The following is a 205,400-nucleotide window of genomic DNA, read 5'->3' as shown; positions in this document are numbered from 1 at the left end:
ATATCATCTTGTTTCCATGCATGTAAAGAAACAATTGATACTCCTTTATTTACATATATAACTCCGTTCCTTCAAACTTCCGGCATTAAATTTAAATGCATCAAATGAAACAATAGAAAAGTAGTCAGTCCTTGGACCATGCGCAGCCATGAAAATATAAAACCAAGCGATATTATTGAAAGCCAACTATTTTTTAATATGAATATACCCGGAAGTGAAAAATGCCGACTGAGATCAAAAAAATTGGTTATAGTTGTTTTTATACCCAGATGCAATAATATGTAAAATAAATAGCTGGGAAAATATCAATCCTCTCCTGGGTTAAGAGAAAAATATGCGATTCCTTATTTACATGCAGTATAGCAGTAATCTTAGTAGGAAATAGCCATTACTGCAAAAGCTAGATTCAAGTTTGACAAATATATGTAGACACACTTTGAACCTTGCCGAGTCAAGACGAGTTCAAGATTCATTTCATTTTAATCTCTCTTTTCTAAGCCTTTCCAGCTCCTTTACCATTTGCCAGTGCTCCAAAGTGAGACTCCTTTCCCCAAAGCTCGCAGCCATTAACTGGGCCATTGTTAGCCACCTGAAAACCAGCAAAAAGCAACACTACTCATCTCATCTGGAATATTTGCATTTGATGACTGCCTATAATAAATTCCTTTTAATGCAACAAGAACAGATTAAGAACACTAAAGGTATACCTGTTCAGATCTGTGCAGCCCAAACTTCTATCTTCTCGCATTGCATTAACCATATCATCTTGCAGTTTCTGGAACAAGGGATTCAACAGTAACTAAGAATTACTACTTGATGAAATATTAAAAAAAAAGGCTAAAACGATAAGTTCTCCAATCATCTAAATAAAATCCACATGTTGATTCTGTAACTATAAGATTCATTTGATATGAAATGCTTGGTTCATGCAGTAGTAGCCTTTTCAGTGAACCAGGTAAAATTCCATACTACTGTGAAACGATCTTATATATTTACCGGTGAAGCATTCGTAGCATTTAATGATGTTTGGAATTGGACAGTTGCTTATAAGGGAGCAGGGAATCAGGTGCCCTACCTGATATATATCTGGTTCAGTGGAGTTTGGAAGAGATTGAGCTGTAGCTAAGTACCAGCGCCAAGCTTGCATGTCCTTATCAGTTGCATTAACTGCAGGAACTATCGCAGAAGGGCAGAAAGGCAATACCAAATCAGCAGGCAATATGTTTGATTTTCCCTCGGATAGCACGAGTAACTGGACATCAGCAGCCATTTCCAACTTATAGTACTCGAAATCATACTCAACCTATATCACAATAAGTCTCATTTTACACTCAAAAAGTCAAAAATCTATCTGAAAGGAAGTGACCTCTGCAAGTAAAAGTATCAAGATTAATTATCTTATATATGCAAACTTCAAGTTTAAGCAAGTCTCTGTGAAATAAGCATTCAGAGCTCATCCAGAGTAGAGCTTATGTGAAATCATCCAAATAATTTAATTTGCATCAATGATGCCATCCATGAAAAGTTTGTTGATATTATGGTGAGTATTAAAGCTACATTCTCCATCATAGAAAAACAACTAACGATTAATGCCTCCATATTAGAGTTTTTAATTTTATCACTTAGAATTTGCTGACCGAGCAACCAGATAATTCAAATGGGCTCCACTAATCATGCATGCATCTGCATGGAGTCAAAACAGTGTGCAAATGAAGGGAAAAACTTACCTGCAAGGCTGCAACCTACTGTAACTATCAGATGACTGCATCTGCGAGGTAGGTATAATACTATAGCAGCGAAAGTAAAATTACCTTTTGCCACTCCATTAAATGCTTGAGCAACCTTGCATTCTCAAGGCCTTTTGAATTTAGGGTTCCAGACTGCATATATGTCTCATCAATTGTCAAGTGGGTTCCTTGTGCAAGCTGCAGGATACCTGTCACCAACCTGCAGGCATTTTTCAGAAAGAATGTTTCAAAATGTTTCGTGTCCAGAGAAACGAAAAGGATAACCTTGGTAAGTAGTTCTACCTTCCGGTCTGGTTATTTTTTTTCGGTTGAAGTGTTGTCGTGTTGAGATAATCCACCGTAAGAGGGATAATTTGTGTATAAGGTAACAGATTCTGGAGCGCACCAGTCAATCCATTTCCAAATATTGATGCACTCTCTCTGTTAAAATTAGTAAAATTCAGAGACAGCCTGCCCACTGTGACCACATCAACTCTGGTTCGAAGCTGCTTAAGAGTTCACAAAGGAAAAGTTGAGTGTAAGTAATACAACAGAAGACACTGAAATAATCTGTTCTAGTTAACTGGTCGAAAATTATTTAGACATATAAAACAGTTTAACCAAGATAGGAGTGTAAGATCTAATTCAAATGATATAACCATTTTCCAGGACCAGTAGACATACTGGCTATACAGTGGCTTTCCATCAGCTTAATCAACCAGGGGAAAAAAACATGTAAGGACAAGAAGGCATGAGAGTGTACTCTTGACAAAAGATGCAATAGTAGGCATTCAGCTGCCAACCCATCATTGCCCAATGTAGCACTAAGATGCGCAAGCAAAGATTCTCGAATACCCCTGACAATATTATTTAAAGGCTGCACGCAAGGAAATTTAACAATTGCAAGCATTAGTTTAAACAGCTAGAAACTAATGTAGTTAAGCAAGATAGTTTGCATTTGACAAATACAAAACCAAAAGGAATGTCTAGACTCTAGACTTCTGAAAGGTAATTAATATATTATAAGATTATCTGTCTTTAGATTAGTATTTCATAAAAGGCTGTAAAAGTTCAGTGTAGTACCTCAATGGAATGAAAGCTTGAAATAAATTCTTGAGCTGCCAACTTTCGGGATATCAAACAATGAAGACGCGGTACCTGTTCTCGTACCACCATTCAAAAAGGTTATACTGGCAAACTCTAACCAAATTACAAAAGCTGCACTTTCTGAGAAAAAAAATCCTATGACTTACACTAAAGGCATCCATACATGTTTTTTTTCCCATCAATATATCTCAGGAAAAATATGGCTCAGGCCAACATTAGATGTTAATTGAGCATGAAGGGTCACGAGTCAGAAATGTTTATGGGAGAAGAGAGACTCCGTGCTTACCAAACTACAACCAGTTTCTTTCTATATATCAAAGATTACTAATTTGCAGTCATAACTCAAACATCTACTGAGGACGACTACCTGATGTCAATCACAACCTTTAAGTTTGCTAACAAATGTTTGACTATGCCAGAAACTGTAAATATTTCTCCTGAAGAAACAACAGGCTTATATACATATACAAAGTGGATGTAAGCAAGGGTCTAAGAAATAGCTAGCCAAGAACCATGGAAGCAGCAGCAATGGAAATTCAATTTTCTCAGAGAAAAATATCAAGCAAAGTCAGATGTGACCATTTGATAATTCAAATCATTGTGAAAAACAGTAAGCATCAAATACACCCACAGCAACAAGATAGTTGTAATTGAATAGGAATTGTCCAATTTGAAAAACCAAGTCAATGAAACTGAAGATTATTGACTGACCTTACTAGGAGGTAGATCAGTTGCCACATCTTCTATGAAATCACACATCATATCACTGGAGTCATCCTTATGAACAACAAGCTCTGGGTCAAAGGTGTAAATGCCTATAAATTCAACAACATCATTCAATTTTAACTGACTCTCTGGCATATCATAGACCTGCAAAGTGCAAGAAATCAAGCATAGGCACAAAAATAAGTTGATGAAGTCAAAGAAGTCAAAGAAGTCAAGGTATATGTAACATCTTAAGGTGGTTATGAAAGAATATAGAATACTACTAATGCGTCCATTTCCTAGCCAAACGAGTGATAGGAAGAGAAAATGACAAGTAAAAGTTCACCTTGACTAAACATGAAAGAGAATCTGCCGGAGAGTCATGATCCTTGTGTCTCAGCTCTGAGATATTATCATGATCCACAAATTCTTCTGACGAACTAAATGGAAAAGATGGATTGTCGTCTTCCTTCTGCAGATTTAAAACAACTTTGCATCACTAGTCACAAAGCAACCAGCTTTTCAATCTTCTGAATAATTAACAAAGAAGCTGAAAATAAGTCGGCCACAATAGCATATCTTTGATATGGGGGAAAAATAGCAAGGTGGTGATTTCAAATCATAGATTTAAACAGGAATTAATTGCATGACATATCAGCAAGTGCTTGACCTAGCATGACACAGGAAATGCCAGGCCATGACAAGTTAGCATGTGCCTACACAATAATATACCGTACACATAACACCAGCATTTCAATCTTTGGTTCTTATTGACTCATCACTATAGATTACCTGTTTCTTGCTACATGAAGAAGATTCTCCATTACCCTGATCTGAGACCTGTAGCAGACCGTGCTTTGTCAGATTACAAAATTCGGAATCAGAAATACAATAACAACATAATCATATGGTGCAATTACATTTAAGTCCATGGCATCAACATCCCCATCCCTTCTGCGTTTCTCCCCATGTTGTGATGTGGAACAGTTTAACATACTTCCGACAGTTGGAGGAGGTGAAGATTCCAACGTCCATGAATTCTGCCCTGGTACCTGAAGAGAGGTGACAACATCTAGTTGCATTAAAACTAGGGAACCCAGAAAGACACAGCAAGATATTATTGCAAATCCTCAAAACATACAGGAACACAGTGGAAAAGATGTCGTTCCCAGAGCTGCGTTTCGCAAGCAGATGGCATCGGAAACGAAGAAAAGTCCGTAAATTTATTCGTCCGCCATGCCGATCCATCCTTGAGGAAATAAAAACTTGTTTGAGACCAACCGTATTAACTGAAACCGATTAAAAGTTTATACAAGAGCTCAATGTAATACCTTGAAAGCACCAAGATAGTACTCATTCCCAAGCATGTCTTGCACCATTCCCCTAAATCGCACCAGAGTATTGGGCTGAATCCATCTAAGACTTGACGCATCAAGAACTGGAACCTAGTTTCGAGCGAGATCAAACTTATCAAATTAAAGATCAAGATTTTATACAAAAAATTATCATGAAAAGATAAAAAAAACAATCATCTATCTCGAGCTTTTGTTGTTGTTGGAATTAAGGTTTCGTTTAACCTCGGCGAGGCCACCGTCCTCGAAGAGGAAGTCGCGGAAGAGGTCGACGGCGCCCCAATCCTTGCCCCTGAAGGTCGCAACCGGATCGGCATCGGCTGGCGACGAGGCCACCGCCTTCTCAAAGGAGAGGCGAACGGCTCCCAATGGGTTCGCAAGGAAATCGTACGGCAGGCCTACCATCGTGTTGCTCTCTCTCTCTCTCTCTCTCTCTCTCTCTCTAGCACGCTCGCTCCCGCTCTCTCGGATGTGGTTAGTAGCTACAATTTCCCGCCACAACGGCAGCTCTTCCCGCCAAATGATCATTTCACGTGGCTAGCGCGAGTGTTTCCCGCCAGTTTCTACCAAAGTGGAACGGGTTGGGTTTGAGTTGGGTCTCGGAGTTCGATATTAGATCCGGTCCAATATCCAACTCACGTGGCTAGCACGAGACCCTCGTAGTAAACCAAGCAATGAAAATCTATTAAGTAGAGATGTTCGAACTTCTCCAATTCTTTCATCTACTTCACGAACAAAGGAAGCCAACTTTCATTAACTAGAGAAAAAAGAAACGTGACAAGTTTAAGATTACAATATCCCGATCAACTCGTCGGCAAAATACTAGCAGTTAGAGAACTCATATCTACAATTACAGAAGCTCAAATATACTTCTTAAAACAGTTGTAAGGTTCTTACAAGATAACACCTGTTAGGCTTGCAATTTCCTATCATAAAACTTTGCAACTCTACAAATTTGCATCAGCAGGAGCATGATCCTTGACTGTACAGGCTTCAGTTCTTACAAGACATATACCATCCCAACCTCAAGAAGTGATGCCGGTGGAACTCGTAGCGCAACATCTGGGCCCCTGCAATTTCTTCTCAAGAAATTGTATGCAAAATCTATTGCTATCTTCTTCATTATTGATGACCCTGGCTTTGCTTGCACATGAGAATGCCCCAGTATAAATGCAGTTCCAGCTTCCTGTGCCGCATGAAGTTCTGCGAGCTCTTCCCTTACATTCTTGTCCAATTCTGAGCTATTTCCATTCTCTGTGAGAAACTTAACCTTCTTCCCTGAAACCATAGGTGGCAATTCTATCACACCATGCTTACCAGGAAACTCGATTGAAACAGTCGAGTGTTGGATGCTCTGCTCAACATCATAATTCTGATAACATGTGAGCATATTGCTTCCAATAACATTGAGTTCACCCTCATCTTCATCCATCGAAGGGCGAGACTGACGACCATTTATATATGATGCTTCCAAGCGTATGAAGTCGGATAAACTAGTAATGAGCTCAGACTCAAAAGAATCAATGTCTTGGTGGACGTCATGGTAACCATATCGCACAATGCACCGATAAGAGCGGTGATTTGGTGGCCCAACACGGCCAACAAGGTATCTTTCAGCAGGAGGCACGTAAGGTACAGGCACATATTTGACACAAAGAAGGACAAGGATCTGGTGGAATGCTGGCAGATTAGTGACAAAGTGGGAGAAGTTGGCAGGAATGCCAGATATGAGATCAGTGTAGACAACTCCAATTCCAGGTACACGGACAATACCCAGTTTCTCACCCAAGGCAAGTAGCCAATCTAGTGTAACCTTGTTATGCAGGTCAAACTCATACTTCTTGATTGTAGCGTAGTGCCAGACAAACATGACTATCATTAGGTTTAGGGCAAGGAGGATGGGGAGCCACGCACCTTCACGGAACTTGATGAGGGATGCAGAGAAGTAGAGGGCTTCAATCGACCCAAAGAATAGGAGGAAAGTAAGAGCGAGGAGTGGTGGCTTATGCCAGCAAAGGATCATGACAAGGGATGTGAGGCACGTTGTAACTAGCATTACTGAGATTACTGCTAGCCCTGCATTTTATACAAAGAAATTTGTCATTAGCTACAATGATGGGAACGATTTATGTAGCAGCAAAAAAGACAATTTCAATAATCTGTTGTAAGAATTATATGCACATAAGAAAAGAAAGATCTCAGTTATTGAGAGCTTTCAGTTGAATGTGTGGGTACAGTGTATAGATTAGACACCACATATTGCCTTCTTACTGTACAATCCTACCATTATTCTAAAGGAATATTTGTTTTATGATAATGGCTTATTTATCTATGCTTATAGAAAGATCAGTAACTGTGGCACCCTAAAAAAAATTTTTTTGTAGGGTGCAACAGGTTGCTCATCCATGTGACAGAAGGAAAACCAGTCATAAGATCCTCACTAGTTTGAAAATTGGAAATAAAACAGAAGCAAGCTGTTTTCCTATTTAGGAACAATGTAAACACTATTAGCCACATAATGCGACATTTTCACAAATAAGTGGCACTTTAGGTGATAAGTCAGTAACTAACAAAAGAAAGAAAATAGTAGTCAAGTAGTTGAAACGTACCAGATGCATTGCCCATGTGCTTTATGTCCCTAAAACCAACTGTAACAGCTATGCAGAGGATCATGAGCATCCAATTGATCTCCGGAATATATATCTGGCCATGGATTTTTTTAGAGGTATGGACTACTTTTACTCTGGGAAAGCAACTGAGAGACTGGCTCTGATTTATAATAGAGAATGTCCCACTGATGATTGCTTGGCTTCCCACCACTGAAGCTAATATTGCTAATACAAGAACAGGCCACTTCACACTCTCTACAATGCAAATTTGTGCTAAGCATTAGGTTTCTCTTTTCGTATCAACTAATACTGTGGACTAAAGCATTGAAAGAAAAAGAGAATCAAAAGGTAAAAGTTATGGATTGTTACTTGAAGATCAAGACTTCAGGTGAAGCACCAAAATACTGAAATTACTGAATGTACTAGAGATTAGCACAAGTCAATCTTTTGTTTGGCTGGATCAAGTGTAAAATTGTAAATACAGCTAACAGGTTAAGTATCTGTCATTTAAATAATCCAAACAAGTAGTAGCATCTCTAGTATATATCTACTATTAAAGATACTCTATATGGGTATAAAGGAGGGAATAACTATCTATCCTGATTTATCATGTTTTTAAAGCTTTTCGTGATCTATTAGTATATGCAATTTTTTTCCCTTAAAACAAATATGCATAGCATACCTGGAACTGAGATATAAAAGCCAATCTGGTAGCTAGTATATACATTATGATTTTTTGACAAGTACGCAGCTTGCCCCATATAAGCCAGAATTAGTGCTGGATAGACTAGTGAAGTGAAAGCGACCTGCATTAAGCACAAGATCAAGGACCAATTCACAATTTGGAAACAATGTAAGTAAATAATAAAACAGTAAACTAAGGTGACCATGAAAGCACCTGGATGGCAGTAGAAGAGAAATGTCCAAGATCTGCAAACATTGCTTCTGATCCTGCAATTGCAGCAATTTTTGAATATCAAGCAGGGCCCTTGTGGTTCTTTTTCCAGAATTATCAACAACTCAACATCAGACAAAACAAATCAGAAACACTACTTTGTAGAACACTCTTGAAGAACATGTAAATTCGACAGAAAAAGTTTGTGTGCACATCATTGTAATCTAAACATCTCTCGAATAAGAAAAGGGAAGAGAAAATTTCATGTCTTGAAGCATCATAATGAAGTTACCTGTTATGCATAGTAAAATTCCACCCAATGACATCCAGCCGCTTTTTTTTGTCTTCTTCAGGAACTTAAACATGTAATACGGGGAAAGTGCTTCATAAACATGAGGGTTCCAGTGAACAATATTGTATATGCCAAGTGCGCTGTTGCACAGTAACCAAGCTAGAATTATTGGTGCAAAGATATATCCAATGCGATGAGTACCATAATGTTGTAGTGCAAACAGGCATATAAGTACGACGCAAGTTATTGGAATTACAGCATCTGCAAGGAAAACAAGGCAGCCACATTATTGAACACAAAATATTAATTATCCATAAGGAGAACTGATTAGATCAGAAGGTCTCTGAGCATGGTTTCTCATCCACGCTCTACAATTTCATAACCCATTTATTATTTGAGAACTTAAAATAATACTTCCACCCAGAATTATGTTTATGATTCTTCAAACTGTTATTAGTCTAAGTACCTGAGCTATTAGGCATTGGACATGGATTTGGCACGCACACATGATAACCTACTATTGCCAGTATTGACAACATTCAGAGGTAAGCTGGATAACTTACATTCATGGTGATCTCTGGACATGAACAGCTCTAGCCCTGAAACTGCCGAAAAAACTACCCAAGACCAAAGTAAAAAAGAGAAAAAAAATGTATAATTAGTGAATTGTGAATCAGAGAGCCAGATGAGAAGCCAGTCTAACAAGAAGGTACCAGATATTGCTGGAGTGAGAACACCGTCTCCAATCACCATACAGGTACCAAGCATAACCACTACTAGCAGAGAAATGTGCAAGTTCTTGTGCTTCTCAAGCCAAATCTTAATCCTTGATGTGTCCTTTGTTTCAGAAGAGCATTCTAATTTGTATGTAGAGAGTTCTTCATCTGCAACCTGTCGGTTAGGCAGAAGGCTAACATTGGCATGTCTGCATATTGAAGAATACAAAGCAAATGTACCGCCTGCCAGATTATGAATGAAAATGTTTACTAATTGGTAGCATTCACACCAAGAACAACATCTGAAATTGTGATCATTACCTTCACCATTATCATCAGCCCTAAGAACTATGAAGACATACTTGAAAAGGGGGACAAGGGTAAGAGTCCAGAATACAAAAGAGAGCACTCCAAAAATCTCCTCATTTGTCTCTGAATGAGTGATATCTTCTGCAAAGGTGCTCTTGAAGACATACAAAGGGGAGATGCTTAAGTCTCCATACACAACCCCTAGACTCTGATATGCCAAAAGCAAGATGGCTTTCCATGAATCCTTCTGCAATTCATCAGCATCAACTATTTCAGCAAGCCAACAAGGTTTAATCCGAAAGGGAAAAACAAAATACATCCCTTCCACAGTTCGATCAAAAGCAGCAAACAGCTACATGCAACTCGAATTTTGAAAAAAAAAAAATCAAATGTACCTTCGGTGATTTCAAACATTTCCCATTCTCAGGATCCATTAGCAAGCAAGAAGCTTAACTTCAAAGACAAATCTTTTTTCCTCAATCCACTGTGCTAGGCTGGCCTGCACTTTTATATGTTCCTCAGCCGACCTAAAGGCAAAAACAACCAACAAAATAGTATAAGATCTCTGAAATTTGTTTAAAATCACCGCAATCTTCCACAAGATAGAAAAATCCTGCCACCCTCTAGTCGATCTCTACCCGACACATACAAGAACTCTGGCGAGCAAATTTTTAATCCTTACTTGCGGAATCCATCAGTACGCACCTCACTTGCTACACCTCCACTGGTGCATTCACAAAACCAATATCAAGATCAGAGGTAAGAATACTCCAGTCTGAAACAATCCTATCAGCTTTTATCTTATTCCAAGCCACCCAGTACATGTTTAATCTGCATTCCCAATAAATTCCACCACAACCAAAGAACACAACATACAAGCCAATGGCGGAATTCACGAGACCAAAAGGCAGGATGCAAGCTGAGAATAACACCAAACAACAAGGACGGTGGAGCCCTGGAAGAATTTACTAGTATTTAAACGTAGAGGAAGCAAAACCACGTGAGAGGAAGCATACAAAACATGCCAATGTCCAGTTACTTTAGAAGTACTGTAACCAATACTAAAATCCCATCTTCCCATAGAAATTCCACATATTGGAGCAAAAAGAAACAATTTTTACACACCTGGGTAAGAAAACGAGAGGAGTAATTACTGTGCGAAGCTAGGAAGGTTGGATCTGAGTAAAAAATAGTGTGGGCCAAGCCATGTGGATTCCTGCAGTGTGGTGGTGCTGCCGAAGACCCGAAAGCGACCGATACCCACATCATAACTTTTCTTGTCACTACTTACTTCCACCGTCTCCATTTGCTAGCCACCCACTCTTTGCCTTCATCCGATATATATCTTCCTCCATAGCTCAACAATTCGAGTGACGCGAAATCCAAACTAAGAAGCTTATGGTTTCTTAACGATTCAGTATCCGGGGGGGAAACGTATCATCCATCTTTCTCGAAGGAGGCCATTAATGGAGCCATCACCGTCGTCGATTCGTTGCTAACTTGGGAAGAGAAATCTCCATTTAGCACTCTACATTTGGATGAATTTATCGCTTATACACCACATCTTGTTTTCACTATTTGCAAATCAAGCCCCTATTTACACAATATTTGAATAAAACTGGAGGAATATTCCGTTGCTCGAGTCGGACCCGAACCCGATGTCGACTTTGAGCTTGGGCTAGCCTAATGGGCCTTGATATGGCCTCTTAGTACAAAATTAAAAGAAAACATAAATATTCTTTCTTATAAACTAAGTAGCAGCGGAAATAATATCATCCACCGCTGCCCCAGACTCGTCGCTGGAGAACAAATCGTTGCAGAGTTCTGCATAAAATCTACACACCAACTCAACAAACACCGGATTGTTCAAGCTACTCCAGCAAAGTAGCAGCTCTTCGACGTCCATTAGATCCCTCACCTTCCTCTCGTCCACGAGCATCTCCGTCAAATAATTCTCAAAGTTCCTGCAAGCCTCCTCCGCCTTATCATCCCTCTCGTGCCTCGCCATCTTGACGTACGCTGGCGTGACCGGAGAAGACAACGGCGCGCGAGCTCTTTCCGTTAAGCTCGGTAGCTCCCCGATCTTATCGGCTTCCTCCTCCGTCCGCCTCGAGATCAGCGACAGGAACGCCGCGCGGATCGAACGGAAGCTCCCCCTCCTCTTACTCGGCCTCATCTTGTGTATAACTCTACGTAGGCTAGTTCTGGGCCTTTTAAAGAGTTTTAGAATCCTTTTGCATGGCTTGAAAGGATTGCACTTGAAGGAAGGAGGCGAGGTTGGCATCTTGGCCGGATTAATAATGGAGGAGTGTTGTGGAAGTCTTACTTCCTTTAGTGCATGGTGTTAGTTATCGGAGACGTTGGAGTTTGGTGGAGAAATGATATATAGAGAGATAGAAGATGCTTTAGTTATAGGAAGGATAGAGAGGAGATGGTAGGGTGGTTGCTGGATGGATGAATGGTGGTGGTCACGTCCATTTGAGAAGTGGGCGATCATCATCATGTATGGCGATTAAAGAAATGGGTTAGATGATCCTAGTCTCCATTATTATTATTACTTTAGCTTATATATTTCAAACTGTGTGTGTTTTTAAATATAGAGACACAGCCCATAACTTCTCAATTTTCATAGAAAATAAATATCAAACCGCGTTGTTTTCTTCTTCTTGAGTTGGATCTATATACAATGACTTGGCACCTAATATGTTCTAGTAGTATGTGGCTATGTGCTATTCTATCTAGTAGACCAACTTATAAGAAATGGGTCATTATAGACCACGGAGTTGATAGTAGTGAAGTTCAGAAACATTAGGGGCATGAAAATTTTATTAAATATTAACTCTAACATTCATGAGATAATTATATATATATATATATATATATATAATCTTAGTGATTCTTAGCTGCTTCTATGATAAAAAAAAAAAGGGCTTTAATTCTCTCTCTATATATTTTTCCAAGCGTCTGAAGCCCAAGAGAAACAACTATTTTGGGGTTAGATTTAGATAATCAAATATACCTGGGCCATCTTGTGTAATTTTGGGCTTAATATCTTTGAGGCTATACAATGGCCACGTATTGATCATTGTTTAATAATCTTGGAAAATTATCATAAAGTATTTTCACACAATGACGACTGCAATTCGTTTATTTAATGGGCATGTGAGGTTAATAATATATTGTTAAATCCTACTATATAGGAAACGGTTAGGTGGTTATTGTTATAATATAAAATATAAAAATAACTATATTTAATAATTTAAGTTTTAAAACTAGTTAATGAATTAATATAGTATTACTGCGAGAGATTATGCGTTCACTTTACAAAATTATCTCAGCTCAATTAGGAGGAATATTAAGACTATATAATTATATGGTAAATTATTGTTAGACTCTCTGAATAATAATTTATTTTCATACAGATTCTTTTTATATTTTATTTTTATGTCATATTAAGCCCCATAACTATCTAATATCTCTCAATCCTACATGAAAATATATTATATGACGGTCCAACACGACCCAACAATACCTAAAATTGGTTATTTACTTATATGATAGTCATATTTGAGGGGAAAAAAGTGACACAAAAATGATGAATCTATATGAAAACAAGCTTGGTATATCTATTCCATAGTAAACTATAACAATATTTATTTATTTATTTTCTAATGTTGCGAGAGTTACGTGAAGGATATTCAGAATCCTAGCATCAAAAATTGGTAATGAAACTTCTTAAGAGTAATTGCCGATATATGGTTGAAATGGTTACCAGGAGGGAGGCCATCCTCAAGGGGGATGCTCATCTACTAATTAATTAAACATCTTCTTTCTTTTAAAAATATATTTGATAGTAAAAAAGATAAAGAAAAGTATATATATATATATTGGAAGATGGTAGGAAACAAAGATAGAGGATCTAAAGCTTGATGAGCAAGACATTCAAGTTAGTAAGTAATAGAAAAAGGAAAAATAAATGCTAGTCTATCTCTCCTCCATTTCGTGTCAAACCGGAGAAAGAAGGTAGTCGCGTGCTTTGATTTTTGAGCACAGTCTCCCCCCCACCCCCTACGTCTCCGGACAGAATAAATTGATAATTTTATGCTCCTAAAACAAGCACACCGAAACTATTTTATATATATTGAAATCACCCTTTTGTTAGTTTATAAGTATTATATTTTGAAGGGTTCAGGATTTCCAGGCGTAATTTGATCTTAAGTTAGTGTGGGTTTTTATTATAGTGGGTAGCTTTTGAGGCGTTTAGTTTGAAGTTTGAAGTTTTCTTTGGGAGAGAAATTAATATCCCAAGTACCCAAGTCAACCCTAAGGAAAACCACCTGGGCTTTCCTTTGGACTCGCGACTCACGCGGCTTATAAGCAAGTCCACAGAGAGGGATTTAATGCCACTTTGATGAGCTAATTCCACTCGATCACACTTGACCTTAACCTAATAAATCCAAAATTCCAACACCCAACTTTAGCCGTCACTTTGAAATTTAGCGATCCTTCGTTCCAAAGTCTAAATTTAATTTTTGGGCAAATTAAACAAGCCATTCATATAATAATACACTGTAAGTCCACATGTCTAATATCTGTAAGAGTTCACTAACTGTTCATAAGAAGTAGTACACCAAGAAGGACTAAACTCAGGGAGAAGAAACCTCCTTAATTAATTTTATCTATTCTTTTAAGAAAGTTCCTCTTTGAACACTCCAGTTGATCTAATCTCACTCTACCCACTTGGGAAAAAAATAAAAATGAAATTAAAGAAAAAGAAACGTAGTACCGTGTTTGATACTCACACGTCGCACAACACCAACTCTTACATCAATTTAATTTTTTTTTCCAACTTTTCTAAAAGTCAAACATGCGAACGTTCTTCTTTTCTCACCTCTCTCTCTCTCTCTCTCTCTCTCCTCTCTCTCTCTCTCTCTCTCTCTCTCTCTCTCTCTCTCCTTTGAAGTCTTCAACATAACTAACTTCTCCTCTCTTCCCTCCCAACCATAAATACCCAAAGCCCCACCGTTTGCTCCTTCCATTATCATTACTTCTTCTTCTTATTATTCTTCTTCTCTCTCTCTCCCTCTGCATCCTTATTATACTTACTATATCTCGTCCAATTAAGCTTAGCTGATGGGGCTAAAGAAACAAGTCTTTGTCATGTTTCTCGTCTTCCTCGTAGTGTCTCAGCAGACCACTGGCACTGCTGCTAGGCCTTTGACGCCACAAGGTCGTCAACCTTGCGACATGGCGAATCCGACGTCGATGAGCGAGCGATTGGCGTCGCTTCTGTTCAACGTTCTCCCCAAAGGACCCGTACCGCCCTCCGCGCCGATCGGAGGAACGAACGGTAGCAACAATTGAGAAGAAGAAGAAGAAGAAGAGCAAGAGAAAGAGAAAGAGTCGTCTATGTTTGGTTGGCGCAACATTAATTATACACATAGTTTTCTTTTTCTCATTTAATTGTGTGTGCAACTCCAACATGTAAATACAAAGAGAGGGTTGATAATTGAGATAGAGACGAGTGATTCCTTTTGGTAGCATCTTAGTCCCATAATTATATGTATTACGTTTTGTTACTATTGGAAATTAAGTCCCCAGTTCATTTTAGAAATATTTTTATCTCCTTTTTAATTCTGAAATATAACTTCTTCTTTTTTAAAAATTTTAAAGCAACAGCTAAAATTCTCTCTCATCAATTTAGTTTCTATCAAATCAAAACATGATTCTTTTTAAAAGACAAAAGAGTTCTTTCTCATCTTACTTTTTATTATACAAATAATTATTTTTAAAATTAAAATCTCATTTTAAGGTAAGCTAATTAGCTTTTGTCTATGCTCAGGAGGCAAGCTCTATTTATTTACCAACCCCCTAGTTTTTTGAGGGCCCACGCGAAATCGAGGAAGCTGAAGCGAGTGGGGTGTCGCCACGTAGGCGTGAAATTTCTACGCCAAGACCAATTTCCACCGACAACTATTATGCTATCTATTTGAATTTTGTACCCGAAAAAAAATAAAGAAAAAAACAGGTGTCACGCGGTTATTCGATCATCTGGTGGACCAATAGCAAGGCGCAGTATAAGGGAGGCCCAAAAGAACTATTTGGGAGATTTACATTTAACACCTTAAGTTTTCACGTTTTTATGGAGGTTAGAAATATTTTACTCCAATTGGTGGAATACATGAGACACGTGAACACGTGATACGATCCAATAGGCAACGGGCAATACTCCAATGCAAAAATGTTTGGGCTTTATCTTCGGTAACTCGTCTAGTCTTCTGACATATATAGAGCAAGTGGACAGGGTTGTCTAAATTTCAACTTGTAATTGATCTAGTAAATTGGGTCCACAGTCTAGGGGGGCTTTAGAGAACCGATAGCGTACGTACATTTCTTTGGTTTTCTTTATACGATTGTGATAACAACAAGTGATCTACATGGCCTGACCGTCTCTCTGTTGGAACAGAGAGAAAGCCAGCAGCCTCAAGCTCATGCACATAAAGGAGATCAGAAGGTACACTCTAGGTTTATCCCCACGTCCATAGTAGAGGTGGGCAAACTTTAAAAAGATAAGGATCAAAATTCCCTGCCGTCTATCTAACTTATCATCATGAATATAATAACAAACACAACCTCATTATTACAGTCATTTTAGAATATATATATATATATATAGTTTTATCTTTATCATGACTGATGTTTAATACATTACATTAGACGAGGCATATACATCAACGCACAGAATTATACAAGCATGCATAGCAATTTCCCTCGTGTTATGCAGACACAAGGCTTGAGTTGTCACGGCATAGCTTGGTTCAGAGAGGAAGGGAAGGACTAAAAGCAAAAAAGGTGCAATGAGAGAAAACATCAGTCTCTGTCCCAGACTCACATGCAACGCAATAACTTCGATCCTTCTTCCTTTTTTCTCTTTAATTTTTCTTCTCTTCCAGCCAGCGGGAATGATCTATGTAGGCAGACCTACAAAGTCTAACAATCAAAGGTTTGCTGTAAAGCTGTGGGTTTCCAGAGAGAAGAGAGAGAGAAAAAAAGGGGCTAATCGCAGGAGACTTTTCTAAAGTATTTTTTTAAGGCAATGGAATGATCAGTTGGGGGGGGGCGGGGCCTCCAACTGTTTTAATACTCCCCTAAATTTCCCTTCTATAAATTATACTTCGTAGAGGGTGCGGGTACATTAAATACAGTACTCTAGATTGTTTACAAGTCGCAAATACAGTGTAGAAAGCTTTGATTTTGAGAGTTTTATGTCACTAGATGGCCAAGTAGTTCGCCAAGATCACATCATATTGGCAAGTGGGACGACTATAGAAGCCAAAAATTAAAGCACTCAGTCATCTTCTTTGACTAGTAGACAGGGTAATATACATATTATCTATGAATGTTGGAAAGTACGCAGCACTTCAATTCTGAGTAACATTATAGTGGTGTTGAAATATGAACATCGAAACAACCACAGTGAAATGTATAGTTAATTTGAAAGTTTAGTCTTCTTTAGTGTACTTCATTTCTATAACCCCCAAATGTATTAAGTTTGCTCCAAAACATTGTACTTTTATTCTCCCACTCGGCCACTCTAACCCTTGTTTCAGTGTGATCCCACCTACAGCATAAGTACACAGAACCTATCACTTCCCCTCTCCTTAACACTCTCTCCTCTCCTTTTCTCGACAGCAACCTTCCACCTCAACCTCCTCTACATAAGCCAGTTAGGTACAAACTATTCAATTGTACAAGTAAAGATCCTCAAGTCTTCCTCTTAGTTCTTATACAGTGAATTCATCACATCTTTCTAGAGAAAGAGAGAGAGAGAGAGAGAGAGAGAGTTCTTGTTCTTGTTCTTGTTCTTGTTTGAGAGAATTGAGTTACTCAATTACATGGGCAAGCCTAAATTTAGTCTATCTGAGATGATGCCCAACTCCTGGTTCTACTTGCTCAAGCACATGAAGAGAGCTAGAAGAAGCCATGGGATTCCACAAGCCACTAAGAGAAGCCAGCACCGTCAAGCAGCTTCTGCAACACCAAAGCCATCTCCACCACCCAAGCAAGCATTCCTCCCTAACAGAGCCTCCTACTACTTCCCAAGCAAGGAAAGATTGGAAAAATCCCCTCATCTCTCCATCCAACTACACAGTTCAAAGTCCTTAGACACTCATTTTCCGACAGACTCGCCAAAAAAATCCAAGCGGCGGAGTATAAAAAAGCCCACAAAACCTTCTATCGAGATGGTCTCCTCTGTTTCCACCCCTTGTGTTTGCACTAGTAGCTCGTCCAATAATTTTGAAGACAGGGAAGCATTGCCAGAGCTTAAGCTAACACCAATTTTGACAAAGCCAATCAAGAAAGAGGCCAACAATGCCAAATTGGATGACACCAATGTGGCTGAAAAGAAGAAGAGCTGCCACAGCAATAGGAAACCAGCATCAGGAAAGGTGAGGCTGACCTCTCCGAGACTTGTGAGCAGAAGGATCCAGACCAAACTGAGCCAGAAGTTAGCAGGGCCAAAAGTGGCATTAGAGCATAGGAGAGGACTAATGGAGAGCTTCGTGATCGTCAAGTCATCGTTGGATCCCGAGAGAGACTTCAGAGAGAGTATGATTGAGATGATCATCAAGAACAAATTTCTAGGCTCCAGCGATTTGGAGGAGCTGCTGGCTTGTTACTTGTCATTGAATTCCCAGGAATACCATGAAGTTATTGTGAAGGTGTTCAAGCAAATATGGCTTAGCCTCAATGACATTAAATTGTAAATAGAGAAGGAATGTGGTAGGAATATGTACAACTGAACTATGAAAGATGATATCAAGTTCTCTCCAGCTAACTTGCTGTTTAATTTGTTTGCTTTTGTGCTGGATGTTAAATCTTGTGCTTTCGCGCGAAACAAAGGTAGTTTACAATTTGTTGTCACCAGTAGGCATTTTGCAATTCCTATTCTTGATATTAATACTTGCCTTCAGGCAACTCTTTGGCTGAGTTTATAATTACTGCTTACATTCAAGATCATGATTAATTACTGTCACTCGGGCATATATTTAAAATTCAAAAGGGCTCTTACTGCACTCTGAGATACTTTTTTGTTTTGTTTTGAAAAGGCCTAAATATATAATAGGCTTAGATAACATACACCATACTGGTGGTGATGAGCAATTTGATAAGAAAATTTCACAGGTCAGAACCCTGATTATGGCTCAGAGATCATCCTTTTCATGATTTGCCAGTGGACACCAAAGACTATGATCAACTTTTAATTTGACAAGATTCATATTTTCCTCTCCATCGCAAGCTCTAACTCTGTCACCTGAGGGCCAAAATATCAGAAACATCCTTTTCACCCGTCCCAAAGAGAAAATGAGATGGTATAAAAAGAACAAGGAACACTTTGTTTTCCTGTCCTCCTGTCTCTCTGTACTGCCCACTAAGGCCACCAAATGAGGCAATCTACGGTTCATCTTTCTTTTGCATACAAATTTAACAAACACACATCCAGATACCTATAGAAGAGCATCCATGGCAGGTGTTATGCTGACAGTTTCAGCTACGATTATAAAAGCAACTACAAAGGGGTCTGAGCTATGAAAAAGGAGATGCTTTCCCTCTTCAAAGTCTCTCAATGCCTAATACCAGTAAAAGAAAGATATGCTCACTAATTGCATGACAAAAAATAAAGACAAACCCCAACATATGAAAAGCATGCAGAAAACCTAGTCTTCTGTGAATTGTAAGTGAAGGAAAGACATTGACTTTGGACCATCAATAATAGCATGGAACATTTTTGAAGTTTTGAGCAGCAACATGGGAATAAGATCGGTAGTTGAAGTTTAAAAATTCTTTTTGAAACCTGAGAGCACTGAAAGGAAGCTCTGAAGTATGTTTACATCCCGACTCACTTTTCAGAAGCTTCAACAGCCCAAATGGGCATTGAAGAATATCTTTTGAATCCTTGATCGTGCATCTTGTTCTGAAGTAGTTGCAAAATAGGCTTATACAACTTTGAATAGAGAGAGAGAGAGAAAAAAAGAAGATAATTTGTAGGTTACAACCATTAAATGACTTAATATTAGCTGGAATTGCTTGTAGAAGCAGAGCTCTTGAGCAGAAGAAACACAGTGCAATTTCGTTAGGGAGTGGACCATCAATAATATAATGGATGTTGGGTAGGCTCAGCTGTCCTAAGAAAGTAGCAGATTGCAAAAGTCCTTTTTAAGGCAAAGCAACCCTACATGGCGAAGCACGAGATCAACCGTGATCTTAGATGGCCCTACACTGTTCTATCAAAAGACAAGGAAAAGACTAAAGAGAAAGCCATGGTTTACACCTTTATTGCTACGATGGACAAGGCTTCAATGCGGACAGAAATCTATGCATGATTGGACATAATATGCACGAATACACTGATCCTTCATGTTTGACAATTTTCATACGTTGCTACACATATGATAATGTCTTGAAACTATTGCACCGATCTTATTTTACATATCTTAGTCTTCTTCCTCTAATGATCAAATGGACTAACTCCATCCACTCTTACAAAATTTCTGGACACTTCCATTCTTCCAAAATGGTCGTCATCACTGGTTAGATATATGCCTCCTCTAAGCTAGAATAGAGTTGCAATGCCGGACCACAGAAAATAACAAGTTTTGGAAGATTGTTTGGTCCATTGCCAACTTATCTTAGCTCTATTCTCTGTGGGGGACAAAGATGAAAGATGGCTTTAGTCTTAGATTCCCCCGAAGTACGAATTAAATCTCATCTATACTTGAGAGATCATGTACAAGATATTGGCCAAGCGTACTCAAATCCTTAGATCCAATACTTGTTCATTTTAACTCCACTGTTTTGTTTGTCTCCATCCTATTCAAGTGTTAAGAGGTGGAATGGGCACATCCTATCCATTTCTTTCATCTTTTTTCAGAGAATTGATCTACTAGTGATGGAAGCAAATAGTGCATTTTCTTTTCTGAGGTTATTCTTTACAATGGCTTACTAACAATTGTAAACATAGGTAGAAAGTTCGGATAAATCTAGAGCTGCTTTGGCCCGGATAATTTAAGTGGTTTTTTATACTCGCTTGTTAGAAGAAAAAATTTAAAATTAAAATTTAGGCCCTAAATTGCTAGTCAAGTTCATGATTAAATTGGGCCGTTTCATACATTACATCTACCATGATATCCAACTATATCAATGGGTTGGGCTAAAATTTAGGCATGTTGAGCTGGTGAGACGTGTACATCATTGTGTTCTAACAATTTAGAAGTATATATATATTTTCCTCTTTAAGTTAGTACTTAGAATAAGTAATTTATTGCCAAGATGCACACTACAAGCCATTAAATTACGAAAATAATAATAATAAATAACAACTATTTGATTGAGGAACAGCTAAGACTAATGTCGTCATTGATTTCCTTTACGTTAACGTGAATGGTTTGCGTACAAGCATAGAGAATGCACTCATAACGTTTTCTTATAGAAGCCAGTGGACAAAGGAAATGTGACCAAATTTGGTTGGTTTCATTTGATTGCTTTGCAGCAGGAAGTGGCATTCTTGACGCTTGCATATCCAACCTTCACCTAAGAATATGCTTACAGTATTTCTAATTAAGAAAATTTATTAGAAACACTCTATGTGTTATTTTATCCCCCCCATATAAAACTAATCAAAAATTTAGTTTCTTTTATTTTTTATCTTAATCTTAAAAACCTCACTCAAATGGTATTAAGATTATTTATATTTGTAGTTATTATAACTCATGTATATTTAACTATCCTCATTTTTAAGATATTTTTGAGACATTAAGAGCAAAACTCAACGGTCAAATGATAAATACTTATATAATTTTTTCTTCTCAAGAACGGTGTTAATTTAAAAATAGATTAAAAATGTGATACTCTTATATTCGAGCTCTGACATCAATTGATATGAATCAGTTTTATGAGGTGCTTGTGCTTTGATATTCTAATAGTAGTTAATAATATCGAACTTAAAAAGTGTATTTATGGTGAGGTGGTATATGCTGTCTCGTGATTATTATACTTAAAAATTTATATAAATTTTCTTTTCTATAATAAATTATTTAGCAAATTATATCTGAGTTAGGGATTTTGCTAAGTTGGCAAAACAATTTTGATTTCGTATTTAAATTTTGATGTGAACTGAAGAAAAAATATAAATAAAAAAAGGTTTGGGAGGGCTAATTTGGTCAAAAGCTCGCTCAATCTCTCTCTATTTATCGATTCCCGCCTACCGCGAAGAGAAGGTCGGAGATGGATTCCTTCGCTCTCGTCGTTCTCATCGTCCTCCTCTCCCTCTCCTCCATGGCCATTGCGGCGAGGTTGCCGCCCATATCCGATGGTGAGCTCCAGAAACCCACGTCAAGAATCCACCCCTTCGACACTTCCAACTATGGGAAGTTGCAACTCAACAATGGCCTCGCTCTCACTCCTCAGATGGGGTCCGACCTTATTTTTCTCCCTCCCGATCTCTTTTCAATTCTGGCATTCTTCTTTCAGACAGTTCTGGTGCAATTTCTTGGGGTTTCTGTTTATAGTAGTAATCGTATGGGGTTGAGAGGAATTTGGTTCTTGTTTATCTCCTTTTCGTCTCCTTTCGATTGTTCTGTATGGTGTTTTTTAAGTGCATCTCTCCATTGATATAATCTGGCGTTCTTGATGAGGAGAATTGTTGGTGCAGATGGAATAGTTGGAATTTCTTTGCCTGCAATATCAACGAAACAGTTATTAAAGAAACAGGTGAAATATTTTATCCCTTCAATGACGTTTACTTGTTTTCTTTTCTTCATGTATGAATTGATGCTGATGTACTCCCACTCATGTAATTTATTGATCCTATAGCTTGGAAATTATCCAGTTAATTTCGTTCACCGAGTGGTGGTTGATTAATACTTAGAATCAACCACGCAGAGAACAACTTGAAAATTGGGACATTGACCTTCTTGTAAAATGTCAGAGCGCATGAAACAGTTAGGTTAATGGATAACTTCATTATCAGTTTGTGCATCAACGGTTCTTGCTAGCATGTCATGTCCGTTTGACTGAGAAGCAAAATGCTTTTGTTACGTTCAGGTAACGAAGATAAACACTGCAAATAAGCTTTAATGTAGTAATAGTTGCACGGGGAACATTTATATTTTCTTGGTTGAACTCAATGAAGTTTTATGTTTTTGTTATATATAGAGGTAATATGTCGGAGACAATTGCATGTACATTTCTATATTTTCTTATGTACTTTTGAGAATTATAAGAAAACTTAAGATGGCTGAGCATCTGTTTACATTTGATGCACAGATAACATCTTCTTTTGTATGATTATTGGCAGTACCATCTGTAAGATGATGACTCATCCTTGGGTTGTAACTCTTTTATCTTTGTTGTGGACAGCTGATGCACTTGTTTCATCTGGCCTAGCTGATTTGGGCTACAATTATGTCAACATAGGTATAAAATATTAAAATGCAATAACCTTCTATACTGTCGGCAATGTAGTCATATTTTCCATTTATTTCATCTATTGATTTCTCTTACAGATGACTGTTGGTCCTCTCTGACAAGGAATACCAAGGTGAGGTAGTGGTTAATTTCTTTTGGTATAGGTGAAATCTTCTGTTAATCAATGATGCTTATCCCACCTAAGTGGTATTTCTCTCTCTGTTTGAGTTTGTTCTATAGCCTGCAGCTAGCACAATATTGTCAAAAATCTAACAGCATTGGCAAAAATATAAATATTGCAATTAAAGAGGCTACTGATTATGATCTTCTCCTGCATTGACACGTTCTTTTTGCTATTCTTTTGGGACTTCTTTTCATCATCTGTAGAGGGGTTTGGTGTTGGACTATGGTGTATGAATGATGTTTTACTGGGTTTTTCATGTCTCATCTTTATCTAGTGTGACAGCGACATTCTTTTGTTCTATGGTGTAGTCTGTCTTACAAGTGGCACCACATTAAGGAGTTCTTCAAAGACATCAGCAGTGGCTTCTGTCAACTTATTATACATGTCTTCTGCGGGTTATATCTTGTATACTATGTATATATTCATAGGTTGATAGACATATTAGCTAGTTCTCGTTCTTGCTTATGTAGTGGAGAATTGTTAATGAAATTCATAATTGCTGCCTTTTGATATGTAGGGTGAATTGGTACCTGATCCAAAGACTTTTCCTTCAGGCATAAAAGATCTTGCAGACTATGTACATAACAAAGGTCTCAAGCTTGGTATCTACTCTGATGCTGGGTATATATCTATTCTAATACTGTGTAAACTTGATCCTTTTTTTAGTTTTGTGGTATTTATGAGTTAATATGGGTGAAGATCTTCTACCTTCACATGACATTACTTACTACACAAATACTTCTTCCATCTTCTACCTATCTTCTTGTCTTGAAGCAATTGGAAATTTCAGGGTTTTTACATGCCAAGTTCGACCTGGGTCCCTTTACCATGAAAATGCTGATGCAGATATATTTGCTTCATGGGTAAGGATGAGTAGTCCTTCACTAGGCTCTTGGTGTGCAGATGCTTCCTTTCCTTCTTACGCACAAATATTGGAGTTCATATGAGCATAATGATGGAAGTCTAGATAAGCATTATACTTATAACTGAATACAAATATAACTACATATATAAAGTTTCCGCTTGCCTGATTTTGGCCAGGGCGTAGACTATCTGAAGTATGACAACTGCTACAATTTGGGCATAAAGCCAGAGAAACGGTACTATCTCGTTTAAGTTTTCAACCATTCTGTTTTATCCAAATCGTTATTGTATCCCTGTTTATCAGAAACAATGTTTTCTTAGTTATCCTCCGATGCGCGAGGCGCTAAATTCAAGTGGACGCACAATATTCTACTCTTTATGTGAATGGTAATATTTTGGCTTTTGATTATGTCAATGTAGATGTGTCAATTGGTCAAAATCTTAATTTTGTATCTCTCACAGGGGTGTAGATAATCCAGCTTTATGGGCTAGTAAAGTTGGAAATAGTTGGCGAACGACAGATGACATATCTGATTCATGGGTAAGGTAACTTCACTTCCACCCTGACCCGTTAGAGCTGCTCCAAATGTTATTTTAAGTTACTGATTTATAATTACCATTGAATTAAGCATGACAACAATTGCTGATCTTAATGACAAGTGGGCATCATATGCGGGGCCTGGTGGCTGGAATGGTATGGTAGCCTTTCCGCTAAAATTTTATAAGTGGTTGAGAACTTGAGATCACTAGTTCATTTTTTCCTCTACAACTGTGTTAATCTTCTTTTTAGATGTATACTATATTTATGTTGTCCAATCAATTCCCTTCAATAGACCCAGACATGTTGGAAGTTGGTAATGGGGGAATGAGCTACGTGGAGTATCGTGCACATTTTAGTATTTGGGCGCTGATGAAGGTAAACTTAATAATTGATGCTCTTTTTTCTTTGCGCTATTGGATAATCAGTCCATTTATTTGGCTTAAATTACATACTGGCTAATTAAGGCTTCTATAGAGAAATAACTGTAAAGGAGGAAAGAGATATCACTATACTTACGCATATAAAAGAAACACCAGTTGGATATAAACTTGTTATGCAATGGTTTTGGATGGTCCTTAATCCACTATTAGTTTCACCTTTGAGGTATCGAATTTTAAAGATTTAGTTTCTGTCAAAGTAATCTTTCAGTAGTGTGTCCTGAAGTGATATGGCAGAAGATGCTTTAGTAGTTTGTATAACTATTGACAATTTGAGTGCTTACCTGTTAAATTTGCATGTTGTATTGAGAATTTCTCCTTAGTATCCATAAAATGTTTTATGTGCATTTTCAGGCACCTCTTTTGATTGGTTGTGATGTGAGGAATATGACTTCTGAAACTCTGGAGATCTTAAGCAATGAAGAGGTCATTTCAGTAAACCAAGGTGTAGTGATAATTCTTAGTTCCCTTTATCTCAGAGAATATAATTATGTATTTAAGGGCACTACTAGGTACTAACTACTTTTTCTTATTCTTTTGAAAAATAGAAGCATCTCATAGCCTGCCTCATTATCCTAATATGTCCATACATTTTCAGGCACACACTGCCTAAATTATCCCCCCTTTATCGCATATTGTGGTGGTAAGGCTGGAAGTGGGCCCAATCTAGCCACAACCTGTCATTCTGGGCTAACTTTGGTGCTCGAAATAAACTGAAGATATATAGATGCATGATTGTCTTATTCCATTTATTATTATTTACTGAATTAGTATTAAATTTAGTTCATCGGATATATCACTGCCATCCAATCAGTTTTAACTGATGGTTGTGATTAAAATAAGAGCTTTGATCACCTCATGGCCTCAAGCTTCATGCAACCAATCTCTTTGCTGCCTCCTCGCCTCATCACCTTGCCACTCCTAACTGTTGCCTTACCCGCTCGCATCCACCTCCTGCCTCATTGAGATGAGCTCAGAGATGCTTCCCCAAACGGTCAAACTTGCCCAACTTGTACTCAGGCACATTTCCAGCCCAGCATTCTAGGGAGATTAACATCTTTTATTTCCATGTTAAATATATCTTTGCATAGGTTTTGCTAGTTTCTTGTGGTTATGTAATAATTATACAACTAAGAGGAAAGTCTTGTGTTTCCTGTAGATCCTTTAGGAGTTCAAGGAAGGAAAGTTTCAGTTGAAGGAAAGGACGGCTGCAGTCAGGTGCCTAGAATGTTTCCGTAGTTCCATATCTACTTTTTGCCTCTCTTTCTTTCAGCTTGGAGAATGGTTTGACATATAACTTCAGGTTATGTTATTTACAGAAGATAAGTGAATGACAAATATACCCTTATTTAATCCTATACCCCCTAAACCAATTTATGTGGCAGTTTTACTGGTTTGGAAAAAATTATTCTGTCAATCATGTGTTTTGGTAGTTTTCCAGATAAGTACCATCACCCTTACCTTTTGCAAGTTCCAGGTGTGGGCCGGCCCTCTCTCCAAAAATCGCTTGGTTGTTGCTCTGTGGAACCGCTGTTCAGAAGCTGTCACTATTACATCTAAATTGGAAACTCTTGGCCTTGATGCAACAGCCACCTTTTCAGTGAGAAATTTGTGGAAGGTGAGTGTTGATATGATTGTTGACATGCATACTTCTTGGTCCATTATCCAGTTTCAATACACATTTATCTGGCAAGATTGCAATATTCATACTATAAGGGTACACCATGCACAACATTTCATCTGAATTAACTCCCAGTAGGAAGAGAGTTTTTGTAATAGTCCAATTCATTGACATAGTTATACTCATCAAGTGCATCCAGTATTCCTGACGTCACCATATCCTTTCATATTAGCTATTGAATAAACTTTTATTAGTTAGTTTCAGCTTATAATATGAGAGAATCTTAATGCAAGTTCAGCAATAACCTGGCCGCCTAACTATTATAAACAGATAACTATGATAATATCCTGCCATATCATGTACCGAGGTGCAGTGGTTATTGTCTATGTTAAGCATACTTCAATCAGACAGGTACCATCTTATATATTTGCTTCCAAAGAGCCCTGCTTAGATAGATCGGAAGCTTATCCTAACCTCTTGCTGTGGTTAATGACTTATTTGAAATGATTGAAGCCATTTATCTTTGACAGCCAGCACAGCTTGGATGCGTTCGATCCATGTCTGATGGCAATAAACCTAAATACTACCTTTACTATCATACTTTCCTTCAGAATTCTCTTTTGCAGGACATATATGATTGAACAGTAAGATGTTTAATCATCCTGTTTGGATAATGAACTTACATTTTGATTTTGATGGTCATATATTAACATAATAACTTTTGGTGCTGTGGATTGATTAGCACTTGTCACATAGTTGGTATAGGAAAAGTGAGAAAGTTGGTGTTTTTTCGTATGGTGAAAAGGTTAATCAATGACAACTCAAGTTTGTTAAGAAAAAACTTGGTTTCTTATGAGAATGAGAAAATGAGAACTGGCTAGGAAATATCAATTATGTGAGAAACAAGGCATAAAGATGGTTAATTGATACAAGCCATTTTTGGCTGAAGTTGTTAAAGAGTTTGGTTATACAAGAGTCTCAATCGATCTTATTGGTAGGGCAGAGTTGAGTATAGATGGTTGACTATCACTACGAGTTTACGAACTAATGCCATGCTTCCGAGGATTTTGAACGTGTCAAAGAATGCCACGTATTAGCTCTAATATCATTTCTGTAGTTTGCCACACCTATATTGTATCTGGAATCACTCTAATATTCTTCATTTTGCAGCATGAAACACTAGCGGAAAATGTCTCGGGAACTTTGGGAGCTCAAGTTGACGTGCATGACTGCAAAATGTACATCCTCTCTCCTACTTGCTCGCATGCAATAAGTTAATCATCTACCACATATAGTTGATTTCCCTGCCGCCTTGTGGATAATCAACCATCGTGATGCCCAATGTATTTTAGTCGTGAAAACCAACTTTTTTTCTTCTTCTTTTCCACATGCATTTGATAATTGTATAGAATATTTCTCTCGGTCAGAATAATTTCTTGTCCAGCCGGATTCAAATTTGGTTGTTAATTGGATGAGCGAAGTTTCCTTTTTCATACTGTGTAGTGTTCCATTCTTGTATTGATCATACTGGTTAAAAACCTGAGATTTTCCAACGTAACGATATGTACCAAATTTCCAACATAACGTACAAGCTTCTCGCCTAAACTGTGTATGTAGTATATACTTGACAAAATAAAGCATCGTGATCTCATCCTGCTCGTAGAACAAGGCTCTCTGATTTCATCACTTCGGCGAACATAAGTTATGTTATTAGTAAATTTAGGGGACTTCTCATTTTGTACAAAGAAAAGAATAGAAGAAAAATGAAGGATCACCAAGCAATGTAAAAGTACATCTGCAACATTCTCTAGAATTAGCAGACGACCATTTGAAGAAAACTAGGACTAGGCGACTAGCAGAACTGGCCCTTCCAGGACTGTAATAGGTTGATACACCAAGTTGTAGAAGAACATCCAAGAATATTAGAGAGATGGTCCAAATACATATTTCTCACAACATGCACGAAAAGAGTTTAATAGAAAGATTTACGGCAGAAGTAGTATAAAAACACATCTTTAAAGGTCACTAAAACTAAAATTTCTTTTTGGGCATAAAACTATGGTGAAAAAATATCGGACCTTTCCCCAATAAGTTTTACACCTATATATATATATATCAAAGATAACCCAGACAACTGCCTCAACCACCTTACAAGGAACCGAGAAGTGCTAGGACAGAAAGGAGAAAAGAAAATTACTTCTGCAATTGAGTCTACTCTTGCCAATTGCTATGCCCATATAACAAGATTGATGGGAAAGGAAGATATTGGACAAAAGGAAATTAAAAAGGGAACATAATGGTTCTGAGCTATGTGCATTGGAAAACCTAATTGCACTACAACAATAAGCGATATTTTCCACCTATGATCTGCTCAGGCTGACCACTCCAACTGGTTAGCTGTTCTCTCTATATGTCGATTAGTCGTATCTTTTATATGCAGTAAAGACGCCTATCCAATGGATCTCGTCATACCACGGAGAGGTGGAAAGTCGGCATCATCTTTCAGTTGATAGGTTTGTTTAGTCCTGCATGATTGATTCAAGGATTTCATTAAAAGAACTGTTTAACAGACATTGCAATCTCTGAAGAACATACCATATGCTCATGGAATTTAGTTTAAATTTAATAAAGACATTGTACCACAAAGGGTTCATTATAACAGTTCTATGTGAGATGGTATTATATAAGATTCAAAAATGAATTTATAAAACTCATTTTTCATGTAAGCTGCCATGGAGAACTGAAGCAATGACTAGAGAACCAAGTACTTAAATGTAAAGCAAGTTCCTATTAATTAAGTTCAGTGTGGTGCCTTACTGTTGATGTCTGTCTCCTTAGATCACCACCTACTGTTGCTGAAATATTGAAGTAGTGAAGAGTATTACCTTTCATGATTTGGGTGCAACCTTGAGCTTTCCAATGGTGATGCAGGAGCAATTACTGAGCCACTATTAGGAGGAACAACACTGAACTCCCTCCAAGACTCAGTTGAGAAAGCTCTCAATGGTACAGGGCCGAAGGACCCAAATTCAACCCTATCTTCTGCTTGCATGATTAAGTCGTCTTCTTGGGAAGACCCATCGATGACAAGAGGGGATGATTGAGAAGCCTCCATCAGTGGAGGCTTCTGTCGGCTACTGCCATTATAGGGAACAATCTGTATCTGTTGTATTGGTGGTAGCTCCTGCCACATTTTTTCTGATTTCTTGTCTAGAAATATACCATTGTTACGAGTCCTTGATAGTTGATCTGCATGGATTGAATTTTTACCTTCCCGTGATGTCAGACGTTCCTTGTAAGTAGGAAATCTCTACAAGTCCAGAAATAAAGATGTTACAAATTAATAAAATGTCCAAATAAACAACTGTATGAGTCGTCATTCCAGCAAAATAGTGGCACGCGTAATAAGTGGGCCTAACTGGAGATGCAGGTGGATCATTCTGACTCACGACCTCATCTATGATGATTTAAAGATAGCCAACCAGACCAACAAAAAAAAAAAAAACTGTGCAGAAAATCTAGTCCCAGAGTTGGACTTTCTAGTAGATAAAAAGTGGACTGCTTATGAAAAAAACAATTAACTTCCACAGTTGTTGAATTGGGTGCGGTGCAGATGAATTAAGCCTAAACCTATCCGAACCAATTTGCAGCACATAACAGCTAATAAGCTGTCAACATTAACTAAGAACTAGACAAGCATAGCTAGAATGATTTCATACCGGGATGGGACTGTCTATGCTTGTTTGGCGTTGCTTCTGCAAATCTTTGGCGCTAATAGAAGAAGAAATGGGAGCGGACTTCACTGAGCCAGTACTGAGGGATGAGTTCACTGGATCTGTACCACGAGATGACTTCACTGGGCCAGCACCCGGAGATGAGTTTACTGGATCAGAACCAGGAGATGAGTTTACTGGATCAGCACCAGGAGATGTCTTCACTGGGTTAGCAACAGTAGGTGAAGAAAATAATAATCCTGGAAGTAGTCTATCTTCTTCCCTATGTGATAACACACTCAGCCGAGAAGGTCCACCAATTGGGCATTTGTCATGTGGCTGAGTAGAAGATGTTTGGTCAACTGATTGAAAGAATCCTCCAAACATGTACTCAAAGTTATATTGAACTTGCCTAAGACATCTCAAATGAGAATCTAAATCGCCAGCGAGATCTGATCTGTTGAGCAATGCAAGATTTGTGACGGTGCCATGTAATCCTTTTCTTGCCAACGAAAGATTTCTAAGGTGTGAATATTCTGAAGAGTAATAGTTCCATCTTGATGCAACCGCTGGTCTAGCCGGACCAGGAGAGACAGATTTCATGTAGCTACTAGGACTACTGGAAGTAAGATGACCTACAAAGTCATTCTGATACAATTGTGGCTGTCGAAAGAGATTAGATTCCACATCCTGTACTTGAGATGAAATATGAGATACTTCCCCTTTAGTTCTATAATCTGTTGAATTTGTTCGATCATATCGAACACTATATTCTGGATAATACAGAGGATGGGATGCATAATGAACTGTTGATGATGATGCATCTACTTGAGTACTTGGTGAAGTCATATGCTTTTCATTTATGGCTCTTAAAAACAAGAATCCGTTGCTAGCAAGAATTGGACTCTCACCTGCTAAATATATACCTGAATCAAGATGTCCATCTCTTCTAACATCCGAGTTCATTTTAGCAAACGCAGGAACCATCTTTGCAGCATGATGGTGTCTTGTGGCAATTACTTCCTTTTCAAAACTTGGGAGGAGTTCTTCATGCAATTCTCCATGAAGGTCAATGGATGATGGAACATAAGTGATATTATATTTCCCACCTTTCCAAGTCTGTAGTCCTGAAGGAACATAGGTAAAGCCTATAGGATCCAGACCACCTGAACTAAAAGAAAGATGATGTTTCACGTCTGGCCTTTCTCCGGTACCATGCCTTTCTAAAGTGTTCGCGAAAAACATAGATAGTTCATCAGCAACAAGTTCTGGTGGTAACGTAAGAATCCATCCCAGCTTTCTAGCACCATATTCAAATGCACTACGTATACGGTAGAAGTTTCCTGCAGTTAGAAATGAATGGAAAATGAGGAAAACGAAAACTTTCAAATGAATATAAGACAACTCTTATTCTTTAAGAAATCCAAAGGGGAGGAAAGAGAGATGCTGACCTCTGCTAACACTTCTTCCAAGATTGTTATTCCGTTTCAGAGGGTCAATTATGTTTAGATGCTTCCTAGGAAAATTTGGAAACTTTGATTCCGACTTACTTAGGGGTACAGAAAACTTCTCCACAGAACTTTTCAGGAACTCTTTACTAAGTAATAGGTCATCATAATCAATCCCTGGTAATTCAACTGTCGAATAAATGCAAACATCAACCCAACTATACAGGAGAGGATCCAGAAACTAGAAAATTAACAGGAAATCACTTACCAACTATGTTCGGCAATGAAGACAAAGCAACTGGACCATGTAAACTGATGCAATAGTTATCCCAATCAAATTTACTAAAATAGTCCAGAAACCTATAAAGAACCTGTTAAAAAGGCAAATAAAATCACAGTAACTTGATTTAAAAACTGAATAAAGATGCTGATGAAGACTTGAAGCTAAAGTATATACACATTCAGCACTTACAGCCAAAGGACCATTCAGACACTTATGGAATAGATGTAATATATACAGGACAAGTGTCTCCAATGCATATGTAGATATTAGACCATGATGGGCACCCAGGATGCGGCTTTCATAATAACACCAAGCTTTAATCAATATAATGCTTCTTTTAAAGAGATGGTCCTTTCCAATGTGACGGTCAACCTGCAGTTATAACTATTAATTACCCTACTAATAGTGAATCAATATAAGAACAATGTTTAGTGACTTGACATATGAACAAAAGAGCACAAAGTTCCAATGGTACAGCCAAAGACTAGATATAACTTATAAGAATAAGTTGGATGGAACAACAGGGACAGGTTGTCTTACATACCAGCTCGAGAAAGCAGAGTGTACAGAGTCCACCAATCTGATTGAATGAGATATCAACGATAATATTCTGAATTAGGCATTTAACAAGTCTGACCTGGAGATCGTCAATTTATGTAATTAAAACTGGCATAAAGCTTATGAGACAACGTAAAAATAGGGTTTTATTGGGAAAGACTAAAGACATGCATCGGCCATCTGATGTCAACATGCACCTGAGGATTTAAAGAAGAATGTGAAAAAAAAACTAATTTTATACCTTCGATGTTATGAATAATAACAAGTTTAACAAACATCATGTCAAAAGAATGAATATGTTACCGTATGTATAACATGTAATCAAGAGTAAATCTGAAGTTTTAAGGAATCCATAAACTGGCAAAATGCATATACTAGTCATGAATCCATCTTATTTTGAAGTGATACTTGGCATAAAAAGCAAACATTCTATGACGTGGAAAGACCTTGTTGAATTTATTGCTAACTCTCTCATTTCACAAATAAATAAAAAATAAAAATAAATAGCTGAAGACATGTACTCAGAACACAATAAAGTAGCTTGTGAACATTATCTTATAGGCCATTTTCTTTGGACTAAAGAATTAATATTCATGACCTGCTCCATTCTGATCAGTAGAAACTGTCTTTATCTGTAATCAACATTGAGGCCACTTACAATCAGTCCTTGATTAAACAGAAAATTTGTGAAGCTACAAAGCAGAAAAGACAGAGGCTGAAGGAGCATGATAGCAATTGCTAGATAGGGAAAAGTTGAAAGTTCATAGTAAACTGACACACCACCGATATATAAAAGGAGTGAACTGAGTGAGTATGTGGCAAAATAATTTCCAGAATAACAGGGTCAACATTGTAAAAATCAGTTGATTGTGAAACAGATATGCAGCACCAATATAGGCAGCATTAGTAGTGATACAAATCAAGACTGTCAATTGCATTTCTGGCTATTGACATAAGGTATATTACCAATTAAAAGCCAACCATCAAGTTCATGACTGGCATCAGTTAGAATATCATGAAGAAATATCCAAAGTAGACTATATGGTTTATCCAATCATGGCCAGACTGCATGACGACAAACTGATATTTTTTGTACAGATATCTGAAGTGATAACTATATGGTTCATAGGTGCCCCAGACTACCATCAAGTTCATGACTTGGACTGCATTTTACTCTGCATAGAATGTAAATACAACTTCCTAGGAACAGGCAGAAGGAATTGTACCCCTCGAATGTTTTACCACATTTTATCCAAGGATATGCCTTTTGCCTCCACTTTCTCGTCTTACCCATTTGTTGGAAGGAAATCCAAAAACTGAGATTAAGTCTATCAACTAAATGAACATAAGATAAATAATATTTCATGGACATTTAGACTGAGCATGCATAGGAGATTAAGGGATATATTTAAAGGAGAATGATTAGAAATATGGAGGAATTATTCAGCTGCTCAAGGAAAAGCTATCAAAAAACTATAGAGTCGTAAGACTTTAGAAGAAAAAAAGAAAAAAGAACAAAGTAAAAGATAAACCTTTAAGATGCATTGAAACAACTAATATAAGAAGGAAGCATTAGATGGTAAACCTCAGCATGGATGTACTGCACATCTTTTACTTCAAACTCAGCATCCTTGTTATGCTCCTCAGTTTTAAGTACACGACAAATATTATAGACCAAATCGTTACCAGAACTTGAATTACCAAATGCAGTCAGATCAATATCCCCGTCTGGAAGATAAGTCTTCAATGGAACTGATCCAAATGAAAGTACCTGAGGATTTTGCATGAAGAAAAAAATATTGTCATCTTACAATAGATAAATAAAAATCAAGCAATGTGCAAAAATTAAGAGTCATGTAATGAAGCACACAGTAGCAATAGATTCCATGGCCACTTTTGGGATATTCAAATTTAAAAGCACCAATATACTATTAACTGGTTTGCAAAGCAGGTAGTGCGCATCTACCAGAATACAATATATCTGATACCCAGGACTGCTTTCTTGCATGAAGAAAGACAACAGAGCAATAAGAAGTTAAATCAATCGAATAAAATTTTATCAAGCACATGAAAAATACAACATGTATGAACTTTTAAAAGATTAAAAAAACCGATGCTGTAACACAATTAACCAAAAAGTTGCAACATTCCCCACAACATTAGGACTCCTTTACCCTAGATTAAAAAGGAAATGAAAGATATCCAAATACCATTAAAAGATCAAGAAACCACAAAAGAAGCACATTAAAGATAATAAAAAGAAGCGCGAGCGAGGCGATCACCTCGCAACCAAAAGAAGCTCCGATCAGCTTCCGCACGTACTCTATAACCGCCTTCCTCAACTTCTCCGACTCCGTCGCCGGCTGAATCCTCCAAGCAATCTCCCGCGCTCTCCACTCCGCCCGCCACAAAATCTGTGGTCTAATCTCCACCGGGTGCGGCACCGGCCACGGCGTCCACAGGGACAGCGGCGGAGGAGGAGGAGGCGGCGGCAGTCGGGTTCTTCCCTGCGCCGCCGTGCTGGTCCTGAAGGTCGGCCACCCGCTAATATATTCCCCCATCCCAAGGGAATGGTACAGTGGGAAGAAGCGAATGCGGGATTCTTTTATCGGGGAGTGGAACTTGAAATGGCCAGAGAATTATCCTGGGGTTTAAAACCTGATGCTGGTTGGAAGAATTCGACGGGAAGAAGCAAAGATACGGTAACAAAAACAAAACAAAAAAAATGGGATTTTTCTCGGACGGTGAATGGAGGAAACGGGGGTTCCGATCTTTTGCCAGAAACCCCTGCAAAAAAAATAAAAATAAATCCAAATGCTCTCTGAACTCTCTGAACTCTCTGTCAACTGTGAACGAGAATGAGAAGACGGAGGGTCGAATTTATTGAGAGGAAGTGAGGAAGGGAACAGGGATAAGTTGGTAAATTGGCCCTTCTTTCTTTTGGACTCTCTTGGCTGTCATACTTCTATTCTTACAAGCACACACTCTCTCTCTCTCTCTCTCTCTCTCTCTCTCTCTCTCTCTCTCTCTCTCTCTCTCTCTCTCTCTCTCTCTCTCTCTTCTACCACCTCAACTACGAAAATACACTCAATACACACTTGACACTCCACTGGTAGAGACGTAAGAAAATGATCCTCTTCGTTGAATTGGAAAATATATATCTCAGGACAGTTCTGCTTCATGAAGAATATTTCTATGAATTATTGCTAATAATAATAATAAAGGAATGCTAATCTTGTAGCTAAGTTCTTTGAGATCAAAGTTTATGGAGATTTATAGACTTGGCTAAGTAATTACATATACATGTTCTTTGTGATCGAATTTTATAAAGTGAAAATTATAAAACTGCTCTAAAAATCTGTAATATTCTTAATGATAGATCGACTAATAGATGTTTCATAAACGACATTAGTAAGATCGTGCTTCCCAATCAATGTCGGATATAGTTTTCTTGACAAGTGCTTGAGAATACTGGTATTAATAGTTCAAGATTCCATATCAATGTCGGATGTACCTTTTCCGACACGTATTTGAGTAAACGAGAATCAATAATTGAGGCTTCCACATCAATGTCGGATATACTTTTCTCAACATGTGTTCCAAAAGAGAGGATATCAATAGTTCAAGCTTCAAAATTAATGTCCGATATACTTTGATCAACGCGTAGTGATCAATGAACCCCCAATTCATTAAAATGCGTAGAAGAACTCGAATTTTTTCACACTTAATTATAGCTAGTTATCCACTCTAAAAAGTCAATCATTATGAATTTTTATGTGTCTAGAGTTAAAACTAGAAAAACAATTAGATAATACATATACCCTTCTTTACTGCTATAATACTTAGAGCCTTTAATTTTTTTTAAAAAAAAGAAAAAAGAAATAGTCTCCAAAAAAAAAAGATCATTTTAGTGCTATATTACTATATATCATTGGAGCAGAGGAATACTCTAGAAAGTAGATGGCACAAACCCAGCCAGGAGTATTATACATTTTGAGAAGCACATACGTACGGTGTTTATGCGCTAAAAATACCTTCCTATTATACAATCTAACGCCAATGGCGTATATACGAATACCTTCCATATATTTCTGAAGCCAGAGAAAGGCATGCAAGGTGACAGCAACTTTGGAGCGCTTATCTCTCTGACATTGTAACGACTACCTATGGTTTCTTTCCCTCCATACCTCCACGTTCTAATATGGGAACAGCCGTCGTCGTATTACTAGAACCAGTGAAATTACCAGGTAGCCCCTACCGAGATAAGCTCGAAATTATTAACTAAATCCGGACTCCGTTAATCTAGGGGGGACTCACTGGGTATGAAGGCGATTCTCCTGGTGCACACACCGAGGCACCTCGTTGCGCCGCCACGTGTACGAGAAACCTTGTCCTCCTCGTGAATGCCAGCCGTTTCTCCTTTAGGAACCTAAGGGGGGCCATCCTCGCCACGTGGCGGTCGGGTTATCTATCCAGGGTGACGCGGGAGTAGCATGGGGGGATGCCATTCTTGGCAACTGTGTCAGGTTAAAAACGAACGGTCAACTAACGGTCCGACGTAACTCATTGAGATTGGTGTGACCATTTATTTGGTCGTAATTTGCCTCTGGTATGAAAAAATTGAGGATGTTTGGTGCACAGGGATAAGCAGCGGATCCGTGATCGCAAATGATCTCATCGTCGGGTGACTTGAGGAGAGAGAGGGGCACGTAAACCCTGCGGGGGGGCATTATGGGAAAAGGGACTGCTAGGGGCACTTCTGGAACAAAAGAAAGAGAAACGTACGACTGCGGCGCGTGGAAGTTGCACGCTTTTGGGGCAGCTCGCTGTTCCCGTCTTTCTGTTGGTCCACTGCAAAGGAACATATCCGTTTACGTCACTAACGTAATTAGAGAGAGAAAGACGAAGAAACATTAAAGGTGGGCCCCACTTTCTTAACTAAGCCCGCTTCAGGAATAACTTTTATCAGTGGGCCCCACTAGGATTAAGAGTATCTTTTTTTCTTAAAAATATTATTAATTCTCAATATAAATTTATTATTCTTTGTTACTTTAATATCAATTTTATATCACATCAAATATAATTATTATTTTTTATATTAATATTTCACTAAATAATAGAATAATTTATATTAGTGCTAAAAATTAGAATAGGCAACAGAGCCATAAGCTCGTACTAGTGAAATAGTTCTAGTCCCCTGTAGCCAAACAGAAATAAATTCATGTACATTAATAAGGTTTTGCCTTGCCACAACAATTGACATTTGTTTTGCCGAGAAACTCAGTTGTCTATACTTTTTTTCAGCACAGTAGAACAACACAATCCAGAAAATAGTAAACGTAGTCTAAGCAAAACATACATCATCGCAGCAGCTGGTTTGGCTTGTGATGTAATAGCAGCATGATTTAGTATCAATTGAAAGGCTGTCATTCAGCACTAAGCAATGTATACAAGAAGCTTTGAAGGCCCAAATTTATTAGATAGCGATCTAATGAGAGATGAGAGCACGAATGTTCACATCAGGCAGACTCTTTCTCAAATACTTCACCAGCATATTTCCAGTTTATGACCTTCCATATGTTCTTCAGGTAGTCAGGCCTGACATTTTTGTACTGCAGCCAAGATGAAAGGTAATTACAATCAGAAATTCTGTAGTATCGTATAGCTTCCTACCTTAAACCAGGGAAAATTCTGTAGTATCTTATTTCCTCGTAATCAACATGATTAGGAACTGATTTAATATCATTCAACTATCAGTCATCCTGATCCACTCTCTTAAAGATACAATATATGATCAACCACTCTCACATGATTTGATTACTAACTCAATTAAATGACAAACAATAAAAAAAAAACATAGCAACCACAAAATATCAAGTACCAAATAATGTAACTTCTCATAAGCTAAACACATTATATATAGGAATAGGTCCCTCCCACTTATTCCCTATTGGTGGAGTGTTTGTGTTTTAATATTGGTTTAGCATGACTGAAATCTGAAATATCATTTATAAAAAAATAACTAACAATTGTATAGTCCAATGAAAGAGTGAAAGGGTTATTGCAAATGACACACTATTTAGTTACCTGCAGGTAGTATGCATGCTCCCAAACATCTATACCAAGCAAAGGAACCAAGCTTGCTCCTTTAGTCACTAAAGGATCCTGTGCAGAAAATTATTCAGCCACTGTTATGCATTTGGACAATAAGGTTTGCAACCCAATGTGATATAAAGTAAGAGGGAAAAGCAATATACGCAAGTAGCCATAAAACAAAAGAAAATGTTATGGAAGATCAAATGACATGAGAAAAATATGTGTGACCACAGACACCGCTAAGCACTTAAGTGGAGTATATTTAAAACTACAAGCAATTCTTCTCATACATCTCCAACTCTACTATTATAAGGAAGTTCTTAATCCAAGGCTTAGGAGAAACAGAGAGTCATGTAACAGTGGAGCATATAAATTTAAGGAAGCCAAGTTAAAATGGTGAAACTTTAATTAAATGTTTATCCTACGTTGATGTTAGACCAAAGGATGGCTCTAATGCAAGTGGCTATTGCTGGTGAGGATTTTGGAAGGGAAGGGATCCATCAAATATCCTCCAAGTGGCAATAGAATTTCACAAAAGCACCCTCGGATTGGCAAGTAAAATAAGCACCAATTTCAAGAGCATTTTATGTTTAGCTTGATAGTCTAGTGCAAAATTGCTCATTTTTTATGAGTCTCAACCTAGCTTCCCAAATATTCCAGAAAAAAGAAAAGATCAGCATGATGATGATCTCTTACAGGTCATGTCCTACTAATATCACGAAGTCACTATTGTTGGTTATTTCAAATTATCCTATCCTATACAAGTCTGAGATAATAGTATATCTAGCCTCACAATTCCCTCTCGGTTGATTCAGTGGTAACAGTGTAGACACAAGCCGAAACAATAGTATCTTCATAGAAATTGACTTAGTACATTCATTGCTCATTTACTTGCCAACAATAGAAATTGATATTTGTTTATTAAACAATTCTTTTAATTGGTTCCTTGCTTGTCACTTTGACATATAGTTCCTAATATGTACACATAGAGACCACCATGGCCAGCCAGATTACTAACAATTTTATCAGATTGATTTCATAACTTCTAAGTAACTATCCTAACAAATTTTGATATTTTCTCAAACAACATTCTTTATGCTCATTTGATGAATAACAGCAACCTTTCTAATCACTTGTGTTTGCAATGTGTGGTCCTTAAGGAACAATAATATCAAATACAGATGAATAAATAACAAAAGTTGTTTGGGACAACACATTAGTTCAGCAGCATAATTTAGAACTAATATCCAAATACATGTACTAAGTGACATTATACCAATAGATATAACAAACTTTACCTGATTAGCAGTGGTTTCAACCTTAAGCTTTTTCATCTCCTTATCCAGAGCCAACCACTGTTCAAAGATTACAGAAAGTAAATGGCAATAAGCATCAAGGGAACATGCACTAATATGATTTTTAAGGACTACATAAGCATACAACACCTAAAAGGTACTGTAATCAGCAGTGAACTCACCACCCATCCAGACCCTTGAAGAGCAGCACCTTCTGCATTCATTTTCTGAATAAGAGCCTCCATTGAACCAAAATCAGTATCAATGGCCCAACCTAGTGCACCATGTGGAGGCTCACCACCACCCTCCTGAAAAACATATTCTTTTCCTGTAAAAAGTGCAACATTGCATGCCCAAAGGTAATGGAACTACAATTTATAACGGAGCAGTTACTCACACTAACAGGCTTGAGATTTTTCCAGAAGATCGAATGGTTGACATGACCTGCGAAGGGAAATTATATAAACCTTGTTGACTTAGATCTTGTTTACAATTATTCCACACTTTCAGAAACCGAAAAATATCAATTCTACTTCTAATGCAAGAAAGTCACCGTAATTTCCTTTTAAAGTTGGAGAGTAACCTTTAAAGGACAAAACAAAGGCTAAAAAAAATAAAAACTTCTCTTAAATTCCAGAATAAGGTAGTCGAATTGACTTTGAGAGAGCACTAACAACTTGCAATCATAAAATTTCTTCTTTTCCCATATACATTGCCGCATAATATAGCATGCATTCCTCCAAATCATGAGAAACATGACCAAAAGTCTTAATTACACAAATTGGTAACATCTCGACTTAGATTACCTCATAAAAATTTCTAATCTAAACAAATTTGTAATAAACCACTGAAGAACACTAAAACCAAAATAACAAGAGAGGAACAAGGAGAAAAAGTTCAAATAACGGGTATTTACCTCCGCCATTAAACTTGATGGCGCTCTGGAGCTGGACGACGGAGGCAGCGTCGCCTTTGGCCACGGCGTGGTCGAGCTGCTCGAGGGCCTTGTTGTAGTTAGTGATGTAGGTCTGGTGATGCTTCTGGTGGTGGAGCTTCATGATCTCCCCGCTGATCGACGGCTCAAGTGCACCGTAGTCGTACGCGAGATCGGGTAGGGTGAAGGTCACGAGGCCCCGGGCGTGGGAGTAGCCGACCGCCGGAACTCCGGCGGCGGAAGATGGCCGGACCCCTAAGGCTAGGGTTAGGGTTTTCTTGGCCGCGAGAGTTCGGAGAGCCATGGCTGCCGAGAGCTGCGAGTGTGATCCGTTTGTGTTGGCTGGGCTGTTTCAGATCTCTCTGGAGTAACTAATCACTGGGCCTAAGTGTTGACTAATAATCTTGGGCCTAATTTGTTTGGCCCATAAAGAAATTAATTATATTTAAAATATAAAATATAAATATTGTTAATTTAAACTTAAATCTGACAGGAGATTTCTGTCAACTTCTCCATGATTTCTGTAAGTGTGTGTTTGATAATCTTCAATTTCGATGTGATTGTTCATTAGTAAGTAATTAAACTGAGATTATAATAATAATAATAACAATAGAAGTAAAAATAATAATACTAATACGCATAAAAAAATTTACTCAATTCAAACACATAGATTAATAATCACATAACTGAAACCTAAATAAATATTTAATTGTTGTTGATGATGCTTTTATATTTTCTTTTTTAATGATTAAGTTTTCTTTATCAAGTCTATGGAGAACATAAGGTTGCTGGGTCTTTTTAAACGATGAGAGATTCGACCGAAGAGATGCTCTAAAAGCAAATGATAGTGAGAATGATATAGCTAGGCAAGACACAAGAGGAGGCAAAGTTTGTTCAAGAGGGAAGGGACGAGAGGTAAGCAATGACATGAGCAAAGGTAAAGGTGATGGGATCATTGCTGCACTCTAAAAATGGTTGAAGATATATACCATGATGTGGTCGTCAGTATAGGAAAGCGAAGAGGGCAATGAGGGTAGCACAATACATGCGGTGGCGAACAATCGTGATAATGAGGAGCACCTGGGAGAGAGAGAGTATAGGGGGATGGAGGATGAGATGGAGAGGAGACAAAGTAGACGACAAGAAAGATGACGATGAAAGAAACAAGAAGTAGAGAAACAAATCTCTGTCTTCTCTAGCTACTCTATACAGGGGGGGCAAAAGACTATTATGTTCGAAACCTATTAAGAGTTAGGGCCTCTTTGTCTTTTAATTGTGTTATCCCTGCCAAGGAAGAATGTGATGTTGTTACTATTGTTTTAGAGGAAAGGGGAAATTTGACTGCCGATGATGTGAAGTTGCTGGACGTGAGGAGTGGTAGATTTCATTTCTTAAGTAAAGACGCTTTTTATATATAAAAAGTAGGGGGTCTTTTGGAAAAAGAAAAAAAATAAGGTTCGATTCATAAAAGATGATAATGTAGGGTTTTGTTTTGCAAATTTCGCAACTAACGTACACGTACCTATTTCACCGGCTTTACGAAACACACCCAGATTTAAGCCCATTTAGCCCACTTACACACATTTTCTTTATATGACTATTGACTACGATAAACATATAGACCTCATCCGCAGATATCTCGCTCAATGTCTTCGCTTCACTGCCCCTCTCTTCCCGTCTCGCCTCCTTCTTTCTCCTTGTTAAGGTACCAGTCTTCTCACCAAACCCTCTTCGTGGATTCTTATTTGGAGGAAGCGAAGCTTCTTACTTCGAGAACTCGACGAGGTAATCCAATTCCTCAACGAATAGTAGCTTTCTCTAACAAAATCTCCAAGAGAAGTACTCTAGCATCAAAATCTCGCTGTCTTAGGTGTAATTGCAGCTTACCCACAAGAGAAAAGTTCGAATCCGTTGATTCAAATGGAAGCATTTCCTCAGTAGGAGTTGGTGCATTTGGGTCTTGTAAGAAAGATGGTATCTTTCCCACTGGAGAAGTAAGTGAGGTTGCGGGGCAAAGAGAAAGTTTCCATTTTGATGCCAAAAATCGTATATCTAATGTTGAGGGAACTGGTATTATCCCCTCCGAGGAAGATTGTAATGCTGTCAATCGTGTTGAGCAATATGTTGAAATGCCTATAATGGAAAAGGATGTTGTTCCTATTATTGCAGAGGAAAAGGATAATCTGACCGCCAATGATGTCAAGTTGTTGGCTTCCAACAAGAGGAATGGTAGGTTGCATGCTGGTGATCTCGTGAAGAAGATCATGAGCTTACCAATTGAAGAACGTTTCAAGGTTCTTGATCTTCTTGAATGTGATGATAAAAACTTGACAATTTCTGACTACAATGACATCCTGACAGCTCTTGTTAAAGCAGGGGAGTATGATTCCGCCGTGACCCTGTTCTCTGAACTTATACGATGTGGTGTATCCCCGGATTCATGGTCCTTCTCTGTTATGGTTCAGTGCTGGTGCAAGAAGAACGAACCGGATGAGGCAAAAAGGGTTTTGGATGACATGGTGCTAAGTGGGTATCATCCAAATGTTGTAACATTCACAATTTTGGTTAACTGCTTATGCAAGAGAGGAAGAATGAAGAAAGCTTTTGAAGTCTTTGAGATAATGAGCCATGTTGGCTGTGAACCAACAATTAGGACCTACAATTGCCTGATAGGTGGGCTTTGTTATGTTGGTAGGTTGGAAGAAGCCTTTCAGCTCTTGAAGAAAATCAAGGATTCTCCCAAAGCACCAGATATATACACTTTTACATTGGTTATTGATGGCTTTTGTAAGGTTGGACAAGTGGATAAGGCGATGGAGCTGCTCAGGGAATCTCAGGAGATGGGTCTGGTGCCAACTATAGTTACATTCAATGCCCTACTCAATGGGTATTGCAAGGAAGGCAGGCCTTTGGAAGCCCTTCATCTTTTGAGAAAAATGCAAGATGTGAATTGCCTACCAGACTTCATTAGTTACAGCATAGTTTTACAGGGTCTGTTGAAAAGAGGGGAGCTCTCTGCTGCTTGGAAGACATTTAAGAAAATGGAGGAGGCTGGCTTTCAGGCAGATGGGCGTTCTGTGAACACACTCCTCAGATGTTTCTGCAGACAGTCTACGATCAGTAGTAAACTACTAAAAGATGCGAAAAATCTCTTTAAGAAGATTATGGAAATGAACTGTGAGCTTTCTCCATACACTTATTCTTTGATGGTTCAAGCCCTTGCTAAAGGAGGTGAAATTGATGAGGCATTAACTTATTTGCATGAGATGGTAAAGACTGGATATTCCCCTAGAATGATGACGTATAATATTCTTCTTCGAGTTCTCTGTGGAGAAGGGAGAGTTTATGTTGCATTAGATGTTTTGATTCTTATGATGGAGCAAGATACAATTCCCAGTGGATTTTCTTTTAGCATATTGCTCAATGAGTTCAGTCGACAGGAAAGGCAGTTGGATGCCTTTGCAGTATATGCCGCTGCAGTAAAAAGGGGTGTAGTTCCTCACTGGAAACAGAAAAAAGTAACAGAGGATGAGAAGGAAATAGATAGTGATTTACAAAGAGGGGCAGTAAAAAGGGGTGTAGTTCCTCATTGGAAACAGAACAAAGTAACAGAGGATGAGAAGGAAATAGATGGTGATTTACAAAGAGGGAAAACAATATTGCACAAGGAAGAACAATTCTTATGCACAGATATCAATACATGACGTGAGAACTAATTAATCCCTGAACATTGTCTGGTGCTTTTGTTGCAATCTGGCATCGAATTCTAGTATCATCATGCCAAAGCAAACACATCATCTTTTCAGAGTTAATAGCGGATATGGCATGCAAAGACTCCATCTGTATTTTTTTATCACGAAGTGCCGATGATGGTTGCAATTTATCACATTTATCAATTCGTAGGAGCATGAACATGTCTGACAAGATTGAATGTGGAAAAAGAGTCAAGCAGTTAAAGAAGAGAGTAGAGATAGCTCAGGAAAGCAAGGAGTGTGCAAAGATGTGGACAAGGAGAGCTTTTGGCTGCATCCAAGTGCTAAAATTCAGAACTTGAAGGAGGACCTAAACATAAATATCTTGGTGGATAGTTTTGTGTAAATGAGCATGCCATTCAAGAGTAATGTCTATCAGATATGACCCTGTATTGAATGCTAACAAAGCTGATATGCTTGAAGATTTCATTAGCAGAGGAATTGTCTACATGCTTAATGATCATGCAAGCTGCAATATTGCAGATATTCCCACCTTTGTTTGTTCACCTCAGTTTTCTGCTGGAGAAAATCCTGGTTCATAGAGCTTACTACTGATGAATTGTAGAAAATGATAGTCATATGCAAATTTCTTCCATTTAACTGCCATATGACATTACAACCCCACATTTTCCTATTAAAATCAAGGGTAGATGATATTTTCTTGGTATTATAAGACATTCTAATTCTATTTAGGGAGGGATGTCTCCATCTTTTTAATTCCACCCAGTGTGAAGTAACATATTGTTAGAATCTATTACTAGTTGGGTTAGTGTTATTAGGCAATAGAGGGAATTGATTATTTTCTTATCTGTAGATTCTTCTGATGATTAGTTACTTCCTAAGCTAGTTTAAGTATGGGCACCCAGTGTATTTCAGAAAGAAACTTACAGGAGTGTCTGGGGAGCAGAGTTTGCACCAGAATACACTGGAGTTCCTAAATCTTCTGTATGGCTCAACAAAGTTCTTGCATCAAAGTGGAATTGTGCTAACAACTCAAGGGAATCCAAAAGGTTAGTGAAATTGCTTTGAGCACAATGTTGCGAATGAACAAATCTTGACCCTTGTTCATCGTGCATGTATACAATATTGTGAATGTTCTCCTTGCCCTTCCAGGATTATGGATGTTATTGGATAATTAACAATTTCTTTTCACTAAGCATATCTCTGTAAGACAGCATAAATCGTTAACTTTGATCTCTTATTATCATTGTATTGAAGTCTCAAAGGCCTTCATTATGCTCTCAAAGCATATGTTGCGTTCTAGCTAGCATATTGGAAAGTGTCCAGAATAAAAGTTTACTTAAAAAGTTAAAACAGTTAAAAAATTTCTGTCAGTCCATTGTAGAATGCACAATTTGGAAGTAAGTTTTCAATTGACATAGCATAAAGCCATAAATGCATGCATTGTCAAGTATGTGCACCTCTTCTTTCTCTGAATACAACTGTCATGTAACAGTATACTCCTTTAAACATTTCATCTTTGATCTTGATGGTATAACTATTACTTGATGAAATTATATCAGACTATTGTAGTTATTCTTTTTCTTTTCAAAAGAACTTTGTGCTAGTTTTTTTTTTTTCTTTTCCGAGTATTATAGGCATGCTCTAAAGTTATTTTTATGTGCGGTTACATTTATCTCATTTAATTCTCATCCTAATCTAGTCTTGCTTTTATAATTCAAGGTTCCTGGTTTCCTCTATACTTTCTTATTTGATTCTTTTATGCATGGTATCTTCACAGCTCTTCATGCTATATGGAAGATGAATTGAACCCAAAAGAACTCCAAAGTCTTCTTGAATGATATGCAGGTGTGAATTTTATATTTTGAACCTACTGACCAATAATAAGGACATAATAAAATAAAATTCCCCATTTGATGATGTTAGAAGCAAAAGAGCATGTATAACATGGTAGGGAGCTATAAAGTTTTGGCCTTCTGGGTCTGACGAGTCAATTACAATACATGAATTTGGCTTTGGTTCAAGCACCCTTTAACATGATCTCTGGATTTAGTAATACATAAGAACATCATTTATTTACATTAGTTCTTTTATGTTTAGGAAACCGACAAGAACATTTGATTCCATATTGGGTTGGGATAAGCTGGACAGATATGTACTAAATATGGAGTCTACTTGTACATGAGATATATAAACCTACTTCTTGGTTTGCAGATACAATGGACAAATATTTCTCTTTCAACTTCAACTTGCTTTACACGGATCCACTCGTCCTTGCTCAATCCCTGAAGAAGATATCAATCACAACACAAATGATTGGTTACCCTCCTGGGTGGGGGGTGAAACCTTTCCTCCTGCTTTTTCTCTTGAGATTGCTCCTCTTCGTAATGGGATTAATTTCATTTATTTCTTCTTTCCATTTTGTCACACTACTGACTGCTGTTTGTGGTGTTGTGCCATTTTCCTCAAAATTTCTACCATCTGATAATGTAGTAAGATGAACAAAGTTAATAAATTGTGGCTTTCTCTATATAACACGTTCCTTTATGAAAGGTTTGCGAAACATGATTTCATGCCAAAAAATCTTGATGTCTCATTACGATGAAGTTACTGTATCGTCAAAATGATTGGTCTGCGGACCCCAAATAATTGGGACTGAAGGTTTGGTTGTTGTTATTGTTGCCAAAATGATTGGTCTCTTATGACCTGTATCAACATGTAGGTCTATTGTTCTTGTCATATTATGTTGCACAATCTCAATTTAGATTTAGGAAAATATTATCCTTTTGGAAAAATTGTTCATTTTATAAGGGTGTATGGTTTCCAAATTTTCCATGGAAACAGTTGTATCTTACAATGTAGCGAGCTGGATTTCTATAATATGGACCAAATCAATTCAATTTATTGAATTTAGCCACCATAGGGACATAATACAGTTCTTATAAAATTTAGTTTGGATGTTGGAAGTATTGGCTAAACACGGATAAGACCTGCTCAGAAAACTAATCCCATATGATGACAAGTAAAATTGGTTGATTCTATTGACTTATTCTTGCAATTGCTGGCCATCGAAAGCAGGGTAAAATCACAAAGATTTTTACAATGGTTGGTTGGCTAAAAAATCAAGGAAAGATCCAAGGCTTGAATGCAGTCAAAAGAAGGCATTTAAGTATTATCACTAGGCAGAATAGCTATGAAATCTTGACTTATTTGGTTAATTAAAGCCATAATGTTTAGAATTATCTGAGTAGTTCTGAATAAAAGTTATTCTATAACCCTTCCACTGTTCTATTCACTATATTATATAGCTGTTATCTTTATGGTTATTTAGTGTAAATATTGCTAATAGACAACTTGATTCTTTTCCTTAGATTATGTAGTCCGGCCAGTGTTTGTCTTGATAATTGCCGGTTTTAAGACTCTTTCAAAGCTTAGCCAGAAAAGAACTAAGCCGTCCAAACCACTCTGACCAGCAGCCTAAAGACAAGAACATCTCCTCAATATGATGCATCATATGTTCCCCACAGTTCTCACACAATCTAAAGATTAAGCTCTCTTTCTCTCTCTTTCAGACAAACATTTGCTATGGGGGACAAGGGAACCCTTATGAAGGCAACGCAAGAGCTCGAAGATCTTTACCTTGGCATCCCAGATGAGTCGGTTGACCTCACATTCAGAGACCTTCCAAGCTTTCAGCAGGAGGAAGTAACAGCAAGGAAAGTAAGCAATATGCAACCTATTCATGAAGAGCTCAATGAAGGTGTAAAGATAAGCAAAAGTTTCGGCAAATCACCGAGCATAGATTTTGCCAGGGGCCTACAAGGAGTTCTAGATCACCGCCGCAGTGCACAAGGTGAGCTGTACCGCAAACCAATGGTGTGGAGCAGCTTCAAAAGGAACAGTAAGTACATTAGAAGTGTGGAAGAACATAGCGAACTCTATAACGATGTTAGTGGCATTAGCATGCATGGTCATGCTGAAGAGCGAGGAGGGAAAAGAAGAATAGGGATACCGCATTCAAATATATGTGCTCTTTGCAGTGTTTGCATCTACTTTTTTCGACATAGTTGCTTTGTTAGTTTATCTCGATATAGATAGCATGCACTAACAATACTCAATTCATGCTTATTTGGAATGAGTTTAACATCCTCAGTTTCCTATACTCAAAAATGATATTTTTACTCTAACAGTGCTCTTCGTTTGGTGAACTCTAATATGAAATTATCTCTGCTGTTTATTGCCCCGCAGGTGTGTGGAAGAGTGTACTGCCGGCAATGTGTACGCGAAGGAATGGGAGAGATGAGTGAAGGAAGGAAATGCATGGACTGTTTAGGAAAAAGATTCAGCAAAAGGTATCTGAACTCAACCTTTGATCATGAAGGTCTCAAACTTATATCAATCCTATGATGTAAAGTAACATACGGTTGCGAAAATTCTTATAGGTACATACAAAGGGCAGGAAGCACTGGGTGTTGCTGGAGATATCCGAGTGCAGTAAAGATCCAAGAGCTGATATGGGCAGAGAAGGGACCAAGGAGAAGTAATGAGAGGAGATACAGAGGTGATGTTGCATCAAGATCGCGAAGCCCTGTGTTGATGCCAGGCACGCCGACTAGATCCCGTGTCTCGAGGCCGAGAAGTCCTGTGATGCCAGGGATGCCGAGATCCATAGTTGGTGCTTGTCCAGGCTCATTTGCCATGAGCCCCACTTTCTGAACTAATGTTCATGGATTTCCTATGGGAGAATAGTAGAAGTGAAAGCTATTCTTTTAATTTCAATATGAAACACATTTTCTTCCCCCAGTTTGCATTGTTTTCTTGATAAGTTAAACAGAAGAGAAGACTGTTATCACAGTTATTCATCTCATTTCTATCAGTCTGATTTATTTGAGTGCTTATACGATTAATTTTTCCCATCACTTCTCAACATCTAATAAAAATTCTCCTTCATATGCTGATTAACAAAAAAATGACGCTGTAGTTAACTCGAACCTAAATGAAAGCAAAACAATCAACTAAATTAAATCCCAAATGTTAATCTGAAACCATATCATTTGCTATTGAGGCAGGGGAGTCCAATGCAATGTGCACATATCTTTGGCATCTGAACTATTATATATCTATCTATCCTCGCACATTCGATCTGTAACATTTTGTCATCATATTTGATGTGTATTTAAATTACATGATATGCCAGCCTCTTCTGAGCAAAATCACATTCCATGTAATTGCTTTATGAGTTAAAGATTGGATAATCTAAGTACCATCAAAGCCAATGTCAGTGTCAGGTTGATGCAAGCTAGATGTATCATTCCATTCTCTCATATATAAAATCTTAGCAAAATAGATATAATAATCCTTTCTCTGCTTTGTAGTCGACGCCAGTAATTATCACTTTCATGCTATCGGTTATCTGGAAAAGACACTAGAAAGATGCATACTCTATTAGAAGTTGGCACAAAGCTAAGTAAATACGACAGATGTTATGCACGAGAATCATCTAAAAGTCCCAAAGATCTGATCTAGGATAACAAGGCATATTACGAACCCATGTATTTCTAAAAAGATTGGTGATGCTAAGTTTGTTTTCAACCATTTGTCCCGACCATTTCGTCACTAGCAATATAGAGTTCATAAAACATTTGATTTATCTACATTCACGCCAACCTTTTCTATAGATCTACATTGAAAAAACCTTGAATATTTATCCAAGTTAGCCATGGATAATGTCCTCTTTGTTCAATCTCGACCTCAGCTTCTAACTGTTATACTAGTAATATAAGGGGTCCTTTATGGATGGTATTACAGACTCAAATCATACTCCTTTCATGGTAAAAAATTTCCTCCTGGGTCATTAGGATTGCCGCTATTGGGCGGGACTGTAAGCTTTCAAAGGGCCCAAAAGAAAGATAAAACTCAAGAATGGATAGAAATTAGGATCTCTAGATATGGACCAATCTTTAAGGGCTCACTCCTTGGAAAACCAACGATTGTTATGACTGGCTGCAGTAGTAACCGGTTCCTCTTTACTGCCAATGAGAACACCATCGCAAGCAACCAACCTACCAATGTGAGCTCTGTCATGGGTAAGTACAACTAGTTTGAACTCACTGGGCAAGTCCACAAGCTCGTCAGAGGTGCCATGGCTAGCTTCCTGAAGCCAGAGAGCCTACAGAAGTATGTCGGCAAGATGGACTCACTGCTAAAGAAGCTAATAGTTGAGGTATGATCTTTAGCTTCATAATTGTAGTAATTGTTAACTCACCATATTCTATAAAATTATTCTAAATTTATAGAGAACAGCAGATTGCTCATGACATGCATGAATTGTTTAGATTCCCAGTTTCATCTTGACAAGAACTTTGGAAGTGAGTTTGCTCGAGTGGAAGTGCTGCTAGTCATGCATCACTTGGTAACTAACTATGAATTATTGGAGATGATACGGGACGAGCCGATAACACAAGATCCACTGCCGTATCCTGCTATGGGCCTTCCTATCAAGATCCATCAGAAGAGAGAACAATGAAGCTATATAGATTCTTACATAGTACTGCACTTATTTCGCATTAAGCTGAAGTTGCTAGATGAGATTCTGAAATGATCATTTGGGATGTCATCACCATGGAACACATAATATTACTGTAAGTTTGCATATCTAGCCTTATTGAAAAGCCTCCTCTTTTTTTACACTTTTGAAAGCAAGACAAGGATGTCATCACCATGGTTCCAATCTCCTCTCTCCCAATGACTAGCCTATTTCCTGGTCATTAACTTTGATATAATCTTGAACCTTCTTATGTCACTCTCAACCATGTTCCTGTAACTATAGAACGGTAGCTCTGCTGCATAGAAGAACTCGAATTGCCGAGAGCCCATTTAAAACAAAAGGAAAATGAAAAGAGTGAAGACAACAGAAAACAACTCAGAGCTGCTGACACTCAGTCTAGTAGATCCTCAATAGACCATTTAGACCAAACTCTCTCTACAGTTCAAGACTAAGCAAAGATCTGAAAAACCAGTTCCACTGCCAAATATCAAGTAAAGTCTGCGATGATTCACTTCCCTTCAATTGTCAAGCTCTAATCTTTGACAACTTGATAACGAGGCTAATGATTTTGCAATTCAGGAACTTCTTGGTGATCTTGTCTTGCTTTTGCAACGGCGAAAATCAAATTATTAAGGAACTAACATACAAACCTGAGAAGGATTTTGGAACTAGGCCAACACTGAAGCAAAAAGAAAAGATAACTGAGTTTACGTTATTTATGCCATAATTTTAGATGCTTATTGAACATATAAAGACATCCAATTCTAAATTTATGATGCATTCATACAGAAATTTATTGATTAGAACTGCTACCTGAAAAGCCAACCAGAACACCCTTATGAAGATAATTAAGCACTATAACTCCTGTATATGTTTATGTACACTTGTGAGGATTAATGGAATAAACTTACAATACTGGATATCTTATTCTTACTCCTTAGATATCACTTGATCAACTGCAATGATAAATCAGCACAATGACATAGTCATAAATTATGCAGAATTAGTAACAGGAGTTCTCTCTGGACAACTGAAGTAGTATAGGAGTAATTGAATATATGTTCTTTTGTACAATACATATTCCTACTGGAAGTGAATTATTACAAACATAAGATTATGGGTTTATTACATTACGGACTCTGAAAAGACGATAATTCAAATTGAACCTCATCATAATTCTTGTTAAGTTGTTCGTTGGAGGCCAGTCAGTTTCTCATGTCAGAAATCCTTGTTATAGCGACCAGAAATATTGAAGGCAAATTTTGACTTTCGAGACCATTTTGTTTTCTATGGCTTCTGGTCTCTACCTTGTCTTTCTCAGGATGATCTCTTTTCCTTTTAGAAGAGTTCTCAGTATGATTTCTAACCAAGATCTTTCTTTTCCTTTATTTTAGATACTACTTGTTTGAATCTTTTACTCGATTAAACTTTTTGTTATTTTTCATTCATTCTGAAAGGGTTTTAAACAATTTGCATTTCTGTGTGCTAGCTTTCTACATCTACTGGATAGGATCATAATCGACGCTTGCCGCCAACTGAGAATTGATTATGCCAGGCAATAGTTTAGTCTTTTTTTTTTATTGGTGGAGGAATTAGTGTCCAAAATTATTAGGATGAAATGATTGTCACAAATTCAATTCCTCCTATTTTCTCATTCTCTGTGTGAAGGTCTGAGAAAGGCTACTTGACATCTGATACCCTTAAAAGAAAAAGGCACCAGTTTGAGCTGAAATAGATGGATTTATTGGGGAGTCAAATAATTGTTTGAGATGATTAGGCTCCCCAGTGAAAGTATAAAGTGACTTTTCCTCCTTGCTACTTTTCTTTTTCAGAAGAGAGAAGAATACACTCAAGAAAAGTTACACACTTCATGATATTTCCAGGCAAAGTGAGTCATATTGGTGAATCTTGGATGAAGAAAAAGAGAACTGGCTGCTAAAATCTGTACTATAGATTCTCAATCTTATCTGCATATATGCTTCATTTGGTTGGCTAGGATTATGAAGAAAAAAAACTGGCAGCTCCAACATAGAGAACTCGTCCAAGAAATAATGCTATGATTCTTATCATGTAGGTAAAGCCACATTTGGCAGGATTGCATATCCAGTTTAGTATAGCTTTTCCAGCTCCACCAAGGGGCTTTTGTGAGCTGGGATGCATCCAGTCTAAGACAATCATATACATATGGTACAAGAATGAATAATTGTCTGATTTTGTTGCTTGTGAATGGATTTTGTATGTCAATAGCACTACACTGCGATATTTGTCTATCCCTTGCTATTTAGATGTTCCCAGTCAGTAAAGCTCTGTCTTGGTAAACCTCTATCTTGGTAAGAAACTAAGGCGTGCCTCTAATTCTTACTTTTATAAGCTCAAGATTGGTGGAATATGGGCTAAAAGGGTTAATTGCTCATGGTCTCAGCATCATATACATATGTTTTCTTGTGAAAAAAGCTGCGAGTCCTATCATTTTGTCTATTGATAAAAGAAGTGCCAATATCTTATTCCTTGAATCCTTGGTCCCCAGTTCCCCACCCATTTCCTAATGGAAGCCCTTCTATGTCACCTTTCCATTCTTTACATGATTATCTTCCTCTTTATTCTTCTCCCAAAGTTGGCACTTCCATGTTCCACTGCCTACTCTTTTGTTTGTTTATTGCACCAGCCATATCATATTGGCCATTTGGAATTTGGGATGAGGGCTAAGGATTAGTAAAGAAGGGTAGACACTACAAACAAGAAGATACTCCAAATTTTAATAACAAAAATGAATGCCTTTTGCAGAGTGGTCTGGTGTCCAACTTGATGTTGCAAGGCTGTGCGTCCTGGAGCTAAGTTGCTTTAAGAAGATGCCAAGAGTCAGTGCCTTGGATATTATGTCCAAATTTTGACCAAGTCTTTAGTCAAATGTTCACAGAACCGAGAAGTTAATATTACATTTGTTGATCTGAAACTCAAAAGAATAATAGTTGTTCATCACAACCCCAAAAAATAGCATATATCCTTTATTTATGTGAGAAACAACTAGCATTCACTGATATAGATGATCAGATATGCACATTCGCGACTAATTTACTGATGTAGTTCAAATGTCTCTAAAATAGCCACTTAAATATAAAACAATGACTAGTGGCATAGGATCTAAAGACATTGTACTATGTACCTCGATAAATAAACTTTCATTGGTAAATGAGATAAAGTCATGGTGGACAAAGATACTACTATTCCAACATCATCATACAACATGATACTCTTTCCCACTCCTAATGCACCTTTTGTTTGTTTATTTGATGTCCCATGATTTGTTTACTACCCCAAGTGATTAGAATATTAGCTAGGTCCATTCAGCTTAACTACTTTTGACTTTGTTTGCTTTTTATAAGTTGATTCTTAGAGAAATTAGGACAAGATATAGACTGCAAACTTTCTCATACCAAGGGAAGAAAAAATAGGCCATGATACTCTCCAGCCACATGAAAGTAGGAACAATGATGTGAGAGGAGGAGAAATGTGCAGCTATACAGGCATCAGGACAAGAACATTTGTTCAGAGTAGTTGTGAAATAGACTGCCCTGCTTTGTTTGAAACTTTTTTCTTCACATAGAAGTATTAGTTGTCTCTTGAAAAGAAAAGTAGATCAACTTACAAAAAAAAACACTGCCATCCTAAGAGTAGTTGGGGAAATAATTATGGACAAGGAGAACCTAATACAGATGCATTGACATTCTACTGACTTTGTGTCATCAAATCATTAGAGCATACTGTTAGGCTCTAGCATTCTTTTGAACTTGAAACTGATGTAACATTTGCTAAATGCTGCGGTAGCCTTGGCATTTCTTCACTCAGAAAAGGCAAATGTCACACATCAAACCTTGTCTCAGTTGCATGAAAAAGAAACTGGCAACAGTAAGATGTGAGAAGTATGAATTATCCAGAGAGGCTGTGAAATAGTAAAACAAGAGGAATTGTGTACAGCATTTTTTACATTAACATGTAGTAAAATATGTGGAAATATATTCTTCTAAACCTAATTGAAGATTCTTAGTAAAAATTATAGTCATTATAGTCTAGCACTGTGGTCACAATGACCAAGTAGTTATCGAAAACACTGAGACACATGATAGAAATTACGGTGTTGTGGCAATGCAAAGATTGGAGATGTTCAAAAGCAGGACCAGGACTTATCATGGAAAACCATCCCTAAAGCTAACAGTTGAGATCTGTTTTTCCTAATTAATTGACTTGATGTACTATGAGTCTATGATTACTAAGTCCACAGATAATCTACGAGAAATTGCTAGAATTCTTATGGATCAAACAGGAATATGTTGCAATAATAGGGAATTACCATAACCTTCAATAGAGTCTCACATTAGTAGAACCTGGTGACAGATAAATTCTGGCAGCAGGTTGCACCAATACAAAATTCTTGAGAAGGAAAGAAGCACATATAATCCCCCAAACACAAACTAAGAACATCACCACATGCCTCGTCATCTGTCACAATGCTACCAAAGCTCAGCACCTTTCTACTCTCTTCTCATTTAAACAAACAGGACCAACTGGGTATGGAATTCAAAATAAAAAGTTAAAGAAGAACGTTAACCCAACTCCTCTTCTGGACTATCCTGAGGGCATCTGATCAGCTCCAGTATGTTCACCACCTCGCTCATGTCTGGCCTATTCGATGGCACCTGCGAAGTGCAAATTAAACCCAATTTAACCACTGGAACAGCCTCCTCAAGAGGAAATTTTCCACAAAGCCTCTCATCCATGCACTCCTCCACCCTTCCTTGGTCGAGAGAACTCCTTACAACATCACATAGTACTACCACATCATCCTCCATGTACTCCACAGGTCTTCTTCCTGTCAAAATTTCAAGCACCAGCACTCCAAATCCATACACATCACATTTTTCTGTGATCTTCACTGTCCTACATGCAAACTCAGGTGCCATGTAACCAAGTGCACTCTGGATCTTGCTGCTCAAAACGTACCGGTCCAACATTGGTAGCAGCTTAGCCAATCCATAATCGCCAACCTTGGGCTCACCAGAACCATCAAGCAGAATGTTGTTTGACTTCAGATTGTAGTGAATGATACTGTGGCGATGGAGATATGCTAAACTCCTCGAAATACCAAGAATTATATCAAACCTTTCTTGCCAAGAGAGGGAATTTGCAGCAGAGCATTCATGGAGGTGTTTGTATAAGTTACCACCAGAAACAAACTCATATATGAGGAGTTGAAGAGACGGTGTCCAATAATAGCCTTCGAGTGTCACAAGATTGCGGTGTCGTACTTTCCCAAGCATCTTCACCTCCCTCTCAAAATCATCTTGTGATTTGACTAAACTCGAAACAGTGAGCTTTTTAATGGCCACAGGCTGGCCATTTAGGAGCAGAGTCTTATATACTGCACCAAAGCCTCCACGGCCTAGTTCGCAGTCCTTGTTTAGGAGTGCATGTGCACTAGCACTAAATTCAGGGTCACCAGCGGCAAACATAACAAGCTTTCCGGAATTTGCATCTGTTGTGGGTGATTGACTGAGATAGCCATCTGAGAGGGCCAAGGCAACAGCAGAGTGGGAGCCAGAAGCACGAACTCGGATGTTAAGGACTGTAATGGTGATTACGCCAATGGCAATTATGGCAGCGGCACCAATTGCAACAAGGGTAGAGATGCTTAGGATGATTTTCTTGTGGCGAAGGCCATTAGGAGGCAATGTGGGTTCCGATAATGGGTCAGATGATGAGTCATTGGGATTGAGGACAATAGGCTTTGGGAGGACGGCAGGACAAGATTTATTGACAACAGAGCCACAGAGGCCAGGATTGTCAGACACTGAGGAAGGGGGGATAGCGTTGAAAAAAGTTCCAGCGGGGATGTCTCCGGTGAGAAGGTTGTGGGAGATGTTGAAGGAGAGGAGGTGGGGGAGGTCAGAGAGCTGCTTAGGTAAGGTTCCTGTGAGCTTGTTCTGAGACAAATCAATGGTTTGAAGATTGGTGAGGTTGGCTATGGTTGGGGGTATGGGGCCTGTGAGATAATTCTGTGAGAGATCCCTGTAGTGTCAAACAAACAAAAGAAACTAATGTGAGCTAACAGATTACTGATTGGGATCACCATACAACCAAAAATAGAAATTGAAAAAAATACACCGATTAACGTATCAATCTAAAACCTAAAGCATAAAAAAGAGGGAGATTGTTTGGAGATTTATAAACAGCCAGAGAAGAAATACATTAATACATGTATCATTTAACTTGATCTAATAACCAATAATCTGAATATGAAAGAAGAGAGAAAACCTACAGATATGTGAGGGAAGAGCAATTTCCGATCTGATTTGGAATTTCTCCAATGAGTGAGTTCTTCTCCAGCCTCAGCTCTTTTAGAGAGACTGCTCCACCAATCTCTAATGGGATGCTACTGTTTAGCCGATTCCCACTTAGATCAAGAACTTCCAAAGACTTCATCTTTCCAACACTTGCTGGGATGTAACCTGGTAGCGCATTTGAAGACAGATTTAACAGCTGTAAGCTTTGAAGATAAGAAATTTCCTCTGGTATTTTACCAGAGAAGGCATTGCTTGATAAATCTAAGACTTGCGCAGTTGATAAAGTGTCTACAGGAACCTGTATTGTGCCACTCAATATATTATCTGAAATCAAAATCTGCTGCAAATCCAATTCAAAAACCCATGACGGAAGATTACCCGTCAACGAGTTCCAACTGAAGTCTACAATTGACAGACTCTTGCAACTGGAGATTGTCTCCGGCAAACTCCCAGTGAAGCCATTTCTGGAAAGCTTCAACTCCTTCAAGAACTGCAACTCACCTAATGAACTTGGAATCTGACCAGAAAATTTATTCCTGGATAAATCTAGAATCTCAAGGCTTTTCATTTCTCCAACCCAGGTAGGGACATCCCCACTGAACGAGTTTGAGCTCAACCTCAAATAACTGCAAGTAGAAAGCTTCCGCATCGATTCTGGTAAGGTCCTAGACAGTGAATTTTCACTGAGGTCAATCGATTTTAGCAGCAAACAATCTCCAATATCTTCAGGCAGCTGGCCTGTGAGCAGATTCCCTCGTAAGCTAATCGACCTGAGATTGTACATTCGACTAATCCCAACAGGGATATCGCCGACAATAGAGTTCTCAGAAAGGTCGAGTGATCTCAGCACGTTCATTGACCAAAGACCGCTTGGCAAAGATCCAGAGAGATGATTAGATGACAAATTAAGAGCTGCAAGCGTTGCACAAGAGGCAATATTGCGGGGAATCTCCCCAAAGATGGCATTTTTAGCCAGGGAGATGGCTCTAATGGATCTACATTGCCCAAAGAAGTCATCCGGGATAGTACCAGACAGATTATTCTCACTGAGATCAAGGGTGTGAAGGCTCTCGAGCCGGACCAAGTCCGGGCTAATTCCACCCGAGAAGTTATTGCGCGACAGGGATAAAGTCTCCAGGGATTGGAGTTGGAGAATACCGCGACCAATCTTTCCGGAAAGGGAGAAGCCATCCAAGATTAGCTCGGTCACGCGGTTAGACTTGGGATCACACTTGACCCCGACCCAACTGCAAGGGTGGTCGTCGTCCTCGTTCCACGAGTGGAGCTTGGATTCTGGGTCAATCACGTCGGCCTTGAAGACGATGAGGCCGAGGACGTCATCATTGAGGCTGGTACTCTTCGATACGGTCAAGAGGGACAAGAAGAGGAGAAAAGTTGCTATTTTTGCTGGAGAACTCCTCATCTCCGAGTTGGGTTTTGCCCCGCTTTGAGTTAAATAGCAAGAAGTCAACTTTCTTTGATCTTTCCTCTGTTTTCACCAATGTTTCTTTGAATAGAGCTGGAGTGAAGGGACAAAAAAGAATTAGTTCAGAAAGGGAAAGGATAAAAAAGAGACTTCTATGTAGAAAAATCAATAACAGAGTTAAGAGATAAGGGATGAGACCTTAATAAACCTCTCCCAGAGATCGAAGAAAGAAGAAAACTGCCGCATTACCGGTAGAGGAAGAGGAGAGAAGCTTTCTAGTAAGAAGACTCCTCATCTCCGAGCTGGGTTTTTCTCCTCTTCGAGTTTAAACAACAAGAAGCCAACTTTCTTGATATTTTCTTCGTTTGAAGCTGGAAAACAGAAAGGAAGAAGCGGATTATTCCAAGAAAGAGCCAGACCAAGGAGAAGATGTTATCCAGGCAAATCAAGGATAGAGCTAAGAACAGGGATAGAAACCAGGAGAAGAAAGCTCTCTTGAGATCAAAGACAGAATAGAAACCCACCTCGCGCCGCAAAAGGTTAGAAGAAAGAGAAGCGAGGAGAAGAGAAGAAGAGAGGGAGAGTTTGCCCGAAAGCCAATGGCTACTCTTGTGAACACTCGAAGAAAGTGAACCCGGCCTTTTAGTACGAGGGTGCTCACGTGGCAGAACACGACAAGTTCCACAGGCCTCCGACAAGGGCTAACTTAACAACTTCCCCTCAACTCCCCCAACTTATGGTGACAGGAAATTTTTGAATTCAAAATTTACATGAAAATTAGCCTGCCGTATAAATTTGGTCGAGCGTAGTACTTCGACTTGAGAGTATTTAAATTTGAAAACAAGTGATTGGGATGGCCCAGAGATGTCGTGGACTCGTCGTGGGTCTCATGAATTTCTCTTAAAGAGGGCAGTTTGTTCATCACATTTATTTACTCTACTATGAGAGACCGTACAATTATTAGGTACGGGGTTGCTGCATATAAGCTTTTATGCGGGCAGCTCATCCAATATAGTTTGAAACTATAAAATCTTGGCATGTACCATGGATATTATGCTTCTATCATGTTCCTATGTGATGCCACTTTTCTGGGTTACTAGTATGAGCACATGGTCCCTTGAGAAGGACCATATGTGATGATTGTAATCATCTAAGAAAGAATCTTGCCCACATTTTCGAAGAACCCAGTTGTGAAATTTGTCCATGAAACATAAAGCTTGAAGATTAGAGGGGAAAAAAAGGAAAAGCTTAATGTAACAAGGATGAAGTCAAATCAAGTAGAACGAGGCTAGAATAGGTTATACAAATGATGGAGTTAATAATTCATATTCCATTGTGAAAGCAAACAGGATTAGAGTTCTATTCACCAGAATTAAGAAGATGTCAATTATGAACTAGGACAAGATTGCCAGATGTATATAGACAACTTGAAGAAGGAAGCACTTCAGAAAAGAACTTAACAATTCAAACTAAGCAACAAAAGCATGATTATGGAGGAGACTGTGTGAGGTGGTTCTGACAACACCTCGACAAGTTGAAACACCAGCAATAATTTTGATGCTGGGCTTCTCTGGATGATTCAGAAGCAAGTATCTGAGTTCATAAAAAAAGAGAAGGAAAAAAAGAAGAAGTTAATATGCAGATTATTTGTTTAAGTTTTAATTTAGGTACACAACTCAATCTGTTCTTTCTCATAAGTTTTCACTGATGAGAAAACCTTTCTGATGTAAATCTCATTACCCTTATTCTATGTTTGTATGCTGCATAACCTCCAACTCCGGCTGCAGCCAGTCCAAAGTAAATAACCCACAGTAAGCTCTAGCTGACCTCCAGAGTAGAGACTTTACCTAAATAGTATCCACAAGGGATAGTTGACTACTGAACTAGATGCTCAAACTTGATCAGTTGCAGCAAAATTCATCTCACAGTATTGGTTAATTTCATAGTTTTCTGATTAAAAAAAATGATCAGATTAGATGATAAACAGGTTTTGCAGGAAATGCTCGCATATATGTGATAAACATCATTTAATGTTTCCAACCTCTAAGGCAGGTCACACCTTTAACTCTTTAAGATTCTTTATTATTAATAGGTCATTATAAAACCATTCTGCAAACCATGCAATTTCAAGAATTTAAAGTTGAAGACTACCTTCATATTGGGTATATCTATCACCATTAAGTTCCACTCCCTGCTCGACAGGGCACCCACAAACTCGCCCATGAAAGTTTCTTCAACAATAGGCAAGACGCAAAAAGCTTCACAAGCGTCAATATAGCAAAACTTAGAGTAGCATTTTGAATCACTAAACCAGAAACTACCTTGTGTGCAGTATCACTGCAGGTCTTATCTTGCCACCATCCTCCAATATTTTATAAACTTGTCAGCTTTGAAGCCTTCATGTGTTTATCCGAAGTAGTCTTAACCAAAGAATAACACAACGCTTGACAAGTATCACAAACCTTCACTCAAGGAAGCAACTACATCAGTCATCTCCTCAATAACCCGAAAGTATCTCTTGAGCACTGAAGTTTGTGCAGTTTACCTAACAGCAGATAAGTGTTGGGAATGAGTACAAACTTCCATAAATTTGGTTTTTCATATCATAACCATTTAATCACCTCTGTATTTGTTTATTGTTAACAACAAGACTTGCCCTTCGAGAATCTTGACCAATTTAGGAGCAAAGCCGCAGAAACTAACGGAATCAGAACTAGTAGGAAAGTCAATAATGTTAGCTCAAAGTTATGACCAAGAAATAATATTGTCAGTTAAGATGAGATATAAATATCTCACCTGTTCATCTTGTTCAGCTCTGAGCATAGGATTCTCATTATCTGAGTTAGGATCACCAATACAATCATCTATATGCTTTAAGTCTAAGGCTCTAAGCCTGCAAGAAATCAGATGGAATCATAAGTTTCTCATTTGCAAAACAGAGCATGTGATCTGTCAGATAAAACACAAGAGAATTTACCCAGTGACACAATAACTTGTTCTGCACATTCCTTATTATATATAATTTTTCCTTTCATTAGACATCTAACTGCAGATTCAGTCACGTAATCCCACCACATCTCTTCCATCATACCCTGTTGTAAATTCCTTCTTCAGGTCGGGAGCACAGTATCTACCATAATTGATGCACTGTGATTTCCGCAGCTTGCTCAAGAAAAATCTTCAGGTGGGAGAGAACCTCATGCTTTTGGTTTGAAAGAGAGGTCGAATTCGAATTCTTCAAAGTTCCTGCAACCTTTTCTATTCATCTTGGGGTAAATCACAATCCCTCGCATTGTTCCGCCGTACCGAGGAACCCCAAAAGTACAAATGGCGCAGTCATAGGCATCTTTGTTTCTACTGGTCTCCAGGCATGGGAAACCAGTAGAAACAAAGCCTGGATGGAAAACAATTTTTATTTTCTTCTCATCCTCGCGCCAAATCAATAAACCGAGAAGAGAATTCTTCGACGAAGTTTTGAGATCAAGGAAGAAGACGCATGTCGAAAAATCGTATCTTCTTTTAAATCAAGAAAACCGGGCGTTGATTCGGATATCGAACATCAGAACAAACAAAGATCGTCGGATAAACAGGGTTTCAACATGTAAGCGTCGTGATTTATAGGGAACCCAAATCGATAAGAAATATATATATATATATATATATAGTAAGATCTTATTAAACAACTCTCCTATAGCAGCAGAAAAGCATGCATATAAGTATTGACTCTGATCTTCCCAAAAAGGAACGCATGGATTATTCTGAGAATTAATGGAAACCTATACAAATTATTTAGTAGGTAAATTTCTGAAGCATAATATTCTACATAAAGCTAGCAAAAAAATTGACTAGATTTTCTAATAGGAGAGCGTTTACAGTGATAGCAGCTCAGACAAGAAAGTATACTGAGAATACTAACCAAGATAACAATCTTTTTTTTTTTCCAGAGAGGAAAGCAAGGAATTTAAGAAGGCGTCTTTCTTGTTGAACTTGCCAACTTGGTCTTGGTTCTTTTGAAGTAAAAAATAGGATACATATCTGCTTGGGCTTGTGACTCTAATTTTGGAGGTTCCATGTTGCCTCTTCCTCCAGAAACCAAAGGCCATTCCTCTTCTCTCTATCTCTCTATCTATCTATCTATCTATCTATCTATATATATATTTGCAGTTAAGATTCATTGTATTTGCCTTAAGATCTTATTGATGCAAGTTCTTACTATCCCCCAAATTCTCGTATCTTGGTTTTCTTATTCTGTCTCATCAGTGTATTAATTCTTTTCATCTTTGTTGGAAGCAACATCGTTCGTCATCATCACCACCACCACCATGAGGGTAAGATTAATAGCCAAACGGACAATCTTCCAATGGCCTGCTGTTATTGCCCATATTTTTCGTTTACTTCCGACATTAGGGGGTTTGGGAGATGCCTCTTTGTGGCTTGTTACCCTGTCTTGCTATTCTGTGGGCTGGATGAGTACAGGCACCACCACCTTAGGCACTTCTAATGATCTGCTAGCCTATTTAATATTTAATATGCAGTAGTTATGTAATCTTACTTGTGATGAGGGGAACTATGTTCGATTGGTTGTAGAAAGTGAAAAGGTGTCATTGTTTACTCAACTAGCACTCAGAAAGACTTTAGATGACAGATAATGTAGCAAAATTGTGATCAGTACTAGTGGCATCAATGATATAGCTAGTTGAGTTTGGATCTAATAGGAGCAAACTCAAGTTTGATCTAAAATGAGCAAAATCAAGCTTATTCTGGTAGCTTCATAAGCTAATAGAACTAGTCACTGTGTTGTCCTTACAGATCTTCGCATTGTTGAGTTTTTTTTTAAAAAAAAAAGAAGAAGAAAAAAGTGATGGGAGAATTGATTTATCTTTAATCTTCGTAAAGAAAAACCACAAATGATCCTGAAGAATGTTTTAAGCTCTTCAACAAGATCTGTATCAATTTAGAATACTCTGCAGATCAAAATATGTGTAAAGTGTAAAGGATGGGCACTTTCTCTGAGACAAAATAATCTCTTATGTGCTTGCAGAGGAGAGAGCAGGGCAACAAACAGGGAAGGCTCTTCTAGTAACTGCTTAACTTTAAAGATTAAGTTCCATTAAAAATTGGCTCTCTTGAAGCATCCATGACATCACTAAAAGAGTCAGAGAAATACTACTTCCAAAGTTTAGGACTTTGTCAATTTAATGCGTATAGTCAATTCCTTTTTCATAAGAAGTTAGTGTCAATGGATGACACCCACGAAGCCAAACAATGTAGGAGAAAGATGTAGGCCACAAAAGATTGCATTGTTTCAATATCACTTGGGACCATTATGTATTCCAACATCATAATCCATCTGCCCCTATCTACTAGTGTGCTGAAGAAAATGAATAGTAGCCTAGAAGGTCCTACCTAGATGCTTATGACTAAAACCAAGATCGGTTAAATCATCAATAAAGTCCATTGCAGTCACTAGATATTCACTTCATTTTCTTTTTAATCTAGATATGCACTTCATAGTCATAGTCACCATGTGTGCACTGTGTCAACCAATGTATGCCTGCCAAGATATTGTCTCCTGACCTCTCCTAGGAGTCTAGATGAGTACATTGTGTCCATCTATTCATGTAAAGCAAAAAAACAGACAATGGAACTGGTAGAAGCATTGGAAGTTGGAAAGCAGTTAATCCCTGAATTCAGAAGATCAAATGAGCAGTAAAAAAAAAAAAGGAAGTGTGTGACCAGCAGCAGCATAATTACATGGAAAGTAACTGTAAGAATAATAGATAATTCTATTCTGATCCATTTCAGATGGGCAGCATACAAGTAAGAAAGCACCAGCCACACTCACTATCTGCGTATAGTCTTACAATATTACCTCATCATCCAACTGTCAAATAACGTCGATACTGAAAGTGCCAGTGATTAACAAAGAAGATGATCAATATATTGCTGTATGCAGTCTTATAATTTACCTGAGTTTGCTTATGTTGTCTGATCAAGCACGATTCACACACAGACAGGACATACATGAACAAAAGATATGTTATTCTTTAAAAATAAGCAGATCATTCCATTAAAATTCGAGAGTAAGCTCTATATACAAAAGAAACCTACAATAGGAGTTTTCAATAAAACAGGGTGTATCTCATTTAAGTTATCCAGCAAAAGTTTTTATTCGCCAGAACCTCAAGGAGCTTCATGCCTCAGGTTGTGGTTTCTCGAAGAGCTTCTTCTTCAGCCAATCAAAAGGCTGGAAAGCATTAGAAATGACAAACAATAAGGATATGACAAATTAATAGTTGATAAAGATAAGGAAACATATCATAAAAGTCAGTAATGTATATATTGTAATGGAGAATAACAGTAACAAAAGAAGTATGTGGCTTCCCACAGGTCCAATGGAGTCCCCTTTTCAATTCCTTAGAATCTCCTCATCCTCCACCTCTTGTAAGCTAATTGTCCTATTATACAAAGACAAGTTTACAAAGCAAAAAGTATCCGATATGTCTTTTGCCCTGCGACTGCAGTCACCCAGGAAGCTTGATAGTAGATAGGACAAATCAAGACAAGATTTCTATATATATTTGCTTGTTTACATATAAATGTCGACTTCTAAATGATGGATAAGCTGAGTTAATGATGTCGTTTCATCTTGTGACTTTGAATGATGCCTAAATGTTACAGCTGATGCAACTGTGAAAATTCTTACCTACTTTTTGATAATTTGTTGTCAGCCAGTGCTTAATTGTTTGTCTCAAAATAAATAGATAAAATTGACAATAAATTCTCAAATTACTTTTAACACCATGCTTCATAGCCTTCTTCAAAGAGTTATCCCTGATCCCTGCTTCACTAAACCTTGAGAATCTAATTTCGAGGATCGTATAAGATCTAGTATTATAATGGAAAATCCCACATGCGCAGAACCAATCTAACATCCGTCCATATGATCAAAAGTACCACGAGAGGAAACAAATTACAGGAAGAGACCCAGTCTCACATGCAAAGATGCCATCTTTCCTCATCGAATCATCACACAATCACACGTAAAGAGTGGAATTAGCTAGAATAGAGGGATAAAGATTGGTTTCACCTGGACAAGCCAAAGGGCGGTGGTAGTGGCTGCGATGCCCCACGCGGCGGCGGTGGCAATGTCCGTCAATTGCGGTCGGCGGCGCGGCGACAAAAATTTGGCCAACCCAGGGCCCGTCGCGGCGGCACCCATCGTCACTATTATCGAAGCAAGAAGAGAATAACACTAATTGCTTCCTATTCTTCGTAGTTCTTAAACCTCGCATATGATTGTGATGGAGGGATAGAAAGGAGGTGATAAGTTTTGGGTTGGGATCTCTGCCACCGCTGTTCTAGTCGGCACTAGGCGTCGAATCACTTTTCCCAGTGCAGTTTACCCATACTGACACACGTGACCGACTTATACTGGAGATGACCATTGTGCCGTAATGATCAAAATACTTACGAAGCTCAAACTAGTTGTTGGGCCCAAAAGTGGCGACTTACTCCAAACCCCTTCTGAAGAAATTTTTTTGAATTCACTATTTTCCTTCTTCGTTTATCTCTTTTAAGGTTTTAATCACATTTTCCCTCCTACCCTTGCCCGTCCGCATCTTCTTCCTCTTTCCTCTTTCCTCTCCCAACTCAGTGGCTAGGAGAGCCACCACTTCTTCTCTACCACTCTTTCTTTGCTATTCCTCTCATTGTCGACCCCTTTTTTCTACCACCTCTCTCTCTGTAATATAATACATACCATCCTTATATAATTAATCATAATTAATTATTTTTTTATACATTGAGCCTTCACTTGACAAGGCGAGCTCAATTAATTTGCTCATGTTCAAAGATGCCATAGTCAAGGTCATGATATGAGCTTAGGTCAAGGCATAAAATCTAGATGTGCCGAAGGCTTTAAGGATGGAGATTGCTCGGATCTAAATTTAGGAAAGGGTTTGTTGCTATCGTCACATAGATAAAAACTATCAGCACCCATCGATGACACCATTTATCTTATGTTCATCACTATTTATTTCCTTTTGTTTACGTGTGCTCTAGGGTTGATTTGGGTCAGAGTACTGGCGACGGAGCCCCTAGAAACTTATCTCTTTTGTGCCTTAGAAGGAAGCAAGCATAGGGATTCACTTGATCGGATGGAGCCAGCTATCAATTGTAGCAGTATCAGGATTCAGAAAGGATGATAGGGATTCTTCAACTAGACGGTATCATGCTGTAGAATTTGAACCTACGACATTGGGTTTTGGAGACTCTGAGTAATGCGTAGGTAGTTCGATCCTTTTGATTCTTATCTTCCTAGTAAACGAGAATTTGGAGCAATAGGTTGAATTACTATATAAAGGAGAGGTTTTCTTCTAGAGAAATGAGATTGCTCAACAAGCCTCTCAAAAAATAAAGAAATAAATAAATAAACTTCCTTTTACCGAGGAGCAGAATGTAGAGCAACTAGTAAAACCAAATTACAGATAATCATTCTGCCCCTATTTTTGGTCTCCGAAGATCTGCAGTTATGTAGGGAAAGGAGTCGCTAATTCATCGAATTTTCTTCAATTCTCATCGATTAGTGGAAGAAGATAAAAATAGGTGTAGGTGATGCAGCATTCAGAACCAGCCTTCGAAGTGAATGAATTCAAAAGAACGAAGAAGTAAGGAAATGAGACAACTCTTGAATATTATATTCAAGTGTATAATAAATATATAGTGTAATATAAAGATTCTATTATAATATAATTATAGAATTTATTAAAAGGAGGATAGGATAAGATAATTAAAAGATTTTTTTAGGATATTATTCTGTGTTATGTACTACCTTTGGGAAGACTTCTCTACTTACAAAGTTCTTGACAAGGTCATTAATTCATTCTTCCTTTCACTTCCCTTCCCTTCTTCTTTTTCCTCAGGCCCGAAACCCCTCGAGTGCATCAAGTGCGTCTTGCAGCGATTAACGGACGCCTTGAAAATGCCGCCTTCCAGAAAAAAGAAGAAATGATTTTGATACAATGTATTTTATATCATGCTATTGCTATAGCTATTGCTATTGCTAGTGCTATTGCTATCGTACATTTAAACTATGCATTAATATCTGTTTGGAAAGAACGAATTCTCTGTGGCCATCTCCTAAAGAAAAACATTTAATCTCTCAAAAGATCTATTCTCAATTTGAACAATAAGAGTATAAAAAAAACAATATCTCCAATTGTACTAATTATGAATCCACATGAGCCATCTCAACTGAAATGGATAATGAAAAATTAATAATATATATTATCTTTGTTTGTTTTCTCAAGGTCTTATACACACGACCGACACGACTAACTTTCAATAAAAAATTGATTTCATTTATACAAGCTGGGTGGGGGAAAGGACTCAACAATTTTGCACCCAAAAAAAAAAAAGGAGTAGGAGAAGCTGAATCAAAACCAACTTAATTATAATAATTAATAAACACTAAGTACCTCCATTAGATCTGATCTTCCTGCCCTTCTAAAGATTAGTGCACTAACCTTCATTAGTTTATGTCGTAATTAAATTAGTGCATCTCTTCTACATCTTTGATCTCATTAACAACCTAATGTCACATGCATGCAACTAGCAAGTGTACGACCACATGTCCGACGATAAGGTAAACTACTCGAAAGATAAACATTTCCTTCTATAATTGGCAAGCATTAGCTGTCATACTTGATTAATGCTCCAGGCTTGCACAAATCTTAATTATTACTAATCTAATCCCAACATCAGGCAATTAATCTGCCCTAAACTAGGATTAGTTTTAGTAGTTTTCTCCACATGTTGTCTGTCTCTTGTGATAGTAGTAGACTTTGACGGACGCCAAATGACTACTAATTTTAGACTTTGTAATGCTAATGACTCGTCCGGAATGCCAAGAGGTACAATGATGAGTTTTTAAGTCATTGGATTGTTTTACTAAGTCGTATGATTAAGAGACTAGACATTAGTAAGGACAAGAACAAGTCCAAGCACACGTCGATTACCAAACTTGAGGATGTCATGGTTTGATTGAAAGTAAAGAATTGCTTGATCATGATCTCCTTTTTTTTTTTTTTTTTTTCTACTTGAAAGAGAAGCTGGAGCTGCAATGTTATTGAATCTTTTTGACTTTAGATTAGCAATTAATAAAAAAGAACTTCCGAGGACCATGATCACCAATTATTTCCAAAAGCCTGTGGAGGGAGGTTGGGATGGAACAGAGTGAAGTCCCCACCTTAGAGATAAAGATGCCAGAAGATATGATGCATAACATGGCAACGAGAAATAGTGAAAGGAGCTCATATTATATAAGAAATAGTGACTTGAGTTTTTGTCTCTTAAGGAGTTGCACTTTTCTTTTCTACTTTCTGAATTTTGAAGACCTTGTCAAAATTCCAATTTGTGTGTACTGCTTGACATAAACCATGTTGGGCAAATTGAAGAATAGGGGAAGTGGACTTAATTTATCTTTGGACAATTGTGGATCCAAAAGTGCAACAAAAGTAAGGCATGATGCTTTGGAAGCATGAGAAGAAAAAATTATTTACAAGATTACTCACATACATAGATGAGAAAAATATCCTCTAAGATTACACGATCTAGCCTTGGGGCACTTGCTAAATGCAATCCATATGTCCCTATAGTTTTAGCTTTGGAGGAAGTCATCCTGAGCAAATGCAGACATCCAGTCGTCAATCTCAGAAGAGCTTGCTCCCATGAAGCTCATGTCCAGGCTTGCATGAATAGAGTGGAAGCTAGATGTCACATCTCCCTGGTCCGGCGCCGGCATCGTGATCTGGGTCGCCGCCTGATCCGCCGGAGCAGCGTACGTCTGCGTCGAGCTTCCAGGGGTGAGATTGCTCAACACGTCTTCATCACAGTGCTCCTGCTTCAGGGAACGGAATGGTGTGCTCATTGGAACATAGGAAGATTCTTGTCTGAAGAGGGTATTTTTGTTAGATCCGAAGTTAATCAGGCAAGACTCCCCGGGAGTGGGAGCTTCTACGATGATGGTGGATGGATCCCTGCATGTATGTTCACCTATGTATGTGATGATGTATGTGGAGGGATCATCCTCCGATCTCTGGACATGCCTCTGGGCATTGCAACCTTGGTCAGGCCTGTGGGTGCATCTGAAGTAGCTCCTACAAAAAGATCAAAATTAAACCATCAATTGAGGTATTCAAGAGTGAGATCAATTACTTCGGTAAGCTGCACTAATATAAATATGTGTGACAAATTAACACACCTTGGTTGGTTATAATTTTGGATATCTTTCTGACCGTACTTGCGCCATGTACGGCCGTCGTCCAAAGTTTTGGCCATGGTGATTCTTTTCCAAGATGAAGTCCTGCCATGAACCCCCAAAAAAGCAGAGAGTAAGCCTTAGCCGACAAGTATGGAATGCCCGTAAAATGCCTAGATTCCCAAGGGCATTTTCGCCATCGGGGAAAGAAAATAGATGGCTAATGACCAAAATACCCCCCCAGCTCAAGGGAGAAAAGGGGGGAGAGAGAGAAACCTCACCTCCTCCTGTAGCCTCCTCCTCCTCTCCTGTTATCAGTCCCCGGAGCAGCCTTCCTCTTCCCACTGGAGACCTCACTCTTCACATCATCTTCGCAAGGGGGCGAAACGGTGTCGAGCGCCGAGATAGCCCTGGAGATGGTCCCCAAGATCTCACCCATGAGGTCTCCCGCCACTGGATTCTCCGCCAGAGACCCATGGATCAAGCTCTTGAGCTGGGTGGCTAATTCCTTCCCTTTGAGTAGATCCTGGATAACGCTCTCCATAGGCGGATAACCCCCTTGGCTACTAGAAGAGGCCATATGCTTCCTGAGTCAAGAAGACGAGGGGGAAGAGATGTGGGCTTATATAATTGAAGGGTGGGGTAGTTTTGGAAGCTGCATGGAAAACAAGTAGTTTTGAAAGTGGACAAATTTGGTGATGCTGTTTGGATGACGGCATGGGGAATAGCTCATGCTCCGTCACACGAACACTTGATCGCGGTAGCTTCGTCGAGCACTAAATTTAAAGCAAGTTGGATATTCCCGGGACCACTAGATACGGAGAAAGTTTAAAGCAGAGGTCCGGAAATTACGATAATGCCCTTCTCTAGTACTGTTGGTGGCGTGGGGAGGTGGCAACCTCTCTTGGGATCCGGCACATGGGAGAATACAGTGCATGGGGTTTATCGTTATCCTTTAGAAGGATAAGTTATTCGCACTTTGGTTGGAATAGACACAAAGTGAAATTGGCTTATCCGGAAATACGAACAGAGGTTAATATTTTTTAGAGAGTTTTTTGGCGTATTCGGAGCCACGTGTCGAATTGTAGTCCATCAAAGAGGGATTTATTCATATCTTGGGAATTTGGATCCAACGGTGCTAAGCCTTCCACGCGAAGTATAAAGGGCGATTTGAAGCCTAATTGGACCGAAGCTTCATGATTCGGAGTGGGTGTTTCTTAAGACCACATGCATCTTTTAGCATAGTTTGTGGGATTTATGAATATTAATAAATAAAATGGTTTTGTCACACGATTTAGCATAAGAAAAATATGTAAATTATACACGTTGATCATATTTGAGTGAATCTCTCTCTCTCTCTCTCTCTCTCTCTCTCTCTCTCTCTCTCTCTCTATCCAGAATTGATCCCAGCTATTTTACGATTTGGCAAAAGATTTTTCCTCTCTTCCATTGCGGGGCCCACCTCACTACCCAACTTTTTCATTCCCTTGTTTTCTTCTTCACTTATTCTCCTTTCCTTTTTATCTTCACTCCCTCTTTACCTTCTTCCTGATCATCATCCACAGCTGTTCTCTTCTCTTCTCACCGTTCGTCCCCCTCCCCTCTCACTGTTCATTTCACCTTCCTCCTCCTCCTCCTCCTCCATCTCTGTCTTGCTCTCTATCTCCGTCGTCCTCCTTTCCATTGACGCTCACTGTTGTCGTCGCAAAATACTTGCTATGTCGTTGCTCCCTCTCCAGTTTCCATGACTTGCCGCCGCCCCCGGCCAGATCAGAGCCGCACCTTCCTCCTAGGCGTTGCTCTGATCATTTTCATTTGCCCGAATCCTTCTCTCCCCTCCCACCACCCACTCCCTCAGTCACGGTCATAGTTGATAGGTGAGGGGCAAGTACAGTATTTATTCATGGTAGCAGTCTATGCTTGCCCAATATCTTAATCTAATTGTTCCAATTGTAGTTGAATCTTGTACGAAGCTTTTTGTGGGTTCATGACTTTGTTTTACACTGTTGGTTGGTTTAGGGTGTCGTACGAGTTCTTTTCCTTTTCCGTTGTTTCTTGGTGGGTGATAGTTAATCTACCTACCTTTGGAGATTTTTCAGGACAGTGTCTTGGATATTGAATTGAAAGAACCTACAAGTTGACTCTAGTCAATCTGCCCCTGTGAATTTACTAGGGTTACTCGTCACTTTGTTCCTTATTTGTATTGACAAGTTTGATTTTATTTTTAATAATATTATTATTTATTGTAGACCAAGTATGTGGTTTGCCTTAAAATTCGTTGATCTATCCCTCTTTATTTTTATGTATCAGGCTGTGTTAGTAACTTTTAAGGATTAATGAATTGTTTCAGCCTTCCTGTCCATAAAATAAAATGTTGATCATATTTATGTACATTTCTAGAGTAATTTGCAAATAAAGAAGGCTTATGCACCGACTAAATGAGATCTAAACATAGTGATGGGAAAACTATATCATTATCAGGATAATTATACTAAAAAATCTCTCTCTTGACAATGTTAATGAACAGCATCAAACAGGGATCATTTTACCTCCAATTTTCTTCTCAAATAAAAATAAATTGACTCCTAGAATGCATTAAATTAATCACAATCAGGCCTAGTGGGCATAGATGAGGCCTAAGGCTCACCCTGGCCCAACAACTAGCCCGAATGGGCTAAAGTGGACTATATTATTTATTTATTTATTATTAATTACATCTACGCCTCCGGAATTATACCTAGTTGGCTGGTTTTCACATAGACTCTAAAATTTTTTAGCACCCTAAACTTTTAAAAAATTTCAAAGTCATTTTTCCATTAGTTTAACATCTGAGAATTTGGACGAGTTAGCTTACGTGACAGTTATAATATACGTAATTAATTTTAAATAACATAAACGTTCTTGTGATCTTTATATGACCCATTAATTAGATAAAATGATATTCTAATAAATAATTTTATTTTTTATTATTATATTCAATTGTCTTCCTCCGTTTCTCGTCACCACTCTTATCTTCGTTCTTCCTCATTCTTTTCCATCTATTCTTTCCCTTCCTCCCCGATCAAGGGGTGTCGGCATGTCTCCACTACAGGCGAGCTTGCTTGTGCTGCATGGGACAGGGGGGCCTTGGCAAGCTCGCTACTATCACCCTCCTGCTCACGTGCCGCCTTCCGTAAAACTAGTGGAGACTAGAGAGAGAGGAGACTAAGTCTATTTTAATTTAATTAATTTAAAAATTAATAATATTATGATATATTAATTAGGGGTGTAGTTGGCTTTTCGTTACCGTTGTTATCTATTTCACTTTATCCTAAGTTTAGGGATTGACATTATAACCTAAAAAAAATTTAGGAATCTTTATAAAAATTGAGTAAAATTTAAAAGATATTAGTGTAATTAACCCTTATTATTATTATTATTATTATTATTATTATTATTATTAGTGTGCATATTATATGAACCTATGCATGTCTAAATAATAGCAGACTAACTAGCAATCTTGGAAAGAAATGATTGTTTGGAATGTACCTAGTAAGCTAATGGCTTTTTCGGCTCTGGATTATGTAACACGAACAGTCAATACTTAATACAAAATCTACCTTTTTAATAATAAAAAAAAACAAACATAGTAGAAATAATTAATGACCACAAAAGTAGATCTTCTGGAAGGGAAGACGAACTGACCAGGATAAATAGTGGAAACCGTCTACTTACTACTTCCATGAATTAATCTAGAAGACTTATATAAAACGTTGGGCATCGTTTTCACCTAATATACTTCTTGCCATCTCTATCTAGATGGGTCTTAGCTGACTGTTTCATAGGAATACAAACATAAATTTCCACCCGGATTATGATTCTTAATAATAAAAAGATAAAATAAATAAACAGCATATCTTCAAATGTACATTTATAATTGTAAATGAAGAATCTTACAGTAACTCTAACCGAGGAATTAAAAGTGCACTCGTTTGCACACTATGTTGCTATTTATTTCCAAGCCATTTGGCTAAAAAAGAATAAGTTAATGTGAATCCCATCCTATCCTAATTAATCCACTACGCAATGAACAAATTAATATCAGTCAGGCATGCCTCTCTAGTCTCTACTCTTGCCTTGAGGAGAAGATTGCATTCATGCTGCTCCCGCTGCTACCTGAATTGAACATGACATCCGCTAGATCCGCCACCGGGAAATCCCCCTCTCTTCCACCTTGCTCGTTCTGAGTTTGATTACCTTCAAGCTCCCTCGAGATCCAGCTGCCGAGTTGGATCGATGTCGATAGGATTGAAGGTTGCCCCATGATCATCATGCCTTCAGCGAGTGAGAATCCGATATTATTGTTATCATTATTATTGTCGTTGTTGTTGATGTTGCTATTGCTGTTGTTGTTGTTGTTGAAGGTACTGGTGGTGACGGCGGCAGTAGTGGTAGTATCTGGTGCCAGAGAGGGGAGTAGAAGTGGCCTTGTGGAAGTTAAGCAGGTATGATTCCCACAATAGGTGACTTCAAATGTATAAGGATCATCGTCAAGCCTTTGGATTTGTTTCTTTGCCAAGCAGCCATAGTAGTTCTTGTGGGTGCACCTATAATATCCCCTGCCATGTTCAATTACGCATTAATTATATAATTATTTGATCCTCTATATCACTCTCTCTCTCTCTCTCTCTCACATCCACTCAAAAGACGTTCCAAAATAATGCACATCATACATGGACAAGTAGTTCAATTCATATGAGATTAGCGTCCAAAAGTTTTGAGAGGGATGGAATGGAAACGAATATGATCGATAAGCAAGTAAAATGATAGAAACCGTTGCTATTAGTGATTTTAGAAAGAGGAAAACACAGGGCTTAAAATGAAAAATTACCTGGGGAATCTACTACCGAGGATTTTCTTCTGCCCGTACTTTCTCCAAGTATACCCGTCGTCCGGGGGGTTCTCGGTGTTTCCTGTTGTGACGGCGGGTACCCTTCGGGTGATCCGGTCGCCGCCGTCTCTCCTGGGGATCCAATCCGATCAGCAGTTACGGTTACCTTGCCAGCGGTCGATCTCAACTAACTTTTAAACTCCCGAAATTAATCAAAAAGCACCCCCTAAGTGTTGGTAAATATCGATGGTACCTTATTCTAACTCCCAATCGCCATCCATTTAAACAAACACTACTAGGAAAAGAAATAAATTTTTTTTTTAAAAAGTCCTTTGAAACTTTCGAAGCAAGCACAAGTAAATAGAAGTGGGAAACGATCACAAAAGTCTAGCTTAGCTCAAGGTTTGAATTCAATGTTACCTCCTCCTGTTAGATCTCTGGTCCGAAGACCCGGCTGCCGGTCTTCGCCCGGCACCCGACGAGCCCTCTGCTGCCGTCTGCGTCCGACGGCCGAGCGCCTCGATATCCATGTCGTGCGAGCTATTAACGTATATTGAGCCGGAGCCGGAGCCGGAGCCGGAGCCGCCGAACTCCCCCGCAGTTAGGTGGATGTCGAAGCCCGAAGCGCGAGGTCGGAGGAGATGCAGGGATTGGTCGGCGAAGAGCATGGGTGCAGTAGCAGTGAAGGGAGATGGATCGACGGAGTGGTGCAGGGAATGGATGGCCCGGTTGAAAGCGCCGACGATCTCCTCGCAGGATCTGAGGAGGTAATGAGGATGGTTGGCCGCCGTGTTGGCAAGACTCGACTCGAGTTCTCTCGCTAGCCCGCATGCCTCCAGGATTTGAATTATGGTTGCATCCATGGGAGCTACTCCTTTTAACGAGCCGTTATTTGATTCTAATACATAAACTACTACGACTAATATAACTACTACTTATAGAGAGGAGAGGTTTCCTTACACGTTAAGAGGCGGTGATGGTGGTGCCGTGCTGGTGGTGATGGTGGTGCTACGATGGTTTAAGTAATTTAACAAAGTATTAGGAAGGGAGGACTTGGTCACGGTCCATGGGGTTTGTCTGTCTTTTTTCTTAGGTCTAAGGGAAGACCTCTCATGGTTGAAAAGCTCTTTGAATATGGAAATACCCCTCTCTCTCTCTCTCTCTCTCTCTCTCTCTCTCTCTCTCTCTCTCTCTCTCTCTCTCTCTCTCTCTCTCTCTCTCTCTCTCTTGAGTTGGTAGAACTTTCTATCATTCGGGTCTTAGGATGGTTGATTTGTGTTTTGGGCTAACACTTTGGGATTTGGATTGCGATTAACTAGTCAAATTTAATTAGATTAATTATACTTAAAATATTTAAACTATTGTCTATTTGTATATAGACCTTCTTTTTCTGACTCTCAACTATTTAATATCCCCCTGATAATTAGTTTACTCTTAATTTCTTATTTTAAAATAAAAATAAAATGATCCTTGTGATGGTATATGAAGATAGGTCATAGTTTAAAGAGGTATGAATCTAATTAGTCCTACTTAATTTCGAATTAGCTTCGTTCGATTGTGGTCAGAACGCAGCACTAGTCCGTGTCAATTAAGTAGACTCGTGGTGTGAAATTAGGTAGCGTGTTGCCAGGGTAACTTGGATTTGTTGATGGTTTAATTGTCTCCTCCTAAGCAACCCGGTCATGGGATCCACACTCTTGTACTACAAAATTTGGGGAATTTTGGGAATTTGTTTCCATTTGGGGGGATAACGATAAAAATTAAAATTAAAATTAAAAAGATAGCCCACGTTATCTTCATGCGAGTTACATTTCATTTAGAAGTCCATTTCGTTCATGAAGTGAACTTGTCTCTCTGGACCAATCAAAATATTACCTAAATATTACCTGATTATTGCTCTAATCAGTCGTATTCAATCTAAGTATCAAATTGATGGAATATTTATGTTTGTGTTCAACCTTTGAATATTCTGAATAGTCTATTTTGTGTTATCCAAGATCTATTTCCAAACGCTGGAACAACGTTGATTGTTCTAATTATGAGCAGTGAGAGTCGTTGACATTATTATTAAGTTTTTAATGTTGGTAAATATGTACAAAATAATTTAAATATTTTTATATATGTTCATAAACATATCTACAAGTTTTGATAAGATTTGGAATGAAAATTTTCAAGTTTTAGAGAAGATAAGTCTCGACGTTCATATGGGTTCGAACGCAAAATCAAATGTTTGCACATACAAAGTTTTGGTTGTTCGAACGCACTCGGGCCGTATTTGAACGCACCCACATAACATGCAATTTTTTAAACTTTTGAGAGTTTTTTGACTTAGATTTGATTTTATCTTGTTAACTTATATAAGGATTGAGATGTCGGAATCCTATGAAGATTAGTAATTGCTTTTGACAAGGAGCTTTTAAAGTTACAATATTTTTCTATCAATAAGATCCGTCTATTCTGAAATACACCAAGCTTTCGTCTTAAGAGTCATCTAGATGAATGATAAATTTCAAAGATTACTGAGATTGGAGATCGATCACGAAAAGTAATAACACACAGGCTCTAGCGATCAAGATTGAGGAAAACAAATTCGTAGGGATCGACGAGTTGTTTTATAAATCAGTCTTATAACTACTATAAGTTTAGTGATTAGTTTTGATCCAAGTTTGAATCCGTGGTTTTTTTCTCGTTTGGATTTTTTCATATAAAAAATCTTAATGTTCATCTTTGCTTTACTTTTTTATATTTATTCCGCATTTATTTAAGCAAATGGTTAATATTATTGCTTAGGGTTTAAATATATACGCGTGCTTAATTTTTTGAATCATGAATCGAAATTAGACTATAAATTTATTTCTCCTAAATATATCAGAATGGTTTATATTGCAGGATTTGGATTATCTTTTTTTTATTATTATATTGCAATTGTCTTTAGTTGCTTGAAAAAGGAGTTCAATGAAGTGTCATTTTGACACTAATGTTGTGTTTAGTTACTTGAAGATAGAGTTCAATAAAATATATTAGTTGCTAAAAAGTGTAGCTCACTAAATTGACTGACTTCTAGGAAGTGACTCTTTTTTGAAAAATAAATTTAAAAGAAAGAAATGGAGTTAGTTTTAATAAACAATAAAGTCACTTATTTGACTTATTTTTTAAAATTAGACATCAAAAGTATAGAATTGACTGAAAGTAAATATTTTCTTGTTCCACTTTCTAGTAACTAAACACTTCCAAAATTTACTTTAAAAAAACCCACTTTTTAATTTATATTTTACAAACCAAAATCAAAAATAAAAAAGTTCAGTAAATTAATTATTTTCCTCGCTCACTTTCTAACAACCAAACAAACTATAATTGAGCTACAAAACATTGGGCCGGGCCGAGCCCAGCTATCAATCGGACCCACGACGTTGCAGCGCTTGACCATCTCCCACTCTCTTGGAATTTCAGCTTTTTATTGGGTTCAAATAGAAAAACTGCGAAACACGAGCTTTCTAGAACTCGTCTGGGGTCTTGGCCCCAAATCACAATCTAATTTCAATCTTCCTTCTAGTACCCCACTTTTTATTTATTTCCTAGTCGTACTTCGAGATACGGGACTCTGAAAGGAGACGAAGAGGAAGAGGGGAAAAATTAGAGAAAAATACAAAAAGAAACAAAAGAGAACGACAGATATAAATATTTGGAAAGATCACCAGCGCGCTCGAAGGAAACATTTATAGATTTTAGAGGGACCGGATTGAAAAATGTTCAGTGTTTTAAATTTTAATAGTATAATATCCGAGAATTATGAGGATTAATTTATAAAGAGTTGCCGCATGAACTCAAAATAAGCGCAGGAACGGGGTTGTTGGAATCACGCAAGGGTAAATTAGTCTCTCTCCTTCTTCTTTTTTTAAAAAAAATAAAGTTATAATTTAATCATAATTAATTAGGTTTATTAAAAATTCTTAAAATGTATAGATTTATTAGTCAAATTAGATATATGTCATCGCCTATCCACTCGTCATCGGACGTTGAAATCTAAGTAGATTTTAGTATTCCACGTCCGTTGAATTAATTACATTACATAGCTTGTGCAAGAAGCATCGCCATGCCCAGTTTGAGATGGCGATGGTTAATGGACGATATCGTGCAAACTTAAAATGACATCTTTGCCCTCTAAGATAAGGATTGAGACAAATATCATACTAATATCGTATTTATTTGAAGCCATCTTCTTCCCATCCCAATCATAATTTTAGAACCACCTTTTTAGTTCGGCAATGAGATAAATAAATTATACCAATCAACTCCAGTAGAGTTGGTAGGTATCTTACTCATGACCTAGGAGGTCATGAGTTCAACTCCAACCCCAAATAATATTATGAAGAAATTGTTTGGTGGTTGGTAGTTTGATGGCTTAGCTCGATTCGGTTGATGATTCGGCAGTGCAGTTAGCTTGGAAGAACAGCTTGGCAACGCAATAGCTTGGAGTAGGTCTCGGCAGCGTTTGATTCGAAGTAATTGTTCGGCGACGCATATGATTTAAAGCCTAGACTAGACAAGATAGCTAAAAGCTCGGTGGGTCCTAAAGTGTCTTTGTATCTAGGGAGGGTTGGCCCTTTGTTCAGTCCATATCTAGCCTTCGGGCTCATGAATGATAAAAAAAAAGATAAATAAATTATTATTTCATTTGAAGAAAGGCCAAAAATTCTAATTACGTTAGAAATTAAATATATTTACAACTATTATATTATCTTATTCTGATTATTTTCACAATTCTTCTGTCATGTTTGGAGAGGATCAAATTAGTAATTTAGCTTTTTGTGATAAATTAGTGGAATATCTTAGCTTTTATTTTTTATCCCCTAATCAAAATTTAGGACAAAGATAATCTGAATAAACTCTCTTTATTTCTTTTTAAATTTATTTTTTTCTGGTATCTATTTGGCCCAAAGGTTTGGTACGAGGAGTTTGGTGGAGGAGGTTGGATGACATTTGAAGTCAGAGTTTCCCTTGTGTTATTGGGAAATTTATATTTCCTCTTCTACTAGTGGATTGCTTACTTTGATTCATAAACTATCACTTATTTTTAACATAAATATTATGTCAAAATTAATTAATCTTGATTGAGCATATATAAAATAATACAGAATAAATTTGAAATTGATTTCAAGTCGAGTTTGATCATGAGCTTTAAGACTCAAAACGAATAAAGTAATATTTATAGTATATTATATGACTAGTATGAATTTTTAGATTAACATCTAAATGCTCAAAATGTTATTATATTAGTTTTTATATCATCGTTATTGAATTGATATCAGTTGAAGCTTCATTAGAGCTTGGCTCAATGATCATTCTGGCTCTAATATTAGTTGAGGAGATCAAAATATCTCAAAAATTAAACAACATAGTCTATATGAAAATCGATAATAATTCAAAGGCCTAAATATGAATTCATTAATTTTGCCTCATCATATGAACCAGCAAGTTTTCACTTTCTCATTACATAAATAAGAGTTTGTTTTCTACTAAAATGCCAAACTTTTGTATACCTATTAGCTTATAATTGTCAAATTATTTGTATAGAAATTCAAAGATCAAATCTACTATTCTGATCACAATATCTTTTTAATCCTAATATCTTATAAATCATCTCAAATTTAAGCAATCATACTTGCTCGATGATCATTCTAATATTAACTAGTTTAAGAGATTAAAATATCTCAAAACACAAACAACATAGTCTATATAAAAATTAATAATAAGTCAAAGGTTTAGAAATGGATTCCTTAATCTTGCTTTACCGTACATACCAGCGAAATAAGTTGGTAAGAAACTCTCATTAATAGGTCAAAAGTTGTCATTTTCTCATTACACTGAGTATTTAGCTCGAAGTTGTTCTCTAATTAAATGACAAACTTTTGTATATGTATTAGCTTATAATTGTCAAATTGTTTGTACAAAATTTCAAAGATCAAATCTACTCTTCTGACCGCAATCTCTTTTTAATCGTAATATGATCATTTTGATATTAACTAGTTCAGGAGATTAAAACATATTACAAAATAAACAACATGAATAAGTTGTTAAGAAACTCTCATTAATAGGTTAAAAGTTGTCATTTTCTCGTTACACATGATTAGCGTGCTCAAAAGTAGTTCTCTAATAAAATGTCAAACTTTTGTAGAGCTATGGGCGAATAATTGTCAAATTATTTGTATAAAGATTCATAGACTAAAGCTACTTTTTTTGATGATAACGATCTATTTTTCATCATAATTTGTTAGAAATCATCTCAAATTTAATCAATCGATCAAACACATGGTCAAAATCCACGCTCGATATCTCCCTCCCATCCATCAAATTCCCAACTAGATCGTGGATGAAGAAGTCAAACAGTGGTAGGTAGGCCGGATGGTGTAATTTATTCATAGAAATATTCAATCTTTTTCTCTTTCTTTATTTATTCCAAAATAAACTACTATTCGATCCACTGCCAATTTGCCAGACTCTATTTGCCATTTCTCTTAGTTTGACTATTTTAGTTTGTGATGATAGATAAATAGATAGATAGATACTTTGTGGAATAAAGATTAAAGTAGATTTGTAACGTGATGTGGTTTCTTTTATCACACTTTCTAACGATTTTAACTTTTGGATAACATGGCTATTAATATAATTTAGGACATAAATTAGTTTTATCCTTTGGTGAATTATCTGTACGACATATATATATATATATATTCTAGCTACCATTGTTTAAATTCATCAAGAATGGTCAATACCAACTCACATTGGACAAAAAAAACTCTCCAATAAAAATGGAATATTTTAATTTCAAGGAACAAGTCAATCAATATATAAAAATGGATTATACTTGGTCATTTCTATTAACCATATTATAGATAGTGAAAATTATTAATCTTTCAGCTTCATATATATATATATAATACAACTTTATTAACATCTCTACCAACTCTTTACAGCTTGTCATTATTATATACACACCAAATGTAAATAGAATCGGTTAAGAAAAGATAGATATTAATCATATAAACTCAACTAAATGTATCAATTTTTTGTACCTTGTGAAGCTTAGATTCTATCAACTTCTATTAGCTATGTCTTATAGCAAATAAACTACCAATAAACGAGTACTTATGATCTTAGTACAAGATTATTCTTATTTTTGATAACAAGTTTTATTCCCACACAAACAAACCTAAAATTTATAGATAATCTCTGAGTGTGTATTTAGCCGTCTAAGAATTAAATATACACTAATTTTAATACAAATAGATCCAAACTTTTATTTTCAAAATTGTATGAATATTTTTGTCTTATATATATTTTTTAATCTCAATCTAATTCAGTTTTACATTCTAGATAGGATTAAAATAAAAATTCAGTAATCGTTCTTTAGAATTTAATCGAGTTAAATGTATTATAATTATTTTTTTCATCTTCCCCACCAAACCCCAAATTATCTACAGGGGCAAATTTGTCATTTAAAAAATACAGTATAAAAATTCATAATTCATGCAATATTAAAATACTAGTAATATTAGTTATTAATTTCCATCCTACTAATATGGTGGAAGTCCACCTCCCAATTCCCAAGTCATGTGCGTAAACAGCTGGCACGGTTTACTCTTTCTAACGGGCCACTGACGGCCCTCTACCCATCTCCCGTCAAGTCTAACGGTATCCATCAACTCCTCGCTATCGAGACTACTCTATAAAATCCCCAGGATATCATCTCACACCGCTTACCCCCCACCTTCTCGTCTTTATCCCTCCTCCTTGTCCATGGATCTTATGCTCCTCGAGAAGGCCCTCTTGGGCCTATTCGCGGCGGTGACGTTAGCGATCGTCGTGTCCAAACTGGCCGGGAAGCGGTTCAAGCTCCCTCCCGGGCCGGTTCCAATGCCGGTAGTCGGCAACTGGCTGCAAGTTGGCGACGACTTGAACCACCGGAACCTGATGGACATGGCTAAGAAATTCGGCGACTTGTTCCTCCTCCGCATGGGCGTTCGGAACCTGGCGGTGGTGTCGTCGCCGGAGCTCGCGCGTGAAGTCCTCCACGCGCAGGGCGTCGAGTTCGGCTCGCGCACGCGGAACGTCGTGCTCGACATATTCACCGGCCAGGGCCAGGACATGGTCTTCACCGTCTACGGCGATCACTGGCGCAAGATGCGCCGCATCATGACCGTGCCCTTCTTCACTAACAAGGTCAGAACGCTTAAGCTCCTCAATTTACTTTCTATATTTAGAATTATTATTATTATTATCTTTTTCAATTCACTATTGACTAGTTTATTAACTTAGATATACTATCTCCCTTTTTACCATCTTTTCCAAATGTTCTAAAAAGAAGGAAACGATTTGCAAATATATAATCCTCCATTGGCTATATGTGATTACAAATACTAATTATTATTATTATTATTATTTTCTATACAAAAGATAATAACTTTAATCTTTCATATTCTATCAGGTAGTGCAGCATAACAGGAAGGGATGGGAAGAAGAGGCGAGATGCGTGGTGGAAGACATAAAGGCGAACCCTAAGGCTGCTAAGGAGGGGATAGTGATCCGAAGAAGATTACAACTTATGATGTACAACGATATGTTTCGCATCATGTTCGACCGGAGGTTCGCCACCGAGGATGACCCACTTTTTAACAAGTTGAAAGCACTCAACGCCGAGAGGAGCAGGCTATCCCAAAGCTTCGACTATAACTACGGGGACTTCATCCCAGTATTAAGGCCTTTCATGAGGGGTTATTTGAAAAAGTGCTACCAACTCAAGGACGTAAGAATGAAGGTCTTCGAGGACCACTTCGTCCAGGAGAGGAAGTCAGTGCTCATTTTTTTTTTCTTTTCCTTCTTTCTAATTCTAAGCCGGTGCCTTGTCTTCTTCTACTATTTTATTTCCATTCTAATCCCTCTAAAATGTTAATTTATTAAAACCAGGAAAGTGATGGCAGAAACCGGAGAGGTGAAGTGTGCAATGGATCACATACTCGATGCAGAGAGCAAGGGAGAGATCAACCACGACAACGTTCTTTACATCGTCGAGAACATCAACGTCGCCGGTAATCTTTCATATCAAATTTTATCAAATACACTCCTCTATTTTATTCTTATTATCACTGACATGACACCGTTGACTCATCAACTACTCTAAATATTTAAATATAAAAATTAATAATTTCTATATTTTATATTTTAAGTATTTTATTTCTAATAATAAAAGGGAGACGTAGGGTGGTGTCATCTTCCAATAATTAAATATTGGCGCACCATGTGATCCAATTTATTTTTTGCATCTGTTATGTAGCACGATAATAGGTGTCACCACCCTGATTAAATTATATGTAACTTAATAGAGGAAACAAAAGAAAGGAAAGATTACTCTAATCAATTTGGTAAGAGTTGTGGACACTAAGACACAATGAGTGGTTGCTTAGGTGCACTATGTTTTAATTAGAGTAGTCAAGCTTTAGAACCCAAAATTAAACTCCACTTGCTACCACTCATACATTATTTATAGTTCTCCTTTTGTTTTACTTATTTGTAAATTAAAGCCCACCAGGGGGAAGAGACAAGATAGATGATCACTAAAGCTCATGTTTAGTTCACCAACTCGGATAAGTAATGCTATTGGTGGGTGAAGAATAGAGATCTTCCATCTTACCATGAGCAACGAAAATTTTGCAAAAAAGGCCCTTATGGTGCTGGGATGGATCCGGTCATAATCTATATAATATCGAGAGGTCCTTGTCTTTACTTTGAGACGAGTGGTGCTTGTGATACTTATCTTTGATCTCCCGCTCGGTCAATTGTGCGGTTGGTATGAGCATCAATTATTATCCTTTTTTTTTTCGTAGTCTCTTTTGACCTTTTCCATTTGTGGATATTGATGCAAAACACTTCGAATTGGCCAAAGTATCTCGTTCTCTCCTGATGGCAGAAGCAATCTGACTGTTTCAATACTTGATTAAATTTCTTCTTCTCAGAATTTTTCTGAAATTAATTGCTATACTGCAAGGAGATAAAACTGTGAAAAATTCCGGCACGTCGGTTCTGACCACCTAATTTTGGACCGTGCAGCTATAGAGACCACACTGTGGTCCATAGAGTGGGGAATTGCCGAGCTAGTGAACCACCCTGAGATCCAGACCAAGCTTCGGCGCGAGCTCGACTCTGTCCTTGGCCATGGCGTACAAGTGACTGAGCCGGACCTCGAGAAGTTGCCCTACCTCCAGTCCATCGTCAAGGAGACCCTCCGCCTCCGCATGGCCATCCCTCTTCTCGTCCCCCACATGAACCTCTCCGATGCTAAGCTTGCCGGCTATGACATTCCGGCTGAGAGCAAAATCCTGGTCAACGCATGGTAATGTCGATGCAAGATTTAAAATTTAAGTTGTTAGAGAACGGTAAAATTAATTATATATATTGTAACAGGTTCTTGGCCAATAACCCGGCCCATTGGAAAAAGCCCGAGGAGTTCAGGCCCGAAAGGTTCTTAGAGGAAGAGGCCAAGGTCGAGGCCAGCGGCAACGACTTCCGGTACATTCCCTTCGGAGTTGGCCGGAGGAGCTGCCCCGGGATAATCCTCGCCCTGCCGATCATCGGCATTACCCTCGGCCGCCTTGTCCAGAACTTCGACCTCCTTCCACCGCCCGGGCTGAGCAAAATCGACACCACCGAGAAGCCCGGCCAATTCAGCAACCAGATCTTGAAGCATGCCACAGTGGTCTGCCGGCCGAGAGCGCTCTAATCTCGGCATGCATGCATGCTTCTTTGCTATTTATTACTCTCTCTTTGAACTATATATGTGTGTGATAAACTTTGGTGGCAATGAGTCTGTAGATTTAGACATTTTACTACACGAAACAACGGTTGACAAACGTTGCTATGGTCTGTAATAGCAAGAGAATTCCACTTTGTGTTAAAACTTTATGATATTGTTGTCTTTATAAAGTTGTCTCTTCTCTTTGAAATTGTTAAAAGTGTTAGTAATAATGAGCAACACAAATAAACTTTTGCACAAGTGATGCAAAGAAAGAAAGAAAAAAACTAAAAATCTATTGCTTAATGTATACAAGTAAGTGCAAACAAACAATGTGGCTACGTTCATGCCAGACAAATGAAGAAACAACATGGCAATCCTAATAATCGAAGCTATATTGCTGCTTCTTGTTCATGAACATTTGAAAGGTCTGCAACTTCTTTAATTAGCATATCACTGGTTGATGATTCCTGCAAAGAGGGGAAATGTATTAAGTCTTCAGTTCATTACCCATCAAAGGAAGTGAATTAATAGCCTTAAAAATTTATTTATTTTTACTTGCCTGTGATTGCTCTTCTCTGCTCCTCCTCTCCTCTTCTTTGGCCCTCAGAGATTGAACCGGAGAAAGCTTCTGATCAAGAAATCAAACACAAATTTCACCGCAATCTCTACCGAAAAAGGCAAGATTTTTTTCTTGGAAAATAATATTAGTTTCTTACCGTGCAAATAGATATCAGCTCCTCGAATCCAATCAATCTCTGGATCTCCAATTCGATCCTCCTCTGCTCTTCGACTCTCCTCTCCATCTCCCTCATCACCCTCTCCAACACCAAATCCCTCTCTTTCAAGACCCTCTCCGTCTTCTTCCTCTCTATTCGGAGCCTCTCCCTTCTCTTCCTTATCACTTCCAGCTCCTCCGCCAGCGACGCCTCCCTCGGCTCCGCCGTGTGGATCGGCCGGTTTTCCTTGCCCGCGTCTACTCGGATCAGCGGCTGGATCGCGTCCTCCTTCGGATTAGGCTTCGGTTCGGATGCCAGAATGGAGTTCAGGTTCTTTGGCTGCAGTGGCTTCCGGTTTCTTTTGGTGGCCGAGGACTCCATTTTTGGTTCTTTTGCGGAGAGAGAAGGGACGGAAGAGTTCATTTGAATTCAAAAGGTGGGAAGTGGCAACGGCTATTGAAGGTGGTGGCGATGGTGAATGTACCGTTTTAGCCTTGTAGAATTTGAGAATGACGGAGGTGCCCGGAGAAAGCAATTTTGGCATTTAGCGTGGTTTCCGTAATTGTTTGAATGGAATCTCTTTTGGTCCTTTTGGGTTTTGACTGCTCTTTGTGTCTGACTGTCTGGTAGATCTGGAATTTGAATTTTAACTCCCCTGGTTTTAATTTGTGGTTGGGGGTTTGGGTTAGTTATTCTATTTGATTAGGTTATTTATTTATTTATTTATTGGAAAGCAGAGCTTTATTTAGCTGGAGGATGAGAAGGCATCCGCTGAGAGCCGGCTACAGAAGTCCCGGGGCATTGGGTCGTCGGGACCCACCAAAATTAGTCTAGACTTACGTTTACCTCGCTTTGCAGTCTAATTGGCAAAGTGGTTTCCTTCACGAGATACATGCATTACATGATAATTTTAAGAAAGAAAAAAGTCGAGTAGCAGTCTGCACTCTAACAACTAAACCTCGTAGCTTCCACGGATAGCTCGAGAGAGTGTGACTCAATCTCCACTCTGCTAAACCTGTTGACTAGCCTTAGGGGGCCCATCTCTTTGATACAGGAAATTCATGCAATCGGACAATTTGGATACAAAAATAGACTTCAATATTAACTCAAGCAATGCAAGTTGTGATCTGGTATACAAGAGATTGATGAAGTAAATAATGCACTTTGAAGAAATCGAAAACACTAATCGTCAAATTGATCAATCATCACCTAAAAATAAACCATATGTACACTAAACAAACAAAAAGGAAGGCAATACTTGGTGCACACATCTGTACAAGAAATGGACACAAGTCGTAGTGCTTTCAATTTTTGGAGATTGATTACCAAACCCGCTTCTACTGCTGCGATTCCTTGGCTCACATTATCCTACTAGTCTAAGCAAGCAAAAACTCTTCCAAGTCATGTAGACTTCAGCCTTATCTTCTCCAATCCATGATTTAACTCCCGAAGTCCCTTCCTCATCAATCCACTAAGAGGTGCACCAACTCTCCTATCTCTTAGTCTCTTTGGCGAGTCCTCTTCCTCATCCATTCTCATAGAATACAAAGAACTTTCTACTGCTGGATGCTCAAACATGCAGATGCCTTTCCCTTTACTCTCTCTCGCTGATCGTTCCTCATAATGTCTAAGAAAATGTAGTGATGTTGGATCTATGCTATCAAAGTCATCATCAATATCAGAATGTTGATACAGCAGTTCAGTTGCTGAAGAGTAGCCCATTAGTCGATGCAGTCGTTTACCATTTGCCTCATCCATGAAGTTAGACGAAGAGTTCCTTGAGACGTGTAGAGGATGTTCGGTCTCGGTAGAATAGCTGATGCCAAAAGATCCATACTCTTCTGTGTAAGATATTGGATCCCCTCTGGCGAAATCAGTAGAATGTGGAGTAGAAATCTCAGGCCTAGTTGTAGTATTGGTGTTGGCATTGGTCTCAACTGTGCTAGGTGGATGAGCAACCTCGGAAGGTGTTTGAGGACTTGCATGAGTTCTGGCTCTGTAAGAGAACAAAAGAATTTCAGAGCAAGAACCACATTGCAGCTTATGCAATCTTCTCCTTGATATGATAAAATCAGCTGGTAATTGAAGCAACTTCAAGCATCTGTAGCAGATGACAAAAGGGGCACCCCCCAGGATAGGCCGACAGTGGTGCTTTGGTTGCCTTTTCACCTTGGTTTGCAGCTTCTTGCACTCAGTGTCATGTGCCTGAGCCTCATGACAACATGGCTGGTGGCTGTAGCCCATTTGAATCTTCGGTTTCATAGTCTCAAGATGCAGACAAGAATCAATAGGACAAACCCTTAAATGCCCAATCCTGCTGCATAAATTAGTCTTGCAATGCAAACAAATGTCAGAGGCTTCTCCCAGGTTAGGACTGTGAGTGGACCTATACTTCGGAGATGCATTTATACTTGGCCGAAATGCTCTTGGAGGAGGGAAGTTTGAGTTTTGCTTAGTAGGGCTCTCTTGTTTGGCAAGTCTGGAGAGAGCTCTTATTTTTCCTTCTGCAGATTTACCAAATAATTCACCAAGTTCATCTCTCAACTCATCCATCTTCATTAAAATCTTATTCTGAAGGAGTTGAAGAGATCTGATCTTAGTTGATTGGCTTCCTTCTTGATGATTGGGTGAATCCACAGCTAAGCCAGCATTTTCTGGGTCTAACCAGTTCAGTACAGAGTGAAAATCTTCTGAGTCAAATGATATTGCTTTTAAGTTTGAATTGGACTTGCCTGTGATAGCAGAGGCATCTCCCTCACATAATGGTTTTGCCGGAAGCTCTTGAGATTGCAGATGCCTTGCTGCATCAGAATCCATCTCGTTGTCGGGTAGATCATCCTCTCCCGCACTCTTTTCTTTGCTATCAAGTGGATCCTGAGCCTCTTTGTGAATGAAAGTGCCTTCAAACAATTCTTTCGCACCTGTAGTAATAGAAATGTTACAATCCTCATCACCAGTATCTTCCTGGGAGGATGTTCCACAACTTACATCCTTCGACGAAAAATCACTGTTAGTGGAGTCTTGAAGATCTTCAATCATATCACTCTGTTTCATATTCACATCACCTTGATGACTAAGTTCTGGAGATTTGTCCTCCTGGCTATTCCAACCATTATCATCTTGAGCATAAATCTTTTGCAGTTTGCCTTCTGAATTAACTTTGTTTGCTGCCTTATGTATGTCAATCTCAGGATCTCGGGCACTAGTGTCATTTGACCCGAGCTCTAAGGACTGCTTTTTCCAAGTGTTTTCAACACTCAGATCAGAAGCATAAAGATTTGGAGACTTCTCTTGTTCTAAACTGTCATCCAACTCTGAGGACTGGGCATTCAGTTGCTTCTCTGCTGAGGAAAACTCATGAGTTATTGGGCTGTTGTCCAAAATGTCTGCTCGAACTTTTTCTCCTAAGTTCGCCTTTTGTCCATTAGCTGTACGGATCTTAGCTGCAATCAGTAGAAACAAAGCTGTGAGAACTTTATCAGAAACTATTGAAAACCACAGGCAGCCTGAATGATTAGTGGAAATTTACCTCGGAGGATGGTGCCACATGCACCACACTTGTACACGGGAATATTGGCCAATTCAGTAAGAATATTGTGGCATTTTGGGCATTTTACAAGTCGCACTCCAGCGATGGAGCTGGCCATGCTAATCAAAAGGACCAAAGAAAATCAACTCAGGGTTATACAGAAGTTCCGATAGCTCTACACCGACATAATTGAGCTCTTAACCATCTACCCTTCAGATGTTTCCTGCATTACCAAATGTAAAAGAAACATGAATATTAATGGGTAGGATCGAACATATGCTATGTTATGAGGTCATGCTTGTGTATCAAAGGGGAATTAAGGTTTAACTTCCAAAGAGGTTTAACTTCCAAAGCACAAAAAGATAAAAATTGTTGCCACAATTAGCATACAGAGTGACCAGAAGAGATCGAGTTAAAACCCATGAGACTAAGAAAACATATTTTATTCAGTTATCAGGAATATTAAGGCACCAGATATTCTATGTCACATGCATCTAAAAAAGAGAAGTCTTCTATACAAAAGAGATATACCTGAAAAATGCTAAAAACTAGAGCTAAACCAGAGCAGTTAATTAAATAAGAAACCATCTATTTCACAAATCAAGTACATCAAAATCTTCCAGAAAATGAAAGCAGAGCAACTCAATGAACTTAGGCTTGGAATATCAAACATAAATTCTGATTATGTCTTTGATTTTCTTTTTTTTAAAGCTTGTTCCAAAAATTGGGAATTTAAAGATTTTACTGTGATTATCAAGGTCTGGTAATCCAAAGAACCCCAAACAAGTCGGAATACATATAATTAAAGTCCAATGAGGATGGACTTCGCAGTATCCATGTCAATCATGAAATATAAGAACCATACAAATTCCAAGATTAGATAATCAACAATAACACAATAACACCACAACCACATATTTAACAAAAGGAAAACAAAAATAGAAAGTGTGAAATATAGTTATCTTTCAAGTGGGAAAGGATGGGAAGAACAGTAGCTATCTGCCATGATCTATACAACAAATTAAGCCAACCTAAACAAAGAAAGGTATCAATACCACCAAATATTTGTGACCAACCTGGTGAAAATCTAAGAAAAGAGCATCACTTGATCTAATTTTGTTTCTTCCCCACACCCCAATTTCTCAATACATGCAATATTCGAGCCAATAAAAAGTTATGCCAGGACAATCGAAGTAACCCAAACAAACCCTAAACCATATATAGGAGAGAAGAAGCTTAAGTATTTCAAGCGAACCCAGGGAAACTGGAACCAGAACCCAAATCCCTAAACACATCAAATTCACAGGGGGGAAATAAAAGAGATACCTTGACGGCAGATTCTTGGGTTAGCTTCTTCTTCTCTCTTCTTCTTCTCTCTTCTTCTTCCTTTTCCTTTTCCTTTTCCTTTTCCTCCTGTTGGGAAGTGGAGAGTGTGAAACGCGCAAAAGAGGTAGAATTTAGACGGAGTGAAGGAAAGATATAATTATAGAGGAAAGACGGTGGGCTGACCATTTCCTTGCTTTGACTTCTGGAAGCAACCGTGTTGATTCAAAAGTCCACGCCGTGTTTATAGTCTGTGGCGTCTGATGATCCTTATCGGGGTCCACTGTCCCGTGTGGGACGCCCGTTGCAGGCGCATAGTAACACGTGTACTGTACTATCCACATATCGGGTCGGATCTCTATGGAATCCTTACGAAAGCTATAATTCATATTTTGATTCATATTTTTAATTTAAATAAAATTATTAGATCGATAGCAAAATTAAAAAATATATCCTAACTAAACCTAACTAAATAGATATTATAATTTTTAAATAGAGAATCAGATCTTAAATAAATATTAATGAAATTTTAAACTAATTATGATATTTTATTTGACATAATTAATAAAAAAATTAAGAGTTTTATAAAACATAATTCTTTTTTTATGTCAAATACATATAAAATTGGATAAATTAATTTCTATAAATAATATACAACACAACATTAGTAACAATATCAATATTTATTATTTAAATAAGAAAACTAAAAATAATAAATTATTAAAAAAATATGCAGGTAAACAGATATCCGATATTCGTATTCGAATCTAAAATTTATATCTCACCCATATTTGAATTCGTATCCAAATTTTTTTTTATATCCTATTCATATCGAATCAGATAAATCCTTTTTATTCGAATCGAGCTGGATAGCAGGTAGGATAGATGTTCATTGGATCTATTTTCAGTTCGTTACATGCCTCAATAAATTCCTTATAGTAAATTCTTTTATTAATAATTTTTGAACCTGTACACTATATATGGAGTAAACAAAGGTGCCAACTGCAACTATCATTGAACACTTATAAATATGCAGTTAATATCACTCAACGCATTAAAGTTCTCTCAACCATTTTTCTCCTTGAACAGTCCAAGGACACTGAAATTTATAGATGGTCAAAGTTGGATTCAAGATTCAGAGGTGGACCAATTCAATCATAAAATATATAATTATAAATTACATAAGTCATAACTGGCTAAGTAATGTATTGTAGTACTATTCCTTCAGCAAGTATATATATATATATATATTATACTCTAAAGAGAAAATAAAATGAAATTTCCAATCTATACATCTGCCTCGGATTGCTACTTGATTTCAGAACACGGCGTCAGTTCTCTTTATTTCAACGAGTCAGCCGACTCTTGCACATAAAATATAAAAAAATATATATTAGAAATGTCTAGTTATCATAATTATTATGACCGTGATGACTTTATTAATACAAACCCATAAATGCTAATTTATAATTTCCCCTGTATTAATAATATATATAGAGAGATGCGCTCAATCATATTATTCCCATTTTACTTCAGATAAGATTATCGATTTATTATTATTATTATTATTATTATTATTATACTTCAGATAAGATGTAACGCTAGGAAGGACATCTGGACATGCCAATCTAAACTTATTATAATAACATCACGAACCACCAAAATAACACGCCTCCTAGACTCCTAGTCCTAGCGTAACGTCACACGGCTCCCTCGCGCGTAGAAGAAACACGTAAGAAATATATGAGCCGTCCAAATCCATCGGACGGCTCATATTTATCCATCATCTTTTATTCGGGCGCCAACCCAACTTGAGTATTGAGGCATATTCCCATCTCCCGAAATTAAACTGACGGAGGCGTCGCGAAGCAACCAATATGGTAGCGCCACGTGTCGATTAGATGGAGATGGGAATCCGATGGCCGCGAGGTCCTTTTTGGGTATAAGAGCAAAGGGGGGAGCGACTGAGGGAGATCGCCGAGTAATCGACCGGTTCCGCTATTTTAATTGCCGCTTCCTCCCAAGGTGAGATCTTTCCCATTCTCTTCCCGATCTTTGATTTTCTGATGGGGTGTGATTTCTAGGGTTAAGGTTTGGTTCTCAGATCGGGATCTCGTTGCCTTCAAGTTGGTCTCTTTTTTGTTAACTATGTGATCTATACGTTGTTCTTGTTTGATCTGTAGATCTTTTCTTTTTTGATAAGTTTGTCTCTTTCAATAAAAAAAATCGTATGCGAACGATCTGTTTAAAAAAGATGCCTCTTTTGATTCTAAATTGCTCATCTTGGAATTTTCTTATGGATCAGTGGAAATTATATTTGGTGCGAAATTTTGGGCTCTTTTTTAAGTACGGTGACGCTATCTTTTGTTTCAATTTCCTTACAAAAGTGCTTTTTTTTTCAAAGTTTAAATGATAGAGCTTGTATGGGTATCTCTATAATTAAAGGGGAATTTTTGGTTCTTGGGGTTGAATTGTTGCCAAGTGATTTAGACGTTCGATGTTATTGATGGACTAATTGAGTAAGATAGGGAACTAATTCTGGTAGTAGAAAATGTTTGGAATATGTGCCTTCTAGAAATTTTGAATAATTAAGATAAAAGAAGCTAGTGTCAATTATTGCCTAGATGGTCTTTCACTAATTTTGCGGCGTTCACTAAACCGTGGACAAAAGTCAAATGCAAATCATACGTGCCAATTAGTTATCCTGCAAATTTATTTGTATTTTCATAGTATCTTATATTTTTTTTCCCTTCTTCTTTGTTCGTCAATATCTTGTTCCCTTCGGGTTGTATTTTCACTGGTATTGTGCTTGCATGCACAACTATGTTAAATTTTTAATCATGTTCAATCATTCACATTGCCAGTTCACATGGTTTTCATGCTTCACGAATTGAAAGTAGGATCATAAAAAATCCGGGAATGTCAGCATAAAATTTGATAGAATAATTATGAAGAGTATACTAAGTATATCTGTATAAGAAATTTTAAGCCTTCCATCTCTTTCTCTGACGTAGGAGCATTCTATATGATTTCCTGATCTCATCCAAGGTGCTGACGAGTCTTTTTCTTGGTTTACAGGTCAAGACTGCCTGATCTTCATGAGTTCAAGAAGTACTGTGGCATTTGCTGTTTCCTGTTTAGTGGGAAACAAGGGCAGCTTCTGGATTTTGGTTTGCTCACTACCTGGATTCCTGGGAGCTCTCATTGTGTATGTGAATTTCCAGTTGTTCAAAGCCATTGTAAGGAGCCCATCTGCTGTCCTGGGAACTTGTGGAGGGAGCCAGATTTAGACGGAACATTAAACCTTCGCAGCATAAATTTAATCTGAATTTCATCCTGAGTGATGGTCTCTTCTCAGATATCTACTCTGACAACAGCCCATGCCCGCAAGCCCTTCACAAGACAGATTCTTCTCCCCATGGGTCCCCCAGATGTTGTTACTTCTGAGAATTTGGAGTTTGACTTTTCTGATGTTTTTGGTCCTTCCCCGGTTCAACCATCAATTGAAGTGAACATTATGGCTTCTGCTAGTTCGACACCTGCAGCAGATTCAGATGAGAAAGTTTTCAGTGACCCAGTGGTCATTCTTAAGCGATCACATTCCCTGGTGGGACCGATGGCTTGTGTTAGTCAGTCATTGCAGCTCAGCAAGCAGCTCAGCAAGCTAACGTTACATGAAACTGAGACTTCACTTGAACTTGTGGAGAGTCAATGTGAAGATGGAGAAAAAGATATAGAGGCATGTATGCACAATGATGAAAAGCTTGACAAGAAATCTGAGAGTGAGGGCGTAGGACTTGATGACTTTGAAGTTATGAAGCTTGTTGGGCAAGGGGCATTTGGAAAAGTTTTCCAGGTGAGGAAGAAAGGCACTTCAGATATATATGCAATGAAGGTTATGAGGAAGGATAAGATAATGGAAAAGAATCATGCTGAATACATGAAAGCTGAGAGAGATATATTGACAAAAGTGGACCATCCTTTCATAGTCCAGATGCGATATTCTTTCCAGGTATGACCTATGTCTTTATGTTTTTACGTCTATATGCCTAAATAGTATAGGCATACATATTTACATATACACACACACATCTGTGTGCATGTGTCTGTATGAAAGTGATTCCTCTTACTTTATCACTCAGACAAAGTATCGACTGTATCTCGTCCTGGATTTTATAAATGGGGGACACCTGTTTTTCCAGCTATATCATCATGGTTTATTCAGGTAAGCATGAATTTTTGTTTTCAGTTATTTCAATTTGTATGGATTATGAAGTAAAATTGTTCCTTCTTTAATTATTGCAATCTCTGACAGAGAGGATCTTGCTCGCATATATACGGCTGAAATAGTATCTGCAGTATCACACCTTCATGCAAATGGCATTATGCATAGGGATCTTAAGCCCGAGAATATCCTTCTCGATCCTGCTGGACATGTAAGAAACTATTACTGCCATGGCTTGTCTGCCTACCTTAATCCAAAACTGTTGTTTAATGTACTTATATTTTCTTCTTGTGGTTAACCAGGCAATGCTGACGGACTTTGGCCTGGCGAAGGAGTTTGATGAAAATACTAGATCAAACTCCATGTGTGGAACTATTGAATACATGGCTCCTGAAATTGTTCTTGGAAAAGGCCACGATAAGGCTGCAGACTGGTGGAGTGTAGGAATCCTGTTGTTTGAAATGCTTACTGGCAAGGTGAGTCTTTTTTCCCCTTTTCTTATTTTACTTCCGAGAAGCCTAGGTGGATTTCATTCAAATCATGCATATAAGCAGAGTTTTGAGTTGTAGCGGTGTGTCTGCCACACCAGTCAGGTAGAAAGATGGCTTATGTCTTGAACTTATAAATATTTGTTTGGAGGGAGGAATAAATGCATTTTGTTAGACTTGAGATCATCTTGATAAGAAGTTCTTAGGTCTATTAGATATAAGTAACTTTAGTAGCCTTCAGGTTAAATTACTGTTAGATGAAACCTGCAAAAATGGTTTTGCACAGCAAAGTAACAAGTATAATTTATATTTTTCTGTAAATATGTTGTCAATAATTGTACGCCAAATTGTATCTTCATTATATTATTGCAGCCACCATTTCTTGGCGGCAACAAAGAGAAAGTTCAACAGAAAATAGTGAAGGGAAAGATGAAGCTGCCAGCATTTTTGTCCAGCGAAGCTCATTCTCTCTTGAAAGGCGTAAGTCTTTCTGAACCTTAAACCATTTTTCACGCCATGCTTCATAAGTATTTCTCATGATCTGTATCACCATAACGAAAATGCTTGGTCTTCTCTTCTCGCTTTGGCAGTTGCTCCACAAAGAAGCTAGCAAGCGGTTGGGTAGTGGAGTTGGTGGAAGCAATGAAATTAAGAATCATAAATGGTTCAAATCAATTAACTGGAGGAAACTAGAGGCCAGGGAAATCCAGCCAAGCTTCCGGCCTAATGTGGCTGGCAAGAACTGCATTGCCAATTTTGATGAGCGCTGGACCAGCATGCCATTGTTGGATTCTCCAGTTGCTAGCCCAGTTGCTGGAGACAATAATTTTGCCGGATTCACTTATGTAAGGCCTGCTCCATTTCTTCAGAAGCCTAGTCCTCTAAGCTGAAATTTGGAGTGGCGTTTGCAGGGAAGATCCTCCGAGAGATTTAAATGCTCAATCTTTGAACCCAGTCAACAATTTGACTATAATCTTTTAATGGTTTTATTGTAACTGTTGATATCTGATGAATGAGTGCTAATAGCACTCGGAGAATGCTATCTTTTTTTTTATAAGAAAAACTTTTACATCTTGTACTATTCTTTTCATGTTAGTGTGGACATGAACTATGCTACGATATGACCAAAAGTCTAGTGGTGCTTTGCATTCGAAGGAAAATATTATTCAGGGACTGTGAAAAGAAAGACCAAATGCAATTGCTGAAACTTATCCTTTCCCTCTTTTGTGAGCAAGTATGAAAAGGTCCTGATGAGTGTAGGAAGAGTTTAGTTTAAAAAAAATTCAAAGTTTTTCTCAAAAGAAAACTGGTCTCGGCTTTAAATTGATATTATTGGATAAAAGTTGCGATCACTTAATTGCAATTCGACCACGAAGTCAAGTTTCTTTGTTTGGTTGCAGCAAATAGGCATTGTTTTAAAAGAGGACGGTACAAGAAAGTGGATTACTACCTCACTTTCCAACAGTCCACTTTTCTAAATTCGCTCCTTTTTTTCTTTTTTCTCACTCTGCCTCCCGCTACTCCTACTTCCTGAGAAGTCACACAGCACTGGGGCAAGAAAGAGAGAGAATATCCAATATGTTTCTTATGTATAATAATAGAGTTTTACATGTATTCCTCACCAGTACATAGTTATGTTTATATCCAACTTCTTAGTATGAACATGAGATCACCTTTACGCCTCATCATCGGCGACAAAAGAGTACTTCACTCTGTTCCTCTTCCTGCAGCTCCAACGGCAATGCCAACCACACCTGGAGTTGAACATCTGAAGCCTCCGGGATTGCAGTGAAACGATATCAGCAGTAGTAGGAGACTTTGGAAGAATCACAGCATATCCATCGTCCATATACTCAGTTCCCTCAGGGAAGAGCTGCCACAGAAGGCATCCACCCGCACTTCCTCCGCTCCTCGTCGAATTCAACAGCGTCTTGTACACCGTATCGATGAATGCATCTCTAAATGTAATGGTGAAGTTGTCATCCTTCGTCGACAGGCCAAACTCCCCGAACACGACCGGCATTCCTAGCATGTCCTCCGCGTCGTCGATGTGGTTTTGCATCCAACTCTTGGTGAATTGGAGGTGCGCTGTCGATATCGATTTCGACAACCTTGTTGGTGATATTATTGCAAGATGGGAAATAGTTCAGTTACGCAAATGCATGTCCTGTTTGATAAGAAATGAGTATTGAGAGATATGATGAACTGACCAAGAATCCGGGTAGATGTGAGCCGAGGCGAAATCTATGCCGAAGGCACGATGGTTCCTAATGAAATCGGTTCCCACTTGCCCTGCATAAGCGTTAGGATTGAGCTGCAACCGGTCGGGAGTCGAGAGACCGTAGAATCCCTCGGTTCCGGTCCCTAGTAGGTGATTTGGATCAATGGACTTCACATAAAATGCCATCTCTTGAATCCATGCCTAAAGACGTAAATCAAAATTTAGTCCAAGAGGAATTTTTTCATAGAAAAAGTCTACTGAGAGCACCACCACTTGCATAGCTCGAAATACCTGCAACTTGTCACCGGAGGGATCTGAGAGGCATTGCGGTTCATTCATTAGCTCCCATGCGAAAATTGTAGGGTCATCTTTGTAGGTAATGTTTGTAAATGTATCGACTCTGGTGAGTATGGCCTGGTTTAAATTCAACAAATAAACAATGCAGGAGAGATGATCAGATGACAGATATATGAGACTAATTAATTAGCATATAAAAAGATTACTTATGACCATAATACAACAAAATGAATTCAAACTGCCTAGAATCCTATGTGAGGAAAGTTCTAACTTTATTCAAGAATCCTATGCTGGTAATTCAACAAAGTCATAGTCAATTTCGATCACTGAGGCCTGCTAATCTACTGAAAACATTGTCATTTACAGCATACTTTATCCAAAGAAGAATTTTTTTTTTACCTTGACATTAGCTTTGTAGTAGCCTTTGATTGTAGGGTCGGAAAAGAAATCGTCGTCGGAGGTTAAGTTTAGGCCGGCTGCTTTACCCCATTTCACATACTGCGACTTTCCTCCGTATCCCTCCCAATTGTTTGTTAATGGCAGTATAAGCCTAATCTTGTATTTTCTTGCTTCATTCACCACAAAGTCTAGTGCCTGAAAGGAACAAGAGAAACATTTCAAAAATAAGAAAAGAGAATCAAGAGAGGTTAAATAAGAAGATATATGTCGTATAAGTCTGAAATGTTTGAATAGGATGGAAGAATATTAATTATTGGTGATGAGAAAATGACATTTTGCTCAGAAGATCAATATGTTGATTCAGATCCAGATTTTTTTTTTTGTGTTTAATCCAATGAGGGTCACACAAGCACTTCTCACTTCTAGCTGCTTACTGCTTCCTTAGGAGTAGTTAATGGCCTTCTCTTTCACTTTGTATATACAGCTAGCAATATCTATCACGAGACAACTTCTATTAAATGGTTTTCTTGACCTGGTAATGTTAAACAAAACCTGGAGGGTAGTAGGACTTGTGCTAATGCAAATAAATACACATGAAGTTCTGTTCTAGCATCGAAATATAGTTAATTAGCACACTACTGAATTCGAACTAGAAAGTTATATATGTATATGTTAACATGTCACGCATACTGGGAGGAAGTTTTACCTTGAAGACTTCCTCATCGTAGACTGATGGAGATTTTTGCAGAGCTCTCCAACCTCCATCACTGAAGGCCCAGGTCCTGCCGACGGTTAATCCAACCGATGACGCTTGGCGAAACACATCGCTTACCTTCCCCCTCGTCGACTGATCGACAGCAAGGGTCATCAACCAATAGGTGTTAAATCCATTAACATAGAAAGGTTGGCCTCCAACCACAAATTGGTTCCCATTCCTCTTGACCATTGCCCACTCTTCGTCGCCATTTCCTCCCATATCATTCTTCCTAAGCAATTCTCACCACAAAACAAACAAAAAACATCGACAATTATCAAGAACTAGCTATGTTGATAAAACGAGAATTAGGGAACAAGGATAGTACCGATAGTCATATTTTTCAAGAGGTAACAGATTAGAAGTCTCCACCATTTCAGAACTTCTATCGAGACCACTGAGATAAGCATTTGATCCACCCAAAAGAGTTGTCACTAAGAGGAAAATTTGAACCGTGAAATGGAGGGAAATGATAACTGGCTTCTCCTTTCTAATTGTCATACTATTCTAATCAATATACCAAATCCTTTCAGGATATGAGTGCTATTTATACTTCTTTAGAGGGACAAGGATGACACTTTCTGTGAAGAGAAGGCTTGTGTCCTTAGCTTGGAAGCAAGACAATGCTTGTAACTTGTAATCTTACACTCACACTTAATTTATTGAAAAGGTTTAAGTGAAGAAATATGACATGAAGCTATGTGGATTAATGACTTCCACTACAAAATAAGACTGTCCTACGTGGCCGCCTCTTTTTTCTCCCTGAAAGGGCCATAATTCTTCTTAGGGACCACCATATAGGAGCTAATATTGCCTCCCTTTTACGTAGCAGCGCCCTTCTTTGGGTGAACATGATCCAATTACCAATTAAGAAGTACATACATACATACATACATACAAATATATATATATTTGGAAAAAGTAATAGTAGTTGGAAGTCCTTACAGCACCAAGTTTAGATAATTGGAGTCTTTAGATCACTCTCTTTGAATGAACACATAGAAAAGAGAACTTATACATCTAAGCAACCTATATTTAGTGCGCAAGCTCTTCTAAGGAGTTTGCCTCATAGCAGTGTATGCAAGCAGAATATAAATGAAAAACCAACTAATTATTAGAAAAAAAAACATTTTTTGGCTCTTGAAATGAGTGATAAGTACACATGTGGTCCACCTCCCTGGTCAAGCCAATATATTCTAAGGCCAACATAGAAGAAACAAAATACTTTAATTTAATTTGAATGCTATCCCCTAATTTCTGGTACTAGTTTGAGTGAGGAGTAGGATAGAATTTCTCATCAAATACCCTTACAAGTCACTCTTGTACTTGCTATTATTTCTTCTAAGTGATCTCTACTCTTAACCAGAGCACACCCTATCAATTCCACGCATCCACCAAACACAGGAAAAAGAAAGTTGGAAACTTTAGTTTATACCTGCAGATAGGCAGCAACCACTCCGGCCAACAGTTAGGAAGAGCCATGCAGAAGTCAACGTTCTTCTTTCTACTGGTTAGGCAGAAGAAGAAGAAGAAGAAGAAGAAGAAGAAGAAGAAGAAGAAGAATTGAAATGGAGATGGGTTCCAAGTTTCCAACTGAATGCCAAGTGCACCTCATACGTGTAAGCATGGAGGAGGAGCCGACGTCCATGCAGAAGGTTAGACAAAAAAAAAGAAAGGACATCAAAAGATTTTGGACGCAATCTGGGACCCAGAAGTCAATTCGTTGAACAGTTTTGTCTGCTTCTTATCTGGGATTGGCTCGGGCTCAGCTCCCATGAAGCCCAAACAGGCTTGTTCTAAGTCTCAATAAGAGCCCATCGGAGGTGGAGGTGGGCTGGAGAGAGAGCCGAGGATAATTAAAAGTATAGACAGTTGGCCCGACCCAGAGCGTCTTGTGACCTTAACCCTTGTTACCCTTTTCCCTAGCCTATATAAAGGCCGCCGAAGTTGCTATAAGCACTGCCTCTCTCTCTTTCTGAAAACCTATCGCTCTTCGGGAAACTCCATCCGTCGATAGAATCTGGATAGCGTTTTGGTTCGGTGGATTCGCGATCCGTTGAGGACTTTTAACTTCTTAAGGTATTCACGGTCTCTTGTCTTCGATTCGCATGTATCGGGTGCGGGGGCTCGATTTTAGATGATTTCTCCTTTTTCCGCTCGGTAAAATGAGCTCAATGTTAGCCGATCTTGCTCGAGATTTAGGGTTTTCTGTTTTCCATTTTTTGTAGAAAGATGTAGGGTTTTTCTTGAATCGGATGCGTCTTGTTTTCTTAAACCTAGGTTTTGTTGATTCCTTTGTTTCATAGGAGCTTTCTAGAGAAGAAGAGGAAATGCTCAGGGACTCCTCTGTCATTTTTTTTTCTTTAGGGCTTGAGTGTTGTTGTTTCTGAGAGTTCAAAGAGGTTTCCAATATGGCGGAAGAGAATCCATCTGAGATGAAAGAGGAGGTGCCGGAGGTGAGATTTCTCTAGCCCATAGTAGTTGATTCCTTGTTCTGTCTAATAATTTTTTCTTGTCTTTTTAATATGAGTTTCAGTATTTGTAAAACTGAAAGCCAGATTCATGCTCATGTTTTCTTTTTCTGTTGTCATTATTATGTAGCTAGCACCGTTTGATCCCACGAAGAAGAAGAAAAAGAAGAAGGTGGTAATTCAAGAACCAGCAGATGAGCTGGATAAACTTGCAGAAAAAACTGAAAATTTAACAGGTGTTTTTTCCACTGTTTAGCATGCTCTTATCATCCTTCTTAGATAATGTCTTTTCTTCTCATCTGTACTTTGAAGCTTGACACATGCTTATGTTCGCCCAGTTGCTGAGTCGGAACCAAGTTTTGTTGGCCTGAAAAAGAAGAAGAAGAAGCCGGTTGTTTGACATGCCTAATAGCTGATTAAGAAAGCATTTTTCTACTTACTATTGGCAAGATCGCAAGAGGATGCTTACTTTCTCTACTTATATCGTCTCAGGTGGAAACTGACTTCCTTAATGATGAAAATGGTGATGCTGGAGAAGATGTCAATGGTAAGTAGCCTTGCGTTCATCTGTGAAAATGCATCTTCCTAAGTTTGTGGTGTTATGAGGCTTCTCTTGTATCTTCGTAACATCACTATTACTGGTAAATGTTTTGTACTTTAGATGAACAAATTCGTGAAGATGAGGAAGGAGAGGGCATTGTGCTGGGTGGTGCTCAATACCCTTGGGAAGGAACTGATCGAGATTATAAGTATGAAGAGGTATCTTATTATTCTTATACTGTGCCTTTGTTGCATGTAATCTTCTGGTACTTCATGTCATTATTTTCTGAGGAGGCCGTTAATGAGCTTTAAGTGAGACTCTATTTTCACATCTCTTTTTTCCCATTGACAACTTTTGGAGTATCTATGTGATTTTGTGCTATGTTCTTATTTAAATTATATTCATGCTCGCATTTTAGAAGTCAAATAGCTGTGACAGATTAGCAGTGAAGTTGATTGGTGTATCTGGCCAAAAAGCAAGTGAAATTGTTGAGTGAGCCCAACAGTGCAGTGGTATAAGATGATAGTTTGGAGTAACATAAGATGTTGATATGTAAGGAAGAGTTATGTGGGATGTTTATAGGTACAGACTTGTTGGAACACACCAATCCAATCAAATACATTTTGTACATGATTGGCCCTATATTAATCAGCAGAGAAATGAATCAATCCAATTGAAAACTGTTTGGTTCTGTTTGCACCCATCATACGAGATGTGGGATAGTGAACATACACTCATATATAAGCAAGTAAGGCACCATTGCATGTTTTATTAATATCATGTCTTTCCAGTTGACAAGTGATTCTGAATTTAGTAGGAGAAACCACTAATCATCTTGTTTGTCACATTCTGTTCGAATGAGTAATCTGTCATTCAAATAACATTATCTGTCTTTCATGCTTCTTAGTGCATCTTTGAAGCTACAGAAGTTAATTGAATTTTGTATTTTGAATCTTCCTATTCCTCATGAACTTTTTTTGTGAGAGACCATAACTTCTTTCTAGTCATGTAAATTCATTATTTTTCTCTTTTCTTCAAATCAGCTACTTGGCAGAGTTTTCAACATATTACGGGAGAATAATCCAGATCTTGCTGGAGATAGGCGTCGGACAGTTATGAGGCCTCCTCAAGTTCTTCGAGAAGGAACAAAGAAGACAGTGTTTGTGAATTTTATGGACCTATGCAAAACGTATGTATCAGTGCTCTTACGGATTTTTATCTTTCACTTAGATACTTTACCTTTCTTTTGGACATGTTTTAATTGCAGCGATATGCTGCTGGCCGTATATGGTCTGCCTCTGCTGATCACATGCATATCTTCCTGCATGTGCATTTAATAACTAGAAGTTACCCTGTTTGCGTCTCTAACATGCTTCCGAGTAAGATTATGGTGATTGGTTGTTAATATTTTCTTGGGGTGTCAACTTATCATATTTGTTGGAAATATTACTTGTTGCTTTACTTAAGTAATCACATGAATGAAATTTGAAAGTATACTATTGTGGATTAGATTGTGATGAAGATGATTCTCCATTACCCCATTTATGATATAGATCATATAACTATATTTATTGATTATTTTATTGTTGGCGAAATATTCAATATATTGTGTAAGCACTATCTTTTGGATTAATTATAAAAAACATACATCCCTTGAATTATTTAGTTGTATCACTAAGCTCCCTTTGTTTGAATTTTTCTTAGAAAAAATGTTAAAAAAATGCCCTTGCTTTCTCTTCCCCTGTCAAAAGTAGATTTTGAATGAATTATAGAGGATCAATTTAAAGTTTAATATTTAGATAAGTCGTTATAGGGATTACTAGGAGAATATAGAAGGATGTGGAAGGAAGTCAAGGGTGCTTTTGTTCATCTATTAAGTTAGTCAAATTTTTAAGATTATTTATATCAAAATTTCTAATGAAATATTGTGGGAGGGGCGATACATTTAAATAGTTTTGAGAGCATATCTCTTAACCCTTTTCTTAAGGGGGTGAAAGTGATACAGAGCAATAATTGAAGGGGTCAAGATATAGCTTTATTGTTATACCATATATGTGGTCGCATAGCATAATTGAAGGGGACAAGATATAGCTTTATTATTATACCCTATTTGTGGTTGCATAACATATGCGCTGTGTGGTGGCTTGACTGCCCACATAACATAGGTGCTTTTTGCGACATTGTTTTTGAACATTTGAATTTTGATGGCTGTGCTTGCTTTGTATTGTATCCACATTTTAAAATTGTGATTTGATTGCTTATAAACGAGTACTGAAGAGATTTTTGGTCTTCAGGATGCATAGGCAACCCGAGCATGTTATGACTTTTCTGCTTGCTGAAATGGGAACAAGTGGATCTCTTGATGGGCAGCAAAGGTTGGTTGTTAAGGGAAGATTTGCTCCAAAAAATTTTGAGGGTATCCTTAGAAGATACGTCAGTAAGTTTGCTTTCTGTCAACACTCTGATTTTATGCTTTGTGCTTTTCTTATTCTGGATGAGTGCAAAGAGAAATTACTACTTACTTGTTAAGCTTGTTATTGGCAGAATTAACTTGCATATATTAGTGCCAATTAAAGATAATGATGTTTAGTACTCTATCATGGAGTCAATTAACTTGTCGTTTTCAGCTGAAACTAGAATGTCTACGATCAAAACTGACTGAAGCTATCTAAAGGCCTAAACTAACCAAATCTTGCCTGAATTTGAGGCTGTCCAACTGAGCAAAATCAGCCGGAGCTTGACATTTTCTCACAAATTGAGGAAGTCACTTGTTCTTAGCGTCATATGTGGCTACTATTTTTAATAGTAATGGTCTTATATGAACTTATCAGATATACATGCTCTTCAGGCTTGTATATCTTTTGATCTGAAAAGTAAAGAGTGGCATATATATAACATTTCAAGTAGCTTGACAAGCTCTTGTAAGAAATAAAAGCGGAAGGCTTATTTTTATCAACCTATGGAACTCTGACATCATCTGTAATTAGTGCTCACTGCTGCACTACTGGCTGACGAGTTTTTAAAGGTTAAAGTTAATGATGTACGAGATAAATTGACGGGTGGTTCCAATATTATGTAAAATGATATCTAGTGATTAATCTTTTGAATTTTGTGAAGTCTTGGACTCTATATTCTGTGAAGCCTTGTTATGTGACTTATTTGACCATATTTCTGTACTCAATATAAGCCCATGAAAGTTAATTCAGTCACCACGGATGGCAAAGAATCTCATGATATTAGGATAAATCATTATGCAAATTTTCTAATGTTTATCCTGTTAGGCCTTGATGCTTTTGCTTTTCTTATTTGCAACTTGTGGAAAGTTTTGATTCTCCAAAAGTGATGGACCATCTTTAACATCTGTTTTTACCATGGTGTCTTATCAGATGAATATGTCATATGCAATGGCTGCAAAAGTCCAGATACAATACTTTCCAAGGAAAATCGTTTGTTCTTCCTCCGCTGTGAACAGGTAATATATTGAACTTTCTGTTGTTCTCTTGGTGTAGAAGTTCAATAGTTTTTACCTCACTTCACTGTTACTTTTCATCTGAGAAGGCCTATGATGATGATAAAATACATATTGCCTACATTGTTTGATGCATATATGTGAAAAGAATTACTATTTTCTGAGGCCTTCTTATAGAGATCCAAAGGCACAAAACCCAAATTCTGTAGTATGCTTCTTTTCTCTATTTTTTCCCTCTTTGTTCTTGTTCTGTTTAGATTATGAGGTGTGTCAGAGTTCAAATGATGGCCAGGGTATTATGATCTTTCATTGCATTGAGTTCTTCGTTTTAAATGATCCTCTTCTAGTTGACATTTAAAAACTTTGGTATAGTTCTGTTAGAAACTTGGATTGGATCCTTGAGATATATGCCAGTGCTTTATTTTTTATTTCTATTTATACATGTTTTGAAGCTTAACTTTTACTTGGCACATGCATCTGTTTCACTGGGGAGGACTTTTGTTTTTTCAGCTCATCACAGAGTGTTTATTCTTTCTTATTCTTCAGAAGTACAGGCCTATGATGAACAGCAGAATTATTGCCTACATTGGTTGACTATTTATTGTGATAAGGATCTGCAGTTTTCTGAGGCCATAAGGCTATAGCTTAGCATTTGTTCTTTATATTGTTTCTCCTATTTTCCAAATCTATGATGAATTGCAGTATCATCGCCTACGTAGTCTTAAAAATTTATTGCGCTAGTTATTTATTCTTACATTCTTGTTTCTGAATACTGTGAAGAAATGCTGCTCAGATGTTGGCCCTCCTTTTGTTCTATCTTAAGCATTCAGCATCCCTTATCTCCCTTAGTCTGGCATTTACATTTCTCTTACATATTTACTCTTTAAGATGATTGATTGTGTATTCTTCTCCAAAACTGAAGAGGATGATGCTGTTCTCTTCTTTTGTGATTTTTTTTTGTTGCTGCTATTTCTTGGGCTTGTAATTCTTTTTTGTTCTCTGTGGTTATTTAGTTTTTTTCTTCCCTCATTCAGTGTGGCTCTGCACGATCTGTTGCACCGATTAAGGCTGGATTTGTTGCACGTGTTGGGCGTCGTAAGGCAGGAACATAATTTGTAATCTGCCTATCAAATATTGATCCTCTCCAACCATCTAGAAGAAATGCAAATGTTCTTACCCTCTTGTTTTTGCATTTGAGCTTGTTTATGGTTTTATTGTTGAGTTCTGTTGTAGCCCAACTTTAAGGAGATTTTTGTCATATTTTGCAAACTTACCATTTCAAGTAATTCGTATAGTATGGCATGTAAGAATGGTTACTCATGGTTATTCAATGATAAAGGTGGATAAGAAACTTAATTTTGTCCTGTATTTCCGTTTTGTAACCATGCTGGTGATTGATGAGAAATGATTGGGAATTGAATATGAATCATCATTACACCAATTATTATTCCTATTTGATGCACAGAATGATGGTAGTACATGGAATCTAGGCTTTATCTTGTGGTTGGGTGTAAATTATTCTATCCGTGAAGCAGTATGAATTTTTAAAATAGGGTATGAGGAAGAAAACAAGCAAATTATATTAAAAAAAAAATCCACCTTCCAACCCCCAATTAAATTGTTGATATACTTACAGACTTGAATTGATATTTCTTCTCTTTTGGGAAACGAAATTTAATTCATTCGATTCGTTCTATATATATGTTGAGTTGTGTTCATGCTACTTTTCTAGAAAAGAATTCTATTTTTTACCATAGGATGCATATTCCCCTTGTGATCCATAAAAAAGGATCATCTTAAAGTTCTGAGAAAAGAAATTACTTTGCTTGTGCACCTTAGAAATGTTATTTTTTTTTCTGATTAATTTCTCTTCTGAGAGACTTTTATACTGCCAAAAGTCTTCGATAATACTGCCCATATTCTATGAGTTATTCTGCTGCAGAACTTGAACTATCTTAGTAAAACCTTTAAAGTATTCACCTTCCCTCGTTCTGTGCTAATTTCATTGTCATTTGGTTGCGCTATTAAATGTCTGACTTAAACTATTATAAAATAATTAATAAGATTATTATATTGCACTCACTGGAGCTCCAACTCGTAAAGTTGCAGCAGTGGTCGTTACAGTGTCACATTTATACCTCATTGTATCATCTCTAATTTATATTTTTTATGGGAAAATAAAGAGAAAATTTTCAATTAAGTTCTTGTAAAATAATTTTCGTTCTCTCACTGATAGTTATCGAATAAAATAAACTTAACGTCGGGCTGTGGTCAGAATCAATGCCAAGTCCCATATCCAAGCCTGAGTTGACCCGGCTGGAGTCAAGCACGCGGAGATAGCGTTTCTCCTCACCTCCACTCAATCGAACGGTTGTGATTCCACATTCACACCCACCCACCACTACCAAGAACCGACCGCGGCGATGCAGTGGCGCCAAGCAGATCAACGGCTTCACACTTGGATATTTTTCCACATTACCATTGAACAAGTAGCTCAGAACTCCCACCTCACCTAGTCTTAGCCCCGATCACTTTACTCTCTTCGGTAACGCTCCCTTCTTTTCTCTCTTTAATTTACATAGGTTTCTTGAGTAATATTTCATTTAACTGTAGTCGATTCAATTACTATATTTATAAGTTAGAATCTCTTCATGTCTACCTAAACGTCCGAATTTTCTGACTAGTTTTACCTTTGCTGTGCGTAACTGAGTAGACTATCTAATTTCTCCCGATCTTGTTTTTCCCCAGTCTATAGTTTTTCCCCCCCCCCCCCCCCCCCCCCCCCCCTTTTTTTTTTATCTATCATGAAAAGATCTGATCTTGGTGTTAGATGAGCTAGTTTATTTTGATTCAGTAATCCCTATGACGAACACTTTTGCCCTTGTTCTTGCTCTGTTCTTAAGTTTATTTTTGATTAATTTGAGCTTCTCGGCCGGCGACAACTCCACCTATGTCCCTAGTGAGCACATCCTCTTGAACTGTGGCTCCTCCGGTCGGAGCAGTGACACCGACGGCCAGATCTGGACCGGAGATACCGGATCCAAGTTCGGGCCTTCCCTGAATGCCCTCGCGTCCACCGCCTCGCACCAAGACCCCTCGATCCCCTCCTCCATCCCTTACTTGACCGCCCGCGTCTTCACCTCCCCCTACACCTACTCCTTTCCCCTCACCCCCGGCCGCAAATTTGTCCGCCTCTACTTTTATCCTTCCAATTATTCCAATCATGCAGAGTCTGACGCCTTCTTTGCCGTCACCTCCGGCCCTTACACCCTCCTCAGCAACTTCAGTGCTTACCTGACCGTAAACGCCCAGAATTATGCCTACCTCGTCCGCGAATTCTGTTTGAACGTCTCTTCCGCTGGTCTCAACCTCACCTTCACCCCGTCAAAGAACCACAACAATTCCTACGCCTTTGTGAACGGTATCGAGATCGTCTCGATCCCCGACATCTTCGCCATGTCGACTCCTAAATTTGTTTACGGCGGTGACCCGATAGACTACACGATCGACCAGGACATGGCACTCCAGACGATGTACCGGCTAAATGTGGGTGGGAATGTAATCGACCCTAGCAAAGACTCCGGCTTGTACCGCTCGTGGGATGATGACTCCGCTTACATATTTGGGGCTGCATTTGGAGTGACTTTCTCCAATGACCCGAATCTAACGATCGCATATCCACGGAGTTTGCAGGCCCACATAGCGCCGCTGGAAGTCTACTCGACGGCACGGTCCATGGGGCCAAATGCCCATATCAATCTGAATTACAACCTTACATGGATCCTTCCGGTGGATGCGGGGTTCTACTACCTTGTGAGGCTTCATTTCTGCGAGATCCAATATCCTATCACTCTAGTAAACCAGAGGACATTTTTTATTTACCTGAATAACCTGACTGCTGAAAGACAAGCAGACGTGATTTCTTGGAGCACTGGAATCGGCATACCTGCGTACGAGGACTATGTCGTCCTTACAACCGGATCTGGATCGATAGATTTGTGGGTTGGACTTCATCCGGATCTCTCCAGTAAACCAGAATATTATGATGCTATACTGAATGGCCTTGAGATCTTTAAGATTAATCGGATCAGCGACAACAGTCTTGCAGGACTCAACCCGGAGTTAATAATTCAGCAACCAGGTGGTGACAAGCAGAGTAGCAGATCAAAGGCTAATATTCCGGCAATTCCTGGTGGAGTTATTGGTGGTTTAGCTGGCATTTTGCTGATTTGCTTCTGCCTGTTTGAAATGTGCAAACGGAAGAGAAAGATGGTGAAGAAGGAAGCGGATAGCAGCAGCGACGGCGGGGCTTCCGGTGAATTTGCCCTCCAGGTACAAGAGAGCGGCAATCTCATCGATGAGGAGAAGCCATTCATCGATAGAATCAATCACGACCACAACCACCACTATGAGCATCGGAGGCCGTAACGTTGCAAGTAGCGACGTACTCCAGCAGCCTGACACCAAGCGCAGTGTTGTTCTCAGAGATCACGAAATATGAGATCAAATTTGTGAGCGAGTATTTACATCATCATTTTATCTTCAACCTGTAAACTAAGTAATTGCTCACCTATCTGGCTTAATCGATGGGCGAATGCTCGGCTCATCTATAATATGAAGATATGACCATATATGTAATAAGACTAGAGTATCATCTTTTAAACTCAGTTATATTGTCTCTAATTTATATTTCTACACGTGAAAATTAAGAGAAATACAACTTTGAATAGAGCTGCTGATCCGATGCAAACTAATTATTTATTTTAAACAAACATTCCTTCGTGTGCATGGATAAACCAAGAGATGTGACTTGGTTAATTAGTCATCTCCTTAAACGCAGTTAAAGAGTCTATGGACATTTCGATCATCACTCCTTTACTTGAGATAAAAATATGCATAATTTAACGTTATGCACATTAATTATACATAAGCATAATTTGAAGGAGAGAGAGGGTGGTGTTTGAGTGATGTTTATAAATAATGATAAATTTGTTGGCAAATAAGGGATGCTTATGCACCATCCAAAACACTGGGTGAGAAATTTAGAATTTTCTTATTATATATCCCCTGTAATCCCTCTTGAATGAAAATTAAGAACAAGGAATTGCTAAAAATACAAAGAATTCCTAAAATGAGGTTATATCCCTAGATCTATAATAAAAGTGTCATAGTATATATAAACAGGTATCCCTCTATTCGAGATACAAAATCAATTATTAATAGAGAAATTTATGCGACACATGGACTTGAGTAATTGAGATTCAATGCAAAATTTTAAATTAAATTATTTTAAATGAAATTTTTTAGTTTAAATAGGACAAACAATCTATTCTAGTTACAATAAAATTATATCTAAGTATTACAAAAATAAATAAAAGAGGATCTTTAAATAACACCCTATATTTTTTAAATTCTCTAATTAATATTTATCTTTGGAGATTTCGAAACCGACCTCTTATTTTCACTATAATCCTAGTGGTACTTTAAGCTTTTACCGATTACTATGCTCTATGATTTCTACAACTTCACTTATGATCATTATATTATAGTCTCTAATGATGTCAAGAATGTAATAGGTATAAAGAAACTTATGATGATTGTATTATAGTTTTCAATGATGCATTCTATAATGTAAAAAGAAAAACCGAAAAGGAATCAGTGAGTTTCAAAGCTTTAAGTTTGCACAATTAATAAAAAAATTAAATCAATAATTTAGATATTTATGGTTTGATGTCCTCTTCCGTCTACCTTGTGATCAAATATAATCACAAGGTGCATTCAAACACGTCAATAAGAAAGACTAGAACGACTTGAAGAGCATTGTCACCTTTATTAAAATACAAAAGAACAAAAGGCAGATAAGTGCCATTTTGTTAACAAAGGAGAGTGACAAAGCGTAGTGGCAGTCCACTTCTCCCTATTATGGTCGAAATAATAAATATAGTGAGTCTCCTACACCACATCTCCGCGTCTCCAGACGTCCACTCAATCGAATGGCTGTGATTCCACCGTCTTCAAAGACCCACCAGGCCACCACTACGTACCGCGGCGAAGCATTGGCGCCAAGAGGACCAACGACTTCACAAACTACTTGGATATTTGTTCACATTCCAAAATAGAGTAAAGTAGCTCTACTCCCACCTAACCTACTCTTAGTCAGTTAGACCCCGCTCGCTTTTGCCCCTCCTCGGTACCACTCCCTTCTCTCCTCCCCTTAATTTACAAAGGTTTCTTGAAGAAGATTTCATTTAGAAGTTAGAATCTCTTCGTGTCTACTTTAACTTCCGGATTTTCTTGCTCATAATTTAGCTTTGCGGCGCGTAGCTGAGTAGACTATTTTAATTTCTCCCTGTTTTGTTTTTCCCCCAATATATAGTTTTTCCCCCTTGTTTCCTCTCCCTTCCTGTATGAAATCCGATCTTGGTGTTAGATGAACTACTTCCCGAGGTTCTGTTGATCTTTTAAGTTAATTTGATTCAGTTATCCTTATGACGAAAACTTTTGCTCTTGTTCTTGCTCTGTTCTTAAGTTTATTTTTGATTAATTTGAGCTTCTCGGCCGGCGACAACTCCACCTATGTCCCTAGGGAGCACATCCTCTTGAATTGTGGCTACTCCGGCCCGAGCAATGACACCGACGGGCAGACCTGGACCGGAGATATCGGATCCAAGTTCGCGCCTTCCCTGAATGCCCTCGCGTCAACTGCCTCGTACCAAGACCCCTCGATTCCCTCCTCCATCCCTTACTTGACCGCCCGCGTCTTCACCTCCCCCTACACCTACTCCTTTCCCCTCACCCCCGGCCGCAAATTTGTCCGCCTCTACTTTTATCCTTCCAATTATTCCAATCATGCAGAGTCTGATGGCTTCTTTGCCGTCACCTCCGGCCCTTACACCCTCCTCAGCAACTTCAGTGCTTACCTGACTGTGAACGCCCTGAATCGATGCCTATCTCGTTCTCGAATTCTGTTTGAACGTCTCTTCCGCTGGTCTTAACCTCACCTTCACCCCGACTAAGAACCACAACAATTCCTACGCCTTTGTGAACGGTATCGAGATCGTCTCAATCCCCGACATCTTCACCATGTCGACTCCTAAATTTGTTGATGGTGGCGACGGGAGAAATTACGCGATCGACGAGGATATGGCACTCCAGACGATGTACCGGCTAAATGTGGGCGGGAATGTAATCGACCCTGTCAAAGACTCCGGCTTGTACCGCATGTGGCATGATGACTCTGCAGTACATATTTGGGGCTGCTTTTGGAGTGACTTTCTCCAATGACCCGAATCTAACGATCGCATATCCACGGAGTTTGCCGGCCTACATCGCGCCGGAGGGCGTCTACTCGACGGCACGATCCATGGGGCCAAATGCCCAAGTCAATCTGAATTACAACCTTACCTGGATCCTTCCGGTAGATGCTGGGTTCTACTACCTTGTGAGGCTTCATTTCTGCGAGATCCAATATCCTATCACTCTAGTAAACCAGAGGACGTTTTTTATTTACCTGAATAACCTGACTGCTGAAAGACAAGCAGACGTGATTTCTTGGAGCACTGGAATCGGCATACCCGTGTATATGGACTATGTCGTCTTAACAACGGGGACTGGATCAATGGATATGTGGGTTGCACTCCATCCGGATCTCTCCAGTAAACCAGAATATTATGATGCTATACTGAATGGCCTTGAGATCTTTAAGATTAATCGGATCAGTGACAACAGTCTTGCAGGACTCAACCCGGATCTAATAATTCAGCAACCAGGAGCTGGCAAGCAGAGTAGCCGATCAAAGACTAATATTCCGGCAATTGCCGGTGGAGTTATCGGTGGTTTAGTTGGCGTTTTGCTTATTTGCTTCTGTCTGTTTAGAATGTGCAAAGGAAAGAGAAAGACCGCGGCTAAGAAGGAAGAAACCAGCGATGGGGGGCCTTCCGGTTGGCTTCCTCTGTCCCTCTACGGCAACTCACCTTCAGCTACTGGGAGCAATGCTTCATCACTTCCGTCCAAGCTATGCCGCCACTTCTCTATTGCAGAGATCCAGGCTGCAACAAATGGTCTAGACGAGGCCCTTCTTCTTGGCGTCGGTGGATTTGGAAAGGTCTACCTTGGTGTTATAGACGGTGGATCCACTCAGGTCGCAATTAAGCGTGGGAATCCATTGTCAGGGCAAGGGGTTCATGAGTTCCAGACTGAGATTGAGATGTTGTCAAAGCTTCGCCACCGCCACCTCGTCTCTCTTATCGGCTACTGCGAGGAGAAGAATGAGATGATCCTGGTCTACGACTATATGTCTCGTGGAACGCTTCGAGAGCACCTCTACAAGACCAACAAACCACCTCTCCCATGGAAGCAGCGGCTTGATATCTGCATTGGCGCAGCTCGTGGGCTACATTACCTCCACACCGGTGCCAAGCACACCATCATCCACCGGGACGTGAAGACGACTAATATTCTCTTAGACGATAAGTGGGTTGCAAAGGTTTCAGATTTTGGTCTATCAAAGACCGGCCCTACGTCATTGGATAAAACACATGTAAGCACTGTGGTGAAGGGCAGTTTCGGATACCTCGATCCAGAGTATTACCGCCGGCAGCAGCTGACCGAAAAATCCGATGTCTACTCCTTTGGAGTTGTGTTGTTTGAGGTTCTTTGTTCTCGTCCAGTTCTGATTACTTCTCTCCCGAAGGAACAGGTGAGCTTGGCTGACTGGGCATTGCACTGCCAGAAGAAGGGCATTCTTGATCAGATCGTCGACCCATTTTTGAAGGATGAGATTGCTCCTCAAAGTTTCAAGCAATTTGCTGAGACCGCGCAGAAGTGTTTGGCTGATAAGGGGATTGAAAGGCCATCAATGGGTGATGTCTTGTGGAACCTTGAATTTGCCCTCCAGCTACAAGAGAGCGCAGAAGAGAGCGGCACTCTTATCGGTCTGACCCCGGAGAAGGAGACGACATTCATGACGGCAGGGAGGGGAGGCAGAGATGAACCATCAACGGAATCAACCACAACCACGACCACAACCACCACAACGAGCCGTAGCATTGCAAGTAACGACTCCAGCAACCTGACAGCAAACATGGTGTTCTCAGAGATCATGAACCCAAAGGGACGATGAGTTCAAATTCGTGATCTTCAAAATGTAAACTAAGTTATTACTCAGATATTCCACGACCTAGATTATGTTTTTTTTTTCCTTTTTTTTTTTTCCTTTTTTCATCTATATGGTCAGTATATTTAATGAAACTTGCTGTCATCTTATCGAACTGCGAAAAGCTTGTCTAAACTCAATCGGGATATCTAGTTTTGCATCTTGCGTTTGTACTTGAAGCTATCTGCACTTAAGGAAGATTCCACTACTTCTGAATGCTTTGATGCGATAATGTACTTTAAATTATTCTCCGACTTCCTGCTGTTAAATGACTCCGCTTCCTGATCTCTTGGAAGTTTTTTTTTTCTAAAATAATCTCTTGGAAGTTGGAGTCCTTGTAAAGTTTGTTTGTTCCAACTTGTCAAGTAGAATACATAATTTGTTGGTGCTCATTAAGCGATTGACTTTGCTTTCGAATAAGAAGGCTTATATAGATATATATTTGTCTGATCTAACCTACCATGGAAATCAACTGTAAATTCTTCTTTTTTTCCTTCCCGAAATGGTCTCGAACCCCTTGTGTCATGCCAATCTATATATTCCACGGTGTGTGTGAACAGTACCCTCTTTGGGGTTTGGCCTTCCGAGTTTGTGATATGTATTATAAGTGAAGTCAAGTCTGGTTGGAAGAAATATTATTTTGTTTACTAGATTCCAGCCACAAAGTGATGATCATAATGGCCAGTCCTATGTCTTTTCTGTGGAAAGATTCGTCATCGGGGATAACATAATTACAGCGGCGGACTTCCAGTTAGACCGCTTGATCACTTGCCATTATCGTTTGGAAGCAGTAATGAAAGTCTTCGCAGATTAGTCTTTGATATGGACGCATGAAGGTGGCATGCCAATTACAGTTTGGCTTTTTCTTGCACTGGTCTTCGGGAATTGATTAGAAAAAGGTATTTAGTTGATTTGGTCTTCGATTTCGGTTTGGAAAATTCTATTTGACAAAATTTGTCGGATGGGTTATTTCCTTTTTTCTTTTCTTTGTGTTGAATAAAAATACATGGCTAAAAGGGACTGCAGATGATGATCACCAATCCAAACTGCCGAGGACTGAGAGCAGATGGGTTATTTTATTGAAAATTTAAAAGCGGTCGACGTAACCTTCAAAAAACTGTAGCGAAACTCTTACTTCCTGGACGGAGAGCATATGAGTGGAGGAGAAAAAAAAAATAGAAATGTTTTAAATAACATCTTTTTGTTCGGGCATACTGCGTACAATTTTTTAAAGATAATTTTATTCATACTTTTTAAAAATAAATTAGATAAGTCTATACTTTACTCACATTTTATTATTTGGCTGCAGAATGTAATGGTTATATTAAATAATTTTATGCAAAAATCTATATTTATTTACTAATTATGAATAAGTATGTTAATTGTTATTAAAATTTTACTTAGAAAACACTTGTAGTAAAATTTTATGCATAATTTGTAGTTTGAAATTTTTTTCTGAAAGAAAATCCGTAGACTGATAATTTATTTCAGTTTTAAATTGTTACAACTTGATATCAATAAAGAAAATAAAAAAAAATATTAATCTTATAACAAGCTCTATATTTAGCTAGCAAACAGATGAGCACAATATCAAGCAAAGTAAATAACATAATCACTCTTATAAGATAGCATAGGAGGTAGGACATGTAAATAAGTCTCTTGCTTCGCTAGCACAAACTACGAAACCTAAAAATATAAGAGAAGCAGGCTAGGCCAAGTAACTTCGTATCAAATACAATAATGGCAAGCACCAGATGCCATAACAAGCTACTAAGACAAAATCTAAAAAAAAAAAAAATAAATAAATAAAAACCACAAACATAGCCAAGCTTGATAAAACGTGAAGACACTTGGCGCTCCAGTGACCGCTGTTGCAGAAAGCATCCTCATAAGTGGGTCTGGCTTAGAGGGGGGAGATCTATACCAATAATGTCGACAAGTGCCGACAACACGAGAGGAAAGGATAACAGCAGTCGAGGGTGCGAGGTGGGAACGGCTGTTATTCCACATCTTCAAATACCCACCACTACTTACCGCGGCGATGCACTGGCGCCAAGCGGACCAACGGCTTCACAAACTACTTGGATATTTTTCCACATTCCAAAATAGAGTAAGTAGCTCCACTCCCACTCCCACCTCACCTAGTCTTAGTCAGTTAGTCCCCTCTTCGCTTTTGCCCCTATTCGTACCACTCTCCCTTCTCTCCTCCCCTCAATTTACAAAGGTTTCTTGAAGAAGATTTCATTTAGCTGTATATATTTAGAAGTTAGAATCTCTTGTGTCTACTTTAACGTCCGCATTTTCTTGCTCATACTTTAGCTTTGCGGCGCGTAGCTGAGTAGACTATTTTAATTTCTCCCTGTTTTGTTTTTCCCCAATATATAGTTTTTTTCCCCCTTGTTTCCTCTCCCTTCCTGTATGAAATCCGATCTTGGTGTTAGATGAGCTAGTTCCTCAGGTTCTGTTGATAATTTAAGTTAATTTGATTCAGTTATCCTTATGACGAAAACTTTGGTTCTTGTTCTTGCTCTGTTCTTAAGTTTATTTTTGATTAATTTTAGCTTCTCGACCGGCGACAACTCCACCTATGTCCCTAGTGAGCACTGTTGAGATCCACACACAAATATCAGAATAAAAATCACTCATATTCAAAGCAAACTGTTGGCTTATTTAAGCCCTTACAAAGAGAAAAAAATAGAAAAGCAAACAACCCACGTTTTACCCATTCTAAGAATGTGGTAACAGACTAAAGAAAAAGTCAAACCCAACCTACATGTCCTAAATAATAGGAATTATTAACTGAATGAAAGTTTGACAAATTCTAACAACCCCAATAATTCCTTTCCTAAACTGATTGCAGTAAAGCATTCAGTTTACTCCTGGTACCATACATACACCCAGTAACTTACGCAATTTCAAGAACACTTCTAGCTTAAGTGGTTTTGTCATAATGTCAGCAACTTGTTCTTGTGTGCCACAATGCTTCAGTTCAACTACTCCATCTCTGGTTAAATCACGCAAGAAATGAAACCTTACGTCAATGTGCTTGCTACGTCCATGCATGACTGGGTTCTTTGACAGCTTAATGGTAGAACTATTGTCACATAACACCGTGATGCATTTACCTTGAGAATGACCAAGCTTCTCCAATACTCTCTTCATCCACACCCCTTGACAGACACAAGAAGCAGCTGCCACAAATTCTGCTTTAGTAGTAGACAAAGTAACCACAGGTTGTTTTTTAGAGGACCATGACACAGCTCCTTCACTAAGTAGAAATACATAACCAGAAGTACTTTTCCTATCATCCACATCTCCTGCATAATCACTGTCTGTATATGCCATCAACTCACCATTAGCCTTCTTTTGATAAAAAGCTCCCAAATCCACAGTACCTTTCAAGTATCTTAACACCCTTTTTGCAGCTTGTAGATGCAATTCAGTTGGACTTGCCATGAATCTGCTAATCAAACTCACCACATACATCAAATCTGGCCTTGTTGCGGTCAAATACATAAGACTTCCAACTAATTGTTTGTACATGGTAGCATTCACCTTGACTCTTTTTTCATCTTTCATTAGTCTAACACCAGGAACAATGGGGTTCTTCACACTATTACTTTTCTCCATCTTAAACCTTTCCAGAACTTCTTTTGCATACTTCCTTTGACTAATATAAATGCCGTCAGAATTTTGTAAAACCTCCACACCAAGAAAATACTTCATCTTTCCCAAATCAGTCATATCAAATTCAAGTTTCATAGAATTCTTGAACTTAACAAACATGCTCTCATCATTACCAGTAAAAATTAGATCATCAACATATAAGCTAATAATCAAAATTTTACCTTCATCTCCTCTTTTGATGAACAAAGTATGTTCACAGCTGCACCTCTCAAATCCTTCTTTGACAAAATATGCTTCAATCCGGCTGTACCATGCACGAGGGGCTTGTTTAAGCCCATACAATGCCTTCTTCAATTTGTACACCTTATGCTCTTCATCTTTCTTCTCATAACCCTGTGGTTGCTCGACAAACACGGCTTCATTTAATTTTCCATGCAAGAAAGCGCTTTTGACATCAAGTTGATACATTTTCCAACCATTTTGAGCTGCTAAAGCAATTACCATTCTGATTGTATCCCACCTAGCCACAGGTGCAAACACCTCAGTATAGTCTATGCCATATTGCTGAGCATATCCTTTAGCCACTAGCCGAGCCTTACATTTGTCAACCTCACCATTTTCGTTGAGTTCAGTTTTGAAAACCCACTTTACTCCAATCTTCTTTGCTCCTTTTGGCAAATCTGTTAGCTCCCAAGTCCCATTCCTTTCAATTGCTTCTATCTCCAAGTCCATTGCAGCTCTCCACTTGGAACTCTGAACAGCTTCTTCAAAGCTAGTTGGATCTGAAGTTGATATAAACAGAACCAAATTGTGCTCAATTTCTTCTTCTGACAACTCTCCCCCACTTATATAATCTTCCATCCAGAATGGTACTCTTCTGTTCCTCCTTTCTAGTGAGCTTGGTGAGCTTTCTTCAAATGTTTGAGAATTCTCATTGGGTGACTCACTTGAAGGTGTGCTAACCTCTGCTCCTCCTACTACCCCCTCCTCTTCAATTTCTTCTTCACCTTGACCATGTTCGCTTCTTTCTTCATTGCTATCTCCCCACTCAAGCATATCAAATCTTGCTTTTTCATTACTCCTCCCCCAATTCCAGCACTCATTTTCTTCAAAAACAACATCTCTACTTACAACTATCTTTCCAGACACTGGATCATAAAGCCTATATGCTTTAGACTCTTCACTCATTCCCAACAGCACACACTTAATGCTCTTATCTGGCACATGAACATGGCCAATGCATCCAAAAACTCGAAAATAATCCACATTGGGTTTAATACCACTCCAAGCCTCTTCAGGGGTCATATCTTTCACTGCCAATGTAGGACTTCGATTAAGCACATGTACTGTCCAATTTACTGCTTCCGGCCAGAAATTCTTTGGAACCTGCTTCTCCGATAGCATGCTTCGAACCATATTCATGATTGTTCTGTTCTTGCGCTCAGCCACTCCATTTTGTTGGGGAGTGTAAGCTGCAGTGAGCTGCCTGCTAATGCCATTAGCTTTGCAAAAGGCATTAAACTCAAGAGATGTGAATTCTCCACCCCTATCAGTGCGTAGACAACGAATAAAAGCTTATGTTTCCTTTTCAACAAGGTTTTTATAATTCTTAAAGATAGTAAAAGCTTCAGACTTCTCAGTAAGAAAATATATCCACAATTTACGACTGTAGTCATCAATAAAACTTATGAAATATCTTTTCTTACCATTAGAGACTGGTTTGATGGGTCCACAAATGTCAGAATGTATCAACTGCAATCTCTGTGATGCTCTCCAAAAACTCTTCTTTGGAATTGCATCCCTGTGTTGCTTTCCCACCATACAATTAGTGCATACCTTGGATGATGCATTCAACGGAGGTAACCCTCTCACCATCTTCTTATACTGTAATGTTTTCAGACCTTTGAAGCTTAGGTGCCCATATCTACAATGCCAAAGGTGAGTGTTATCTTCAAGAGTTGTTTGGAAACAAGTGGGATCTTTTGATAGAACTCTTGCGAGCAACACGAACATCCTGTTTGCAGACATTGCTGTTTGCATAATAAGTCCTTTCTCAGGATGATAAACTTTACATACTCCATGTTGTATCAGAATTCCTACACCTTTTTCTTGCAATTGTCCAATACTCAATAAATTATTTTTTAACTCGGGTATATAGAAAACGTCAGTGATTACCTGAGTAATTCCAGCAATTTGCAATCTAATATTACCTTTTCCCAACACAACCATTTTGGAATTATTTCCAAGTTTCACAGATTGCCGAAACTCCTCATCAAGATCTGAGAACCACTGCTTATTTGCACACATATGATTGCTGCACCCTGAGTCAAGAAACCAGACATCTTCTTTCCTTGATTGATTAAGCTCCACATACGACATCAATAGCATCTCTTCTTCCTTCTCAAGCTCAGCATAATTTGCCCCCTTCTCCCAATTAGGACATTCATATTGAAAGTGCCCTAATTGATGACACTTATAACACTCAACTGTAGCTTTGTCAAATGCTCGTTGACCTCTTCCTCTGCCTCTTCCTTGAGGAGTTCCACGACCACGACCTCTTCCACCATATCTATCATCATGGGTCACCTTTAATGCATGTTCATCTCCTCCATGCCCTTTCATTCTCTGCTCATGTACTAACAAGCTACTCTGCAACTCATCAATGGTGAGGGTGTCCAAGTTATTAGACTCTTCAATGGAGCACACAACATAGTCAAACCTTGAGGTCATTGATCTCAAGATTTTTTTCAATGATCACTACTTGCCCCATGCTTTCACCATGAATTTTCATCTTATTTGCTATGGTAAGTGTTCGAGCAAAATACTCATCAACACTCTCACCCTCTTTCATCTGTAGGACCTCAAACTCCTTCTGAAGTGCTTGAAGTTGTGCTCTTTTGACTCTTGTGGAACCTTGGTACTTCTGCTTCATAGAGTCCCAGATGTGTTTGGCAGTGTCTCTATTGAGGATGGTCTCCATTATGGTTCGATCTATAGCTTGGAACAAATAATTCTTGATTTTCAAGTCTTTCAGCTTCTGTTCTGCAATTGACTTGCGTTGGGCTTCAGTAAGCTCCATTTCTTCTGCTACAACAGGGATTCCATTCTCTACCAAACTCCAATACTCCTTTGAACGAAGAAAATTTTCCATAAGCATGGACCAATGATCATAATGGCCATCAAACTTAGGAATGGCAGGTTGAATAAAATTATTTTCAGCTGCCATACTTCAAGCACTCTTTCTTCCTCTTCTTAAGAAACTGCGGTTTCTTTTCTCTCCCAATCAGGCCCGTGATGGAGCTCTGATACCAGATGTTGAGATCCACACACAAATATCAGAATAAAAATCACTCATATTCAAAGCAAACTGTTGGCTTATTTAAGCCCTTACAAAGAGAAAAAATAGAAAATCAAACAACCCACGTTTTACCCATTCTAAGAATGTGGTAACAGACCAAAGAAAAAGTCAAACCCAACCTACATGTCCTAAATAATAGGAATTATTAAATGAAAGTTTGACAAATTCTAACAACCCCAAGAAGCACATCCTCTTGAATTGTGGCTCCTCCGGCCCGAGCAATGACACCGACGGGCAGACCTGGACCGGAGATATCGGATCCAAGTTCGCGCCTTCCCTAAATGCCCTCGGGTCCACTGCCTCGTACCAAGACCCCTCGGTCCCCTCCATCCCTTACTTGACCGCCAGCGTCTTCACCTCCCCCTACACCTACTCCTTTCCCCTCATCCCCGGCCGCAAATTTGTCCGCCTCTATTTTTATCCTTCCAATTATTCCAACCATGCAGAGTCTGACGCTTTCTTTGCCGTCACCTCCGGCCCTTACACCCTCCTCAGCAACTTCAGTCCTTACCTGACCGTAAACGCCCAGAATTATGCCTACCTCGTCCGCGAATTCTGTTTGAACGTCTCTTCCGCTGGTCTCAACGTCACCTTCACCCCGTCAAAGAACCACAACAATTCCTACGCCTTTGTGAACGGTATCGAGATCGTCTCGATCCCCGACATCTTCGCCATGTCGACTCCTAAATTTGTTTACGGCGGTGACCCGGTAGACTACACGATCGACCAGGACATGGCACTGCAGACGATGTACCGGCTAAATGTGGGTGGGAATGTAATCGACCCTAGCAAAGACTCCGGCTTGTACCGCTCGTGGGATGATGACTCCGCTTACATATTTGGGGCTGCATTTGGAGTGACTTTCTGGAAAGACTCGAATCTAACGATCGCATATCCACGGAGTTTGCCGGCCTACATCGCGCCGGAGGGCGTCTACTCGACGGCACGATCCATGGGGCCAACTGCCCAAGTCAATCTGAATTACAACCTTACCTGGATCCTTCCGGTGGATGCTGGGTTCTTCTACCTTGTGAGGCTTCATTTCTGCGAGATCCAATATCCTATCACTCTAGTAAACCAGAGGACGTTTTTTATTTACCTGAATAACCTGACTGCTGAAAGACAAGCAGACGTGATTTCTTGGAGCACTGGAATCGGCATACCCGTGTATAAGGACTATGTCGTCTTAACAACGGGGACTGGATCAATGGATATGTGGGTTGCACTCCATCCGGATCTCTCCAGTAAACCAGAATATTATGATGCTATACTGAATGGCCTTGAGATCTTTAAGATTAATCGGATCAGTGACAACAGTCTTGCAGGACTCAACCCGGATCTAATAATTCAGCAGCCAGGAGCTGGCAAGCAGAGTAGCGGATCAAAGCCAAATATTCCGGCAATTGCCGGTGGAGTTATCGGTGCTTTTGTTGGCATTTTGCTTATTTGCTTCTGTCTGTTTGGAATGTGCAAACGGAAGAGAAAGATGGTGAAGAAGGAAGCGAATAGCAGCAGCGACGTCGGGGCTTCCGGTGATTATGTCCTCCAGGTACAAGAGAGCGGCAATCTCATCGATGAGGAGAAGCCATGAGTCAATGGAATCAATCAATCACGACCAAAACCACCACAATGAGCATCGGAGGCCGTAGCGTTGCAAGTAACGACGTACTCCAGCAGCCTGACACCAAGCGCAGTGTTGTTCTTAGAGATCACGATATATGAGATCAAACTCGTGAGCGAGTATTTGCATCATCGTTTTATCTTCAACATGTAAACTAAACTAACTTACTCAGCAACCTGGCTTAATCGATGCGGTGCATGCTCGGCTCATCTATAATATGAATAATATTATATGAAGATATGACCATATATATTAATAAGATTAGAGTATTACCTTTTTAACTCAGTTGTATCATGTACAATTTATATTTCTATGCACGTGAATTTCTTTTCTTTCTTTTTTTTTTTGATTAAAAAGAGCTGAAAAATCAGCTTGATATTACATTAATTCAAACAACTCCTTTGGCCAGGTATTCGACGGATAAATCTTGCGGCCACCTGCCATCTTCCTACCTGCCTTCGCAAGCCAATCAACAACTCTATTGCCTCCCCTATTATGTATGAGTAATCTTTACACTCGCGAGTAACGCCAAAATTGGGAGGCGCCTATTAATTGTGCCCCTAAGAGGCTAAGACGCCACGACACGTTGCTCTCGCCTTGTAGCATTTTAACCAAAGCTTCGGCATCCGTCTCCACTATGATCTTTTCCCACCTCTGAGCCTTTGTGTGAGCTATCTGAATAGCTCTGGCTTCACAAAATTCAATTGAGATCTTACTTGTAGGCTCTATACCTGCCCGTATCAGCTCATCCTTCCATTCCTCACAATAAATCCTACACCACCGTGATAATCACTATCCACATAGGATCCATATGTGTTTATTTTGACCCATCCTCTCGGCTGTGGGTTCCACTTCACTAGATCTTTTGCGCTGCCCAGACAGCTGACCTCTTTCGATTGTCGCCTATACTCTTATGCCAATAGTATTGCTCTAATCACCACTACTCTTGGAGTTGTCTTCATAGACCGGAAGATCCTATTGTTGCGTTCCTTCTAGATCCCCCACACCTAGCTATAATGACTGCCTTGACCCAACTATCACCGATTGGATCATGCTCCCAAGATTTGGTAATCCAATCATGATCTTCCACGTTCGCCAACTCAGCTAACATGTCCCAAGTTTCCAATGCAAATCGGCCGTGGTCCCCTGGTGCAGGTCACACAGCTCACAACTTCGTTCTGGGCCACAGCTTATCGCATAAAGGAAGGCTTTTGTAGGCACCCTATTCTAGAATACCTTCAATCTGTGGGCCCTTTCAAGTAGGCATAGACCGACTTGGACCTAGCTTCCCCGCTTGAGTCCAAAGCCCACCCACACCCAAAGGTCTTCACTCTCACCTCCACCTCTCATCATCGTGGCAATTGTAAAAACTATGTCATGACCGAACCCACTCAAGAGTCTATTAGTATCCCAACCACCTTGCTGCACGAGGTCTAATGCACATGAATTTCCATCGAAGTTTTCCATGTTGATAAAGCACGGCCACCTTCCTAACTGCATCTTTGTATGCCATACATCATCCATGAGGGAGGTCTTCTCGCCTCTGCCGATGCTTACCTTGAGCCTTGCTTTCATCGCCTCCACCACCTGACAGATCACCCTCCAAAGCCACGAACAGCCTGGTTTCGACCTAGTCGATTACGATCGAAGTTAGTCGTACTTGTGCCTTCCAATGGAAACCCATGGTGTCTGTTGTTCTCGAAGCACGTTGAGGACGTGTTTGCCGAAAAGAGTGTACTTGTCAGTTCTCAAGCATCTAACCCCCAACTTGCCTTCATCCTTCCGCCTAAGAATAGTATTCCAGCTTATGAGATGGAGTCCGCGTCGCTCTGCGCTTTTCTCCCAAATGAAAGACCTGATGATCCTCAAGATCTCATCAAGAATAGAATTGGGCAACCAAGTCGAGCCCATCCAATAATACGAAATGGTTGTCAAAGTTGACTGCACCAAGATTATTTTTCCAGCCAGAGAGAGGGCATTCCTGTTCCATCTAGATAGCTTCCGTCAACCCCGTTCCACCAAGTCCTGATGACCAAGCACAGGGATGCGTTGGCTAGAAATCTTGATGCCAAGATAGGTGAATGACATTTTTGCCTTCTTAAGGCATTAAGCCATATAGCTCATCCTTAACATCTTCATCCAGCCAAGGAAGGATAAATAGCTCAGACTTATCCCTGTTAACATTTTGATTAGTATGACGGGGGTACTACTCTAGTGCACAAACCATTACCTTTGCATTTCTTTGGTCTGCCTTGGTTACTAAAAGCAAGTCATCTGTGTAAAGAAGATGCGCCACCTTCCCCTCCTTGAAGTTGTACCCATCCACCAGACCAACTTCCACCTTATCGTTAAGGATGAACGTTAGCAGCTGCGAACACATGATGAACGAATATGGAGACAATGGATTACCTTGGTGAAGGCCATGGTGCAGGGTGATCCAGGCCCCTGGCTAGTCGTTGATTAAGAACCCAAAGCTCGGGTATTTTATACAAGCCCATATCCATCCTCGCCACTTAGTCGGGAACTGCATTAGCTCCATCATTTGCATGACCACAATCCACGAGAGCCAATCATAGGCCTTCTCCATATCCATCTTGGCCAACAGTATTGGTGGAGATTTCCAATCATTTACCAATGAGTGAGCAATTTTCTGCACTGCCAAAATGCTGTCATGTATTAATCTACCCGAGATGAATGCAGCCTACTCAGGACCAATTAGCTTGTGTAGTAGTGGCTTCATCCGATCGATGAGGATTTTGGTGATCACCTACCATGTTGCACAAGGCTATTGGCCGAAAGTCCTTAACCGTCACCGGGTTTTCCTTCTTCAGGATCAGGGTGACATAGGTACGTCCCCATTGCTTTTGCATCCTCCTCTTGGTGAAGAATTCTACTACTACCTTGCAAAGGTGGGTACCGATCTCCAACCAGTACGCCATGTATACCTCTATCTGCAACCTGTCTAGTCCTGGCGCCTTCCCCCTAGGCATGCCAAATATTGCCACTCTAATCTCCTCAGTTGATCGGTGCAACCAGCCCATGAGCTTCCTTCTCGTTTAGCGACGGAATGGTAGGGAGTGCTCCCCAATCTTCATCAATAGAGCTTGCCTCTCTTGACGGCTCCCACAACTCCATGTAATGGGCTTGGAACATAGATTTGATCTCCCCTTGATTCGTGGTCCAAACCCTATGCTCATCTGCCAAGCCAATTATGCGATTTCTCCGAATTCTAATACTAGTAGTGAGGTGGAAGAAGGATGTATTCTTATCTCCGTGTTGCGCCCAACGAAACTGGGACCTTTGCAGGCATTTCAGATTAATTTGTCTACTCGGCGCACACTTCACATTGTATAAGCCTCTGAGATGACCCACTTTGTCCTGACTTAGCCTAGCCCTTCACCGCATCCACTCCTTCCATCTCTTCAATGGTGCACTGCACCCTTTTGAGCCTAGTCTCAACATCTCCAACGCAGTCTCGACTCCACGCGTTGAAAGCCTTCTGAGTAGCAAACACCTTGTGCATGAAAGTCAGCATGAGACTCCCATGGCCACTCCCTTTCCAAACCTGGTCCATGATAGCTTTACTACCTTCATAGTCCATCCACAGATGTTCAAACTGAAAAGGCTTGACCCCTTGCCAGGCAACAACACCAAAGGACACCAACAGAGATGCATGGTTAGACGCAGCTCTATTGAGGTGAGTAATCTTACAACTGTGAAACCGCTCGAGCCAGATGGAGTTAGATAGCACCTTATCTTGTCGGACCCAGACTCGCATTGCCCCGAGTTAGTTATTGGACCACATGAATGGAACACCTTCATAGCCCAACCATCTCAACAAACTCCTTGAAGGTCTTATCTTTTGATCCAAACGTCGTCTCCCTTGATTTTTTATCATCTAGTGACAAGATAGCATTGAAATCCCCCATGACTGTCCACGATAAATCATTCGTGACAATGCTGGCCAATTTGAAGGTTACTGGTGTAAAGAAACGAAATCATGCACGTGTTTCCTTCTGGCAAGGAGATAACCGCATGCATAGCAAACCTTGAGACCGCCACCACATCAACCCATCCTATACAGGTCTTCCATAGCAGGACAATGCCGCCAGACCGTCCACAGCCAGGACACAAAAATGCGATAACACGGGTAAGGGCCCTAGCCACATTGTAGCTCTTCTTCTAGCTAACATGCGACTCTACTAGGCACACCATTTCTAACTTGTGCTCCTTGATAAGGTCTCTACATAGATCGAGAGCCTTTTTTTTTTAAAGTGCATTGACAGTTCCACACAAGGTTTTAATCATTGAAACAAAAACAAAAGCATGTCGGAGAGTTAAGCTCTCAGCCCCCTTTCGACAATGATGGGCCTACCCCATCTATCAACACCACCTCCATGTGACCTGCCGGTCCATCCTCCACCATGGCCGTGGATGCACTAGGTGCATCACACAGAGGCAAGATAGTGCAGCCATGTTGGTCTTGCTCTATTTCCTCCACCTCCAGAGACTCCTTTCCGGGATGAATATTTTCCTTGAGCAAAGCTACCTCGTGCGCGTGCTCAGCCGGAGGTACCTGTTGATCAAGTATTACCGAACCCGAGTGAAGGGAAGCTAGGCCCTCACTAATCACTTCTTTAGGAAACGCTATCTCCAACGAGAACCTTTTTATTTTGGGGTTTTGCATGGTTTTTATGTAGGCAGAGTTCGTTGGTTTACCACGTCCATCACACATATGCATGTTAAAGCTTCCAATTAATGCAATCTTGGTTCTATGGCATGAAGGTTCGCCTAGAGCAACATCTGTCCCCACTAAAACCTTATGTTGGCCCTCGAGATCCTCTATCTTTCCATCCTTGTCATTCTGCATCCCATCATAGCCTGTAGCATTTCATGCCCCACCTCTAGAATTTGATATTTGATATTTGCTCAACCCCACAGTATTCTCTGCTACCTATCTTGGGACCCGTAGGTTCGCGCTTCGAGAAGGATCACCTTTCTCCCATTGACTCTTGTGCATTTGCTCCTTGTGCATGGGCCCTTTGCCTTTCTCAACTTTCCTCAGCAGTTTGACTCCATATTGTCCTTATCATCTTGCTTCAAAGGAGCTTGCTTGTGTCCAACGCTCTGATCCTTGGGCGTCGTGCCACCTCCCAATTGGCTCTCCTATACATTCCGTTGCTGATTCTCCTCACACTGAGTTCCACGAGGTGCATTGCGCTGACTCGGTGCAACCCGCCCATAGCTCCCTCTCTGCGAGTTTGTTGGTTTCTCTGCCCTTCTCCCTCCGTCGGCTGGCCTCACCCTTTTAACCACTTTTATCCAAGGCCTGAACAAGTCCGATCCTGATGGTGTTGGTGGTGGGTTCACGCTCTCTTGCTCCAAATTGGTTGTTGGTTGCTCTATGTTTTGCACCTTCATCCTTTACGTCCTGCTCACAACAGCTACCATCCTCCTTAAGCTCTGGACATAAGGCCTTCTCATGCCCCAACCTTCCATAGTTAAAGCACATCTTCGGTATGCCCTCATAAATCACCATTTGCTCGACATTGTTAGACTTGGGCCCAAGCCAAACCAATTGCTTCAAAAGCTTGCTCTGGTCTATCTCAATGCATACTCAAGCATAACGACTTCACTTGTAGTCAAGTGTAGTCTCATCAACTCTTAGAGGTTTGTTGAGAACGTTGCCACTGGTATTAAAGCCCCAAGCTCCCAGTATTCCTTTGGTAAGTCTGGGAGTTGTATCCAAACTAGGATAGTGAAGGTAGTTGGTGTTGGTCTAAAATCATTCTTCCATCAAATGAGATTCAACACCTTACCCCCTTGCGTCCATGGCCTGCTTGATATGACGTAGAGCATATCCTCCTCTTTGACAAATCAAAATGCATAAAAGCCCTCCGCCATGAGACCTCAAATCCTATGATGTCGTTCCACAGTCTAGCTAACATGCCCTTCAACTTGTGCAATTTTCACTGCTCACGGCATTTGGCCACGGTAGCCAGATCAATTATAACACAGTTCTCGCTCTTTGAGATTAATAAGTATCTCCTCTGGAATCTTGCTATATCTGCTATGACTAGTTATCTTATCCGCTACCACCGAAGTCACAACCTTCCACCTTCAATGTTGGGGGTGCCTGCTCTTCCCTCCGTTATTTAGCATCGCCTTCCTAGTATGCACATGAAAAATTAAGAGAAATAGTATAATTACATTTCTTTTAAAAGAGCTGATGATCCGATGCAAACTAATTATTTATTTTAAACAAACATTCCTTCCTATGCATGGATAAATTAAGAGATGTGACTTGGATAATCGGTCATCTCCTTACACGCAGTTAAAGAGTCCATGCACATTTCGATCATCACTCCTTTACTTGAGATAAAAATATACATAATTTAAAGTTATGCACATTAATTATACATAAGCATAATTTGAGGGAGAGAGAGAGTGGTGTTTGAGTGAAATTTATATATAATGATAAATTTGTTGGCAAATAAGGGATGCTTATGCACCATCCAAAACACTGGGTGAGAATTTTCTTATTATATATCCCCTATAATCCCTCTTGAATGAAAATTAAGAACAAGGAATTACTAAAAATACAAAGAATTCTTAAAATGAGGTTATATCCCTAGATCTATAATAAAAGTGTCATAGTATATATAAACAGGTATCCCTCTATTCGAGATACAAAATCAATTATTAATAGAGAAATTTATGCGACACATGGACTTGAGTAATTGAGATTCAATGCAAAATTTTAAATTAAATTATTTTAAATGAAATTTTTTAGTTTAAATAGGACAAACAATCTATTCTAGTTACAATAAAATTATATCTAAGTGTTACAAAAATAAATAAAAGAGGATCTTTAAATAACACCCTATATTTTTTAAATTCTCTAATTAATATTTATCTTTGGAGATTTCGAAACCGACCTCTTATTTTCACTATAATCCTAGTGGTACTTTAAGCTTTTACCGATTACTATGCTCTATGATTTCTACAACTTCACTTATGATCATTATATTATAGTCTCTAATGATGTCAAGAATGTAATAGGTATAAAGAAACTTATGATGATTGTATTATAGTTTTCAATGATGCATTCTATAATGTAAAAAGAAAAACCGAAAAGGAATCAGTGAGTTTCGAAGCTTTAAGTTTGCACAATTAATAAAAAAATTAAATCAATAATTTAGATATTTATGGTTTGATGTCCTCTTCCGTCTACCTTCTGATCAAATATAATCACAAGGTGCATTCAAACACGTCAATAAGAAAGACTAGAACGACTTGAAGAGCATTGTCACCTTTATTAAAATACAAAAGAACAAAAGGCAGATAAGTGCCATTTTGTTAACAAAGGAGAGTGACAAAGCGTAGTGGCAGTCCACTTCTCCCTATTATGGTCGAAATAATAAATATAGTGAGTCTCCTACACCACATCTCCGCGTCTCCAGACGTCCACTCAATCGAATGGCTGTGATTCCACCGTCTTCAAAGACCCACCAGGCCACCACTACGTACCGCGGCGAAGCATTGGCGCCAAGAGGACCAACGGCTTCACAAACTACTTGGATATTTTTTCACATTCCAAAATAGAGTAAAGTAGCTCTACTCCCACCTAATCTACTCTTAGTCAGTTAGACCCCGCTCGCTTTTGCCCCTCCTCGGTACCACTCCCTTCTCTCCTCCCCTTAATTTACAAAGGTTTCTTGAAGAAGATTTCATTTAGCTGTATATATTTAGAAGTTAGAATCTCTTCGTGTCTACTTTAACTTCCGGATTTTCTTGCTCATAATTTAGCTTTGCGGCGCGTAGCTGAGTAGACTATTTTAATTTCTCCCTGTTTTGTTTTTCCCCCTTGTTTCCTCTCCCTTCCTGTATGAAATCCGATCTTGGTGTTAGATGAACTACTTCCCGAGGTTCTGTTGATCTTTTAAGTTAATTTGATTCAGTTATCCTTATGACGAAAACTTTTGCTCTTGTTCTTGCTCTGTTTAGAATGTGCAAAGGAAAGAGAAAGACCGCGGCTAAGAAGGAAGAAACCAGTGATGGTGGGCCTTCCGGTTGGCTTCCTCTGTCCCTCTACGGCAACTCACCTTCAGCTACTGGGAGCAATGCTTCATCACTTCCGTCCAAGCTATGCCGCCACTTCTCTATTGCAGAGATCCAGGCTGCAACAAATGGTCTAGACGAGGCCCTTCTTCTTGGCGTCGGTGGATTTGGAAAGGTCTACCTTGGTGTTATAGACGGTGGATCCACTCAGGTCGCAATTAAGCGTGGGAATCCATTGTCAGGGCAAGGCGTTCATGAGTTCCAGACTGAGATTGAGATGTTGTCAAAGCTTCGCCACCGCCACCTCGTCTCTCTTATCGGCTACTGCGAGGAGAAGAATGAGATGATCCTGGTCTACGACTATATGTCTCGTGGAACGCTTCGAGAGCACCTCTACAAGACCAACAAACCACCTCTCCCATGGAAGCAGCGGCTTGATATCTGCATTGGCGCAGCTCGTGGGCTACATTACCTCCACACCGGTGCCAAGCACACCATCATCCACCGGGACGTGAAGACGACTAATATTCTCTTAGACGATAAGTGGGTTGCAAAGGTTTCAGATTTTGGTCTATCAAAGACCGGCCCTACGTCATTGGATAAAACACATGTAAGCACTGTGGTGAAGGGCAGTTTCGGATACCTCGATCCAGAGTATTACCGCCGGCAGCAGCTGACCGAAAAATCCGATGTCTACTCCTTTGGAGTTGTGTTGTTTGAGGTTCTTTGTTCTCGTCCAGTTCTGATTACTTCTCTCCCGAAGGAACAGGTGAGCTTGGCTGACTGGGCATTGCACTGCCAGAAGAAGGGCATTCTTGATCAGATCGTCGACCCATTTTTGAAGGATGAGATTGCTCCTCAAAGTTTCAAGCAATTTGCTGAGACCGCGCAGAAGTGTTTGGCTGATAAGGGGATTGAAAGGCCATCAATGGGTGATGTCTTGTGGAACCTTGAATTTGCCCTCCAGCTACAAGAGAGCGCAGAAGAGAGCGGCACTCTTATCGGTCTGACCCCGGAGAAGGAGACGACATTCATGACGGCAGGGAGGGGAGGCAGAGATGAACCATCAACGGAATCAACCACAACCACGACCACAACCACCACAACGAGCCGTAGCATCGCAAGTAACGACTCCAGCAACCTGACAGCAAACATGGTGTTCTCAGAGATCATGAACCCAAAGGGACGATGAGTTCAAATTCGTGATCTTCAAAATGTAAACTAAGTTATTACTAAGATATTCCACGACCTAGATTATGTTTTTTTTTCCTTTTTTTTTTTCTTTTCTCATCTATATGGTCAGTATATTTAATGAAACTTGCTGTCATCTTATCGAACTGCGAAAAGCTTGTCTAAACTCAATCAGGATATCTAGTTTTGCATCTTGCGTTTGTACTTGAAGCTATCTGCACTTTAGGAAGATTCTATTACTTCTGAATGCTTTGATGCGATAATGTACTTTAAATTATTATCTGACTTCCTGATGTTAACTGACTCCGCTTCCTAATCTCTTGGAAGTTCTTTTTTCTAAAATAATCTCTTGGAAGTTGGAGTCCTTGTAAAGTTTGTTTGTTCCAACTTGTCAAGTAGAATACATAATTTGTTGGTGCTCATTAAGCGATTGACTTTGCTTTCGAATAAGAAGGCTTATATAGATATATATTTGTCTGATCTAACCTACCATGGAAATCAACTGTAAATTCTTCTTTTTTTCCTTCCCGAAATGGTCTCGAACCCCTTGTGTCATGCCAATCTATATATTCCACGGTGTGTGTGAACAGTACCCTCTTTGGGGTTTGGCCTTCCGAGTTTGTGATATGTATTATAAGTGAAGTCAAGTCTGGTTGGAAGAAATATTATTTTGTTTACTAGATTCCAGCCACAAAGTGATGATCATAATGGCCAGTCCTATGTCTTTTCTGTGGAAAGATTCGTCATCGGGGATAACATAATTACAGCGGCGGACTTCCAGTTAGACCGCTTGATCACTTGCCATTATCGTTTGGAAGCAGTAATGAAAGTCTTCGCAGATTAGTCTTTGATATGGACGCATGAAGGTGGCATGCCAATTACAGTTTGGCTTTTTCTTGCACTGGTCTTCGGGAATTGATTAGAAAAAGGTATTTAGTTGATTTGGTCTTCGATTTCGGTTTGGAAAATTCTATTTGACAAAATTTGTCGGATGGGTTATTTCCTTTTTTCTTTTCTTTGTGTTGAATAAAAATACATGGCTAAAAGGGACTGCAGATGATGATCACCAATCCAAACTGCCGAGGACTGAGAGCAGATGGGTTATTTTATTGAAAATTTAAAAGCGGTCGACGTAACTTTCAAAAAACTGTAGCGAAACTCTTACTTCCTGGACGGAGAGCATATGAGTGGAGGAGAAAAAAAAAAATAGAAATGTTTTAAATAACATCTTTTTGTTCGGGCATACTGCGTACAATTTTTTAAAGATAATTTTATTCATACTTTTTAAAAATAAATTAGATAAGTCTATACTTTACTCACATTTTATTATTTGGCTGCAGAATGTAATGGTTATATTAAATAATTTTATGCAAAAATCTATATTTATTTACTAATTATGAATAAGTATGTTAATTGTTATTAAAATTTTACTTAGAAAACACTTGTAGTAAAATTTTATGCATAATTTGTAGTTTGAAATTTTTTTCTGAAAGAAAATCCGTAGACTGATAATTTATTTCAGTTTTAAATTGTTACAACTTGATATCAATAAAGAAAATAAAAAAAAATATTAATCTTATAACAAGCTCTATATTTAGCTAGCAAACAGATGAGCACAATATCAAGCAAAGTAAATAACATAATCACTCTTATAAGATAGCATAGGAGGTAGGACATGTAAATAAGTCTCTTGCTTCGCTAGCACAAACTACGAAACCTAAAAATATAAGAGAAGCAGGCTAGGCCAAGTAACTTCGTATCAAATACAATAATGGCAAGCACCAGATGCCATAACAAGCTACTAAGACAAAATCTAAAAAAAAAAAAAATAAATAAATAAAAACCACAAACATAGCCAAGCTTGATAAAACGTGAAGACACTTGGCGCTCCAGTGACCGCTGTTGCAGAAAGCATCCTCATAAGTGGGTCTGGCTTAGAGGGGGGAGATCTATACCAATAATGTCGACAAGTGCCGACAACACGAGAGGAAAGGATAACAGCAGTCGAGGGTGCGAGGTGGGAACGGCTGTTATTCCACATCTTCAAATACCCACCACTACTTACCGCGGCGATGCACTGGCGCCAAGCGGACCAACGGCTTCACAAACTACTTGGATATTTTTCCACATTCCAAAATAGAGTAAGTAGCTCCACTCCCACTCCCACCTCACCTAGTCTTAGTCAGTTAGTCCCCTCTTCGCTTTTGCCCCTATTCGTACCACTCTCCCTTCTCTCCTCCCCTCAATTTACAAAGGTTTCTTGAAGAAGATTTCATTTAGCTGTATATATTTAGAAGTTAGAATCTCTTGTGTCTACTTTAACGTCCGCATTTTCTTGCTCATACTTTAGCTTTGCGGCGCGTAGCTGAGTAGAATATTTTAATTTCTCTTTGTTTTGTTTTTCCACAGTATATAGTTTTTTTTTTCCGTGTTTCCTCTCCCTTCCTGTATGAAATCCGATCTTGGTGTTAGATGAGCTAGTTCCTCAGGTTCTGTTGATATTTTAAGTTAATTTGATTCAGTTATCCTTATGACGAAAACTTTTGCTCTTGTTCTTGCTCTGTTCTTAAGTTTATTTTTGATTAATTTTAGCTTCTCGACCGGCGACAACTCCACCTATGTCCCTAGTGAGCACATCCTCTTGAATTGTGGCTCCTCCGGCCCGAGCAATGACACCGACGGGCAGACCTGGACCGGAGATATCGGATCCGAGTTCGCGCCTTCCCTGAATGCTCTCGCGTCCACTGCCTCGTACCAAGACCCCTCGGTCCCCTCCATCCCTTACTTGACCGCCAGCGTCTTCACCTCCCCCTACACCTACTCCTTTCCCCTCACCCCCGGCCGCAAATTTGTCCGCCTTTATTTTTTATCCTTCCAATTATTCCAACCATGCAGAGTCTGACGCTTTCTTTGCCGTCACCTCCGGCCCTTACACCCTCCTCAGCAACTTCAGTCCTTACCTGACCGTAAACGCCCAGAATTATGCCTACCTCGTCCGCGAATTCTGTTTGAACGTCTCTTCCGCTGGTCTCAACGTCACCTTCACCCCGTCAAAGAACCACAACAATTCCTACGCCTTTGTGAACGGTATCGAGATCGTCTCGATCCCCGACATCTTCGCCATGTCGACTCCTAAATTTGTTTACGGCGGTGACCCGATAGACTACACGATCGACCAGGACATGGCGCTGCAGACGATGTACCGGCTAAATGTGGGTGGGAATGTTATCGACCCTAGCAAAGACTCCGGCTTGTACCGCTCGTGGGATGATGACTCCGCTTACATATTTGGGCTGCATTTGGAGTGACTTTCTGGAAAGACTCGAATCTAACGATCGCATATCCACGGAGTTTGCCGGCCTACATCGCGCCGGAGGGCGTCTACTCGACGGCACGATCCATGGGGCCAACTGCCCAAGTCAATCTGAATTACAACCTTACCTGGATCCTTCCGGTGGATGCTGGGTTCTTCTACCTTGTGAGGCTTCATTTCTGCGAGATCCAATATCCTATCACTCTAGTAAACCAGAGGACGTTTTTTATTTACCTGAATAACCTGACTGCTGAAAGACAAGCAGACGTGATTTCTTGGAGCACTGGAATCGGCATACCCGTGTATAAGGACTATGTCGTCTTAACAACGGGGACTGGATCAATGGATATGTGGGTTGCACTCCATCCGGATCTCTCCAGTAAACCAGAATATTATGATGCTATACTGAATGGCCTTGAGATCTTTAAGATTAATCGGATCAGTGACAACAGTCTTGCAGGACTCAACCCGGATCTAATAATTCAGCAGCCAGGAGCTGGCAAGCAGAGTAGCGGATCAAAGCCAAATATTCCGGCAATTGCCGGTGGAGTTATCGGTGCTTTTGTTGGCATTTTGCTTATTTGCTTCTGTCTGTTTGGAATGTGCAAACGGAAGAGAAAGATGGTGAAGAAGGAAGCGAATAGCAGCAGCGACGTCGGGGCTTCCGGTGATTATGTCCTCCAGGTACAAGAGAGCGGCAATCTCATCGATGAGGAGAAGCCATGAGTCAATGGAATCAATCAATCACGACCAAAACCACCACAATGAGCATCGGAGGCCGTAGCGTTGCAAGTAACGACGTACTCCAGCAGCCTGACACCAAGCGCAGTGTTGTTCTTAGAGATCACGATATATGAGATCAAACTCGTGAGCGAGTATTTGCATCATCGTTTTATCTTCAACATGTAAACTAAACTAACTTACTCAGCAACCTGGCTTAATCGATGCGGTGCATGCTCGGCTCATCTATAATATGAATAATATTATATGAAGATATGACCATATATATTAATAAGATTAGAGTATTACCTTTTTAACTCAGTTGTATCATGTACAATTTATATTTCTATGCACGTGAATTTCTTTTCTTTCTTTTTTTTTTTTGATTAAAAAGAGCTGAAAAATCAGCTTGATATTACATTAATTCAAACAACTCCTTTGGCCAGGTATTCGACGGATAAATCTTGCGGCCACCTGCCATCTTCCTACCTGCCTTCGCAAGCCAATCAACAACTCTATTGCCTCCCCTATTATGTATGAGTAATCTTTACACTCGCGAGTAACGCCAAAATTGGGAGGCGCCTATTAATTGTGCCCCTAAGAGGCTAAGACGCCACGACACGTTGCTCTCGCCTTGTAGCATTTTAACCAAAGCTTCGGCATCCGTCTCCACTATGATCTTTTCCCACCTCTGAGCCTTTGTGTGAGCTATCTGAATAGCTCTGGCTTCACAAAATTCAATTGAGATCTTACTTGTAGGCTCTATACCTGCCCGTATCAGCTCATCCTTCCATTCCTCACAATAAATCCTACACCACCGTGATAATCACTATCCACATAGGATCCATATGTGTTTATTTTGACCCATCCTCTCGGCTGTGGGTTCCACTTCACTAGATCTTTTGCGCTGCCCAGACAGCTGACCTCTTTCGATTGTCGCCTATACTCTTATGCCAATAGTATTGCTCTAATCACCACTACTCTTGGAGTTGTCTTCATAGACCGGAAGATCCTATTGTTGCGTTCCTTCTAGATCCCCCACACCTAGCTATAATGACTGCCTTGACCCAACTATCACCGATTGGATCATGCTCCCAAGATTTGGTAATCCAATCATGATCTTCCACGTTCGCCAACTCAGCTAACATGTCCCAAGTTTCCAATGCAAATCGGCCGTGGTCCCCTGGTGCAGGTCACACAGCTCACAACTTCGTTCTGGGCCACAGCTTATCGCATAAAGGAAGGCTTTTGTAGGCACCCTATTCTAGAATACCTTCAATCTGTGGGCCCTTTCAAGTAGGCATAGACCGACTTGGACCTAGCTTCCCCGCTTGAGTCCAAAGCCCACCCACACCCAAAGGTCTTCACTCTCACCTCCACCTCTCATCATCGTGGCAATTGTAAAAACTATGTCATGACCGAACCCACTCAAGAGTCTATTAGTATCCCAACCACCTTGCTGCACGAGGTCTAATGCACATGAATTTCCATCGAAGTTTTCCATGTTGATAAAGCACGGCCACCTTCCTAACTGCATCTTTGTATGCCATACATCATCCATGAGGGAGGTCTTCTCGCCTCTGCCGATGCTTACCTTGAGCCTTGCTTTCATCGCCTCCACCACCTGACAGATCACCCTCCAAAGCCACGAACAGCCTGGTTTCGACCTAGTCGACTACGATCGAAGTTAGTCGTACTTGTGCCTTCCAATGGAAACCCATGGTGTCTGTTGTTCTCGAAGCACGTTGAGGACGTGTTTGCCGAAAAGAGTGTACTTGTCAGTTCTCAAGCATCTAACCCCCAACTTGCCTTCATCCTTCCGCCTAAGAATAGTATTCCAGCTTATGAGATGGAGTCCGCGTCGCTCTGCGCTTTTCTCCCAAATGAAAGACCTGATGATCCTCAAGATCTCATCAAGAATAGAATTGGGCAACCAAGTCGAGCCCATCCAATAATACGAAATGGTTGTCAAAGTTGACTGCACCAAGATTATTTTTCCAGCCAGAGAGAGGGCATTCCTGTTCCATCTAGATAGCTTCCGTCAACCCCGTTCCACCAAGTCCTGATGACCAAGCACAGGGATGCGTTGGCTAGAAATCTTGATGCCAAGATAGGTGAATGACATTTTTGCCTTCTTAAGGCATTAAGCCATATAGTTCATCCTTAACATCTTCATCCAGCCAAGGAAGGATAAATAGCTCAGACTTATCCCTGTTAACATTTTGATTAGTATGACGGGGGTACTACTCTAGTGCACAAACCATTACCTTTGCATTTCTTTGGTCTGCCTTGGTTACTAAAAGCAAGTCATCTGTGTAAAGAAGATGCGCCACCTTCCCCTCCTTGAAGTTGTACCCATCCACCAGACCAACTTCCACCTTATCGTTAAGGATGAACGTTAGCAGCTGCGAACACATGATGAACGAATATGGAGACAATGGATTACCTTGGTGAAGGCCATGGTGCAGGGTGATCCAGGCCCCTGGCTAGTCGTTGATTAAGAACCCAAAGCTCGGGTATTTTATACAAGCCCATATCCATCCTCGCCACTTAGTCGGGAACCGCATTAGCTCCATCATTTGCATGACCACAATCCACGAGAGCCAATCATAGGCCTTCTCCATATCCATCTTGGCCAACAGTATTGGTGGAGATTTCCAATCATTTACCAATGAGTGAGCAATTTCCTGCACTGCCAAAGTGCTGTCATGTATTAATCTACCCGAGATGAATGCAGCCTACTCAGGACCAATTAGCTTGTGTAGTAGTGGCTTCATCCGATCGATGAGGATTTTGGTGATCACCTACCATGTTGCACAAGGCTATTGGCCGAAAGTCCTTAACCGTCACCGGGTTTTCCTTCTTCAGGATCAGGGTGACATAGGTACGTCCCCATTGCTTTTGCATCCTCCCCTTGGTGAAGAATTCTACTACTACCTTGCAAAGGTGGGTACCGATCTCCAACCAGTACGCCATGTATACCTCTATCTGCAACCTGTCTAGTCCTGTCGCCTTCCCCCTAGGCATGCCAAATATTGCCACTCTAATCTCCTCAGATTGACCGGTGCAACCAGCCCATGAGCTTCCTTCTCGTTTAGCGACGGAATGGTAGGGAGTGCTCCCCAATCTTCATCAATAGAGCTTGCCTCTCTTGACGGCTCCCACAACTCCATGTAATGGGCTTGGAACATAGATTTTATCTCCCCTTGATTCGTGGTCCAAACCCTATGCTCATCTGCCAAGCCAATTATGCGATTTCTCCGAATTCTAATACTAGTAGTGAGGTGGAAGAAGGATGTATTCTTATCTCCGTGTTGCGCCCAACGAAACTGGGACCTTTGCAGGCATTTCAGATTAATTTGCCTACTCGGCGCACACTTCACATTGTATAAGCCTCTGAGATGACCCACTTTGTCCTGACTTAGCCTAGCCCTTCACCGCATCCACTCCTTCCATCTCTTCAATGGTGCACTGCACCCTTTTGAGCCTAGTCTCAACATCTCCAACGCAGTCTCGACTCCACGCGTTGAAAGCCTTCTGAGTAGCAAACACCTTGTGCATGAAAGTCAGCATGAGACTCCCATGGCCACTCCCTTTCCAAACCTGGTCCATGATAGCTTTACTACCTTCATAGTCCATCCACAGATGTTCAAACTGAAAAGGCTTGACCCCTTGCCAGGCAACAACACCAAAGGACACCAACAGAGATGCATGGTTAGACGCAGCTCTATTGAGGTGAGTAATCTTACAACTGTGAAACCGCTCGAGCCAGATGGAGTTAGATAGCACCTTATCTTGTCGGACCCAGACTCGCATTGCCCCGAGTTAGTTATTGGACCACACGAATGGAACACCTTCATAGCCCAACCATCTCAACAAACTCCTTGAAGGTCTTATCTTTTGATCCAAACGTCGTCTCCCTTGATTTTTTATCATCTAGTGACAAGATAGCATTGAAATCCCCCATGACTGTCCACGATAAATCATTCGTGACAATGCTGGCCAATTTGAAGGTTACTGGCGTAAAGAAACGAAATCATGCACGTGTTTCCTTCTGGCAAGGAGATAACCGCATGCATAGCAAACCTTGAGACCGCCACCACATCAAACCATCCTATACAGGTCTTCCATAGCAGGACAATGCCGCCAGACCGTCCACAACCAGGACACAAAAATGCGATAACACCGGTAAGGGCCCTAGCCACATTGTAGCTCTTCTTCTAGCTAACATGCGACTCTACTAGGTACACCATTTCTAACTTGTGCTCCTTGATAAGGTCTCTACATAGATCGAGAGCCTTTTTTTTTAAAGTGCATTGACAGTTCCACACAAGGTTTTAATCATTGAAACAAAAACAAAAGCATGTCGGAGAGTTAAGCTCTCAGCCCCCTTTCGACAATGATGGGCCTACCCCATCTATCAACACCACCTCCATCTGACCTGCCGGTCCATCCTCCACCATGGCCGTGGATGCACTAGGTGCATCACACAGAGGCAAGATAGTGCAGCCATGTTGGTCTTGCTCTATTTCCTCCACCTCCAGAGACTCCTTTCCGGGATGAATATTTTCCTTGAGCAAAGCTACCTCGTGCGCGTGCTCAGCCGGAGGTACCTGTTGATCAAGTATTACCGAACCCGAGTGAAGGGAAGCTAGGCCCTCACTAATCACTTCTTTAGGAAACGCTATCTCCAACGAGAACCTTTTTATTTTGGGGTTTTGCATGGTTTTTATGTAGGCCGAGTTCGTTGGTTTACCACGTCCATCACACATATGCATGTTAAAGCTTCCAATTAATGCAATCTTGGTTCTATGGCATGAAGGTTCGCCTAGAGCAACATCTGTCCCCACTAAAACCTTATGTTGGCCCTCGAGATCCTCTATCTTTCCATCCTTGTCATTCTGCATCCCATCATAGCCTGTAGCATTTCATGCCCCACCTCTAGAATTTGATATTTGATATTTGCTCAACCCCACAGTATTCTCTGCTACCTATCTTGGGACCCGTAGGTTCGCGCTTCGAGAAGGATCACCTTTCTCCCATTGACTCTTGTGCATTTGCTCCTTGTGCATGGGCCCTTTGCCTTTCTCAACTTTCCTCAGCAGTTTGACTCCATATTGTCCTTATCATCTTGCTTCAAAGGAGCTTGCTTGTGTCCAACGCTCTGATCCTTGGGCGTCGTGCCACCTCCCAATTGGCTCTCCTATACATTCCGTTGCTGATTCTCCTCACACTGAGTTCCACGAGGTGCATTGGGCTGACTCGGTGCAACCCGCCCATAGCTCCCTCTCTGCGAGTTTGTTGGTTTCTCTGCCCTTCTCCCTCCGTCGGTTGGCCTCACCCTTTTAACCACTTTTATCCAAGGCCTGAACAAGTCCGATCCTGATGGTGTTGGTGGTGGGTTCACGCTCTCTTGCTCCAAATTGGTTGTTGGTTGCTCTATGTTTTGCACCTTTATCCTTTACGTCCTGCTCACAACAGCTACCATCCTCCTTAAGCTCTGGACATAAGGCCTTCTCATGCCCCAACCTTCCATAGTTAAAGCACATCTTCGGTATGCCCTCATAAATCACCATTTGCTCGACATTGTTAGACTTGGGCCCAAGCCAAACCAATTGCTTCAAAAGCTTGCTCTGGTCTATCTCAATGCATACTCAAGCATAACGACTTCACTTGTAGTCAAGTGTAGTCTCATCAACTCTTAGAGGTTTGTTGAGAACGTTGCCACTGGTATTAAAGCCCCAAGCTCCCAGTATTCCTTTGGTAAGTCTGGGAGTTGTATCCAAACTAGGATAGTGAAGGTAGTTGGTGTTGGTCTAAAATCATTCTTCCATCAAATGAGATTCAACACCTTACCCCCTTGCGTCCATGGCCTGCTTGATATGACGTAGAGCATATCCTCCTCTTTGACAAATCAAAATGCATAAAAGCCCTCCGCCATGAGACCTCAAATCCTATGATGTCGTTCCACAGTCTAGCTAACATGCCCTTCAACTTGTGCAATTTTCACTGCTCACGGCATTTGGCCACGGTAGCCAGATCAATTATAACACAGTTCTCGCTCTTTGAGATTAATAAGTATCTCCTCTGGAATCTTGCTATATCTGCTATGACTAGTTATCTTATCCGCTACCACCGAAGTCACAACCTTCCACCTTCAATGTTGGGGGTGCCTGCTCTTCCCTCCGTTATTTAGCATCGCCTTCCTAGTATGCACATGAAAAATTAAGAGAAATAGTATAATTACATTTCTTTTAAAAGAGCTGATGATCCGATGCAAACTAATTATTTATTTTAAACAAACATTCCTTCCTATGCATGGATAAATTAAGAGATGTGACTTGGATAATCGGTCATCTCCTTACACGCAGTTAAAGAGTCCATGCACATTTCGATCATCACTCCTTTACTTGAGATAAAAATATACATAATTTAAAGTTATGCACATTAATTATACATAAGCATAATTTGAGGGAGAGAGAGAGTGGTGTTTGAGTGAAATTTATATATAATGATAAATTTGTTGGCAAATAAGGGATGCTTATGCACCATCCAAAACACTGGGTGAGAATTTTCTTATTATATATCCCCTATAATCCCTCTTGAATGAAAATTAAGAACAAGGAATTACTAAAAATACAAAGAATTCTTAAAATGAGGTTATATCCCTAGATCTATAATAAAAGTGTCATAGTATATATAAACAGGTATCCCTCTATTCGAGATACAAAATCAATTATTAATAGAGAAATTTATGCGACACATGGACTTGAGTAATTGAGATTCAATGCAAAATTTTAAATGAAATTATTTTAAATGAAATTTTTTAGTTTAAATAGGACAAACAATCTATTCTAGTTACAATAAAATTATATCTAAGTATCACATAAATAAATAAAAGAGGATCTTTAAATAACACCCTATATTTTTTAAATTCTCTAATTAACATTTATCTTTGGGGATTTCGAAACCGTCCTCTTATTTTCACTATAATCCTAGTGGAACTTTAAGCTTTTACCAATTACTATGCTCTATGATTTCTACAACTTCACTTATGATCATTATATTATAGTCTCTAATGATGTCAAGAATGTAATAGGTATAAAGAAACTTATGATGATTGTATTATAGTTTTCAATGATGCATTCTATAATGCAAAAAGAAAAACCGAAAAGGAATCAGTGAGTTTCAAAGCTTTAAGTTTGCACAATTAATAAAAAAATTAAATCAATAATTTAGATATTTATGGTTTGATGTCCTCTTCCGTCTACCTTCTGATCAAATATAATCACAAGGTGCATTCAAACACGTCAATAAGAAAGACTAGAACGACTTGAAGAGCATTGTCACCTTTATTAAAATACAAAAGAACAAAAGGCAGATAAGTGCCATTTTGTTAACAAAGGAGAGTGACAAAGCGTAGTGGCAGTCCACTTCTCCCTATTATGGTCGAAATAATAAATATAGTGAGTCTCCTACACCACATCTCCGCGTCTCCAGACGTCCACTCAATCGAATGGCTGTGATTCCACCGTCTTCAAAGACCCACCAGGCCACCACTACGTACCGCGGCGAAGCATTGGCGCCAAGAGGACCAACGACTTCACAAACTACTTGGATATTTGTTCACATTCCAAAATAGAGTAAAGTAGCTCTACTCCCACCTAACCTACTCTTAGTCAGTTAGACCCCGCTCGCTTTTGCCCCTCCTCGGTACCACTCCCTTCTCTCCTCCCCTTAATTTACAAAGGTTTCTTGAAGAAGATTTCATTTAGAAGTTAGAATCTCTTCGTGTCTACTTTAACTTCCGGATTTTCTTGCTCATAATTTAGCTTTGCGGCGCGTAGCTGAGTTGACTATTTTAATTTCTCCCTGTTTTGTTTTTCCCCCTTGTTTCCTCTCCCTTCCTGTATGAAATCCGATCTTGGTGTTAGATGAACTACTTCCCGAGGTTCTGTTGATCTTTTAAGTTAATTTGATTCAGTTATCCTTATGACGAAAACTTTTGCTCTTGTTCTTGCTCTGTTCTTAAGTTTATTTTTGATTAATTTGAGCTTCTCGGCCGGCGACAACTCCACCTATGTCCCTAGGGAGCACATCCTCTTGAATTGTGGCTACTCCGGCCCGAGCAATGACACCGACGGGCAGACCTGGACCGGAGATATCGGATCCAAGTTCGCGCCTTCCCTGAATGCCCTCGCGTCAACTGCCCCGTACCAAGACCCCTCGATCCCCTCCTCCATCCCTTACTTGACCGCCCGCGTCTTCACCTCCCCCTACACCTACTCCTTTCCCCTCACCTCCGGCCGCAAATTTGTCCGCCTCTACTTTTATCCTTCCAATTATTCCAATCATGCAGAGTCTGATGGCTTCTTTGCGGTCACCTCCGGCCCTTACACCCTCCTCAGCAACTTCAGTGCTTACCTGACTGTGAACGCCCTGAATCGTGCCTATCTCGTTCGCGAATTCTGTTTGAACGTCTCTTCCGGTGGTCTTAACCTCACCTTCACCCCGACTAAGAACCACAACAATTCCTACGCCTTTGTGAACGGTATCGAGATCGTCTCAATCCCCGACATCTTCACCATGTCGAATCCTAAATTTGTTGATGGTGGCGACGGGACAAATTACGCGATCGACCAGGATATGGCACTCCAGACGATGTACCGGCTAAATGTGGGCGGGAATGTAATCGACCGTAGCAAAGACTCTGGCTTGTACCGCTTGTGGGATGATGACAATGCGTACATATTTGGGGCTGCATTTGGAGTGACTTTCTCCAATGACCCGAATCTAACGATCGCATATCCACGGAGTTTGCCGGCCTACATCGCGCCGGAGGGCGTCTACTCGACGGCACGATCCATGGGGCCAAATGCCCATATCAATCTGAATTACAACCTTACCTGGATCCTTCCGGTGGATGCTGGGTTCTACTACCTTGTGAGGCTTCATTTCTGCGAGATCCAATATCCTATCACTCTAGTAAACCAGAGGACGTTTTTTATTTACCTGAATAACCTGACTGCTGAAAGACAAGCAGACGTGATTTCTTGGAGCACTGGAATCGGCATACCCGTGTATAAGGACTATGTCGTCTTAACAACGGGGACTGGATCAATGGATATGTGGGTTGCACTCCATCCGGATCTCTCCAGTAAACCAGAATATTATGATGCTATACTGAATGGCCTTGAGATCTTTAAGATTAATCGGATCAGTGACAACAGTCTTGCAGGACTCAACCCGGATCTAATAATTCAGCAGCCAGGAGCTGGCAAGCAGAGTAGCGGATCAAAGCCTAATATTCCGGCAATTGCCGGTGGAGTTATCGGTGCTTTTGTTGGCATTTTGCTTATTTGCTTCTGTCTGTTTGGAAAGTGCAAAGGAAAGAGAAAGACCGCGGCTAAGAAGGAAGAAACCAGTGATGGTGGGCCTTCCGGTTGGCTTCCTCTGTCCCTCTACGGCAACTCACCTTCAGCTACTGGGAGCAATGCTTCATCACTTCCGTCCAAGCTATGCCGCCACTTCTCTATTGCAGAGATCCAGGCTGCAACAAATGGTCTAGACGAGGCCCTTCTTCTTGGCGTCGGTGGATTTGGAAAGGTCTACCTTGGTGTTATAGACGGTGGATCCACTCAGGTCGCAATTAAGCGTGGGAATCCATTGTCAGGGCAAGGCGTTCATGAGTTCCAGACTGAGATTGAGATGTTGTCAAAGCTTCGCCACCGCCACCTCGTCTCTCTTATCGGCTACTGCGAGGAGAAGAATGAGATGATCCTGGTCTACGACTATATGTCTCGTGGAACGCTTCGAGAGCACCTCTACAAGACCAACAAACCACCTCTCCCATGGAAGCAGCGGCTTGATATCTGCATTGGCGCAGCTCGTGGGCTACATTACCTCCACACCGGTGCCAAGCACACCATCATCCACCGGGACGTGAAGACGACTAATATTCTCTTAGACGATAAGTGGGTTGCAAAGGTTTCAGATTTTGGTCTATCAAAGACCGGCCCTACGTCATTGGATAAAACACATGTAAGCACTGTGGTGAAGGGCAGTTTCGGATACCTCGATCCAGAGTATTACCGCCGGCAGCAGCTGACCGAAAAATCCGATGTCTACTCCTTTGGAGTTGTGTTGTTTGAGGTTCTTTGTTCTCGTCCAGTTCTGATTACTTCTCTCCCGAAGGAACAGGTGAGCTTGGCTGACTGGGCATTGCACTGCCAGAAGAAGGGCATTCTTGATCAGATCGTCGACCCATTTTTGAAGGATGAGATTGCTCCTCAAAGTTTCAAGCAATTTGCTGAGACCGCGCAGAAGTGTTTGGCTGATAAGGGGATTGAAAGGCCATCAATGGGTGATGTCTTGTGGAACCTTGAATTTGCCCTCCAGCTACAAGAGAGCGCAGAAGAGAGCGGCACTCTTATCGGTCTGACCCCGGAGAAGGAGACGACATTCATGACGGCAGGGAGGGGAGGCAGAGATGAACCATCAACGGAATCAACCACAACCACGACCACAACCACCACAACGAGCCGTAGCATCGCAAGTAACGACTCCAGCAACCTGACAGCAAACATGGTGTTCTCAGAGATCATGAACCCAAAGGGACGATGAGTTCAAATTCGTGATCTTCAAAATGTAAACTAAGTTATTACTAAGATATTCCACGACCTAGATTATGTTTTTTTTTCCTTTTTTTTTTTCTTTTCTCATCTATATGGTCAGTATATTTAATGAAACTTGCTGTCATCTTATCGAACTGCGAAAAGCTTGTCTAAACTCAATCAGGATATCTAGTTTTGCATCTTGCGTTTGTACTTGAAGCTATCTGCACTTTAGGAAGATTCTATTACTTCTGAATGCTTTGATGCGATAATGTACTTTAAATTATTATCTGACTTCCTGATGTTAACTGACTCCGCTTCCTAATCTCTTGGAAGTTCTTTTTTCTAAAATAATCTCTTGGAAGTTGGAGTCCTTGTAAAGTTTGTTTGTTCCAACTTGTCAAGTAGAATACATAATTTGTTGGTGCTCATTAAGCGATTGACTTTGCTTTCGAATAAGAAGGCTTATATAGATATATATTTGTCTGATCTAACCTACCATGGAAATCAACTGTAAATTCTTCTTTTTTTCCTTCCCGAAATGGTCTCGAACCCCTTGTGTCATGCCAATCTATATATTCCACGGTGTGTGTGAACAGTACCCTCTTTGGGGTTTGGCCTTCCGAGTTTGTGATATGTATTATAAGTGAAGTCAAGTCTGGTTGGAAGAAATATTATTTTGTTTACTAGATTCCAGCCACAAAGTGATGATCATAATGGCCAGTCCTATGTCTTTTCTGTGGAAAGATTCGTCATCGGGGATAACATAATTACAGCGGCGGACTTCCAGTTAGACCGCTTGATCACTTGCCATTATCGTTTGGAAGCAGTAATGAAAGTCTTCGCAGATTAGTCTTTGATATGGACGCATGAAGGTGGCATGCCAATTACAGTTTGGCTTTTTCTTGCACTGGTCTTCGGGAATTGATTAGAAAAAGGTATTTAGTTGATTTGGTCTTCGATTTCGGTTTGGAAAATTCTATTTGACAAAATTTGTCGGATGGGTTATTTCCTTTTTTCTTTTCTTTGTGTTGAATAAAAATACATGGCTAAAAGGGACTGCAGATGATGATCACCAATCCAAACTGCCGAGGACTGAGAGCAGATGGGTTATTTTATTGAAAATTTAAAAGCGGTCGACGTAACTTTCAAAAAACTGTAGCGAAACTCTTACTTCCTGGACGGAGAGCATATGAGTGGAGGAGAAAAAAAAAAATAGAAATGTTTTAAATAACATCTTTTTGTTCGGGCATACTGCGTACAATTTTTTAAAGATAATTTTATTCATACTTTTTAAAAATAAATTAGATAAGTCTATACTTTACTCACATTTTATTATTTGGCTGCAGAATGTAATGGTTATATTAAATAATTTTATGCAAAAATCTATATTTATTTACTAATTATGAATAAGTATGTTAATTGTTATTAAAATTTTACTTAGAAAACACTTGTAGTAAAATTTTATGCATAATTTGTAGTTTGAAATTTTTTTCTGAAAGAAAATCCGTAGACTGATAATTTATTTCAGTTTTAAATTGTTACAACTTGATATCAATAAAGAAAATAAAAAAAAATATTAATCTTATAACAAGCTCTATATTTAGCTAGCAAACAGATGAGCACAATATCAAGCAAAGTAAATAACATAATCACTCTTATAAGATAGCATAGGAGGTAGGACATGTAAATAAGTCTCTTGCTTCGCTAGCACAAACTACGAAACCTAAAAATATAAGAGAAGCAGGCTAGGCCAAGTAACTTCGTATCAAATACAATAATGGCAAGCACCAGATGCCATAACAAGCTACTAAGACAAAATCTAAAAAAAAAAAAAATAAATAAATAAAAACCACAAACATAGCCAAGCTTGATAAAACGTGAAGACACTTGGCGCTCCAGTGACCGCTGTTGCAGAAAGCATCCTCATAAGTGGGTCTGGCTTAGAGGGGGGAGATCTATACCAATAATGTCGACAAGTGCCGACAACACGAGAGGAAAGGATAACAGCAGTCGAGGGTGCGAGGTGGGAACGGCTGTTATTCCACATCTTCAAATACCCACCACTACTTACCGCGGCGATGCACTGGCGCCAAGCGGACCAACGGCTTCACAAACTACTTGGATATTTTTCCACATTCCAAAATAGAGTAAGTAGCTCCACTCCCACTCCCACCTCACCTAGTCTTAGTCAGTTAGTCCCCTCTTCGCTTTTGCCCCTATTCGTACCACTCTCCCTTCTCTCCTCCCCTCAATTTACAAAGGTTTCTTGAAGAAGATTTCATTTAGCTGTATATATTTAGAAGTTAGAATCTCTTGTGTCTACTTTAACGTCCGCATTTTCTTGCTCATACTTTAGCTTTGCGGCGCGTAGCTGAGTAGAATATTTTAATTTCTCTTTGTTTTGTTTTTCCACAGTATATAGTTTTTTTTTTCCGTGTTTCCTCTCCCTTCCTGTATGAAATCCGATCTTGGTGTTAGATGAGCTAGTTCCTCAGGTTCTGTTGATATTTTAAGTTAATTTGATTCAGTTATCCTTATGACGAAAACTTTTGCTCTTGTTCTTGCTCTGTTCTTAAGTTTATTTTTGATTAATTTTAGCTTCTCGACCGGCGACAACTCCACCTATGTCCCTAGTGAGCACATCCTCTTGAATTGTGGCTCCTCCGGCCCGAGCAATGACACCGACGGGCAGACCTGGACCGGAGATATCGGATCCGAGTTCGCGCCTTCCCTGAATGCTCTCGCGTCCACTGCCTCGTACCAAGACCCCTCGGTCCCCTCCATCCCTTACTTGACCGCCAGCGTCTTCACCTCCCCCTACACCTACTCCTTTCCCCTCACCCCCGGCCGCAAATTTGTCCGCCTTTATTTTTTATCCTTCCAATTATTCCAACCATGCAGAGTCTGACGCTTTCTTTGCCGTCACCTCCGGCCCTTACACCCTCCTCAGCAACTTCAGTCCTTACCTGACCGTAAACGCCCAGAATTATGCCTACCTCGTCCGCGAATTCTGTTTGAACGTCTCTTCCGCTGGTCTCAACGTCACCTTCACCCCGTCAAAGAACCACAACAATTCCTACGCCTTTGTGAACGGTATCGAGATCGTCTCGATCCCCGACATCTTCGCCATGTCGACTCCTAAATTTGTTTACGGCGGTGACCCGATAGACTACACGATCGACCAGGACATGGCGCTGCAGACGATGTACCGGCTAAATGTGGGTGGGAATGTTATCGACCCTAGCAAAGACTCCGGCTTGTACCGCTCGTGGGATGATGACTCCGCTTACATATTTGGGCTGCATTTGGAGTGACTTTCTGGAAAGACTCGAATCTAACGATCGCATATCCACGGAGTTTGCCGGCCTACATCGCGCCGGAGGGCGTCTACTCGACGGCACGATCCATGGGGCCAACTGCCCAAGTCAATCTGAATTACAACCTTACCTGGATCCTTCCGGTGGATGCTGGGTTCTTCTACCTTGTGAGGCTTCATTTCTGCGAGATCCAATATCCTATCACTCTAGTAAACCAGAGGACGTTTTTTATTTACCTGAATAACCTGACTGCTGAAAGACAAGCAGACGTGATTTCTTGGAGCACTGGAATCGGCATACCCGTGTATAAGGACTATGTCGTCTTAACAACGGGGACTGGATCAATGGATATGTGGGTTGCACTCCATCCGGATCTCTCCAGTAAACCAGAATATTATGATGCTATACTGAATGGCCTTGAGATCTTTAAGATTAATCGGATCAGTGACAACAGTCTTGCAGGACTCAACCCGGATCTAATAATTCAGCAGCCAGGAGCTGGCAAGCAGAGTAGCGGATCAAAGCCAAATATTCCGGCAATTGCCGGTGGAGTTATCGGTGCTTTTGTTGGCATTTTGCTTATTTGCTTCTGTCTGTTTGGAATGTGCAAACGGAAGAGAAAGATGGTGAAGAAGGAAGCGAATAGCAGCAGCGACGTCGGGGCTTCCGGTGATTATGTCCTCCAGGTACAAGAGAGCGGCAATCTCATCGATGAGGAGAAGCCATGAGTCAATGGAATCAATCAATCACGACCAAAACCACCACAATGAGCATCGGAGGCCGTAGCGTTGCAAGTAACGACGTACTCCAGCAGCCTGACACCAAGCGCAGTGTTGTTCTTAGAGATCACGATATATGAGATCAAACTCGTGAGCGAGTATTTGCATCATCGTTTTATCTTCAACATGTAAACTAAACTAACTTACTCAGCAACCTGGCTTAATCGATGCGGTGCATGCTCGGCTCATCTATAATATGAATAATATTATATGAAGATATGACCATATATATTAATAAGATTAGAGTATTACCTTTTTAACTCAGTTGTATCATGTACAATTTATATTTCTATGCACGTGAATTTCTTTTCTTTCTTTTTTTTTTTTGATTAAAAAGAGCTGAAAAATCAGCTTGATATTACATTAATTCAAACAACTCCTTTGGCCAGGTATTCGACGGATAAATCTTGCGGCCACCTGCCATCTTCCTACCTGCCTTCGCAAGCCAATCAACAACTCTATTGCCTCCCCTATTATGTATGAGTAATCTTTACACTCGCGAGTAACGCCAAAATTGGGAGGCGCCTATTAATTGTGCCCCTAAGAGGCTAAGACGCCACGACACGTTGCTCTCGCCTTGTAGCATTTTAACCAAAGCTTCGGCATCCGTCTCCACTATGATCTTTTCCCACCTCTGAGCCTTTGTGTGAGCTATCTGAATAGCTCTGGCTTCACAAAATTCAATTGAGATCTTACTTGTAGGCTCTATACCTGCCCGTATCAGCTCATCCTTCCATTCCTCACAATAAATCCTACACCACCGTGATAATCACTATCCACATAGGATCCATATGTGTTTATTTTGACCCATCCTCTCGGCTGTGGGTTCCACTTCACTAGATCTTTTGCGCTGCCCAGACAGCTGACCTCTTTCGATTGTCGCCTATACTCTTATGCCAATAGTATTGCTCTAATCACCACTACTCTTGGAGTTGTCTTCATAGACCGGAAGATCCTATTGTTGCGTTCCTTCTAGATCCCCCACACCTAGCTATAATGACTGCCTTGACCCAACTATCACCGATTGGATCATGCTCCCAAGATTTGGTAATCCAATCATGATCTTCCACGTTCGCCAACTCAGCTAACATGTCCCAAGTTTCCAATGCAAATCGGCCGTGGTCCCCTGGTGCAGGTCACACAGCTCACAACTTCGTTCTGGGCCACAGCTTATCGCATAAAGGAAGGCTTTTGTAGGCACCCTATTCTAGAATACCTTCAATCTGTGGGCCCTTTCAAGTAGGCATAGACCGACTTGGACCTAGCTTCCCCGCTTGAGTCCAAAGCCCACCCACACCCAAAGGTCTTCACTCTCACCTCCACCTCTCATCATCGTGGCAATTGTAAAAACTATGTCATGACCGAACCCACTCAAGAGTCTATTAGTATCCCAACCACCTTGCTGCACGAGGTCTAATGCACATGAATTTCCATCGAAGTTTTCCATGTTGATAAAGCACGGCCACCTTCCTAACTGCATCTTTGTATGCCATACATCATCCATGAGGGAGGTCTTCTCGCCTCTGCCGATGCTTACCTTGAGCCTTGCTTTCATCGCCTCCACCACCTGACAGATCACCCTCCAAAGCCACGAACAGCCTGGTTTCGACCTAGTCGACTACGATCGAAGTTAGTCGTACTTGTGCCTTCCAATGGAAACCCATGGTGTCTGTTGTTCTCGAAGCACGTTGAGGACGTGTTTGCCGAAAAGAGTGTACTTGTCAGTTCTCAAGCATCTAACCCCCAACTTGCCTTCATCCTTCCGCCTAAGAATAGTATTCCAGCTTATGAGATGGAGTCCGCGTCGCTCTGCGCTTTTCTCCCAAATGAAAGACCTGATGATCCTCAAGATCTCATCAAGAATAGAATTGGGCAACCAAGTCGAGCCCATCCAATAATACGAAATGGTTGTCAAAGTTGACTGCACCAAGATTATTTTTCCAGCCAGAGAGAGGGCATTCCTGTTCCATCTAGATAGCTTCCGTCAACCCCGTTCCACCAAGTCCTGATGACCAAGCACAGGGATGCGTTGGCTAGAAATCTTGATGCCAAGATAGGTGAATGACATTTTTGCCTTCTTAAGGCATTAAGCCATATAGTTCATCCTTAACATCTTCATCCAGCCAAGGAAGGATAAATAGCTCAGACTTATCCCTGTTAACATTTTGATTAGTATGACGGGGGTACTACTCTAGTGCACAAACCATTACCTTTGCATTTCTTTGGTCTGCCTTGGTTACTAAAAGCAAGTCATCTGTGTAAAGAAGATGCGCCACCTTCCCCTCCTTGAAGTTGTACCCATCCACCAGACCAACTTCCACCTTATCGTTAAGGATGAACGTTAGCAGCTGCGAACACATGATGAACGAATATGGAGACAATGGATTACCTTGGTGAAGGCCATGGTGCAGGGTGATCCAGGCCCCTGGCTAGTCGTTGATTAAGAACCCAAAGCTCGGGTATTTTATACAAGCCCATATCCATCCTCGCCACTTAGTCGGGAACCGCATTAGCTCCATCATTTGCATGACCACAATCCACGAGAGCCAATCATAGGCCTTCTCCATATCCATCTTGGCCAACAGTATTGGTGGAGATTTCCAATCATTTACCAATGAGTGAGCAATTTCCTGCACTGCCAAAGTGCTGTCATGTATTAATCTACCCGAGATGAATGCAGCCTACTCAGGACCAATTAGCTTGTGTAGTAGTGGCTTCATCCGATCGATGAGGATTTTGGTGATCACCTACCATGTTGCACAAGGCTATTGGCCGAAAGTCCTTAACCGTCACCGGGTTTTCCTTCTTCAGGATCAGGGTGACATAGGTACGTCCCCATTGCTTTTGCATCCTCCCCTTGGTGAAGAATTCTACTACTACCTTGCAAAGGTGGGTACCGATCTCCAACCAGTACGCCATGTATACCTCTATCTGCAACCTGTCTAGTCCTGTCGCCTTCCCCCTAGGCATGCCAAATATTGCCACTCTAATCTCCTCAGATTGACCGGTGCAACCAGCCCATGAGCTTCCTTCTCGTTTAGCGACGGAATGGTAGGGAGTGCTCCCCAATCTTCATCAATAGAGCTTGCCTCTCTTGACGGCTCCCACAACTCCATGTAATGGGCTTGGAACATAGATTTTATCTCCCCTTGATTCGTGGTCCAAACCCTATGCTCATCTGCCAAGCCAATTATGCGATTTCTCCGAATTCTAATACTAGTAGTGAGGTGGAAGAAGGATGTATTCTTATCTCCGTGTTGCGCCCAACGAAACTGGGACCTTTGCAGGCATTTCAGATTAATTTGCCTACTCGGCGCACACTTCACATTGTATAAGCCTCTGAGATGACCCACTTTGTCCTGACTTAGCCTAGCCCTTCACCGCATCCACTCCTTCCATCTCTTCAATGGTGCACTGCACCCTTTTGAGCCTAGTCTCAACATCTCCAACGCAGTCTCGACTCCACGCGTTGAAAGCCTTCTGAGTAGCAAACACCTTGTGCATGAAAGTCAGCATGAGACTCCCATGGCCACTCCCTTTCCAAACCTGGTCCATGATAGCTTTACTACCTTCATAGTCCATCCACAGATGTTCAAACTGAAAAGGCTTGACCCCTTGCCAGGCAACAACACCAAAGGACACCAACAGAGATGCATGGTTAGACGCAGCTCTATTGAGGTGAGTAATCTTACAACTGTGAAACCGCTCGAGCCAGATGGAGTTAGATAGCACCTTATCTTGTCGGACCCAGACTCGCATTGCCCCGAGTTAGTTATTGGACCACACGAATGGAACACCTTCATAGCCCAACCATCTCAACAAACTCCTTGAAGGTCTTATCTTTTGATCCAAACGTCGTCTCCCTTGATTTTTTATCATCTAGTGACAAGATAGCATTGAAATCCCCCATGACTGTCCACGATAAATCATTCGTGACAATGCTGGCCAATTTGAAGGTTACTGGCGTAAAGAAACGAAATCATGCACGTGTTTCCTTCTGGCAAGGAGATAACCGCATGCATAGCAAACCTTGAGACCGCCACCACATCAAACCATCCTATACAGGTCTTCCATAGCAGGACAATGCCGCCAGACCGTCCACAACCAGGACACAAAAATGCGATAACACCGGTAAGGGCCCTAGCCACATTGTAGCTCTTCTTCTAGCTAACATGCGACTCTACTAGGTACACCATTTCTAACTTGTGCTCCTTGATAAGGTCTCTACATAGATCGAGAGCCTTTTTTTTTAAAGTGCATTGACAGTTCCACACAAGGTTTTAATCATTGAAACAAAAACAAAAGCATGTCGGAGAGTTAAGCTCTCAGCCCCCTTTCGACAATGATGGGCCTACCCCATCTATCAACACCACCTCCATCTGACCTGCCGGTCCATCCTCCACCATGGCCGTGGATGCACTAGGTGCATCACACAGAGGCAAGATAGTGCAGCCATGTTGGTCTTGCTCTATTTCCTCCACCTCCAGAGACTCCTTTCCGGGATGAATATTTTCCTTGAGCAAAGCTACCTCGTGCGCGTGCTCAGCCGGAGGTACCTGTTGATCAAGTATTACCGAACCCGAGTGAAGGGAAGCTAGGCCCTCACTAATCACTTCTTTAGGAAACGCTATCTCCAACGAGAACCTTTTTATTTTGGGGTTTTGCATGGTTTTTATGTAGGCCGAGTTCGTTGGTTTACCACGTCCATCACACATATGCATGTTAAAGCTTCCAATTAATGCAATCTTGGTTCTATGGCATGAAGGTTCGCCTAGAGCAACATCTGTCCCCACTAAAACCTTATGTTGGCCCTCGAGATCCTCTATCTTTCCATCCTTGTCATTCTGCATCCCATCATAGCCTGTAGCATTTCATGCCCCACCTCTAGAATTTGATATTTGATATTTGCTCAACCCCACAGTATTCTCTGCTACCTATCTTGGGACCCGTAGGTTCGCGCTTCGAGAAGGATCACCTTTCTCCCATTGACTCTTGTGCATTTGCTCCTTGTGCATGGGCCCTTTGCCTTTCTCAACTTTCCTCAGCAGTTTGACTCCATATTGTCCTTATCATCTTGCTTCAAAGGAGCTTGCTTGTGTCCAACGCTCTGATCCTTGGGCGTCGTGCCACCTCCCAATTGGCTCTCCTATACATTCCGTTGCTGATTCTCCTCACACTGAGTTCCACGAGGTGCATTGGGCTGACTCGGTGCAACCCGCCCATAGCTCCCTCTCTGCGAGTTTGTTGGTTTCTCTGCCCTTCTCCCTCCGTCGGTTGGCCTCACCCTTTTAACCACTTTTATCCAAGGCCTGAACAAGTCCGATCCTGATGGTGTTGGTGGTGGGTTCACGCTCTCTTGCTCCAAATTGGTTGTTGGTTGCTCTATGTTTTGCACCTTTATCCTTTACGTCCTGCTCACAACAGCTACCATCCTCCTTAAGCTCTGGACATAAGGCCTTCTCATGCCCCAACCTTCCATAGTTAAAGCACATCTTCGGTATGCCCTCATAAATCACCATTTGCTCGACATTGTTAGACTTGGGCCCAAGCCAAACCAATTGCTTCAAAAGCTTGCTCTGGTCTATCTCAATGCATACTCAAGCATAACGACTTCACTTGTAGTCAAGTGTAGTCTCATCAACTCTTAGAGGTTTGTTGAGAACGTTGCCACTGGTATTAAAGCCCCAAGCTCCCAGTATTCCTTTGGTAAGTCTGGGAGTTGTATCCAAACTAGGATAGTGAAGGTAGTTGGTGTTGGTCTAAAATCATTCTTCCATCAAATGAGATTCAACACCTTACCCCCTTGCGTCCATGGCCTGCTTGATATGACGTAGAGCATATCCTCCTCTTTGACAAATCAAAATGCATAAAAGCCCTCCGCCATGAGACCTCAAATCCTATGATGTCGTTCCACAGTCTAGCTAACATGCCCTTCAACTTGTGCAATTTTCACTGCTCACGGCATTTGGCCACGGTAGCCAGATCAATTATAACACAGTTCTCGCTCTTTGAGATTAATAAGTATCTCCTCTGGAATCTTGCTATATCTGCTATGACTAGTTATCTTATCCGCTACCACCGAAGTCACAACCTTCCACCTTCAATGTTGGGGGTGCCTGCTCTTCCCTCCGTTATTTAGCATCGCCTTCCTAGTATGCACATGAAAAATTAAGAGAAATAGTATAATTACATTTCTTTTAAAAGAGCTGATGATCCGATGCAAACTAATTATTTATTTTAAACAAACATTCCTTCCTATGCATGGATAAATTAAGAGATGTGACTTGGATAATCGGTCATCTCCTTACACGCAGTTAAAGAGTCCATGCACATTTCGATCATCACTCCTTTACTTGAGATAAAAATATACATAATTTAAAGTTATGCACATTAATTATACATAAGCATAATTTGAGGGAGAGAGAGAGTGGTGTTTGAGTGAAATTTATATATAATGATAAATTTGTTGGCAAATAAGGGATGCTTATGCACCATCCAAAACACTGGGTGAGAATTTTCTTATTATATATCCCCTATAATCCCTCTTGAATGAAAATTAAGAACAAGGAATTACTAAAAATACAAAGAATTCTTAAAATGAGGTTATATCCCTAGATCTATAATAAAAGTGTCATAGTATATATAAACAGGTATCCCTCTATTCGAGATACAAAATCAATTATTAATAGAGAAATTTATGCGACACATGGACTTGAGTAATTGAGATTCAATGCAAAATTTTAAATGAAATTATTTTAAATGAAATTTTTTAGTTTAAATAGGACAAACAATCTATTCTAGTTACAATAAAATTATATCTAAGTATCACATAAATAAATAAAAGAGGATCTTTAAATAACACCCTATATTTTTTAAATTCTCTAATTAACATTTATCTTTGGGGATTTCGAAACCGTCCTCTTATTTTCACTATAATCCTAGTGGAACTTTAAGCTTTTACCAATTACTATGCTCTATGATTTCTACAACTTCACTTATGATCATTATATTATAGTCTCTAATGATGTCAAGAATGTAATAGGTATAAAGAAACTTATGATGATTGTATTATAGTTTTCAATGATGCATTCTATAATGCAAAAAGAAAAACCGAAAAGGAATCAGTGAGTTTCAAAGCTTTAAGTTTGCACAATTAATAAAAAAATTAAATCAATAATTTAGATATTTATGGTTTGATGTCCTCTTCCGTCTACCTTCTGATCAAATATAATCACAAGGTGCATTCAAACACGTCAATAAGAAAGACTAGAACGACTTGAAGAGCATTGTCACCTTTATTAAAATACAAAAGAACAAAAGGCAGATAAGTGCCATTTTGTTAACAAAGGAGAGTGACAAAGCGTAGTGGCAGTCCACTTCTCCCTATTATGGTCGAAATAATAAATATAGTGAGTCTCCTACACCACATCTCCGCGTCTCCAGACGTCCACTCAATCGAATGGCTGTGATTCCACCGTCTTCAAAGACCCACCAGGCCACCACTACGTACCGCGGCGAAGCATTGGCGCCAAGAGGACCAACGACTTCACAAACTACTTGGATATTTGTTCACATTCCAAAATAGAGTAAAGTAGCTCTACTCCCACCTAACCTACTCTTAGTCAGTTAGACCCCGCTCGCTTTTGCCCCTCCTCGGTACCACTCCCTTCTCTCCTCCCCTTAATTTACAAAGGTTTCTTGAAGAAGATTTCATTTAGAAGTTAGAATCTCTTCGTGTCTACTTTAACTTCCGGATTTTCTTGCTCATAATTTAGCTTTGCGGCGCGTAGCTGAGTTGACTATTTTAATTTCTCCCTGTTTTGTTTTTCCCCCTTGTTTCCTCTCCCTTCCTGTATGAAATCCGATCTTGGTGTTAGATGAACTACTTCCCGAGGTTCTGTTGATCTTTTAAGTTAATTTGATTCAGTTATCCTTATGACGAAAACTTTTGCTCTTGTTCTTGCTCTGTTCTTAAGTTTATTTTTGATTAATTTGAGCTTCTCGGCCGGCGACAACTCCACCTATGTCCCTAGGGAGCACATCCTCTTGAATTGTGGCTACTCCGGCCCGAGCAATGACACCGACGGGCAGACCTGGACCGGAGATATCGGATCCAAGTTCGCGCCTTCCCTGAATGCCCTCGCGTCAACTGCCCCGTACCAAGACCCCTCGATCCCCTCCTCCATCCCTTACTTGACCGCCCGCGTCTTCACCTCCCCCTACACCTACTCCTTTCCCCTCACCTCCGGCCGCAAATTTGTCCGCCTCTACTTTTATCCTTCCAATTATTCCAATCATGCAGAGTCTGATGGCTTCTTTGCGGTCACCTCCGGCCCTTACACCCTCCTCAGCAACTTCAGTGCTTACCTGACTGTGAACGCCCTGAATCGTGCCTATCTCGTTCGCGAATTCTGTTTGAACGTCTCTTCCGGTGGTCTTAACCTCACCTTCACCCCGACTAAGAACCACAACAATTCCTACGCCTTTGTGAACGGTATCGAGATCGTCTCAATCCCCGACATCTTCACCATGTCGAATCCTAAATTTGTTGATGGTGGCGACGGGACAAATTACGCGATCGACCAGGATATGGCACTCCAGACGATGTACCGGCTAAATGTGGGCGGGAATGTAATCGACCGTAGCAAAGACTCTGGCTTGTACCGCTTGTGGGATGATGACAATGCGTACATATTTGGGGCTGCATTTGGAGTGACTTTCTCCAATGACCCGAATCTAACGATCGCATATCCACGGAGTTTGCCGGCCTACATCGCGCCGGAGGGCGTCTACTCGACGGCACGATCCATGGGGCCAAATGCCCATATCAATCTGAATTACAACCTTACCTGGATCCTTCCGGTGGATGCTGGGTTCTACTACCTTGTGAGGCTTCATTTCTGCGAGATCCAATATCCTATCACTCTAGTAAACCAGAGGACGTTTTTTATTTACCTGAATAACCTGACTGCTGAAAGACAAGCAGACGTGATTTCTTGGAGCACTGGAATCGGCATACCCGTGTATAAGGACTATGTCGTCTTAACAACGGGGACTGGATCAATGGATATGTGGGTTGCACTCCATCCGGATCTCTCCAGTAAACCAGAATATTATGATGCTATACTGAATGGCCTTGAGATCTTTAAGATTAATCGGATCAGTGACAACAGTCTTGCAGGACTCAACCCGGATCTAATAATTCAGCAGCCAGGAGCTGGCAAGCAGAGTAGCGGATCAAAGCCTAATATTCCGGCAATTGCCGGTGGAGTTATCGGTGCTTTTGTTGGCATTTTGCTTATTTGCTTCTGTCTGTTTGGAAAGTGCAAAGGAAAGAGAAAGACCGCGGCTAAGAAGGAAGAAACCAGTGATGGTGGGCCTTCCGGTTGGCTTCCTCTGTCCCTCTACGGCAACTCACCTTCAGCTACTGGGAGCAATGCTTCATCACTTCCGTCCAAGCTATGCCGCCACTTCTCTATTGCAGAGATCCAGGCTGCAACAAATGGTCTAGACGAGGCCCTTCTTCTTGGCGTCGGTGGATTTGGAAAGGTCTACCTTGGTGTTATAGACGGTGGATCCACTCAGGTCGCAATTAAGCGTGGGAATCCATTGTCAGGGCAAGGCGTTCATGAGTTCCAGACTGAGATTGAGATGTTGTCAAAGCTTCGCCACCGCCACCTCGTCTCTCTTATCGGCTACTGCGAGGAGAAGAATGAGATGATCCTGGTCTACGACTATATGTCTCGTGGAACGCTTCGAGAGCACCTCTACAAGACCAACAAACCACCTCTCCCATGGAAGCAGCGGCTTGATATCTGCATTGGCGCAGCTCGTGGCCTACATTACCTCCACACCGGTGCCAAGCACACCATCATCCACCGGGACGTGAAGACGACTAATATTCTCTTAGACGATAAGTGGGTTGCAAAGGTTTCAGATTTTGGTCTATCAAAGACCGGCCCGACGTCATTGGATAAAACACATGTAAGCACTGTGGTGAAGGGCAGTTTCGGATACCTCGATCCAGAGTATTACCGCCGGCAGCAGCTGACCGAAAAATCCGATGTCTACTCCTTTGGAGTTGTGTTGTTTGAGGTTCTTTGTTCTCGTCCAGTTCTGATTACTTCTCTCCCGAAGGAACAGGTGAGCTTGGCTGACTGGGCATTGCACTGCCAGAAGAAGGGCATTCTTGATCAGATCGTCGACCCATTTTTGAAGGATGAGATTGCTCCTCAAAGTTTCAAGCAATTTGCTGAGACCGCGCAGAAGTGTTTGGCTGATAAGGGGATTGAAAGGCCATCAATGGGTGATGTCTTGTGGAACCTTGAATTTGCCCTCCAGCTACAAGAGAACGCAGAAGAGAGCGGCACTCTTATCGGTCTGACCCCGGAGGAGGAGACGCCACTCAAGACGGCAGGGAGGGGAGGCAGAGATGAACCATCAACGGAATCAACCACAACCACGACCACAACCACCACAACGAGCCGTAGCATTGCAAGTAACGACTCCAGCAGCCTGACAGCAAACATGGTGTTCTCAGAGATTATGAACCCAAAGGGACGATGAGTTCAAATTCGTGATCTTCAAAATGTAAACTAAGTTATTACTAAGATATTCCACGACCTAGATTATGTTTTTTTTTCCCTTTTTTTTTTCTTTTCTCATCTATATGGTCAGTATATTTAATGAAACTTGCTGTCATCTTATCGAACTGCGAAAAGCTTGTCTAAACTCAATCAGGATATCTAGTTTTGCATCTTGCGTTTGTACTTGAAGCTATCTGCACTTAAGGAAGATTCCACTACTTCTGAATGCTTTGATGCGATAATGTACTTTAAATTATTCTCCGACTTCCTGCTGTTAAATGACTCCGCTTCCTGATCTCTTGGAAGTTTTTTTTTTTCTAAAATAATCTCTTTGAAGTTGAAGTCCTTGTAAAGTTTGTTTGTTCCAACTTGTCAAGTAGAATACATAATTTGTTGGTGCTCATTAAGCGATTGACTTTGCTTTCGAATAAGAAGGCTTATATAGATATATATTTGTCTGATCTAACCTACCATAGAAATCAACTGTAAATTCTTCTTTTTTTCCTTCCCGAAATGGTCTCGGACCCCTTGTTAATCCTTATCATGCCAATCTATATATTGCACGGTGTATATGAACAGTACTCTCTTTGCGTTTGGCCTTCCGAGTTTGTGATATGTAAAGTCTAGTCTGGCGGGAAGAAATATTATTTTGTTTACTAGATTCCAGCCACAAAGTGATGATCATAATGGCCAGTCCTATGTCTTTTGTGTGGAAGGATTCGCCATCGGGTAATCTACAGTGGCGTCTCCCATCACGCGTATGAAGTAGTGATGATGGCTTCCACTTGGACCACTTTACCACTTGCCATTATCGTTTGGAAGCAGTAATGAAAGTCTTTGTAGATTAGTCTTTGATATGGACGCATGAAGGTGGCATGCCAATTACAGTTTGGCTTTTTCTTGCACTGGTCTACGGGAATGGATCTTCGATTTCGGTTTGGAAAATTCTACTTGACAAAATTAGTCAGATGGATTATTTCCTTTTTCCTTTTCTTTGTTTTTTTGTTTTGAATGAAAATTGATGGCTAAAACCAATCCAAACCGCCGAGGACTGAGGACTGAGAACAGAAGGGTTATTTTCTTGAAACTTTGAAAGCGGTCGATGTAACCTCAAAAAACATGTACCGAAACTCTTACTCCCTGACAGAGAGAATACGAGAGGAGAAAAAAACAATTCCTATAAAATAGAAAAGAAATATTAAATAACATCTTTTTATTCGTGCATACTGTATACAATTTTTTTAAAGATAACTTCATTCCCACTTTTTAAATATAAAAAAATTTTATAAATCACACCCTATAATTAATTTATTTTGTGATCCACAATCTGTCTTTAGAGAAAAATAATTTTGTAGGATAGAATTTCGTTCCGAAAGAAGATTTTGTAGGGATATGGATTAGGTCGAGAGCTTTTAAGAATATTTTAATAATTTTTAAACTAAAATAACATAAATCATTAATAAGTTAAAATAATATTAGAACGTTAAATAAATATTATAGGAAAAAAGAGTTGCGTTGTAAGGATGGTGTGCTAATTATAAAATAAGTAAAATATATGATGTGATTTGAACAAATTCATAAATATAAATTAGGTATGTCTATAGCTTTATTCACATTTTGTTATTTGATTATAAAATATATTGGTTATCTTAAATAAGTTTATATAAATAATTACGTTGGATTATTAATTGTGAATAAGTATGTTAATTATAATAAAAATTTGCTCAGAAAACATATATAACTTTATCAAACCCCAATAGTTGTAGTAAGATTTTATGCACAATTTGTCATTTAAATTTTTTTGAAAGAAAGTCCTTAGACTAATAATTCATTTAGCTTTCAAATTGTTAAACTTGATACCAACAAAACAGGGAAATGATACATTAATCCTTTAACAAGCTCTACATTAGGCTGACGGATAGACTACTAACATATGAGCACAAAGAATAACACAGCCATTCTTGCAAGATAGCATGGGAGATAGGACAACCGCCATAGAAATATGTCTTTCACTTGGCCAATACAAACCACAAAACCTAAAATTAGAAGAGGAAAAGCACACCAGGCCAAGTAACTCCATATCAATAAACTCTCACACACACCAGACGCCAACAATAAGCCAAACTAAGACAAAATCTCACAAGAAATGCAAAGACCATACAAACAGAGCCTGGCTTGATAAAAGGTGAAGACACTTAGTGCTCTAGTGGCCGCTGTTGCAGAAAGCATCCTCATGGGTGGGGCTGGCTTAGAGGAGGAAATCTATACCAACAATGCTGATAAGTGCTGACAACACGAGGAGAAAGGATAACAACGATCGAGGGTACAAGGTGGGATCCTAAGGCAGTTGCAAAGGGGGGTCCGTAATGGGGGGGAAGCAATTGACGACAAATGGCAGCGCTGGGTGAGTGGGGAGGCAAAGTTGAGAGGCGACGGAGGTAGAGAGGGCGGGGTTTGAAGGTTTTGTGGCAAAAGGGAAGTGGCTTCAAAAGGGAGGGGAGAGGAGAGGCAGCAGCAGACGACAACTTCAAGGAGAAAGGGGAAAGGCACGGATGGCATACGACAATGTCGAGGGAAAGGTGGAACAATAGCTGTGAGCAGCAGTTAAGGAGAGGAAAAAAAAGGGGAAAGGAGGAAGGAGAATGTTCTCCTCCCCTAGCCATGGGCTACGGGAGGGGAGAGGAAAGCCTCGATGACATCGACAAGGGACAAATCCCTCAAGGAGGGAAGGAAAAATCTCGACACCAAATCCTAACAGAGATGAGGCCGGGGCAGAGCAACCCAAAGTCCTTTTTCTACTATCTAGCCTTACTTGTCATTTGATTTATCTTATACATGTTTTGACTAAAACATGTATAAATAAGTGTTTGATTGTAAAATGTATTCAAAAAAGTCGTAATTCATGAATAACTATTCCTTTTGTATAAACCAAAAGCCTCTCTAATATTTTTATTATTTATTAATTAACACCTTATTTTTTAGGATTTTATAATTAAATCATGTTTTCGTATAATTTTTATATAACATCAATCGTTCCTTTAACTATCATTAATTCTGATCTATGTTTTATATAATTTTACTTATTAAACTTCTAAAAAATCTAACTTTTTTAATCTGAATTAATTTAAGTCATATCCGACTATGTTTCGACCCATCAAATTAAAAACATCTTTTTAAATCTAATTACCATAACTTACCCCACTAAAAGATAATTTAGATAGTTTAGAAAATATCTTTGTCATTCTAACATAATATTCCTTATTCATATCCTTCTACTTGAAACTTTTTAAAGTTATTTAACTCAAAGTTTCATATGAAAATTATAAAAAAAAATGGTCTGATTACAAAATCCTTAAATAAAAGCGATTAATTAAAATATATATACACACACATAGGGAGAAACAGAGAGAGAAAAAAAACATTTAACGGTCACCCTTTTTTTTAACATGAGAAAAGTAATTTTTTTTTTTCTTCCTTTCTCATCTGTTCTTTCCTCTTATTCTCTCCATCCAGTTCCATACTAACATCGACAAGAGGAATATATGCGTTAGTGCAAATAGTGATGGGAAGTAGAACCAACATAATGGTAAACGAACTCGAGAAATATTTTCATACACCAGCAACAGTATATATTTGAAGTAAGCCATTTCATATATTACTCGCATAAAGATTCTCGAGTACCAAACCTTTTGTTAACATCACACAAACAAGCAGTAAGGAGCTGCAAAATTCACGCTGGAAATGATGATAGAAAAGGTAAAGTTATGCCATATTACCTGTTACTGCAATCAAACAACAAAATAGGTTAATACATATTGCATACAGATACCCTAGACTTGACAGTGCAATAAGTATTCATACCCTAGACTTGACAGTGCAACAAGTATTCACTTCTCAGTCTGTGTTGATGAGTCTGCAAACATGACTATCTTCTTTTCAAGCTCCGGTTTGTTGGCACCAACGAGCTTATCCACTTGCTGCCCATCTTTGAGGAAAAAGAATGTGGGAGTTGCACGAATATCCCATGATGAGCTGAAATCCTGACACATCGGAAACAAAATATCTTTAATAGTTACCAACAATGGTATTCCAAAATCCAAATAGCATAGAGGAAGAAATGAGAGTTATATTATATGTAAATTATTATTTGAATGTGAAAGGCTTAACATTTCAATAACTGGTGCTTGAATTGGAGAAGGAAATAAAATGAATGAAAGTAGTATGCAAATTTGTAAGTCTCAGGGATGCCAAAGTGTCCAAAGATGGCAATGGTTTATCAAAGAAAATCTCTTAAATATTAATTGGAATTCGCAAATCTAGTCTTTACCACAGGACAAAATCCAGTTTTGGACTAAGTGCCATGCTGACTTCATGTACTCCTATTAAATTGGACATAAGGCTTATTGTTGTGCCATGCTTTATGTGCTTTCCTCCAGTTATCATATAAGGAAATCTGAAAAACCTAGACCGAACACTCCCACTGAAATGAAGTATATCTACTATTCAAGCAAGGTCCTACTTGTATCTGAGCATAGTATAGACCATCAGATGATGAGGGTATTGATCAACTGTATATGGTCTTTTTGAAAGTCTGGAAAATTTCTAGAAAACCTGAAATTATGCAGAAGAGCTGGCCTTCAAGTTTCTTGGAAATCTTTTTAAAAGAAGTTTATTGAATATCAAGAACTTAGTGATAGAAAACCATTTCCGGAGAACAGGAAATTTTGAATTTCTTTTATATTTCTCAAATCTGAAGGAAGACAAGGAAATCCGCTTTCTGGAAACAACAGAGTAGAAAATCTCCCTACAAAGGCTCCCTTCTTATTTTTCGTGCCATGCAACTAACTGATTGAAAAAGAAAATTAAAGGTTCTTATATAGGCGAACCAAAAAAAATCTTTTCCCTTCACAGAATATATGCACAACCATGCACAGACAACTTTGAGTTAATGTACTGCTAGTTTAAGATCACGTGATTCAGATGATAACAAGTTAACAACCTATGATGAAAAACCATATGTTGAAGAAAAAGTTTAAAAACCATAGATAGAGAAAATGACAATTATCAGACATTGAAATGCCAACTAAAGTTAGCATTCCAGAAAGAAAAAAGGTAGCTACAGCATTCAAAGTCAATGAGAAAAGCATAACATTAGCAAATGATTGTGAACATGCATTCAAGGAAATAAACCTTTTTCTATGAGTATGCTTCTTAAGCAGCAAGTAGATGTTGAGAGACTGGAGATAAGAGTAGATAGCAGGCATTACCATTAACTCATCAACATCTATTGTCAAGAACATGAGTGAAGGGAACTTCTCAGATAGTTCAGCATAAACAGGCGTAATCACTCTGCAAGGGCCACACCAAGTTGCACTGAAATTTGCAACAACCTAATATATATAATACATATTGAGTCAGAGTAGGTTGAAAAAAATCATGTTCGCGCAAAAATGATAAACATATTGTGTAATTCAATCCCGCAGGCAGCTACCATTTCTTCTATCATGATGGCATATTTCGAGGAGTTCATACATATTGACAATATACTGCAATATAAATGAAAAAAGCTATTCTTTTCTTACTCTTATGGGAGGTGATCACTAAATGTTAGACAATCAACAATTCAAGAAACGTGGATGCACTAGTATTGTCAGATATATTATTTATGGCAGTGCTAAATAAATTCAAACAAGTAGCTAGGATAATTTTAGCTTGCAAAGTAATCGTTTACCAGACTGTTCTCTATAAACTACCATACATGTCCATGCAGCCTGCTTGTAGACTAATTAGTGTACTTTCACAGATAATGTCTCACCAAAGTCAGAACAAAACAAGTAAACATAATTCTTGCTATAAACTGTAAACGGAAAAGGAACTTGCGGAACTTATCATTTGACAGCAGAAAAGAACTTTCAAATTTGACAACTCTGGTAATAATTCTAATATAATAATTCCTTGCATTCTTTTGGACCATCATATTATGTCAACTTTCCTATCAAATGTCCATCCTGCTTCCCAGGAAAAGCCTTCGCAAATAAAAGAAGAAGATATCACAGCTATTAAATGGCAAAAACTAACCCTGTTGCTTTGACAAACAATTCTAAGGGAAGCTAATCACCTCAAAGTAGAACTAGACTACATAACTTGTATGATAAGTAAAAATGCTTTGTCCCAACATTTAATTAAATCATTAAACTTCATTCACTAGATACATGTTAGATGAATGAAACCTTTTGCCTTGCCATTTGATATACTGTACACGTAAATCCAATTGTTCAAGATGATTCAAACATAAATATGCATTATGCATCCATGCATGCAAGGGGTTCTTAGACATCAAAAACATTAGATCACATGGTTATCTGTTTAAGTTTGTATAACAATGTAGATTCAATTAAGGTGCTTACAATCTTTCCAGCCTTGTTTGCTTCTGAAATCTTTTCATCCCAGATTTCTTTGCTAGTTATTACATGCACATTTCCACCTCCAAAATCAGTCTTGTCATCAGTATCACCGCCACCTCTATCCTACAATGAAGAATATTGACCATCATACTGTCAGCAATATCTTAGTACCAACAGAGGCACACATAAGGCTATTCCATAGGCAAAAGTAGCAATGACTGCAAACACAAGTTTAATACTTGAAATCGCCAAGTGTAGAGAGTCACTGTAGAATCTCGATCAAGTTTGGAACTAACAAACTAGCGCTATTACTTAAAAAAGAAAGCACATCGAAAGACTACAAATGACTTGCCAATATTAATAATTAAAAGGCTCGTTAGAATAGGAAAAAGGATATTAAAACCAAAATTTCCTGTACAATCACAAAATTAAGGCCTTTTAAGTTTAAGAATATTATCTAAATCATCATATATCCCATTTATAAACAATGATCTTCTCAGAATCATCATCATCATGCAAACCTTTCTCCCAGCAATGAGTTGGCTAGAGCACAGCTGGAACAAATGTGATAGTCCTTCATAGCCAGCTATTTAATACAATTGATACTCTAGAAATGCGCCAAGATCCTTGGCAAAGAAAATGAAGGCAAGATAGGGGATTACCACCATCTATATTTCAAAAACTTCATGCCCTTCCTCCAAACCAAAATAGAAATACATATACTGTATGCATAGACAACAACATTCACTAGAAAAAAAACAGTTTATGAGAAGATAGAAACCAAAACCAAATATCATTATTTCATTTGCAAAGTGGAGGAAAAGACATGAATACCAAAACTATTTTGAAAGGTGCATACCAAAACTATCAAAGAGGAATACTGTGAAACTAATATTTTGAGAAGCTAATAGCAAAAACCAAAAGCATGTCTATGGTGACTAACCTTTCCCATGCAGCTTCCCATTAGGAATGTCACTTTTGCTAAAACGGATCACTGGCTTCTTTGGTGCAATAGGAATTTCAGAAAGAGTTCAACGGCAAAAACTATTAATCAGCAAATCAACCTGAAACTCACATCTAGGGGGGATCCATAAAGTTGAATTTTATTTTGAATATATCAGAATGAAGAACAGACTCCAGGTTAGTGAAGAAAGATTCAAAAGGTCCTGAAACTATCTCTGAAAAAATCACTGAAAGAATAGTGGCCTATTAGGAAGCCAGCTTGATTATTAATTAGGATGAAAAGTATGCATTGTAACAATCATCAAAGAGACCATACTAGAACATAACAACAATTGCACTATCTTGACTTTTAATTTCACCATTCTTAGTGTGGTTCACCTCCTGTGAGACTTAAGTAGATAATCTGTATAAGACTGAAGTGTTTCAAGATGCAGATAATTTCTAAGACAACAGTGGCTAGCATCACATATAAATTGAGATTGTTTAGAATGTGGAAACCTTGTAAGACAGCAGAATGCCCATTCTGATGAAAAAAATTGAAACGGTTGAGAATAAATGCACAGAGTCGGATAGCATTCAGAACCATAAATACAGGAACAGATACCTCTTGAAACATATATCTAGAAGTATTCTGGAAGAAAGTATTGAAACTAGTACTTTAAGGTCCCGACAAATCACACTGGTTTAGACACACAGTTCAGAATTCAGATTTGCACGAACCTGCCTCACTTGTAGCACCTCAACCTTTTCAGGAAGTGATGCTGCTCTTACAATTCGAACTAAATCCAATCAAAGATCCAAAAGGTAACAGTAGATTGCTGCCTTATGGGATTATAGTAATAGTAATAGTAATAACAATAACAATAAGAATACCAACAAATCAAAGCTTCGTGGTAAAGAAAATGACATCCGTTTCTGATTATTAAAGTTCTGCGAACGAGATGATTGATCGACAAAAGACAAAGTAAAACATGAATAATCTCGCTTATCTAACCAGATATGTCACTTAATTGATTGCATAAATTTCCTTATCCGAAAAGGCAGGGCAAAATTTTAACGAGAATTCCCGACAAAGCAAGCTATTCATAATTTACCCAAATCGAAAAATAATATTTGACTCCACGTGCCTAATATAGTAATTCCGTAGATCCAAACACATGCAATTCACGAAAACAAGATGAAATTACGATCTACGAAGATGGAATGCTAAACAATTCGACTGCATAAATAAAAGGAGGGGGAAATACCTACCTTTATTGGAAATCGCACTTCGGATTTACTACGCGGGAACGGAAGAAACCCTAGACCGGGAAGGAGATTATGGAGTAGTCGAACTGCTAGCGAGAGAGAAAGTTCAATCTTCAATTATTATTTTACCTTAATAATTGGACGTGGGCCCAATAGTGTGCAATTTTGAAGAGAGAATGGCCCATTTATACGCTGTCTGAAATAATTCTAAACCTAATTCGTTCGAACCCTTGAGAAATTTTAGTTGATTTTTTTAATGAATTTTATTGTTCGAAATTGACTGGGAATTGATATGAGCTCCATCATATCTCGTTGTTTGAACGCAAGTTTTAACCTTAATTATGTCACATTTTCCTGTCTTACCTATATCCATCAATGAGAATATAATTAAGTAAAGCTAGTTTTAAGTTTTATAATTTTTACTTGAGTGGCAGCTATGTCCCGTTCCAAATTTGACCTTATATTGCCAGATTTGACTATGTTTGCTAAATCCAAGCAAGCACGACGAAACGGATTGAACCCTAATAATTTATTTAACGATTCTAAACACTAGTTTTGAAAATATTGAATTCCATCTCAAAATAGAAACTGCAGACCAATTCATTTTCTACCATCGATTTAAGATCATGATTACTAAATTAATTCAAGATTATTTAAGATCACGATCAGCATTGTTTGTTTCAGCGTGTGATCATCAAATCTCGCACATACAGAACTTATACAATACTTATACATCATGAGAGTGGCAGAGGAACATCAAAAAAGGGGCTACAACCAACCACTCAAGGGCTCTATTAGAAGTTTCCGGACATTCATTAAAATAGGGGGGTCTCTATTAGTTACCAATATATTACTACCTACGTTTTACAGAACATGCGTGCTCTTCATTAACTTGTGATTCTCTGATATCTCAAAAGAATATTATAATTATAATAATTTCTCCAAAAAATTTGAGATTCTCTAGCTCAAGACTGGAGTTTTCTCCGGGTTCGCCTCTTCTGTTTGTCTTCCTCTCGGTATTTCTCCCGCCGTTCCTCTCTCCGACGCTTCTTAGACAACAGCTCGTTCTTGGTCTTCTCTGCTTCATATGCTTTCCTTTTTCCCTCTTCCTTGAGTTTTCGCTTCTTCATCTGAAAAATTAATTAACATTAGAAAATAGCAGATGCAGCAGTCAAAGAGGAGCATTTACTTCCAAAAGAAACAAAACTACTGCTGAAAGTTGGATAAAAATTCTTGGCAGATCTATCCATCCACCAATGCTCAGGCATAACTTGGTTAACTGGTAGCCATAACTTGCTCCATATACCTTTTCATTTTTTATCAATTGAAGATGCTGAACAAGAGCATGAATCTTGCGTTCATGAGGTTCCATAACCACTGCTCGTCGGCTTTCCAGGAGTGGCCGTTTCCTACTAGGCTTGTCCTTCGGCTTAGATGCAAATGGAAGTGCCGCTTGCAGTTTTGGTGGGACCACCAGTGGATTGAATTTTCTGGGCTTCCTCTCAATAGGCTGTAAAAGTGAAAGAAAATGAGAAATCCAGAAGGCCATATAGAAATATAAGTGAATCAGAGATTCCAAGACCTTGTAGACGGAGTCTCTGTTGTGTGGGATCGAAACTTTGTTTTCTTGACGTAGCTCAGCAACTGTTTTCATGCCTTGCCAGGCTTGGTCACGACGCTGCAGAGATGTTGTCACAGGATTATAAAACCGGGGGATGTCAACTTGAGTCCATGCACGTAAGAACACAATATCACTCATCAGAATCCTGTCCTCAAACGTGCACCTCGCTATCCCTTCTTTCATAGTTTCTCCCCTTTTCTTTGGTTGATTTCCCAGTTCTGCTTTTGCAGCCTGTCATCAAACATGAGTGTCAATCTAAAACAGAGATTTGTCTTTTTCTCTCTTAAAGTTAGTTCTACTAGAAACACAAATTCCTGCAAGGATGTTTCAATAATTGAAACCCTCTCATGCAAAGAATAAAAGAGATGATGGCTAATAGCTAACTGCACAAAAAACAAAAAAAAACAATATATATATATATATATATATATATATATATATATATATATATATATCATCATAACTCCACCCACCCAGAGCAATAGAATAACATATCAAAAGAAAAGGTAAAGCCCCAGCAGCCAGCTGGCAAGAAAGATACCAGACATTTATAACATCTACCAGAAACTGATTATTGAACTATTATCAATTATTGAACGTATTCAATCATATTTCTACTTGACTATTGCTAAATCTTTGCAACTTAAAATGCTCTTCTAATCATTTGATTTGGGAGATACATAAAATAATAAGTACTTACTAAATTGCATGATAATTCGAGTTCAGAAGTAATGTCCCGATCAAATGAAATTCAAAAGGATAATAACACATTTCTTATGATTATGTTGATAATTAAAAAAAGATTGTTAAACATAGTCGGATGAACGATTTTATATATGATATAAGATAAGACAGCTGTGAAGATTGATAAATGACAACCATTACTTTCATCCTCACAAGAAGCTAACCCAGGTTCCAAGGAAAGATGAGGGCACCCACACTAAAAACAATAATGGAAGTTCATTAAAATGGTTCAACACTATGAGAAGCCAACCAAGTGAACTGGTGGAGGAAAGAAATGCGGAATGCAGAGACACCCATGAAAATATTGCAAAAGGATGGCTTACACCATATCATACAGTTAGTGGTACAACTGGTTCGACATAATCGCATGCTGTACATATAGTATATCTTTTAGCTATGCATAGTAAGTAAAATCAGAAGAGTACTACAAGAAGAAAATGGACATAAAAAAAATTACAGCATATTTACCTTCTTAACCTGCCCTCGTATTCCACTGACAGTTCTAATAGCTGCACCTTCGAACCTAGCAATCTCCAGATCAGATGTGAACATGTCCTTAATAAGTGCTGTCTTTTTGAAGATCTTACAGGGACAACCAACAAGCTTGATCTTCTTCATTATTTTTGCAGCATGATTAAACTCTTGTATCCAGCCCGTTGCGGTAATCCTAAATGATGCCTGAGAAAACATCTACATGTTACACCAATCTGTAACATACATCATCGGTAGAATAAATTACAGCACATCCCACATGTTCTTTTCAAAACCTCAAATACCAAAAGTAAACAAAAGAATACAGCTAAGATTGAACAGATACATGTCAATGTGTCATATTCAACAAATATATGAAAGATGTATTGGAATATGGAGAACTTATTGCATATAAGAAATTCAGTAGGAGCTGAGATCTCCCTCAGCAGTATATGGCTCCTTTTCTGCATAGAAGAAGGCAATCCAAGGACCCTCAGAGAAAGAAACTCCTCAACCATCACAAGAAAAAGATCATTTAGTGTAATGTGATTTCCTGTGCTCCACCTAATTTAAAGCTTCTCCCATATATAGCAAAAAGATTTTAAACTGTAAAAATAGTGACATTAGGAAGCTTAAAAGTTTCCCAAAATCATGAAAAATCAGAAAAGCTACATGTTGGAGAGAACATGACATATGTTCAAAGTGGCTCATGTAGCTCCATAGATTAGACCGAAGGATTGAAGATCCTTGCGTCGGTGCTTTCAGTTCACCACTGAGCTTGTCAACTAATATTGAGCCAATTAAATGGATAAACTCAACAAAACAAAAAAAGGGTCAGAGGGAATCAATGAAATGCAGTGCCTCTCGCATCACTGAGATCAAAGAAGCTAAGGAGTTGCCAAGTATGATTTGCATGTGTAAACAGTTCAGTGGTGTCGGAGTGTTGGGTCTTTTATTGGTTGACAGCTTTAGTGACTGGGAATTGAACAGCAAATCACCTGTTCACAGAAAATTATGGCCAAGGGAGTCTCACTCCTTCACATGGCAAGCCAAAAAGAAAACTTGCATCTAATTGGTCCGAAGCTGAAAACAGGCCCTTGTTCAACAACTTTTGTTGAACGCTTCATCATAGACTCTGGGAGCATCTATTGGCACTTTTCTCTCTCTTTCATGTATGTAGATATTTATGTATGTATACAAATGTACCATGATATGTAAGGGGGCTCCATTTAATGATATTCACTCACAAAAAATGTTTCCACATGCTATCAGAAAGGAGGGAAAAATTCACTCAAAAAAAGTAAACCACTAGTTTGAGAAGATAAACGGTCTAGCTGCTTTTAAATCTTAAAAGTTGGAAAAAATCTGGACACATTTATTTCTAAAAAGTAGATTGATAGATCAAATGGTGATGGGGTGAAGGGGGGGCGGGGCGCAACCATTGCTGCATTCTATCGCTAAAAATAAAAATAAAGGAAAATGGCCTATGGCCTAGGGTCAACATTATATGAGAGGAGAAAAGAGAGAATAAGATAAAGGAAATAATGCTGATCTGCTTCATATAGGTTTGTGAAATAAAAATATCAAGAAAAGCTAGAGCACAAAATACAATGTAACATAAATGAGACCAAGTTCTTAAATAGCAATATATGTTTTAAAAGCATAATACATGAAATTTTTTGCCAAAACTTAAGGCCAAGTTCTTAACTAAAACCATATATGAGGAAACTAAAAGGTACCTGATTGTTTGAGAGTTTCTGCACAGCTAATACACCACTTTTAGGAGGGGCAAGAGGGCCCCAGAACATTGCAAAACAATACATATGCTCAGGAGTATACTTGAGCATTCGATGACGACCATTCCGATCCTCAATGGCATATACAGGAATTGTTTGGAAGCGTCTCCAACCAACTGAGACAATGATTGGATCTCTAGTCTTTAGCACTTTTTTGTGCCACCTATGACGCTTTATACTAGCCTACACAGCAAAAAGTAGCATTTCAGACAACTCAAAGCAAATTATACATCTATCTTTCATGCGCACAGAACATCTTGCCACCTTATGTTTTAAAAGGAAAGGAAAACATCATGCCACTTTTAACATTCTGAAATGACACATATGCCACAGTGAAGCTAGATGGAAAAAATAGAACCATGGATTTTTCATGCCATACATGCCGATCTCTAGTTTGTGCCACCTATGACGCTGTATATTAGCCTACATAGCACAGCGTAGCATTTCAGACAACTCAAAGCAAACTATACATCATCTTTCATGCGCACAGAACATCTTGCCACCATACGATTTAAAAGGAAAGAAAAACATCTTGCCACTTTTAACATTCTGAAAATGACACATATGCCACAGTGAAGCTAGATGGAAAATATAGAACCATGGATTTTTCATGCCATGCATGCCTATCACAACATACCAGGTTAGATACAAGGGAATATTTTGATACTCCGCATTGCAAATGGACACCATGTCAAACATATGCCAAACCAGCACATGTTATTCGAAAGTTATCGCCGGCACAACAATCCTAGCTAGGAATTAAGATATCATTAGTTAGAGGATGAGTCAAAATTTCCATTAAAACGAAGTGCCCAAAACACTGATAAATGACAGACAAATTTTGAGCTGATGACCACTCACTACTATTTTCACTAATCAATTCAGCTTGTTAAAAATTCAGAAGTTGTTGTTAGCTCACTGGAAAGGCAGAAAGAAAGGAAAACAAAATTGTGCTCGATAAAAAGAACCATGACACTTGTCTAGTATATACTGCAAGAAAACTAATTCGTAGCTTTTTAATAATAACTTTCCTTGAATGTCAATATCATGATCATTCACAAGTCAGTATCAAGGTGACCTATTAAAATAAATAATTTTCTTTGCATAAGAGAAAAATATGTAACAAGTGGATCATGCAAAGCAACCCTACCTTAACCTCATTTAACTCCTTATTGATTTTCTGTTTCTATTCAATACAAGAAAAAAAACTCTGCGCCCATAAAAAATAAATGAGAAAAAGTGTGTGTTTTGGATAGGTGGGGTGGGGGGAGAACCAAAAAGATTCATACATACTAACCTGCATGTATCCGTCATTTTCCTCCCCAAGTCCAATGCCTCCTACCAGAAGAGGATGATGTGGATCAAAATGCTCGACCATCTCGAATGGAACATCATGAACCTCTAGTCTAATATAAGTCCCAGTTCTGAAGCCTTCCACCTCTACTCGAGTGTCCTCATCTAGATCATTAAGTTCAGATATGTTCATCTGCTTACGGAGTTCAATTTCCTCTTTCAACTGCAAAATCCAAATCTCAGTGGTTAAATGCCAAAATGATAACTATTAGCTATTTAGATGATGATAGAGAACAAGGCTATACTTTGTCAAAATATCCAATATCATGGTTTTTATCTCGGTGTGAGTTTTTCTCATTTGCTTGGTTATCTTCCTCTTCTGACTGCTCAGATCCATTATATGTAGCTCTAGTCAAGGTTGACAAATAACACACTTCCACAACAACATCAAAAGAGGAATAGTTCAAACAAGAAAGAAAATAAATAGAAAAGGTATCTCAGGCAAATTTCAAATATCATGGAGGAGTAGAAGCATTAAAGATTAAAAAAAAAGCTACAAAAGAAGCAACAAAGACAAAAGGATATTGAGCATCAAACTTTGCTCTCAGCGCAAGCTTTTTAAGCCTCCGCTCCTCCATTTCTTGGTCATCTCCCTTGTGAGTATCTCCATTTGCATCAGAATTATCTCCTTGCTTGCCCATGTACACCTCCCCAGTTTCTAGATCTTCAAAATCGCCATAAACTGTTCCGTCCTCTATATCATCATTTGTTGCCTGGCTTCTTTGAGCAGCCTTTGACCAATTACCAGTCACAAAACGATCACGTATGCTCCTGATAAGTTCCTCATTGGACCAGTCTCTGAGTTCTGTTTTAAAGAACTTGGAGCAGTCTTCAGCATCATTATCGTCGCACCCTGATTTCTCATTCACCACCTGCAGCTCACCAATAACAAGAGTATTTATTGTACTCAACAAAAATACAACATTGATTACACAAAAATGCACAAAATATTTCGTGAAAATAAGAGTATAAATAAATGCATATCTATGAGAGAAACAAATAATTTATATGCAGACCCTCAGTTATACCTTCTCCTTCTGTCCTTTTGGCTTGAAAAACTCTTCACCTTCACTTTCATCACTCTCGCTAGTGTCATGCCCTTCCCTTGCCGCGGTAGGCGACTTTGATGTGAGCTGTCCATAAACTATTTGCATTAAATTGTCATTCTTCTTCATCAATGTTCGACTGATCAGGGATTCTTTCCATTTTGAAGCATTATCAGCTTCATCCTCTTCAACGCCAAAAAGATATTTTTTGCAATATGTGAGTACTTGATAAGCACTTATAATTCAAATAACTTTTTACTCTTAGAAAAAAAAAACTATTAAAGTAAAGAAACATCAGAGTTAAGACCTGAATCCCCACTTCCTTCTGAACATTCTGAACCAGAAGACCGATCATCTCTATCATCCTCATCAGAATCCTATACCAAGAAAATTTAAGAAAAAAAGGAAAAGAATGTAAAGTTAGTTTATAGACAGCATTCTGAAATCCAAGACAACTTGAGAGCATATCATTCGTTGGACCAAAATTAATATGTCAAGTTACAAGACACAATGTACAGAAATTTATAAGACACCAAATTGCCTGACAGGTCTGTAAACATGAACAGCTTATTCAATATATAGGCATAACCCTAAATATAAAGGCAAATCATAATACAGTTGAAAGTTAAAAGGCAGAGAAGAAGTACAGACCAAAAATGGGGCTTAACTCTAAATTATATCAATGCCTTGATTAACATTTTCTTGAATGGCCTCTAGAGCACATCTATTGTAAGACATCACTCTGGAAAATAAAATTTTGTTCTACATATATAGACCTACCAATCTTCGACAAGAGTACCTTTGAGATATTTAAAAGCCACTACACATAATAACTTTGAGAAGATAAAGTCATGTTATTACAAGAAGAGGTAGCTTTTCTGAATCTCCATCTTCTCTGTTGTCGCTGTTTTGTTTCTCCTCCAGTTTAGCTATAAGTTTAACTCAGATACTGACTATAATGAATATACTGCAAAGTACAAAATACAAATGAACAATTGTAACTCAGACCATCCACTAATTCTTCAAGGCCAAAGTTCAAAGAAGATATTCAGAAAAGAAGATAAATGCTATACCAATCAAACCAATAACAAAAGTAGGAGAGAGCTTGTATGTATACATGTCATCTTGGATACTATAACCAAAAAATTACTTGGCGCATTACAACATAACTAAAAATACAAATCCAGCATACGAGTTATCCCATGGAAAATACTAGGGAAAGCTCATTACATCTCATAAACAAGCATTAATGGACAAAATCTAGGGAAAGAAAGAGGATCATCAGAACCTTTTACCAGAGACAACTTTTTGTTCAATATCTTAACTCTCCAAGTACAAAAAAAATAAAAGTAGAAATAATCGACTATCATTTAGCATGATAGCACATCATACGCAGGTATCCCAGTGAGGATGTAACAAATTTATTTGGTAGAGAGATGATAGATATTCGTAAGGAAAAAAAGGATGCCTTATATATGGTACCTCCATATCGGCATGTGCCCCAAAGTTAGATGATATGGCTTTTCTCCTTACTCTTCCATTCTGAAATTGAACTTCTTCTTGCAAGTCATAGTTGTAAGGATTTTGCAGCATATCTTCCTCATGCTTGTCCTCCGCAGCAACATCACTACCGCCTTCATCATCATCATCATCGCTGTCGTCGTCGTCGTCATCATCTTTAATCAGGTCCCTCTCTAAAGCCTCATGCTCTAAAACTTCTGTGCCATACCTTGGGTCAGAGGAGCCAAGGATTTCTTTGTCTTTTCCTACTTGAGATTGCATACCATCCTTTTTGTAGCCCTTTGATTCAGAATCCTTTTCATCACCAATGTCCCGTAATGAAGCCAGGGGCTTCCTACTAAAGAGATTGATAAAACTATTTTCCAATTTTTCATCAATTGAATATCTGGTATTTTGTAATGATTTTACAAGGACCTCTCCAACATCATGATCGTTGCCTGAAGAAACTTTAAAGTCAGAAAACCAACAGGTAACAAGTCATAATGGCTTAGAGCAATATAACAATTTAAACATCCAAGAAGAGCTCTTCCATTATTGCTTCAGTTAACAGGTTTTATTATAATAGAACAGTGTTTATGTTAAATTGACAATCTCAAACGCATTTGAAGAGAGCAAGGGTGGAAATCATAACTTACCAAACCTAGCCAAAATAACAAGTACACATTAGGAACCAGTAAATGGGTTGGCATTGACTACCACAAGCCTACCTGAGTATAAATGCATCAAGACAAACCTAGTGTATGTTCTAAGAAAAATAATTATCTTAGCACAATTATGAGACTGAAGTAGGTGAAAACATTAAAAACATAAAATAAAGAGTGTAGGTAATGCCATCGAAAAAGATTATCAAGAATGCAATAAAAAGTCTAGGTAATGCCATCAAAAAAGGTTATCAAGAATGCAAAAGTCGATTCAACATATTATATATATTGAAGAGTCTCAAATAGTCCATATAGAAATATCAAAAAAAGATAGATTAGGTATTGATCCTTGCACTTATGTCAAAGGATTACTTCCTAACTGGCAGTTGGATCTGAAAAGGACTGAAGTTAAAATTCTTAACTCCAAATAACATAAAATATATATATAGAAAAAAAGACTTTTGGTAATTATCAACAATAAAGCTATTGTAAAAGTACAGGTAAATATCCATCCATTCGAGATTGGTGTACAGTTGTACCACACAAAAATACCTCATCAATCTCACCAGGAAAGCAAACCACGCTTGATAAAAGCAGTATTGAATAAAACAACATATGCTAAAATTCCACGAATGCCGATGATACATATTAAAATACCTTTTATTGCTGCCATACTGCTTCCATCATCAACTTTTGAAAACTGAACAAGATGATCATTGATGTTTATGTAGACAGCATCCTTGTCATAAAGAAGTTCTCCAATACCAGACATGGGTGCATAGAAAAGCTTTTCCTTATCTCGCAATCCCTTCTTCTTAGCAGCCGATGGTAATGGGCATGGGTCAGCCAAACTTGTTAACCCAGCCAAATTAAAATCGCCAGCCCCGGTAACATGAACCTATAATAAGTTGAAACTTAATTCCATACGTTCATGTAGAAAGACAAATCACAGACATCAAGTATATGACTACCTGTATGATAAAACTTTCTTAATTTAGTAGGAATAATTGAAAAAAAGAGCATAATACTACTTCAAAAACAAATTCTCTGATAACAACAAGGCCCAACAATGATAGCAAGGTCCAGTATTCTAACTATTAAGTTTATCACCAACTCGTCAATCACAAGATCTACCAATATTAAGATGGATCATCAGGTCTAAAAGATAAAAATACTGACTGATTCCACAATTTCTGCCAATCAAACATTTAGCAATATTATGGCAAGTATCGAATGTCAAAGACAAATCAAGTCATTGTATTTAATTATCACTGCACAAAGGCCAAGTAGGATGGAAAGAGTACAGTTGGAAAACCCCTACATTTGATTGAAAATCAACTTCACTGAAAAGCAATGGCTACTGACCAAACTTTAATTTATGGTTTGCCCTGTCAAAATTGTTATCCATGAGCCATCATCCTCGGTTGGACACGTTAATTTTGTAAAGAGGTAAAAAAAGCCATGCATCTACAAGAACTCCGGGTCAATTCTTTTTGTGAAGCCTTGAGTATCAATTTGCATCTACTATTTCCATAAAAGAGTAAGCATGCAAATAGGACTTGCAGGGTACTTCTTGCACATCTTTTTCCAGAGGAAACAGCATCAAGAAAAATAAAAGGAATAGGATATGGTTTGTTAAAACCTGATAACAAAATTTATTTCACTGTTTACATACATAGAAGGTTCTCTTCAAGGTGCAGCTTTCTGTTAAACGTATATAAAGATCAACAGACTATCAATCAATGAATAAGGAAATGGGTACTGTAAAAAATTCATCATATCTCCAAAAAATTATGCAAAACAATCACATAACTCATAATAATTACTAAGGAGTTTGATGGTTCCTAAAAAATACTTGACCAAATGGTAAAGAATTAAGCACAGGACATGAATGGCATGACAGGCTAAATGTATCTTACAAAAAAAGCAGGAAAATAAGACTAGAAGATCTACCTTTGTACCTCTCTTCATGTTGCAACCTCGAAGGTAACCATATAAAGTTATGTTTCTATCACATTTACTGTTCATATGCAATCTTCCAGGAGGAGTCACATCTTCGAAACGATCAACAAGTAAATAAGGATGTGACATCCGCCAAGACAGAGGAACAGTTTTAATTACTGAGATGAATCTTGCAAGGTTGTGAATTTCGCGTTTTGGATACCTGGACGAAAAATACATAAGAATAGGATCTTTCAGATAACACAAAATAGATTGTTAAATTTTACTAAAAAGAAAATGTTGGTTGATATATGAGTGCTACTACACATTGCCGGCTTTACACCACCAATGTAGGGTGACTGAACAATTCATTTGAGATGTTTCTCATTTTACTTTTAGGACTGCCGACCAAGAGATTGATACAAGGCTTGAAATAATGAGATAGCAACCAATTTTAGAAAATTATATAGATTTGCAAAACAAGCAGAGTAATACATTCTGAAAATAACAGCTACGACAAATTCACAGTGACATTATTATGTGGAAATATTGAACAATCAAAACGAGCAATTAAAACACAACATGTTTATAACTTACTTGCCACTAATGAGACCAGATAAATAGAAAAGTTTTGCCCCTTCTTTTATTTCAGTCCAAAAACGATGCTTGAGACGCTGCTTTGTTTTTCTTAGTTTCTTAACATCCTTGAATTTGTCGAGATGTGTAAGCACTCCCATGACCTTGGGAAATCCATGGACTTGCATAATATTAAGAAACTCAAAAGTTTCCTGCAACAAAAGAGGCATTAATAATTAGGGTTACATACATGGGGCATGTCGTTCCAGAATGCGACACATTACAAAGAAAAACAATTTCACATTTTCAATCACGCAAAGACAAACTGTTGTTCAAATTGCCTAGGAGACTTATAATTACAATAAATAGAAGGAGGCAATATTAAATCAGAAAAAGCAATAACGCTGCTTATAAGCATAAGGTTCTTTTTAAGAAAATATGCTAACAATTCATAATCTAGATATTGTGATGTTCGTCACTTCATTGATAAGGACACTCTTCTGACATAGTTGAAATGAAGCACCGAATACTAGTTTACTTTTAAAGAAACATGTTACTTCGGAAGCTCACCATTTCAAACCCATAGCTTCCATCAATTAGCAGCAAAGCGAGATCAGCAATCTTTGCAGCATCTATCATACCGTTAATATCATTGGGGCACTCCAGAAATTGCACTCTCCTTTGTTTTCCTAAAGAACAAAGATAGTCAGATACAAGTTTTCGTGACTTGCAGTTACCAACTCAACTTTAAGGGCAATACATGAAAGAAGAAACTTGTAAAGGAAAAAAGTAGTTCTGACTCTTCTAATTGCATATCGCAGGGAAACAGAATACATGACAATATGTTATTCCTCCAACATACCTGACACGACCGTGATTGGACCACGAACCTCAGATAAGTTCTGCTTTGTATAGTGTTTCACAAGACACTTTATCAACAAGGATTTTCCCACCTGAAAAGGCATGAAAGCTCATTATAGCAATGCTCTAAGCCTCTAACAGTGCCAATATAACCATATGAATCTCATGGATTGAAGTCATTTAGTGAATAGAGTACTTGTGGGGGTCCATGAACTACAACAACCAATGGAGCTGGTTCCCCAGTCGAACGGTCAATTACTGGCATGTGAAGCTTCCGTTGTTCGATTTCTGAAGTGCGAGATTGCAAACGCTTGGCCTTAACTGATGAATTAAAAGCAAATGCCTAGAACAGAAAAGAAAAGCAGGCCAGTTATACAGAATACAATAAAAGAGAAAAGAACAATTAAAGGTCTGATGAAACAAAGTGAGACATCTTCTGATTTTAAAAATGGCTAAAAAGAACTACATGTTAGCACTAGTAGATACTTTGACCCAGATATGTTATTGAACAGATGTATACCAAAAATGACATAAGCATTGCTTTTGGATTTTAAAATCACATGCCTACAACATACATCTCTCCTGACTTTTGCAACAAAAAATCTGAAAAGAAATCCTAATAAAGGATTAAAGGAAAAGTTTGACCATCCAAACCTTTGGGTTCCGCTTCTTGGCGGCGGTAGCATCTTGATCCTTCTTATCAAAATTCTCATTCTTCTTCTTCGCAGAAGCACCCGATTTGTGCGCTCGATGAGACTTGTGGCTCTGTTCATTACCCCCAGAATCCACCGCCATCGCTCTCTCCTCCCTAACTTCTTCTCTTTCAAGAAACCTTTCCCTCTCTCACACGGCGAAACAACTAAATCGCGAGGATCAAGATCCTTATTAGGTCTTTCCTTTTCTACGTTCTGAAACCTAGAAGAACAAAAAGAGAGTTAGCTGAGAAAATAGGAAAAGATACAATGTGACAACATTCCGCTACAACGGTTAGCGAGAAGAGAGAGAGAGAGATAAAGATAGGGAAGAAAGAGGCCACCACCATAGAGATATCAAGAGGTTGGAGAGAGAGAGGCAAGGGGTACCTTAAGAATTCCGGCAATACCACTGCCGCAACCTTTGCCGGCGGCGGGAGAGAGGTATTACTGGACGAAGCCGGTACTGATAGGGTTTATATTCCTAAACCTAATAGGGCGGGCTCGACCAGAGGCCAGGGCTACTGGGCTCTTTCACTTCCGGAGTCCGGACATCAGAATATAGAAAGAATTATTATGTTTGACACACTGATTTTACAATAATTTACGATTTACTTCATTATTTACATTGCGACCCTATGTTGACTTTATAAAACATCCTATTTTAATTAACTTTAAGAAAATGTAAAATAAATTATCGAGAAAGGGGAAAATACAATGTCTTGTGATAGCTCTAGGGCGGAGTTGAAGCATCAGTTGGGCACTGGGGTTGCCGAAGAACTCGTCTAAGGTGGGTGTTGAAAAGGCGGGGCTGCGATCCCTCCTACATAAATTCCTGACCTTAATGAAAATTTCACAACCCCTCGGGGTAGCTATTCATCTCTGGTCAGCGAAATATTGTGGATTGTTTAGGTATCATTTCAAATGAGGTCCTTGAAAAAATTATGGGTAAGACGAAAAGTATTGTGGTTCTACCTCCGAAGGTCATAGAAAAATGGCGTGCTAGACGGAAGCCCACTATGTTTGAAAGATTTCTTAGTAAATCCTTATTCCTAGAAGTGCATGGATTTAGCCAAATTTTGGTTCGATATAGATCAATTCTCTATCTCTAATATGGTATAGGGATTTTTTTTATTTATTTATTAAAGAGGAAGATCTTACCTATATTCTAGCTAAAGGTTCATGTCCTCCCCAGGCCTTTCAGGTCTCTCCAGTGTGGATCAAACTCTACAATCTCCCTATGGAGTGATGGGGGCTAGAATCTCTTATCCTAGTTGTGGTCAAATTTGGGCGACCATTCGTGTGGATGAAACTACCTTCGATAAGACCCGTAGCAAATTTGCTAGGGTTTGTATTAAGATAGACTTGCCTAAACCAATCAAAAAGGCGGTCTAATTGGAAGGTAATGATGATAAAAAATTTCAATAAGCAATATATGAAAGTATCCCCGTACTTTGCTATAGGTGCGTGGTTGTGGGGCACAGTTAGATGCTTGCTCGCATGGCCTTTGAGGAGCAGGAGAGGCGAACTTCGACAAGAACACCACTATATCCCATCCTTAAGTAGCGTAGGGGGAGGTCACGTGCCAATGGGCACCAGCTAACAGGGAAGGTGATTGGAATACGTATAGCCCTTGGATCACGATTCAGAGGCAGTTGAAGGGAGGAGCAAAGTTTCCAGCATCGCTCGTCGCTAAAGGTCCTAAATCCCCAAATATTGGAATGGGGATTGGTCACATCAATTCAAAAAGGTTCTCAGACTTGAACTAGAGTCAAGTGAGGTTTATACGCTCATCCGAGTTTAAACCAGTTTAAATCAAAGGCCACCTCGGGGCAAGCTAGATTAGGCCACTCCAAGTACACAAAAGGGGCATAGGCTTTTGTTAGTGATGGAACTAGGCATGCGGCTTGATGTGACCCACATGATGGGCCTTTTTCTCAAGCCATTGGCTCCTCACGATCATCAAATCCCCACACTGAGGACCAGGAGATACGAACGAGGCATCAAATGATTAAAAAATATACTAGTATGTCGATCCTCGTGATACTAAGAAAAGCAGCGCTAGAAGAAATTCGAGAAGGATACCGAGAGTGGATAGATTACAGTCCACTCCAAGGATCCCGCCCTCATCAGACACGTGTGCAATGGGTGATAATTCCGTCGCAATCTTTCCTTTCAATTGGGGAAACTGAACAGACTAGGGTTGGAGAAAACCTAGGTCCTTCTTAGTGGTCCACACTATACCTCATAGAAGGGAGGGTGGAGGAACTAAGCTCAGAACCCCTCAAGTTCTATAACCCACCCATGCCCCTCCTTAATTATGTAAAAATCCTCTTGCTTATGCTAAGGTGGTCGAGCATTATAAGCACTATCTGAGGGCCCTGTGGAAGACCCGATGGAAAGGGTTTAAGATTTTCAATCTTGCATGGTGATTTTTACCATATCAATTTCAATTAGCATAAGCATCATTGAATTTCAATTAGCATGGCTTTCTTCATATCAATTTCAATTAGTATCATATAGGGTTCCTTTTTTCTCTTAGACATTGAGTGAGCGATCTCTTATGCAGTCAAAATATTATTACTAATATTCCGGCGCGGAACAAAAGTCACTTGCTCTCTGCTTATAAGAGAAGGCAATAATGGTTTTAACCGGTTGGCTAAAATTTTGGAGGTAATTATATTGCATACATTACATAAAGTAATATGATGAAAATCGTTAACATGTAAAAGGTTTTTATTTTTCGAAATAAGCATAATAAAAGTAAAACCTCTCCGAGTGAGTAAGATAGCATGAGTAAAAAGTACATCGTAACATTGTACATATTAGGCTCAACAATCTCTCAATAATGTTAATAAACCTTAGCTTGGAAACCATCATGCCGCGAGGCTTCACTAGCAAGCATCTCCCAAAGCGCACCTTTGATCTCCTCCATAGTAAATTTGAGGTAAATCTGGCCAGACAACATCATTAATCAGGTGCCCCCAGATCGATCGCCCAGAGTTGGAATAGAAATCAACAGACATATTCTCAATACCCCTTTTTGTGCACCAAATACGTGAGCTATCAAGAATACTTCTAATGCAATTGCTCTTATGTCTAATAGTGGTGAACACATGAAAAAACTTAAGTGTTAAGATTCTCATTGTTGACCCTACTCACTCTAGCCATCTAATGCCATTTAGTACTGACCTGGTGATTTAAAGCAATGTGAAGGTTACGCTGGCTATGAATGAAGGCTCTATCATCTTTAGACCTAATGTCATTGGTAGATCCAGCTCGGGAAGTACCATTGTTGTTGAAGCAAGAGTAATGACCACCTCATCTCCTCTTCAGGCTAAGGCCTTTGTGCTGCTCTTTGCCATTTATGTCCTTATCTCTCTATGATTTTGTAGAGTCACTTTTGAAGGTGATTCCTCCTCCATTATAGCCGCTATAAGCGGTGCAGATACTCCTCCTTGGAGCATTCGTGGTATCATCTTTGAATGCTCACAACTATTGACCTCCTTAGGAAATTTCAACAATTTTACTTTATCTCTAGTTATCGTGAATGTAATTGGGCACTGTTGCAAATAGAGAATGAGAAGAAGGAGAAGAAGTGGAGGAAGAAGAAGAAGAAGAAGAAAGGAAGGTGGGGGCACTGGGCCAGCGGGGAGGGGGCTCGGCTGCTGCTGCCCAACTAGCGGTTGGCCTCTCACTGGCGACTTGGCTCCCACGAGCTCAAGCCCAAGTGAGAGAAACAAAGAAAGAGAGGGAGAGAGAGGATGAAGGAGGAGGCTCACCAGCGGTAGCACAGCGGCAGCGACGACGGGTCGACGGTGGTAGTAGTGAGAGTTTGAGGGAAAGAGAAGAGAGAGAGACCAAAAGAGAGAGTGGAGAGAAGAAAAGGATAGAGAAAGGCGGTGGGGAGGAGGAACGGCGACGGTTGCATTGACGCCAGGGCCCACTGCGCCAACTAGCCAGGTTACCTGGCCAGGCTGACAATTGGGGGCGCGTGGCGCTCTCAGCCCGCTCGCAACTTGCATGGCACGAGCTCATGCCATGCAACACAATTTTTTTTCTTTCTTTTTGTTTCTCTTTTTTTATTTAATTGAATTTATATATTATTATTATTATTAAATATGGGTTATTACACAAAAGCCCACCATCTAGTTAGCCTGCTTGTAAGCCAAGCTAGCTACGATAAAACCCAATGAAAATTTGTGTACTTCATACTGTTTAGCTCTCCCAAACCTGTGTTGGGCCCATAAATTCGATATCTCTGACCAAGCCAGAGTCTGAGCCCTCTTTGATAGGGTTGAATCATCCTTTAGCTAGTTAACGCACATCCTCGTGGCTTGCATCAGGGTTCTCGACCCCAGCTACCCTTCGATCGCCAACACAGATCTCAAGGACTAGGACTCCACCTTCACGGTCAATAGTCGAGGACACTTCCTATGCTATTGGGAGGCAGAGTGGCAGCGGGCGTGTGGTGGCAATGTCGTCATCACTAGTGGCGAATTTGTCCCTACTTATGGGGCATACATAGCTTCGAAGGCGGCGATGGTGAGAATCCTATCAGAAGAGCTGAAGGGGACAGCAATCATGGCGAACTGCATGGCACCTAGGGCTGTCAAGCTTGACGAGCGGCTCGGGCTTGGCTCGAGCTCGGCTCGGCTGAAGCTCGAGTCCAGCTCGGCTCGGTCAAAGCTGAGCCAAGCCCGAGCCACTAAAACCGGCTCGATATTAATTTCAAGCCGAGCCTGAGCTAGAGCTGGCTCGCTCAGGCTCAGCTCGATAGGCTCGATATATAAACTTATCAAACCCTAAATCTTAAAAATCCCCAAATCTCAACAAATCTCAACAGCCTCCATCTCTCAGATCTCAAATTCTCAAAGCCACCAAAACTAATCCTTCTTCTTCCCCACCGTTGGCCCTCTTCCTTCCCCACGTCAACCCTTCTCCTCCTCCTTCCCCACGGTCAACCCTCCTCCTTCCCCATGGTCGACCCTCCTCCTTCCTTATGATCGATCCTCCTCCTCCTCCTCCACGGTTGACCCTCCTCCTCCTCCTTCCCCACCGTCGACCCCCCTCCTCCTCCTCCACCATCCGGCGTCCCAATCTCTGGCATCACGAGGTCGAGGAAGCTGAGGTCTCAGAGAGCGAAATGGGTGACAGCAGCGGGACGGGAAATCTCCTAATGGTGGAGACGAGTGCGAAACTCCTTGTGCTCAAACGGCCTTCTCGGTTCGAACCCCCGCAACTCCCACGTCCATCGGTTCTTCTGCGACCGTGGGTTGGGTAGTAACCTGAGTGGTAAGAAGCGAGAGAGAAAAATGAGAAACGAGGGCTTGATAATAGGCTCGGGCTCGGTCTGGCCCAGCTCGAGCTCGACTCGAGTTAAGCTGAGCCGAGCCTGAGCAGAATTAGAAGGCTCGAAAGTCATTTCGAGCCAAGCCTGAGCCATAGCCGGCTCGCTCAGGCTCAGCTCCTTTACACCCCTAATGGCACCGAGGCTGGGCTTGAGTTAAACTGAGCCGAGCCTGAGCAGAATTAGAAGGCTCGAAAGTCATTTCGAGCCAAGCCTGAGCCATAGCCGGCTCGCTCAGGCTCAGCTCCTTTACACCCCTAATGGCACCGAGGCTGGCGACAACCTATGGGGAAGCTCGGGGAGACATTGCGCTAGACGATGGAACGAGGGAAGGCTCCAACCCGCTTTTTGATCGGCTGACAGATGGTAACGAGCTACATTTTTGTAGCCTGGCTCGAATCCGGCCTAGCCCGACCCACTTGCAAGCGGGCTGGATGACTCAGCGCCCAGCCCGGTTGGCCAGGCCCGACAATCACTTGTGGCTGTGATCAACATCCTTTTTATTCAAAAGAGAAGGAAAAAGAAATTGTGAGGCCCATTAATAGTAGATAAACTAGCCCGAAAAATAAATCCAAATCCTCCGGGACGAGAGGTGTCCACGTCGTCGCTATGGCTCTTGCCGCCGGAACCGCCTCTCTCCCCTTCTCTCCTTCTTCTCCCTCCTCTCCGTCTCCGCCCTCCCCTTCCCTCTCTTTTCGGGTATCGCGTACGTACTCCTCCATGACTCCCGTCTCATCTCGCAATCCGGTGCGGATCCGGGCACGCCTCACCCGCCCTAGGGCAACCCTCACTGTCGACTCGCCAGCGTCCGGCGCCGCTGGAGCGTCCGGACCGGGGAGGGTTCTCCTCGAGGTCAGAGATCTTAAGGCCGTGGTCAAGAATACGGGAACGGAGATCCTTCATGGCGTAAACCTCACCATCAACGAGGGCGAGGTCTGTTATTTCCCTTCTTCTCTTCCCCTTCTGTAAAATTCTACAAGACGTTGCAGTCTAGGTTTTATTTTTATTATTTTCTACTCTGGTTCTCTTACAGATTCATGCTATTATGGGGAAGAACGGATCCGGGAAGACCACGTTGTCGAAGGTGACCGTCTTTTTAATGCATTTTACTGTTCGACAGTGCATTATTTACATTGATATAGGTTATTCTTTTGTTAGATGTTTAGATGAAGATAGTTGTAGATATGCTTTTGTGAGCTTGAGAGAATTTTGGTTAAATTATCGGAGGATATGTATAAATAATAGGGAGTGCATTTTAACTAGTGTTTATTAGAGTCTAGAGAATACTCCAAGGGGTATCTACATGTATACACGTAAAAAACACTATCTAATTACTTATTTCTTATGGCGACAATATGTGTATCTCAATCATTAGCAATTAAGGAATTTTAGTGATGTATACACGTAAAAACACTATCTTATTACTTATTTCTTATGGTGACAATATATGATCCTCAATCATTAGTAAATAGGAGAGGTTATTTATAGAGCATGTAAAATACAATAATGAGCACTAAAAAGTTGGTGACACAAAAAAGTTGTTTCGCACATACCTGATCCTCAATCATTATTGTGCTCACTGTCTAGGAACTCTTGAAAAAGATCTTATTGATTACAGGTTCTTGTTGGTCATCCAGATTATGAGGTTACTGGAGGCATTGTTCTCTTTAAAGGGGAGAACTTGATGGACAAGGAGCCTGAGGAAAGATCTCTTGCTGGGCTTTTCCTGAGTTTCCAGGCACCTGTTGAGATACCAGGTGTAAGCAACTCTGATTTTCTGCTCATGGCATTAAATGCGCGAAGAGAAAAGCATGGGCTACCAGCAATGAATCCTTTGGAGGTCTGTGCTATTTTACTAATTCAGATCTACATCATTTTGAAATTAGACATCAACAACAAAAAAAGTATGTCGATATTGTCCTTCTTTTCTTCAATGCTTGAATAGCACGACATTGTATATGCTTTTATGGATCTTTAGTAATCACTTATCAGTAGAATCTTATGTATAAATGGCTTAAAGAATGTCCTTGAAGTATACTAAAGGTCAATATATTTTGTTTTTGCAGTTCTTTCATTACGTGTTACCCAAAGTTGTCACCTTAAAAATGGAGCCAAAATTTCTAGACAGAAATGTCAATGAAGGGTTTAGCGGTGGGGAAAAGAAGCGAAATGAAATTCTGCAACTTGCGGTAGGGAAAATAGCATTTGGACAAAATCAGTTGCTTTGACTACAGGCAGTCATTCTGATGTTATATCTTTGCTATTTTATATGATAGCCTGGTTATCTTCTACATAATGTCAGTTCATTTTGATTTGGTTATATCCATTTTGATGTCATTGTCATTTGTACATGCTTCCTGATCCTGCTATTTGCATGCTTAGGTAATTGCTACTTAACGTTATACTTTTTGAAAGCTGTCATTTACTGTGCTTGTGTTTCTTAAAATGATAAACAGGTTAATTGAACCTAAAATGTTAAACACCGAGTTTACCTTTAAAAACATAAAAGAAGTTTTGCTTGCTTATCATAGGTGGTTTGGAACCTGTCAGTTTGTTGCTATGTCTTTACTTGTTACAAGGTGGAATCCTCTATTTAGACAATTTAGCTTGTCTTTTCAGTTGAAGAATCATGTCGGCATGAGATATGCAACTTCTCATGTATCATGGGCAAAAGGCTTAACTCTTTAATAAGTTTGGAAGTTGTTACTTTTTCTTCTCTTATAGCATGTTCCATTTATAAGTGCATATGCTAGAATAGTTGTGAGGATAATATCATTCTGGAGTTAGTCCACTAACTGATGTATCTTAGTTTTCTTAGGTTTTCATCATCTTTTTTTCCCTTACAAATGTCTCGCAGCTGACGGTTTAGTTCTAGGCTAGACTTGCATCTCCAGGTAAGATTGGCTATCTTAAACAGAAAGCCAGCAAACTTATAAAGTTACAATCTAAATTCTAAAGGAAGATCAAAATGATGTACATCAGGCTTATCCTTCTTCCGCTTATTTTTCTGATCATTTTTGCCTTTTTTACTTACCATATTCATGTAATTTCAGGTTCTTGAGGCAGATTTGGCTATTCTGGATGAAATTGATTCTGGGTTAGATGTTGATGCACTTCAAGAAGTAGCTAATGCAGTGAATGGTCTTCTAAAACCCACCAATTCTGTTTTGATGATTACTCACTATCGGCGCCTTTTGGATTACATCAAACCAAGATATATCCATATAATGGTAAGATATTTTTAATCAATATGGAGTATTTACTGATAGCTGGACAGAGAGCCTATCAATCATATCTTTAGTGATATCCTAGTTCAGCGAATTCTGGTCACTTGTTTTTCTAGTTTGAAGTACTGAAGCCTTCCACATAGTTGGCTTTTTCTGTGTTTGCAACTCAAAATTTGTATCTTACATTGCTGTGCATTCAGTTGCTTACCACATTTGTCGGTTGGGTTTGCTAAATATAACATTTTATTATTATTAAAAAAATTGTTGTTGCAGCAGTTCTTAATCTGATTCCTGCAGTTCCAAAGAAGAGTTGTATTACCTATAAGTAGTAAATTTATGTTTAGTTTAGCAGAGCTTAAATATTTAAAGGAACTTCTGGGAAGTGAACTTTTCATTTTGATGTTCTGGATTGCAACTGTAGCAGTCAGGATCAGATATGTGTGAGACATTCTCTTGATTTTATTCACACTTTCCAAGTTAAGATTGTATTTAGCACCAAAGATTCCCGCATTGTATTAATTAAAATAACATCCCTCAGTATCTTAACCGATATAAATTTTTGTCCAATCTTGGCATTAACAGTTTGAAACTTTGAACACTTAATCTTTTATACATATATTATGAATCTATGATAAAGTAATTACTATAAATATTATCAATGGCATGAGGGATGGTTAAGATTTGTTCAACTTTGACACTGTGGTTGAGATGTCTCAGATATTGTGTGAATATCAGCATTGATTGGGGAAATATCATTGCATTTTTTGGAGATTCCCTTTATCTTCTCATATTGTCCAAAGAAACTTGTATAATTTATTTACTATTATCGCATTTGGATATTCCTTTTTCACTTCATTGGAGTTACTTGAGAAATTAGTCTCCAGATTTTTGCAATTATCCATGGTTATCTACTTTCGTACATTTCACTGTCATGACAATCAGAACAACAGAGCAGCAGTTTGTGTCATTAAATTAGCAGAACATTTATTTTTTTAATTTTCATATATCCAGGATGATGGTAAAATTATTAGGACTGGCGATATTTCTCTAGCGAAGCAGCTTGAAGAGGGCGGCTATCAAGCGATCTCTGTCGTATAGAGGTAGGAGGCATTTGGATTTTGCTTCTTTGATTTATATCGTTCTGTGTTTTTATCAGTTAAATTTTTGTTGATGTACCTATCTGGTGAACCTTTTTGCTGCTCTTCCATCAGTAAAATTCAGACTTTTGACATACTGATGATGAAATTATTTTGGTGATTTTTTTTTTTCCGTTGACCATGCAAATAAAATGCAGGAGCTTGAGCATAGCACACCTCACGGGAAATTGCTTAAGCAGTTTCATGGGATTGAGTCTATTAACGTGGCAAGCACGAACTTATGGTCATCCAATTGTTAGCCGACGAAATACTGCAATATAGATCTTAATATTTGTGCTCAGTTTTGATACATGCTTAGTCACTCAGATGGAGATGGATACAAGGTACTTGTTATAGGTGGTGTATCCTACAATGCTGATTCATTGTTTTGCACCAGTAACGATGCATTCAACTTGATGGGGATTGTATAAGTGCTTTGTTATATTTGATTTATGATTTATATTTGTTCTCCTTCTACAAAGAAAATAAAATGAAAGTTGCCTGCTGTCCGTGCAGATTAGAGTATAGAAGGAACAAGAATCTTATGGTGCAGCTTTAATTGGTAGATTCGAAGTATATATACTTGTATTCAACACAAGGATTACGCAATTGAGGTGTACAAGAAAAGGCAGCAGTGATAACTGATTCTTTCTATTCGTCTATTTCCTTGATACGATGAAGTCTTATAGTGCATCTTTGCTTAGATTTGGTTTAATGTCGCTGATCATGAGAAGTGGATTGTCTGGAGGTGACTACCGAATCTGTTAACCATTTGTTCTGCTTGACAGCAGAAGTGATATGGCAATCTCTTTGCAATCTGCCAAGTTCCGAGAGGCAAGAATCCTTGATTGTGGTCCGTTTTAGCCTTTTTTATCCGTGTCAGTTTATCAAGTTAATTTCGCACTGAACTGAGGATTGACCGATAATTGAAATATCGACCTATGTAAAAAATTAGTGGTGTTTTCGATGCCAATAACAATAATCAACGGCAATAATAGGGTATACCGTATACGCCTGTAAAGCTAATAACGCCACATTTATTTTTACAGCACATCTCAGGGAGCGGGAGCGATACAAACAAAAACCTATATATAACCCGAGAAGCGTCATAAGATCCCAAAAGGCTCAGGAACCGGCTCGAATCGGTGAAACAAAGGGCTCTCTACTGATACATCATCAACGCTATGCAACCAACTCAAGTTCTTGGAGTCCTCTTTGAGCAGAATAGAATCATATCGAACGCTCTCATAGATATCCCGCTCCAGCCCTCTCACTCTCGCCGCGGTCACGTTGCCATCAGTCGAGCCACTCTCCGAAGTCGGTCGCTCTGGTGATCTATTAACATCGGTAGCAGTTGTATTCCTAGTAGTAGCAGCTGCTTTGTTAACTATTGGAGCTGCTGCGACGCTGGAAGAGCGAATGCTGTGCGGAAAGATTGAGGCTCCACGGATCCCTCCCATTCCTTGCTTGATGTCCTGAGATACAAGTAGTTCTTTTTGTTTACAATTTCTTCCTTGAGATGGATGTCAAGATAGTTAACACATAAAAGAACTCTCACCATGTGCTTCACGGCCACGTCGAGCGATTTCTTAGATATGGTCCTTCCGAATCCATTGCTATCAGTTGGCGAAGCCGGCCGTAGAGATCTCCGTCCTCCGACATCAGATGCTGCTGCTTTTTGCGCTTCGTAGGCGCTACCCCCGTTCACTTGCGCCTTGGCCAAATTCCTCTGCGACCCGCCTCTACCATTGGCATATCCGGAAGAACTCAGTACTGCGCCTAGTGGCTGAACTCGCTCCCGTTGCTTCCCTGTGGAGACGGCTCGTTCAGCCGTTCTCATCACCGGCGAACTGGGCCTCCGTGATGAGGCGGTTGGAGTTGGGCTGCGGCGAGTTGGAGTAGACGGCCGGGAACTTGACCGAGTTGCAGGCGCAGTGGAAGGGGTTTTTGATCGAGCATCTGGCGTGCATGGTCTGGACACCGTAGGAGTTTGCCGAGTTCTAGCTGGGCTGGAGGGACGCGGCGCCGGCTTTGTGGGAGTTGGGGAAGGCTTAGAGGTGACAGAAGATGAGCTAGTGGTGAGGTGCGTTGATTGGGTGGTATATGAAGTGTATGTGCTGGAGATTGAAGAACGAGTCACTGAGTTGCTCCTGATTGGTTTGGTGGGGTTGGGGTTTTCTTGCCGAGTAACAGAGAGCTGCACGATGAGAAAGTTTTGAACCAATGATGCATAATGTATATATTAGACATTCTGCTCCAGTAAATTCTTTATATAGTACTTCGTTTGTGTCCTGGGATCTAATATTTTATTTTTCATCGTAGTGATATTTTTTGTTGTAACGTCGTCCTATTCTCCTTCTCATATTATGTACCAGGACTGTCTTCATGGGTGACTCTAATTGAGGCCCTAATTAAGGTGGCATTCTGCTACAATTTGGCATTTAAATCATAGATGTCCTGTTTGGTTGCCAGATCATCAGGATAACAGAAAAAATAAAAATTACGAGGGTAGATCAACTTCTATAATGGCAACCCCATATAGAGTTACATCTGGGGAAAATAACATTTACACCCTACTTTTGCTATGGTTTTTTGGCAAATTTATTAGTTATGTTTTATTTAAAAAAAAAAACTTAGATGCTTTCTGAGAATAAGGTCTGATATAAGAGGCTCCAAAGTAAATATTAAAAAGGCAGTGGGTAGTGAATAATAAATTTGTCATTATGTAGTTGTAAAACGTAATTTTCCTATATAGAATGATAAACTTTTAATCAAAGTCCGAACTCCTCATCATGATAGAGATTAATTTGGTGGGACTCTTTGTTGTTATCCTCATTCCTATTGAACTTGATTAAAGGAGATGAGATCTAGATCATCACTGTAGTCCAATAGTTTAGTTTTATTAATTATGGGTTAGATTCGTTTGTAAATATTGAGAGTGATAATAGATTTTTTTTTTTTTACTGAAGCACTATATATACATAATTTAAACTAATTGATTTTATTTGTAAAACGTTTCACTAAAATACTTTGTCTAATCTTATGATTGACCTACAGTAAGAAAAATGTGGCATACCCCTGAGGACTTTGAAGCTGACACCGATCGAACTCTTGGGTTGCATTTTGGAGTTGCTGATGAAGATAGATGGTGATGATCACCAGGAGTTCCAGTAGGAGTCAAGAGCCTGCTGCTTTCGTTTGGGAAAAAAATATTAAATCAAACAATTAATTAGACAAGTTCTATAGCACAGGACTTGCTCGGATTAGATCCATCATCTGTGTATCATTTTCCTTAACATTCTTTAATAAATCTTAGAAGAAGAAGAGAGAACTAGAAGATATAATCCTTTATTACCAGTCGTTGTCGTTATTCACAACCTCTGCAGAGAATATATCACCCATTCCGCTCTTCCCCAGCGTTCCTGCCCAACAAATAGAAATTAGAATCATATCCAAAGAGAAAGAGAGAGAGAGAAAAAAAGAGAACACTAAGAAAAGCCATGAAAGAAGCAAATCTAGTAGGAAAAAGTTTCCAAATCGTGATCACCATTTTGAGCTCTAGATTTGTTATGTGAGGCCGTGGATTGGCTTCTCTGGAACCTGGGGAAGAGATCCAAGCTCTCATCTCTTGGCTTTCCTTGCCGCAGGGATGCCACCGCGGCATTCCTCCCATGAACTGGAGATTCCCTTCTTAAGACCCGATTCATTTCCTCCTAATCCCAGTTGGAATATTTTCTTCTTTTCTTCTTCTTCTTCTTCCAGAAGAGGAGTCGAGTTCTTATATTGAGGAGAGGAAGAAGGAGCGAGGAGAGATGGGAAGAGCTCAACGATGATCTCTCTTATAGTCTTATAATGGAGTTAACCGTCGCTAACAACCAAACTCCGGCGGTGAAAGGTACGATGCCACGTTGGACTTTTGGCTTGGCTACAGGAGATTTGTTTCTTTTACCAAACTTATTCTAAAAATATTATAATAAAAATGATTTACATTCTACATAGATCCTTTATATAAACAGTAACTTACATACAATATAATATTTTTTATATTATACTGATAAATTAATAAATGTATTAATAATCACTATTTTAAACAGTGATTTTTCACGTGGCCATCGGCTAGCATAAATGTTTTAAAATAAAGTTAAATAGTGTAGTAGTTTAAGTAGAAGATACGATCAAAAGCTCGGATTCTGGACTCTTTTTATAAAAGCTAGCTTTGTTCAGCCAATTCCCGTGTGAAGACTAATTGGTACGGCTGTCACTTCCTCTCTCTCTCTCTTTCCTCCACTGTTTAAACTCTCCCTTTCCGAGATCAAGTTCGAGGCCTTCTTATACCATAGCTAAGAAGAAATTAAGAGAGCATTAATAATATCTATCTCATAGACCTATAATTAAAAATATATATATAAATAAACAGCAAATTTTTATATTTCAAAATATACTAATTAATCATTTACGGTTATAAAAAAGAGCCGTTAACATCGGCAGCCAAGGAGTCGTACAATTGTATAACCGCATTATTGATAGCCTTTGAACGTTAACTAAGGTTTTCGTCGACAGTTCACGTGCGCTTTCGATGTCACTCAATAATAATGGAACGGAAGGTTCCGGTGTTACTGTTGAGATCGGCAGGTATAACCTACACATACGACACGTGGTCCGCGATCCCCCCCGGGGTATCCGACGTGGCAGTTTTTATTTCGCCACGTGTCCGTCGTCGGATTTTATAGCCCGTATTATCTCTATTATTGTATACGATGGTCAAATGTTGCAAGAATAAGATTATATTAGATTGGTGGAACCCATCGGCCGACAAAATAATAGGGCGAGTTAATTGGATGCGATAAATAATTATTAGATTAATTCTCTAGATATAAAATAGTCGTTCGAGGTAATTTTTAACTCAAATATTCACATGAGACTTTATAATGATCCGAGCACTATGTCTTTAGTTTGGACGCTGAATTAATCTTGAGCAGAGTATAGAGTATAGCTTCTAATTTTAGCTTCTTTAGTGCTCAATATATAATTATACGTAAATATAGAGTTTTAACTTTGAAGATTTCTCTCCCTAGTACTATATGAATCACTAAATATCACTCATAGTATTGATACAATGAATCGGATTTATGATCTGTTGACATGGTCCAATATAGCTCAATAGCTAAGCTATTTTAATCAAAGTTAATAAGCAACTCAGCTTTATTTGATTTCAATTTTGTCTTTCTTTGTACAGTTTCTTCGCAATTTTTAAGCCAAGGACCACTTAATTAGGATTCAGGAATGGAGCCAGGCACAGTTTTTTCAATCATGCAGAATAACAAGTGCTAATAATTTAGGGTTCTTTTGTTTTCTTGTCAAATAGTACGTGAAGAGCACCGTGGCTCGCATGGAGCCAAAGGCTTGAAATGGAAACCAGCGTTACTGTGCATGGGGTAGGGGGTCCAAACTAAAAGATTCATCACTATGGCTGCATGTTTGTTGTGTTATTTCTTTTTTGTTTCGTTGCATTTATTACGTATGAATATATTTCATATTGGCCATCCAATGTTTGTCTTTCCTTTGCCAACTCTCATATTTATGTCTACTGGCCATATATAACGAGGGTCATGCACTCATACCCATCCCCTGCCCCCCCTAATGTTTTAAAGTTATAACGCTTTTAGTGTTCATCTTGTCCTCCATTAGGTTTAGTGCTGACATTTATAATTTTATTATATATATATATATATATATATATATGCTAAATAAAAAAATCAATAAAATTGTAAAAGCCCCGGATTTTTTTTATATTTTTATTGGTGTTTATTATTTATTTTTTTGTGTAAAGAGATCGGATTGATATATAGATATAGATATGTGAGCAATTAATTAGCTATTGGAAGGAAAAAAGATTGAAAAAGAATAAATTTCTAAAATGAATTTACCATAGTCTTTTTTAGATCAGAGGGGTTATGGTTAACCAGAAATTGAGTTAAGATTGTTGGAATTTTGACTGGATTATGTTACCTGCAAGATTTAGGAGGGAAACATATACAGAGGACGAATACTCTCAACTTGTATCATATGAATTACCCCTGATCATGCAATTAAATGTTATTACTTCTTTCTAGTCTAATACTCCTTTCTGTTCCTTTCACAGATCAAAACAGTGGAGCATGGAAATTTCCTCGCAAAATTAAGATCCAAGACGGTCCCCGTCTTTAGAACAAGTCCCCACTTTTGGGACACCTTCGGCATGGATCTTTTGAAGAACCTAATGCTTTCTTATCTTCCCAGTAAAGTAATATGACCCATCAAGAGAATGTGACTCTCTTTTTTTTTTTCCATGAAATTGCTCTGAAAAGGCTCACGTTCTCACAGAGACAGACACTTATAAAATGAAATAGATAGGCTTCATGAATGGAGCAATGCATGCAGAATGGTGCTCCCAACTGCATTGAACACGCCAGTAGAATAGAACTGTATAATAAATGAGTGATGCCACCTAACAGAGCATTTTGTACTCGCGGTGGTGGCAATTTAATATAATTTCTTTCCCAACTGCAATCCGTCTACTAATGCATCAAGAGCCAGCTAGATTGCAATAATAGCAGGAAAATATAAGTTGTAGACTAAGATGTGGCAAATAATCGAACAGATGGTGCTCGAAATTATTATATCCTTCAACTCCTTGTGAAGAGTAAAAATATTGTGCCAGTGGCATATGAGAAGAAGGAATAACACGCATGACTTATAATTGAAACTTTGGGCGACGTTCTTGTTCCTCAGAAAGGAGCATGTGGCTGGTTTTGCTCTTTTGAGAAATGGAAAAAAAATGCACAACATAAAAAGGCAATGTCATCAAGGAAATCTAGGCACTAACTTTTCTCGAGGATCTCAGCCTCCCGCCGCTTGGTTTCTTCCTCTTTGATTAGTTTTTCTTTGTCCTCATGTCTTTTTCTTTCTTCTTCTATTGCTTGTTCTTTCTCCTCATGTTGTCTTCTTTCTGCCTCCTCCCGCTCTCTAATTTCTTCTTCCTCCTCCTCCTTTTCGTCGAGATCATCAAACTCCTTCTCGGCAGCCATTGCTTTGACTATAGGATCTCGGAGTTCGGATATTAAACCCCCACCAACTTTGTATTCCTGCTCATCCCCGATCAGGAATAGACGTTGATCAGGACCTGTTGCCATTGGTATATCAACTGCAAGTAGCTTCATGTCGTACTGCAACAAAGATCACAGTGAAATCAGAAGATTATTAAATGGTCAAGTAATATATATATATATATATATATATTAAATCAGAAGATTCTTTCTTTCAAATCCAATAAATGATAGGGGCTAAACCATCTGTCCCTGCAATGTGGCATCGAGTCCACTCCCATGGGCGAGGAGCCAAACACCACACTGATGGATGTAACCGTAGTTCCAAATAACATACTAGCCATTTCTTAGTTTGGTACAACACTCACACATATACAATTGTTTTTCCTAGACCCTAGATAAACTGGACTGAAGAATGCAACCATGGACATGCAGAAAAAGAGGAGGAAAATTCTACGAGAAAAACTGAAGGAAGAAAGCACCAATCATTAAAGGCACTTGCGGTCAGGCGATTTCAGTTAATAGATTCTTTTCTTTTCTCTTCTATCAAGTACTTTGTGCAAAAACTAGGAGGCTCACAAAATGAGTCAGTTGGAAGAATATGTAAGTCCTGCCGAATGTCATGGATAAAGTTTGAGAAGAAGTGCAAAATCACGAGATTCTATTTCTTTCAACTGAAAGACATCATTCAGTTACTTCAATTACCTGGCCTTTTTTCTTCTTAACCTCAACACTGACGAGACCCCTTCTTTCAGATCCTCTGATGGGAAAGATAAGGAAACATCTTCTGCCACCAAGCCTTAGCTTGAAATTCTTCAGTCTAGGTCCACCTCCTGACATGACATATGCTCTCACCTCTGTCCCAGTTAAAGGTGCACCCATAACCTCAAGCATTGCTGCGGATGTGTTAAGCTTCCTCATCGCCATTCTATATATCTTATCAGGATTGATAGCAAACCTTGCACGAAGATACATGCCCTAGAGAAAAACAGAAGATTGGTCAGATTAAACAATGACCACATGATGCTGCATGTAAACTGATGCAGCCAACAAGAAAACCCAGGATGCTCAAAATATGGATCCTTTCATTTCAGCCTATATCTGAATGGTCAAGAATCTGACGCACTAGGGAGTACAATTATAAAATGATATTACAATAACAATACAGAAGGGCATTTTTATTGCTCAACCAAAGCACACTAATGGAGACAAGCTGATAAGATTTTATCAGGATTCAGGAGATGAGCTTCTGTCAGTAAATAAAGAAATATAATAAATTACACAAGGTTCCCTGGATTAACTGTTAGTTGTCCTACGACTAAATATCCGATGAACGACAACAGAAACCTGGATAAGAATGATGGAATTAATTTGTATGAATACAATCAAATCAAGCAAGGCACAAGGTAGTGTAATCACCAAAAAGAGAAAAAGAAGAAGACGAGAAAGCATTCCTTAACAATCTTCTCACTACTGAATCTGCCTGTCTGATCCACCAGGAAAAACACACCAACTTTTAGAACCATCATACAAGCAAAGTCAGGGATGATTGCATGTTAGATTGTTCGGATTACCAAGAAGGAAACATCTAAGGAAAGAGGCATAATCGAGTATGGCCCCACTCAATGAAAAGGGATTTTTAACAAAGGACATCCAAACAGAGGAAGGCAACTATTCAACAGTAAAGTCCAATAACCAATGAGAGTCCTTGATCATATATGCCCCCATAAAAATCCTCTCCTTTCTAATAATGGCAAGAACAACAAGCAAGCTTCATGTCACTGTCCATTGCATCAAATGAGCAATCTAATTGGTAGATTACCAGGTCTATTCATCTATGCTGACTTTGACCTTTTACGGCATGTTTCAGTATTTCGCTTGATGGAATCACTCTCTCTTTGCTTCATGTGTTCTCTTTCTAACATGTCTAATCCATTTAAATGTTCACTAATAACTGTATTCAACTTGTATTCATTTGAACAAAGTCAGTGATATACCTATATATTGTTGCTCTAATACCAAATACATGAAGAGACTCTCAGACAATCTAACTTATAAGTTATTTTCCCTGGACTGAATTAGATTGCAACTTGAGTGGCTTCTGCCTTCTGAATTGCATGGCTAATAAGACCCTTACAAAGATGGAAGACCATATTTAGAGCCAAACGTAAACCAGAAGGGTTGAGAAAGAAAATCACCCTATTATGCAATAGAACAACAGGAACTTGATGCCAGAAAAAGTAAAACACATCTTCTAGGTTGGAATAACATCTATAATGATTCCAAGTCCCAACTATATATCTTGTTAGCTTTCACCATTAAACCTCTCCTGCAGCTAGCAATCTAGCTCTGAAGTCCCTTGCATTGGCATCTTTGAGTCACTTTATCATGATTGTTATATACAGAAACCTAGATTCCTTATACTAAATGACCCTTTATCTTGACTTAGACAAGCTTATCTAATTGAAGCAATGGAGGCAATCCCCAGTAACACTAATTTTCCCCTCTTTAAGAGGACAAACGTAACCTAAATAGAGCGAGTAATCTAGCAAATTGATGATCTTTCAAACAGACTATAGTGGCTTCCGAAACAAAATCATCTGTATGTAAGTCATTTATCTAGCATTCTTAACTACTTACTGCAGCTAATGTTAGCTAATTTTGCCAATCCTATTAACAAGATAAAGCAGATTACTCACTGCAAAAGCTACAATGGCGGTTGCGAGAGCAAGGAACCCATACTTTGCCATCCCTTCCGAGAGTCCAACGAACGTGCTTGCTACTCCAAACATGATTCTCCACAATGCAATGCAAAGTACGATAGCGCCAGCACCCACAACAGCCATAAAATTTCTCTTCCAAAATGCCTCCATCTGCAATCCTACAGCCTCGCGGTACCGTTTAACTGCCGACTTGACAGCAGAAACAGGCTTCTGAACTGCTGATTTCCCGAGATTCGCACCAAATTTACCAAAACCCGCACTTTTAACAGAAAAAAACTTGCACCCCAAACCGTTCTCATTAATCCTACCAAGCCCCTTGATTCCAGAGCCAAGAGATCGTAATTTGACGGTAATTCCAGTGGTCAGATGCCTTGAAATGGAAAACCCAGATGGGAAAGTACCGAAAGAGCGATCCCATTTGAAGCAGTTGGAGCTCGGAGAGCAGGAATCATACTTCGGCACAAGGAGACGAGAAAAGGTACCGTTTTGACATGTGGGTCTTGTTACAAGCCCACTGGAATAAGCTCTTCCCGAGATTGCTGAAGCCGACGAGAACCTCGACGCGAATTCGGAGATGAGATGCTTCGCATCCAATAAGGTGGATTGACTAGCAGAGAAGGGGTTTTGGGGTCGAGACTTCGATGGGAGTTGGTGGAAGTAGAAACTTTGGAAGCCATAGACGATTGTTTTGGAGGGTTTCGCCATGAAAAGAACCTCAGTGCGAGCAAATCAATCAACCGAGCAGGTTGTCAAGGATGTATGCAAATAGGACTGGGTTGAGTAGAATGAGCTCAGAAACTTTTCTTCGTGTTCCTATTTTCCGGCTTGACTATCCAAAGCCCAGTTAGGCCCAAATTCTTAGTAGGCCCTCACTTTGTTTAAAACTCCTTCGGCCCAATGGGCCAATGATTAGGTCCGGGTGGACTAGGAGCATAGTCAACGATTATACTTATATCAACTCTAATATACTATGCCATATATATCCTACTTCAAATACGATGCAGGAGGGTGGATAGAAACCTTTGACGGAGAAAGGAGGAAGAAAAAAGAAGAGCGAAGGGATAAAATTAAAAATCTTGTAATGAAAAGAAAAATGAAGGCCTCCGATAGAGAAAGGAAAATCCTAGGG

The 205,400-nt window shown here is 39.4% G+C and overlaps 26 protein-coding genes, 2 non-coding genes and 3 pseudogenes across 39 annotated transcripts; 16 read left to right on the top strand and 15 right to left on the bottom strand.

The window, feature by feature from the left end:
- Positions 1 to 295: 295 nt before the first annotated feature.
- On the bottom strand, positions 296 to 5,354 carry LOC140765468 (mini-chromosome maintenance complex-binding protein). Of its 2 annotated transcripts, none has more exons than XM_073104576.1 (14): positions 5,117 to 5,354; positions 4,871 to 4,984; positions 4,681 to 4,788; positions 4,460 to 4,591; positions 4,332 to 4,379; positions 3,886 to 4,011; positions 3,546 to 3,704; positions 2,811 to 2,885; positions 2,491 to 2,604; positions 2,031 to 2,236; positions 1,812 to 1,947; positions 1,076 to 1,303; positions 708 to 775; positions 296 to 589 (listed from the first exon to the last, which is right to left on the bottom strand). In XM_073104576.1, the coding sequence occupies exons 1-14, from the start codon at positions 5,294 to 5,296 to the stop codon at positions 475 to 477; spliced, it is 1,809 nt and encodes a 602-aa protein (XP_072960677.1). In that variant the 5' UTR covers positions 5,297 to 5,354; the 3' UTR covers positions 296 to 474. The 2 variants fall into 2 exon arrangements, with proteins under 2 accessions (XP_072960677.1, XP_072960678.1); XM_073104577.1 differs by having other exon boundaries at positions 2,031 to 2,233; positions 5,117 to 5,353.
- Positions 5,355 to 5,622: 268 nt separating this feature from the next.
- On the bottom strand, positions 5,623 to 11,459 carry LOC140765859 (putative potassium transporter 8). 3 transcript variants are annotated; one of them, XM_073105145.1, is made up of 11 exons: positions 10,838 to 11,459; positions 10,418 to 10,667; positions 10,108 to 10,239; positions 9,725 to 9,959; positions 9,401 to 9,646; positions 9,251 to 9,304; positions 8,688 to 8,948; positions 8,399 to 8,451; positions 8,183 to 8,306; positions 7,501 to 7,755; positions 5,623 to 6,967 (listed from the first exon to the last, which is right to left on the bottom strand). In XM_073105145.1, the coding sequence occupies exons 3-11, from the start codon at positions 10,144 to 10,146 to the stop codon at positions 5,892 to 5,894; spliced, it is 2,343 nt and encodes a 780-aa protein (XP_072961246.1). In that variant the 5' UTR covers positions 10,147 to 10,239; positions 10,418 to 10,667; positions 10,838 to 11,459; the 3' UTR covers positions 5,623 to 5,891. The 3 variants fall into 3 exon arrangements, with proteins under 3 accessions (XP_072961246.1, XP_072961248.1, XP_072961247.1); XM_073105147.1 differs by lacking the exon at positions 10,838 to 11,459 and having other exon boundaries at positions 10,351 to 10,817; XM_073105146.1 differs by lacking the exon at positions 10,838 to 11,459 and having other exon boundaries at positions 10,395 to 10,817.
- Positions 11,460 to 11,462: 3 nt separating this feature from the next.
- Positions 11,463 to 11,888, bottom strand: LOC140765081 (transcription repressor OFP17-like). Its single transcript, XM_073103995.1, has one exon. The coding sequence runs from the start codon at positions 11,886 to 11,888 to the stop codon at positions 11,463 to 11,465; it is 426 nt and encodes a 141-aa protein (XP_072960096.1).
- Positions 11,889 to 17,607: 5,719 nt separating this feature from the next.
- Positions 17,608 to 18,480, top strand: LOC140765080 (transcription repressor OFP1-like). Its single transcript, XM_073103994.1, has one exon. The coding sequence runs from the start codon at positions 17,608 to 17,610 to the stop codon at positions 18,478 to 18,480; it is 873 nt and encodes a 290-aa protein (XP_072960095.1).
- A 3,523-nt stretch (positions 18,481 to 22,003) lies between these two features.
- On the top strand, positions 22,004 to 28,317 carry LOC140765327 (alpha-galactosidase 3-like). Its single transcript, XM_073104360.1, has 15 exons — positions 22,004 to 22,185; positions 22,425 to 22,483; positions 23,132 to 23,188; positions 23,278 to 23,312; positions 23,881 to 23,984; positions 24,154 to 24,226; positions 24,405 to 24,463; positions 24,549 to 24,614; positions 24,690 to 24,773; positions 24,857 to 24,921; positions 25,061 to 25,143; positions 25,560 to 25,650; positions 26,365 to 26,423; positions 26,683 to 26,823; positions 27,997 to 28,317. Exons 1-15 carry the CDS (start codon positions 22,049 to 22,051, stop codon positions 28,102 to 28,104), a joined length of 1,221 nt encoding a protein of 406 aa, XP_072960461.1. The 5' UTR covers positions 22,004 to 22,048; the 3' UTR covers positions 28,105 to 28,317.
- A 641-nt stretch (positions 28,318 to 28,958) lies between these two features.
- LOC140765740 (uncharacterized) lies at positions 28,959 to 35,523 on the bottom strand. The gene is made up of 9 exons (XM_073104962.1): positions 35,111 to 35,523; positions 34,414 to 34,599; positions 32,815 to 32,907; positions 32,460 to 32,642; positions 32,256 to 32,358; positions 31,991 to 32,176; positions 30,546 to 31,882; positions 29,712 to 30,136; positions 28,959 to 29,351 (listed from the first exon to the last, which is right to left on the bottom strand). Exons 1-9 carry the CDS (start codon positions 35,387 to 35,389, stop codon positions 29,276 to 29,278), a joined length of 2,868 nt encoding a protein of 955 aa, XP_072961063.1. The 5' UTR covers positions 35,390 to 35,523; the 3' UTR covers positions 28,959 to 29,275.
- Positions 35,524 to 38,028: 2,505 nt separating this feature from the next.
- LOC140764953 (superoxide dismutase [Mn] 3.4, mitochondrial-like) lies at positions 38,029 to 41,504 on the bottom strand. Its single transcript, XM_073103829.1, has 6 exons — positions 41,136 to 41,504; positions 40,617 to 40,663; positions 40,402 to 40,527; positions 40,223 to 40,279; positions 38,916 to 38,993; positions 38,029 to 38,440 (listed from the first exon to the last, which is right to left on the bottom strand). Exons 1-6 carry the CDS (start codon positions 41,455 to 41,457, stop codon positions 38,348 to 38,350), a joined length of 723 nt encoding a protein of 240 aa, XP_072959930.1. The 5' UTR covers positions 41,458 to 41,504; the 3' UTR covers positions 38,029 to 38,347.
- A 753-nt stretch (positions 41,505 to 42,257) lies between these two features.
- Positions 42,258 to 49,729, top strand: LOC140765079 (uncharacterized). Its single transcript, XM_073103993.1, has 7 exons — positions 42,258 to 42,285; positions 42,788 to 42,938; positions 43,024 to 45,915; positions 46,647 to 46,714; positions 47,081 to 48,767; positions 49,115 to 49,218; positions 49,309 to 49,729. The coding sequence occupies exons 1-3, from the start codon at positions 42,258 to 42,260 to the stop codon at positions 44,855 to 44,857; spliced, it is 2,013 nt and encodes a 670-aa protein (XP_072960094.1). The 3' UTR covers positions 44,858 to 45,915; positions 46,647 to 46,714; positions 47,081 to 48,767; positions 49,115 to 49,218; positions 49,309 to 49,729.
- Positions 49,730 to 55,741: 6,012 nt separating this feature from the next.
- On the bottom strand, positions 55,742 to 63,243 carry LOC140765680 (uncharacterized). 4 transcript variants are annotated; one of them, XM_073104879.1, is made up of 9 exons: positions 63,094 to 63,243; positions 62,155 to 62,571; positions 61,974 to 62,070; positions 61,799 to 61,890; positions 61,499 to 61,722; positions 61,329 to 61,408; positions 59,376 to 59,548; positions 57,727 to 59,270; positions 55,742 to 57,476 (listed from the first exon to the last, which is right to left on the bottom strand). In XM_073104879.1, the coding sequence occupies exons 8-9, from the start codon at positions 59,172 to 59,174 to the stop codon at positions 56,015 to 56,017; spliced, it is 2,910 nt and encodes a 969-aa protein (XP_072960980.1). In that variant the 5' UTR covers positions 59,175 to 59,270; positions 59,376 to 59,548; positions 61,329 to 61,408; positions 61,499 to 61,722; positions 61,799 to 61,890; positions 61,974 to 62,070; positions 62,155 to 62,571; positions 63,094 to 63,243; the 3' UTR covers positions 55,742 to 56,014. The 4 variants fall into 4 exon arrangements, with proteins under 4 accessions (XP_072960980.1, XP_072960978.1, XP_072960979.1 ...); XM_073104877.1 differs by having other exon boundaries at positions 62,155 to 63,243; XM_073104878.1 differs by lacking the exon at positions 61,329 to 61,408 and having other exon boundaries at positions 62,155 to 63,243.
- A 6,393-nt stretch (positions 63,244 to 69,636) lies between these two features.
- LOC140764919 (transcription factor WRKY45-1-like) lies at positions 69,637 to 71,040 on the bottom strand. Its single transcript, XM_073103781.1, has 3 exons — positions 70,719 to 71,040; positions 70,441 to 70,542; positions 69,637 to 70,336 (listed from the first exon to the last, which is right to left on the bottom strand). Exons 1-3 carry the CDS (start codon positions 71,015 to 71,017, stop codon positions 69,838 to 69,840), a joined length of 900 nt encoding a protein of 299 aa, XP_072959882.1. The 5' UTR covers positions 71,018 to 71,040; the 3' UTR covers positions 69,637 to 69,837.
- Positions 71,041 to 74,297: 3,257 nt separating this feature from the next.
- On the bottom strand, positions 74,298 to 76,456 carry LOC140765500 (WRKY transcription factor 55-like). Its single transcript, XM_073104622.1, has 3 exons — positions 75,728 to 76,456; positions 75,308 to 75,439; positions 74,298 to 75,035 (listed from the first exon to the last, which is right to left on the bottom strand). Exons 1-3 carry the CDS (start codon positions 76,168 to 76,170, stop codon positions 74,543 to 74,545), a joined length of 1,068 nt encoding a protein of 355 aa, XP_072960723.1. The 5' UTR covers positions 76,171 to 76,456; the 3' UTR covers positions 74,298 to 74,542.
- A 6,605-nt stretch (positions 76,457 to 83,061) lies between these two features.
- On the top strand, positions 83,062 to 86,304 carry LOC140765628 (trans-cinnamate 4-monooxygenase). Its single transcript, XM_073104801.1, has 5 exons — positions 83,062 to 83,527; positions 83,793 to 84,154; positions 84,272 to 84,393; positions 85,412 to 85,694; positions 85,766 to 86,304. The coding sequence occupies exons 1-5, from the start codon at positions 83,105 to 83,107 to the stop codon at positions 86,079 to 86,081; spliced, it is 1,506 nt and encodes a 501-aa protein (XP_072960902.1). The 5' UTR covers positions 83,062 to 83,104; the 3' UTR covers positions 86,082 to 86,304.
- LOC140765629 (uncharacterized) lies at positions 86,100 to 87,248 on the bottom strand. Its single transcript, XM_073104802.1, has 3 exons — positions 86,813 to 87,248; positions 86,656 to 86,724; positions 86,100 to 86,563 (listed from the first exon to the last, which is right to left on the bottom strand). The coding sequence occupies exons 1-3, from the start codon at positions 87,233 to 87,235 to the stop codon at positions 86,486 to 86,488; spliced, it is 570 nt and encodes a 189-aa protein (XP_072960903.1). The 5' UTR covers positions 87,236 to 87,248; the 3' UTR covers positions 86,100 to 86,485.
- Positions 87,249 to 87,940: 692 nt separating this feature from the next.
- On the bottom strand, positions 87,941 to 91,807 carry LOC140764756 (uncharacterized). Its single transcript, XM_073103489.1, has 3 exons — positions 91,668 to 91,807; positions 90,342 to 90,564; positions 87,941 to 90,255 (listed from the first exon to the last, which is right to left on the bottom strand). Exons 2-3 carry the CDS (start codon positions 90,457 to 90,459, stop codon positions 88,214 to 88,216), a joined length of 2,160 nt encoding a protein of 719 aa, XP_072959590.1. The 5' UTR covers positions 90,460 to 90,564; positions 91,668 to 91,807; the 3' UTR covers positions 87,941 to 88,213.
- Positions 91,808 to 93,531: 1,724 nt separating this feature from the next.
- Positions 93,532 to 97,458, top strand: LOC140764803 (serine/threonine-protein kinase AtPK2/AtPK19-like). The gene is made up of 7 exons (XM_073103578.1): positions 93,532 to 93,689; positions 94,743 to 95,676; positions 95,807 to 95,889; positions 95,980 to 96,100; positions 96,192 to 96,365; positions 96,750 to 96,857; positions 96,968 to 97,458. Exons 2-7 carry the CDS (start codon positions 95,008 to 95,010, stop codon positions 97,265 to 97,267), a joined length of 1,455 nt encoding a protein of 484 aa, XP_072959679.1. The 5' UTR covers positions 93,532 to 93,689; positions 94,743 to 95,007; the 3' UTR covers positions 97,268 to 97,458.
- Positions 97,459 to 97,939: 481 nt separating this feature from the next.
- LOC140765549 (mannan endo-1,4-beta-mannosidase 6) lies at positions 97,940 to 100,549 on the bottom strand. The gene is made up of 6 exons (XM_073104691.1): positions 100,377 to 100,549; positions 100,001 to 100,280; positions 99,295 to 99,489; positions 98,890 to 99,012; positions 98,588 to 98,799; positions 97,940 to 98,488 (listed from the first exon to the last, which is right to left on the bottom strand). The coding sequence occupies exons 1-6, from the start codon at positions 100,547 to 100,549 to the stop codon at positions 98,053 to 98,055; spliced, it is 1,419 nt and encodes a 472-aa protein (XP_072960792.1). The 3' UTR covers positions 97,940 to 98,052.
- Positions 100,550 to 101,970: 1,421 nt separating this feature from the next.
- LOC140765741 (eukaryotic translation initiation factor 2 subunit beta-like) lies at positions 101,971 to 107,897 on the top strand. 2 transcript variants are annotated; one of them, XM_073104963.1, is made up of 10 exons: positions 101,971 to 102,127; positions 102,416 to 102,504; positions 102,650 to 102,755; positions 102,858 to 102,910; positions 103,012 to 103,066; positions 103,181 to 103,278; positions 104,104 to 104,249; positions 105,355 to 105,497; positions 106,447 to 106,532; positions 107,564 to 107,897. In XM_073104963.1, exons 2-10 carry the CDS (start codon positions 102,460 to 102,462, stop codon positions 107,639 to 107,641), a joined length of 810 nt encoding a protein of 269 aa, XP_072961064.1. In that variant the 5' UTR covers positions 101,971 to 102,127; positions 102,416 to 102,459; the 3' UTR covers positions 107,642 to 107,897. The 2 variants fall into 2 exon arrangements, with proteins under 2 accessions (XP_072961064.1, XP_072961065.1); XM_073104964.1 differs by having other exon boundaries at positions 101,993 to 102,127; positions 102,355 to 102,504.
- Positions 106,615 to 106,700, top strand: LOC140766356 (small nucleolar RNA SNORD34). Its single transcript, XR_012105396.1, has one exon. It is a non-coding gene; the product is annotated as a small nucleolar RNA SNORD34 (small nucleolar RNA).
- On the top strand, positions 107,081 to 107,164 carry LOC140766357 (small nucleolar RNA SNORD34). Its single transcript, XR_012105397.1, has one exon. It is a non-coding gene; the product is annotated as a small nucleolar RNA SNORD34 (small nucleolar RNA).
- Positions 107,898 to 109,300: 1,403 nt separating the features above from the next.
- Positions 109,301 to 111,212, top strand: LOC140766034 (receptor-like protein kinase FERONIA). Its single transcript, XM_073105423.1, has one exon. It carries the CDS (start codon positions 109,392 to 109,394, stop codon positions 110,955 to 110,957), a length of 1,566 nt encoding a protein of 521 aa, XP_072961524.1. The 5' UTR covers positions 109,301 to 109,391; the 3' UTR covers positions 110,958 to 111,212.
- A 1,384-nt stretch (positions 111,213 to 112,596) lies between these two features.
- On the top strand, positions 112,597 to 115,891 carry LOC140766033 (receptor-like protein kinase FERONIA; annotated as a pseudogene).
- Positions 115,892 to 122,751: 6,860 nt separating this feature from the next.
- On the top strand, positions 122,752 to 133,732 carry LOC140765078 (receptor-like protein kinase FERONIA). Its single transcript, XM_073103992.1, has 3 exons — positions 122,752 to 122,756; positions 122,825 to 124,126; positions 132,297 to 133,732. The coding sequence occupies exons 1-3, from the start codon at positions 122,752 to 122,754 to the stop codon at positions 133,540 to 133,542; spliced, it is 2,553 nt and encodes an 850-aa protein (XP_072960093.1). The 3' UTR covers positions 133,543 to 133,732.
- Positions 133,733 to 134,401: 669 nt separating this feature from the next.
- LOC140765077 (receptor-like protein kinase FERONIA) lies at positions 134,402 to 137,895 on the top strand (annotated as a pseudogene).
- Positions 137,896 to 145,178: 7,283 nt separating this feature from the next.
- Positions 145,179 to 148,387, top strand: LOC140764716 (receptor-like protein kinase FERONIA). The gene has a single exon (XM_073103432.1). The coding sequence runs from the start codon at positions 145,567 to 145,569 to the stop codon at positions 148,195 to 148,197; it is 2,631 nt and encodes an 876-aa protein (XP_072959533.1). The 5' UTR covers positions 145,179 to 145,566; the 3' UTR covers positions 148,198 to 148,387.
- Positions 148,388 to 149,056: 669 nt separating this feature from the next.
- On the top strand, positions 149,057 to 152,550 carry LOC140765076 (receptor-like protein kinase FERONIA; annotated as a pseudogene).
- Positions 152,551 to 159,833: 7,283 nt separating this feature from the next.
- On the top strand, positions 159,834 to 162,997 carry LOC140764677 (receptor-like protein kinase FERONIA). Its single transcript, XM_073103364.1, has one exon. It carries the CDS (start codon positions 160,222 to 160,224, stop codon positions 162,850 to 162,852), a length of 2,631 nt encoding a protein of 876 aa, XP_072959465.1. The 5' UTR covers positions 159,834 to 160,221; the 3' UTR covers positions 162,853 to 162,997.
- A 3,505-nt stretch (positions 162,998 to 166,502) lies between these two features.
- Positions 166,503 to 171,644, bottom strand: LOC140766030 (thioredoxin H4-1). Of its 2 annotated transcripts, none has more exons than XM_073105413.1 (6): positions 171,491 to 171,644; positions 170,220 to 170,340; positions 169,280 to 169,399; positions 168,140 to 168,262; positions 166,734 to 166,912; positions 166,503 to 166,654 (listed from the first exon to the last, which is right to left on the bottom strand). In XM_073105413.1, exons 2-5 carry the CDS (start codon positions 170,238 to 170,240, stop codon positions 166,760 to 166,762), a joined length of 417 nt encoding a protein of 138 aa, XP_072961514.1. In that variant the 5' UTR covers positions 170,241 to 170,340; positions 171,491 to 171,644; the 3' UTR covers positions 166,503 to 166,654; positions 166,734 to 166,759. The 2 variants fall into 2 exon arrangements, with proteins under 2 accessions (XP_072961514.1, XP_072961515.1); XM_073105414.1 differs by having other exon boundaries at positions 170,220 to 170,353; positions 171,491 to 171,636.
- A 531-nt stretch (positions 171,645 to 172,175) lies between these two features.
- Positions 172,176 to 185,297, bottom strand: LOC140764696 (uncharacterized). Of its 2 annotated transcripts, XM_073103396.1 has the most exons (19): positions 185,141 to 185,297; positions 184,713 to 184,973; positions 184,255 to 184,401; positions 184,060 to 184,150; positions 183,768 to 183,886; positions 183,219 to 183,409; positions 182,634 to 182,844; positions 181,338 to 181,578; positions 180,001 to 180,476; positions 178,826 to 178,895; positions 178,501 to 178,703; positions 177,998 to 178,344; positions 177,718 to 177,814; positions 177,417 to 177,635; positions 176,063 to 176,302; positions 174,321 to 174,530; positions 173,070 to 173,339; positions 172,794 to 172,997; positions 172,176 to 172,617 (listed from the first exon to the last, which is right to left on the bottom strand). In XM_073103396.1, exons 2-19 carry the CDS (start codon positions 184,851 to 184,853, stop codon positions 172,453 to 172,455), a joined length of 3,642 nt encoding a protein of 1,213 aa, XP_072959497.1. In that variant the 5' UTR covers positions 184,854 to 184,973; positions 185,141 to 185,297; the 3' UTR covers positions 172,176 to 172,452. The 2 variants fall into 2 exon arrangements, with proteins under 2 accessions (XP_072959497.1, XP_072959498.1); XM_073103397.1 differs by lacking the exons at positions 172,176 to 172,617; positions 172,794 to 172,997; positions 173,070 to 173,339; positions 174,321 to 174,530 and adding an exon at positions 174,539 to 174,787.
- A 5,341-nt stretch (positions 185,298 to 190,638) lies between these two features.
- On the top strand, positions 190,639 to 194,983 carry LOC140764852 (probable ATP-dependent transporter ycf16). The gene is made up of 7 exons (XM_073103668.1): positions 190,639 to 191,033; positions 191,134 to 191,184; positions 191,719 to 191,940; positions 192,167 to 192,289; positions 193,154 to 193,330; positions 194,339 to 194,427; positions 194,622 to 194,983. Exons 1-6 carry the CDS (start codon positions 190,710 to 190,712, stop codon positions 194,423 to 194,425), a joined length of 984 nt encoding a protein of 327 aa, XP_072959769.1. The 5' UTR covers positions 190,639 to 190,709; the 3' UTR covers positions 194,426 to 194,427; positions 194,622 to 194,983.
- A 403-nt stretch (positions 194,984 to 195,386) lies between these two features.
- Positions 195,387 to 198,279, bottom strand: LOC140764851 (uncharacterized). Of its 3 annotated transcripts, none has more exons than XM_073103665.1 (5): positions 198,011 to 198,279; positions 197,819 to 197,885; positions 197,540 to 197,654; positions 196,022 to 196,660; positions 195,387 to 195,938 (listed from the first exon to the last, which is right to left on the bottom strand). In XM_073103665.1, exons 1-5 carry the CDS (start codon positions 198,168 to 198,170, stop codon positions 195,570 to 195,572), a joined length of 1,350 nt encoding a protein of 449 aa, XP_072959766.1. In that variant the 5' UTR covers positions 198,171 to 198,279; the 3' UTR covers positions 195,387 to 195,569. The 3 variants fall into 3 exon arrangements, with proteins under 3 accessions (XP_072959766.1, XP_072959767.1, XP_072959768.1); XM_073103666.1 differs by having other exon boundaries at positions 197,540 to 197,651; XM_073103667.1 differs by having other exon boundaries at positions 197,540 to 197,648.
- A 2,806-nt stretch (positions 198,280 to 201,085) lies between these two features.
- LOC140766184 (uncharacterized) lies at positions 201,086 to 205,052 on the bottom strand. The gene is made up of 3 exons (XM_073105645.1): positions 204,248 to 205,052; positions 202,254 to 202,526; positions 201,086 to 201,668 (listed from the first exon to the last, which is right to left on the bottom strand). The coding sequence occupies exons 1-3, from the start codon at positions 204,974 to 204,976 to the stop codon at positions 201,324 to 201,326; spliced, it is 1,347 nt and encodes a 448-aa protein (XP_072961746.1). The 5' UTR covers positions 204,977 to 205,052; the 3' UTR covers positions 201,086 to 201,323.
- Positions 205,053 to 205,400: the final 348 nt, after the last annotated feature.

Source organism: Typha angustifolia, chromosome 8 (genome assembly GCF_048772165.1).
Source record: "Typha angustifolia cultivar Huaian chromosome 8, ASM4877216v1, whole genome shotgun sequence".
Classification (NCBI taxonomy): domain Eukaryota; kingdom Viridiplantae; phylum Streptophyta; class Magnoliopsida; order Poales; family Typhaceae; genus Typha; species Typha angustifolia.
The sequence above is the reverse complement of the archived record's forward strand: the minus strand, read 5'-3'. Positions and strand labels throughout refer to the sequence as shown.

Excerpts from the sequence above, each read along its gene's own strand:
- LOC140766034 (XM_073105423.1), top strand. The coding sequence starts at position 109,392 with ATGACGAACACTTTTGCCCTTGTTCTTGCTCTGTTCTTAAGTTTATTT.
- LOC140764696 (XM_073103396.1), bottom strand. The coding sequence starts at position 184,853 with ATGGCGGTGGATTCTGGGGGTAATGAACAGAGCCACAAGTCTCATCGA. Across the intron at positions 184,402-184,712 it reads CCAAGAAGCGGAACCCAAAG|GCATTTGCTTTTAATTCATC; the intron begins GTTTGGATGGTC and ends TTTCTGTTCTAG. Across the intron at positions 183,410-183,767 it reads GAAGCTATGGGTTTGAAATG|GAAACTTTTGAGTTTCTTAA; the intron begins GTGAGCTTCCGA and ends CTTTTGTTGCAG.
- LOC140765500 (XM_073104622.1), bottom strand. The coding sequence starts at position 76,170 with ATGGATGCAACCATAATTCAAATCCTGGAGGCATGCGGGCTAGCGAGA. Across the intron at positions 75,440-75,727 it reads CAGAGATCTAACAGGAGGAG|GAGAGACGGCGGCGACCGGA; the intron begins GTAACATTGAAT and ends TTGGATCCCCAG. Across the intron at positions 75,036-75,307 it reads CTCGGTAGTAGATTCCCCAG|GGGATATTATAGGTGCACCC; the intron begins GTAATTTTTCAT and ends TGAACATGGCAG.
- LOC140765859 (XM_073105145.1), bottom strand. The coding sequence starts at position 10,146 with ATGGATCCTGAGAATGGGAAATGTTTGAAATCACCGAAG. Across the intron at positions 9,305-9,400 it reads TCTCACTCCAGCAATATCTG|TTTTTTCGGCAGTTTCAGGG; the intron begins GTACCTTCTTGT and ends GGTCTTGGGTAG. Across the intron at positions 6,968-7,500 it reads GCACATGGGCAATGCATCTG|GGCTAGCAGTAATCTCAGTA; the intron begins GTACGTTTCAAC and ends TATAAAATGCAG.
- LOC140766030 (XM_073105413.1), bottom strand. The coding sequence starts at position 170,240 with ATGGGAAGCTGCATGGGAAAG. Across the intron at positions 169,400-170,219 it reads TGGGAAGCTGCATGGGAAAG|GATAGAGGTGGCGGTGATAC; the intron begins GTTAGTCACCAT and ends TCTTCATTGTAG. Across the intron at positions 168,263-169,279 it reads CAAACAAGGCTGGAAAGATT|GTTGTTGCAAATTTCAGTGC; the intron begins GTAAGCACCTTA and ends TATATATATTAG.
- LOC140765680 (XM_073104877.1), bottom strand. The coding sequence starts at position 59,174 with ATGAGGAGTTCTCCAGCAAAAATAGCAACTTTTCTCCTCTTCTTGTCC. Across the intron at positions 57,477-57,726 it reads TGCTCTTCCCTCACATATCT|GGATCTCTCACAGAATTATC; the intron begins GTAGGTTTTCTC and ends TTGACACTACAG.
- LOC140765628 (XM_073104801.1), top strand. The coding sequence starts at position 83,105 with ATGGATCTTATGCTCCTCGAGAAGGCCCTCTTGGGCCTATTCGCGGCG. Across the intron at positions 84,155-84,271 it reads CACTTCGTCCAGGAGAGGAA|GAAAGTGATGGCAGAAACCG; the intron begins GTCAGTGCTCAT and ends TATTAAAACCAG. Across the intron at positions 84,394-85,411 it reads CGAGAACATCAACGTCGCCG|CTATAGAGACCACACTGTGG; the intron begins GTAATCTTTCAT and ends TGGACCGTGCAG.
- LOC140765629 (XM_073104802.1), bottom strand. The coding sequence starts at position 87,235 with ATGAACTCTTCCGTCCCTTCTCTCTCCGCAAAAGAACCAAAAATGGAG. Across the intron at positions 86,725-86,812 it reads AGCTGATATCTATTTGCACG|AAGCTTTCTCCGGTTCAATC; the intron begins GTAAGAAACTAA and ends TTTCTTGATCAG. Across the intron at positions 86,564-86,655 it reads GCAGAGAAGAGCAATCACAG|GAATCATCAACCAGTGATAT; the intron begins GCAAGTAAAAAT and ends CCCTCTTTGCAG.
- LOC140765741 (XM_073104963.1), top strand. The coding sequence starts at position 102,460 with ATGGCGGAAGAGAATCCATCTGAGATGAAAGAGGAGGTGCCGGAG. Across the intron at positions 102,911-103,011 it reads AAAAGAAGAAGAAGAAGCCG|GTGGAAACTGACTTCCTTAA; the intron begins GTTGTTTGACAT and ends ATATCGTCTCAG. Across the intron at positions 103,067-103,180 it reads TGCTGGAGAAGATGTCAATG|ATGAACAAATTCGTGAAGAT; the intron begins GTAAGTAGCCTT and ends TTTGTACTTTAG.
- LOC140764953 (XM_073103829.1), bottom strand. The coding sequence starts at position 41,457 with ATGGCTCTCCGAACTCTCGCGGCCAAGAAAACCCTAACCCTAGCCTTA. Across the intron at positions 40,528-40,616 it reads AAAATCTCAAGCCTGTTAGT|GAGGGTGGTGGTGAGCCTCC; the intron begins GTGAGTAACTGC and ends TATGTTTTTCAG. Across the intron at positions 38,994-40,222 it reads TTGAAACCACTGCTAATCAG|GATCCTTTAGTGACTAAAGG; the intron begins GTAAAGTTTGTT and ends TTTTCTGCACAG.
- LOC140764756 (XM_073103489.1), bottom strand. The coding sequence starts at position 90,459 with ATGGCCAGCTCCATCGCTGGAGTGCGACTTGTAAAATGCCCAAAATGC. Across the intron at positions 90,256-90,341 it reads ATGTGGCACCATCCTCCGAG|CTAAGATCCGTACAGCTAAT; the intron begins GTAAATTTCCAC and ends TACTGATTGCAG.
- LOC140764851 (XM_073103665.1), bottom strand. The coding sequence starts at position 198,170 with ATGAATCGGGTCTTAAGAAGGGAATCTCCAGTTCATGGGAGGAATGCC. Across the intron at positions 197,655-197,818 it reads GTGAATAACGACAACGACTG|CAGCAGGCTCTTGACTCCTA; the intron begins GTAATAAAGGAT and ends CCCAAACGAAAG. Across the intron at positions 195,939-196,021 it reads ACGTGGCCGTGAAGCACATG|GACATCAAGCAAGGAATGGG; the intron begins GTGAGAGTTCTT and ends CTTGTATCTCAG.
- LOC140764716 (XM_073103432.1), top strand. The coding sequence starts at position 145,567 with ATGACGAAAACTTTTGCTCTTGTTCTTGCTCTGTTCTTAAGTTTATTT.
- LOC140765078 (XM_073103992.1), top strand. Across the intron at positions 124,127-132,296 it reads TTGCTTATTTGCTTCTGTCT|AATGTGCAAAGGAAAGAGAA; the intron begins GTTTGGAATGTG and ends TGCTCTGTTTAG.
- LOC140765549 (XM_073104691.1), bottom strand. The coding sequence starts at position 100,549 with ATGACAATTAGAAAGGAGAAGCCAGTTATCATTTCCCTCCATTTCACG. Across the intron at positions 100,281-100,376 it reads CTTGAAAAATATGACTATCG|GAAGAATGATATGGGAGGAA; the intron begins GTACTATCCTTG and ends AGAATTGCTTAG. Across the intron at positions 98,489-98,587 it reads CACATCTACCCGGATTCTTG|GTTGTCGAAATCGATATCGA; the intron begins GTCAGTTCATCA and ends ATCACCAACAAG.
- LOC140765740 (XM_073104962.1), bottom strand. The coding sequence starts at position 35,389 with ATGGGGGAATATATTAGCGGGTGGCCGACCTTCAGGACCAGCACGGCG. Across the intron at positions 34,600-35,110 it reads GAGCTTCTTTTGGTTGCGAG|GTACTTTCATTTGGATCAGT; the intron begins GTGATCGCCTCG and ends CAAAATCCTCAG. Across the intron at positions 30,137-30,545 it reads GCATAGACAGTCCCATCCCG|AGATTTCCTACTTACAAGGA; the intron begins GTATGAAATCAT and ends CTGGACTTGTAG.
- LOC140765327 (XM_073104360.1), top strand. The coding sequence starts at position 22,049 with ATGGCCATTGCGGCGAGGTTGCCGCCCATATCCGATGGTGAGCTCCAG. Across the intron at positions 24,227-24,404 it reads CAGATATATTTGCTTCATGG|GGCGTAGACTATCTGAAGTA; the intron begins GTAAGGATGAGT and ends GATTTTGGCCAG. Across the intron at positions 26,424-26,682 it reads GAAAGGACGGCTGCAGTCAG|GTGTGGGCCGGCCCTCTCTC; the intron begins GTGCCTAGAATG and ends TGCAAGTTCCAG.
- LOC140765468 (XM_073104576.1), bottom strand. The coding sequence starts at position 5,296 with ATGGTAGGCCTGCCGTACGATTTCCTTGCGAACCCATTGGGAGCCGTT. Across the intron at positions 4,012-4,331 it reads CTTCATGTAGCAAGAAACAG|AAGGAAGACGACAATCCATC; the intron begins GTAATCTATAGT and ends TTAAATCTGCAG. Across the intron at positions 590-707 it reads GGCTGCACAGATCTGAACAG|GTGGCTAACAATGGCCCAGT; the intron begins GTATACCTTTAG and ends GCTGGTTTTCAG.
- LOC140765080 (XM_073103994.1), top strand. The coding sequence starts at position 17,608 with ATGGGCAAGCCTAAATTTAGTCTATCTGAGATGATGCCCAACTCCTGG.
- LOC140765081 (XM_073103995.1), bottom strand. The coding sequence starts at position 11,888 with ATGAGGCCGAGTAAGAGGAGGGGGAGCTTCCGTTCGATCCGCGCGGCG.
- LOC140764852 (XM_073103668.1), top strand. The coding sequence starts at position 190,710 with ATGGCTCTTGCCGCCGGAACCGCCTCTCTCCCCTTCTCTCCTTCTTCT. Across the intron at positions 191,034-191,133 it reads TCACCATCAACGAGGGCGAG|ATTCATGCTATTATGGGGAA; the intron begins GTCTGTTATTTC and ends GTTCTCTTACAG. Across the intron at positions 193,331-194,338 it reads CAAGATATATCCATATAATG|GATGATGGTAAAATTATTAG; the intron begins GTAAGATATTTT and ends TCATATATCCAG.
- LOC140766184 (XM_073105645.1), bottom strand. The coding sequence starts at position 204,976 with ATGGCGAAACCCTCCAAAACAATCGTCTATGGCTTCCAAAGTTTCTAC. Across the intron at positions 202,527-204,247 it reads CCGCCATTGTAGCTTTTGCA|GGCATGTATCTTCGTGCAAG; the intron begins GTGAGTAATCTG and ends GTTTTTCTCTAG. Across the intron at positions 201,669-202,253 it reads TTAAGAAGAAAAAAGGCCAG|TACGACATGAAGCTACTTGC; the intron begins GTAATTGAAGTA and ends TCTTTGTTGCAG.
- LOC140764919 (XM_073103781.1), bottom strand. The coding sequence starts at position 71,017 with ATGGCCTCTTCTAGTAGCCAAGGGGGTTATCCGCCTATGGAGAGCGTT. Across the intron at positions 70,543-70,718 it reads GGAGGAGGCTACAGGAGGAG|GACTTCATCTTGGAAAAGAA; the intron begins GTGAGGTTTCTC and ends GGTTCATGGCAG. Across the intron at positions 70,337-70,440 it reads CAAAATTATAACCAACCAAG|GAGCTACTTCAGATGCACCC; the intron begins GTGTGTTAATTT and ends ATCTTTTTGTAG.
- LOC140765079 (XM_073103993.1), top strand. The coding sequence starts at position 42,258 with ATGGAGGATGAGATGGAGAGGAGACAAA. Across the intron at positions 42,286-42,787 it reads TGAGATGGAGAGGAGACAAA|ATATCTCGCTCAATGTCTTC; the intron begins GTAGACGACAAG and ends CCTCATCCGCAG. Across the intron at positions 42,939-43,023 it reads TACTTCGAGAACTCGACGAG|GTGTAATTGCAGCTTACCCA; the intron begins GTAATCCAATTC and ends TCGCTGTCTTAG.
- LOC140764803 (XM_073103578.1), top strand. The coding sequence starts at position 95,008 with ATGGTCTCTTCTCAGATATCTACTCTGACAACAGCCCATGCCCGCAAG. Across the intron at positions 96,366-96,749 it reads TTGAAATGCTTACTGGCAAG|CCACCATTTCTTGGCGGCAA; the intron begins GTGAGTCTTTTT and ends ATATTATTGCAG. Across the intron at positions 96,858-96,967 it reads CTCATTCTCTCTTGAAAGGC|TTGCTCCACAAAGAAGCTAG; the intron begins GTAAGTCTTTCT and ends TCGCTTTGGCAG.
- LOC140764677 (XM_073103364.1), top strand. The coding sequence starts at position 160,222 with ATGACGAAAACTTTTGCTCTTGTTCTTGCTCTGTTCTTAAGTTTATTT.